The sequence below is a fragment of the Pimephales promelas genome, chromosome 2 (genome assembly GCF_988280905.1).
Source record: "Pimephales promelas chromosome 2, fPimPro1.hap1.1, whole genome shotgun sequence".
NCBI lineage: Eukaryota > Metazoa > Chordata > Actinopteri > Cypriniformes > Leuciscidae > Pimephales > Pimephales promelas.
In genome coordinates, this window is record NC_142770.1 from 8,357,989 (window position 1) to 8,617,987 (window position 259,999).

At 37.8% G+C, this 259,999-nt stretch overlaps 4 protein-coding genes and 4 long non-coding RNA genes across 15 annotated transcripts in view; 2 read left to right on the forward strand and 6 right to left on the reverse strand.

Annotated features, from left to right (window-relative positions):
- LOC120486434 (uncharacterized) overlaps nucleotides 1-1,076 on the reverse strand; it is a 17,407-nt gene extending 16,331 nt beyond the window's left edge. For 2 of the 4 annotated variants that reach the window (XM_089134426.1, XM_039682474.2), the window contains exon 1: nucleotides 984-1,076. The gene's annotated coding sequence lies outside the window, so the exon portion shown is untranslated. The remainder of the gene's footprint in view (nucleotides 1-983) is intronic. The other 2 variants (XM_089134435.1, XM_089134428.1) reach the window with 1 other exon arrangement.
- A 5,386-nt stretch (nucleotides 1,077-6,462) lies between these two features.
- ahr1b (aryl hydrocarbon receptor 1b) lies at nucleotides 6,463-53,188 on the reverse strand. The gene is made up of 11 exons (XM_039682625.2): nucleotides 51,878-53,188; nucleotides 50,006-50,193; nucleotides 27,980-28,095; nucleotides 23,170-23,259; nucleotides 21,285-21,411; nucleotides 20,690-20,823; nucleotides 17,156-17,358; nucleotides 16,919-17,028; nucleotides 13,883-14,024; nucleotides 12,247-13,717; nucleotides 6,463-8,480 (listed from the first exon to the last, which is right to left on the reverse strand). The coding sequence occupies exons 1-11, from the start codon at nucleotides 51,916-51,918 to the stop codon at nucleotides 8,319-8,321; spliced, it is 2,784 nt and encodes a 927-aa protein (XP_039538559.2). The 5' UTR covers nucleotides 51,919-53,188; the 3' UTR covers nucleotides 6,463-8,318.
- On the forward strand, nucleotides 38,099-50,012 carry LOC120486544 (uncharacterized). 2 transcript variants are annotated; one of them, XR_016169560.1, is made up of 4 exons: nucleotides 38,099-38,353; nucleotides 39,472-39,511; nucleotides 39,897-39,986; nucleotides 49,834-50,012. It is a non-coding gene; the product is annotated as an uncharacterized LOC120486544 (long non-coding RNA). The 2 variants fall into 2 exon arrangements; XR_005624210.2 differs by lacking the exon at nucleotides 39,472-39,511 and having other exon boundaries at nucleotides 38,112-38,353.
- Nucleotides 53,189-55,122: 1,934 nt separating the features above from the next.
- On the reverse strand, nucleotides 55,123-132,069 carry ahr2 (aryl hydrocarbon receptor 2). Its single transcript, XM_039682624.2, has 11 exons — nucleotides 131,739-132,069; nucleotides 120,373-120,560; nucleotides 68,125-68,249; nucleotides 66,603-66,692; nucleotides 63,576-63,696; nucleotides 63,153-63,292; nucleotides 62,725-62,927; nucleotides 62,501-62,610; nucleotides 62,207-62,348; nucleotides 60,358-62,110; nucleotides 55,123-59,613 (listed from the first exon to the last, which is right to left on the reverse strand). The coding sequence occupies exons 1-11, from the start codon at nucleotides 131,795-131,797 to the stop codon at nucleotides 59,506-59,508; spliced, it is 3,039 nt and encodes a 1,012-aa protein (XP_039538558.2). The 5' UTR covers nucleotides 131,798-132,069; the 3' UTR covers nucleotides 55,123-59,505.
- Nucleotides 92,571-102,467, forward strand: LOC148995788 (uncharacterized). The gene is made up of 3 exons (XR_016169562.1): nucleotides 92,571-93,066; nucleotides 93,634-93,747; nucleotides 102,324-102,467. It is a non-coding gene; the product is annotated as an uncharacterized LOC148995788 (long non-coding RNA).
- Nucleotides 132,070-159,312: 27,243 nt separating the features above from the next.
- On the reverse strand, nucleotides 159,313-166,964 carry LOC148995789 (uncharacterized). Its single transcript, XR_016169563.1, has 3 exons — nucleotides 165,904-166,964; nucleotides 161,859-162,048; nucleotides 159,313-159,758 (listed from the first exon to the last, which is right to left on the reverse strand). It is a non-coding gene; the product is annotated as an uncharacterized LOC148995789 (long non-coding RNA).
- A 117-nt stretch (nucleotides 166,965-167,081) lies between these two features.
- Nucleotides 167,082-186,941, reverse strand: LOC120486231 (uncharacterized). 3 transcript variants are annotated; one of them, XR_016169566.1, is made up of 7 exons: nucleotides 186,834-186,941; nucleotides 185,453-185,629; nucleotides 183,742-184,999; nucleotides 183,529-183,627; nucleotides 170,078-170,276; nucleotides 169,447-169,537; nucleotides 167,082-169,340 (listed from the first exon to the last, which is right to left on the reverse strand). It is a non-coding gene; the product is annotated as an uncharacterized LOC120486231 (long non-coding RNA). The 3 variants fall into 3 exon arrangements; XR_016169565.1 differs by having other exon boundaries at nucleotides 167,082-169,537; XR_016169567.1 differs by lacking the exons at nucleotides 167,082-169,340; nucleotides 169,447-169,537 and adding an exon at nucleotides 169,550-169,945.
- Nucleotides 186,942-189,201: 2,260 nt separating this feature from the next.
- On the reverse strand, nucleotides 189,202-222,994 carry LOC120486451 (uncharacterized). 2 transcript variants are annotated; one of them, XM_039682497.2, is made up of 5 exons: nucleotides 219,889-219,978; nucleotides 219,675-219,805; nucleotides 191,374-191,418; nucleotides 189,847-190,014; nucleotides 189,202-189,716 (listed from the first exon to the last, which is right to left on the reverse strand). In XM_039682497.2, the coding sequence occupies exons 2-5, from the start codon at nucleotides 219,769-219,771 to the stop codon at nucleotides 189,706-189,708; spliced, it is 321 nt and encodes a 106-aa protein (XP_039538431.1). In that variant the 5' UTR covers nucleotides 219,772-219,805; nucleotides 219,889-219,978; the 3' UTR covers nucleotides 189,202-189,705. The 2 variants fall into 2 exon arrangements, with proteins under 2 accessions (XP_039538431.1, XP_039538430.1); XM_039682496.2 differs by lacking the exon at nucleotides 219,889-219,978 and adding an exon at nucleotides 222,734-222,994 and having other exon boundaries at nucleotides 189,203-189,716.
- Between the last annotated feature and the right edge of the window lie 37,005 nt (nucleotides 222,995-259,999).

Genomic DNA, 259,999 nt, shown 5'->3' on the forward strand with positions numbered 1-259,999 from the left:
GGGAGGCATGGTTGGCCTTCTGGGACACGGGCTGTATTAATATTTGATATTCGTTTTTCCACTGTGTCCTGTGAAACGTGGCGGACCGTGACTGTGACTGGAGTCGTTGTGGCACGGGGACTCGGAGGACAAGCTGAAGGCCAATATTCACTTGCTGTATGTTCTCGGGAAAGGTCAATGTACAGCATACCTGAACTCCCTCAGAAAACGACCTACTGTATGAATGTAAAGCAAAATACATCAGAAGTGTAGCTTAATAGCAAAATATACCTGTTAAATTGTACCCTTAATAGACTTCAATACAGAAACTATAAAATCTATACAAGCCACTTTTTTTTGTATCGCCTCATTCATGAAATCATAAGAAGTGATGGTACAGTATGTCTTTTTAAAAATCTAGTTAATGTATATGAAAACTCGGACATGCACAGTACTATAAGTTTTATGTAGCTGACAATACGTTATTTAGCTGTAAATTTCCAAAACAGCAAGACACTGTATTTTTACGGTATGATGCTGTCAACCATAAAGCTAATTTACCTTTTTTTTTTTTTTTTTACAGGATTATTTTTTACAGTATATTTATATATGATATCCGTTGGTAAAGTCTGGTCTGAATAAAGGGGTAACTCGCGGGCATAATGTCCTGACTCGCCCTTGAGAGTTGAGACTGTGCCCTGCTTCCACACACACACACACACACACACACACACACACACACACACACACACACACACACACACACACACACACACACACACACACACACACACACACACACACACACACACACACACAAACGACACAAACGACACAAACCCCTGCTGCTGTGACCCCTGCTGAGAGAGTGAAGCCATGGACGATACTGGACAAGCCATCAACGAGACCGAGATGGGAACAGGACTAGCGGAAGTGTGAGAGACACACACGCGCTCTATATTTCTGCTCTTCACACACCTTTGATTCCAGTATTGATCTTTTACCTTCATTCGTCCCCAAACACCATATCCAATCTCTCCCAGAGACTCCCACTGATCTGCAACAGTCGAATATCATGCTTCAAATCCATGTGTGCTTGTGCGCGCGCGCGCGTGTGTGTGTGTTAGATAAATACAGTGTTGATATGGTTAACTAAAACTTCAACTAAACGTTCAAATTAAAAAATGTTTCTGGTTGAAATAAAGCTGAAAAGCAATCAAATAAATTAGATAACTGTAAGATGAATTATGAAATATTAATAACTCAAATAGGCCTAATATAAATCGAAGAATTAGGCTACTAAAATAAACAAATACTAAAATAAAACATAAAGCTAATTAGAGATAACTAAAAAGACACAAAACAAGATTTTAAATTTAAAATGAAAACTGAAAATATAAAAATAAAAGTTAAAAATATGAATATTATAATACTACTATAGTAATAATATTAACACTGTATGACTGACCAGTGAATAAGCATTTTAGATAAGAAGGTGCTTAACATTCAGAGAATTAATATGAAATATTATATAAACAAATATGATATGAGCTGGTTTATTTGCTATCAATTTTCTTTGAGGTTTGCCTCAAATGCTCTTTTTTAACTCTAAAATTTGAGACTTGCTTGTACAATTTGATTCCTGCATTCTGTCTTGTGTTTTCATTTTTTTGTAATGCAAGAAAATTTTGGGAGAAATTAAAATCACAAAATTTCAATTAACAGGCTTCTACAAATAATAATAATATTATTTTATAGTGCCTTTTCAAAGCTCAAAATTGCTTTACACAGTTAAATTGGGGGGAAAAAGATCACAGACCAAAAGCAGTAGAATTTACAGAGTGTTTAAAAGGGTGTTTTGAAAGAAAGAAAGAAAGAAAGAAAGAAAGAAAGAAAGAAAGAAAGAAAGAAAGAAAGAAAGAAAGAAAGAAAGAAAGAAGGGAGGGAGGTTTAATTTTGTTTCTATGACACTGGAAATACAATAACTTGATTTGAAGGGTAAGATGGTAGGCCAGAATCAAGTGTTACACACAGTGGTCCTCAGTCACCTACTTTCAGAGGCCTGCATTGAATTATGATAGCACCGGTCGGCCCTTTCATCAGCAAACTGAAAAAAAAAAAAAAAATCAATTGAGCTGGAATGAAAAGAGAGGCTGGAGAGATGTAGTTGAACTAATAGCTATTGGCAGACTGAAGGCAGTTGAGAAAAAGAGAGAGGATGTAAAAGTGTCTTGTGTAACAACAGTCTTTCTTAGCGATTTGGAGTGAAGTGGCCATGAAATCATTGAAAATACCAAAGACAATAAAACAAAACAGTTTAATATCTGAGGGAAAGACCAATCTCTAACTAGTTGACCCATGCAGACTCGAAGTGATCAACTGCTGCCATTTTCTCAAATGAGTTTGTACTGAGTGCTGTGTTGTTACTGAAATGGCTAATGCTAGCACAGTGCTAGTGTTGATGCTAATGTACTGAGGAAAAGAAAGCGGTTCAGAATAAGAAGTTCAATTATCTGTGAAAACGACCCAAGTTCTTTACTTTTAAAGAAAAATCCCTGTTGATAGCACAATTTAGCCTAGAACTAAACTTAATCAGTGTCTGGGAAACTGGCTTTGCGGTGTGCACATTTATTGGCTAACAAAACTCTAAATAGACGTGCAACATTGTTAACACGTCGTGAAGAGATGCCAGGCCTGGGAAAGCGAAGGTTGGATAGAAACATCACCTTCCTTCGCTGTAAATGAACCGCTGGGCAACAATAAATGAAATTTTGCTCTTTTTCTGTTTTTGGGGTGTGTAGCGCAGGGACATGACAGACAGCCTTGCGTGAGAGTCAAGCAGACAGTGCACAGGAGCCCGCGGGTTCCCGGAGAGGAGATGACTAGACTCATCCTCACTCCCAAACATGAGCAGACACCTCAGTCTGGGGCCAGAGCCAGGCGGCGAGAGACAAAGACAACATCCTTTACAAAAAATACTGTGGTGATACCATGGTATCGGTGAATCAGATCAGCAATACTATGGTAGTATGATAAATGCCAGAATATTGAATCATAAACAATGTTTTTACTTGGTTAGGTGCTGTAAAAAAAAAAAAAAAAAAAAAAAAAAAATACAAGCTAATATTCACCTCACTGAATGTTTAGCTAACTTTTAGCTTCCTAAACTTCAAAACAGATATCACATTTAGTCTTTGCTGCTTGCTAATATCACATTCACATGATATAAAACGCATCAAATCCAATCCAAGGACAACACAACTGAATATTCAGGAATAAAATCCAATAAATAGGATTTGAAACCACTTATTTACACATCAGCAGGCGTTAGCTTGGTAGCTAGCTACTTTTTACTAGCTGCTAGCTGCCAGTATAACATAACCCTGGGTATGAATATAATATATATCCAAAAATTAAGAGTATAATCATGGTACTATATCTTAAAACCATGGTAATTTTCTGTGTTATGTGGTAAAGTAGAAAACATTTCAATAAATACAAACTGTCACATAACTGTGTGCATCTGAAAACTGTTTGTAGCATCTGAAAATAGTTGAACGTTTTATGACAATGGCATTTTGTCTGACATTTATTAGGGAAAAAAAAAAAATGATTTCTGGAAAATGTCTGAATTTAATTTGTCTTGAAAGGATTAAAAACTCCCCAACCCTGCTGAAATCCCGCGGGACTAGGTGGTAGCTGGTTTAAAACGGCTATATTGCACTTTATGGTCATTAGCTGATCTAGATGGCTGATAAGCTAGGGTTTAAAAAAAATAAGGGTGAGTAAATTAAAACTTTTAGGCAAACTTTTCCTTTAAAAGCAGTGAGCACATTACTAATAAATGCTAAATGGTTGGAATGCTAGTCTTTCTGAATATTAAAAGTGATCCTGGTGCACCACATAGACAGAAAAAAAGCATTTTTTTATGTTTGCTTCATACAAAGATGTACCCAATATGTATGTATGCTAAACTTTGAGGCTGTAGTTAGACTAAGCAAGGAGAAGGTCTTGTTTAAATAGGGACATTTTAGCTCTTACGATCGTGCCTTAAAAAAACATTAAAGGTGTGCATAAAAAACATTTATCAGTGCAAGTTGCTTCCAGTTAAAACATGCATTTTAGTCTGGTATAGACTTAGCTGTCTGTGAAACCGAGAGTTTTAGTGTTGCTAGCTTAGCCGCATGCTAACACCAAACTCTACAGGAGTCAAGTCTGCAGTGTGCTTCCTGTTTAGGGAGTTCCAAATCAGTCACGTAAGGTTCACTTCCACTTACTGCTGCCTTAGAAGGAAGCTATCTAGCTAGTAAGCCACCCACACATTTCAATCAGGCGCTAATCTCAGATTGTAGCAGTTTAACTGACCACACTTGAAATAAGTTGTACATGAATGTTGAATAATTGTTCTTTGAATTCTATTAAGTTAATAACACATTCTTTGACTTGGCCTATTCACCTTATTTTTAATGTATGTATGTATTAATGTATTTTAACCGTACTAAAACAGTCTGTTATGCTACTTGACATTGCAAACTGTAAACAATATAGGTTACCATATTATTTCAATGTATTATCGTGATTATAAACACTTCCATTCCTTCTCTTTACACATTTCTAACGCTTGTGTCCCTTCCTCTCTAGCCCCGGGCCACTTCCTCTTCCCATTCCGGTCTTTCTTTCCCTGTCTGGCTCTATCTCCAGGGATCTCTGTTCCCCTCTCTCTACATCTCTGTTTTGTCTGCTTCTGCTGCTATGGCTAACGGGAGACGGAGGAGTGTTAGCATTACTCTCGAGCGACTGATCATGTCACAAGTGTACATAAATCACACACCGATACAGAGAAAGAGAGATTTGTATTATTTAGAAGCTGCAATCCACTTGACAACACAAATATAAACTAGGCCTGAATTTTCTCTGCGCTTGCTAAAGTTTTTTAGGTAGATTTTAGCATTGGATAGTGCGAGAAACAGACTGAAATTTAGTTTCGTTGGTGAATAATCTGTCTTAGCTCGACTTCCTGTGGCACTTGCTGACTTCTTCAGGTGGGAGTTTGTGTAGTCTCCTGTGGCGATCTGGCCCACCCCTATATGTTTGTTTGCTTTCAGCCAGCCATGTTCTTCACACCATGCTAGGTGTGAAAAGGAGCCATTTCGTTCTCTCCGTGGCACGGTCAATACAGACTTGAGGATAAAAGCGCTGAGAGGGAATGTTTGAATCTGGTGAGACGGCCGCATTTACACCAAGCCGAATGTAGAAAAGTAAGACGTTGTGGGAAGAAGGAGGCGGGAACTGGCGAACATTCAAAGACTTTAAGAATGTAAAATAACCAAACAACAAAACGAAAGACTGCTGTCACAAATAATAAAACAAAACACAACATAAGTTCAGGCCTGTTCCTCTCTCAATCTTCACTGTCTTCGCTCCTCCTTTTATGCTTCCGCTCTACCGTGAGAGATACGAAAGTTGCGCAGATGTCGCTAATTATCAATTACGCCACCGGCCTCGCGCCACACACAGTCTCTCTGGGAACTATGAACAGGAATCTCATTTAAAGGTAAAATAAAATTAGTATTTGTACAGCAATGAGTAAATGTGCATTCCGTAGCAATTTCACCACTAAAAACGGAGAAAGTTTACGCATGCTGCTAAACTGCGTTGTATTAGCGACTATTATGTAATGTAGCTGTTTCAAAATTGTATCATTCACCAATCAAAAGATTTAGAGCTCTACATAGGCTAGACAGGTTACGCAAATAGTGTTCATGAAGAGAAGAAAGATTTGATTCACAGTTGACAAGTTTTAACATTAGCATGTTGCTAAGCTAACACTAATACTAAATTGCGATAGACTTTTCTTCCCTTTTGTGACGTATATCTGAGTAAAAAGCTTCTCTAACAAGAAAAAAATGTAGGGCGGGACTTGATTTTGTCCAATGGGAATTAATTGGATCGTTGTGGTTTGCTATTGGTCGATCAGTAAACACGTCATCAGAGAAGAGATGTTGCTGCGCGAGAGATTAAAGTTATTTTGATTAGCGAGTTAGAAGTTTGCGAGGCTACATGAATTTATCAAAAATCATGATGTGTGCAGATAAATAATGTATAATAAATGCTGCAATATTCAATAAAATATAGGAATAGTTGATTCTGATTTCATGGTGACTCATGGTCTACGCTGACACACCCATCAATATGTCCCGCCCTAAATTTCTGTTGAAACAGGAAACGTTAGCCTGTACTGGTTGACGCTGTAACTTTATCTAGGTATAACACCTTGGTTTAAGTAGAAAATAAATACAAATTGGGATCAGACGAAGAGAACATTTGTTAAATTTGTTGGGGCGGCAGTCTACAAACCAGAAGGTTGGTGGTTCAATGGTTCAATTCAATCATTTACCATTTAAATACGTAATATATGCAAAATTTGAAACCAAGATTTTTTTTTCAAATGACAAGATTTAGAAGAAATGATCGTGAGACCTATTGTGATTGCACAAATTCTTTAATTAAAGGACCAAATTGTACATTTCAACAAGCAGTCAAATGACAAAAAGACAGAACTGCATTTGTACCTATCGTCTCGCCTACTTTCAGTGTGTTAGAATATTCAAATAAATCCAAATGTGATTTAAAAAAAATCAAACATGGAAAAAAAAAAAACATGGCAAATCATTGACATTTCTAAACAAATATTAAAACATTTCAATTCTGGAAAATAAAATTGACCAGTATGGCACCATGTTTTTTTTTTTTAATTTTATTTAAAGTGTAAAACTTCTTCGTAAAATATACAAACAGAACACATTACCTGAAAAAATTATACAATATTTACTCCAAAAAACATCTCTCTAGAAGCCTACATCTTGTGCCGGATAAAAAGTAAAACCTGGTTAGGTTGCAGTGCTCTTTAAAATAGTGCTTACGACAATATGAAATAAGTTTTTTGACTATTTACAAACTTGTACTCTTTTGTAAATGATTGTCATATTGTTTTCTCATATACGTGTTAAAGAAATTTGAATCCATAGATGAGCCAGTGGTAACTCTTATAAGAAATGTCTGTAAATACAGCATATATATGTATTTTAAAAAGAAACGTAAAAACAAAGAAGCTGGCCTGGAGGTTCATTTTCTCAGTGACTTCATAATACTATTAACAATTAACACTTTTATTCATTAAACACCTTTCAGCACCATATTGTTTTTCTTTTTTTAACTGCTTTACAATATACTCAACACATTCAACAATGTAAGCTTCCAGAATCTCTTTTCATAGACAAATACCCTGCTCTTGAACTGTTTTTTTTTTTTTTTTAGAAATGCATTATTGGTAAGTTACGAACAACATAGTCTAATGACAAAAACATAATAATTTGTATTAAAATCTTAATAGTAGGCATGTACGATTTTCTTTACAATGAGACAAATCAAAGCGAGTTTGTAATATATTACATGCAAGTTGGCTTGTACAAAATCAACCAATTAAAAACAATTTAAAGTCAATAGAACATGTACAAGTCAATTGTACGTTAAAATTTGATGACATTGCCCGATTCTAATTCAAATTATTGCGCCTTCGTCGCGAGACTGGGTTAGTTCTGGAATCACTATACACATGAACACCTGTATCTAAAAGGTAAGTTGATTTGTAAAGTTGATCTAGAATCATCTTTCCATAATCTAATCTCACAAAATGTAACAGTGAGAAGGGTTCAGATCTACATGTGACATCTACAGCGAGAGAAGTCTCACTCTTTTTCGTACTGCTAACTGCTTTATAATTGGCGTTAAACAGTCGGTTACACCCTTGCTTTTTTCCATAAATAAATATGCATCCCAATCTTCTGTTCATATAAACATCAAAGTCATTTACTGCGATTCAGGACAATCAGTTTTGCAAGAGCTATACGTTGCATGTGCTCTCGACGTGATTTACAGTCACGCAAGCATGATTTTTTTACGAACAACATTTGTGCAGCTCGTGTTCATTGAACGTGGCCCAGTGATTGGCGATTGGCGTCGACACACTCACATGTACATACCACGCACCTGATTTTCTCAACTGCATCTGCCAACTGGAACATTTCCCTACATCTCACAAAGCAGCAGTAGATAATGACACTTAGAGAAAAAAAAGAAAAAGAAAAATCAATGAGAATACCATCACATTATGTTGGGTGGATTATTTGATATTCCAGAGGTCAATCTGGCTCATTTGAATTTAAATTAATGTAATTCAAGTTGGTAAGCAATTCAAGTTTTTTCTTTAAAAAATGTTTTGTTTGATAGTCTTCTCGTGATTGATGGCATCTCTACGGACGGATCTTTATCAAGTGTGTTCAGAGGTATAAACCAGTAGTCTGAGGGTCTGGGGGAGGTAGGAGGGGCTCAGGAAGGGGGTGGGGACTGTTGCCGGGTGTGGCCACTGCATTGCCGTTGGGAACCAAACAACTTCCTGAGTAGGCCACACTAGTGGAGTTGAGTATAAAGCCTGTCTCCATCTGAAAACAAACAAAAACACAAAATGTTAGAAGTGTTTAGCTAAAAAGCTAGCTAAAAGTGAAAAGGAGCGTTCTCGCCATGTCGCAATTATGAGATTCTGACTTGTAAAAAGCATTCACTTTCATGTGGAACACGATTTATTTTTGCCATTGGTTTGGCAGAACAACACGTGTTGTCATCTCGTATTTACGGCATGGTTGCGAATGCAGCAAATGTATCTAGCTAAAAAGGTTAGAGTGAATCTCACAAATGAACATTGTCCTTCAAAATTTCCAAAATTTGAATATAAAATGTGCCACGTGGCTTCTGTTAGGTTAGCTAAACATAGCTTTTAAGAGTCATATAGTTAGGGTTGGGTATCGAGAATCGAGTATCGATTGGAATCGGGACTAACTTTTCGTTTTTCCCGGAATTGTTCAAAAGTTAAAATTTCGATTCCTAGTTTCGATATTCACAGTCTGCCGAGCGGAAGAAGAAACCGCTGAACAACACCAACGAAGAAGCGTCTACCGGAAGTGTTGGCATAACCGCGCGAGTCGAACATGAGTAGCTTACGTCAGCGGTCCAAAGTGTGGCTTCACTTTTCTAAAAATAACAAAATCTCGGCAAAATTTGTGACAAAAGGAGTATTTCCTTTGGAAAGGATTATTTCCTTCAGAAAGACCGTTGGTTAGGAAGGTTAGCTAAACTTTTTTGACCCTGCCTCTTAAAAGAATCGGAATCGAGAACCGTTAGGAACCGGAATCGAAACAAGGAATCGGAATTGGAATCAGAATCGTTCAAATTCAAACGATACCCAACCCTACATATAGTGTTAGCCAACCAGGACAACTCATTAGCTTAAAGGAGAACTCCGGCGCAAAATGAACCTTTGGTCTAATTACACATTGGTACCAAGTTGATCGTTCTCTAAGATTTGTTTTCATGGCAATCGAATGTAAAGAGTTTTATCTCTAAAAACTGTTAGAGTATAATGCTAGTATACGGGGGCATATAATAAGTAAAAAGAAATCGGTTCTTAATATCACTAACAAGGCTCAAAATAGCCCCACACTAACACAGTAACATAATGAGGGTCCCTACTTCATACAGTTCAGCTCACTTGGCACGTTGTTCGTGGTTCGACCCGTCGAGACTGTTTTCAAAAGATGGCAGCTGCCTGTATACACGCAGTGGACTGTCTTTATAAAGTATCTTCTTATTAAACGGTCTGTGCTCTTACAAAGTTCTCAATGCTTAATTTTGAATGCATGGACCCTGATTATGTTACTGTGTTAGTGTGGGGATATTTTGAGCCTTGTTAGTGGTATAAACTAGCGATTTCTCTTTACTTATTATATGCCCCCATATACTAGTGTATACACTAACAGTTTTTAGAGATATAACTCTTTACATTAAATTATCATGAAAACAAATCTCAGAGAACGGTCGACTAGGTACCAATGTGTAATTAGACCAAATGTTCATTTTGTGCCGGAGTTCTCCTTTAACTCATTAGTGACTTCTCTAATTTTGACCTAAATTATAGAGCTCACTTATGCCACTAGCGCAGTGGTTGCTTATTTAAGTAGGTTAATAATGGCAGCTGGACAACAGATGTTGTATTAGATGGGGTCATTTAAGGTCTTCAATGCATTCGTCCCACTCCGAGTGGGATTGGAACTGGTGTGTCCGGTGTGGGAAATGGGTGTATTAACAAGGACACTACAGACCGCAGCCATTAGTGTCAGTCGCTAGCTCGCTTCTTGAGTCTAGGGGAGTGAGGTTTAAATGCAAAACTCTTACTAGCCTACGTACCGTTACACATTCAACAGGATCACATTTAGAAACACAAACTAATGCTGTTTTTAAGAAGCTAACTCATAAAAAATAACTACATTCAACATGCTAACCAAAACTAATCTTAAAGATAGACTTTGAAATGCATTCATAAACTTGGTTTAGCTTCATGACAGCAATTCTAACCCTCACTAATAATTCTGCTCATAGTTTTAACATGGATCAACACCACAGACAAGACTTGATATAAGCAATTACACGAATAACAGAAAATCTTTCAAGAAATTGAACAACTCATCGTTCATTTATTCATATATTTTTGGGATGATGTAGGAATGTGCAGATGATAAGTAAATCCCTGGCAAAATCACAAAGCTCTAATGGCTAGTATTTGAAAGTACAGTTTTAGTATGCATGAGGTAATGTTGATGCCGGATTGTAGGTCATAGCTGATCATGCCTGACTGGGCATTTAAGCTCTATTCTCCTTTCAGCTGAGAGCAATGACCCTGAATACAGACACATACCCAAAGCCCAGAATTTAGTGCTGGACATTGACTGAATTGTCTCCCTTTCACTTCTCTGTTTAACATCCTCAATCCTCATTCCCATTTCCAAATTATTTCTATCCATATCCCTCTTTTTTTGTCAGCAAAAGTTGCTCACATTTTCTTATATAATAACATGCATATTTAAAAACTAGCCAATAGACAGTGCAAAAGTCACCACCACAATGTCAGGTCGTTGAAGTGCAACTGCATGATTTGTCATGTCAAAACAGCCCACCACAATTCTCTGTAAGAGTCTTTGAGGTCTAGACTCTGGCGGGTGAAGTGAAAGTCTAAATGCTCATAAAAGTAATAGCACCCCTCTTCCTCAACAAGCCACACAATTTTAGATATAATTTATGTCTGAAGCACAAACAACAACGGATGTGTCGTGCACCAAGCACTGCTTACAATCAACAGAAAGCACAATCCTTATATGTGGAACAACAGCATGGTGCCCTACATGTGGAAAGGCAAGACTGTCTGGATAAATGAGTGCAGACAGGGGCCCATGGTCTCAGAATATTGCCTGCTGCATGAGCGGTCCTTTTGTGGTGGCTTCTCTTCCTCTATCTCTCCTTTATTGCCTTGGGCTCCCCATTTACAATAGACTAGATGCTACAGTTGGCTGCCATCAGTACAGCGGAAAATGCTGGTGGGTTGACCTGGCTGGAAGCTTAAACTCTTAAGATGAAGATTACACTCTTAACCACAGTCACCATGATAAAGCAACACAGCAGGCAAAGCAAACATCCACCTGTGTGGGGCCCCACAGCGAATCCCCAGAGACTGACAAGACTTTCTAGGTCTGTCACTGTGTATTATGCAATCTCAACACATTAGATTTGACCCATCAGATCTTGGTCTCTTATAGAGAGCACAATTAGGTCAGAGTGAGCATTTAGGCCAATGGAAATAAAGAGATAGAAATATGGAGGGGGTGGAGTGGGCCGTGTCAGGGTTTAGACCCCAGACTATCTTAAACTACTATCCTAGACAATCCAAGTTGTCTCAACATCACATGAAGATTGTAAAGGGTGGTCAGAAGGAAGCTTACCATTACATGAAATGTTAGAGACAAATTGACACAATTTGTAGTGTTATCCATCTATTGGACTGGGTTGGACTGGGATAGCTCCTAGATACCATCTAGTGACCCGGAAGATTAGCTTGTTATGTGTGTTAAATTAAGGTTAAGGCTAATGCAATATCTTTAGTTTCCCTGATCTTCGTGATCTCTCTGATCAACCCATACATTTTTAGGATTAGGGGCTTGAGCAACATTCGTATCAACCATTCATTAACAATCTGAAATCAGGAATTGGGGGTGTACTTAGGGTTGTGGTTAAGGATAAGTTTTGGCCTAGCAATGTTGATCCAGGAGCTTGTCCATCTTGGTTAAATCGCACTGTGCGACTACATCCTTCTTTAATTCTTACCTTACTGTGGGTGGTGTCATGGGTCAGTTCAGAGCCATAATCTGTCAATGAGGGAAGGTTTGAAGGTGTGACTAATCCCAGGATATGCTCCAGAGAGGAGTTCTGTTTGGTATAGGAGGCGTAATAATTGGGTGCAAACTTTGGCTGCTTCTGCTGTTTCTGATAACCCTGTTGATGGGACGAAGACCAAGCCATGGCTGCCTGAAACTGCCCTGCATCCACAGCTGAACTGCTGTTCATTGTAAAATCCACCTCTGAATTGTCAGTCATATTGCAGTCAACATGGGTACCCAATGTCTGAGTGTGTGCCTTTTGGCCATTGGGAAAACAAGGTCGATTTGAGACCAATTGCTCTGTGAAGTTGTATCCATGCCACTGGGGATCGTCGTAGACCCCATTCGGAGGGGTGTCACTATCTTCAACTGTTTTCTGTTTATACTGGAATGGGACAAGCAACTGGTTGTGCTGCCATTGCGGTGGCTGTGCTTTACTAGTTATCTTGTCACCAAGTTTAGAGTTCAAGTTGGCTTGTGAGTGTTCAGAGACCCAATGACCATTGTGTTCAACTGGTACTGAGTTCACCAACAGTGTATCATGCTGGTTAAAAGCAGGAGTCTCAGAGTCTGTTGTAGACGCCTGGTTCCAACTCTCGGACTTGTGGCAAACCGACTGGCCATTGAGATGTTGCTGCATACGCTGTGAGAGATGAATTATGGGTGCTATCTGTTTTTGAGGCCAGAAAGGGATGTGAGGAGCAGGTAGTGAGGGTAGTGAGTCGGGAGCAGAACATGGCTTCGGGGGTTCAACAGAATCTGATGCTGCGGCATCTGCCGAGTCCTCTATCCGGTTCTCCAGAGAGTCGTGGACGTAGGAGAGGATTTCATTATTGGTGAGAAGATCATTCAGAGATGGAATGTAATCCGGTTCCATCTCTACTTGGATCATCCTCTCATCCAGAAGCAGCAACTCCAGGTCCTCTGCGTTGAGTCCAAGATTTTCCAGGGCACTGAATAGCTCACTGTTAGAGCAGCTCTCCTCAGTTTCCAGGGACAGAGAGTCTAATGTTGCCAGTAGTGGGTCAAAACTTGATGGCTCCAGTTTGGAGACTACGGTTACACCATTCTGCACCGGATTCCAACTTTCATTCTCGGAAGAAGAGAAAGTGCTAGTCTCTCCTTGCTCATTGAAGAGGCTACTGTGGAATGACATTCTTGGCTCCATAGCAGGCTGGCAAACATAAACAGACTCGTCCTGTCTCATCATGGCTCCCAGCAGAGAACTTGGGTCCACGTCATCCTTTGAGCTTTTGTCCACCTTGGTCTTTTTGGTTTTGTTGTTCTTGCCCTTGCCCTGAAGGGTGTCGGGGAAGCCTGGCATGGGGTAGCTGATTTGGTACAGCATTGCTTCTCCAGTTGCAAAGGTGAAAGGATGCATAGATCGCTTCCTCAAATGCTCTCCGCCCTCTTCTTCTCTGAATAAATGAATAAAAGAACTTTTTCGGTGGACGTGTAAAAAGTACTTTCATCAAACTCTTGCTAATTTGCCATGCTATTTAACAGTTCAAAGGTGGACACTAGCATGCTAATGAACTATTTTGTATTCTGTTGACATAGATGGGTATTAGACTTTTACTTACACAAGCGGCCTCTGGGTGGCAATGATGTAGTCGGGCTTGCCATTTTTGTAGACAAGTCTAGCATTAGCTTGTACCCATTTCCAACGGTTGTCCTTTGTAAGCAGTCTAAACACAGTCAGGCCACTTTCTCCAGTCTTGATCACTGCAAAGGACAATGCAACAGTTTGAAAACCCAGTTGAAATGTATAGACCAGATCTTTATATACTTTATATAGACCAGATCTCTATAGACTGATCCATATTGAATACTGGATTTAGGGCTTAATGCAAGCTGGCTTTTCTCAGCGACAAAGAGCGTCAAATCGTTGGCGTTTTGGATGGCCGTTTTGAGCGTCAATCAGAAAGTTGAAAAATGCTCAACTTTATGGTAATGAGCTGTGACGCGTAGGGATGGGTATCGTTAAGGTTTTATCGGTATTACTACTCTTACCGATACCGCTTATCGATCCGGTACTTTAAAGGTATTCTTATCGGTTCTTTTTGGTGTTTTTTATTTATTTATTTATTTTTTAAGAATTAAGAACATAATTAAACTCTATATTTTGAAATGTAAAATAGAAAAAGCAAAACGAAGAAAAATATATTTTTGTTATGCAGCAATGTGCAGGCTTTTTTTGTTTTATATACAGTACAAAAAGGACACATAAGAAAAAAAACAAGTACAAACACAAGAATACAATTAATCAAAGATACAAATTAAATACAAAGTGCTTTAATTTCAGGAAGGTGTACTAACATATCTTTTCAGGTAATTGTTTCTGTCTGAAAAGAAACCTAATTTAGTAATCAAATATAAAATAGCACTGTATAGTTTATCATAGATAGATTAATGCTTATTAAATCTAAAGTTACTCATTCAAAAGCTGTGAGTGATTTTCTCTGCCTTTAGTTGTTTGATTTGCATTAATGGCTGAATCGTCAGCACGTTTAGGCTATTAGACTGCTGCCCCTTTAAGACCGAGAGCAAATCTAATAGGTAACTGAAGCACCATCATTTTCTCCCTATTATTTACGTCCATTTAAGACATAATTGTGTTTAAGTGAATAAACTGTGTTTAAGTGAATCTCAGAGCTGGTCATTTTGACATTTTTATGTATATTTGATAGTTAAGGACACACGAAGCCCAAAGTATAGGCTACTTTTCTTGTCTCGTTGCAGTCCGTTTCGGAGCGCGCACCGCCTTGTGAACAGCGTCTCTTGCGCAGGCTTTTGTGTTTTTAATAGCCATTTTTTGATCTTGCAACAGTAGAAGACAGCATTTTGCAACAATCGCCGATCGTGCTGATTGTGACGGTACGTTTGGGTTTTAGGAAGAACTGACAGCGCTCCGCAGTGCTGTGAAGTAGGCTAAAGGACGTTAAGCTGGACAGATCATGCGTCTTGATTTTTAACGGTTTTATCTCAAATATCTTCTTTTTATAATCTTTGGAAGCCGAAATACAAAATATATTAGAATAATATCCCACATCTAAAGTGTAACCACGTTGAATGTTTAGTTCTGTCCTCATTGTCACTCATTAAGCAAAGGCTGTCGTGTTGCGCGTGCTGTGGCTTTGCGTGAGAGATCGCTCTCTCTCTCTCTTCTGAACTGCGAATTTCAAATTTGCATCACAGACAAATGGTTTAATTAAAATATAGTTTATATATAGAAAAGGCTGGCGATATAAACATGTTCAAGATAACGTCTTTATAGGAATGATAAATAATTTCTCCAGTACCGACAGCAGAACCGATAACGTCCGAGCTTATCGATACAGCGGTCTTTCAAAATTCAGTACCGGGGCCCGTTTAATACCGGGTTTCGGTACCCATCCCTAGTGACGCGGTTCAGCGGCAAGCAACGCCTGCAACCAATCGGAAGATAGACGTCCTTCACGCTGGCAGATTCCGGAGAAACATGAATGTAAACTTTCGTTCCAAAACATTAGCTCCGAGAAAATGGAAGAAAAGCTGTGTTTCCTACGGGTTTCGTATCATTTATGACATGACGTTGTTTGCTTATAGGGACCGCATGAGCGCAACTTTTATTTTGAAATATTTACGAACGCTCGTCTTAAAGCGGGATTGCAATTAATTTGCTCACGGTGACACTGATTTGACCGCAATAATAATAGCTAACTATTTTTTTCCCTGACCAAATGTGACCAAAATGGTTATAAAAATGCTGTCATTATAAAAAGTTTCTTCAATGTATTGCTTGTTTTTTTCTGTTTATTACATTTCATGTTGTGACACTTCTATTCTCCCAGCAACGTCAAAGCGTCCAAAGCGTCAACAAGCTTCCCCGTACTTTTTGACAAGCGTCCTTGACAGGGCGGCCAGAGCTTTTTTGACGCTCAAGTCGGCGGCGGTGTGAACGTACAGTTATCTTATCTATTTGTGGGAACCATCTTTTGGACATTCATCATATTGCATTGGTTTTCATTTCTTGTCCTCAAAGAGAGCACTAATTGTTTATTTTTATGTATTTTATGTATAATAAAAATAGCATTATTATAATTAATTACATGAATTACTCAAATGTAGTAATACACTAGGTGGTATATCCTGAAACTTCAGGCATTTGCCTTCAGCATTTTTGTTTTGCTTTTCCCTCCATTGTACCGAACTGTGATGTCTGAACCGAGGTATAAACCGAACCGTGACTTCTGTGTACCGTTGCACCCCCAGAAAACATTCCTCTTCCTTTCTCTCGCTCTATTTGACTCTTTTGTACGCCACTCTTGCGGTAAACCAAATTCACCAAATCCACACACATCTTGCCCATAAAATTGACTATCAATCCCCACACTGAATGAGGGGACTGTCACTTCTTCAAGTATTTGTCTAAGCAAACAGGGTTAATGTCCTTTATTGTCACTATAGTTCATTTTAGACACCAAGCCTTTGGCAACAATGTCAGCATGCATCAGCAGAAAGACAGTTTCTGAATCTTAATCTTGGTTAATTGAACTTGAAGGTTAAATCCAACTTTCTTTGTGAACGGAGCAATAAAACTCGGAGATGACAAATCTGAAGAAATCGGAATATCTTACTCCTGACATGGTTCTCGGCGCAGTAGAGCATGTCGGCTGCATGGATGAACTGATACCCTGAACCTCGAACTCGCAGCTCTGCCTCTGTGTAGCCAAGGACGATTTTACCCCTAAAACACAGGCAGAACCAAAATGTACCATTTAATATTGTATTACGAAGGATATAACTAGGATAAAAACACCTTCACACAGTGCATGTTATTTTGTATATATATTAAAATAATTGATCATCATTACTTAGCATCACAGGCCATTGGTGTGAAGTCCAACTTGTGTTTGGTTCTGAAAATCATGTTCTTGGTTCGGATCTCCATTATGGAAGGAGGCTGTAGGGGCGTTGCTATGGCAAAAAGGGCGAGCTGGGGTGGCATTTGGCCTCCGTCATCCAATCGTCTGTTCTGTCCATGCAGGAATTTCAGACGCCCTAGAAGATTCAGGGCCTTAAAGGGGCATAAATGAAAACACACCTTGAAATATCTACTATACAAAACAGCAGAAAGTGAAAAATATCAAAGTGGAATTTGATATTCAAAGAGGATGTATTTAAACCTAAAAATATTTAAAATTAGGGCTGTCAAACGATTAATCGCGATTAATCGCATCCAAAATAAAAGTTTGTGTTTACTTAATATATGTGGGTGCACTGTGTATAATTATTCTGTATATATATAAATACACACACATATGCATGTATATATTTAAGAAAAAATATTATTTATATATAAAATATTTATATGTATATATAATATAAATTATATATAAATCTACTGCATATACACTATACATTAAAATATTTCTTAAATATATACAAGCATGTGTGTGTATATTTATATATATAAAATAATTATACACAGTGCACCCACATATATTTATTTTGGATGCGATTAATCGTGATTAATCGTTTGACAGCCCTATTTAAAATACATGGCAAGTACAACAAAAAGACTAACAACAATATGCCATGCAGAACAAACAAAAAAACACAACAATGTCATATTACATTTGCATGAATGCACATGAAATGCATATGTACATACACAGCTGGAGCTAATAATTTTGTTGACATACCCTTGGTGAACCACATAATTTGTCTCTGACTCAATGTGGCAATAGAGTTCAAGCTAGGTTATCTATCAATAAAGGTTGTACGACCTGTCTAGAATGTGTCATACCTGAATGTTTTCATTTTTTTGTGACTCGTTACTAAACCTTACACCTTTTGTTCTGATTGGTGGAGATTATGACATCCACGAGTGAGTATTTTATGTATGTCATCTGTGATTTATTTAGTGTCATCTATAAATATGCATACACACACACACAAAAAAAAAAACACTACACATTTCATGGCTGGAAGGCACTCTCGACAACCTATTTTTCATGTCATTCTGTTTCTGTGTGAGCTTTTCCTTTAAAGGAGTAGTCACTTTCAAATTCACACTCAAGTCATAGGTGTAGATGACTTTTAAAAAAAATATATAACTCTGATTGTATTCGTCTGAGACAAGAAAGTCATTTTCACCTAGGGCGGCTTATGAGGGGTGAGTAAATCATGGGCTAATTTTAATTTTAAAGTGAACTAATCCTTTAAGGCTTGTAAATTGTGTGGCACCTTGTGCAATACCTGATTTAAATTAGTCCTGCTTATATAAGGCTACACAACAAATGCCTCAAGGTATGTTTACACAACGATGTACTAAAAACGGTAAAGTTTTTCTTTGGCATTTTTCGTAAACGTAAAAATACGTTTGTAAAATCTGAGAAATCTGCGGATTTGAGAAAAATGACTAAAAACGCTGTATTCTGCTGCCAGGGTAGTAGTTGGCAATGTCACTTTGTAAAGAACCACTACGCACATATAGAATGAACATGTAAAATACACTTGTGCGTGACGTTAACGTTTTTGTAGTTTACACGTGGTCGATAACGGTATCCTTTTCAAAAACTTTTCAAAAGTTTGCATTTTTCAGGCCCCCAACATATGGTTGTTGGGGGAACGGCCAAAAAGTTGAAAACAGTGTCATGTAAGCATCCCCTTGGCAATGACTTCCTGAAGTATTCATACACAGACACACATTAGTCACATTAGTGATGTATATATTTAATTTGACGCAACAAAAATAAGGCTTTCAGTGCGACTTTGCGATTTAGGGGCGTGTCAACTAAATTCTGATGGTGGAAGCTAATTGGCCAAAATTGCATTTTCATTGTGAACCTCACAAGAGAACTTAAAGGAGTAGTTCACTTTTAAAAAAAACAACTTTTGCTGATAATTTACTCACCCCCATGTCATCCAAGATGTCCACGTCTTTCTTTCTTCAGTCGAAAAGCAATTAAGGTTTTTGATGAAAACATTCCAGCATTTTTCTCCATATAATGGACTTCAATGGGAACCAAACGGTTCACGGTCCAAAAGACAGTTTCAGTGCAAACTGTTCAAAGGGCTTTAAACGATTCCAGACGATGAATAAGGGTCTTATCAAGCGAAACGATCGCTCATTTAATAAATAAATAAAAAAGTTTAAGTTTTATAAGCTCAAATGGTCGCCTTGCTCTGTTCTGCACGTTCGTGACTCTTCTGTTCCAAATCATTCATCAAAATGAACGAATTTTTTCCAGAGCCAACTCGATCATTTCGTTCGTTGAATGAACCAAACGACACGAAAAAAGATTCATTCATTTAAAAAAAAAAACGAGTTTGAACCGGAGAGTCACGAACGCGCATCACAGAACAAGGCGATCATTTGAGCTTATAAAACTTTGTTATTTATTTATTAAATGAGCGATCATTTTGCTTGATAAAACCCTTACTCATCGTCTGAAATCGTTTAAAGCCCTTTGAACAGTTTGCAGTTTGTACTGAAACTGTCTTTTGGACTTTGAACCGTTTGGTCCCCATTGAAGTCCATTATATGGAGAAAAATCCTGGAATGTTTTCATCAAAAACCGAAAGAATGACATGGACATCTTGGATGACATGGGGGTGAGTAAATTATCAGCAAAAGTTTTTTTTAAAAGTGAACTACTCCTTTAACGGTTGCATTCTAAAAAATAAATAAACGCAATGGAAAAGAGCTTGAGGTTGCTTGTATTTATAGTTCATGCTAATGAATTTCTCTAAGCGCACAGGGAGACCCCTGTTAGCGTTCCGCTCCTGACAAGCTAAGTGTAGTCATGCTATTCTTGAGGGAGATTGATTTGGTAAAGATGGAGTGCAGAGGAAAGAAAGTAAAAGCCAAGAGTCCAGAGAATCCTGCAGTTTTGCACGCATACATATCTTTACTTTGCAACTGCATTGCCAAGATTAGCAAAGAAAGAGGCAGCTGTCTGGCTGGAGAAAATGAATGGGAAAAACATTTTCGGACTGCTGAAAGAGTCAGTGGTCACCGTTGCACTCTATAGCTAAAGTCTGATTTTCCTCAAATTAGCTTCAATTTATGCTAACTTGAACAGGTTCTTGTACTTCTTGCTATTTTGCTCATTTTTTTTTCTAGCACACATTTAAACCTTTTCCCCATGACCATATTGCTCCTTTAAGAGGGATTACAGAGGTGTTTCAACAATTCTGATCTATGGCTGCAATCCAACACCAGTGCTAACCTAGATGCTAACACACTCTGTAATCTGGAACATCGGGGCTTAGAGACTCTATATTCCAACATATGAACATTTCCTAATATTACATTAGCAGTTCCTATATGTAGACAACTCGTTTTTAGGTTTTTAGAGCGAAAGGAAAGCTATAGCCCAGCTTAGTTGGTTGACACTGACCAGGAATCCAGAGGAATTGTCTAGGAGGCATCGGAAACGACAGACAAAATTTCTCTCCAGGAAAGAGGAGTTTTCTGGAGGCAGCTGGTCAGGGTTGCACATCACCAGAGACATACTTGGGGCAGGATCTCCATCTAAGAGAAACAAAAACTTTCAATTTTTCCATTTCTGTTTGCTGTTATCCTTAATTAAAATGGACGTCGTAGTGACCATAACATTTATTTTGTAACTCCAGGAGCTTCCACTGAAGGTCAAACCACCCTCGTCTCTTTTTTTTTTTTTTTTTTAAACAAAACAAAAACCCTCTCTTTCATTTTAGGTAACTCTCTTCAAACTCAGGTTGTTCATTTGAATATATGCTTAAATTATTTGGGTCTTTTATCAATAATTTATAATGAATAATCATATTTTTTGGTTTGCGTCCATCAAGTTCCAAATAAAAAAGGAAACCAAAAACATCAGTATTCAAAGGAAATAGGCACTGTCACATGGTTATTTGATACACAAACACATTTCCACTGAATTTACAGCAAAATTAATTACATAAAAAACTATATATAGTGCTACCATGATATACAATGATATATTTCCTGACCGTGTGAGGATTCTTCTGTCTGTTTGCTGGTTGGAGGTGGGTTCAGAGCCCAGTGCAAGTTGTGTCTGAAGGCCTGCTGGTCTTCAGTATGAATGAGATCGAAGACATTTTGATGCATCACATCCGTCTGGGTGATCGAGGGACAAATGAAGAGGGACAGTGTGAGAGAAATAATGTTGAAAGGATGCAACATTATTATTTTTTTATTATTATTATTATTATTTTTTTTTTTTACAAATTACAAATATATCAACTAACTACTATTCAAAATTTGAGATTAATATGATGTTTTAATGTTTTTGAAAGAAGTATCTTATGCTTTTGATCAAAAATACAAATTTTTAACTGTTTTCTATTAGAATATATTTTAAAATGTAATATATTCATGTGATGCAGCGCTTAATTACTCATTGCACCAGTCGTCAGTGTCGCATGATCCTTCAGAAATCATTCTAATTTGCATATTAGAATGCATATATTTGGATATGCTATATACTGTATAAGGAAGGCAGTGTGTAAGCACATACAATAAATAAGTAAAGTGATGCCACAGTTGGATAATTCATAAGCAAATTATGATGAATTGGATTACACCGTGCCAGACTGAATCTCAGAGTAAAGCCTATTTGATTAAGCTCATTCAATTTCTACTGCATTCAAGCTGTTCCTCGAAAGACACCGCAGTATTATTGAGTATTAGGCAGATCTGATGAGTATATATGTGTGTGTGTGTATGTGCTAAGAATAGAGATGAGAAGTATAAAATGATTATCCAACAGCTGAGTCGACGTCATTTTGATTCTGGGAATATGTATACTTATCAATCAGATTAAAACTGTGTCCTGACCTTATGTGAGTTACAATGTGAACAAACAAATTACATGCCATGCAAAACTTGTTACATCACGTCTGATTTGGAAATAATTTAGCTGCACAAGCAGCCTACTTTAAAATGAAGGCCTACTTTCTTTTTTCACACTAAAAGAAATGCAACAAAGCGGCATGTCGGAACATAATATGGAGAAACATTTTTCATTTAAAGGTGCAATGTGTAACATTTCTGAGGATCTATTGACAGAAATGCAATATAAGATCCATAACTATGTGTTCAGAGGTGTATAAAGACCTTAATCAATGAACCGTTATGTTTTTATTATCTTAGAATGAGAAATTTATATCTACATAACCGCGGGCACCCCCTTCTATGAAGGCCGACATATTGTGACGTCACGTTTCTACCGTAGCCGAAGGCGTTTCGTCACTACCTTGAAAGAGAAGCCGCAGAAAGCTAGAAGCTAACCATAAACACCATGAGTAGTGACTTTTCCCTTGTCAGTGGTGTAAAATATGTAGTTGGATTCATTAGTGCAATTCGCAACCGAACCGCTAGATGGAGCTAAAATCTACACACTGCACCTTTAAATACGTTTAGTTAGTATTTCATGAACAGATAAACGGCATTATCCAATCCAGCTGTATATTGGATTAGTATTACAACAGTGACTGTATGATAAATACAAATAATCAAATACTTCCCTTCTATATATTATGAAAAAACAGTGTACGCCAAAAGAGTAGTGTGTCAGAATACATAGTATTCGAAAAAACAGTAGGCAATTTTCGGTGAGATTCTGAAGTGTGCATTCGATGGACACTTTACTATCCCATGAGGCCACGGGAGAGGATTTATGAATGGCAATGAAGCAACACAACTGACCCTGGAGGGTCACGTGACGGTAACAACATGACAGATGTATGTCCGAATTTCATTCATATTTCTATAACGGTCGAGAAGTAAAATAATCAACCTACCTACTCAGACTGAACGCGATTTTGGATGCAGCGAATGTGTTTATGTAAGAGACTGTTAGAGAAACATAATTACCTGGTGGAATCCTAAATAATCCTGGATGGTGTGAGAACAGTAGAAAACAATCCCCTCAGCAGTGACCACCAACACAAAGCCATTGAGTGCCTGTGACCATACATGAACGAACAAAGAAACACAGAAAATAAAACTATTAGTTTACTGGTCATTATGGGTCAGATAGACAACTTGCTTTTAATGAAGGTCTAGTTTGATTCTCTGTGCGTTCTCTAAAGAGCCGTAAAATAAATCGACAAGTATAGTTTTCCTTCCTGTGTTGAAGCATTTCCTGTTAAAACAGGAAGTTGGAATGGGGCATATTAAAAGAAAACAAGTGGGCATTTGTTTACGTTACAGTCATACCTACCTAGGTGTAGTTCAGGTACAATTTAACCAGGAAGAGCAACATTTTCACGGACGAAAAATATTGTACATATGAACCCGACCCTGTCCGGTTAGTGTCATTATACTGGGAGACTGATTATGGCTTGTTCTGTTGAGCTTTGGAGTGTTTTTCCTAAGCTCCAGTTACTTCAGCCAATTGTTAATGTGCAGCATTTTAGATTGCGTCTAACGTAACCTCGGTTCCCTGAAAGTAGGGAACGAGTATTGCGTAGCCTGGCGCACTATTGCAATCTGCCAGGATGTGTCGCTTCAATCAATTTAAACCTGGTATTTTGGCCAAAATAAGCTAAATTTATAGGCTTACGCCACGCCCATTTTGGCGCGCACTGACGTACTCGGCTAATGGCACGTTCTATTATTCATCCGTCTCGGAGATCCAAATCGGAACACAGACGTTGCCTAGCAACACGCCCCCTTTCCTCGAATTTCTCCTCTAGGACGTAGGACAACCGTGAGGACACCGAGCAAGAATTCCGTTTCGGAATTCAAGATGGCTGCGCCCTGTGACTTGTAAGAATGAATTGTTTTCATTGTTTTTGAACCGCTTTGGTATTTTAAATGATGGTTATAATCACTTGTATTACTGCGTCCCCTGTAGGTATGGGAATCGTTTGTTGTGAGTGCAATTACTGACGTTTCTAGCGTTGCTAACAGAAAATTAACATGAAAAACATTAATAAAATGAACATTTTCAAGTTCAAATGGCTGCGTTTTAATAAGGTGTAGTCATCTTTTTTTTTTTTTTAATGTGAGTGCCTGGTACTCGGCCAGTGCTACCATTATAACAGCTTTCCGGGTGGCATCCATTTTTTTCTCCAACTCGGACGCGCAAAACAAATAGAATGCTTGAAGTGTGGACGTGACGTCAAATCCGAGGTCCGAGTCGGTTCGTTGGCTATAATAGAACGCACCATAAGTCAATTGATTAGTCGCGCGTTCAGAGACGCTCGGCCACTGGATGTGCAGTTGCCGCAGCAAAGAAACGCAAGAATTCTGGTTACGAATAACCAATACTAGACAAAAACAAAAATATAAGGACTATAAATGCATAGAAACTAATGATTAAATATACCTGGAATTAGTGAACAATGACATGAAGAAAGAACAACTTCAAAATAAAAGCCCCATTTTAAAAGTTCACTCCAATATAAAACAACATGAATTGAGATCTATTTAGAAATCTAAGCTACAGTATGTGTGTGTTGTGTGCAAAGAAAAACAAATGGATCATGCTAAACCAGCCAAATATTGACTACATTTTTAAAAAGTGGTATTACTGTAGATTTTTTATGAAAGGATAAAAAAAAAAACACAATAATGCCAAGAAAAACCCACAGACTAGTTATTGAGAAAGTAAACATTGTCCATTTCATGCTGCCATTAAATACTTTGTGAGAGCATGTGCTCTTGTGCTGTGTGTATTTTTGTGGGGGGATTTTACAGCTCATCACCATCTGGTGGCCTCTGAGTGTGGATCTGTGTGATTATAGTAATCTGATGCATCGACAGCACAGACAATACAAAAACAAACATTTACTTTAAAAGTCACTGCAAAAAAAAAAATCCACTGTCGATAAAAGCCAAGAGCACTGGCTGTGAACCGGTCATCAAGGTTAGACCAAGTGTGAACAGTCTAGTGTGACACTCGAATAAGTATATTAGAATAAATTAATTAACAAATGCACAATACATATTCATACATATAGTGCTTAAATATATAGAATAAAACTAGTACTGAATTCTAAAATCCTGGCTAATATAAGATAACAACAGGAAAAATATATATAGTACTAAAATACTATAATATTGTTGAAAATGAATCATTTTATAAGTCATAATAAGATGAAGAATGACAAACATGTGCATCCTCTGGGACTTCCGTCTGAGCGTAAATAAGGGCTCTCTTGAAATCCTATCAATGTTTTATGTAGGCTGTGTAGGCTTATGTTTGTGTTGCAAACAAACTGATCTAGAACCACTCTCAGCTTTCTAACTGCAAACTGAATCCTATAAGCTAAAATGATATGATGAGGCAAAAAGCAATACATCATAAAAAATCATCTCTACCACATTAATCTACGATCGCCTTTGCCAAATTATATGCACACAGAAATGTGCTGCTGTGTATTAACATAAAGCAATAAGCCACAAGATTCAGAGTGCGTAACCCCATCATAAGCCGAACAGCAGTTTTAGGGGTTATGTCTTCCAGCGCCCCTCTCATTTGCCTGAACATCTGCATTGTATGCCAACACACACACACACACACATACTCCTTCATACATGCACACCTGGCCCAAACACACTCAGAAAACATGGCCAAGTAGCAGCACTCAGTATAAATATTTCGGCTTGTTGGTCGGCAGAACAGCCCACACTGGGCTCTCGTGGGGCAGGAGGGGGAGGGGGGCAGCAGTCAGGAAGCATTACTATCAAATATGTACCACTGCATCATTCACAGTCCAACACACACAACTATACACAACACAGGGGAGTGAGTGTGTGTGTGTGTGTGTGTGTGTGAGAGAGAGAGTGTGTGTGAGAGAGAGAGAGAGAGAGAGAGAGAGAGAGAGAGAGAGAGAGAGAGAAGCAGAGAAACAATAGTGGTAGAGAAGGCAGGCAGACAGATAGAAAGATAGATAGATGATAGATAGATAGAGAGAAGTAAGGAAGGAAGGAGGGAAGGAAGGAAAGAAGGAAGGAAGGAAAGAAAGAAGGAAGGAACAAAGGAAGGAAAGACAGAAAGAAGGTAGGAAGGAAGGAAGGAAGGAGGGAAGGAGGGAAGGAACGAAGAAGATGAGGGTAAAGGTAGGTAGAAATAGAGAAGGAGGACGGAATGAAGAAAACAAGACAAGCATAAAGGAAGGAATAAATAGACAGGAAGGAAGGAAGGAAGGAAGAAAGGAAGGAAGAAGGAAGGAAGAAAGGAAGGAGGGAATGAATGAAGGAAAGAAGGAAAGAAGGAATGAAAGAAGGAAGGAAGGAAGGAAGGAAAGAAAGAAGGAACGAAGGAACGAAGTAAGGAAGGAAGGAAAGAAAGAAAGAAAGAAGGAAGGAACGAAGAAAGGAAGGAAGGAAAGAAGGAAGGAAATAAGTAAGGAAAGAAGGAAGGAACGAAGAAAGGAAGTAAGGAAGGAAGTAAGGAAGGAAGGAAAGAAGGAAGTAATGAAAGAAGGAAGGAAGGAAAGAAAGAAGGAAGAAAGGAATGAAGGAGGGAAGGAAGGAAGGAAGGAAGGAAGGAAAGAAATAAGCAACGAAGGAAGGAAGGAAGGAAGGAGGGAAGGAAAGAAGGAAGGAAGTAAGGAAGGAAGGAAAGAAGGAAGGAACGAAGGAAGGAAGGAATGAAGGAATGAAGGAAGGAAGAAGGAAGGAAGAAAGGAAGGAGGGAATGAATGAAGGAAAGAAGGAAGGAAGGAAGGAATGAAAGAAGGAAGGAAGGAAGGAAGGAAAGAAAGAAAGAAGGAAGGAAAGAAAGAAAGAAGGAAGGAACGAAGAAAGGAAGGAAAGAAGGAAGGAAATAAGTAAGGAAAGAAGGAAGGAACGAAGAAAGGAAGGAACGAAGGAAGGAAGGAAAGAAGGAAGTAAGAAAAGAAGGAAGGAAGGAAGGAAGGAAAGAAAGAAGGAAGGAATGAAGGAAGGAAGGAAGGAAGGAAAGAAATAAGGAACGAAGGAAGGAAGGAAGGAGGGAAGGAAAGAAGGAAGGAAGTAAGGAAGGAAGGAAAGAAGGAAGGAACGAAGGAAGGAACAAAGGAAGGAAGGAAGGAATAAAGGAATGAAGGAAGGAAGTAAGGAAGGAAGGAAGGAAGAGACCGATCGATAAAAGAAATGTAAGGGAAAAGACAGGAAGAAATTAAGGAAGGAAGAGATGGATTGATCAAAGAAAACGCAAGGAAAAATAGAAAGGAAGAAAGGAAAGAAGGAAAATTAGTGAAGCAAGGAAGGAAATAGAAAGGAAGAAAATATAGAGATCAAATAGAGGCAGAGATAATGTAAAAGCATGAGTGAGAAAATTCAAATAAAGTGTAGACAAGGAAGGAGGGAAGGAAGAAACAGCAGGAAGGAAAGATAAAAGATAATAGAGGATAACAGAGAGAATGTGAGAGCATAGATGAGGAAATGAAAAGGTGTAGACATGAGTGGACAGGTGGTTCAAAACTTCTCAGAACTGCTGTGACAGGATGGATGGACAGAGCGAAACTTTCAAAGTATAAAAAAAAAACGAGAGAATACTTTTACCTCTTATTTTATCCTTCCTTTATAATACATGAGAGCTCTGTCTGTGCATTATTCATGCCTAAGTGTCTGAAACGAGAACAAGGCTCTGCAGAAATAGCCTCTCCTTCCTTTTCTCCTTCCTGAAGGGCATAGCTTTAAACGACACAGGGACGTCATAAACATGTACACACGTGTTTTTACTCCTGACCTGTAGTAGGAGCTCTCCCTCATTCAGCCAGCCGTCAACCAATCCCGCTGCTTTACCGTTGTCACGGTTACTGTTGTTCGACGACAAACCATTGGAGGTGTGGTTTTTCAGTGCGACTGTTGACAAAAACAGCAAGAAAGGGAAGGTTAAGTACATTTAAATTTAGTAGTGTTTTCTAAGTTAAGTATCACCATTACATTTTGAACAAACCTCTAACCATAAAGCGATAGTTCACCCTAAAATTAAAATTAAGTCACCATTTACTCACCCACGTGCTGTCTATTCCAGCATTCCAGCAAATTATGACTTAATTTTCATTTCAGGATGAATTAACGCTCTAAGTAGGCGTAACCCTTTCTCAAACTTACGAGGTTACGGAAATAACACAGATCTTCTCACGTATTTACTTTTCGGAAGAAAAAAAAGGCTCAAAAGTTGCTCTTTTATAACTCATGAGACTTAATGGAGATCTCATGTATTTCATTCACATTGTCTCAGGTGTTCACAAAATTCAAAATTCATTTTTTACAGACAATAAGAGTATACAGAGATAAAATTAGCATGGTTAGCATGGCTCACTTTGTCTTTGATGAGAAATTTTTGTTTTCAAACCGAGATCTCTGACTTTAGTACAGATTTTACAAAATCTGAGCAGAGCTTGAGAACTTGTTGAGACTTCTTAAAGGAGACACAAGAATCAAATACACATCTCTTTATTTGATCTCAACTTTATCTCACAGTAAACATTTCAAAAGGGTCTCATATGAGGTTTAGTTAAGTTCAGTTATATCATATTCAAGATGACTCAAAAATAACAGTTTGTTTTCAATCAGGTTTCCCACACACTCTGCCATTGGTCAGGCAGACAGCAAGCCCCGCCCCTAACTCAAGCCATTGGTTGAGTCACTGTTGCCATGCCAGGCTGGTCAGAAACAAACAGAGCAATGTTTAGCTAGCCAAAGAGACCCCATGTTTGAACTTTTTAAGGATCTCAACCTACAAATAGGTCATGTATTATTAAACCGACTTAGTAAACTGACTTAATCGTTATTTTAAGATTAATTTTACTTTAGATTCTTTTCAAGGTATTTAGTATTTAATACGGTGCGCTGTAAAAGCGATTCTGTGCTGTTTTCACCTCGGCCAGTAATGGATTTGGTCTGTGTGTCCCTCTTTCAGGACAAGACAAACTCTTTTGAGCATTAAAGGAGGAACTGACCTACAAACGGCAGGGGAAATGGAGAGAGACAGGCCAGGAGAACAGGGACACGAAAAGCTTTTTTTACTGAGAGAGAGACAGACAGATAAGGGAAGAAGCAGCACTTCTCACTTGTGCGAACATACGTGGAAAACGCATTTGGGCACGGCGAGAGAAGGTCACCTCCCTCTCGCTCACAACAACATAAGCAAATGTGTCATATGTTATTAGCATCTTGTGGCTTATATGAAACCTGTGAAGCACTCAGCACTTTTCGAACGTTTATTCGAACGCTCAACTACTACTTGCGGCAATTATTTCCATAACAGAAATCCCATTCGAGCAAACGCCTCTTGATGTCATGCAAACTAGAATTTAAATTGATCTGACGATTACATGTGGCTCCTTTTTATTCTCCTTTGCCGACCTCTGACCCTTTTTAATAGTCCTGACGCACAACCTAACCATGACCCCTGACCCCTACCGAGCCATGATGCTATGAGTGAAAATGAGGTTGACGTTATTCACTTAACATTAGGATCCAGTCAAGAAGAAAATTGTGATATTACAGACTCTGATGTTAAGACTTTCACAGAATACATCTCGGATTGAGTTTTTAACCTACATTTTGTTGTTTTATTTTTAATTATTATTATTTTTTTAAGCACAAACATGAATAAAACATGAATAAACTATTTGGTAAAGTGGTCATAAAAATAAACTTAATTCATCAAACTGTTTAAATACATTCCAACATATTTTGCCTGCAATCTTTAACCAGTTTTTAATAAAGCGGTTCGACCACCGCTGCTTTTGTGTGTTTCCCATTTACTCTTCAAAAAGCCTCACAATGGACTCTGCTGCAGCGTGAAATAAGCGTGACCAATATCAGCGTTTACATACGCTACGGGAGCCAAACTCATTTAACTCTAACTCGTTGTAGGCCGAGGGCTGCGTTGAACAAGACATCACGACTCAGGGGGGCCTCAACAATGTTTTTTTTTAATGTATCTTTTTGTTAAATCTTGGTCTCCCCATGGAGCTAATCAAGTCCAGAATCAGCTTTAATGCTGATGTTATTTTACTATTATTTATATATATTTATATTTATTAATAGTATGTACTGTCATTTTATTTTATTTCGGCTCTATTTCAATGATCAGAAATCATTTTTAAAAACACTGGATTTAATGCAGCAATATTTGGGTAAAATAAAAGGGGAAACAATTAACCAATTCATTTAAATAAGAATTAATTTCATTAACTAATTTGGTTTGTGAAATATATTAATCGATTAATAAAGCAACAATATTGGCAATAAAAACAAAACTGATGTGTGTAGACATTAAATTTTACAATTCTTAAAGTTAATTTCAATTTTAAATTTTATTATTATATTGAACTCATAAGTATTCATGTTAATACTTAAATATTATTATTAGCATATTGTTTACAATTATTTTTTTTAATAAATAATACTATGAATTCAAACATTATTTAGATATTATTATATAATATAACTATTAAATATTAGCATGTGCTTTTAACATTTCAATTTAGGAAACTTTTACACAAAAAAAAGATGTACTAACATTTTTCCTTCGCTTTTTTCATGTCAACGCCAACATTATCAAAACGATCCCCGTTTACACGGATCCGCGGAAACAGCTAAAACCGGCCCAAATGGCAGGCCAGTAGTTGGCGATTTCACTTTGTAAAGAAACAGTATAGATTGAACACATAATATGTATGACGTCAACCGTTTTCAAAAATTCACACTTTTTTTGAAGTTTACACAGAGACGACAGTATAGTTTTTAAAAACTTGCACTTTGAAACCCGCTTTCAAAAGCTTGCGTTTTCAGTCCACCAAAACGCCATTGTTATAAAAATGAACGGCCAAAACGCATACAAACTTTTATGTTTTTAGTTTAAAATGGTGTAGTGTAAAATTAAGTTAAAATTAGCACAAAAAAGAAGCAGGTACACAGTTAAACGCAGTGTTTTTCACTTTAAAAATCTTGTTTGATAAACAATATAACAACACAATAGAGTGCCGAAGTTATGACGTCACTTTGTAGGCCAAAACGTTAGCATTGTAGCACTCCCGGTTCCCTCGCCCTAAAGTCTATGGGATTTTTGAATGGGTTTTTGCTAATTCGCCTGAAAAAACATAAGTGGTAAACAAAGCTTCTAAAAAACTTTATATAGGCTTCAAAATGTATACATTTTGGATTAACTTGTAAAGATTATCTTGATAGACAAAACGTGTAAAGGTCACAACTCTTTGTTGAACACAGATCTTATTTTTTTTGCGATTTTCCAAAAGTCTATGGGGGAAATGCATAGCTTTTCAATCGAGGGAACCAATGCGCCGCTAACTTCCGAGTTGTCCTACAAAGTGACGTCATAACTTCGGCACTCTATACACACAACAATTGCGGTTGTTTATAATAATTTCCTTATTATCTCGCCAAGGCAGCCATTTTGATGTAGTGCATTTGAAAAACCTTCACAAAGCACGTGCGCACTTAGCTATGCTAGTAATGTAAAGTATCAGCCTGTCAATCACACAAATGTTTTCAGTATAGCATATTTCACAAGATTAGGCTTTGTTATGACCGTAATAAGCATAGCAGCAGTTAGTGACAGTGATGAAAACAGGAGGCTAAGAGTGTTTCAGTGACCCTGACAATCCTTCTTATATGCTTCAAAGACCGACGGGATGTTTAAGGCCTTTTTCCCATGATCTTTAGCTCCTGTCTCATAGAGCTGGAGACAAAGGGTGAAGGGCCACAGCCAAACAGAGACCCAACTCTGCACGCAACCACCACACCATGTACTGTATGCAACCACCAATGACACTGCACCATTTACGCAAGCAAATGACCAACACGTCAACAACATATGTAAAACGTCTATATATTTATAATGCCTATTTATAAGACTTGATGGCCTTAAAAACAGGCTTTATTTTCTTAAAGGCCACTATAAGGACTTGAAATGAACAATGTCGTCGTACATTAGGTGACAGATGAGATGGTGATTCCCTTCGGAGGGGATTCAGAGGGTTTCCGGGCTGTTTCGCATGCTTGTGCTATGGGGTTTAACTGTGTTTATTTAGCGGCCCCATTGTGGGTCACTGCAAATCGAGTCTCTGGGGACGGAGACTCTGGAAAACCTGCACTAAATGCTTTGGCTTGGTTTCTTGTGGTTTTACCGACGGAGTCCAAACAGCCGAGGGGAATTATGAATGAAGTAGTTCAAATGTCAGTATAATAAATAGAGTTACAATATTTATTTTTTAACAAAATGCCAGCATGATAAAGAGGGTAAATAAAAAGTAAAAAAATATATATAAATATATATACATTTTTTTAACGTTTAAAATAAGAAAATAAGTTCAAACAATTACCCATTTATATGTATAAGACAAATGTCAGCGTGTTATTTATTCTATTATTATTGATTATCTATTATTCTATTAACAGTAAATAATTATTAATTATAATGTTTTTTTGTTTATATATATATATATATATATATAGTTTTTAAAACAATAAACTACTATATACTTACAGCGTCAAAACAGCTGAGGGGAATAGCTGAGATTTCAATATAATTTATATCTGTCATTCTTTCTAATGCTTGTTACAGCTAAAAGCTCATGGGAGGAAGGAGAGCGGTGCGGTGTCTTTTATCTCGGGAGGAAGATAAAACCACCGAACAAGAAAGACATAGAGAGAAAGAGGCTATGTTGGGTATCAAATATTAACACACGAGCCTCCGAGCGGCGTCACGTGTTGATGACATCACGGCAGCAGATGTGGACGTCTGCGAGTGGCTCGAGGGATTGAGAAGATTCGGATGGGGCCTGCTGAACGGAGCGCTCTAGATAGAGAGCGACAGCCAGCAAACGATAAAAACATCACAACAGACACGTCTCTTTACGCACACAGATGAACGACTCACCACACTCGCTCTCTTTTTCCCTCCCTCCCCTTCTATCCCTCTTTTCTGGGCAATATCTCAGTCAGTTGTGGCTTCGCTAAGCAAGTATTCTTACTGCTAAATGCTAGCGTAGCTAAAGTCACTCATACAAATGCCAAAACAAAACAAACAAGCAAGGTAAACTGACACTAAAAACATTGCTACTGCTCGATATTTCATACAAGATTAAAATTAGTAGATGCTAATATAAAACTGTTGACTAAAAATGTAGCTAATATATATAACTGTTTGGGTTTAGGATCAGGTTTTTGTTGTCCAACACAGTTAGCATGCTAGTCACATTAACACTCAGGCCTAAAAAGAAACCCAGAAACAGAATTAGATGCCAACCATCAATTATGTTAATGGGTTTATGGCTACTGAATTGTTTAGGATGGAGTTTGATGAACTCTGATCACAAGTAATAGTTTAAGCTGCACATATAAGCATTTTTAGAAGTCCTGGTATAACAATTTTTGTTTTCATTCACTGTTTACAAGATGCTAAATCACGATTAAATATTTAATGGATTGACAGCCCTAAATATATATATATATATATATATGGTAACAAAATAATATATGACCCTAATTGTAGGTTATAATATGGAACTCATATGATATACAGGTACGTTCACAGGCGTATATTGACTAAATAATTGCAATTAAATATTTTAGTCGGTTGAAAACCTTAAAACAAAAGTAAATTTAGAAGAATTATGCATAAAATAAAAAAGCATGCAATAATTCATTCTATATTTCAATCAGTATATGTTTTAGTCAAACATGAAAAAAAAAAAACATAAAATAATAATAATGAAAACTACAATATTTTAAGCAATGAAGAGTAGGGAAATAATATTTGTGGTTGTATTTGTGACAGCCCTAAAACAATAATACAATTATATATATATATATATATATATATATATATATATATATATATATATATATATATATATTTAATTATTTTTTTCCTAACTAGATGAATTATGAATAAAATAAAAATACATGAAAGATTCATTCAATATTTTACTCAGTTGACAGCCATACAAAATAAAAGCCTAACTATAATTATGCATAAAATAAAAATAAAATAAAATAATAATATTATTGTGCATACAATAAATATGAATGAAATTGACAATATTTTAATCGGTTGCCGCCATAAGAAAAAAAAAACTATAATAAACTACAAAATAAAAAATACATTTGCCCAAGTAAGAATTGTGCATAAAATAAAACTGTCACATGCATCCCACCATCCCCTCTACAGGTGAGGGGTCGTCAGCTTGCGATATATAGAGCAGAATCATTCGTTTACATGTTTCTGTCAAACAGCTGGAGACCAGTGAAACACATCTGTCTCCTTTACAAAAACACTACAGAAAGCCAGCTGTAGTCACAACACACACACACGGATAGAAATAAAGTGTGTACAAGTACACAGTGTATCCATCCACTGGATATTCTCCTAACTGTGTGTGTGTGCGTGTGTGTGTCTCCCCAAAGCAGAAATCCACATTCCGATCTATTGTAGTGTGACAGCGGGGTGGCAATGTGTGGAAATGCATCAAACAGAGACGGAGGCTCGGTCAGGGGCTGCTTATGGATTATTTTTGCCTTCTCTACTGTAGTTTTATTGCTGTAATTACAGAAAAACAGAAACACTCCTCATTATAATCAAACTGTTTGTTGGCTGCACTAAAGCTTACGAGGATGAAATAAGGAAATTCATTTAATGGGTTTTAGGGAGGGTTTTTTTTGGGACAAAATTATATAAAATGAATAATAAAAATAATAACATAAAATTAATAACCGACAAAATTATATAATTAATCACAATTAAATATTTTAATTTGTTAACAGCTTGAAATATCTAAAATAAATATACATTTATAAATGGTGTGTGTATATCATCTATATAATCACAATCTTTATAAAAGTATTTTAAATTGATTGATAGCACTAAAAATGAATGAAGATTAAAAATCAGTGTGTAAATCACATATTTCAATGCAAATGAAAAATATTCATCAATTGACAGCCCTAAAAATAATATAATAATACATTCAATTAATAATAAAATAAATAATAATTTAATAATAAATAAATAAAACAATAATAATAACAATAAATTAAATAATACAAAATTTAAATAAATCAATAAAATATAAATTAGAATAAATTAGTGTAACTGTAGAGTTGTGTTAAATTAAATTGACACGCATTCACAATTTTTTGACAGCCTTAAAACTAATAATAAATGAATTAATCATTACCATTATCATTAAAAGTATAATAAAATTAAGTTAAATGTTGAGTGTTGTGCAATTTAATTTAACAAAACCCTACAGTTACGCTAATTTATTCTAATTTATATTTTATTGATTTATTTAAATTTGTATTATTTAATTTATTGTTAATATTATTGTTTTATTTATTATTAAATTATTATTTATTTTATTAATGGTATTAATGATAATAATTTAATAAAAAATAAATAAATAAAACAATAATAATAACAATAAATTAAATAATATTTTTTTTTAAATAAATCTGTAGAGTTTTGTTAAATTAAATTGACACGCATTCACAATTTTTTGACAGCCTTAAAAATAATAATAAATGAATTAATCATTAACATTATCATTAAAAGTATAATAAAATTAATTTAAATATTGAGTGTTGTGCAATTTATTCAGCTTAATCAACCACCGCTTGCGTAGTCAAGAAATAGTTTGGCAGGGTCAAAGAATAAAACGGGTCCGAAAGATATCAGCTCCCATTTAAAACGACCTGTAAAAATGTAAACTTTGGCTTTAATTAATACATCACAGATGTTCAAATACTTCAGTAACAGAATATTTTTCATTCCATTAGATCAAACTACTGGAGTCATAAATTCATATTTGTTGACATCACCATGGTATCTGATCTATAAACTGATCAAACTTCTAGCTCTTCAAATACAAATATACTTAGTCTGTCCATCAAAATAAATGGAAATTTAAGCTCAGAAGTGAATCGGTTCCAAACGGGATTTCAGATTCAGCGTATCTGATCCAGCCAGTTTGATTACATCACAGCTCTCACTATTCCTGGAAAAGCAGATGAACAAACAAAACCACACACAAAAATTCACAAGAGTTGATCTTTGAATTAGTGAGGCATTAAGCAGTTACCTTAAAACCCTTAAATACCATGCATGCTATATTTCCTCCAAGTGAATTAACCAGACTCCCTAAGTCTAACCAAGACATTTAACACTAAGTTGTGCCATTCCAGTGGTTATTTCTGAGAAGATGGCTGCCATGATCATTAACGCAAACCCACTTAGCATGTAGCTTACCATTAGCCAAAAAAAAAAAAAAAAAAACAAGCTTCAGATGTTGTACAAAAGACAAAGAGAACAAAACTATATGCCATAAACAATACATTTCAAACGAACATCATTAAAAACAAACGACAGCTGTCAAGTAGCCAAAAGACACAAAGTAGAGCCAAACGCTTGGATCCATCAATGTCTACACTGAAATTAATAGGACTTAGCTTAGCTTTAGCTGTGCCAAACCAGCTAAAATGACCAGCGCATGAGCTCACATTATGATCGTAACACTAAAGTACCTAATAAAATGAAACGAATGTGAAGAAAGAGTAGAGCTACGTTTCCACCACTGTTTTTAAGTATGGACATGTGGAACAAATTTAAGGAACTATCTGGCCTAAAGGGCTTCTTTATTAAGCATGGATTAGAGAATGGACAATATTACACATTAAAGACACAGATGGAGAAAGTAAATTGTATTTCAATCCTGGAAACATGGAAATAAAATAGATTCAATAAAACAGAGACTATAATATTTAAATGGATAATTTGACATCTGTTTAAATGCTTTCATTTTTGTAAATTCTTGATACATTTCTTGACAGTTCCACGAAATAAAAAGTCAATAGGTTTAAAAAGACACTTCAATAAAATTCTCAGTATTTTTGTTGAATTAAAAAAAATATATCATAAATATATGAAAATATATTATATTATTAGCCTACTTATTAATATTTTTCCCCCAAACAGAAACAAAATTGTACAAATGATGGTTCAATGTTTACATAAAAATATACTGGGTCAAATATTATTGACAAACCCAAATATGTGGTTAAAAATGTCATTTAAAATTGTAACCCAAAGGCTGTGTTTGTCCATATTTGACCCAAATTTGGGTTAAAACAACCCAGCTTCTCATTCCGCAGCAGAGTAAATCAATCAACACAACACAACAGCCCCTTTTCTAGGAAAGCCAAGGAATGGTTTCAGTTATTTTCCCACTTGGGCTTGGTTTGGCACAGCACCATTACAATAGAAACTTGTTCCACCTTGGAATAAAACAAGACTTTTTATCTCACAACTCTGACTTTTGCCTCACAATTGCAAGTTTACATCTTGAAATTCGAAGCAAAAATGCGTTCTCTATTGACGTCACATAAACTCTTGCTTTACCAAGGCAATGACTGGTACATTTGAATTACATCCCAAAAAGTGGCCGTTATCAGACCCACAGTGGAAAATGAAACCAGCTGGGCCGGATCGGCACGGAATGGAACGGATAAGTAAAGGAAAGGTTTTGGGTCGACAGTGGAAAAGTGGCTAAAGAGTTTCACCTTGGAGGAACAGAAAATGTAGTAGAGGTGGAAGATCAAATACTCAAAGGTACAAATACGTGAGACACACAACACAATGTACGAAAACCAGTGTGAAAATGATTTTGACATATCAGACCATTAGACAAACACAGCTCCTCTGGCTCTAATGTGAAGCGGTCGAAATGTCCTCATACTCAGACGTGCTGATTGGTAACAAAAACATTATTTTTACTCTAAGCAGCTCTCGGAGCCCCGCCCACATTTTCTCAGCCAGCTCTCTCTTTTTTCCTGATGTGAAGCAACCTCACCTAGTTTGGCCAAGGGTTCAAAAGTTCATGGCTGCCAGACTGTTTTTGCAGGCCCTCTTTCGATCCTGTCTTACCCTCCCCTGTTCTCTCGCTTTTTCAAAGGGATCTCGGCATGAATGTAAGTGGATTAGCTCTGGAGTTGTTCTACCAAAACACTTTCATCTGGCAACGTTCGTTCGTGGCTCGTTCACGACTCATCGAGACGAGGAAGGAGGGAGAGAGAGAAAGTCAAACAGGTAGAGATAGATTATCATGAACAAACAAAAAGAACAGTGACATTCAAAGACAAATTGATAGATTGATAGGCAGACAGATGATAGATAGAGATGAATAGACAGACGATAGACAGACAGATAGACAGAAAGAGAGAGATGGATAGATAGTCAGACAGACAATAGATTGATAATAGATAGCTAGACAGACAGACAGACAGACGAACAATCGATCGACAGACAGAGTAAGATAGATAATTGATAGATAGAGATATAGGCAGATAGATAGATAGATAGACACATAGATAGACAGATGATAGATAGATAGACAGATGATAGATAGATAGATAGACAGAAAGAGAGGTATAGATAAATAGATATATATATATATATATATATATATATATATATATAGATAGATAGATAGACAGACAGACAGATACAGTAGATAGATAGATAGACAGACAGATGATAGATAGATAGATAGATAGATAGATGATTAGATAGATAGATAGATAGATAGACAGACAGAAAGAGAGAGAGGTATAGATAGATAGATAGATAGATAGATAGATAGACAGACACATAGATAGATAGATAGATAGATAGATAGATAGATAGATAGATAGATAGATAGACAGACAGACAGACAGACAGATACAGTAGATAGATAGATAGATAGACAGACAGATGATAGATAGATAGATAGATAGATAGATAGATAGATAGATAGACAGACAGAAAGAGAGAGAGAGAGGTATAGATAGATAGATAGATAGACAGACACATAGATGGATAGATAGATATATAGATAGATAGATAGATAGATAGATAGATGATTAGATAGATAGATAGATAGATAGATAGATAGATAGATAGATAGATAGATAGATAGATAGACAGACAGACAGAAAGAGAGAGAGAGAGGTATAGATAGATAGATAGATAGATAGATAGACAGACACATAGATAGATAGATAGATAGATAGATAGATAGATAGATAGATAGATAGATAGATAGATAGATAGATAGATAGATAGATAGATAGATAGATAGATAGATAGATAGATAGATAGATAGATGGATAGGCAAGAAATTTACTGTAAATAAAATACAAAACATCTCCATCTTTTTTTCGTAGTGATCATGCGTTCTGCCTGAAATCTGGTCTCTGAGTTCAGGTAAGTCTATCAAATCCAATTTAAAAGGCAAAGGAGCTTCTCATCTTTTAACTCTATAACCTTTTAACACCAGGATGTCAACTAGGCTATTCTGAGTCCTAAGAAAGGTTAAACTCCACCGTCTCTGAACAAAAGCCAGCTTTGTTAACTGTTCATTGTGCACTTCACCCTTTTAGTAGCTTAAGGGCCCCAGTGAGTCAATGCAAGTGTGTTTTGGTGAACAGTAGAGCATTTCCTGATACACAAACACTAATCCAGGATAAAGACTCTCCTAAAAGGCATCAGATCGGACCACCGCGGTGAAAGGAAACAGGCACACTTTCTTGAACTGAAGAGATTGTCTAATTTGTCTCTCTTCTTGCTATTGTATGAATGGGGCGCCTAGCAACCGGCGACGGGGGAACTACAAGAGGACAAAGAAGAAAAAGTGTGCCAATTCAGTCAATTCATGAGAGAAAAAGAAAGAAAGCTTTGGGTATGATAGCACGAGATCTTATAAACACTGCATTAAGACTACAGAAATTCCCTTCTATCTATCTGTCCATTATTTTTTAATTAATGGTCTGTTTATGTAATGTGTATATATCCGATTTAAATTAAATTATTATAAGTATATATATATTAAATATATAAACAATTTAAAAAATGAAAATGTAATGCTGATTCATATAATTAATTAAAATTAAAGACGTGTATATCTGTTTTATCGACGTAACTCATACATATACATAACTCATATATATACTGTATATATATATATACTGTATACACACTCACCTAAAGGATTATGAGGAACACCATACTAATACTGTGTTTGACCCCCTTTCGCCTTCAGAACTGCTTTAATTCTACGTGGCATTGATTCAACAAGGTGCTGAAAGCATTCTTTAGAAATGTTGGCCAATATTGATTGGATGGCATCTTGTAGTTGATGGAGATTTGTGGGATGCACATCCAGGGCACGAAGCTCCCGTTCCACCACATCCCAAAGATGCTCTATTGGGTTGAGATCTGGTCACTGTGGGGGCCATTTTAGTACAGTCAACTCATTGTCATGTTCAAAAAACCAATTTGAAATCATTCGAGCTTTGTGACATGGTGCATTATCCTGCTGGAAGTAGTCATCAGAGGATGGGTACATGGTGGCCATAAAGGGATGGACATGGTCAGAAACAATGCTCTGGTAGGCCGTGGCATTTAAACGATGCCCAATTGGCACTAAGGGGCCTAAAGTGTGCCAAGAAAACATCCCCCACACCATTACACCACCGCCACCAGCCTGCACAGTGGTAACAAGGCATGATAGATCCATGTTCTCATTCTGTTTACGTCAAATTCGGACTCTACCATCTGAATGTCTCAACAGAAATCGAGACTCATCAGACCAGTCTTCAACTGTCCAATTTTGGTGAGCTCTTGCAAATTGTAGCCACTTTTTCCTATTTGTAGTGGAGATGAGTGGTACCCAGAGGGGTCTTCTGCTGTTGTCGCCCATCCGCCTCAAGGTTGTGCATGTTGTGGCTTCAGAAATGCTTTGCATACCTCGGTTGTAACGAGTGATTATTTCAGTCCAAGTTGCTCTTCTATCAGCTTGAATCAGTCGGCCCATTCTCCTCTGACCTCTAGCATCAACAAGGCATTTTCGCCCACAGGACTGCCGCATACTGGATGTTTTTCCCTTTTCACACCATTCTCTATAAACCCTAGAAATGGTTGTGTGTGAAAATCCCAGTAACAGAGCAGATTGTGAAATACTCAGACCGGCCCGTCTGGCACCAACAACCATGCCACGCTCAAAATTGCTTAAATCACCTTTTTTTCCCATTCTGACATTCAGGAGATTGTCTTGACCAGGACCACACCCCTAAATGCATTGAAGCAACTGCTAATTTGGTTTTATTTGTCCCACAGTTCCAAACTAAAATGAATTAGGAACATCTGATTTTCCTTTTTTTGACAATCAGGTTGTCATGACATGGTCAATCTTTGTTAAACAAAATGTCACTGCAAGTGATGTTCTGATGTCACAGCTATATAATATTATGGATTTTCAAGTTAGTGAAACAGTATTTGCGTAAAGTGTGACATAATCTGCTGTAAAAAGCAGTGACAACTATTCAAGAAGAGATCTTTGCAGAAGACGTTTTGTGGAAAATGCGATCAGAGGTCAGTTTTGGCGAGGAAGCTGATGATTAGAGGAAAGATCTTGTAAAGCTACTAATTGTGCTAATACACAGGCCAGACTAATGTTTACCCCTAGCAGGGATTTTTGTCTTACTCTAAAACATCCCTTTTCACTCCGGATGATTACTTTACTAAGAAAGAGTGGGCGAAGCGTTAGTCATTCAGTGAGACTAGACAGAATATTTCATCTAAACTCATAAAAAACTCTATACAGTACAATTCAATGATATAAAATTATAATAATAGAAATAATAATTTATAATAATAATAATAATAATTATTATATTTCATATTGCTGTGCCTAATGAGAGAATATGAATGAATGAACTTGCCATATAAAGTTTAATATAAATCACAGAAATGCCTGCCAGTGTAAAAAAAAAGAAAAAAAAGAAATGCATGCCAGTGTTCAAACTAAATAAAACAAAATAAAGAGCAAAACAAAAACAAATGCCTGCCAGTGTTCAAACTAAATAAAAAAACAAATGCCTGCAATGTTCAAACAAAACTAAACAAAACACAAAAGAAATGCCTGCCAGTGTTCAAACAAAACATAACAAAGACATGTCAGCCAGTGTTCAAACAAAACAAAACAAAAAACACTAAACAAAACAAATGCCTGCCAGTGTTCAAACAAAACAAAACATAAAACAAAAGAAATGCCTGCCAGTGTTCAAACAAAACATAACAAAGACATGTCAGCCAGTGTTCAAACAAAACAAAACAAAACAAAAAACACTAAACAAAACAAATGCCTGCCAGTGTTCAAACAAAACAAAACATAAAACAAAAGAAATGCCTGCCAGTGTTCAAACAAAACAAAAAACAAAACATAAAACAAAATAAATGCCTGCCAGTGTTCAAAGAAAACAAAACAAAACAAAAACAAAACATAAAACAAACAAAAAATGGCTGCAAGTGTTCAAAGGAAACAAAACAAAGAAATGCCTGCCAGTGTTCAAAAAAACAAAACAAAAAAAAAACATAAAACAAAACAAAAAATGTCTGCAAGTGTTCAAACGAAACGAAACAAAACAAAAAAATGCCTGCCAGTGTTCAAACAAAACAAAAAAACAAAACATAAAACAAACAAAAAATGCCTGCAAGTGTTCAAAGGAAACAAAACAAAGAAATGCCTGCCAGTGTTCAAATAAAACAAAAAAACCAAACATAAATCAAAACAAAAAATGTCTGCAAGTGTTCAAACGAAACAAAACAAAACAAAGAAATGCCTGCCAGTGTTCAAACAAAACAAAACATAAAACATAAAAAAAAAGCCTGCCAATGTTCAAAAAATAAATAAATAAAAAAAATTCCTCACCAAGCTCAACTGATGTCGGCCACATTTCGGCTATGCAGCCCCAACAACGAGCTACTGTGTAAACAAAAAATGCCAAAAAATCATTAAAACACATATATTGTGATAAGTTTTCCCTTGACATACGGCATAAGAGTTTAGGACTACAATATCTTGATCTCTGATGACGAGAACTATCTTAACCAAAAATAAGTAACTCTGAAAAATCTACGTCCGCAATCGAAACCATACACATAAATGTGATAATCCCTTTAATACGCTTACAATCACAGCGTTGTTTACATCCAAGTGTATTTTAAGCCAAAGATTAAAACAACACAACACTGTTGTTGCGGCATTGAACTAAACAAACCACAGGCATCTGATTCAATGAATCATTCTAATCGGTGCTCGACTAATGAATGCTGGCAAGACATAGACAAGGCAATAAAACGAGGGAATAAATTCACGTGTTTTTATTTGCCTGTTTAATAAAAGTCATAACCATAAGCTTTCCACAAATCAGTTAGACCTGCCAAAATGGAGTTCACAATCCACTATCCATCATGGCGTAATTAATGTCTCACTAGCTCATCTCCTGTGCTTTCATATGAGTCAGACTTCCCATGATGCAGCCCTTCTGAGACAGACCATGGAGAGGCATTTTTTGGGGGGGTCTTTTTATGCTCTTCAAAATGACCAAAAATACCCACTTTTGCTGTTGTACAGTATGCAAACTGAGTGAACCCATTTGATTCATGTGCATGCTAAATTAATTCACATATGAACCAAAACTGGAGATCACCCCCTAAATCACCCCCTTCAATTGTATGTATACAACAATTAAAAATAGGATTATGAAAAACAGGCAAAAATGCTAAGAACCTTGGATGAGTAGAGATAAAGAATTAAACAGAGAGAGATAGGGTAAAAAAAAAAGCACTTTTCAGTGGCTAAAGTTGATCAAAATGAAGAGCTCCTCTGATGCCATCTGGTTCTCAATCCTAATTCTTAGGTATCCGGCATGCATACAAAGATTAAGGACTGCCCCCCGTTAACCTGGCTGTACAAGTAATCACAAAAAATGGGGAAAATATCTTCTGGGCGGAAATCGGAATCCCAATGTGGCATTAGAATTAAGCTTTCAAGGGTCATTCTAAGTCTAATCTCTAAAAAAAATGTTTACTCATTTTCTGAAATCGCCAGAATGATTTATTTATTTACTCCTAGAATGGTGCTTGTTGGACACTATGGACACAGAAGTTTTAATTAATTCATTCATTTATTAATTATTTTATGTTAATTAATTAATTAATTTACGTATTAATTAACATAAAATATCAAAGCTGATTCGTCTGAAGTATTACTATTCCTAAACCCAATTGAGTGCACGTGAAGACAGAAAAACGGAGAATATATATATATATATATATATAGTATATAATATATACTGTATATATATATATATATATATATATATATAGTAGAGTCCAGAATCTAGCTTAATTTCCCAATTCTTACAGGCATTTTAGAGAAAGCTTGAATGTAATATTCTCACGTCAGATAGCATTTGCTCTGTTTACTCATAACAAATAATGTTTTATTTACGCAAAACAAATTATGTTATGTTTCTCTGAAGGATAGAAGAGAGAGGGGGAATGTTACAGCTGGCTCCATGACCCCGAGTTGAAGACTATAAATAGAGACAGAAAGAGAAAGAAAAAAACAACAACACTAAGAAGTGCACTAAGAAGATGAGCGAGTCTAATTGGGGTCTTGTTTTAGTCGCCGTCTCTCCGATAACACAGAAAGCTTCCTGAGGCATTATAAGTGCTGCAAACACTGACCTACATTCAGTCATACAAAAGTCCCTCCCTCCCAGATGAGGCCTTCAGAAAGCGTTTACGCTGATCCAGAGTCAGTCACTAAGAATATTTATCCGACTATTTCACAAAAAGATTTAATTTCTCAGTGATATTGTACATGATTGTAATGATGGATACCAAGTATCGTTGAAATAAGCCAAAGCATTGTGGAGCTTCGTCAACCTAAATTTTTCCGTGTTCTTCGCCAAATTCATTGAAGAGCTACAAGAGTGGTTTAGGCTATTAAAGGAGCAATGTGTGATTTTTAGCGACATCTAGTGGTTCGGTTGCGAGTTTGCACCAGGTTTGCACTAAGGGCTCAGCCCACTGCTCACCCCTCCCTTTCGAAGAAGCTACGGTTGCTAAAACGAGACAAACATCTCGACGGCTGAGACAGCAGAGAATAGCCAGAGTAAAGGCCAATTTATACTTCTGCGTCGAGGGTACGCCGTAGTGTACGGCGTTGGCTTCGCACGTAGGCGACGCCGTTGTGAGCATTTATACTTCTGCGTTCAGGTCTTGGTTGCTCTGCAGTACTGCCCCGAAACGCTAGTTGGCGGCGGAGAGTTTTAATGTTCCACTGTGTTTAGATTCCTCGCGGCTAGGTTACTACAAGCAATAGCGACTGAAAGAGAGTGGATCATGTTGGAGTTGGAGCTTATTGGGGTGAAAAAACAGTTAATTTTAGTGAAATTACTAAAACTGAAAGGCAGAAATGAGAGAAGACGTCGGAGGAGATGGTACGTGTGGAAATGCGTGAGAAGGTACGTGCGGAAATGCGTATGAGGAAATACGACGCTACCAAGCCGACCAATCACCGATCTTGCGGTCCGCGTCGTCGCGACGTGTAGTTACATTTTTGAAGAGGTGCGCGTCAGGCAACGCGGAAGGGTACGCGGTATGGGACGCGTCTGTGCGTATGCTACGCCGTACCTACTGCGCGCACCCTACGCAGAAGTATAAATTGGCCTTAAGCCAAGAGTGTGTAACATTGTCACTGTTTCTGTACCACAGTCCATTATAAACCACATCATGGATACTGTTTACAAAGCCATAGTCAGGTGAGGATCAAGGGTTTTAATATATAATTTAATATAATAATAGTAATCAGCTGATTGTCTCACAAACGTAACCAGCACATTTCTCCACACATACTGTAGCAAACCCATAATACAGCGAGGGAGCAGCTATATATTTTTTCTAACAGGGTAGTAATAGTTTAGCTGGCTAATATGAGCTGTTACTGTGGCTGAGCTGGGACGCGTCCGCATCGCATGAGTCCAAAGGTCGGAAGTGCGCGCGCTGTTACAATCATGTCATCTCCGCATCCCATAGATACTATTTACTACACACAATAGGCTTTTTTCTCTGATTTTGAAAACTCTTCGTGATCGACTTTAGTGATCTAAAAGTCTCTATCGACGGGTTAGTGATTCCTGTAACGTACTGTTTTACGGTCAATGACATGAATACTAATCATCAGCTGTCTCACGAACGTAACAGCACATCTATCCCCAACATAACAAACCCATAACACAGCGAGGGAGAACTAAGTTACATGAAACAATCCCAACTACATATTTTACACCACTCACAAGGGAAAAGTCACTACTCACGGAGTGTAAGGCTAGCTTCCAGCTTTCCGCTACTTCTCTTTCAAGGTAGTGATGAAACGCGTTCTGTAGCGCTGTTTGTTCGCGTTCGGCTACGGTAGGAATATGACGTCACAACATGGCGACCTTCATAGAAGGGGATTCCCGCGGTTATGGAGCTATTAATGTCTCATTCTAAGGTAATAAAAACATTACGGTTAATTAAGTAAGTTCTTTATACACCACTGAAAACATAGTTATGGATGTCATATTGCATTTCTGTTAATAGATACTCATCTTTTTTACACATTGCACCTTTAACAATCATTTAGGTTTTTTTTTTTTTTCTGATCTGAGGTAATTTTGGTGAAAATCAGATCACCCTATCATAAACCTGGCGCATGGTGCCGCAAGTATTTTTTGCTCGTTTGTGCTAGCCTGACGCAGTTATCATTTTCACGTTGTGTACCATGTTGTTTAAAGCTGCAGTTCGCAGTTTTTCCTGTTTGTCGCCATCTCTGTTTGAAATCTGCAATTACAGTCATTCGCGGAATTATCAACTTTACGTGACTTGTACTAGCTGAGATGTGATGTAATGACTCAATATAGCTTATACTAGCCGAGACTCTTCTTTATGTGTACAGATGTGACGTAACGACTCAATATAGCTTATACTAGCCGAGACTCTTCTTTATGTGTACAGATATGACGTAATGACTCTATAGCTTATTCTAACCGAGACTCTTCTTTATGTGTACAGACGTGACGCAATGACTCAGTATAGCTTATACTAGCCGAGACTCTTCTTTATGTGTACAGATGTGACGTAATGATGCAAAGACATGCTCGAACCCCCTGTGGAAATCAGACAATTTTGGACTGAAACGCAGGCTTGGACTTGCCCTAAGTGCACTTGCGCCATGCGTTTTAGACCACACGCTTAGATTGTTAAATAAGGGCCCGAGGAATCTAGGACGAGTTTGAACAATTCAAAATGGCGGGAAACTTTTTATGACAGATCACAACGTCCTAAAATAAAATGAACTATTTTTTCTTTGTATTTTTTCCATTTAAATTGAACTTGCTCTGCTTCTAAAACAACCTTATTCTGATGACATCACCAAGTCCTTTCTTCCAACTTCCTGTCATATAGAGACCTTATTTCACAATCAGTTCTGATGAATAAAATCAAGTCTTATATTTGTTTCACTTGGAAATCAACCCATGAATAATATTTGAACATAAAAAATCAGTTTTCAATAATGTTTATTAAATAAAGTTGTGTCTGTTTATTTCGAGGCATCAAACTCCTGTTGGACAGCAATAATAATGCTTGAAAGTAAATTGAATGACAATTCATTAATAATTATCCTTGCAATAACATCAACAACCTCGTCATTGATGTTGCGACGACTGTAATTGTCAGTGACATCATTGAACAATCAGCCATTGTTATAAAGCACCAACACAAGATGATTCATAAGCGCAGCTACACGCTATATCACTCAATCATCCGTTCGCGTTCACCTGAACAGCCATTTTAAACCCCACTTCCTTAAATAAACACACCCCTCCATTTTATAAATTCTTTAAGCTCGTTATGTTTAATTATTCATGCCTCAGAGGAGGCCCGTTCCCGCAGTGCAGCGCAGCACGTCCACGCTCCATTCCAGAGTCACAGAGACAATGACATATTTTCCCAATAACACTGCGATTACAGACGCAAATTTGCTCCGAGTTTGTCATTTGTTTGTCTGAACGGAAAGAAAGAGTTATCCTTGAGCTGCAGAACTCACACGATGTTGACGTATTGTTATGACGTTCCCTTCATAAGATGGAAGGGAAGGACGGATGGACAAACCGGGCAACAGCAGCTTTGTGTGTGAATACAGAGAACGAAGGTTAAAGTGCTGATGCTGGAGCTTTTCTACACTCAAACCCCAAAACCAAACAAATGATACTGCTGAGGGAGACGGAGCTTCACTAGCAAGCAGAATAACAAAACAAATCCAATCAGCTTAGTTATGTAAATATGGGAACAGAAATACATATTTAGGACACAAAAAAAGACACAAATGTTTACATAACAATGTTTACTACCTAAATATTTGCTTGTTTGATGACTTGTTCATGAATTTGCTCATTCTGTCTGTCTATTTGTGTTTCTATCTATTTATGAATGAATCTATCTATCTATCTATCTATCTATCTATCTATCTATCTATCTATCTATCTATCTATCTATCTATCTATCTATCTATCTATATAACTATCTATCTATCTATCTATCTATCTATCTATCTATCTATCTATCTATCTATCTATCTATCTATCTATCTATCTATCTATCTATCTATCTATCTATATAACTATCTCTCTATCTATCTATCTATCTATCTATCTATCTATCTATCTATCTATCTATCTATCTATCTATCTATCTATCTATCTATCTATCTATATAACTATCTCTATCTATCTATCTATCTATCTATCTATCTATCTATCTATCTATCTATCTATCTATCTATCTATCTATCTATCTATCTATCTATCTATCTATCTATATAACTATCTCTATCTATCTATCTATCTATCTATCTATTAATATATCTATCTATCTATCTATCTATCTATCTATCTATCTATCTATCTATCTATCTATCTATCTATCTATCTATTAATATAACTATCTCTATCTATCTATCTATCTATCTATCTATCTATCTATCTATCTATCTATCTATCTATCTATCTATCTATCTATCTATCTATCTATCTATCTATCTATCTATTAATATAACTATCTCTATCTATCTATCTATCTATCTATCTATCTATCTATCTATCTATCTATCTATCTATCTATCTATCTATCTATTAATATAACTATCTCTATCTATCTATCTATCTATCTATCTATCTATCTATCTATCTATCTATCTATCTATCTATCTATCTATCTATCTATCTATCTATCTATCTCTGTCTGCCTATCTATCTCTGTCTGCCTATCTATCTATCTATCTATCTATCTATCTATCTATCTATCTATCTATCTATCTATCTATCTATCTGTCTGTCTGTCTATCCATCCATATCCATCTATCTATCTATCGATCAATATAACTATCTCTATCTATCTATCTATCTATCTATCTATCTATCTATCTATCTATCTATCTATCTATCTATCTATCTATCTATCTATCTATCTATCTATCTATGTCTGTCTATCTATATGTCTATCAATATATCTATCTACAGAATCTATCTATTTACGACATGACAGTATATAAAGAATTAAGACATTTTAAGTCATTTTTATTTTCATGTGTCCTCAGCTTAACTCAAATGATGATCTTTCCCACTGTGTCTAAACAGCAGACTGTCATGCCTGACCCCGCTTTATTATGGTGCAACACACAATCCTGTCAAGTGCTACGAATTTGTCCTGTAAAATGCTACAACAATCACAGTCAGTCTCAGCTACACACATCCACCCGCATCTCGTCCAATAAACACACAAGGTCATCGAGGTCCACGTGGAACTCACCAGAGAAGAAGTTCTTAGCACGCAGGTAACTGACACTCAGACGCAGGATGGAGAGTTTGTCCAGGCTGCTCGTGACCTCCTCAGGAAACGGAAGGAGACTGGCCAGACGGTCCAACTCGGAGTTTAGCCGGTCTCGATGGCGTTTGGACGGGTTAGACTTACCCCCTTCATTTGGGGGCTGCTTCACCCTGAGAACGAGAGCAAAAGAACCAACTCTTAAAATCACACTTAACAGCGTTTTTCACGACCCGGTCTGTTTGGACAGAATCACGGACAACGTGAAAATACTGAAGCCAGAGTGTCCCATAAGCTGTTTTTACTAAATTTACTCAATTGTCAACTTTCCTACTCTACCCGTCATGTTTAATAACTTTGCATATTGTTGGCTCTGTGCTGTTCTCTGTGTTTGATTTTAAGGAAATGTGTGTGTATCTTAGTTTGTACAAATAATCACATTTGGGTCACCACCACCCCAACGTAAAACACACACTTTGGGTTTCCATGATTTATGGTGAATTTACAGACACTATGATTTGTACAGTAACCCTAAACCTACCCATCAAATAAAACTTTCTGCATTTTTACATTTTAAAAAATATTGATTTTATATCATTTATAAGCTGTTTTCCTGACGGTGACCAAAAAAATGTCCAAATATTTTAGATATTGCCATCTTCGTACAGTTTACCTGAACCACACACAACGGGCTGTTATAAAACATAATTTGCCTGTTATTGTAAATATGATTTACATTATAGATTTCATTCTAATCAAAATGTATTATAATAATTTAAATACGTGTATAATAAAACTGTATATGCAAAGTGCGGCCTCTCTCTTCCATACAATAATTTAAATACGTCAATAGATGATTTTAAAGATCTATGAATTCAAAAAGGGAAAATTGTAAGGAAACAATCAATGCCGACAAAGTGATTGGCTAATCTTAAAAATAAACAAAATATTTTTAAAATATTAAACAAATAGCTAGAATTTGTAAATCTATTATTTAAGAGTATAAAATAAGCTCTGAACGGTTTGCAAAATGTAATATAAGATTATGATACCTATTTGGTTTACACTTCAGCAATGAAGTGATTTTAAATTTAATAAAACGTGGCAGAATTATATAGCTAAGGTGTTTTTTTACATTTATTAAAATTAATATTTACCAGTAAATATAATTGTTAGCAATATACATTCTAGGCTAAATCAAGTAAACATGTATTTTTCAAAAAATCATGTTGTAATAAAAATGTGACTTAGGCCTATATTTATATATCGAAATTCCAATACACAATAAAATAAACAATAATATTTTAAATAAAAGATAAAATAACAAATACAACATAGTGCATTATATAAAATAAAATATTTGCGTGCAGCAATGTTCACAATAGAATTTGGGGGGTTTAACTTCATTTAATTTCACGAAATTGAATGTTTTTGTATTTTTTGTACCTGATAGTTTAATTTTATCAAAAATTTAGAACAAAAAGGACAAAACACCGTTGACTAAACGAGCAAGAGTGCATGAAAACTACGGACTACTGTACATTAAAACAAATATCGCAGCACTAGGTTGTAAAACTCATACCAGTGATGATTTGATGACATTAAATAGAATAATAACTGTAAATATAAATATTTACAGATGGGCCTAGAGAGAAGATTTCACATGCGATGTGGGTCAGACGTATATTTTACTATAATGAGTCAGAAAGACCAACAAAAACTTCAACAACAGCAATTATCAATGAAAATAGTATGACACTAATTATATATTTGTATGATCTAATTATGGACCACCGTATTGAGTACGCCTACACACACACACACACACACACACACACATTTATTTGTATCACTTACGATCTTTGCACTGGTTTTCTTCTTTTTCGCCCAGCATACATGTTTAAGGCGTCAGTAGGTTATAATCCAACTCTTCGGGTCCAATAAATTCAACCCACGATTTCTAAAAGACAGTAAAATCCCGAAGACCCACTCTTTCTTGAACAGGCAATGAGTGTTAAAATTCTAAAATAAATATAATATTTGATACAATTGTGCGAAAAGGCACCCAAAGCTACTGCTACAACATGACCAAACTGCAATTAATATCAGTCCTATAAACTTAAAACGCCCAAAAAGTGAATCAAAAAGTGTAATTCCTCTTCAAATATATTTCAGCGTTCATAAGAGAAGTGACAGCAGGTCCTCGCTATCATATTCTTCATCCTCAGTGCGGCCGAGTTTGTGTAAACAGCTCTCCAAAGTCATTTACTTGGTTAAAATAATACATTATAAACTGTATTTACACAGAACGGGCAAAATAAATCAAACCCAGAATCATAATTTGTTCCAGGCTTCGTGTCTAATTCATTTTTTTTTTCTTTTTGGCCGAGCTGCTCCACTAAGTCCTCCAACTGCGCGCCCCCGACATCAGCTTGCAGGGGCACGCGCATTCGGTTGACCAGGCAACCGGCACAGATTTGCGCAGGAGCACGCGCAGAGCATCAGAGGCCACGGCGTTAAAGGCAAAGGGGAAAATCTCCTAGGATACAGGACGTCAGACGTCTCCCGTGATTGGTCAATGGAGTTCAAAATTACGACGCGTGGTCTGGTCAGCGGTAATGGATAGAAAGGCAGACGTTTGTAATTAGGCGCAACGATTTGTTTATGAATATTAATGAGATTGGTGCGTCTCAATTCGCCTACTTATACTACGCCCTAAAAGTATGTACTCTTTTCGTGAAGAAAAAGTGCATATTTTTAAGTGTGTAGCAGAAGAGTAGACAAGCTTACCTATCACGTCAAACAATTGCGTCTTTAACGGTTGCTCTGTCGCGAACTGACCTGTCAATCATCTTGTTAAAGATAAAATCCTCCACATTTCATTTCCTACCGTATCAGAGAGAAATGCAGAAGCACTTTATCTGCAGTTGCGGGTCATTCATCCTCATATATTAATGCACAATGATGGCCATAGTAAATTAAAAGCTAATGGCCAAACGGATAGAAAAGTCCACATTGTTGTTGCAGATATAGCAAGGATAAAAATAAATTCATATTTTGCTATCAAGTTAAACTTTGATTACTCAAACCTTTATCTAAACCTCTCACCGTTGGTCGCGCATATCTGCCATGGGTTAAAACAAAAACAAACAAACACTTTTTTACTCATATTCGTAGTTCTTTCGTAGTAATGTTCAGGCAATATTAGCCTTTGTTTTGAAAATCCACCGGAAAGAGTAGACCATCCGGGAACTTCTGGTCTGGCATACGCTTTTTAACGTACTGGGACGCATTTATTTTAATCTCGCATACGGTTTAGGATGGATAGTAGGACATCAATGAGACGTAGGGCTAAAATCGCTCGCGACGCGATTAATATTCATTAGAATCCTGGACACTTCTGGCCAATCAGCGGACAGAGCACCTCGCAGGATTTGTTACAAATTTAATACAATAAACATTTTAAACAAATAACATTTTATTTTTACATTAAATATAATAAATGTCTATGTTTTTTTTAATGTTACTAAAAAATAGATAATAATAATTAACAACAAACAGTGTTTTCTGTTAAACATAGGCCTATACGCAAAATTAATAAAATAAATTAAATGATCGAGTGTAATCCCTAAGAAATTCCAGTAATATTTTAATGGGGTGATAATGATATTGAATGATTTCATGCGGTGAGATCTTTTCGTTTATTATTTTAGTCATTAATTCATTCCCTTACCGTTTTATTGACATATTATATGGATCATATGCTTGCAAAGGGGCCAGTTGCATAGTCAATTCCCATTTGCAAGCTTCTGTTATGACGCATCATTTCCTGCGCTTTCAGAAGCGTTTATTGCTGTTCAGCATTTATTGACTATAATGACGGTATTATAATACTTGTTTATGGACCACAGCAAAATCCCTTCAAGTGCATGAAGCTGCTGACTCTTTCATACACATTGCACACATCTGTTTTATACGCATGCATTTAAAGGGCAGTAGTGAATAAAATATTATTCAAATCAAAAGTGATTGTATCGCCCCAGTTTTGTTTTAGGACACCCAATAAAACTGTGGCCAACCACACCAAGTAGGCCTAGTTACAACAATTGTTTCTTTGTTGTTCTTTGTTACCAATTGAACACGACAGAACGATCCATTTCAAATCGCCTTCTTAAGTTTTATTTTACGCTAGTAGTAGCCTACAGTGCTAGCCTGCATGATGAAATTTTAGGCCTACTGGCACACATTCAAAATATGTACATTAGCGTCCCCATGTGGTAAACACACGTAAACTACACCCAACCTTTCTGTATACACTAGGCTACTAGTCTACACAGCCAAAGATATGTTAGATATCGTTAGCCTCAAGGCATAATTGCCTAATTCACATTTCAATGTCTTTGGAAAACAAGAAAAAACAAAAAAAACAAAAACAAAACAGACACACAAAATGACCTCATAGCAATGCTATGAGGCTAACGATATTGGGCCAGCCCAGTAGTAGCCTACGACCGTTGGGAATGGCGGAGGAAAAGTGAGTGGACACCCTTTTATTCGATGAACATAATGTTTAACAAATGTATAATTATCCGTGAACTTGATAAATGTTGCAGATGTAGTGTTTTACTATCCACAACCAAAGACTTTCAACTTGCGTGTGAAAACTTTTTCTGTGTCGATCTAATTTTCGTCTACCTCTGAAGTGGTCTAAAGTGGACAAGCTCTAAACGTTTTTAGATCCCTTTCACACCTGTATTTAGCTAGATATGATATTGATCTATCTATCTATCTATCTATCTATCTATCTATCTATCTATCTATCTATCTATCTATCTATCTATCCATCCATCCATCCATCCATCCATCCATCCATCCATCCATCCATCCATCCATCCATCCATCCATCCATCCATCCATCCATCCATCCATCCATCCATCCATCCATCCATCCATCCATCCATCCATCCATCCATCCATCCATCCATCCATCCATCCATCCATCCATCCATCCATCCATCCATCCATCCATCCATCCATCCATCCATCCATTGTTTTTGTGCATTAAACAGATGTCCAATAAAATGACCAGCTAACGCCATAGAGTCATTGACCCCCGTTTAATATTGTAAAGATATCAATAATGAGAGGCACAACACAAAAATTAATCATTTGATAATACAAATACAAAACAAACAAAAGCTATATTTTATATATATATATATAATATAGAAGTGTGTGTATAACTTTTATTTGTGGGTCATCCATTTGCGTATAGATTTTACAGTTGTGCGGAACAATGTACAAAAAAAAAAAAAAAGATGTATAGTAGCCTACACATAAAAGCATTTACAATGCTGGATGCACAAGCAAAGAAACAAACATACAATGATACAACAAATAAACAAAGATACTGCATTTAAAGAGAGGCCTCACAAACATGTTGTTACGCAAGACACGGGCATCTGAACTGTTGAGTATTAAGGATTTGTAGTTTAGTGGTGAATGGGGAGGACATCCTAACATGTATGAATGATTATTATTATTATTATTTTTTTTTTTGGCACTGGGGGAGTTCAATGCAGAGGCCGATTATTGGTGTTTTCCCCACTGTGAACCTATTTCAATTAATGGCATTTTGCAGGTATACAGCAAATGAAAGGGTAATTTTCTGGACCACTAAACCTTGTCTAGTCACAAATTACTAATATTTAGGCACCGTACAGAAGTCATAAACTAAATAGTCTAATAGTGGTTTCCTAAGCAGATGGACAGGATTAAAGATGACAAGTAATCTGTCTGTCATCACTAAAAAGCCAAATCCCAAATACAGTGGTTCTCAACTGGTGGGTTGCAGCCCAAAAATTTAGTCGCAGGTCTGTTTTGATTGGGAAAATATGACCCAAACACCTCGATGCGTTTTTAACTGCAGGAATAGATATTCTTTTGAATTTAATATCAAATGAACATTATTATAAAACACTATTAAGGGCATTTAAGTAAGCAAAGCAAAAAAATAGATCGTTTTCAGTTTCACACAAGTGTGAAAAAATGTTTTGCGAGTGTTTGAGATGCATTAAACAGTAGCTATGAATAAAATGGCACCTCCGCCCTATAAAGCTATTAAACATTTGATTGAAATGACATTTGTAGGATAAAATCTGTCTTGGACCAAAACCACTTGAGAACCACTGATTTAATATACATCATTGTGGACGGAGCTTTATCGCGTCGAAGGACATGGCGAGAAATATATTTTAATGCATGAAAACGAAAATCAGAGCAAAACAAATCCATTGCTTTTATTTGTGCGTAATCGGTCAACTTTACAAACTGATAAACGAATCAATTAGCCAACTGATCATCCATGAATCATACGACCCTTTAGCGATTTACTAGGTTTACTCTTAAATGTGGGGTAGGTAGAAATTTTCGGAAATTTTTTTTTCCCAAATTTGTTTAAACTTTCTATGCATACCAATACATAGTTAAAATCAAAGTACTCTGAAAAAGAAAGTATACAAATCGAGTGTCTGTAGTCCTCTCAGTGCTGCATTAAACAGCTCATTATTTCCAACCGGGACGAAAGAAATGATTGGCTGGGCGACTGCCACGCTCCCTCGCTACCATGGCTACCAGCACTGCTGTGTAAAGGCCTATTTATACTTCTGCGTTGATGGTACGCCGTAGTGTACGGCGTAGGCTACACACGTAAGCAATGCCGTCGTGACCATTTATACTTCAGCATTCAGGTCTTGGTTGCTCTGCAGTACTGCTCCGAAACGCTAGTTGGCGGCAGAGGGTTTTAATGTTCCACTGTGGTTAGATTCCTCGCGGCTAGGTTACTACAAGAAATGGCGACTGAAAGAGAGCGGATCAAGTTGGAGTTGGAGCTTATTGAGGTGGAAAAACAGTTAATTTTAGTGAAACTACTAAAACAAAGACAGAAACGAGAGAAGACGTCGGCGGAGACGGTGCGGAAATGCGTGAGATGGTACGTGCGGAAATGCGTAGGAGGAAATGCAATGCTACCAAGCCGACCAATCCCAGATCTTGCGGTTCACGTCGTCGCGACGTGTAGTTACATTTTTTGAGGAGGTGCGCGTCAGGCTACAGCGAAGGGTACGCGGTATGTTATGCGTCTGTGCGTATGGTACGCCGCACCTACTGCGCGCACCCTACGCAGAAGTATAAATTGGCCTTAAGAGCAGCCCACGTGCACGAACGTTTGCGAGGAGCTGGTAAACGCGTCCTACAGCTGAGCGCGGTTCGGCAGTGCGTGTTCATGTGATTTGGGGGTGTGGCTTTGTAAGGATCCCAGACGGGAGGGGTGGGAGAGAATGAAATAATGAGCTGTGTTTATTGCAGCACTCAGAGGACTACGACACTCGATTTGTATACTTTTTTTCAGAGAGTACTTACATTTTAATTATGCATTGGTATATATAGACAGTGTAAACAAATTTGTGAACGTTTTTTTTTTAGAAAATTTCTACCTACTCCACCTTTAACCATCAGACATCTAGCAATAAAACACAGAACGCCCTAACATTTCATCAAAACCAGCAACTTTAGCTTTCAATAGGCCTACAAACGAAACCAAGTCACTAATCTCAGAAAACAAAAGCTGTTTTAAGGCACTTAAGACGACAAACGGGCAAAATGCGTGTCCTGTAACTCTTAAACTGCGAGGCTATGTACAACACTCAGCAAACTAGCATAGTCGATTCCGTCCATGCTAACAACAACCAGTTGTTAAAAAACGTTGCTTCTCAGATTCAATTATAGCTGCCATTTCAATTCCTTTCCTCCTCCGCAAGCCACGATCATTTCATCCAAAGAGAGGGAAAACAGGAGGGAATAAGTGAAATATTCTTTAGGGAGAAAGAAATTAAGGCACACTGTGTTCTCATTTCAGATGATGAAAGGAAAAGGCTTCGGGTGCATGAGTTTGTGGTTATATATATATATTCTGTTCTTACTGCAGGGTAAAAGAACAAATCTCAGAAGCAACAGCTGTCGACAAAAAGTTTCTATGAGAAAATTAATGTAAAAAGCCTTTTCAAAAGGTAGGTAGCGACCCTTTTTTTAAAAACCAATAAAACCAATCAGTCATAATTCTCGAAGTCACGAGATATCTCATACAAATATGTTTTGGTATATTTACACATTCAAAATGCTGAATCAAATGGCTTTAAATTCTTCAAAAAAAGGGCTCAAAGTGGTCTACAAACTTTGGGGCTAATTCACAAAACATTACAGTTACACATTTTGGTTGTGTATTGCATTCAATTCTATGCGTACAATTCACGCAGGAATAGTTTTACGAGCGGTTCATAGAAATGGGTTTTGAACAAATTCTCTACACTGTGCTTGTTCTAAACTTTTTGCCTGCTGCTGCATTTCCTGATTGACCAAGAACGACACTACAGATGACTAAAGAACGACACTATAGACGAGTCAATCAAATTTCACTGTGGCCGTAAAAGTTAGTCAAATCTTTTTCCGACTATGTTTGGGATCCTTCTTGATGACTAGATTGTGACGTTATCTCAAAACTCTCTTTTTCTCACACTATATATTTTACCTTTCATCTGGAGGCAGGATACGCTGGCTGCTGTGATTCATGGCACGCAACATGATTGAAGAATTACTATTATTCTTCTATATAAGTGAATAGTAAGCAAGAGTGTAATCAGCAAATTACAAAATTACTGCAAAAAAAAAGCGGGAAAAATGGCTCAATGGTATTTCCATAATTTCGATTATATGCATACAAAAGTACAAAAGACGACTATTAAACAAAAAAACAACACATAAATGATAAGCAATAACATTCAGATATTGTTGTAATACACATGAAACATATGGTTAAGGCAAGCATAAAAGGGTGGCAAGAGCAGACGGTATTAAAGAGGGTATCTTGTACTGTTTCAATTTCACTCCTTGAATGGAAAAAGTGTTGTGTAGCAGAAATGGGGACATATTTTCCGGGACTATTGATTTCGGTGGTGTTTTTTCTTTACCTCAGAATCTTGTCCCCGTAATTAAAACGGTGCTCCATTCCTTCTGCATACTTCACAAATGAACTCTAGGCTTCCTCGCGCACACACATATACACAAACACACACTTGCTCACACACCTCTCCTTGCCATTACTCCAGAATGGCGTAAAAAAAAAAAAATCCAATCAGGGATGAAAGGACATGCTTTAAAAAAATAAATATGAACTTTCTTTTACTCCTTATTTCTAATCAGAGAGGGTGTGAATAAGTGAATAAGTAGATAAGTGAGAAAAAATGTGTGGTGAAGATTGCTTTTAAAGTTCTGTAACGTCTCTTAGGTTTTAAGCCCAGAGTGTCATCAGAAGCGGATGCATCTCTCTCGAAGGGACAAACAAGTCGCTGTATTTATGTGTGCATTTTTTCCCCTAGAAACAGGCGCTGCACTGTTGATGTGTCAGTCACTGCATTGGGTGGGATCTACCACTAATAGTCACAGCAATTGCTTTGGTTGTTCTCGGAAAAGTAGTTGGTTCCGTTGGCCATTGAGAGAAAGAGGTATGATCCTTTCTCGTCAAGTGGACGGTTTGGAATCTGTGAAGGGACAAAGATGAAACCATTAAAGGAATGTTTTGTTCATTCCGAGGTAATCATGTCATGATATTCATTAAGTTGTGCATGGAAAGGAATTTAAAGCAGAACTCTCTCCATTTTGAACTTTTGCACCCAGCCAGAGGTTACGGACACATTGTTTTGATGGCTTCCTTTACTATAGATGGTTTTGTACTTTTTATGAAAGCATAATTCATATTCAAAAGAACTTGAATGGTTTTGTCTTATCCAGGACAAAATCTTAACGGCATATTTTTTCTTTTCTTCATATCTAAGAAAAATGGATAATATAACTGACATATACTGAATTTAATGAAAATGGATAGCTTGTATATTAGAAATGAATTACATCAAGAAATCAGTTTAGTCACCCAGAACTACTCTGTATTGCCCACTTTACAAAATTACTTGAGCACATTGTGAAAAGATTCATCTAGAGAATCAGCCCACCTTAAAAATACCCATGTACACATGGTGACAAAAGTAAAATCCCAAAACAGTTCTTTCCTACAATGACTTGTGAGTGGTGGTAGAGCTGAGATAACCCCCAATCTGTTAAAAAAGCCCTGGATGTGCGATAACACATTAAACCTGGGGTAAAAACAGGGCAGTTCCGCCATTCTCAACAAACTCAAAGACTCACACGTTTTTGCTTTGATCTGTGATCTAGAGAGCACGCTACTTTAAAGTTGTAATTACACAATGGATTAAATTAGTACAGTTTACCTGTGTCTGGCCATTGCAGGAGAGATACTGCTGAGCAAGTATGTTATCTGGAATTAATCCAGGTTGGACTTGACAGGCCATGGGGCTGATGTTGGTGTCCTCCTGTGGGATGACCGGTGTGTCCTCGCTAGGACCTCTCTGGTAATAACAGGATGCTTGTGTTGGACTCTGGTTTATCAAACTTTTAGCCCTCTGGCAGGATGACATTGAAGATACTGGATCGGCAGAACCATACTGCATCCCATTCACAGAGGGTTGAGGCGTGCTTGTGAACATGCAGCTGTTGGAGGTCTGCTGAGGATAGATGCCATTTGCAGTTGTCTGGGGCAGGAGGCCAGACCCAAATCCTTGTGGGTTTGTGTGCGACAACAGTTGTCCAAGCATGTCTTTTTGGACATCTTTCACTTGGCCGATGAAGCCCATTATATTCTGATGCTCGCTGGAAAACGATTTATGGACCTGCGGAGGGGTAGGCTGGGATTTCTGCCAGGCAGGCAGTCCCGGATTGGCAGGATTTTGAGTGTGAAGAGAAAACTGTCCTTGTAAGTGGGTAGTTGGGCCAGAGTGCAGCCCTGCATCTTGTGAACCTGACACGTTACGGCCGCAAGAGTTCAGCAGGTTATCCACCATATTGTTGCTGTCGGACACCCACTGAGGGTTCTGACTGATTGACGGTTGTTGGGGAAGTGAATTCTGGAAGCCTATCGGCAGGGTGGAAGTGCCCTGCAATAGTGGGCTTTGAAGAGGGAGAGTCATTGCGTTGGGATGGGGCGGGTTTCCAGTCTGTAGGTTTCTCTCGCCACATGGCACCATTCCATTCTCTTGCACAGCACCTTGCAGACCAAGCCTGACTTGGCTCGACTGCTGACTACGCTGCATGGCAAGAGAAGGATTAAACATGATGCTATTATTGCTGGGCATATTTTGGGTTGCCTGGTCTAGTCCAAATGATTGGACGAAAGTGTCACCAGGTAGAATCTGTGGTCCCATATGGGTGAGCTTGGCCATCCCTCTTCCAGGGCTACTGGCATCCACTCCATCCTGGATGTTCATTCCGATGAACCCATCCGGACCTTGGGATCCACCAAGCATCCCTGCCTGGCAGTTGAATGCCTGGTTAGCAGCTGCGTTATTCTGTAATTCCGGCACCTCAACAAATAGCCCCTGGTCCTGCTGTCCAGGCAATTGAACACCACTTTCCTTGAAAAGTGCATCCTCGACATAGGAGAGGATGTCGTTGGTGAGGAATTTGTTAAGATCCATATCATTGTTGTAGTTCATTCTGAGAAGAGTGTTCTCCCACTCCTTCAGCTCCAATTTGTCCACATCAAAATCCTGAAGGTTGTCGCAAAAAGTGGTGTCCCCGATAATATGTTGCAAGGTTTCCATCATGTCCTTTACCACACCTTCCTCCTTTATGTCAGCTACAGTGTTTGTGGCTGACGGCTGCCAGGTGTTCCCAGGGACATTGAGCAGGGCGTGGCTATCCCTGAAAGCCTTGTCAAGCATAAACTGTGAATTGGGATCATTGTTCTGGTTGTAGACAGAAAGATCCTGGTTCAGCATGGAGCCAAGAATAGAATCGGGGTCCAGAGACGGAGGTTTGTTTATCTTCTGGGGTGGGCTCTTATTTTGAATCCCATTGATGATGTCCAGTGTGGGGCCAGTCTCATACAAGACACCCTCACCAGTGGTGCAGTTAAAGGGTAGCTGCAACTTCCTTTGACTGAGGTGTTCCTCACCCTCCTCATTACTACAAAATACAGACATTATATTCATTAGAAAAACAAACAAACAAACAAGGAGATTAGCTCAGCAACGACATTACTAAAAAGCAGGTTTTACTTACGTTAGTGCTCTCTGTCGAACAATTATAAAGTCTGGCCTTCCTCCTTTATAAATAAGCCTAGCATTGGACTGCACCCAGATCCATGTACCCCATTTTGAGAGAAGTCTGAAGGCGGTTAAACCACTTTCTCCTGTCTTTATCACTATGAGATAAAGTAAGAGAAAACATATATTTTAAAATGTCTCTTCTATAGAAATCAAACTGATAGTCTTATAGAGTTCAAAATCTACATCTAAGAATGGACTTGGCTTTGATTTAATAGTAAATACTTGGTCAAGGTCTGATATAACTCACTTCTGACATGGTTGTCAGCACAGTACATCATGTCAGCAGCGTGAATGAACTGATAACCGGAGCCTCTCATACACAGCTCAATCTCAGTGTAGCCAAGAACCACCTTCCCTCTGCAAAATGAGAAATACAGTAGATAGGAAAAAAATGTTAACACTGTTTATACCCCTTCCAAAAAATGTATTGGCCCAATCTGACAATGTCTTTTACTTCAAGCTCAAAAATACCTTGTGTCGATACCAATGGGGGTGAAGTCCAGCTTGTGTTTGGTTTGGAAAAGAAGAGTCTTGCTTCTGATTTCCAAGATTGAGGGTGGCTGGAGGGGTGTGGCTATGGCAAAAAGGGCCAGTTGAGGGTGGGACAAGGTCCCATCTTCCACCAATTTGTTTTGCCCATAGAGATATTTCAGCCTCCCCTGGAAGTTCAGGGCCTTAGAGGCAAAGGGAAGGACATGCAAGTCATTTTAGCCCCATGAGGGTCTGACACTGAGTAAACAATCCACAGCAGATTTATGTACACAGCTGTTGCTGTTACTGCATCATTGTGTACACAGAAAATCATACATGGTTGAATATAGAACAAAGTGTTCATCTAAAAATATATACATTTTGGTTTGGACTGGCATAAAGGTCTAATAGACATCTAGGAAGTTTACCAAGAAGCCTGACGAGTTGTCAAGGAGGCACCGGAATCGGCAGCAGAAGCTTCGTTCCAGGAAAGATGAGTTTTCTGGAGGGATCTGTTGAGGGTTGTAGTTTACCATGTCTCTGGTGATGTCACTGCTGCTCTGCATTGCTGTAGACCAATTGGTTTTGCCAAACAAAAGAGGAAAACAGTGATGTAATCGGCTGTGAATCACTACCTGGGTTTATACAAGGCTCCATTTTATAAATCTGAACTGATCCTCCGACAGCTTGTTCTCCACAAACATACTCCCTTGACTTAGTAATGATGACAGCAGCAATCAGCTCATTGACAAAACATTCAGGGCTGGGCACCACAGTAAATGCTGACGACATCTTAGCAGGAACTCACTGACCCTATTTGATCACCAACGTTAGGGCGAGTTGCTACTAACCATCGGATCCTTCGCTACCATCGCACGAGGTGGGATTGAGAGCGAAGTGCAGTTGTCTGCGGAACATTGCCCGATCGTCTGTATGGATGAGCTCAAATACACTCTGGTGGACCACATCCGACTGTGAAGACAGTGAAAGAGTACATTAATAAAAACGTACATGAAACGTATGGCATGTTATCACAGGGCTGGGTGCAAACTCTGAATAATCCTAATTCATTCCATTATTCAATATGGTATTTCCACGGTCACAAACAAGTTCCCATGTGGTTATTTCCTTTCCATTATTTAATTCCAGTGTTAATGCCAATCAAATGCAAAGTGTAGCCTATTGGGGTGGCTCATATTTAATGAAAAAGCATTCCATTTTAGGACTGAATTTAATGTATATCAAAAAGTAGACGCTTCCCTCTAGAGGCTTGGCATAGTAACTGCAGCTTGTCGTGCATTGTTTTTGTTTTTTTTGTTTTTTTGGCCTATGTATTTTCCTCCTTGTTTTTTCTCTCTATCTCTCTCTTTCCTCAGAAGACATATGAAAAAAGATATTTTCTGGACAGTGGGGATGGAAACCAGACAAGGTCCAGAAACCATTCATGACAACTAGTACCAACAAACACACATTTAGAGGTTAATGAGGACACACGGTAGGGAGTAGAAAGAAGAGATATGTGTTAATTGCTCAAATATATGTATACATGTCACTGATATTTAAACATATATAGAGTATACACAGATGTTTTTAAACAGGGCATGTAGAATAATGATGTTGAGCTAATTCTAATAAAATTAAATACTAATATTATTTATAAAATCATATTGTTCAGCCTTTTAATGAATATCCTAAATTTATTTGAATAATCGAATCAAACCTCCCATCTAAAAAACAAATTATTGCAACAATATTCACTTCTACAGTTAACGCATTTCTTAATTTTATGCAATCAACAAAAGGATAGTAGCCTATATCATTCATAAATATAAAAAAAGTTGTCCAGCCCTGTTTAGAATTGATTTTTGAGGAGCAAAAGCACAGAACACTTAACACTATAAAAATGGCACCTTACTTAATAGAATAATGTAATTAAAAGTAAGTGAATAGTTATAAGCGACCTAAGTCACAACAGGTGTTAGCAGTGGGTATGTAATGCATTTATGCGTATATGTGTGCAGGTGGTGCTGACTGCGTAACCGTAGCGACCTGGGCTTGCCTTACATGCTAGAGAGGGAACGTCAAACTCTAGGGAAATTGATTTACTGAGGGAAAAACAGGTACGCAATCACAAGCACACACTACATGTACAGAATGCACATCAACAAACACTTATTCACATATCATACAGGTATGTTATATATACATTCTTTTGGTATGCACATACTGTCCGTATTGTATTATTTGTGTGTGCCTAGAGCGAGAATGTGTATTTAAGTAGGCATTGTGTAACGTATAGCCAACTTGCTATCAATTGTTGGATATAGTAATGAAAACGCTATTGTTCATATGATCCATACATGCAAACTATACGACCAATACATCACAGGAACACATACATAAGATCTTTCACAAAACTGGCTGTGGTTCACAGAGACAGACAAACAGGTTTCGCAAGTTCTTTAATGAAGTATCCAAACATTCAATTTGACTCTCTTTGATGTTCTTTTTTCCGAGCTTCTCCTCTTTTATAAACAAAACCAAACTATGTCCGATATGCACATCACAGGGGGAAAGAAAAAACACTTAATCGCTAAGCATCTGCAAATATTAGCTTACATCATTTTGAATAAGTCTTCCAAGGAAGGAAACCTGAACAACATCTGAACAACATTGACTAGGTTGTTCACTGTTTAAAAAAAAAAAACCCTCGTTGTCGCCACAGATGTTTAACAGTAAACGAACCATTCCGATTAAGAAATCGAACCCAGAGACACCACAGCAATTTTTCACAACCTACTTTCACGCTTCAGTTACGGAGCAGTAAACACCCGTGACCGACATTCGGGCCTACAGAATTATCCTGACGATAAGAGAAATTCATGATACCTTCAGGGTGTGGAAATACTCAACAAACAAGTGAAGAATGATTCAAATATTTCCAACTCCAGCACAGATTTGACAATTACACTGGATTTATCAAAAGCAATAGGATTGTTTGAGGCTAGTAAACTAATAATCATTTTTCTTGGTGAACAATACAAAAAAACAAAACAAGTAAAGGTGGGAAGAGGCCTAGCTTTTGTTTAAGACACTTACCAGCAATATTTGTGTTGATTACGAAAATTTCAGCGTATGACGAGGTGACTAATGTTAAGTAAAAGTTGTACCTCCTAATGTTTCAGATTACACGATTTTTTTGTCCGGTACGATAGTCACTGTGTCAGATTACGCGATTTTGACTCCTAAAATCCTGTTGTGTCGTGGACAAGACACGTCAGACTACACGTTGATTCCTGACCGTCTTTAACGGCACGTGTGATGTCATCAAGAAGGCGAAACTAGTAGCGAGTGACTTCCGGAAACGAACGTAAACAAACAATGGATGAAGCGGTGAGTGTTGTATTGGCTGTCCTGTGTTCAGAAAAACCCGACAATGGACTCGTTCCTGGGTTGCTCGAAAAGGACAGCATGGGCTGTCAATCCTCCAAAGAGAACTTGAGGTAAAATATTGTTTTCTTATTTATTTTTACTTTTAGTTTTAAGGTTAGCACCATCATCTCTCTTTCGTTTCGCTATTTTTGAAAGTTGTGTACGGAAACGCTTCTGTGCTCCTAGTGGTCAACCTCATACATGTGACAGAACCGTCGTGGACGACCGTTAAAAAAAATTAAACATGCTAGTCTTTTTGGCGTGATGTCATGAAGCGTCGCAGACGCGACGTAGGTTGTCGCCACACTATACGAGATGATACGATCGAATCTTGCGTCCCGACGCCCGTTGTCGTTTACGAATCCCCACGATACCCTACGTCAAATGGATCGTGTCAAAATCGGGCTAAAATCGTGTAATCTGAACCAGGCATAAAGCAAACTCACCTGATGGAAGCCCAGGTAGTCCTGTATAGTCTGTGATGCGTAAAACACGTAACCTTCCGCGGTGACAACCAGAACAAAGCCGTTGAGGGCCTGAAAACAAAATTAGACAAATATGTGTTAAAACATGTCAAAAGTCGTAAGATGTATGGCATGAAATATTTCATAAACAAAAACAGAAAGGTTAGTTTTGGCTTGGGTTATTTCCGGTACACATTGTGCGATTTTGGGCAGTCCCAGACAAAAGATGACCAATCGTGGCGATTTCTGTGCCAGTCGTGGCTACATCATACAGTGAGAGGTTCAAAGACGGCGTATGTCAGTCTTGCAACCAAAGATAGCCATCGATGATTTTCTGACTGTAACAGAAATTTAGCATGATCATCTCACGGTGTGTTTGTTGCTACGACCTACATTTACGGAGTAGACAATAAAAAATGCAACATGAAATCACGTATTGATCAACATGACATGGCGCTAAAACTTACAAACAAGTTGGCCTCTTTTCCCTAGTCATGACCACGTCTATATTCTCTTTTTTTCAGCGGACATTAAAAACACAATAGCCGGAATGAAATTCATCTTGCTCTATTCGTTTACCACTCGCGCATGCTGATTACGTTTTATATACTGACGTCTAAACTTGCATCGTAGCCTACGATTCAATAGGTGTCATCATCGAATAGTCTATACATTTCGTACCCAAATTTATTAGATTCATGTCGTACAGTGTGAATCGTACAGTCTGTAGCAGGCATAATGTGAAACAGGGATTGTGAGTGAGTGTAAGACTGTAGATGGGTGGGGGTAATGGGGCCATTTTTCTTCTTTTACATCTTTTTTTTCTCTAAAGTAAACATCCCATGTAATTATCCAGGCTTTTGTTAAGGTGTTGAACATGACAACAGACAAGGGGGTGAATATCGCCGCTAGTCACGCACAGGAAACAACAGCCCTCAAACAATGGAGAGAGAGTGTGAGAGAGAGAGACAGAGAGAGAGAGACAGAAATGTGGCTGAAAAAGAAACTCACAATATTTGTACATGGAAAGCAACATGTGATATAGTTTACGAAGAAAAGATAACATTGCTCAACAGTGGAGAATCTCAATTGGTCAGACTTCATTCCCTTTTACCAAGCGTGAAAACAACAGCTACAATAAACAAAATGTCAACCCAACTTTCCTTCAGGAGTTTATGACATGGAAGCTTAAGTGTTTTATTTGAGTGGGTATTGTTTATTTTGATATCCTTCCATGGAATCAAGAAGAAACCTTCACACTTTTACCTGCTATGCACACACAATTATAATGGGAAAGTACTGACTTCTTTGCGCGGCATGAATAAATAACGAGGGAGCAAATGAGAATACACAAAAGATCCGGGCCATTTTAGGTGAGAAAATAGGTGCAGGGTGTTTATAAAATGTGTTAATGTTAAGTGTGAGCGCAAGTAAACAAGTGGGAGGTCGTTATGAAGAATCCTGGTAATTCTCAAGAAAATTGATGCATTTCCATGTATTTTACCTGCAACAACAGGTCCCCCTCTGAGAAACTGACTCCATCCAGACTGGTGGCTGTCTGTCCATTTCCTCCACATGTCCCTATCCGGTCACTCGGCCATCCATTTCCTCCCGTCTTTTTGCCTGTGGCTAAAGCAAAGAGAGAGAGAGAGAGAAATAGTGTGGTTACTAAAAAGTTACCACCATGAATGTCATTCTGTGCTGGTTTGTTTCTGTAAGGTTTAAACCATTCTTTCAGACAAATAATATGAAATAATCCATTACTTCAACCACACATTTTGCTGAAAAATCTATAAAAACATCACATGACCAAGCAGAATGTCACTACCCTTCCACTGTGAACTCAGGAAGTAACTAGGACTAACATGATCAATCAACGTCATCAACAGTTTCCTCTACAGATGTCTTGAACTCTGAATAATGTTGTTGTTTTGTATTACTTGCCTTCTCACTCTCTACATGTACCAAGCAAAAATGTGTTTGACAACAAAGGCCATTATAGTCAAATTTACAAGGTGCTAGTCAATTAAACAAATTGTTTATTAGCTAAAGCTGAACATTTGAGTCTTTCCCATTTTGGTTACACAAGCTACAACATCAACAACTAAATTTGTACTAACATGTTACTAAACTGTGAGGCAAAGCCTGTGGTAAAATCTGATGTAAACTGAAATCTGAGGTAACATTTTAAGTCAACTGAGGTAAAATGTGAAGTAAGCGCTAATGCAAACATCCAAGTTAAAATGTGTATGGTAAATTGATGAAATTTGAGATTTACTGAGGTAAAATATGAGGTAAATCATGTAAACTAAAGTTTGAGGTAAAAAAAACCAAACTGGCACACTCTGAGGTAAAAAAGTCAGTCAAACTGAGGTAGAATCTGTGGTGAACTAAGGTAAAATATGAGGTAAAATCTGAGTTAAAGTTTGAGACTTTAATGAGTTAACATCTGTGGTGAACTCTGATGCTCTAAAATAAACCTGTAAGGCAAAAAGTAAAAAAAGTAGAGATAAACTGAGATCAAATCTTTGATGAACAGAGGTAAAATATGAGGTAAAAATCTGTGGTGAAGTTAAAAAGTGAGGTAAAGTTAAAAGTGAGGTAAACTCTAATGTAAATGAAAATAAAATATAAGGTAACTCTGATGTAAACTCATTGGTAACCCACTACCTTTGATGTAAAATATGAGGTAAACTTTGTGGTTCTGATGTAAAATCTGAGTTCACTTCTTGAAGCTCAGCAATGACCACACTGAACGTGCGACGGTCTTTTTTTTATTCCTGCTCTCAGAGAGAGAGAGAGAGAGATTTCAACACGTTCACAGCACACAGGACGTCTGAACAGACACACACACCTACGCTCTCACTACACACACTGCAATTTTATGTGCGAGGAAGTGTACAAAAAACCTCAACTGACAATTTCGCAAACATTAAAATGTTAAGTTAATGTCAAATATTTGTGGGTTCGCCATATTTTCCAAACATTCATTTTCAGTATTGATTCATTTTAAATTCACATCGCTAAATGAATGCTAAACTACCTGATATATCTCATCTCTAATATTTATTGTCAAGTACGACTTCAGTTGGGAGGGTTTTTTTGTGTGTGTGTGGAAATGTCTAGAGCTAGGCTAACGCTGAGCTAACATAAGCCAGTGGGTGCGGCTGGCTAAGCCATTTCCTCCCTGACCGGCGCAGATGTCTTGCTATTTCTAGACCTTATCAAAAGCGCTCTATCGTAACTCTTGGAGGAAAAAAAAAAGAAGGGATTGGGTGGGGGGGGGGGGGGGGGTCGGGGGCGAACAAGAAAAAGTGGAGGAGGGGAAAAAACGGCGTTCTTCTGCTAAGCACCAAAAATATCTCCCCACAGGACACAGATGTTGAGAGATTATTTGGCGAGGAGTAAAGCCGAGGCGAACTCAAACCACTTTAAACATGGACTGCTGATCGGTCTGGCAGTTTAAATTGCAAACGAATGTAAAAAAAACAAAACAAAACAACGGAAAAGAGAAAAAAAGGAGAAGGACAGAGACAACAACATCGTTCTGTAGACATTCACCACAGATCTTGATGGAGAAGTAAATAGGGGTGTAATACAAACTCTGCCACCACACCAAAGAAATAACTACAGTACGGACAGCAAAGAACGCGAGGGGAAACTCTTGATGAGGAAAACAGACCACTTGGCCCCTAGCGCTTGCTAGGCTTCTGAAGCTAAAGAGCGCAAGCATACACAAACCGAGGCAGCTGCTCAGGAGTCTCGGAGTCTACTGACACACAACAACTCATTGACAGAACTACACACGACTGCGAGCTGAAACGAGTTTGCTCCGCTGAACCCTTTCCGACGGTCTGAACGCTCCTGGCACGCAAGTCCGTCAAACGTTGGCAGCCTATTGGCCGTGTGGTCCCGTTCCGACTCTGTATTTAAAACTCCAGTCTTTCATAAGCGTATCGGGCCTGTTATTAAAAATTGAGGTTTGAGGAACATCTATGTAATCATGATCCACCTCTTCTTCATGGATCGCACTGACCTCCACTGACCTGCTTTCAGAGACGAATAAAAAGATGAAGTCCGGTCTGGTGGCCGAGTGGTTATAAGCACACTACAGTAATTCAACACACATGTAACCACAACGTCTCCCTTAGACCCTTCAATTTTGTATTAGGGATATCTCGACCGCAATCTCTAAACCAGTTCTCCGCTGCGTAACTGGAGAAAGTGGGAGGTCTGGTGTGTATGGTGATCAGGAACAGGGTGAACTTGTCTAATATGGGTCATTAAATCTACCGAAAGCCCAGTGCCTCCCACTTGATGAGCACATCTTTGATCTGCCTTTCATCTTTTCTGTACCATTCTTTCTTTCGACATTAAACTCTCAGTAATTGTCCTCAAATTAAGGCAGACTTGAATGCAAGCTTGCAGTTGATTATGGAGAACTACACCCTTCTTTGAAATACCGATGATACCCAGTTACGGGGAGGCTTTTTGACCAGGAACATCTCGACTCAACCTAAAACAAGAACACACAATGTCAAAACACAGCAAGGCTTGACATTGTCAAAATTTTGGATCCAATTTTTGGAGGCCAATTTTTGGATCTTTGGGAAACCACTGGCCACAGTTGCTGTTGAGGCTGCTGTCACTTTAAAGGGTTAGTTCACCCAAAAATGAAAATTAAGTCATTAATTACTCACCCCCATGCTGTACCAACCCCGTAAGACCTTCGTTCGTCTTCGGAACACAAATGAAGATATTTTTGATTAAATTTGAGAGCTGTATAACTACCACATTGGCTCCTAAAGGACTGCCTCTTGACGGCCCAGAAAGTCAATGAAGAAAATGTTTAAATATCCCAAGTGACTACCGTGGCTCAACTATATGTTTATCAAGCGACGCAAATACTTTTTGTGCGAAAAAACAAACAAAAATAACGAGTTTATTCGACTATTTCTTTTCTTCCTTGTAGGCCAGAACGAGTCTTCCTTAGATTTCCACGACGCATGTGCGAGAATTGCGATCTGAAGTAGTGTAAGCTGGTGTGAGCAGATCGCAAATCTCGCGCATGCGTCGTGGAAATCTAAGGAATTCTCGTTCTGGCCTACAAGGAAGAAAAGAAATAGTCGAATAAACTCGTTATTTTTGTTTGTTTTTTCGCACAAAAAGTATTCGCGTCGCTTGATAAACATATAGTTGAGCCACGGTAGTCACTTGGGATATTTAAACATTTTCTTCATTGACTTTCTGGGCCGTCAAGAGGCAGTCCTTTAGGAGCCAATGTGGTAGTTATACAGCTCTCAAATTTAATCAAAAATATCTTCATTTGTGTTCCGAAGACGAACGAAGGTCTTACGGGGTTGGTACAGCATGGGGGTGAGTAATTAATGACTTAATTTTCATTTTTGGGTGAACTAACCCTTTAAGACCTGACACACGGATACGTTACACTGTAATATAGGTTTTCTTTCCCAACTGTTTACATTCACTTAAAACATAACAGACTATGTTTACGTTAATACTCGCAGAGTGTGTGTCAACTCGCTGTCGGAGAGATGAAGGCATTAGCGGATCGTGAAAACACAACACATTCTGCCAGCGTCTGGATAGTGTCTGCCGCTAACGCGAATGGAGGCACGCTGTGTGTTCTTGAGAGTGAGAAATGAAGACAGAGAGAGCGAGCGAGCGAGCGAGGGAAACCCACTGGGCTCTCGTTTAGCCTGTGGTTTAATAACCTCGCGTGCTGAGAATGACTGCATCCTTTACAGCACCTGAACCCTATTAGCTAACAAACTGGACCACTTCCCAGACGTTTACCAATCCTTTTCTTCACCTCCCTTGACACGGTGAATGTTGCTCTATAGAAATTATAATCTCTCCTTCTCTTTGTTATTCTTTTCCTTTTCCCATTTATTGAAATTCACAAATACGCAAAGCTGCATGCAATATGAAAAACACATACTAAATACACCGGCGCAAACCCAAACAGCTGTTACGTAAAATCTGTGGGGACTAGTTTCATAGCTGCGAAAAGTATGTCATTTTTATGTATACATTTTTTTAAATGGAGAACAAACAGTCTTTGTCTGCATGTACAAACACATAGTTAACGTTAACACGCTCTTGTCAGGTATCAACATTGCTCGAGCTGTGTTTTCACACTTTCGAAATGCTGCCAAGTTGTTTTATTGCGTCGTTTGAATGCGCTACAGTCAAACGCAAAGCAAACACATTCGATTGATTTTTAGAAAAAAATATAGATGCCCGGCCCGCGGCATTCAAAGATTTTGTGCGACGGTAATGTCTTAGGCAATATTCTGGCAAAATATGAGGTTTTGTACATAAACGCGCACACACTGCACCCACCCACTGGGATTTTAAAGGCTTTGAAACTCCAGTGCTGAATTGAGCCATTGTTTTTTTTTTTACGTTGTTAGAAAAACCCTGACATTGACTTTGATTCTCTGTCTCTGTGGTGAGAGGCAGGTTTAGACTTGAAGGTATGAGGATTGTGGTATCTGTGTCTTCCAAGATACTTCTCTCACACACACCATCAGCAATCTCTCCAGTTTCTGTCTTTTGACAGGATTCCAAACGAGCGTTTTCTAACCAGGCCTAATTAAAAGTCTATTAACGCAGATGCTGCTGTTTATTTACACATGCAAATTTACAACAAAAAAAAAAGAGGCAGAGGCTGCACAGTACAATTCCTAATCTTGAGGGAAAATGCTACAACAATGCAGAACAATGTTACAAACAATGCAGAAGACAATGTGTCTGGATAGAAAGGATTTCAACCATCATTTGATATATGACTGATGTCATTATCAACAGATATTACCACAAAATAACATTTGGTTTCTGTGGGTGGGAACATTAATTGCGGCAATTTTTTGCCTGCTGAGTTTTGTGAAAAGATGTCTAATGAGTCTAATTAACAGTATACTGAAAAAAAGAAATTAATTCTTTAAAATAAATGAAATGCATTGAATGAACAAAAGTAATTCATATGTACTATTTTAGCACAGATTTTTGTGATTATAATGAGCCTAATTTACACAGAAAGTGGGCATAATTCTGATGAAAAATTGCAAATTATTTCATTAAGATGAATAAACACTTAAATAAATTTAATGTTTTAACAACACGCAACACAATGTTATTTTAGGGCTCTGTTTTGTGAGAACTTTTGTGAAAAGCCTAATTTACATTGAAAGTAGGTAAGTTTGTGCTACAAAATAAAATCTAATAAATTTAGATTCAATATTTTAAAATTAAATACTTTTAAATATTTTATTTAAGTAATGCTTTTAAAGAATGCTTGTTCATGGTAAAAAAAAAAAGAATGAATTTATTTCAGTTTGAAAACTTTAAATGTATTGAAATTAAATACTTAAATATTTTAAGTATGGAACTGAAAGTGATGCGATAAATTCAGTCCAAATGAATTATGAAAGGTCACAAACTGTTTGTGTGACCTTGATGTCATCTTGACAGAGAACTGACCTGGTATTTCAACCAATCAGATGCCTGTGACATTATCAAAACATGCCTTACTAGCCAATAAATCTCTCTAGTAGTAGTAACGCCAACAATGGTAGTAGTGTAAGTATGCTATAGCAGTGCACACTATAATTTTACTGTTGATTTGTATTGTTGTTCTTGTGCTGTCCTTTCAACACCCTTTCAGTGAAGTACGCTATGTTGTCGTGAAGGGATAAACAGACAGTGAGAGCAGAGCAGGAAGTGTTGTGTAAAAGAGACGGGGTGGAGGGGGATCATGGGACTTGTACAACTGCTTCACTGTTTACATAGCCTGTTTTCTGTCAGGCAAAAGCATTAAACTTGAAATGGCCCTTTTTGTCAGAGAGACAGTGAGAGAGCATGGCCTGAATGCGAGGAATGTTTCTTTCGAATGTAGAGTGTAAATTAAGCCATTGTCATATTCATCCATTGTCATTCATAAAACAATTTATAGATTAACAAATTCAACAAATTGTATTATATATATATATATATATAATAAAACGCATTATAAACATATAATAAGCAATAATGTATATAAAGTATATAGATTTACATATAAATGTATATTATATATAAATATTTTATATAAATAATATTTTTTTCTTAAATATACATGTGTGTGTATTTATACATATTTATACATATAATAATTATACATAGTGCACCCACATATATTTGGTAAACACAAACTTTTATTTTGGACGCGATTAATTTGACAGCCCTAATATATATATATAAATATATATTAGAATAATATATTAAGAAATGTATTTATAATATATTTTAGATTATATATTGTATTTTAATTCCCAAAAGTAACACTATGACTAAGAAAATACACACGCACGTATGAATGTATTCATTATTAATTAAAATCTTAATGAATTAAAATCAAACATATCTATATATAAAATACATATATTTATTAAATGAATAAATCTTGATTAACACTAAAAATAAATCATAAATTCAAATATATTGCCACAAAAGCAAACTGTTTTGCTCTCAGTCTCTCCCTCCCACTCTATCTGCTGTGAACTCTGCTCATGCCCGCACAAACAGCCTCGACCCTTGACCTCTGGAGATGAAGCGGGGTCCAGCGGCGCTGTCGGGAGACGATTCTGCCGTTGTGTTTGTGTGCGTGGGAGAGGTCTGTTTAATCTTCTCTGATCGCCGCAACGTGCCATAATGAAAGGCAAGCTCTCGACCCCTCGGTTAAACTACCAGAGGCCTGACGTTTATGGAGGCATTCATCAAGCTTGCATGTTGATTCATTAAATGAATGTTAAACGTCACAAACACAAAACAATGTCAAAAGTCTGTCTACACGAGCCTCAAGTGCTGTCGACAACAACTCACTGGAGAAGTGAAATTGGGTGTTTACTTTAACGTCTGAAAAAGCAGAAGTTCACGAGAACAAAATGTGCGCAGACTGACGTGGTTTCAGTGAGGTTTAGACTTTGTTTGTTTGGGGTCAGGTGGGATACGGTCGGGTGATTCGTTCAGAAGGTCGACAGAGTTAGTGTTTGGGTTGCGCATCGAGCGAGGGAAAGGCCTAAGGGGTGCCAAAACAGAGTCAAGGAGGAAATCTGTGCGTGTGTGTGTGCGCGAAGAATGAAAAAGGGCGACATTCTTCCATCCAGATCTTAGGGTCTCAACATTCAGAGCGGGAAAACCACATCCTGAGATTTGTTCGCAGCAATTACATTGATAAGAAGACTGCCAGCTGCACAATAACTGTTGTTGAGATGTGGGGAAAGCATATAGAGGGAGAACAAGGGTTTTTGTTTTAGTTCTACACACACACACACACACACAAAATGGGCAGATTTCTGGAAGGAAGAACGAATAAGTGACAAGTTCTGCTAAAAACTGAAACCAAGTCTTTGGAGATCCACTTCTATAATCCGTTTCATTTAACTATTACACAGGCTTTAAACAAATAAATAAAACAAAATGAATAAAACGAAAAAGGCACTGCTTAAAAAAATTATAAATAAAATCTACTGAATGCGTAAGTAGATGCAAAAAATATGACAAACAAATAAAAGGAAATACTACTAAAAAAGTTATAATTAAGCAATTAATTTAAATACTTAAGTAGTAGTGAAGTAAAGTAGCTGTGAAGTAAAAATCTCTAAGGTGAATTAAAATTGCATTTGCAGTACGTTTCCAGGAAATTTGTTTTTCTATCATTTAATAATGTAAAAAAAGTCTTTGTTATTAATATTTCTCCCATTGGATAAGTCAATTCTAAATTCCACCATGAGTGTCATAATTCATTAAAAAATATCTTTCACAGAAGTAAAATGAGATGTGGAAAAAAAACAAAAAAACGTCACTAGACGACTATGTGGCTATTTGTCCGAAGAGAAAGCCAAATTAACGCCATCTACCAAACCATCTGTTTATGCAATAATCCACACCAGACCATTTTCCAGCCGATGGGTGTGTAACGTGAGCATAAGAGTACCTTGGATGTGTGTATGAATTTGTGAGGTAAGTTTACATGCGCGTCAGACTCCGTAATAAACGGCCGACATTACACTTTAACGCTACGAGCCAAAGCCAACATCAAACCAACACAAACAGGCGAGAGAACAAAACAAGGGCAAGCAGCGGCCCGCGTCTCAGAGAGAGAGCGAGAGATGGACAGATATTGGATTGGGACGCTGCCAAGTGTGTATCAGTGCTGGCTTCCCGTCAACAAAACCCAACAGAAATGTCGCAGGTGTTGAGTCAGGTCTTGTTTTTTTTTTTGGCGTGTTATTAATATCTCTCCAGAATTTCTCCGGGAACTCTTGATAAGCTGTCGCATTTTTTGCAGCGAACGTTGCCATGTTGGCAGGGGTTGAGTCGACCGGACGGCCGTGTTCTACTGTAAATCACCTCGTGGCACGAAAATGGGGAGAGATAAAGAAAGAGCGCCAGAAAACGCTCTTGACCGCACGTCGGAATGGAAAATGCGGCTGAAAAGCGAGCTCTCTTTTTCTTGGCAGCTTCGCTCTGCGCTCGCTTCCCTGCTGCTCTTAATTACCAAACTCCATATCCTTGTGTAACCAAACCCTTCTCTCCCCGACCCCTTTCCTCCGCCACCTCCTTTCCCTCCCCCTCTATCTGTTCTCCTCCCTCGCTGGCCGATCTCCGTCCCAAAAACTTAGGCAGCGGTTGCCAGGGTTGAAAGTTCGCACGCTCGTTCCTCACGCAAGGCTTGGGCTCTGCTTAGTTCTCACTCAGCACTTTCACACACACATACACAGTGTGTCCTGCTCCATTCTCAAAAAACAGTAAATTCCACACTACCGCCGCCAACACATACACACACACACACACACTTCTTCCTAAGCCCGGCTGCAACCATGCAGCTGCCAGCCAGGTAAACACACAGACACACACACACACACTCACAAAGCAGCTCATTGTTGTAGGAGCTGGCCTTGACCTGTTTAACATGCTGGGAGAGGGCAAAGCGAAGAAAACGAGAGCGGGAAATGAAAAGGAAAAAAAAAAAAGAAGAGCAGCAAATTAGGAGAAGGGAGGATAAAAACATCATCTTTTCACCTGGACGTTTCTCAACTCAAGGAACTATTGTTCAAATGCTGCTTTTGCCTCTGGTTAACCGTCTCATTTATTGCAAAATTTGTTGGCTAGTTACAAAGCTAAATATTAGCTTTTAGAAACTAAGGCCGTGTGTCCACCAAAGCGTTTTTCCATGCACCTGGCGTATGTTTTCAATTGTTTTCAATGGGAGCGCTGCGTTCTTGTAAACGCCATGAGCGTACCGAGGCGCTGAGCGTTTTTTTCACGCTGAAGCGCCCAGCATTTTTTACTGGTCGCTGGGAGTTGAAAAACGTTCAACTTTGGATAAAACGCAGCGCTCATCACTGTCACTTTTTACCCAGCCGTCCAATCACAGTGGAGGAGGGGCGGGACTAATACCACACCGAGCAACTGTCACAACATTCAAACAGCTGCGGATATTCTGTATCATAGCAACGAAACGTCTCAACGGAAAAAACGCTGCGCTGCCAAAACGCTCTCAAGCGCCCAAAGCACGGCGTCTTCAGCAGAGCGTCTAGCGTTTTCAGCTGGATAAAAACGCTTTGGTGGACACACGGCCTTAGATTCAATAAATAGTTTTGCAATTTATTTTAGAACTTATCAGCATAAAAAAGTATTCATAAAATACATAGTTGGCCTATGATCAACAATCTTGTGTTATTGTCATTTTGATGACTTTATTTTATACTACAAAATATGGATCTGCAAAACGATGTAGTGTTTATATATAGCCTATATATCCAGAATCTGTCTTTACCGGCCAAAGGTGGTCAGCGCAGACCACAACGATCTGCCCTGGTCTGTCAGTCCTGGGCGAGTCCCATCCAATTGTGTCCCAGATCTTGCCGTAGCGAGTCGCGCCATCTTGTTGCAGGGCGCCCGCGTGGCCGTTTGATGTCGATCGGCAACCAGATGGTGACTTCGCGCATCAGGTGCCCGGCCCAGCGCAACTTGGTCTTGTTGGCCAGGTCCGCGGCGTCGGCCACCCTGGTCATGGCCCGCAGCTGCTCGTTGGGGACGTGGTCAATCCGTTTAACCCCGATCATGCAGCGCTCTATTGCGCGTTCAGTCGCGGCCAGCTTTTGCCGGTCGTCCCGCCGTCGTTGCCCAGGTCTCGGCCCCGTAGAGCATGGCCGGCAGGACGGTGCTGTTGAATAGGGCGGCCCTGATGTCGGCGTCGATGGCTCTGTTGGTGGCCGTCTCGGCAATTGAGCCAAAGCTGACCCAGGCGGCTCGGCGTCGTCGTGCCAGTTCTCGACCCATCTTGTGGTCGGTGGTCAGCTCCTGGCCCAAGTAGATGTAGCTATCGACTTGCTGGTGCTGGCCGACATGAAGGGTAGGAAGGGATTCATGTCGGCCACCTGGTCGTTGCGCATCCACTTGGTTTTGGCCAGATTGATTTTGCACGAGTCAGGGGGTGAAAAGCTTGGGCAAGATGGTGTCGCCCTGCTTGACCCCGCGGCCGGCCTCGATTTTAAACGGCCGGTCGAACAGGGTGATGGAAGTGGCGCAATTGCTGTTCAGCTCCTGCAGCAAAATGTGTTAAACTAAATTATACTAATGACAATAAATATTAAATATTTATTAGGGCTGCCCCCTGATAGTCGGCTAAACGTTAGTCGACTAGAAGAGGTTTGGTCGACCGTTATTTTATATATATATATATAAGTCGGTTAGTCGCAGAAAAAAAAAACGCCACAGGAAGTGGCGAAATCACGAAATCACGCCGTCTGTGATCGTTAACGGCAGGAAATCCAAACATTAGCCTCGCAGACATTTGGAATATATAAGAATGCTTGAAATATCCACTTTTAAGTAAACCAATTCAAATGGAAAATTAATATTCTCATATTATGTAATTCGCACGAAACGGGCATTTAGGTGATTAGAAAACATTATCAATAAACTATTCAAATGTTAAGGCAGTCTCCTGTTTTTTCATTAAAATGTGTGTGTTTGAGCACTGATTAGGCTATGTTAATTTAGACAATTCACTAATAATTAATATAAAAGCATGATTAGTCGACTAATCGCTAAAATGAACGACTACAAGAAAAATCTAACCCTATCATACACTATCGTTTAAAGAAATAAAGATCATGACTCATCCCTAATGCAAAAATAAAAATAAAAAATATCAGGGGAAAACCATGAGAGATGACGCATATGGAAATACAAAATACTGGAATTTCATAGAGTTTCACTTTTGAGAAGGAAAGTTCTGATTCAGGAGAACTCCCGCCCCCCTCCTCATTCCTAGGTGATTTTCCCAAACTGTTTCCTGGTCAAATTTACCCAGGGTTTCTTCAGAAAAACTAAACGAGAACTTTAAAACAAACATTACATCAGATTAGTAAAAAAAAAAAAAAAACTTGATTGTCCAGTCCTCGACATAAAGAGGAAAACTCAGACTGGAAGTGCCATTTGCTTATTTAGAACTTACTGAATGACTTCAAGAGTTTTTTTAGTTTATACAACAGCTCAAAAGCTGTCACACAATTTGTACTTGCACTACCATTATATGTACAAAGCCTGTAGTAATTTAGGAACTTTGCTTGTAGGAAATTTGCTTGTTTGCCAAGTAGTGATGAAACATCCCGGTGACAAGTTACAATTACCGTACGAACTGTTTTAGGACTCTGCCAGGGTGAGATCATCAAGTCGCTGGCAACCTCCTAAACGTATAAACAGTGTTTATGTTTCATAACAAACTTGCATTTAAAAATCAATCTTCCCATCTCCCCCAATGAAAACACCCCCTCTCAATCTCCCTCTCTCAAATGCTCTTGTTACCTCCCTCGACCTCTCTGTCTAAATAAACTCTTAACACGCAATGCTACTGGCAATAAAGCCACTTTTCAGGAGAATCTGCCAAACACATCATTCATCAGAACAAAGCGATAGAGAAAGAGAGAGAGAGAGAGAGAGAAAGATAGATACGCACTCGGCCTCTTATTGCTCAGGCCTTTTTATTTACGATACGCACACGCACACTGCCGCAAAATGACCGTCCAGGATGTTTTCTACAAGGCTTTCTCATGCCCAGGCCCTTAGAACATGTGTATTCATGTGTGTGTGTGTGGATGGGTGTGGTTTGGTTTGGTGGGCTTCAGTCTAGTAAGAGCTGCCATGGTCAGGATGTACGCCAACTGCAAAGTTGCAAAGTAGTCTGGATCCTGACTACACACCCAGAGTTCCTCCTAATAATGCAGAACACTGCGGAAACGCTTCCTAGAAGTCTCCAGAGAGACTGAAACGTCCCGGATTATTATAGATCAACTGAGGAGATGAACAACAGGTCGCTCGTTAAATATACAAGATCTTGCCATATTCCAAAGACTGAATCACTTTCACTTTCGCTGTAAGTCATGTTAATCTGCAGTAAGGAGACATGTAAGGTCAAGAAATACACAACAAAATATTGTTTCTCGAAATTCTGACTGAATGAGATGCATTCAAAGCTATTGTAAAATGCAATAAAGGCATATTAGTGACAGACTGATAATACTAAAAATATATATATTTAAAACTAGAGCCTGACCGATAAAGGATTTTGAAGGCCGATACCGATACAAATATTTGTTGGTTTTAAAATCCGATATTCCGATATATCGGCGGATTTATACTTTTTTTTTTCAGAAACGCGCAACAAAACATTAACAGATTTCCCTAACATTAGTTATTTATGAGTTTTAACTAAAATAATATGATAATTCATGGTTGAAGCGTGTTTTGTCCGTTTTTATTTTATTTTTTAAATATATATTATCGGCCATTATAAATGCTGGCACCGATAGTTCGGAAAATGCCTAATATCGGCCTGTCTCTATTTAAAAGTAAATATTTAAATGGAAAAACTGTCAATAAATAGATGATAAATAACACAGATTTTTAATTGATTGAACATACACCAATGTTTAATAAATAGCATTTATGTAAAAACATTCCATGAGTAGTTATTTTTTATTCATACTTGTTTATTAATTTAATTGAATAAATAAGTAAATAAATTAAATATTATTTAAAAATTACATAAAAATATTTTAAAAATTAACTATTTAATTCTTATCGAATATTGCTTTTTTAAAGTTATTAAACATTCAATAAACAGTATTTCTTTATGTAAAACCAATATTCAATACATTTGTTTTTATTTTATTTTATTATTGTATTAATTTTCAAGCATGATCTATTTCTGAACACATGGTATAAATAAATAAATAAACTGAATATTGTTTTTTAATATACTGAACATTATTTACTTAAGTTTAATCATTTTTTTATTTTATTGTATTATTATTATTATTATCTTTGAGTAAATATATTTAATAAATATAATTAATTTTCAAAAATTAACAATTGAATATTGGTATATATAAATAAATAAATAAACTACGTAATGAAAATTTGTGTTATGTATCGTACTGCTATTAGCGCCATTTTATAAAAGCAATTTTCCAATGATTACAAGTGTAAGAAGACCGTATATAAATCACTGTAACGTACAGCCTCGAGCTTATTGCTTTGGGAAATATTTGCGCATCCTACACGATCACACAACAAAGAAATTACCAATATCGATGTCATCAAAATCTCACAGCTCCATCATCCTAACTAGCATTTTCCCATTCTGATGCATTGGTTGCCAAGTAACCTGTGAGGGTAGGTTGCTAAGGTTACGAGTGTCTAAATGTCAGTCTGATACGGGTCACTTCCTGTGTCAGATGGGAAACTTGGTTGTGACGTAAGAATTTCGCTGCACAGAATAGGCCAATTCTTCGAAACAAGAGCATGGTGTGGGTTGGGGTTAAAGGTTCGCGTTTGATGTGTGTACGTTCAGATGTCACTAACAATGCATGTGTGCGTGTGTGAGGTTGTTGATGAGACCAAATTGGGCGCCGGTTTTGTGTTTCGGCGCACATGCACTGTTAGCGGAAGTAGCGTTTTGTAGAAGTGCCATCGTAGAAGGGACATGATCCACCACCGCATTGTGCCCTGTGCTAAAAGTAAAGGCCCAGACCACAGAAGGCACGTGGGGGCTTCCCCTTTTGTGGTTCGGCAGATGTATTGAACCGTCGAGACGCTGTGTGGCAAACACACACCATTTGTATGCATGAGTTAACAAATATGGTCACACATACAGAGTGACACGCTTCTAACAACAGAAAAATGGCGGTTCAAACTCCCCTGAGTGATGCAACTAAGGCTAGAAAGGTCTCCATGGCAACCCAACATAGTCACCAGTTAAAACAAAACCTCCAGGCGACTAAGACAGTTTCACACACACACTCAGAGACACACACTCATCCTGTAGCACAAAGGTTATACCAGGTTAAGAGAGTTTAGTACCGTACAAACATTGTGTCAAATTTGAATAAACCAGTTTATTCAATGAATCTTATGGATTATACCATGACTCTCTCAGGTTTCTGAACTCATACATATGAACTCTTTAATCAACAGCAACACAAAATGTTGTATGGCTGTATTATATTCAACATATTATATTAAAGCTGCAGTCCGTAACTTTTTGGTGATTAAACTGTACAAAATGTATATAATGAGCGAGTACATCATGAATCGGAGACTTCAAATAGAAATTCAGATGAGAAATAGGATTCATTTTAGAAGAAAAGTTACATTTAGCACCTTTAAGTACAATAATACTATAAAAAAAACGCCAACATACATCAACGTATAACATGCGCTCTATAACTGATAATGCTGACATCCTTGACAGCCCTGGCAGGTTCTGCTTTGCATTTCCTTTGCCGTTTTGTCTTTGTTGACTTTATCAAAAGCCGAAGTAAACAGAGCGACAGTGTGCATCTGCCGCGCATCTAATGATTCAGCAGCATCTGTTTGTCTGGGAAGCGTTAACCGCCAAGGGCGCGTTCACACACTCGTCACGGCGTGTGGCCTGGTGCACGTGCGCGCTCGGGCACAAGGAGTTACGCTGAAATTACAGGGTAGAGGCACTACAGCCTGAAAGTAAAATGCAGCTATATGACATTCTATGGTGGAATGGCGTGTGAACTACTCGCACGTCGTCAAAACAAGGCCGACCCCTCCCTCGACTCAACTCTCCGCATTCCTGGCCTGCGAAAAGGTGTGTGCACTTCCACAAATCATTATGAAACACTGCATGTAGTGGGTGTAACAATGTTTACATAAAGGAGAGGATTCAGGAGGAACAATCAGGTGTAGTGAAAGTGAACGGTGACTTGGAAACATGTTTGAATAATTCATCTAAACTCTATGCAATGATCAGCAAGACCAATAGGAAGCCATGCATGCCATTTCAGATCATCACTACGTTCCAGAAACGGGACGCTGCCCCTTTAAGACTTTCTCCCATTCGTTCTGTGGGATTTCGTAAAGCTTCATGCAGTTTTGCACTCAGCTGCTCAGACATTCAAATGTTTGCTGCTTTAAATAAGCGCTGCCATGTAAATGTGTGTCTGAGAGGGTGAGAGAGAAACAGAAAGGGAAACAAGAAATACTGTCTCATGTAAACCCTTCTTAAAGTGCCGCTACTCGTACTACACAGAATTAAACCCATGCCCCCCTTATGCTTGCTTGCGCTTGGAAAACCTGCACAGCTGTCCTTCATTACAAGTTATTGGGTGGATATTTAAAAGGGTCCTTTAAAGGGGTAAGATGATGAGTCAGAATCAGGAAAAGTACCACAATGCACCTGTTCGTCCTAAAACTAAAGTTGAAAGCAAAAAACAAACAATTTTATGATTAAAAATGTAAAACTAAAAATGTTTAGCATGGCTAGCAGAATAACAGTAAGAAACATTCAGATTATACAACAACTACATTTAAATTTGCTGCTTTTATCAGGACGTGAGAAATAAGAGCAAGGTAGGCCAACATGGTAGGCTAGCAATGGCTATGCTAACAGTTAGCATACATACAGTATAGAGTTGAAAACCATATGGTTTTTGCTAACTTTTGGTTAAACACAGCAGGTAAATGGCTATAAATATATTTTCATGATATGTTATCACAACATTTTTTGTTTGGTCAAATTACCAATGTGGTTCAGATAACATAATATTTTGAGTTTCTGTTGATTAAACCAATCACCTTCATTGTATTAACTCAATTTTTTTCATTTCAATGAACGGGTTACTTTAAGTTAAACCAACAATTTTTTTTTTACAGTGGGCTAATTGCAGTCTACACATTATATTGATAAATATTAGGACTGTCAAACGATTAATCGTGATTAATCGCGATTAATCGCATCCAAAATAAAAGTTTGCGTTTACATAATATATGAGGGTGCACTGTGTATAATTATTTTATATATAAATACACACACATGCTTGTATATATTTAAGAAATATTTTCATGTATATACTGTATAGATTTATATATAATTTATATTATATATAAATATAAATATTGTATTTGTAAATAATATTTTTTCTTAAATATACATGCATGTGTATGTATATATATATATATGTGTATATACACAAAATAATTATACACAGTGCAGCCCTAATAAATATATTTTAGAGTGCACTATATACTTTAGTAAGGAAATCATTTTGCATGGCTAATGTATAATGTTATTTGACATCGCTGAGGTAAATGGTTTTCTTACCTGTAGCCATTTCAGGTGACATCACATCACAGGACATAGAAAAGAAACAAAAGACAACATTTTATTTAGTTTTTTTTCTTCATTTATCACAATGTCAATTTTTTATTTAACATAGACGTCTTGTGCTTTTTCATCGCCTTGATTTTTAAACCTTCATGGATTGATAGCACACCGAGAAAGGAAAACACTTAAAGACTGTTAAACTAAACAACACATCTGGACGCTACAGATTACACCACCATAGCCATCCACAGAGAGAGAGAGAGAGAGAGGGAGCGAGAGAGAAATTAAAACACGCCAGCTATGCAGAGGGAATATTATCTTAATCTGAAAACATTTAGTTCCAGTAGATGTTGCCTTCAGATATCCCCTCTCACGCAGGGGCTTTGGGAGGCCCTGTACGCCCCGTCACTCCAATTCCCGCAGCCAATGGCTTGTGATGACTCCCATAAATGTATCTGTGTGCATATTTTTCACCCTCCCTCTGTCCCTAAGCTCTTAATGAGAGAATTAGAAAGAGAGAGAGATCTTCGCCATCACTCTTAAAGAAACAACCTAAACCCTGCTACCCGCCCTAGCCTGGCTGATCGCTATCTAGCAGCGCCATTGTGTCTGCGGCGTACTTGTTTTCCTTTGCGTTGTGTGTACGGAGGTGGGCCCTGCAAGAACAGGGTCTCTTTAGAAGCATTCATGGAGTTTGCTGTGTGAAAAGACCAAAAGCTTTCTAATATACACATATAGCGCTGTTTCAGCTGTGACCGAGAGATGTAGACGTACAATAGAAAGTCTGTAAACTACAACGCACGGCTTGTTTAAGCTACAGGGTAGGGCTCTCTGTGCTTTATTTCTGGGCATTGGAACGTGACACATATTTCACTGAGTGGCTGTCTGCTTTCGTTTAGGCAACAATAATTGCAGCTTCCAAAAATAAAACGCGCGGCCATATATTTCGACTGCTGTTTATATCTGTCCAACAGCTGGTCATTTATTGTTTCTCAAGCTGCCTCAGCTGTTGCCTGAACTAAAGAGGGTGAATAAATAGAAAAAGATAGAGATAATTAAACGCAGTGAATAATGGTAGAGGAATATCACTGTTTGGAAAAAAAAAAGAAAAAGAGTCGTATGGCTTTCCACTGGCAACTCTCTCCTGCTTCAAGTCTTTTAAGTTCACCATAATTCCTTGCCTTTCTTTTCTTCGTGCACGGCTCAGGGTATCCTGTTTACATACCTCAGGCCTGCACATGAAAGCGGGCGGCTGTAGAAACCCCCGACCAGACATGTTGGAAAACTGCTCGCACAGGCCTGCCATGCCCTCAGACCAAGCGCAGTACAACAATGGCATGGTTGTGCAATCGTAACACAATCACTGGGAGAGCTTTTCGTCCCTTCCTGGATCAAGGTGCCACCAAGGGTTGGGAAGAGGGTGAATGCCCAGTACACGTAAATGCTTTGGAGAACTAAGGCAAAATTGCATTAGTGCTACTGGAAAGAAAGGAAAAAGGGGAATACGGTTCCTACAAATGGTAGGAACAGGAATCGTAAGGAACTTAAGGGAGTAGTTCACGTTTAAAAAAAAACTTTTGCTGATAATTTACTCACCCCCATGTCATCCAAGATGTCCATGTCTTTCTTTCTTCAGTCGAAAAGAAATTAAGGTTTTTGATGAAAACATTCCAGGATTTTTCTCCATATAATGGAGTTCATAGGGCACCAAACGGTTCAAGGTCCAAAAGACAGTTTCAGTGCAAACTGTTCAAAGGGTTTTAAACGATTCCAGACGATGAAACAAAATGAACAAATCTTTTTCCGAGTCAATTTGTTCATTTCGTTCGTTGAATGAACCAAATGACTCGAAAAAAGATTTGTTCATTTTGATGAACGAGTTCGAAAAGGAGAGTCACGAACGCTCGTCACAGAACAGAGCAAGGCGAGCATTTGAGCTTATAAAACTTAAAGGGATACTCCACTTTTTTTGGAAATAGGCTAATTTTACAACTCCCCCAGAGTTAAACAGTTGAGTTTTACCGTTCTCGAATCCATTCAGACGATTTTCTGATATTTGGAAGAATATCAGTAACCAGACAGTTTCTGGTCTCATTAACAACCATAGTAGAAAAAAAAATATACTATGGAAGTCAATGAGACCAGAAACTGTCTGGTTCCAAGTGATATTCTTCTAAATATCAGAAAATCGGCTGAATACATTTCGAAAACGATAAAATCCAACTGTTTAACTCTGGGGGAGTGGTAAAATGAGCCTATTTCCAAAAAAAGTGGAGTATCCCTTTAAACTTTGTTATACATTTTTTAAATGAGCGATCATTTCGCTTGATAAGACCCTTATTCGTCGTCTCGAATCGTTTTAAGCCCTTTGAACAGTTTGCACTGAAACTGTCTTTTGGACCTTGAACCGTTTAGTTCCCAGTAAAGGGCATTATATGGAGAAAAATGCTGGAATGTTTTCATCAAAAACCTTAATTTCTTTTCGACTCAAGAAAGAAAGACATGGACATCTTGGATGACATGGGGGTGAGTAAATTATCAGCAAAAGTGTTTTAAAAGTGAACTACTCCTTTAACGCTTATTCTACTTGACCAAAACTGCATTAGTTCGGCACACCTGCCATTGGGAAGGCAAGAGGGGAATGTCGTTCCTACATGCGGTTCAGGCACATGTAGGAATGGCAATTGTAAGGAATTGAATACAACATAGTGCACTACAGTTGCCATTGCAAAAAAAAAAAAAAGGAAGTAGAATGGCTTCTATATGCGGCTGATGCGCATGGTAATGAGAATCGTAAGCAATTTAACGCTTGTGGGTGTGATTCTACTAGACATAAACTGCATTAGTGTGACACACCTGCCCGTTGGGAAGGGAGGAGGGGAACGCAATTCCTACATGTGTTTGCGGTACATGTGTGCATGTAGATATGGGCCAAACACTAAGAATCAGGAAATTGCAAGGAATTTACCAGTTCTGACTTCAACTCTACTTGATTCTAGTTGAACTATTGTCAATTCCCTCGAGATAAGATCCCCAAATTCTGAACCAGTTTTCGATTTTCAACCCTGGGGTCTTTGTCTTTTGCAATGCAGCGCCACTGAGGAAACCTTATTTTGACCGTTTAAATATCAAATGAGGTCAAGCAGAGTTTTTAAGACCCGAATGGCTGGAGTAAACAAAACAGTTTTGCAAGCGCGCCACAGGACCTGCATGTGCGCAGATGCCTGGTTTGGGGTTTGAAGTTAACCAGTTGGGTTGAGGTTTTAAGGTGAGGTTTGGGAGAAGGCTTCTGGTTTGGGGTTGCTGGTTAATCTCAGTTTCTTTTTCCTTGTCGTCGACTTGTACAGAGTGACAGAAGAGAACAAGGCGTTTACTCTGTTGTCCTTGACTTGGCAGACTTTAACTGGACCAGGGTGTTGATTGAGTTAAGACAGCTTTGTAAAAAATGGACAACTTGCTGCAAGAATGCTAGATAAGAACAATGGTAGGGAAGTGTTTTATCAACGACCATGACTTGGCTACGATAGAGCAAAATGCTTGAGTGGCAGCTGTTGTCACATACTTCAACACATAATCAGAACAGCAGGTCCTGCAAATACACTTAAATCCGTGAGAAAAAAAAAGCAACATTCTTGAATTTTTTAAGGTTATAACAAAAACGCCATTGTCTAACTGTTGGGTTGATGTTTTCCTGATATGGTCTTGAGTTTCTAGCCGTGGCGGTATCAAGGAACGAAATTTTTGAGCAACACTCATTTACAACATCTAAACATTGTTGCAGCGAATTTTCCAGGACAAATACGATTTACATTATCTTCGAGTTGAAGAAATGATATGTATTGAAATCGAAATCTGTTTAGCAAACACTGTACACACACCCTTGCATTGTTTATTTACAACCTACTCTAATTTGTCATTGTATTGTACCAAAAAGCAGGAAATGATCAGATTACTAGATCTATCCTACAGAGGATCTCTGAGTCAGTCAGTGAGTCAATGACATAGCTCAAGGGTTCAGAAAGACTCAGTGTCTGCCCATGAGTCAAAAGACAGAGGTGGCAGAAAAATCAAGACTTTCCATGACTGTTTAGTCTCAAATCTAAAGAAGCAAATTCACTAATGCTTTATTAGCTGGTTGTCCTGCATGCTCAATAAACAAGCTACAGTTAGTGCAAAATGCAGCTGCTAGAGTTCTTACTAGGTCAAGACAATATGATCATATAACACCAATTTTATCTCTACACTGGTTACCTATTAAGTTCCGTATCAATTACAAAGTACTACAACCGACCTATAAAGCCCTAAATGGTTTAGCTACAGTGTATTTAATGGACCTTCTATCACCCTACAATCCACTTTGTTCTTTAAGATCACTAAATTCGAGGCTTCTGGTCATTCCTAGGATATCTAAGTCCACTAAAGGACGTTCTTGCATTTAACTCTGGAATAGCCTTCCTGATATTGTTCGAGGCTCACACTCGCTGTCCCAGTTTAAAACTAGATTAAAGACGCATCTCTCTTTAGCCAAACATTCACATAACGCTTACCTTTATGCATTTAATATTATGAACAGCAGCTATGCTAATTATTTCCCATTTTGCTTTTAGTGTTATGCCTAGCGTCCCGAGATAACGCGATATGTTATGCCCTAAATTATTGCATATTTAACTAAATGTATTTTTCCATGTACATTTCTGAAATGCACTTTCTGTAAAGCTGCTTTGAAACAATATGTACTGTGAAAAGCGCTATACAAATAAATTTGAATTGAGTTAAACAGTTTTTTGTGAACCAATTTTGAGCACAGTAGGAAAGAAAGTGAAATTTAAATCAATTAAAATGAATAATATTACCAGCTAATAACCTATATTATGCATCCTCAATTTCAGAGGTGTAAAGTCCCGGGGTCAGAAAGTAAAAGTCCCGCCATATGTTTATTCCACCCATGAACTCAGCCAGCTGATTTCACTAATTAGTTTTATCTCCTGGCTGAACAACTGAGCTAATTAACGAACCCAGGTGATTGGAACAAATACTGAGACTGTTTACATGGAAACGATTCTGAAGAGAAAACGTAAAAGTGGCGTTGCGTTATCACTTATCATTCTGCGTTTAGACGAGCGTTTTGGGTGGGAAATCTACGTGCATACGATGACGCAAAAGTGTGTGAAATTCAATGTACTATGCACTTCAGGCGGCTAAGAGTGCATACTACAACAACACCAAGTCCGTGCGCCTGCGTACAACCTTCACTGCCAAGCAGACTTTTGCGTTTTTACCCTTTACACGGGAACGCGGCGGTGGAGCGTTTTTAAGATTTCCACTCTGGAGGGTGGTTTCACTTTTTGCCGTTTTTAAGCCCCAAAAACGCCGTCGCCGTGTAAACGAAAGGCACATCCGATAAAATATTTTTGAGCGTTCTCGTGTAAACAGGGCCTGAGGAGGACTTTTATTTTATGAACGTCTGCTCAATTTATAATGATCTTCTATATGAAAACAAAGAAAGTTGTTTTTTTTCTTCATATAGTTAAGTGTGTAGTTCTTAGAAAAGGGAAGTTTTGACAGTCCTGCTGTGAAAGTCAGGACAGAAATGACAGTGCCAAGATAACACTGTAGCTGAACAAACACAAGCATGCTCCTAACAATCACACACACACACGCATTCTGCTTGGGTTCAACTGCTCATTCAAGCACTTGTGTACTACACAAACACATACACGTTTCCCTGCCCATTTGGCCTCTTTGTTTCTGATGAGAAGGTTCACCTATAGCTTCTTGCTTTCAAAATGTTCACAATCTTTCCTTACTCTGGCCCCCTACATAAACACAGGACACATACACACACATAAGAACGGCAGCTCCATGCTGACAGACTGGGCTGGCTTAACCCGCTCTCCCTCCCTAGCTATGGGGGGGAACAATCCAAGCCCGGCGCAGACACACACACACACACACACACACACACACACACACACACACACACACACACACACACACACACACACACACACACACACACACACACACACACACACTCCGCCAGACCTTGAGCAGCCCCCTCTTACTGACAGATCTGCAACAGTGCTCTCACGCAAGCCCTGCCTCCCCTGAGACACTTGACTGCCAACAGAAAACACACACATACACACCGAACGTCCTGAGTGTGCTTGCACACACACACACACACACACTTGAAAATTTCCTGCCCGCATACACAACTCACAAGTCTCAGGCACAGACATGCACACACAGGGATAAATGCACACCTGAAAACACGTATTTCACCACAAAAACATTAAACGATACGTTAACTTCAAGTAGAGTTCGGAAAACACGCGCACATATGACCGTAGTCCTTAATACGACTCCGTGAACAGGATATAAAGTCTATCTCTTCCTGCGCACATCGCAGCACCGGTGAAAATGCAAAATGATGAAAACAATGAGGGAGAAAGGAGGGGAAGAAAACTTAAAAGGAAGAGTACTGGGGCGTCCAATGACCTCTAAGGATGGGAAATGGCGTTGTGGTCCAAAAAAAAAAAAATGCTCTCGCCCACAAGGTTTCTTTATCTGCCCTTACGAAAAATAATTGCAGTACAATGAAGTACAACTGCAGTAAAACTGCAGTTCAAAGCAGTATAACTGCAGTACAATGAAGTACAACTGTAGAATTGCAGTATTAACGAAGTATAAAGTTAGTATAGATACAATGTGACTGTAGTACATTGAAGTGCAACTGCAGTAAAACCACAGTACAAAAAGTAGAACTTCAGAATAGTGAAGTAAAACTGCAGTACAACTGTAGATTTGCAGTATTAACAAAGTATAACTGCAGTATAGATACAATGTGACTGCAGTACAACTGTAGATTTGCCGTATTAACGAAGTATAACTGCAGTATAGATATAATGTGACTGCAGTACAACTGTAGATTTGCCGTATTAACGAAGTATAACTGCAGTATAGATATAATGTGACTGCAGTACAACAGTAGATTTGCAGTATTAACGAAGTATAACTGCAGTATAGATACAATGTGACTAGAGTACATTGAAGTGCAACTGCAGTAAAACAGCAGTACAAAAAGTACAACTTCAGAATAGTGAAGTAAAACTGCAGTACAACTGTAGATTTGCAGTATAATGAAGTAGTAGCAATAACTTCAGTTCAGTGATACACTTTAAAAAGTGATAGACTTTTTTTGATAGAGAAAACTAATAATTTTTTTTTATCTTTTTGTTTTTATTGGGCTCTCAGGCAATGATATCAGTTTTGCCATTAAAAAGTGAAATTACTGAACCTAAATAAAGGAGCAAAAAAAGACAGATGAAGTTTTTGTTTTTTGCATCTGAAGTCTTGGCCTACCAATATTAAACTGTACTGCAGTTCTGCTGTTTTGTGCGAGACATAGCCCATGTGACCAGAGCTTCCTTCGCGCGCACGCGCCGCGGGCGTTGTCCTGACAACGAGTCTCGAGAGCAGCTGATGCTCATTACTGTCAGTCAGCGTCTTTCCGCGTAGTGTCTGCTCCATAAAATATGGTTTGGTTGATTTCCTCACTGAAATCGTTCATATAGGTTCATATTTATGAACTATCATCACAATTAAAACACAAAGACATGACAGCATTACTAGTGGTGACGACGGTCATTAACAAGTGGAATGGAAGAGAAGCGTTTTCTGGAAGAAAAGAAGTTCATTGCGCGAGGCCTTGTCAAGTCATTCAGCTTAGAGGTGAGTAAATTATAACATATAATGTCCTCATATTTCTCTTTTTTTATTTTAGATTGGTGTAAAAAAGACTTTACGTATATGTTGTTCAACCCGGTGGGAAAATAAGAGGAAACGCCGCTTCTATTCTGTAGTGTTAGTTTTACCATTCTCCGGTTTAACGTTACACTGTTTAACGTTAGTGTTAACTGCGTCACAGCAGATTGGGTAACTTATGTTTGCCCTTTGCAGCATATTGTCTATCACTTTTAACGCATTTTTTAAAAAACTATCTGTTGTATGAAGTGCTATACACGGTGACTTTACTTGTTTAAATTTAATATCAGGAATATTAGAAATATCAGACACTAACTTACTGGAAAATACAAGCAAATATGTTCAGTAGTTTGACATTATGTGCAGAAAAGATTTTTTTTTTTTTTTTTTTAAGTAGGCTAACTTACTTTTTTTGTGTGATTGCTATTTCCAGGAAAATGTACTGGTAACAACTAAAAACAGAAGACGATGGCTGGGGTGAAACAAATATGCACTCACAGACTTTAAAAATTGTGTGTCTCTGCTTTTTTCCAGAAATGCATGTTATTGGGCAAATTGTGTAGACTATCAATGGAGTGACAGAAAGATTTCATCAAAAATATCTTCAGTTGTGTTCCCCGTGTCTTGCGGGGTTGGAATGACATGAGGGTGAGTAATTTAACTTTTTATCTGGAGTGTTCAAACTCATTATTAATGCTGAACAATAAACCATAAATTAACATAAATAGGATGTAATTCAATAAGATTAAATCTAATATGGATATGTCTAGATATAGAATAACATTTTGCTAAAGAAAACCTCAAAAAGGTTCATTATAGATACAGTAAGATACATTAAACACCTGTTCACTGGTCATTTTCCACAGCTGTATGCAAAGGCAAGTGGGCTTCTCCTGGGAGACTAAATTAATCACCTGGTTTAGTGCTGTCTACTGTTTTAGAAGAGGAAGTTGCTCAACTGCATTTGTGAGAAAATTGAGCCGAGATCTCTTATATAAAGCCAAGTGTTAGGGACGCACGATGACATCAGCACGACATCGGTATCAGCCGATAAAAGCTTAATGATCATCGGTATCGGCCGATAGTATCTCTGCCGATGAGCCTTGCCAATATGTGGTGGATATACTATGCGCACGTGATGACCGTGAACGTAGCATGAGCGCCAACTTAAATGTCCAGCTGTGTGGAGGAAAAGGTGCGCTTCAGTATCGAGTTCTTTTTCAGGCTTGAACAAACCATAACACACACAAAATATGTGCCAAAATGTCAGTTTTGTCGAGTGTCCTCATCAGAGCAGTTTTAAAGGTCCCCTGACATTTTTTTATTTTTTATTTTTATTTTATAATGTTTCCTGGGTTGCCCTTATGTTAGTATGTTTTTTTAGATCAAAAATAGTCATAATTTCATAATTTCAAATGACTCAGAGCCGGTATTGTGCCTATTTTCCACCCTCCGCCAGCGGAGCGCTGATGAGGGGGCGTTCACATTAACACATGTCACCACTCACCACTCTTTTGCCATGTTCAATATTCTCCCCAACACTTTTTAAAACATCTTCGCGGCAAGGATGTACCAATACAAAATAATAAAACATCTCCAGTTAACTTTCAGACCATTCAATTTGTTCGTTTGTCAAATTAGAGTCCATCTAGCTCTGAAATGTGTTGTTTTTTTAAATCAAGTGATCACTTTTTGGCAGGTAAAATACTGCATTATAATGGTTGTATTGGCCCTTTACAGGTATTTTAATAGGTCAAAAGTACTGGGTGAGTAATAATCAGTCAGATTTAACCTCATTAATATAAGTGTAACGCGCGTGAGTTATCCTCTGCTTATAGTTCTTACCCAGCGCTGTTCCGTGGGTTCTTGGCCTCGCTCTGTGATCACCACAATAAGGAGGGCACTGACAAAGGGCTCCGGTGACTACAACACTTGTTTATTGAACATCACAACATCGTGAAATGGCCGCAGCCGATTACATAGTGCATCTCGTCTGTTCCTCTCTCTGAACTCTACTCCCACTGTTTTCTCCCGCGCTCTAACTCGCGGGGCTCCGTTCTCGCGATATTATCCCAAATCCTATTTAAAGTCATAGAACATAACTCTTACATTTCACTTCCTACATAATACTCCCTTACCCAACAAGAAATGTCCTCATTTCTATAACACTGTCCTTAAAACACAAAAAAACAAAAATAAAGTAGACAAAATGTTTCAGAACATCTGTATCAAAAAAAAAAAAAAAAATTGCAATCAACAAAACATGTTTAACAATACTGAAACATATAATAAATGAAAGAGAGATCCCTAAACTTCAATAAATGATCATACTCCCATTGATTCCACTTTGCACATCAATTAGAGAACACATGAGAACCATGAACATTTAGCAAATTAGTAAAGTGCAAAGTCTTTCAAATGGTGCGGCAACCGACGTGTCCTGGGGGGCACATTCCGAGTGGACACTGGAGTATCAGAAAACTCAGAAACACCTGTTGATGGTCTAGCTTCCGGTATGCACAGAGGAACCAGTTCAGAGTGCAGAGTAACCAGGCTGTCCTGTGCGTTTTGCGTATTGCTGGAGGGTTGTGGAGTGCCATGTTGTTGGACATGAGGTTGCAACTGGGACAATGGAATGGGCTCCAATGGAACCTGGGGTGCAGGAGGAAGTCCCGGAGGCACCGGTGTAGTGAGGGGTGGGAGGAGTCCTGACAACGTCGTCAGGGTATTTGGTTTAATAATGGAGGAAGGGGGGGTGGAAGCAAGTGAGTTCCTTGAGTCTGTGATGTAGGGTTTCATGCGATTGTAATGAATGATTTTCGCTTTTGCACCCGGTCTGGATACATCACGAACTTCAAAATTAACCGGGGTGGAAATACCCGAGGGGCATATTGGTTGCAAAACCTCATAGGGACCCACCCAACGTGGACACAGTTTATTGTGGCGGCGGGCAGGGTCATCCACTAACACTAGGTCACCCTGGCTATACGGAGTGTACTTTAAGTGACGATCATAGTTCAGGCGTTGCTGATCTTGTGCCCTGTCTCTGTGAGCGGTTGCAAAACGGTAAGCAGAGGTCAATCTTTTCCGCAGCTTGTTAGCATATGCTGCTGGCGTGCCCACTGTCGCTGGACTGACAGCAGTACTATCCTGGAGTATGGTGTCCAGGGAAATGCGCGCCTCACGGCCATGAGCCAGAAAGAAGGGTGTCAATCCCGTACTAGTGTGTTTGGTGGTGTTATAAGCCAATGCAACCAGCGGGAGGTGCTCATCCCACTCTGTGCCCGATGCAAAAAGATGTTTGGAAAGTTCATCCTTAAGAGTACGATTAAAGCGCTCAACAGCCCCGTCACATTGAGCGTGATAAGGAGAGGTACGAAGCTTCTTGATTGATAGCAAGTTACAAAGGTGCTGTATGAGGTCGGATTCAAACTGTCTGCCCTGGTCAGAATGTAGGGCCTCAGGGACACCATGTTGTGGAATATAGTGGTCAAAGATGCAGCCTGCTACTGAGACAGCAGTTTGATCCTTCAATGGGTAGAGATTGACAAACTTAGTGTACAGGTCCATTATTACTAGAACATAACGGTTGCCCTTGGTAGAAATGGGCAACTCTGTTATGTCTGCAGCCACTATTTGAAATGGACGGTCAGGAGAGATAGGAATGAGTGGTGCCTGAGGTCGGGGCACCGGAGAACGCCTTGACTGACAAGCAGCACACTGGGAGCAATGTTTGGCAACGTCTGACGACATGTAAGGCCAGTAGAAGGACCGCATTGCTCTGTCCAAAGTCTTGGCCAGGCCATAGTGACCCACTGAAGGGTGTCCATGAACGTGATTGAGAACATCAGGAATCAACAAGGTAGGAATGACAACTTGCAAGGCATTATCCCCAAAAGATCTGCGTGAATGTCTGCATAACACTCCATTATGAACAACTAGGTGACTAAACTGTGCCCACAGTTTCCTGAGGTATGATGAAGCGTTACGTAGCTTCCATAAGGCTGGTCTACGTCCTGTTTCCATCCACGAGAGCACAACGGCTAAATCTGGGTCTGACCTTTGTTGTCCCATGACATTCCACTCACTTTGGAATTGCACAAGATTTGATGATGTGTAGTTTGGAACAATCACGGGCAAAGGGGCATTTACGTCCCTAGACAGTGTTTGGGAGTGTGCTGACATCGGTTCAGCCTGCAAAGCTATTGATGTAGTCTGAGTGGCTACAGTGACAGTAGATGCGTCGCTCTGAAGACTCCCATCTGGTTCCTGAGGAACGGTCTCTGGCCGTCTGGACATGGCGTCTGCATTAAGGTGTTTAGCGCCATTACGGTGGATGACATGCCAGTCATAAAGGTCCAGTTCTATGGCCCAACGTGCCCTTCTACCTGTAGGGTCATGGTCCAACGGAAGTTTCTTGAGACCGACCAGAGGCTTATGATCAGTAATGATGGTGAACGGATGGCATGCAAGGTAGTGTCGAAAATGACGGACCGACCACACAATGGCATACAATTCCCGATCAAACGTAGACCATTTTCTTTCAGCAGTAGACAGCACGTGGCTGGCATATGCGATGACATGCTCTTTTCCGTCCACTTGTTGTGAAAGAACAGAGCCCAGCGAATGAAGGGAAGCATCAGTGTAAAGGATAAAAGGAATCGAAAAATTCGGAAATGCCATAACTGGTTGTGACGTCAATTCCTGCTTCAATACACTGAAAGCTTCATTTGCTTCAGCTGACCAAGAAAATGATACTCCTTTGTGTGTGAGATGGTACAAGGGTTCAGCTGTGCGTGCAAAGTGTCTAATAAATCGGCGATAGTATGAGCACAGACCCAGAAAAGCCCTGACTTGCGTGGCTGATGTCGGAATTGGCCATGTCCTGACTTTGTCAATGTTAGAGGGGTCTGGCTCAACCCCGGCACTCGAAACACGATGGCCCAGGAAAGTCACCGAAGAGCATGCCAGATGGCACTTGGACGGCTTAAGTTTGAGTCCAGCCGTACGAAATCGCTGAAAAACGTCGCGCAGATCCTGGAGGTGTTGTGGAAAATCAGCACTGTAGACAATAATATCGTCTAAGTAGATTAAACAAATACTCCAGTGCAGACCCCGAAGCACAAGCTCCATTAAGCGCTGGAAACTGGGAGGGGCATTCGAGATCCCCATTGGCATCATACAGAATTGGTATAGGCCGGTACCAGTGGAGAAAGCCGTTTTCTCTTTGTCCTCTGGATTGAGTGGTATTTGCCAGTAACCAGCAGTTAAGTCAATTGTGCTGAACACTCTGGCCCCAGAAAGTCTATCGAGGGTATCATCCACCCGAGGAAGAGGGTGTGAATCGTTGATTGTGACATCATTCAGACGTCTGTAATCTACACAGAACCGGTGTGTGCCATCCTTTTTCCGGACAAGCACAACCGGAGCTGACCACGGACTGTGAGAGTCCTCGATGACATTCTGGTCCAAAAGCCTCGACACCTCTTTTTGTAATACAGCCTGAGTAGCTGGTGACGTTCTATAAGGGCGCAGTTTTATTGGAGCAGCGTCACCCGTGTTGATACTGTGTGTAATTAGGTTAGTTTTCCCATAATCATGAGGATGGGAGCTAAAAATGTTAGAGAACTCAGTCAGCAGGGTTTTGAGCTGTGCCTGTTCTTCAGCGTTTAAGTGTGTATCCTCCAAATGCACATCAGGCACTGGATGGACAGCTTCTGTGGAAGTAGTTACAGCTGAGACTAATGCATACTCATCAAGTGTATTGCCAGTGATAGAGAAAATCTGACCTAGTGGGCATCCAGCCTCAAGAGAGACGGTTTCATTAGTCGGGTTAACAACTCTAATAATGCCCCTCCCCTTTTGAACTGATGTCAGTGTTCGAGCGATGCCTAAGGTCACGACTGGAGGGGGCTGAGGTTCCAGTATACCCACATACGTGTCTGTGAAAGGATTCGCTACACCATTATCTTTGACAGAAATTGGGATTGCCATCTCCGACATAGGTGGAACAGTTACCTGGGCGACACTGATAGCAGAACTTTGAACCGGAATCAGGGACTGGGGTAGTGAAAGAGGCACTGACGTGTTGTACAGGTGTAAACGTGCATTTGGTATGTCAACAGTGACGGTGTGTTCAATCAAGAAATCCCATCCTATTAGGACAGGATGAGTGGCTGTGCGTACCACATGGAAAACATGAGAAAATGTTACATCTCCAATATGTATGGGCGCTATCACAGAGCCAATTATGTCCAATAACTGTCCCGTTACCGATGATGCTAACACAAATGACTTGCTGATAGACTGGGTAGACAAAGCTGGAATCGACCTACGACAGTCATCTGTAATGAGGGACAGACCTGACCCAGTATCGACCAAAGCATGGAGGTCTGTACCCGCCAGTCCAATCTGAATGAACGGTGTAGGTGGGGAAGATTTAAGACTGACTGTACTAGAATGGACCACTACAGGGGATGAAGCTGGCATTTGGTCCCCAATGACAGCTTCTACTCGTTTCCCCGCTGTGGTGAGGAAGGGGCCTTGTGGGATGGGGAGAAATGTACATGTCGTGTGGGTGATCTTGGTGAACTTTGGGAATGGGGGGGTAGCGATGGAGAGCGGTTTCTGTGGTAAGTGGAAGTTCTGTACTGTGGGTTTGGTGAGGGGGAACGAACATAACGGGCCCTGTATTCATATTCAAAGTCAGACCGGCGGTCTCGTGTAGGCGATCGGCTAGAGCTACCATAATGATGTCTATGGGGGGTGTATTCGTCATATTGTGTGGTGTGAGGAAGTTGTGACTCACGACCTCGGGAGGGAGGGGAGTAGCTTGAATGTCTTTGGCCAGAGAAGTCATCCTTTGGAAGTGCTCGATCAGTTTCTGCACGGCCCTGGTAGCGTCGTGGGGGATAACAGTCATCCTCAAAGTGTCGTTGTCGACCTCGCTGTGTGCGTTGTGAAGAACAGCAGCAATCCTTGCAGTAGTGATGATCATACCGATCAGGCTGGCGATGGCGTGCTGTGATGTCGTAGTCCACGGCTGCGCAGGCCTGATGCGGAGAGTGTGTGGAAGACGTCACCTCGCCCTGAAGGCTGGAAATCCGCCTCGAGAGCTGGTCCATGCGTTCATCAGTTCGTCGTAGGTGAGATTGACGTAAGTCATGCATGTCTGTTCGGAGTTCAGCAATGGCTGCTGCTAATTCAGTGATGTGAGTCGCAGTCACTGAGTGGGCCGATGGTGGTGAATTTACTGTGACAGGCATAACAGCTGCAGGGTTGGCAACACTAATGGCCAACTGAGCACGTTCACACTGTGTGGCCACTTTCAAGGCATTGTCTAAAGTCATAGCACCGTGCTCATGGATTTTCAGTTGAAGTGATGGATCTAAGCCGGTAACAAACCTACGAAAAATTTCACAATTTCGTGCTGCTGTATCATAATGTGGAAATGCTTCAGTCACTAGATTTGTGAGCTCAGCAGCATAGACTTCAAGGGGTTCTTGTGGTTTACGTGGACGAGCATTCAAAAATGTCTGAAATGTGGCCAAAAAAGTTGTACGTCCAAAAACACTGCTCAAACTAGCTTTAGTCAACTCATAGTCAGCTTTCACCGCAGGGGAGAGAGACTGCCAGTATGCAAATGCTGAACCAGTAAGCTTTACTGGGAGAAGTTTGGCCTTATCCAGTGGTACAGCTGAGACATTTAGTGCTACCTCAAATCTCTGAATCCATGCACTAAACGGCTCTTTACCATCTCCGGAAAAATGAGCAGGGAGGTCAATTTTAAATGGTAGATGTGAGCTTGCGTCCTCTGCTGCGTGTCTGTCTCTCTGTATAGGAACTGCATCATTCTCATCGTCCGCCATTTTAAGCGAGAGGAAGAAAGAAGAAAAAAAAAATGCACGTAATCCGATCTTGCAAAAGAAACACGTGAAAAAAAATTAAGCAGTCTTTAAACGGCTCTGCAGATTAAAGCGGCGATATTCACGTCGTTCAATACGGGAAAAACAAGCGTCTCAACAGAAAGCAAGCCAACCAACGCTGCCACCAGTGTAACGCGCGTGAGTTATCCTCTGCTTATAGTTCTTACCCAGCGCTGTTCCGTGGGTTCTTGGCCTCGCTCTGTGATCACCACAATAAGGAGGGCACTGACAAAGGGCTCCGGTGACTACAACACTTGTTTATTGAACATCACAACATCGTGAAATGGCCGCAGCCGATTACATAGTGCATCTCGTCTGTTCCTCTCTCTGAACTCTACTCCCACTGTTTTCTCCCGCGCTCTAACTCGCGGGGCTCCGTTCTCGCGATATTATCCCAAATCCTATTTAAAGTCATAGAACATAACTCTTACATTTCACTTCCTACATAAGCAACACATTTCAGGGCAGAAATAACCTTTCAATCAATAAGTAGAGGCTTCAATCACTGAAGGTTGGTTGTAATAATGGTTGTACTGGGTGAGTGATGTTTATTTGCACGTTATGTCTGCTTGATCCACATAAAAGCAACTGCATTCGTAAAGTGAATGGGCGATACACCTGTAACACGTCAATCCATCAATCTTCGGCGGACCATCACTTTTCGGCTACGAGTCATTTGAAATACAATAAACGTACAAATAAATATTACAGATTAAAAAACGATCGGAAATGTCGTCCAATTTTCTAATACTATTGTTTGATGACAACAATACATTTGGAAAACAAAATACAGCCATTTCGGATTTTTTCTTTTAAACAAAAAACCAAGTTGCACCCTTTTTTAAATGTCATCTTTCATTCCGAAATAGAATAATGAATGAACGAAAAAGTACACGGGCCATGCGTGTATTTTTTTATATATATATATATTATTATATGGGGGGAAATGTGTATAAATATCGGTATCAGCCAAAATGAGTTTGCAAATATCGGCATATCGAATATCGGCCAAAATCCAATAATTTGCGTCCCTACCAAGTGTCTCACACTGCATTTTCGCTCAAATTTACCTTTTCACTTGCGCATTGCTTGCTTTGTTTATGAGTCGAGTTTTCCTTTACAAAGCAGATTGAGTTTGTTTGCAAATGCTGGATTTGTTTGTTTAATTATGGCACAATATTAATTCCATTGAATAACTCCTATTTCAGAACTTGCAGATTCATTTTAAGCATAATATATGCCTGTGGTGAAGAGTAACTGAAAAGATTGTCTCTGATTCTTTTTGTTTGTTTATTACAGACTACTTCCAAAATTGTGTTTCCACATCTGAGATGAAGGCAGTGAAAAGAACGAAGTGGAATAAGCTCTTCAAAAAACACAACTTCTCTGAATAATGTGGGGGAAGATGTTTGCATGATTTGTAAATAAACACTTTAAATACATTGTCTAACTCTCAGCCTGTTATTTGAAATAAAATAAAAAGAAAAATCACGTTATTTGTTGCATTGCAGTTTGAGACATTCACTGTTTTGTACCTTAATTCATTATTGCAGATGTGTGAACTTATTTGGGATATTCTGGTTGTATTCCAATGGTATTGTACAGCATTTTATTTGTATTGCATTTCAGTAGTATTGTACTTTAGTCGAATTATGTATTGCAGTGCTACCGCAGCCATATTGCAGTATTATTGCAGTACTACCGCAGTTATATTGCAGTATTATTGTAGTACTACTGCAGTTATATTGCAGTATTATTGTAGTACTACTGCAGTTATATTGCAGTATTATTGTAGTACTACTGCAGTATTATTGTAGTACTACTGCAGTTATATTGCAGTACTACTGCAGTTATATTGCAATATTATTGTAGTACTACTGCAGTTATATTGCAGTATTATTGTAGTACTACTGCAGTTATATTGCAGTATTACCGCAGTTATATTGCAATATTATTGGAGTACTACTGCAGTTATATTGCAATATTATTGGAGTACTTCTGCAGTTATATTGCAGTATTATTGTAGTACTACTGCAGTTATATTGCAGTATTATTGTAGTACTACTGCAGTTATATTGCAGTATTATTGTAGTACTACTGCAGTATTATTGTAGTACTACTGCAGTTATATTGCAGTACTACTGCAGTTATATTGCAATATTATTGTAGTACTACTGCAGTTATATTGCAGTATTATTGTAGTACTACTGCAGTTATATTGCAGTATTACCGCAGTTATATTGCAATATTATTGCAGTATTACTGCAGTTTTATTGCAATATTATTGGAGTACTACCACAGTTATATTGCAATATTATTGTAGTACTACTGCAGTTATATTGCAATATTATTGGAGTACTACCACAGTTATATTGCAATATTATTGTAGTACTACTGCAGTTATATTGCAATATTATTGGAGTACTACCACAGTTATATTGCAATATTATTGGAGTACTACTGCAGTTATATTGCACTATTATTGGAGTACTACCACAGTTATATTGCAATATTATTGGAGTACTACAGCAGTTATATTGCAGTATTACCACAGTTATATTGCAGTATTATTGTAATACTACCGCAGTTATGTTGCAGTTCTACTGCAGTTGTACTCCAACTACTGTATACTGCAATAATGCAGTTTTTTCGTGTCCAAAAAACTGCATTTTCTACATGCAGTATTACTTCTAAAAAAACTGCAGTAATTTTTTGTAAGGGTGTCTTGACTTACAATACTGATATTGCGCTTGAGTTCTTCCCTTTTCTTTCTTCTCATTAACACCCCTCTCACAGGGAGTCTCATTTTTGGTTTAGGTTTTAGTGTCAGTCAACCCTGCTGTCTTTCAGTGTTGTTTGTCCCAATGGAATAGAGGAATGACTATCTATCGGCCATGGCAATTGGCTGAAAGTCTGCTCTGCAAGACTTCCCAAATCTTCATATGCAGTTTTTCCGGTCTATCTCGACACTTTGCACTTTGCTCCCAGGGACTATTTTGTCTCTTTGGACCTATGGGAAACTAAAAACTGAAACAAGACACTAAAAGTGCAAAGATACTTTGCAACGTGTACGGTTGGAGGAAGCAGGTAGGAACGGGGTAGTAATGTTAGAAGAGTAAAACCATCTTGACAATATGCCAAAGTGCTTGTCACCTCAAATAAACAAGACAGTAAAATCTACTTGTCAACTTCTTCTGTAAACTGTCATTCAGAACGGTGGGGACAGGGCGTTGACAAGTCTGGTAATTTTCCACTCCCACACGATATGAAGGATCACTTCCTGATAAGCTAAAGACAAGAGACTGTAAACACAGTTAGGCTAGGTGTATTACACATACTACAAGAAGAGTCAATAACTCTTATGTTTTGACATACATTGAGTTTTTATGGTTTGCGCAAAATCGATGAGGAGGTTAAAAAGAAATAGGGTACTACGGTGCTTAAGCCACACCCTAAGAAAAATGTGCTTTTCACTACTCCCATAGTGCATGATTGAAGATAAAATATGTTTTTGAACGTTAATCAAGCAACACATTTTGCGTGAAAATTAAACATAAAAGTGGTTTGTTTGTTTAAAAAATTTTTAAACAACTTTTATCCCCCACACACGGTGCAAAATGCACAAAGTATTGATACTTAAAATAAGTAAATGAACATTATTAAAATAATATCTTTTAATTAGGGCTGTGAAACGATTAATTGCGATTAATCGCATCCAAAATAAAAGTTGGTGTTTACATAATATATGTGGGTGCACTGTTTATAATTATTTTGTATATATTAATACACACACATGTATATTATGTAAACAAACTTTTATTTTTGATGCGATTAATCGCGATTAATCGTTTGACAGCCATACTTAATATATGATATTTACCATCTGAATCTAACCGACTATGTCATGTCAACTATGTCAAAAAACATTAAATATAAGATCAAATGAGCGCAGGATCAACTTTGTGTTGCTGTACATGATCGTGTCAAGGATCAGCCAAATTTCCACGTGCATCGTCAAAAGCGGTTGTTAAGAAATGCGCTGAGCTGAATATTTGTGCCATCTAATGGTTTTAAAGGCATACTCCATTTTTTTTGGAAATAGGCTCATTTCACAACTCCCCCAGAGTTAAACAGTTGAGTTTTACCGTTTTCGAATCAATTCAGCCGATTTTCTGATATTTCGAAGAATATCCGTAACCAGACAGTTTCTGGTCTCATTGACTTCCATAGTAGGAAAAACATTACTATGGAAGTCAATGAGACCAGAAACTGTCTGGTTAATGACGTTCTTCTAAATATCAGAAAATCGTCTGAATGGATTCAAAAACGGTAAAACTCAACTGTTTAACTCTGGGGGAGTTGTAAAATGAGCCTATTTCCAAAAAAAAGTGGAATATCCCTTTAAACAATAAAGTCAAATACGCCTTTTACCTTGGTGCAACTTTAGCCCCATTGTACCCGACTACAGTTGTAAAACAGTTGTCAATGACGCCATAGATATCTGTCATTTTGTTTTGGCACGTAAGTTCTTATGGTGTGTGAAATCAGTTATGGATATAACTGCGGCAATACCGCAAAGGTTGCCAGATCAGTAATGTTCTGCTCCTGATAAATGATTAAAGAAATTTTTACGTTTCAAATAACTAGAGATTATGACAGTTATCAATGACCACCATTAACAGTGTTTTAGAGATAACATTGTTGCAATAAGTAACCCATAAGTCACAGAGGAAAAAGCAACTGATAACACCAAGCAATAAGCAAACGAGTATGTTAATAATCGTAGAACTGCACTTTCAACGGCTAGACCCTGTTGGGAAATCTAGTTTAAACTGGAAAACTCTAACTGGTCCAAAATCAATGTGATGACCTTGTTTGACGAACATATGCCAAAAACCAGCTCGACTCACTGTATTTGTTTTGTTGGTCCAAGGTTGCTTGCATATGCTAATGACCATCTTGAAAAAGCTAGAAATTAATTCGTATGTTACAAAACGCAGCTACCAACTATGCAAATCTGGCAGGACCCAAAGACAATATTTGTTTCTCTGTTGCCTTGAAACAGTTTTGTTTCTGCAACCTGAGAATCACATCCTTAATTCTGACAGCCATGTTTAAAGAAAATAGAAGAGATCTTGCACACTTGGTTAAAAAACAGTCTTTTGACCATATTTCAGATCTGAGCCAAAGTGGAAGAGTATCAGGAAACATCTTTTTCCTCTTCGAAAACCCCAGATAATGCAGAACATCCCCCCTAAAAGACCTCTCCTTCCTTTCTGACTTTCTCTCGGTCTTCCACCTCCCATCCCGGTCTCTCGATCTGTCCCTTTCTCCATGTGGCTTTAAAGAAATGGATGAGGTGAGTTGTGTGTGCATGTTTTAAAAGAGACAAGGAAAAGAAAACATTGTTGTGATGGCGCAATCACAGACAGATGAGTGGAAAGGTAGCATTCAGGTGAGAAGAGGAAGAAAAGTTGTGGATTGATGACTGCAGATGTATGGCAGCCCGCCCCAAACACTGTCAAACGTTTCCCTTCAGGCGATACGGAGAGAACAAACCAACCAGCCAACCACAGTGCAGCAAAAATCCTGCTACCACAGAACTAGTACTGTACTGTTTAGTGCTAGTTTGCTAAGCAAATGAAGATTGCTCAATATTGTAAAATACTTTCTTTTGCTCTCTCGCCTTCTCTTTCTGAACAAAGAGTACTTCCTGTGTACACGGAGGAAACTGAGCAACACGTTTAACAGGTTTCCCCAGCTAGGACGCCAAATGATCAAACCGTGCACGTTCCAACGCATGTGTAAGCACATCAAAGTTCAGGATTAAGAAAAGTTGTCAGGCTAACTGCCTCGGGCTATCACGGAACACCACCCCCCAACTTTCAAGAGATTCACCACATGAAAATAAGGAAATGACAAAGTTTGCACATCAGCCTTATGCAAATGCTTTATGATTTTACTACTGTGATGCTAACCGTAGAAATGTACTATAGCAATAGCAAGTATTTTTTGGGGGAAATAATAGCCTAGAAATCTAGACGCACAAATTATTTTGCAGCCAGTGTGGTCTAGCAACTATCCGTAGATGTTTTAGCTGGAAAAACCAAACTCTGGTCAGGCCAATCACATCGTGTATAGAGTCGGCGGACGGGCTTTACGTAATGACGACAGAGTTGCGACGGTTCACTGGTACTTGAAAACAAAGAATGGCTGCTTCTGGCGAACAGCTGTCTTTCGATTCATAAAAAAAAAGAAGATGTGTTCGGGGTTTTGCCGACTGGATACGGTAAAAGTTTAATATCAAATTGCTCCTCTGGTGGGAAAACGCATGGGACTCAGCTGTCACCTTCTTCGTTGCTCTGATTGGTTGTAGCGCTATCCAAATGCGTATAGAGAGAATTTGAAACACAACCGTTTATCCCGTCTCTCGTATTGAGCATTAATCGCATGTAGGTCTGGCATGCCAGGCTAGGGTAATACTGCATAGACTATCCACAAGTTTCCAGGGGGCGCTCCTGTAAAAAATAAAGTGGGTGAAACTTCCGGTAAGGCGGCGGAAGTAGCATTCCAATGGTATTTTGTGTGTTAGTTAGCGAAGAGGCTAGCTGTTTTTCGGAGAATTATTTTACTATTTTAAGACGCAAATCTTTATGAGAGATGTCGTTACGAAGGTCAGGGACAACATGTGCTGTTCGCAGTTGTATGTATAACCGGACTAAACTAATTCAGTGGCTTAAACGTGATTGTTTTGAACATAAGCCGAAAACGAAATCAGAGTCATTCTGCCAACGACTGTAGTTTCCATCACCTCCCAAAAGACGACGAATCTTCCTGTGTACATTTGTTTAAATTCTTAATATTCTATAAACTCTATCAGCATGTGTTTGGCTGTTCGCTACTGATGTTACACCTAAACTCAGGATCAAAGCCTGTGTTGACAGAATACCAAATGTGCCAGAAATGTATTCAAGCAGCACATTCATTTATAATTTTGAATAAACTCCAAAGCACAATGACTAAGTGTGTATTTTTTATTTGAATTGTTTGTCAGCTCACACAACTGTCTGTCACCATGCCTTGATGAGTATTGATTATTAATAATGTTATTATACTGCCAACCAACTACTGCGGAGGGTATACTTACCCTCCGCAGTAGTTACTGTTATTTCACCCTTTTTAATTTCGTTGAGGTTGTGTTCCCACATCGTTAGCTAGTTTGGATCGCTATAACTTGAATGACTGTCAACTGTTGAATGAACGAGTGTCAAGCATGTCAAGTGGTCAAGTCACGCTTTGTTTACTTCGAACCGGAAGACGCGCCCACTTTTGACGCAAGGCCTCATGGGGCGTAGGAAACTTGTGGATTAAAGCCCTTACAAATAAGTATGTACTATGGTACCGGAATTCACGACTATGTAAAAAACAAAACAAACATAAAAAGGTACTCTATAGTACTTCCAAAATACCATGGTATTACCATGGTAACATGTCCAAAACAACCATGTTGGAATCTAGTACTTTTTAAAAGAATGTACTGTGGTAATACCATAGTATTTTAGACATGCACAATGGATGTACCATGGATGGGGTACCCTATAAAAATAATTTACCACGTTATGGTATTCCAAGTTACTTCCAAATCCAATAAACTAGAGTTTTGATATGATTCATGTCCAAAAACAATATCAACAACCAATCTTACAGCAAATACCAGGCTACTATGGTAAACTTTCATAAGGCTGAGGGTTAACCACCCAACATTTTTGGTTTAGCCATTTCCTATTCGTTAGCATTTCAGTTAGCATAAATGATTGATGGCATGGAGATGGCTCATGATTTTTCTTCCCCTATCCCACCTCAACTCAGCCACTTCCCTACAATCCTTGGCTCACATCTACTGGAACGGGCCCAAATCTGCTGTGTGGCGTCGTGTTTTAGCGGGAAAAACCATGAATATCACAGCATGAGGCTAGGAGTAGCCGCAAGCCAGCAAAACGCTTAGCCGCTAACATCTGGTGGCAGAACTACACTGACTCTTGTGCCCAGTGATTCATACTTGAGTCTCATGTACACTATGAAGAAAACAAGCTGTTTGGTGCCATGCACAACATACCACACGAGTGAAATTACTGCTCTTAGTCGGCTTGATACATTCTGTTTGAAGAGCGCTGCAACCTGGAATTATGAGATTACTCATCATTGCCGGCACATTAATCACTTCTTCACGCTGTCACGGAATGGGGATGTCAAACGTGCTCGTAGTTTGATGAAATCAATGCTAAAATAAAACAAAAAGAATGTGCAATAAATGCAAAAAAAAGTAGCAATACAACCTTAATATTTTGTTTGTATTTTTTTTAAATATCAATATAAAATTGATATTATATAATTTCTGATTTATAAACAAAATAATAATACATGTATTTATTTAATGTAAATACATTCTCAAATGTGTTTACATAAATCTAAATGTATGTTAAAATTATTCAATAAATATGAACTAAAAATATATTTAAATGTGCAATAAATGCTAAAAAAAGTAGCAATACAACCTTAATATTTTGATTCTATTTTTTTAATATCAATATAAAATTGATATTATATCATTTTATAAACAAAATAATAATACATGTATTTATTTAATGTAAATACATTCTCAAATGTGTTTACATAAATCTAAATGTATGTTAAAATTATTCAATAAATATGAACTAAAAATATATATTTGAATGTGCAATAAATGCTAAAAAAGTATCAATACAACCTTAATATTTTGTTAGTATTTTTTTAATATCAATATAAAATTGATATTATATTATTTCTGATTTATAAACAAAATAATAATACATGTATTTATTTAATGTAAATACATTCTCAAATGTGTTTACATAAATCTAAATGCATGTTAAAATTATTCAATAAATATGAACTAAAAATATATTTGAATGTGCAATAAATGCTAAAAAAGTAGCAATACAACCTTAATATTTTGTTTGTATTTTTTTAATATCAATATAAAATTGATATTATATTATTTCTGATTTATAAACAAAATAATAATACATGTATTTATTTAATGTAAATACATTCTCAAATGTGTTTACATAAATCTAAATGTATGTTAAAATTATTAAATATATATTAAAAGTACGCTTTTATGGTGTAAACAGGCATCAAGAATGAAGAAATTTACCTGGTACTGGTATCTGCTAGTGATTTTTTTTTTAATTATTATTATTATAATGACAACCCAATCAATCACAGATGTTTTCGCTCTCTCCCCATTACCCGACCATTTCATTTATTTCTAGTGACTACAAAGGTATTATGGTACCTCTCTTTCCAACCTTCCCTCTCAAAAGCGAGTCAGAAGTCATGCTGGCTCTTTATCATTCTTGGGCCTGTCTCCACTTGAGTCGCAAAGTTCTGTGTTTTGACTGTGACGATGTTAAAAGCTCCATCTTGTGTTGCTGATAGGTATGCTTGTCGATGCTATCGCCACCTCAAGTGTAGGGGAACACTGCAGCACTTGTTTTCGTGTGATGAGCCAGCATGAACCCCTTTGAATTAGCACTGCAGCTTTACTATTTCTCTTTTTTTTAGTGGGTGTAAAAACAGTGCGTTTCAACCACATGTGGTTGTGACTTGCTAAGCAGGCACAAGACTTGCCATGCTTGCGAGTCATGCCTTAGAAAGACGTGTATCTAAACATTTGCCACAAAAGAGAAACGTTGTGAATTTGAATGATGAAAAGCTGGTTTCATATTAGTGGGCGACCTGGTTTGCATAGGAGTGCTACTGGGTAACAGAGGTTACGTGTGCCAGGATATAAATAGAGACAGCATGATCTGAATGAGAATTACCTTAGGCAACAGAGCTACAAAGAGCCTTATTACGATGGTATTTTAGGTGAGTATCTCAGGAGCATAACCTTGTCAAAGAGATGTCGATGTCTGTCTCGGTAAGCGTTTAACAAGTGAAAAAAAAACTTGGGTGAAAAAAGCTTGTTGCTCTTAGCTAGGTACATAAGCAATGCTGCACATAAGTGGTGGCCATTGGCATAAGCACTAGTTTGGAAACTGGAGAACTAGGTATCAAGCTGAATCACTATGTAGCTAATGAATCCTGATGTACAGTATGCATGTATACCCCATAAAGAAATCAATAAAGATATAAGGAGGAATATATATATATATATATAAATACATTTTCAAAGATGAATATATTGCTTATGTTAAAGGGATACTCTACCGTTTTCGTTTTTTTATATTAAACTATGTTATTCCCTTAACTAATTACGAGTTGTCTCAGTGCGTGCACTCAATCGCTTTGGCGCGCGAGACGCTTTGATCGCACTTAACTAGCCCAGTTCATTCAATATGGGCCAAGCAGAGAAGCGACCAAACACCTCCAAGTTTTCCCTATTTAAATACAGTTATACGAATAGTGTAACTCGACCAAGGACGGTGACACAAAATAAAACGTTGCGCTTTTCTAAGCGTGTAAAGTGCATAACTATATTGTATGGCGGAACCACAGCAAGAGCTTGGGAGCACTTCGACTCGGCGTAGTATTATCATCACTCGTGAAAAGTCCTCTGCAGAGTGATGATATTACTGCGCCGAGGCCATAGATTGGGGCTATGTTTACACGGAAACGATTCTGAAGAGAAAACGCAAAAGTGGCGTTGCGTTATCACTTTTTTATTCTGTGTTTAGACAACGTTTTATGTGGGAAATCCGCGTGCAAATTGTGACGCAAAAGTGTATGAAATTCAATATAGTATGCACTTCAGGCGGCTGTGAGTGCATACTACAACAACACCAAGTCCACACGCCTGCGTACAACCTTCACTGTCAAGCAGACTTTTGCGTTTTTACCGTTTACACGGGAACGCGGCGGTGGAGCGTTTTTAAGATTTCCACTCTGGAGGGTGGTTTTGCGTTTTAAAGCCTCAAAAACGCCGTCGCCGTGTAAACGAAAGGCACATCCGATAAAATATTTTTACGTTTTCACCCGCGAGCGTTCTCGTGTAAACAACTATGTGCCGAGTCGAAATGCTGTGGTATTCAGCCATACAATGTAGTTATCCACTTTACACGCTTAGAAAATCGCAACATTTTATTTTGTGTCACCGTCCTAGGTCGAGTTACACTACTCGTGTAACTGTATTTAAATAGGGAAAACTTGGAGGTGTTTGGTCGCTTCTCTGCTTGGCCCATATTGAATGAACTGGGCTAGTTAAGTGCGAACAAAGTGTCTCGAAACACTAGAGCGAAACGAGAGAGGTATGTATCAACCCGTCGTAGTTAAGGGAATAACATAGTCGCCCAGTCGCATATGAAAAACCGGTGGAGTATCCCTTTACATCAGGGCTGTAGTCTTGAAAAAACAAGATAAATGCATTCGTATCTTGAATTAGTACATCAAAGTAACAGGGCGTAATGTAAACCTGTGCATGAACAAGCTCAGAATTAAGACCCCTGCTGGGATTGTTGTTCTGCGGTGAGACTAATGACTAAATGTTCACATCAAAGGGCAAAAAAAGAGAGACCGACCAAAGTACGCTTTCGCATTCAGAGACGAGGCAGAACAGAAAATTGTGCAGTTGAAGTGAGGCAGTGAGCGAGGCTCTCGTCTTTCCTCTCTCTGTTCCAAAGCCTCTGGTGCTAGTCTCTACTTTCTCATGCCAACACAAATATTGATGTTCTGAGTCCATCTGTCTTGTCTCCCATCAACAAAAGAAAGGGCAGGCGAACTGTTCCAACCAAGGACAATAGGAGACAGAAAAAAACCCCAAAACAAATAAGGGCAGGGAAAACAAAACCTCAAGCAGAACAATAATGAATGCTGCTTTCATGCATTTAAAAAAATTTAATCAGGTGTTAGCAATCGAGGTAAGCTAGAGTTGTCAGGCCTCAGGAATACTAAGGTTTAGAAAAGACAGAAGCATTTTTCTTCCATTTTCTTGGCTGCTTGGGCATTCCGTCTGTCATAAACAAGGAAAGAAGGAAAACAGAAACCAAAGTTTTTACAACCCCTCACATTCCTCAAGCAAAACTAAAGAAACCTACTCAGCAGAAGGTTAAATGAAGCATTTCTCAATATGATAAAAAGGGGCAACTATCTGAAGAGAAGTCGTCCTTTTATACGAGGACTAAACAGCATGAGCAACCAAAAGACTAGTGTTCAAGATTGACCAAAAACTCTCCAAACATTTCCAAAAGGATGTCCCTTCGTGTCACAGAAAGTCCTTAATTGGCCAATTAAGACACAAAAGAGAGAAGGAATGATTATAAACATGACTTGACATCATGTTGAAAAAATAATAATACATCAGTTGCGGTCTTGTAAAGATTTTGACACTCAAGTCACATTTCAATTTCATGATTGTCTGTGTAGTCTGCCATCTCTGAAATGGGACACATCCTAAACACTGTACACATCTGAAGGGGAAGAAAAAGATTTGATAGATAAAGACACCAAGGTTCCACCCAAGTAGAACAATTGAGTGTGTTATGGGAAAGATAAAAAAAAGTGGTGAGTTCCCACTTCTTTTAAAGGCAGATTTAATGAGAAACGCCCAAAGTGGTCTGAGGCCTCCACTACCTGCAGAGCCCCCATGGCGTGCCGGAATGCCTCAGGTCTCAGAGCACTAACCCTTCTCTCCCTCAGCCCTACCACCCACACCCTGACATCTATTTATCGTAAAGAACGTGGCGATCTCTACTTAGATAAGACACAGAAATGCAGTTCAGAAAAAAGACTGAGAGAACACAACGAATTTTGCAGCAAGAACGAGGGTGAGGTTAAATGCTTTGAACAGGGTAGAGTAGTGTTGTCAAACGTACTGGTACGAGTCGTACTTTAAAGTTGAGTTGACAGAACCAGCATTTCTGCAATACCGGTATTCCCGAGTACCAGGTATATTCGGTGCCCCCTTATGAAGCTGCTTTCAAACAGTCTTGCCCATGTTTGTTCGAGTCTAAGGTTTCTTTGCGTTTTTTTACAACTGTTCAGCACTGTAGCCATTAGGGCTGGACCCTAATATTTGAATATTCGTTCGGTGGGTTGGTATTTGAGTTTCAATTTTGGGATTCGAATATTCATTGTTTTTTTGTGTTTTTTGAGATGGTCCTCACTGCAGAACATGAAATCCACAGGGAGGACTCGGATCCAGATCCAACTCCTCCCACCTTATATATACCTAAACCTACCCAGCTCCACCCTCTGATCCCTAAACCCACCCCTAAACCTACCCAGCTCCACCCTCTTATCCCTAAACCCACCCCTAAACCTACCCAGCTCCACCGACTTATCCCTAAACCCACCCCTTAAACCTACCTAGCTCCACTCCCTGATCTTTAAACCCACCCCTAAACCTACTCAGCTCCACCCTCTGATCCCTAAACCCATCCTTAAACCTACCCAGCTCCACCCCCTGGTCCATAAACCCACCCCTAAACCTACTCAGCTCCACCCCTGATTTCTAAACCCACCCCTAAACCTACCCAGCTCCACCCCCTGATACCTAAACCCACCCCTAAACCTACCCAGCTCCACCCCCTGATCTTTAAACCCACCCCTAAACCTACTCAGCTCCACCCTCTGATCCCTAAACCCACCCCTAAACCTACTCAGCTCCACCCTCTGATCCCTAAACCCACCCTTAAACCTACCCAGCTCCACCCCCTGGTCCCTAAACCCACCCCTAAACCTACTCAGCTCCACCCCTGATTTCTAAACCCACCCCTAAACCTACCCAGCTCCACCCCCTGATCCCTAAACCCACCCCTAAACCTACTCAGCTCCACCCCCTGATCCCTAAACCCCCAACTCCACCCTCAGATCTTGATCCGACTCCGTCCACCGGATCTTGTGTACAGCAATGAGGTGCTACTGTGTTTTTTCGCACACCTGGCATCCCCCTCAAAATGGTTCTCATTTGAGCTTAAATATGTTTACACTATAACATATGGCGAAATTCAATCCTCTTTTTTACAATTATCTTAAATAGCCTAGCCGTTTTAATAGGATGGACAGTTGAAGGAACCCAACCTCGTTATAGATATATATTTGCTGGAGTACTATTGGAGTTCAGCAACTGGGGTACTATTCTCTGTCTAGAGTAGACAGAGCACACAACTGCATGAGCTTGTATGGAGAGAAACTTATGCCTGAGCTTGAATTTTAGTAATCTGCGTTGCTTTGACATTGTGGAAAATAGAATAATAGACACCAAATGTATTAGCCTTTTTACCCGTTATTATCTAAATGAATCTACTGCGAAATATAGGAGTCTGTTAAAACTCAAACGTGAGATTTTAGATTTTACTGGGACATCACATCTATTGAAATGTGAGCTGCGCTAATTGCGCTAGCCACTCTGAAGTTACATTGTTAGAAAGTTTTTGTTCCGTCCAACGCACGCCCTACGCTAGCGAATCCTTTCATTATAACCAACAAAGTGTAAACACGATGTCACGATACAATGAATAAGAGATTCATTGTATAATTAGGACCACTTTTTTATTATAACGGGAGTTTTTGCAAGAGTGCAGAAATATCTTTGTTGATGCCTGAAACAGCATGCTTTGTTTATGACCCTTTCACAATCTGAAAACCAGTTTAGTTTTTCTGGATTGTTTCTGGATTAACAACCGCATTTAAATGCATGATTGAATCGGAAACTGCGATGATTGACAGTGATAACCACAGTTTTTGCTCTGGTACAGAAATTGGTACCAAGAACTGAACTTTAGCGTAGAGGCATAAAAACTTGTTTAAAGATTGAAAGGCCAAAGATGAAGTGCAAGGAGCAAATGAGGAACAATGAACCTTTATTTCCAGGACTCTTTCTGTCTCTCTCTCTTTCCATCGTACTCTGGGCGCCGCAAAAGTAGTTTTGAAGCCAACCGATTCATCCCTAAGGTCAAATCTTAGCTAGACCAATGACACACCACATTACACTTCAGACAAGGACCATTCTATGTGGCGACTCCTCCAGACCTGACCCTCATCAATACACAACGGTGCCCTGGCCCCAGTGCATGCTGGGAACGCAGTTCATACAATGTCCCGTTTGTGCATCTCACCGTGGGATCGAATCTTGTGGTTTTTCTCAGTGCAACCTTCAGGATCCCTCCATCTCCCCCTGTCTCTACGGTTTCAGATGATGGGAGGACGTCAACAGAGGATCCATTCTCTGCAAAGGCGGTGTCTGACCTGCTAGAAACCAGACGTGGAGGAATCCGTAGCCCTGGGCACGCCTCTTTGCATTTCACAGCAAGTGATGAAAATAGATAGGCTGATAAAAGACTTACTGTACTCGTAGCCTTGATCCAATTAATACTGTTGGAGAGGGATTGAAAATAGCTTGGACTGGGCCACTTCAAGCTCCATTGTACTGCACACAAATACTCGAGAGTTCCCAAGACGTTATTTCCTGATATTACAGTAATTTAATAATGGATAGTCAAGAAAATGACCCAGTCCCTAGTACCCAAAAGTAAATTCTTTTGACCGAGAGGCAGAGAAAAATGGACCTCAAGACGCAGATAAGAAGTTAAAAACAACAAAGCAATGCCGGAAAGACAGATAGGATGGGGGCAATGAAGGAAATAGGGCACTTGTCTAGCACCTCTGTTTGGCTACGTCTACCACAAGCTCCCAATTTGTCGCTTGTCTATTTTGCTTGCTTTCCTCAAAGAACCCAGTGAAATGACACAGTTTTACCACAATACCTTGTGTTTCCTGTCTGTCACAGTTTATTTTTGCTACATATACTGCAAAAACATCAGACACCATCTACTTGTTGGGCCTCATGTCGCCCTCATTTCTCTGCTTCACACTTGTGGTTACTAGGGACATTGCACACCAGCAAATGCATAGAGGCACGTTTTATTTGATCTCTTAAGAGCGACAAGTGCTCTGCGCAGCTGTGAATCTCGTGGGCAGGTCAAAAATAACCTCTCTTCTTGTGGACCGTCTGCTTCATGCTCGGCTCTCTTTTCCTGCGCTGTCTCGTTCTCATTCGCTTTACTACCCCCTGCCCTCCCCGAATTGCCTGTTTCTAATTGCTGCTATTTTAGTACAACAATAAAAGGAAGCTTAGCTGGGGGCACCAGGCTGGCACATTTGGGGCTCTGTCAAGCCTTTGGTGGTCCGTTTGTTTGGAGAGCTGATTTCAAATGAAAAATGTAAAAGGGCGGTGGAGAAGGATGCAAAGATTTGATGAATTTCCACACAATGCATGGTCAGTTCTTCAAAGGAAAAGGAAGTTCGAGTCTGGCAGTGAAATTATGACAGGTCAGAGACCTTTGAGATGACACTAGGTAAGACCTTCTGTCCTGCAAAAACAGCCTTCTCTAAACTGGGTTATTAATGAGCGCCTCAAATCCCCATGCAGACTGGGCAAGTTCCCAGAACAAGGTAGGGAGTCCAGGATGTTGCCAGGAACTCCATGTTGTCTGATTCAGCACTTCAACCTTGCCTGTTTGTCTTCCTTGTCCTCTGATGGTGCCAAGATGACTCCCAAAAAATTTCCCATAAGGCCCTTTGTCTTTTCACAATGGAATTCTCTGCATGCACCTCATAGCTGCCACGCTTACTCAGCAAAGAGTTCAAGAAAAGACACATGCTTGCTGCCACTATCATGCTCAAAAAACAAGATAACATAGTCTAAGATAAATAACTCTGGCCTGAGACAAGTCTTCTTAAACAATGTGCATGCTTTCTGTAATTTTCACAAAAAATAAAAATAAAAATACAGCCACCATCAGGTGTTACGTTAGCAACATCTAATACTACATCCAGATTGTGTGTTAAAAACATGAGAGTATGTCTTATAATCATCTAGAAATGATAAAAGAGGACAGCAACACAACAAAGTCCTGTGTACCTGTTCACTGAAGACAATGCAATACCTATTTTTGACAAGTGGAAATTCAAGCCAGTCAAATTCAAATGCCACAATTGCTAAAAATAAATAAATGATTAGAATAAATTATGACGTCCTACCACCTACATCTCGCCAGACAGTTGCAAAACAGCTTTGTCCACTGCAAAATGTCCTATTATCAACTAGTATTTCCGTCTCATTTTTCATTTCAAATGTCTAAGAATCGTTGATAAAAAAAATTATCTCGTTTTAAGGATATTTAGAACTTTTTGACGAGCAAAACAAAGTAAAAATAAATAAAATAAGACTCAATAACCCTAAAACCGTATTCTGGGCAAAATAGTTTTGATTTGTTTTTTAAAAAAATACTTCCCTTGATCTGAGCGGTACAAGACTTGGCTGCTTTTCCTAACACAATTTTTTTGGACTCAATTCCACAATATTACAGTAAGTGTGTGAAAAAAACCCCTCCTTAATCTTGCATTTGGGTCAAAAATGGGCACCCATAGAAATGAATGGGAAAACTATAATTTAGAGCATTCTAAAATAAGCCAAAATAAGAAGTCACTTCATCTTTAGGTTTTAGCTCTAAGAACTTATTGGAATGATATTTTAATGTAGTTAAAAATAAAATAAAAAATAAAACATAAAATAAGCATAATTTACATAGAAAATATGGTACTTTTTGAAGTAAATAAATTAAAAAATACCTCCAAAATAAAAAAACCCACCATAAATGGATAGACAAAATTTTATCGAAGACAGTGATATAACATTTATAATAAATAAAAATTAGGACCACACCTGAATCCTCTGTGCCCACATTTGTCCACAATTACAGGATTAAGGGCTATAAAGTGAATACGTTTTGACACTTTCTACCTTCAACACACTTCACAACCAAAAAGAATCATTTAATGACTAACTCAACAATTCTAAATATGAATTTCTATGGAAAATAAACTCTAATCTCTGTTAAGACAGACATTATGGATGGTCTTGTTGTGGGAACTTCTGATTTATCCTTCCGTTGAGAGGTTTCCCCTGTATATTATTCTTAGAAACTTGATTAATTCCATGAGAAGACCCTACGTCAAGGTCATTCTGAGATGTTTTTGTGAGCCTTTTCTAAAGATATACAAACAAACAAGCATTTACTGGCTGAAGATCTGAAGCCCTCAGAAACTCACAAAGGTCTATGCATATTATTCTAAAAGCCAGAAAAAACTAAAATGAAAGAAAAAAACACCCTAATTTAGGATGTCAAGAAAGTTAAGGACCCCAAACATGACCAGCATGTGATCTTTCAGCTGCCTTGTAAGTTTTCTCAGAGATAACAAACATGTCAGCTGAAGTCACAAGTTTCTAGCACATCATCCATGTGACATGGACCTTCTGGTAAACTGTGTAAGCAAAGAAATTCATTTGAATTTTACTCAAGATGCTACATAAATAAATAAAAGGTAGAATACCACTAAGACTAAGACTAAGAATAATTCTGAGAAGCATTTTCACACATTTGGTCTGAAAAACATGAATCATGTAAGGGGTTGAGATGTGGAAGTGCAACAAACGCCACTTCCTCTGGCTTCATTTGCCTTTAACCTAGTAGAAAACAACACCTCAATGATTGTGACAGAGAACTTGAATTAACTGAATTAAAATTCATTGGAAAGCAATGACTAATCAGTGATCTGAGTGGAAGCTTAACATTTAGCACACATATTCTGACTCACTAAAGCAGTGAAGCATGCAACAGCACAAGTTTCAGTCCTGCTTGTGGCATCTTCTGATCCTTTTGCCCCTTCTCCACATCATTTCCTGTCCTCTCATTACTATACTTTAAAGGGATACTCCAATTTTTTTTTTTGGAAATGAGTTTTTTGAGTTTTACCGTTTTCGAATCCATTCAGCCGATTTTCAGATATTTAGAAGAATATCAGTAACCAGACAGTTTCTGGTATAGTATTTCCTACTATGGAAGTCAATGAGACCAGAAACTGTCTGGTTGCTGATATTCTTCTAAATATGAAGAGTTCAGATGCAAAAGCCTCTAAATGCCATTTGAAATTTTCTTCTTTAATGATGATTTTTATCAAACTTGTATATTTAAGTTCAGTAATTTCACTTAAATAACAATTAATAGGTAATTATCATTGCCATTTAAGTGAAATCACTGAACTTAAATATACAAGCTTGATAAAAATTATCATTCTAGAAGAAAATTTCAAATGGCACTTAGAGGCTTTTGCATCTGAACTCTTCATATCCAAAAATCGTCTAAATAGATTCGAAAACGGTAAAACCCAACTGTTTAACTCTGGGGGAGTGGTAAAATGAGCCTATTTCCAAAAAAAGTGGAGTATCCCTTTAAGTCAGTTGGTTCTTAACAAACACATATCAGGATTTAGGACTGCCTAAAATAAGACCAAGTCGTGATCTCACCATTGAAGAAGCTCTTAACTTTCAGGTATCCAACACTAAGTCGAAGCACTGACAGTTTGTCCAGCCGTGCACGGATGTCTTCTGAGAAGGGTAGAAGGTTGGTCAGCTTGTCCAATTCGCCGTTCAGCCGGTCTCTGTGCCTTTTGGAGGGGTTGGATTTGATACCATCGGGTGGTGGTGGTTTGGGTCTGGAGGAAAAGGAAATAATTTGGGTTGAACTGCTTGTTATGGACTGTGCTGCTACTTTAATGACAGACTTTTTTCTTGGGGCATCCAATCTTAAGGAATGCAGGTGACCTTATTGTTTGGAAAAAGTCCAAAAGAAAGAATTCAGGAAGATGAAAGCCTACAAAGACAGAGTGTCTGTGTATAATGCACAAAGGATTGTCATACTGGCTTGTCATATGTTTTGGTACAAAACAACCTATAAATATGCATTGGGGTTCAGGCTGTTTCAGGAGATTTGAGACAGTGTGATATGTGAAAATTTCTTAGATATTCAACTTTAGTATTTTCAGACTGATCTCATGAAAAGGCGTATGTATGACACGCCAATTCGTATTTCCATTTTTGGCGTGTTGTCAACACGCATAATTGCTTTTCAGTGTGTTTATGAACGCCGTTGAATTAACGTTACATTACTGTATATATAAATATATGACCTACCCCAACCCCGTCCCTAAACCATTTACGAGTCTTCCCCTACCAATCTACATTTTGCAGTGTTGTAGTACTCGAGACTCGTACTCGTCTCGGACTCGGTCTTGAGACCATATTTTAATGGTCTTGGTCTTGTCATGGACTCGTGTCCATTTGGACTCGGAATTGACTCGTACTCGAACATTTTTTTTTTTAGGACTCGGAATTATTCCCGAGTCCACTCGAGTTCAATTAAAAATATTTTTCATGATTATTAATGTACGTTAATAAATTATTTCTTTAAATTGATTGACACGCCCAGTGATTGGTGATTTTCTAGTGCGCAACTGCGCATGACAAATTGTAATAAAATTACTTTTAACACCACCTACTATGTGGCCTTTACTGATCATATTTTTAAACTCTAAGTAAATTCAGTTTAAAAAAAAACCCCATTCTCTAAGTAAATAAAAGTAAATTAGGTAATCAACCCTCACTGGTCTCGGTCTCGCCTCGGACTCGACAGTCTCTGGTCTCGGACTCGACTCTCTATGGACTCGGTCTTGACTCGGACTCGACTCTCTCTGGTCTCGGTGTCGACTCGGACTCGAGTGAGGTGGTCTCGACTACAACACTGACATTTTGCTTCATTTCGCTCAGACATTTAACGGCGTGTACAAACATGCGGAATCACTCGGACATTTAACGGCGTAGACATGCATACACGCGGATAGCTCAAAATGCGTATAGATAACACACCACTTGACTTGAAAGTGGCATGTATGTTTACGCAAAAAAATGATGTCATGTTGGTATTTTGATACTAAACTAAAACAAAGATGGCAGTCTTTTTGCATTATTTCGGTAGCTGAACAATGTCTTAGTCACATTGGCTCCTTTTTTTCTGTACATGTAACCATCAGGCTTTGTAGATTTAACATTTTAAATGTCAAATCAGAAATGTAAAAAAAAAAACAGTTTCACTGATTCCGTACTATATCAACAGCATAGCCTCTATTATGAAACCCATTATCTAAGCTTGAGGACTCTTACTGGAATCATGGCCATCAAAATGTCTGTAACTCAAACTCATACAGCCTTTTCATTGCCTGCCAGGCCAGAAGACTAAGAGCGGTAACTCTAGCCATCCGAGCCGGACCCTAATTATGTTTTCCCAGAAAGAAAGTAAAACTAGCCTCTGAAAAAAGAGCCTGTGGGGACAAAAGAGCGCGTTCAACCCCTTCCTTCCCCTTCAGCCCTCTCTAGAATGACATGGAAGGGCTCGTCATTGTTGGCGCCGCATTGATTCACCTACTATTTCATTTCTCAGGAGATTCTATTCTTTAGAATGGACTTTATCAGTGATCTCTGAGCTAGATGCGTCACTAAGTTCACAGTCAAAATTTACTCAAATGTCTTCAAAATTCTATAGATTTATCTAAAACTATTTATCAATTTTTTTAGATCGCGAAATGGATGTTTTTCAGGGCCCGTTGGCCCCTGACTGAACAACCCATTACTTGTCTAATCATGCAGCATTAATGCTAATGTCAATTCAGGGGTTGTATACCCGACACTGTTTTCAACAAAAAATTGAAACCGATACCATTATCATCTCTCTATAAAAGAAGGCGTATGTGTGTGCGCAGTCTTTCTTTACAAAGTGACATCGCCAACTACTGGCCTGGCAGCAGAGTACATCGTTTTAGTCGTTTTTGCAGATCGGCGAGAATGGGGATCATGTTCATAAAGTTGTTATCTGTAAACAGAAAAAATGTTACCATTTTAAGTACAACGTTGTCGTGTAAACGTATCCTCAGTTTGCCTGGTTTATTATTCCCTTGTAAATGCATTTGTCACCTCTTTGCCGCAACATTATTTAAGTGTTTAAATGCATCAATATTAAACTACATCATATTAAGTGTTTAAATTTATCAATATAATCATTGATGCAATTATTTAATTGAAATGTTTCCCATCAATTGGAATAATTTAATTGGAATCTCAATATGCTTGTCAACAGTTACATATGATATTTATTAGGGCTGTCAAATGATTAATCACGATTAATCACATCCAAAATAAAAGTTTGTGTTTACATAATATATGTGGGTGCACTATGTATAATTATTTTGTATATATAAATATATATATATATATATATATATATAATACACAAACACACATGCATGTATATTGAAAAAAATAATATTATGTATATAGAAAATATTTATATATAATATAAATTATATATAAATATATATACAGTGTATATACATGAAAATATTTCTTAAATATATACAAGCATGTGTGTGTATTTATATATATAAAATAGTTATACACAGTGCACCCACATATATTATTTAAACACAAACTTTTATTTTGGATGCGATTAATCGCGATTAATCGTTTGAAAGCCCTAATATCTATATAATTTACATACATAATTGCAAATAAAAAGTCCATGTAGAAGCCATTTAATTTTTTTGAAATAATTAAAACATAATAAAGAAAAAAATAAGCGAAAATGGACAATAAGCAAACAAATAAAAATAACAATTATTTGTCTTAAAAAGCCTATATAAAAGTTAATACATTAATAATAAATAAATAAAACATAAGAATAAGGCCAGTGAAAACATCTCCAGATCAAGTAAATATATTCGAGTTGTGCTTTTAACAATTTGAACAAAACTAGACAATAAAGGAAGGTCATAGAAGTCTTCGGCATCACAACAAAGTCTCTTTTGCATAGCTAAACTACAAGTACCAACAGACCAACTAACCGTAACTTCCTACAGGCAATTACGTGTCCCTGAGCTTCAACACTCTTCATGAATTACATCTGATCCAGTAACTGGAGTTCTGATCATCTGGACCTCCCAACATTTACTGTGGTCGCTGAGGAATTCTTTTCATATTGAAGACATCACTCAAAAGGGAACATCCAACATCTTTCATTCGTCCTTCTATCCTCTCGTGTACAAGCGTTTCAGGCCAATCACATGAGGTCTGACATCATGACTGTTTTCCTCAGCAGGTCCTAACATGCAACAGAGTTTCTCATGCTGCCTGCAATACACGGCGGACCATCCGAAGACTCGTCTCTTTGTGCTTGTATTCTTTTAATGCTCATCTCTCAGTGTAGTTCGCTCTCCCATTGCTTCTCTATACAACCGATTCTTTATTTTCCCTCTCTTTCCTTTGAAACTTGGCGTTCGGCCTGAAAACTCGAGCACTGGAAAGACGCTTTCATAAAGTTTGCAGTCATTGTTGCACAGCAGCTTTTCTCCGTCTCCATGTTCTGTATTCACTCGAAGGGTTTACTGAGGACACCGTGAACAATCTGAAGGCATTCGGCACCAGATCCCAATACATTCCTTCAAAAGTCTTCTTTTTTCCACGTCCTTGTTTCTAGTCAGTTGTGTGCAGATAGACAAGTCAATAGTTTGGGCTAACTTGTAGTTTTTTTTTTATCATGACTATATCAGAATAATAGTAAATATCACAAATTTAGCATGGGAATTATGTAGAAACCAAAAACATTTAAAAATGATCTCAAACAACTGAATAAAACACTAATAAATTACATGCTTTGAAGATCATAAAAACAAATTCAGTCAAGTGTGTCCAACCTTTTCATGGTAGTGTTTTTAACAGAGATTTGAGATCTGCAAGAAAAGGCGAATTCAGCCAACAGTGGTTGTTTTCCACCCGATAACCTCAGCTGAAGCTCAACCACATCTGGTTTGGATCAAAAACTCAAGTTGAAAAAAAAAAATAATAGAACTTAATAAAACGCATATCTATTTAAATCAAGTTGAAGTTAATATATTTAATACACAAAATTTTAAAATCAGCCACAAGACTGACCAAAGTGCAGTAGAAAAAGCCACAGTAAATGGATGGATGTGCTTTTTAGGGTTTCAAAAAATGAAAACAAAAAACCGTTCACTCCCATTATTAAGCTTGGAAGAGTCCGGATATTTAACCACCAGTTCCAAACCAGTTCTTTTTTGGTGGAAAAGGGTCTTAGGAGGGATATAAGGAAGCAGTAGTTAATCTAAATAATAGAGCCCGACCGATAAAGGATTTTAAAGGCCGATACTGACACAAATATTTTTTGGTTTTAAAATCCGATTTTCCGATATATCGGCCGATTTTTTTTTTCTTATTTCAGAAACGCGCAAAAAAACATTAACAGATTTCCCTAACACTAGTTATTTGTAGTTATTTATGAGTTTCAGCTAAAATAATATGATTATGCATTTTAAAAAGAAACTTGTTTTCTTTTATTATCACAACAGAACAGACTGGCATTAGCTAGCTTTGTGGTTAGCTAGTCTATGATGAGCCATAATTTAGCAATGGATAACGTCATACTGCACATTGTAAAACATACATTTTCAATATAACAGGCCAAGGAGAGATGATACGTCTCATTGCTATAACTGTCACGGGCTATTAAAGAAATACTTCAGGCACATTGTCAAAAGTTAAAAGGAGTCAGTCAACTACACTGTAACAATGTAACATAACTATTACTAGCTAATTCCGCTTCACTCTCGGCTTATTTAACCGCAGCAAAACTGGACATGATAGTCACGAATTTTGTCATGCTTATTTGAGTTAAGAGAACTGATGGAGATGCTCTTTAAATTGTTATTCAAGCAACGTATGTCTCGTGACCAACTCAACGAGTGTTACAACGGGGTCGGTGTAGAGTGCCCTCTGGTGGACAAACTATACAACTCCAACACTCATGACATGGTTGAAGCGTGTTTCGTCCGTTTTGATTTTATTTTTGAAATATTCATTTATCGGCCATTATAACTGCCGATACCGATAGTTTAGAAAATGCCTAATATCGGTCTGCCGATATATCGGTCTGGCTCTACTAAATAGTAGATTTTATGAATAGGAAGCTGTGGATGAATAATACCAATAATATTCAACATTAACTTTCTGATCTCTCTGCATTGACACCATTAGAACTGAACTGAGCTGGAAGATGACATCACTGTTTTCTACATAGCGGCTATATATGAACCAAATTAAAAACTATTTTACAACAAAAATGAACCATCGCTGAACTTACTTAAGCTGGACTATGACGCTATTTTCTTCTAGATCTGCTACAGCACAAACTTTGTTGCATTATTTTCAAGTTATCACTGAAGCTGCTTTGAAACAATCTGTATTGTAAAAAGCACTACATAAATAAAGGTGACTTGACTTGATGAAGAGCCTTTTACTGGTTTACAGCTGCATTCTGGACCAGCTGGAGGTGAGCAATTTGTGACTTAGAATTACCGCAATGTGAAGGGTTGCAGTCGTCTAAAAGAGAAGTAATACATGCATGGACAGCCATATCTCAAGTTTTATCAGTGTTTAAATATTGACAGTAGACAGAGTTGAAGGAAAGTAGATAATCCGAGAAGAATGAAACCATCACATTAAACATGACTTCTATGCCGATAAATGAAACTCAATTGAACATTAATTATTGGACATATCTGATATAGCATTGTATTAGCATCGCACACATACACACACTTTTAAAAACAAAGTTACACCACTGATTGCTAAGGCAGCTGTCTGACTCTGAGATGACAAATGGAAACATGGTTTGAGTAACATTAGCAACACATTATTAGCTGTTGGATAATGTAGACAAGCCAAAGGCTTATCATATCCATTACTATTATGTGTCCAACATAGAGAGCAATACTGTACATAACAACGCATTGCCACTCTGATACATCGCCTGTGTAATTCACTCTTCCTTTAATTCTTCTGAATTAGTTTCTGGTTCAAATATATATGGCTGAATTAAATCAATATTTCCTTGCTTTTTGTAGCGTTTACCACAGAAAAATGGAGAAGTGGATCAGGTATTTTGAGCTGGTGTAAGTGGGTGGAGGCGGGGCTCATTTGCATATTCATGACTTTGCGTAGAGTAACATTCAAGCTATTTTAAGGCATGAAGACATTATTATCAACAGGAAATTTGTCATTTTGGTGATCAAAGATGGGTTTTGAGGAATAAAATGAGAAGATGATCAAAATAATTCAGATACAATTACAGCAAAGAAAAGATTTGAACATTTTCATATCTATATCATCTAGCCCTAAGGTCAATAGGTACACATTCAAGTTCTGTCACAAACTTTATCTGACCAAACGGAGATGCATCAGCATCGAGTGTCTGCTTTCCTCATTCCTTCCCCGAGACAAGACTTGTGGGTATTTGAAGTGACGGACAGGCTGAAACTCTAGTCTGTGAGGGAGGGACTTTCTGCACTGGTGCTGACCCAAATTTCTTTCAGTACACAAAGCTCAGTATCAATGTAGCTTCTGAGCCAGAAATAATACCCATCTCATCTCGGTGCACACACGGTGTCAGGGTTGCAAACTCCCTTACGTCATGACTGGAGGCGGGACCATCATGTGAGCAATTAACAAAACCAGCTGATCTTCATTTACAGAATTCTATTTTTAAATGAAGAGCTAGTCTGTGAACAAATCAAACTGATGACTCCAGAGTTTAGGCCCGTTTTTTAAACGGGTTGTGCTCAAGCCAATAAATTCAACTACAATATTTGGGCAATTAAAGGAGTAGTTCACTTTTTAAAAAAAACTTTTACTGATAATTTACTCACCCCCATGTCATCCAAGATGTCCATGTCTTTCTTTCTTCAGTCGAAAAGAAATTAAGGTTTTTGATGAAAACATTCCAGGATTTTCTCCATATAATGAACTTCAATGGGAACCAAACGGTTCAAGGTCCAAAAGACAGTTTCAGTGCAAACTGCAAACTGTTCAAAAGGCTTTAAACGATTCCAGACGATGAATAAGGGTCTTATCAAGCGAAACGACCACTCATTTAAAAACAAAGTTTAAGTTTTATAAGCTCAAATTTTCGCCTTTGAGCTTATAAAGCTTAAACTTTGTTATTTATTAATTAAATGAGCGATCGTTTCACTTGATAAGACCCTTATTCATCATCTGAAATTGTTTAAAGCCCTTTGAACAGTTTGCACCGAAACTGTCTTTTGGACCTTGAACCGTTTGGTTCCCATTGAAGTCCATTATATGGAGAAAATCCTTAATGTTTTCATCAAAAACCTTAATTTCTTTTCGACTGAAGAAAGAAAGACATGGACATCTTGGATGACATGGGGGTGAGTAAATTATCAGCAAAAGTTTTTTTTAAAAGTAAACTACTCCTTTAAAACACTATAATGGAATAGCTAAAAAAGAAGATATTTTGAAGAATGTTTGTCCAAACAATGAAAGTCAGTGGTGCGTAATATGGTCCATCTGCGTATTAACACAAAAATCAGGTCAAATCACCTCGCATTTTAAAGTTGAAGGAACTTCCAATTTGTTAGATGCTAGTACTTTGCTGCATAACTTTACAATTTCAATGCCATGCTGACTTTCTTAATGCACCGCGAGAAGCTGAAAGAAGTAGGGTGAGGTTAGCGAGTTCATTACTTGCTCTTAAGTTTTTTATATTAAAGTGTTCGGTTTAGACTAGAAGATTTTGGGGCCAGGCTGCATAACTTTTCCGAAGGATTTCAATTTCAACCTGCCGTGAGATGCTGAAAACTTCCAGCTGAAGATCCAACTGCAAGTTTTCAGCAGAAGGGTGAGGTTAGCCGGTTCATTACTTGCGCCTATGTTTTTGTTTTCGCATAGATTAGAAGTGAGGAAATCTTGACAAGATTCTTTAGGGGGAGAGAAAGAGAGAGCGAGGCTCTACTGTCCTACAGCATTCCAACTCCCAGCAACGGCGGTGTGAAGCTAGGAGTCTGGTTACACCCCCTCTCAATACCTTCTTTGTGTCAGATGCAGTCTTTGGTCGCTCCAGCGCCTCGCCACCCTACTGGCTTGTTTTAACGTCTATCAGCAAGCTAAAACACACACTGCAGTTCCAGCTCCAGTAAGCAGCTATTCTGAAGTGTGGACATGGCATGCAAAGGTCATCCATCCCCTGCGCCAAAGATGGCCGTAATAAACACATATCCCGGTGGGTGGGCTTGATGGTGCTGTCAACAGGTATGGGGCTCTGCGCCACTGCCTTCTAATGCGCGTGTTTACGGCCAAGTACATTGGGTGCACATCAACAAGCATAAATTCTCACACAAATCCCTCCTGTCCATCAACTTAAGTGATATAAATCAGTTAGACGCAGTTAAACCAATAACAAAACAGCTTAAGAAAAACAGTCACACCTTACATTAGTGTTCATGTAACAGAATACTTTAGTATACTGTAAAAATGTTGTTACTTTAAAGTGCCTCTCTGACCTGAGCGGACACTTTTATTAGTGTGACCAACACACAGCATTTTTTTTGTGAATTTTGTGTAAACATTGCGTAAAATAAGGGTTTGTTTTGACTATTTTGCGTACATCTCTGTGGTCAGTAAATTGAATATGTATGGTCATGGTGACATTGGCCAATTTTAATTTTTTAGAGCAATATCGAAATGCTTTAAACATATGCAGAACTATTTTTAATTCAATTTTTACATAATAATAATAATAAGAATATTATTAATAATAAAACAACATAAATTATAGAGAATTATAGATATTTTAATGAAAAATACAAAAAATATTACTAGTTATTGTGATATTAATGAAAACTCAAATGTACAAAATGTGCAACAACTGCTTATTTGTACCCTGATATTGATGAACGAATTAAGCAAAACCATTTTTTTAAGCTCAAAACCAATTATCGATCAACTTTCAAATGCATTTTAACATTATATCAGCCAGTGGCCACCTTTCCGTCTAAATTAGTCACAAAAAAAAAAAAAAACATTGGTTACAACTAATATTTAATAACATGCTTGATTTAACTAGTTAGTAATAAGACTTATTAATAAGACTGGTAATAAACTGCGTAATAAATAGAAAGAATTTCAATTACGTATGAACTTTATTTATAGCAACAGGTTTCCTCAATTTAAATTTGAGGAAAGTTAAGTTAAAGGGATAACTTAGTCTGCCGGGAGCTAATTATTTTAGTCGATAAAGTTTTACATATGCATATTTTTCTTACACAAACGCATCACTTCACTTCCGAAGGCCTTTATTAACCCCCACAGATTTGTGTCGAGCACTTTAACCATGAATAGATGTGCTTTAATGTACTCCCAAAGTCAAACAGCCATTCACTTACATTACGCTCTAAAAATGCTGGGTTGTTTTAACACAATTTTGGGTCAAATATGGACAAACCCAAACGTTTTAACCCCCCAAAAATTAACACAATGGCTGGGGTTGTGCATATTTGACCCAAAGTTGGGTTAAAACAACCCAGCAATTGTTTTTGAGTGTATAAAGCTAGGAAGAGCTAGGACATTTTTTTAAATATAACTCCGATTGTATTCGTCTGAAAGAAGAATGTAATACACACCTATGGCTTCAGGGTGAGTAAATCATGGGCTAATATTCATTTTTGGGTGAACTATTCGTTTAAGTCAAATGATCACTTTTTTTAAAGTGTACTTAATGTGAATTTTTTTGTGTGTGGATATTCTTGTAAACACATTTTGTTAGCAACACTGGTATTGTAATCCATTTGCATGTGATATGTGTAGCATGAACACTGTAAAGACAGAAAGCTCTAGATATAGAAAAGGAAAGTTATTGTCAATGAAGGGATATACCCTGAAACAAAGCACAGAACTAAATTAGAAGTCATTGTTGAAGACAACTCCATTTTCGTCAGATCAAACTATCTGCAAAATCATGAAATTAAAGCATCTGCAAGCTCCTTCAAGAGCTCAAAGGCATGCTTTGGATTTCCAGCCAGTTCTACCACAGTTGCGTAAGAGTTTGCGTGACTTAAAAATATGTTAATTTGAGGAGGGGGAGCGAGCGAAGAAAAAGCAAAAAGGAAAAAAGAAAAAAAAAATCTGTGTTCTCATGATGTGAAAAAAGACTATATCAGATTACAATAACATACTCCCCCCGGCTCACCCCTCCCTCGTGTAAGCATCGCGTGAGAGCGCCGCCAACTCTCAACTTGATTATGATTAATACAAGAGTACTATTTCCATGCCAGACTCAGAACTACACACACCAAGCCCGAATCTTAAGGTGTCCCGACCCATACAGAACTATGTCAATTTCAGACACGCTTTTGTTTGCGATGCAAGAAGTTTTCATCATTATACAACAACTTGGTACAGCCATCACAACTTTGCGCAATAATTGTCATTTCTACTCCATTTTATGACTCCAAAGTCTACAATTCAAAGTGGCAGTAAACAAACTAGTTGTGACTTTGACACCACGTTTATGTTATTAAGCAGAAATGTAATGTTTGTTTCTTGTTTTTACAGTAAATGAAACTGTACTGAGATTCGTTGAAAAGTTTGAAATCACCTCAGGGAGATGAAAAAAGGGTATTTTTTAGACCATACACACACACAAACAACAAACAAACAGACATAGGCGAAATATATATATATATATATATATATATATATATATATATACACACACACACACACACACAATTTCTATTATTACACTTTTTAAAGATATTATATAACTAGAATTTGCGAAATAGGACACAATTGCCAAAATGTTATAGTGAAACATTACACAGCCTCTCGAATTATTGCTATTGTATCAATAACCTTGATGCACGGGACGCGAGCGCGCTTTGAACTTGAACATGAGAGTCCCCACAAAGACTTACATTTTCTGAACGGGCTTCTTCCGTTTCTTGGCCGCATAGATACCGATACCCCCCGACATGGTTGTCTGGTGTAGGCTATCTGAGAAGTGTTTAAAATATGACTAGCATGTAAAATCCCCGTAGTTTCCTTTAACTCGATGAAAGAGTGAGTTATTCAGGTAAATCCTCTCACATGTACATAAACAAGAGGCGAATATTTCCCGTCCAGATGTAATTCCTGTCAGCGGCAGTTCTTTACACCAATAGCAGGTTCACATGAAAGCGAAAAGTTTCCGAAAGTTTTCATCCTCAACACGGCGAATGCAATGGCGTGAGCTGAACAAATTTTCCTTCTTCCTTTTTTGTTTTTTTCGACCTGTCATTCTCTAGTGGCTCCACACAGCGCTTGTAGGGAGCTGACTGGCTGCCAGTTCTGAGCGTCGACCAACCAGAAGCGTTAGAGCGATAGGCAGGTAAGCTGGACGCTTTGTGATTGGTTGGAAGAGTCTTCAGGAAATCATAAATATAGGAGCCGCTCTTAAGGTGGACCGGAGAAATACAAGCAGCATTGCACCCTCATTCGGCTGCACTACGGTACAGCTGCAGTGTTGTTAGTGCAACGTTGTTGTTATAATTGTTTTATATACATTTATTTCAGAAAGAAATTGTGTATTATAAAATACCAAATCCAACTATTAGTGGTGTAATAGCCTATTACTACTTAATTAGTTAGAAAAAAATAGTTATGATGTGTTTTACTGCTTTTCATATGTTTATTATGCATAGTTATTATAGTTCTTGTTGGCCTGCAAGTATTTGCACACTTTGCCACACCTAAAATGTCTGAATGTCATAGCATTACATAACACAGTCTCTAAATCCATGTTGTTTTTCTTGGAAGATCTAGCCTACTAGAGCCCCTTTTAATCAAAATAGGCTATATGACAAGATAACTTGGTTTATTATGATACAACTATAGATATGCTGTTCAAAATGAAGTGAAACAGTATTGTGACACTTTTGTCTGGTTGTGAAAGGGTCTGGATCAAGTCCACAGCTAATGTGATGAACTACACCCATGAACTTGAGGGGAACTGATTTCATACATCCCTTCATCTTGGGACCAGTTGATTACAAGCAATTACAAAAAGAAGGCGAGTTCTGGGAAAATTGGGATTTTTTTTGTTTGCAGATTTTGTTGTCTAATGCAGTGACATTCAAATATTTGTAGTGAAGCTAAAGTGTTCAAATACATTTTGGCACCATGCTTTTGAATTAAATCATGCACCATTTAGAAAGATACAAATCTGTTAATTCATATACACAATAACATGTGTTTGACTGTGTTAGTGGAAAGATTCAGTCACACAAATGCTATCTTTATCCATTCATAGTTACTCACATGACAAGATTATGACAAAGTTTATGATCATGCAGTATATTGTATATATTCAGTAATTTGGGACAATTTCACAGTTTTGCCTTCAAATTTTAGTAAATAAAAGTATATATATAAAAATAATAATAATAATTATTTCTAATATGTAATATAATTATTTACTTCTAATTAATTTGTTTATATTTTTATATATGTATTTATTTATGATAATACTAATAATACTAATTATTTCTAATATGTAATATAATTATTTACTTCTAATTAATTTGTTTATATTTTTATATATGTATTTATTTATGATAATACTCATTTTTACATTTTCTGTAGAAAATGTGGTTCTTACCTTGCATGCCTTAACTATTCTAGGGTGTTCTAGTGGTTGCCAGGGTGTTACTATGCAACTGGCTCTTTTTTATCCTGTTTTAGTCCACTAGGACAAAAGCCGTAATTTAATCACTTAGAAACGCAACAATACCTCTCTCTATAACAAAGAGAGTGATTTGAGGCATCACTCATCTGTAGCACAAACGTGCAGGATGAGTTATGAATCAAAATTGAATTTATACCACTAAAAGGCTTAAAATAAGCTGAACTTAAATATAAACGTCATCTGTAAAGTTCAAAGCACACAGCTACTGTATAATCTGTCAGTTTAGGTCATAGATATTTACCCTAGATGTCGCCTTGGGGTTCTAAACATGCGTCAAAAAAAAAAACGCCGCCATCTTGGAACAGGAGTCTTGTCATAGGAAGTAGCTAGGTAACGCTGCTATCTCTGCCTGTACGTCGAATTCGTGGATTTTCGGACTTTTGTGCTGCATATGGATGTTCACACGAGCGAAATCTGAACAAGGATGAATGTTTTTCTTTCTTTTTTTTAATTTTCTCTGGACTCTATCATAAATACATCTGACCACTGGAACGAACCAAAAAACTAGAAAATCGCATTCATGACGATTTATGCTGATTTTATTTCCCTTAGACCTTTGCCTACATTGATTATGCATTAAAGAGGAGGGGCTCGCCTGTTCCATGATGGCGGCTCTATTGACGCTACTGCCGTAGCCAAGGCGACATCTAGTGTATATATCTATGAGTTCAGGTAAGCAGATAGGATGTGCCTCAGGCCTGCTTTCCCCACATTTGATTTTTTTTCTTTCTAATACCTTTCTCATTGTGTGAGTGTGTGTGTGATTGCAGACGGTTTCAGTAATAGTGTCTACAGTCACGCTCTACAAGTCAGGTTTCCATATCTTCACCTCAGGTATTGTCTTTTAGCCCAACGTTTAACAACCAAAAAAACAGGAAATGCATACAGACACTTATCTAAACACACAGACAGTGAGAGAGAGAGAGAGAGAGAGAGAGAGAGAGAGAGAGAGAGAGAGAGAGAGAGAGAGAGAGAGAGAGAGAGGCCTGATACTTTTGGAACATAAACCAAGAATGTAAAAGCAGAAGCATAAACGTGTCTCTTCAAAAATTAAAAATTTGAAAACCATAGAACAATAGCAACCTCATAGCAATACATTAAAAAAAGCATCCATACCTAGAAACCACCAGTAGCAACCACATAGCCACATGATTAAAAACCTATCGGAACACTTCATAAACTTAATAGCAACACATTCACAAACTTTCATGCATAAAAATCACCTAACAACATGAAAAAAGCCTCTCAGAACAGTTTACCAACCTTAGCAACACTTTAAAAACCATCTCTGGACACATTAGGAACTTAACCCCGGTAAACCTCCACACCTAGTCGTGTTTACGATTGTATTATGAATTTAAATCTCATTGGTTTCACAATCAGAAGCTTTAATGTTGTGGTAACATTTATTCTTACTGTGAGTGACGACACAGCGTCCCAAGATGGCGGGTGTGCCGACGTGTCTGAACGTAAGCATCTCTAGGTCTACTTATATGGCTACAAAGTCTATCTTTGCCTAAACCACCCAGAACACCAGAGCAACAAACACCTTTCAGAACACATTAGAAACCTCATAGCAACACATTAGCAACCCTACACACCTAGAAATCACCTAGCAACATGCTAAAACCTCTCTGAACACGTCTAGCATTCCCCTAGCAATAGCACGAGTTCAACATAAACAAGTATTACTAAAAATCTAGTTGTTGGTTGTATAAATGAATCGCCAGTGTTTTCCCGCTGCTAATATGGAAATGAAATCCCTATGTGCCACTTTTGTGTAAATATTAATTTAGCCACCTTTCAACGTTTCCTCAAGAAAACAGTGGAGCAGCACGACGGCTCTTTGCCAGCGCGCGTGGGAGGTTTCCAGGCAGCGCTGTTCATTAGGTTCATGAGGTCTCTGCATGTTCGCACTGAATGACAAAGCTGTTTTCTGTTCCATAAGGAGCCGTATCGGACCTCCGTATACAGTTTACTCTGCTCCGCGATTTGTCAGCGAGGTGTTTGAAAGTTCAGTCATGCAGCGAGAGGGGAAAATAGTGATGGAAATCAATCAAGCTATTAATCTTTAGACGGTGGGTGATTATCAGGAATGATGGACATATTCAAACGCTAAGAAAGTGACTTTTATGGTCAAATGTTGAATAGATATAAACACAGCCCATTGAATATATCAAATAGTAGATTAAACTTATTTAAATTAAAGTATAATTTAGTCATTAAAAGTAAACTCTTAGGATGTTTTCCTATTTAAAAAAATCCCCAAATTTGCTATGATAATTCCAGTTTTCCATTGTTGACTGTTGTACGCACCTTCTCATTGTCACCCAGGTGTGCGAGGGGTGTTAATTAGTTTACTAATCTTACCCAAAAAAATGTTTATATCGACAAATGAGCTTCTAACTACGGTCACTATGGTTAAGACCCGTTCACACCAAGAAAATGAAATATAACGATAACTATAATAACATCCACACCAACGAACAATAAGATTCTGTTTAAGTGTTACATTATGTTGTCTGCCACTTTAATGTTTAAGCTCTGTAAAACAGGATGGATTCTGATTGGCTGTCAATGTTTTCATCATTATCAGCAAAAGTAATTCCAAGGGTATTGTTTCTCTTTGTTGTTATCGTTAAAGTTGTGGTGTGGATTTAACTATTCTCATAGAATTAGCCTAGAACGATTAATAAACGTTGATATCGTCCTTGGTGTGACTTAAAGTGGGCCTTTAGTCACAGTAGCCTACACAGAGTATTGTTTTGGTATAGCTTGATTTAACATGACGATTTAATTTGTGCAGTTGTGAAGACTCAATTTTCAAATCTCATAAACTATGCACAGCAAAACTTATTGTGCAACCTCGAAATTGACGTCACCTCAAACATTGATATCCATCTTCTCAAGGTGTTTCTCCACCCAAGGTTTAACATTGACTTTCAGGCTGTGATTTGGTTGCCCTGCAAACACACACATACACATGAACTCAGACTCATGGGCATTCACATAACAAACACACACCCTTGGACAACATCACAAAAGCATCGGTCACACGCCAGTGAGTCACCTTTAAATAAAACAGCCGGGCCAGTTAAACTAACCCTGAGAAAAGACGTTTGGTCTATTTACAGTGGCGATAGCATGAGAACATATACACAGAGTCATCATTAGCGAAATGCTCCTATCAGACGGTTATATAAACATTCAACCTTTTCAATCTCAAATAGGTCCAGTACATTATGTATCACATTTTAAATAACAGTTACACCTTACTAGCCTCAATTTGCCATATCTTCTGAAATGCAAGTAGCAAATGACGGTTGTTGATAAAAGAGAGTTCAGATTATGCTAGTAATAACAATCTAGCATAAACGGACAAATAAGCCCATCCGTCTGCAAAGATAAACACAGATCTAAGAAGAACTCAAAAGCACAAGTATTTCAAAATAAAAGCTGTGTACTTTTAATAGCATGCTTCCAAGTGATTAGATTCAAAAAGTTTTAGATGATTCGTAGCATCTGTGAAGAATTTCAGGGCTGGTTCAGCGACCAAAACAACAACAACAACAACAAAGTACCTCTTGAACCACTGGGTAGAAAGCTAATTTGCCATTTCTGTTTTGATGGCTTAAAAGTGGAAAACTAATTTGATTCTATAGCAGTCAACCAGTGTTGGCTAAGTTACTCTAAAAAAGTAATGAATTACTAGTTACTAATTTCCTCTTCAACAGTGTAATTAGATTACTCTCTCTAAAAAGTATTTAATTACTTTTAATTGCTAATTACTTTCAAAATCCCATATCAATCTCAACCAGCTGAATAATACAAGGTTAGACATGAATCTGTTTTAATTCTTTCAAATAAATACTAAAATTGCATGAATTATCCTTAAACTGACCAAGGTGGAGAAGGTTACATTATAAAAACATACTTTTTAACATCAGACAATACATTTTGATGTTAAACCCACTATTGCTCATGACATTTCACACTTTTTTCATACGTATTTTACAATAATTCATACGAATTTGTACGAGAGTGCGGTCATACGATTTAGTAACCTCATAAAATGCATACGAATACCTGTGAGATCGGATTGATCTATACACAGTATTTACCTCAATTACATCAGAAGTAACTGTAATTAAATTACAGATAAATGAAGAGTAATCCCTTACTTTACATTTTCAAGGGAAATGTAATTCAATTACAGTAACTAATTACTTAGTAATTAGCTACACCCAACACTGCAGTCAACTATGCCAAGATTTTAAAAGAAATGAAAACGTACCAACTGAACATTGCCTTATATAATTAATTTTGCATTTAATACAAACCTTGCCGATCTTTGAGATCCTAAACCTGTACGGAACAATCTAACCAGTGGGAATATCTGTGTTTTTATAAATAAACTTGGCGTTAACTTAACTAACCCGTGCACCTCGGGGCCCCATGTGTGAGAGTTGAAGTAATAGGTACTATTACATTTACAGAAACTTTAAATAGTGTAGACCGCGCAGTTTTATGGCATGATGTAAACTTTCTTTGTAATTACAGCAGTTTTTAATTATAATCAGATCTGCTGCCTACTGCATTTACAAAGATGACTAATAATAAGGACACCTTGTTTTATTGAGAGCTAAAACAAACCTTAAGGCTTTTCCGTTCCGCCTGGACGATTTGGCAAAATGCCGTTTTTACACCACAAGGCTTGTCAGGAAACATTTGGCTGGCGGTCGCTCGCCAAACAAGGTAAGTTTACAACAGTGGCTCCCAATGAGCGGCCATTTGGTTAAGATGGGGAAAATGCAGTTTCTGAAAGGAAATGTCTTGTGTTACCATAGAGGCAGTTTTGTTTAATTACAAACAAAACCAGCAACCAGTTAAATTGCTGTTTATGATGTGCCACACTTCTGATTCTGCTCAAATGACTTTTTGTTGGGGCAAGAAAGACATTAAAAACTGTTAATAATTGTTGCCATTAAGTCCAGCAGATCTGGCAATTAAGTCTCGCATGTGCTGCAGAAGATCGAAATGAGTTTCGAGTTTTTGTTGTTTTGGTCTGATCGGTTTCCAAAGCTCACCCAAAAAAGCGAATTTATTTACTTGCCTTGTGTTCTTCCAAACTTTTGCGACTTGCGACTCCAAGTCTTCAAGACTTGCGTTTATATTACTTTAAAGATGTTTAGATGTTTATAAAAAAAAATCTAAATTTTATTCTAATAAATGAATTTGAAAATATTTACAATTTACTATTATAATTTATCTTTTAAATACCGAAGAATATATTTATTTTTAATGAATTGTTTTTGGATTTTTGCAATATTAGTGCTGTTAAATCGATTAAATAGCATCATAAAAGTATATGAAGAGGTCAGATGCAAAATGCCATTTGAAATTTTCTTCTTTAATGATGATTTTTATCAAGCTTGTATATTTAAGTTCAGTGATTTCACTTAAATGGCAATGATAATTACCTATTAATTGTTATTTGAGTGAAATTACTGAACTTAAATATACAAGTTTGATAAAAATCATCATTAAAGAAGAAAATTTCAAATGGCATTTAGAGGCTTTTGCATCTGAACTCTTCATATATATATATATATATATTAATTTAAATGCATATATACCCACCCACATACAAATACAGCATATACAAATGTTTGTGTAAGTTAAAGGTTATGTAGGTTAATTGATAATATTTAAGTCATTTACATAACTCATTATATAGGTTAATCAATTTAACAACGCTACTATTACTGATATCAAATCGATTAAACACATCTACACAAATGTACACTATACTTTTACGGTTATGGGCTCAAATTTTAATATTCTGTTTTGTTTCTCTTAGTTCCTGTTTCTCTGCTGTTTAGTCTCGGTTTCTTATGTCACTGATTATATCTTTGTTTGGTCGGTTCGGATTATATCTAATCCTTGGTCGGTTATTGTGTGTTTATGTTATTGTGTTGATTTTTTAAAAGACTTTTAATATTCATTCTGATTTGTGTGTGCTCATCTAAATGTGACAACATATATATTACACACATATATATTATGTAAAATTAATATTTCGGTATGATTGTACAAAGTTCATCGCACATGTAAAAGAATGCAAACACAGCCTTCTTTTGAGGAGCACCACACTTTTATACCCCACCACATGTGCCGTCTTAAAACTACGAATTACAGCCTTTACAACTGTAAAAAAGGAGAACGTGTGTATATCTGACCACACTGTGTGAAACCGTCGAGCATGTTTTCACTCTCAAACCACAGCTCCAGATTGTCCCAAATTCAGCAGAAGACACGCCGAAGCGATTTTTACTCACAGTAAAATCTTTACAAATGGGATTCAGAAATTCGGTATAAGGTTAAACGTCAGACAACAGTGCTGTAGATATATGGTGGCCTTTATGTAAAGTACACATTTGTGTTATTATGGATCACAGTTTAAGCCGTAAATCACTTATTTGCCCATTTCTGTGATTTATGTTTCTTCAAATGCCAAGTGGCCAAATGAACAAAACACACTTTTGTTGTAGGAAGGACAATAAAGGCTTTAACCAGCTCTAAGATAAACCCTGTGGGCGATTTTGAGTAATATTTACACAACTATTTGAGTTGTCTTGGTCTAGAGTTGTGTAAGGTAAAACTTGGCAGTCTGTAGAAGTGCGAAAAGAAAACTTGACGCCTATGTTCTTTATAGGAACAAGTATCACTTTGTAAGCAACTGTCAATCATACTAGCATTTAGCGAATAAAGAAAAACATTGTTTTTGTTGTGTAGTTTGAGGGTTATCAACATAGTTTTGATATCTGATTGCTTTTCTCGCCATGTTTGTCAAATTAATGGGATTATCTTAGGTATAAACTTGTTTAATTGGATGTACAAACACTTGTTTGAGCATGCAGTGTCATGCCAAGGACTCTATGGTGAAATCGCAACGGAGCGCATGCTTCACAGATCAAGACGCTTGATAGCGCTGCTCAGTCCAATAAATCTCTCTTAGATAAACACATGTCGACACATTAAGAAAAGGTAAGAGAAAATTAGAGATGGGAATAGCACTTAGCAATTTACCTCGGTACATTTCTAAACTGTCATATCAGCAAGTTTGATTGTGAATGCTCAACTTTAAGTCCAAGAAATCTACAAAGAACATAGTAAATATGCTTTAATTATTTGTTAGGTATTTAGGAAGTTTACCTCATAACACCATAAGCTAACCATTAGCGTTAGCATTACTATTCATCTCAATGAATCCATGTAGCCTAGCTTAACATCTAAGGAAAAATCTTTCATGGTTTTAAAGGCCCTCAATCTAACATTTGAGCAATGCCCAGAAATGTCTAACTTGCCATGCTAATTAGCTAAACCTTGACCACTACAATGCATCCTTATAAGGTATCAAAACAGAGATTAAATTGAACGCTCCAACTACTAGCTAAACATAGAACCAACGTGTCTGTGTATATTAAAAACAAGCTAATTCTGATGTAGGTTTGACATTGAGTATGTTTATCTATCTGTCTTCCCGTCTCTCTCTTTCACTTCCACTTTACTTCTGTTTTGTTTGAGTTTGTACTTCAATCTATGTTGCAGATACAAAGACGGTTGACTAGACCAGCCTGTCAGACTTAAGAATCTCTGCACTCACAATAAATTAACTTATTTTTCCACAGCTGTGACAAAACAGTGAGTCTAAAATCCATTTTTAAGGAAGATGCTAAGTAGGCTACAGGCCTAGCTACTGTATATAGTTATAAGGTAAGGTAAGAGGCTTGTTTACACAAGTACACAAGTGTTTTTTCTAAGTGACACACACAAAACTAAAGACTCATAACTCCAAAACTATTGCAAGGAGAGTCAAAAGGTAGGTATTGTTTGCAACAGGTAAACACAAGAGAGTGTTTTAGCTTGCTAACATGCTAATTAAAGCCTCTAAATATATCAAAACTGAAAACGGACAAAACTAGTAGCTTTCTGTGTAAACAAAAATGTAATTACTCTGTGAGACATTTGAGCACTAATGTGTCTATGTGAAGTATTTCATGACTCATGAGTTGTTGGGCGTCTTATGGGATTTCAGCTGTTGGGAAAACACAGCTGCGAAATAGACATGCATCATATTTATGATTAGTAGTGATGTCAAAAGTTTCAAAAGCATTTTTTACCAGTTTATCATTGAAATATAGCGGTCAATATTACATTTGAAATGATCAAGATGGTGTAACGCCACACACACACACACACACACACATGAAGAGACTCATAACAGCTGTCTTTAGAGTTTTAAGTCTCTGAAGCTGGTCAGTTTGTTTCTGTAATTTGCAGCAGATGTTTGAGGTTACAATATTTCACAGATTGTATCCCGTTCTTACTGTGTGTGCGGGACAGGCAAAGTATTGAGACTATGGTCAATGTGCAAAACTTTAATCTACAGGTAGTGATGTTTGCCAACCAAGACATGCTAAGTCAAGCATTGCTCATTAATATTGCTCATACTTAATATTAGTGATTTGAACAAATCCCTAACTCTAAGTATTAATCTTTGGTGAGTAATTTGTCCAATGTAATCTGCAAAAGCTCACAGTAATGCACTCACTAACATCCAGTAAACCCAGAACATCCTCAATCCACAGCAACATGTTAATACTCTTAAAATCACTTTAACCACCTAACAACCATCCAAACACCTCAGTTACCACAGACCGCACTACTACCTCTCAGAACACTTTAGCAACCAATTTGCAACATAATGGAAACATTTGAATCCACCCAGAACACTTTTTAAACAGCATAGCAACACCTTAACAACCACCCGGACACCTTGGCAACTGCAAGATTCTAATAACATGGTTGATTTAGAATGTTTTAGAAGCTATATATAGCAACATCCTTGAAACTATACAGAATACCCCATAACATCACCGAAACAAGCTAAAACCACTCAGAACACTTTAGAAGTGGCATAGCAACACCCTAGCAACCACCCAGAACACCTTAGAATCTGCATAGCAATGCGATACATTAAAATACTTCATAACACTCACATACCAACCACATTGCAAGATTTAGTAACTTCCCAGAAACCATTCATATTATCCTATCAGCCACATTGTAAGATGCTAACTCATTCAGAACATGTTAGAAACACATAGCAACCGTTTAGCAATGCCCTAGCAACCACCAAGAATGCCTTAGCAATGTGTCAAAATACTTAAGAAAGTAGCACCCATCTAGCAACAAGCTAAAAATCAGTAACATGCTCTAAACAACTCTGTCAAAGCCCTGGAAAACTACAACACTCTAGCTACATGGCAAACACCATAGTGCAACAGAGCCCGCCCACTTTTTCAGCGGTGTTGGTTACGGAAGGATTTTTTACATTAATTTCTCAGATAAGGATTTCAAAAAAAGTCTTTGTTAAAGCATTATAAGCCATAAACCAAGCCACCCAGCTTTAAGCTGAATCATACTGTAACATTACAAACTTTTATTGAAAAAAAATCTGAAAATCGGGACAAAAATACAAAGGTACAAGACTGTACATGGCTTTAGTGAGGGAAATAACTACAATCCCAGGATGCATTGCGAACGGTGTTATCAAATTAAGAAGAGACGGAAAAATATAAAACTATACTTTTAAAAATGTTGATTATATATTTTTTATATGTTATATATAAGATGTACAGTAAATTAAGTTTATTGCAATATTGAAATATTTTTTGAGATAGAGACTAGGAAGTCATTTGCAGTGATTCATGGGAGTGGGCGGGGCTAAAGAGATCTGGTATCCACTCTCTGATTGGTGGAATTTTCACTACAACAGCATGGGCAATGCAGTTTTTCAGTTAAATGATCATTTTAAAACTAAGTTGATAATACAGTTTGCAAATTCAATCGATTAACAACCTCAAAGCTCACAGTAAAAGGTTTATAAGTTATCTTTAAAAAATATTTTCCTTATGGAGAAAATATATGAAGTTTTCACTTCTGGAACTCAACGGTTGCACTCTATTCACCTTTTCGTCATAAACAGACAGTACGATCGCATTCTCTCACATGGATGAATCATATATGGCTGTTGGCTGCTTGGCACTATCGTAGGCGTGAAATTAACCTTTCGAAGACAAATCTGTCCAGTGCCTTCTCTCATTTTATAAACAAGGGATTATTATCGTCCAGGGTTTTGGAGTGATCAGGAGTTATGTCTGCTGTCAGTGGACAAAAGAGTTGCGTTCTGTTTGTAGACCTTCCAGAGTTGGGATTTCTGTCATCCCATCTGAAATGATCTGTTTTCCCTACCCTCCAGAGTTCTTTCCTCACCCTCAATCCTCTCGAATAGTTTTAAATCTTGACGCCTCCACATATTTACATTAGATTCATGCCTTCTTAGCAGAGGTTGGAAAATGTGTGGACTGCGTTTTAGGGTACAAAAGTAGTCTGTGACCGCAAATGAAGATGATTCTGTTTTGCATCTACGATTATAAATGATATTATGTTATAAGAATATCAGAAACTAGCTTGGCTTGGCTCAGATGGAATTCTTGTGACCCTACTGAGGACAATAGGTTTGCATGGATGGATTATAAAAACTATAAAAAGTGATCAGTTAACTTAACTTAAAAAAGTGAGAAACCCCATTGCCTTACTATTATCAAGTAGTCTAAATAAACTTCAAGCTTAATTGAAAAAATGTTAAAAAAAAGTTATGTGGAATTGTCAAGTTCACAAAACTTAATTTTTTAAATAAATAAACTTAAAGTTTATTACTTAATCATTTTAAGGCAACAAGTAAATGTGACTGAAAAAATGATGAATTTCAGAATGTCTTAATATTGTTATCACTCTTTTTTGCTTTGGCCAGGTGTGTTTAATACTGAATGTGGTTGTGTCTGTTGTGTGCTTAAGGTGTGGGATTGACAAGTACATTGTTCGTTCAGGTGAGTGAGTGTGTTTGTCAGGTGTTTTCACCGTGGCTGAAAGTGATAATTCTGTCATCTCATTGGTTTCCAGTTTCTTAAACCGTACAGTGACAAAATAAACACTGCAATTTTGACAAAGAAAGAGAAGCGAGGTGGTTATTTTTCCATGTGCTTTATGTGTTTTGTTTTTAAGGCGGACATTGAAGGTTTTAACCTCCTATTTAATGACAATTCTGTCATTCCAAACGTTTTGGACTTTCTTTCGTCCATGGAATACAAAAACAGATTTTTTTGTTGAATATCCAGGCTGCTCCATACTAAGATGACAAAATGTAGACAAAAACGATTTCAAATAGTATGCACTGGAAAGAGAATCTTACCTCTTTTTTCCTCTTAATCATGTCACACGATCAAGTCTGTACTCTTCTTTGCACCTGTTTGATCTCAGAGCCAAACATGCTAAAACAGATCACTAAATCAATGCTTCAATGTATGTTCCTAAAAAAACCCTGTCTTGATTTACTGCCCATGAGAAATGTGCTGTGGAAAGACTTTCAAATGAAAGATAGTTATTACAGACTGATCTCATGAAATGGCGTATATGTTTGACACGCCAATTCGCCAATTGACATGCCAATTTCCATTTTTGGCGTGCTATCAACACGTATAACCGCTTTTCAGCGTGTTTATGAATTAACGTTACATTACTGTATAAATATATAACCTACCCCAACCCCGTCCCTAAACCGACCCGTCACTGGGGTTAATAGCATTTATGAGTCTTACCCAACCATCCTAGGAAAAAAATATCGCTCCCCAGATGTAGATCTACATTTTGCTTCGTTTCGCTCGGACATTTAACGGTGTTTACAAACACGCGGAATCACTCGGACATTTAACGGCGTAGACATACACGCATACACGCGGATAGCTCAAAATGTGTATAGATAACATGCCACTTGACTTGAAAGTGGCGTGTATGTTTACGCAAAAGTCATGATGACATGTTGGTTATTATATAAAAAAGCAAGAAAACTGCTACATTTTAGCACAATACAAATGCCAATCAATGTAAATCGTTAGTTTGAGTTAAGTAGCTTTGATGTTACTTAGCTAATGCGTGTTAGTAGCTAGTAATGTAACTGCATTTTCAAAAGCATAGTTTGATTACTACATTATATCATGGGTATATTTTAGCTTAGCATGCTAACCCAGAGAGCAAACTGACATTGAATCAACGTGGAAACGACGTCTCCCATGACATCGAAACAACATTGATCTGGCATTGTTTTGCTCATCGAATTAATGTTGAACCAACGTAAGACGCGGCAAATTGGTAATTGGTTTGCAATTGGTTTGCTTTCCTAACGTTGAAACAACGTTGATTTCAAGTTGATTTTCCGTTAGTTTTGAAGAATGACGCGTCTGACGTTGGTTCAACATTAATTCGATGAGCAAAACAATGTCAGATCAACGTTGTTTCGATGTCATGTTTCCACGTTGATTCAATGTCAGTTTGCTATCTGGGTAAAGCTTCAATGTAGCTTCCCAAAAACAAGTATATTTTAGCCGGCTCTCATATTAACATATTCCGAAGGCTGTCATCATTTTATAAGCTGATAGACAAAACAGAATATAAATAAATGCGAAGGAGTTCTCTGTCTCGCTCCGTCTCTTCCACCAGTAATTTGATACTATGTATTTAGCATCTGTTTCCAGGACTTGCTATTTTCCCCCTCTTTATTTTAGCTTAGTTCTTTATAGCTGAACCCATTTCGGTTAATGTATCCTAGAGCCAACTGTGAACAGTGCCAAACCTTAAAAGAGTGTCTGTACAGAGTTCCCACATGTGTTTAGCACTCAAAAAAAAAGAAATCGCATGAAATGATGTAGCGACGCGCTACTAAGATCTGCATCAGGATGATAAAATCTTGCCTTTTCACATGTAATGGATGCATTAACTTAGGCCAGAAACATACTCTAGAGTCTAGACAAATATGCAGATTTAGACACAAATGCTTGGCCAATGCAGTAGAAGCACGTCGTCGTACCTTCAAGTGTATAGCTTCTAAACCAGGACTGTGTCTGAAATAAACCTCCTATAACCCCTAAATAGGGTTATTAGGGTTTTAGCATTGTGTACCATGACAGTAAGTGACCTGAAAGAGAAAGCTGACCATAACAAAAGAATAGTAAATGCTAATGCTAATTCCACATAATGCTAATGTAATGTAACAAAAAATAGCATGCAAAACTAGCAAAATAAAGGGGTGGGGACTGGTTGATTTGCATTAGTAGTGTGTTGAAACTTGCGGTTATGGTTAAGGGGTGTGGCTTTTTCCAAACATTCTCAAAGCGGTTGACCAATCACAACAAACTAGTCCAGCTGTCCAATCAGACCACATAGTGGTTTTCTGAAGGAGGGGCTTCACAGAGACTGGAACTAAACAGGGGTGTGTTTCCCGTAGAACGACGTAGTTAACCGTTTCACTACCATACGATTCATCGTTGGAAAAATCAACTAGCTAGTGACGACTGTTTCCCGAAACCCACTGTCGCAAAGTATCGTTCAACCACGTTGGTTTCGCACGTGGTGGAGTACTACTTTTAATGAAACTGTTTGAGATCCAATTGACGCTAGATTTGTTTTATATACATTACAGACATGTCATCTGAGGACTATTTCTAATTGTTCTCAGTTGTTCTGCTTTATTACCAGACTCAATATTTGGCTCGTTCTTACATAGTAGAGCACATGCGCACTCTTCAAACACGTTAGTTCAAATCTTTTGACAAACTAAAAGATGTAAATTCCTTTTGTATGTATTCTAAATAAAAGGCACCGGTTGTAATGAATGTCAGCTTGCTTATTTTGCTCAAGATAAGGATTTATTACCTCCAAATGTCATGCAATATAGAAACGAAGCCTCTAACCACAGGTCGAGAGCTGTCGTTCAAACCACCCAACTTTGCGATGCTGTTTGCGAATGTCCATTGGAACGATGGTTTCGGGAAACACCGACTCGTTAAACTATGCAGATAATGACGGAACTTGCGACCATAGTTGGCTAACGATGCTTTCGGGAAACACACCCCTGAGCGTTACTGACAGACTGTGAAGAGAGGAGCTGTTTTTTGAACTTTCAAGCATGAAAACTTATTTTAGTACTAGTAGACCCCAAAACCAAAATCAAGACTTTGTAAATGTCCTCTTTAAACCATCCTAAACCCTTTCTCACGACAGGCAAAATAAAAGTTTTTGTCCTGACCACCAAGTTATGACAAACTCATCAAATTTTGTCGATTGTTAGGTTTCTATTTATACCGGGAAACCTGTCCTCACAACTCTACATTAAACATAAACTATCTTCTGATTGGCTGTGATTGTCATATTTTTGCTTTGTTGCTGGAAAGCGTTTGCATTGTGGTTGCTGTACATTCGCAAACAGAGCTTAAAATAATGAGCTGTCACTTGATGTTTGGCCGGAATCTGCATGAATATCCAAATCTGCAAATTTCCAGCTTTTCCTCAATTAAAACATTGGCCTTAACATCAGTTTTTAGGGTGCTTGTAAACACAAGCACATGCACACGATCATCAACACACCCACCGTTCCTCATCTCTTAGTGCACTCGGTCTGTTTTTGTGCCTTAGTCCATTGTTTTACACTATTTTCACCCTCCTTCCCCTTATTCTGTTGGCGAGGAGCCACTGCCAGACTCTGTGGCTCTGTGGTTTGGTTGGAAAGGGCTCATTCTCTCGCTCTCTCTGTTCCTCTCTGTCTGGCATAGGTGCAGTGTTGGGCCTCTGCGTCTAAAGCAGACACACAAACACGCTCACACGGCTCCCTTCGCACGCGAGGTGCCGTGTGGGCCGTGGTCTCAGACATTCTCAGGTGGTGACTTCAGGAGAGAGCGTCTACATCCGCGGGGCTCCTGGGAACCGTTCCTTTTGGAGGTCTAGTCGAGGGAAAGGAGGGTTCCTTTCCTCTCTTTCTCTCCCTCTCTCTCATAGTGTTTGCTCGCTCTTTTCTCTCTCTCTTTCAGTCCACTCTTGGCCGTTTTGGGCTGCCGATCATCTGGTGCTGATTACAGTCCTACCTCCCTTGTTTACATAAGCGATGAACTGATGAAGTCTCCTCACTCGTTTCGTTCTCAATTGGTCTCATCTCCTGTCCTATGTTTTTTGTTTCCCTCTCATTTCATCTTGTCTCACCTTATTCTGTGTTTCACGTTGGTCTGGTTCTTTCAGTTTCACTCTTGTTTATTTCTCTTTCAGTTCATCTCCTATTTCTCTTGTCTGTTTTTCCAACATGACTTTTGCGTAAACATACACGCCACTTTCGAGTCAAGTGGCATGTTATCTCTACGCATTTTGAGCTATTCGCGTGTATCCCAGTGTATGCGTGTATGTCTACGCCATTAATGTCCGAGTGATTCCGCGTGTATGTAGGCTACACGCCGTCAAAAGTCCGAGCGAAACGAAGCAAAATGTAGATCTACATCTGGGGAGCGATCTTTTTTTTTTCCTAGGATGGTTGGGGAAGACTAATAAATGCAATTAACACCAGTGACGGGTAGTTTAGGGACGGGGTTGGGGTAAGTCATGTATTTATACATACAGTAATAACGTTAAGTCAACGGCGCTCATAAACACGCTGAAAAGCGATTATGCGTGTTGATAGTAGATAGGAAATACGAAATGGCGTCATACACACGCTACTTCATGAGATCAGTCTGGTTTTTCTCTCATTTTGTTTAATTTGTCTCTCATTTGCTTGTTTTGTCTTTTTTCATTTTGTCTCGCTGCCCCTGTCTCATCTCATCTTTTCTCAATTTCTCTCTGGACTCGCCTCATCCCGTCTCCTATATTTTTCTCGTCTCATTCTCCATTTATCTCTTTAGTGTTTTTCTAATCTCATCTCATCTTTTTCATGTCCAGTTTCTCTCATCTGCTTTTTCTCTCATTATGTTTCATCTCAATTGGTTCCCATTCATGGATTTGCCATATTTAGTCTTTTCTCGTCTTGCCCCACCTACTCTGTTTTTGTCTCATTTCGTCTAAACTATCTCAATCGCCTGTTTCTCTCTCATTTTGTCTCAACTCCTCTGTTGTTTTCTTGCCTGTTGTCTCATTCCATCTCACCTCCTCCGTCTCTCTCTCTCTCTCTCTCTGCTGTTTTGCGCTCACTTAGTCTTTTACTGTTTCTCCTCTCTCTTTCTCTTTTAGCCTTCATACCAACACAGAAAACCGAGCCCCTGTTTCCAAAGAAGTGAGTAATCACTCTCTCCCAGTCTGTAGCCAGCAACTGTGAATCACATATTTAACTGCGGGAACACAATTCAAACCGAGTAGCTAAGAGAGGTCTCTCAGGCCCGCCGGACTCCAGAACGCCCTCCGTGAACCTTAAGAAACCCAGATCAGTTCAGTAAGAATCTAAAGAGAAGTTGTATTGGGTCTGTACGCAACACGTTTTGGCCATTTTAGGGTCAATTATGTTGGTTCAAGACTTGAAAATGTGTTATTTTGTGCGGCAGTGAAGTCGCTAACCATTATATGCAATTATACAACCATTTCTTGTTTTTAAGGGTTTGAGCACACACTGTGCACTGTTCTTCAGCTGTGGGTGCTCTCTTTCCACAATTAGAGTCGTCAATCTCTTTTTCTTGCCAAATCTGCTTCATTACTTCCCTCAAAATTGTCCAAAAACCTAGTGCTTCATGTACCGAGGTCATCCTTTGATTCTTGCCTCAAAAATTGACTTGACAGAACGTGCAAAGGAGTGACTGAATTCATGCTTCGTTTCCCGCAGAAGTGCTTTTTCATTCGGCAACTGTTGGCTGCCTCTGTGCATTTCCAGAGCGTCATTGACGGACATTTAGGATGTATTTTCTCTGAAAACTCCACTAAGTTTCCACTCTGTGTTCCCACAGCACATTTGCTCAAGCCCGAGCAAAAGTTGAGTAATGTAAAATCACGATATGGAATGCTAATCAACCATCAAATTTCAAGGAGGTGTAATCACCTAGTTATTTTGCTCAATCTTCTAGCAAAAACCTTCTACTTTGGATATACTGTATAGAGATGGAATACAGTGAAATGGATTTCCGAATTGGATTGTACTCAAAGTGGTCCTAAAGATTGGATTTGAAAGACAGTTACAGTTTATTTTGATAGTCCACTTTAGACATTCTATAGACTAAAAGTAACTGCAACAACGTGTCTACTAACTTACATTGAAGTATTTTTAGGGTTACTTGTAGTCTGTAATGCCTATTAAGGATTAGTAGATATTAAGCAGACAATCTGCTATCACTATTATGACTGGTAGTTGACATGGAAGTTGCAAAGTTACGTACTGTAGAATGTCTAAAGTGGACTATTAAAATAAAGTGTCTTCTGAAAACAAACTGGAACTGCATGCAGTGAGAACAAGTAGGTGGTTCTTGGCCTCAAAAAACTGTTAATTTGAGCAGATAGTCAAAAGTATGTGTAAAGGACATAGGCCAACAAGAGCTGTGCATGTACCTCACTCCCTCAAGATGTATGGCTGCGGTCTGTAGCGTCCTTGTTAGCATGTCCACCTCCCACGTAGGAGACCCTCTTCAAATCCCTATTGGAGCGGGTCCAGTAGGACCGGTTACGTTTGGTGCCGTTGACCTGGATGGGCAGATTGATCTCATGAAATGGTGTATGTATGACAAGCCAATTCGAATTTCCATTTTTGACGTGCTATTAACGCGCATAATCGCTTTTCAGCGTGTTTATGAGCGCCGTTGACTTAACTTTATTACTGTATATATAAATAAATGACCTACCCCAACCCCGTCCCTAAACCGACCCGTCACTGGGGTTAATAGCATTTATTAGTCTTCCCCAACCATCCTAGGAAAAAAATATCGCTCCCCAGATGTAGATCTACATTTTGCTTCGTTTGGCTCGGACATTTAACGGCGTGTGCATACATGCGAAATCACTCGGACATTTAACGGCGTAGACGTACACGCATACACGCGGATAGCTCAAAATGCGTATAGATAACACGCCACTTGATTTGAAAGTGGCGTGTATGTTTACGCAAAAGTCATGATGGCATGTTGGGATGGGAGTGAGGTTTAGTGGGCTGAGAGTAACGAATATAGGCCAGTAAGAACTGTGAATGTAAACCTCACCCCCTTGGCCTCAAGAAACATGCTTTTCCTTTTTAGCGAGTACGCCTTTGACACTGGAGATGCCGGTTCGAGTCCCACTCGGAGCAGGTCCAGTTTACATATGGCTACACAAATATACGTTTCCATTTGAAATGATCATGCCAGTTGTGTAGCATAACTGAAATCCAATTAATTTGATTATTATTTTATGAGTTGACACCCAACAGGAAAGACTTACCAGGGCTATAAAGAAATAAAGCCATGATGTGGTCATATTTGTTGCTCTACGCATTGGGTTGTTTTAGGTTGTATCAGGGCGACTTAAGCCGGCACAATTCCTTACACCATCTGATGGATTAAAGTTGACATTTATTGAATTGAGTCTTTGCTCTCTTGGTGGCCCCTGACACTTTAAATACCCTCTCATATGTTCTCACTTCACCTGTGTCAGTTTTACTCGGTCAATTTCAAAGTACCTTATTGGAATTTTCTTTACACAATAGGTTCCAATCACAACAACAAAAGTACATTACAGTGGTTAAATTTGTTTTTAAAAATATTCATTTTTTTCTCTTTCACAGGTTTTTGTGAACAATATCTTTGTGTTTTACTGGTTTCTTTTTCCATATCTGTGAAAAAAAAAGAAGTAACTCCCAGAACACATGCACAGACTCAACAGCATAAATCACATCCTACGGTTGCACCACATGGTAAAACCACAGAAACATGACTCATAGCCAGTTTTCAACTTCATGCTGTTTGGATGAAAAGCTTGGAGAATTTTTGCGCGTGTATATTGTAGATGTCACACATGAGCTGTCTGTTGTTAAACTCAAAAACGTAAGATTTCCATCAATCATTTCCATCAATTTCAATCAATATGAATCACAACACTTACACACACAAAAAAAGTGGATTTTCCAAAAGATATGATCTATTTATTTAGTAACAGTTTCATAGTTTTAGTTTTTGGGGAAGTAATAATGACAAGAAAATGTATTTACCAATAGGGTAAGAAAAATGTTGTTAATTTTATTAAGCTTTATTTCTCTTTTTCTTTACCTTTATTTAACCAGGTGAGCACAAAACTCTATCTTGTTTTAAGAATGTTTGAAACAAAACAAAAAATACTGATTAATTTAATAACTAACTTAATAATTTAAGTCCTAGATTTTCCACACTGCATACCAGTGATTTGATATGAAAATAGAAAAGAGAAATGATTGTTTGGCTCAGAATGTGAGAGGTGTGGTTGTTTGAAGGCGATCCAGTATAGATCCCTTTATCTGCTGTCCAAAAGTGCATTGCTGCTAGCTAGACTCACGGTCACATACAGTATACACAACCACAATAAGAATTCACTCAAAATAGAAGCATGTGAAAGCACAACAGATGGGTCTCTGCTGACTTGCACAATTAAGAGATGTGTTTAAAGCTATTAAATTAGCCTTTGATGACTAAAAAATAATGTGTGCGTGCGTGTGTGTGTGTGTGTGTGTAGGGGGGAGGGGGGTAAATATGGTATTTGATAAAGTGGCTATTAATGAGACAAACAGCTGTGTTCATTAAGCTGTAATATTCTTGTCATTTCTCACATTTGAATATAAAAGAGGCAGAATAACAGAAAGCAAGAGAACTGCCACACTGTAAAAAATAATCCTGTAAAAAAACGGTAAAGGTTGCCAGCATCATACCATAAAAATACGGTGTGTTACTGTTGTTGAAATTAACAGCTAAATACTGTATTATCAGCTAGATACAGTATAAAACAAAAACAGTAACACACTGTATAATTACGGTATGGTGCTGGTAACCACAGCTTCCAGTAGTTTACCGTTTTTTTTTTTACAGGATTATTTTTTACAGTGCAGCTAAACAAAAGGCACAACTCCTGACTGTTAGTATGTTAGCAATACTCTACTGATAATATAAGCTATACAGTATTGCTAACATATAATAATTTTCTCCAGATGAATATTGTTGCTGTTACAGGGCATGAATTTCGGCGTTTGATTGCGCAACACAATTTTACAATTTTTTAATTCCCACAGATATTGTCCTCACACCCAAAGTGCGTGCAAATAAAGATGCCTCTCAGTGCTTAGTTCTTTTTTGCTACTTATTGCACTTAAACAATCAAATACACACAAAATAATGTCAAAATGGTCTTAGTGAGTTAACACAGTCAGTTATGTTTTAAGTGAACGTAAACAGTTGACAAAGAAAATATGTAAAGTGTATAATGGATCTATGCGTCAGGTCTTATGCCTGGTTAAGATTACACGATTTTAGCCCGATTTTGGCACGATCCGTTTGACGTAGGGTGTCGTGGGGATTCGTAAATGACAACGGGCGTCGGGACGCAAGATTCGATCGTATCATCTCGTATAGTGCGTTATAGTGGGCGACAACCTACGTCGCATCTGCGATGCTTCACGACATCACGACAAAAAGACTAGCATGTTTAATTTTTTTAACGGTCGCCCACGACGGTTCCGTCACATGTATGAGGTTGACCAATAAGAGCACAGAAGCGTTTCCGTACACAAAGTGGCAAAACGAAAGTTAGACGATGGTGCTAAAGTTAAAACTAAAAGTAAAAATATATAAGAAAACAATATTTTACTTCAAGTTCTCTTTGGAGGATTGACAGCCCATACTGTCCTCTTCGAGCAACCCAGGAATGAGTCCATTATCGGGTTTTCTTTCTTTCTTTCTTTTTTTTTACTTTTTTTTCGGAACACAGGACAGCCTTGTTTACGTTCGTTTCCGGAAGTCACTCGCTACTAGTTTCGCCTTCTCGATGACATCACGCGCGCTGTTAAAGACAAGATTTTAGGAGTCAAAATCGCCTAATCTGACACAGTGACTATTGTAACAGACAAAAAAATCTTGTAATCTGAACCAGGCGTTAAAGTGATAGCAGCCGACCTGATGCCAATTTATGAGATAATATTAAAAATGAATATGGCGGTTTCCTTCATGGTATGTCAAAATTGTGGCCAGCAAATATGCTGAGTGGCTAGTATCTTTGGAAAACCACTAGCCACAGTGGCTGTTGAGCAAAAAAGTTAATGTCAAGTACTGCCAAAATGCTAAAAAAAAAAAAACCCACTTACTTTTTTGCTAACCCTCACATTTCCTGAAGACAGGTTTATCACTCCACAATTGTTCTTTTAAAGAGTTTCAGTTCACCCTCTATCTGAACCCATCAGCTCCTCTCCCCGTTCCTGTCTTCACCTGATTTTGTCTGTCTGTCTCTCTCTCAATATCTCCGTCACCTTCCCCTCTACTTGTCAGTCATGCCTAACTTTCACTTTTTACTCTCTCATGGCACATTTCTCCTGATTCACCACTTCTCTGCACATTGATTTTTGACCCTTCCTCCTTGCATCGGTTGAATGCTAACCCTCATTTCCTCACTCATCCCATCACTGTAATCTCTTGCGAAGTACCCAGCAACCTCCAGCCCGTACATCTTTCTTACGCACAAGGTCAAACCTGCACCTTCAGATCTATTTCAAGTTTCTCCATAAACCCAGTTCTAGTGTTCTTCAATTTTGAAAGCCTCTCATACTGCCAACATCTGATAACCTAAAACAAACCCAAAAAGAACAACATCATTGCAGGTCAACACCATATGCCCCAACAGGCTTGACCTGAAAGACAATTCTGATCGAGCTTCTTTAAAAAATAAGGACTGGTGAACACTTACAATTTTTTCTTCATCCATGTCCAACATCAAAAATCTTTTACTTCAAAATGTACAATACACTGACAGTGTTGACTGAGAAATCATGTCATGTTCTGACATCCCAATGATGTGACAAATTGAAATGAGACTGTGAGAATTTTGTCAGAGCCTAAGATTCATTGTAAGTTCCTAAGATCAATCACCATCAGTGAGCCTTTCAAACTGCAGTATGAGACTGCCAATTTAGCTCTTTGACAAAAGACTTTTCAGGACTTTCGAAAGTCACACAATTTTGATCTATTCCTTTACAATGTTGCTTTTCATATTGTACAATGTGACCCTTGGGCAAAAGTCAAGACATCAACACTCTTTTATGTCAAAGAGTATGATATTACTTTGGTCAAGATTGACAGACGGAACAATCATGTCACATTCTGACATCCCCACTGACACGACAAACTGAAATGGCACCAGCTGGCCCACAGTAAAAGTATCAGATTTCCAAAATGTAAGAGACCACAAACATGATTAAAAAAATCATCGTTTTTTTCCTGGCGTGAAGTGTCGCGATGTGACCAAGACAACACAGATTCCATTCAACCAGAGTCTCGACAGTGAACACGAGAAATCTCGCAAAATCTCTCATGGTCAAACGTGACTTCGGAGTAAACAAATATGGCAGACGACAGGCGAGAAGAAATGGCAATGATAGTTTCTGGAATGCTTTTTACAGAAAATTCACGAAAAAAAGAAAAGTGTTAGGATGACGTTGCGTTATGCGTCCGTCTTCCGTCAGCTCGCTTTCTGATTGGGTATCATTTCGTTCCACATGACAATCTACAGATTTTATATGCGTTTATGTCCTCGGGGTTCGCCCCACGCAACAGGATTCCTGATCGTAAATATCCAACATGTTTCCTCACAAAACAGGAAAATTTGTAGAACCATCAAGATAATCGGGACTTTACCTAGAATAGTCAGAAGGGAAGAAATGGGCCCAAAACCATCCTGATGGTCTTGTAGTGTGTGTGTGCCTCAAGACTGTCAGAACTTCGTCAGGGATTCATTGAAAAGGCCTAAGATTAATCACCATTGGTGAGCCTCATCAACAATCTTTTAGGTCAAAGTGTACAATATGTTATCACTTTGGTCATTACCACCATAACGCCCCTTCGCTCTTTTCCATCGGAGAGAACTGAAGCCGCCATTGTCCCGATATGGCGTTGACATCTTGGGACTTGAGTCTGCGCACTTGCGTTTTCGGGACTAGACATGCACAGTCGTGAGCAGGAAGTAAAGCCGCGAAATCAAAGCCGCGCCCTCACTCTCGCTGAATCGCTCGCAAGCACACGCCCCGCACTTTTCTTAAGTGGCCTCTGTCTGCTCCGTTCCTCTCCAATGGTGTCTGCTGATTGCAATACCTCATTAAAATAAGGTAAATAAAATTATTAACCACAGTCAACATTATGAAAAAAGTCTGTTGGTGTTTCAGTGACTACTTCGCACAGAGAACCTGTCAATCACAGCTGTCAATCATGATGTCACAGCACCGTTTTTATAGCATTGAATAACAAACTTATTTTAAAACCAAAACTCTGGAAATTACATCGTAGTTACATGATAGAAACTACAGTAAATAACAGAAACTATCTTTGGATAAAGGATATGTGAAGTGTAATTTAATTGTTTAGTTGGTCTCACGTCCTGTTGAATAACATGGGGAGGGGGGGTTTATGACCTATACTAGGAGCGGCCACCGGGGGGCGATCAAGATGTTTTGGCTTCACTTTTGAGGGCTTGTGTGGCACGCTAGGTCATTACTGACATTGTTGACGGAAGAATCATGTCATGGTCTGATACACCAAATTGAAATGGTGCTGCACAGTCATAAGTAAACTAAAGTAGAAGACATCATAAAAGCAATCAGATTGAAGAACTGCAGACCAAAATTTCAGAGACTGCCCGAACTTTGGTGGAGCATAAATTTCATTGCAGAGGCCTAAAATCAATCTAAAAAAATTGACTGCCAATTTTTCTCTACAACAAAAGACCGTTTACAACTCCCGAAAGAAGCATGGCTGTAAGTTTTGCTCGTGAACCTCTTAGTTGTGTTGGTCTACCAGTTAAACCAACCAAAACTAGCATGGAAATCTAGTGCAGAAGCTAGTTTTTGATTTGATATTGGTTAGTCAGACTTGTTTTTGCAGAGATGAGAAATTCCTGCTTGCTACAAGTGACCCGTTTGGAGGAAAGCAAACCGACACATTCCGTTAGCCTTAGTCGGGATATAATTCTTACTAACGTTATTTCTCTTTCCTGGTCACACCCTGCTAATAAACACAGTATTGGTCACTGTTCAACTGATTGCCGGTTGCATCTGTTCTGAATTACAAAAGAAGTTAATGCGGAGGAGTACTTGTGCTCACTGAATGAACTTTCTTACATGAAAACCAATCAGCACATGCTGCATTTTGATGATTGGCAAACCTATTGGTGCGAAGTTGCCAAAGAGCCTACGCTAAGGGCAAGGCTCGTAAACAGGATAAAGCAAACTGTTCTTAGACAATGATCTCTATGTTTTACTCATGGGTATCAGTTAAAGTTCTCACAGATGGGCGAGGAACCAATGTTGTGGCAGATTTACTGCCACTGGATTATGGTGGCGCTTTTCGAAGAGTTATGTTGCTTAGCATCGCACCAACGCGCATAGCTGCGTGAGCCATCTGCCTCCATTTCCTGTCAATCAGTCTTCCCTGGCATTTTGGGATTGATCTGGGTGTGTGGTCTCTCATTGAAATCAGGGGGAAGTTTGGCTGTGCTTCTGTAGAGAGCTGTTAAAACCCTGGAAGAGGCCAGGGAATTTCCCGCAAGTGGAGATAGAAGGGCAAAGTAGCGCTCACACACACACATACACATATAAACACCTACTGTCTTCCAAATCCGTCAATCCAAAAAGAGAAACTAGCTTGCATGAAACGTCTAGCTCAAGGGTAAATGTAATACATAGCCTGTCCAGCAGGTGGCGGTGATGATGTGGTTAATGAGGCAAGAGACATAGCGATCTCATTTAACACTGACATTTCTAAATCAGATGAAAATATGAATGATAAAATCTTGTATGGATCATATGATTTCTGTATCTCCTTTTAAACAGGGTTTCCCATCCTGTGATCCTCAATAACCAATGAAACCAAACATTTATACTTACACTTGTGACTTTACAGGCATTTACTTTTTTTAAACGTCATAATTCACTCTATAAAAGCATTTTTTGTTGGAATTTTACTATTTCACCCTCATTTCCATTTTGCACTAGGTACACAAAATACTTCCTCTCAATGGTTTTGGACAAAAATGTCTGCATTTTTCAACTATAAAATGATGCAATTGGGTAAATTATGCAACAATAATTGTGTGAGTGTTTTGGCATGGATGTCAAAGTGTGGTTGGTACGTGTGTTATAAAAAATATGTGTCTTTGTGTGCATGTGTGTGTGTTTGTATTATTGAGAGAGAAAAACTCAACTGCAAATCTAAAATCGAAAATGAAAGGTAATGAACTTTGTATTTTATATTTATTTATTGCTTGTTGTAACTGTTTTTTTTTTTTTGTGTTTTGTTTTTGTTTTGTTTTGTTTTTTGTACTATGGACCTTTCTTTTTGAGTCCTGAATAAAGTAATATTATTATTATTATTATTATTATTATTAAAATCCAATTACTGTGTGAACCAGTTTTGCCGGCATCCAATGGAGAAAATCTGTCACCGAAAGCTATTTTTTGAGATATCATCCTCAAATTTAGAACACAACTTATTTAGATTTATGCCTTTCATTTTCTAGTCGTTTTAGAGTTCAACTTGTTTCATAAAATAAATATTTTATATAAAATAATGTTCATAAATAATTTTCATAAACTTAAACATATAAAATGAGACCAAACTTAAGTCTGTGCTCCAAAGCTTTAAATTTTAATGCAGTTTTTTCTGACATTTTTGTGTGTAACTTTTTTTTTAATTGATGCACAAGGGTTAAATGTGGTCTTTTGGACCACCCGGTACACTGCTTGGATTTAAATATGGCCATATATGACCATTTATTAAATGTAATATTATTTGATAATACATCTTGAGAGAAACAAGTTAAAAATCAATAATACATGATATTTAATGCAACTGAAAACCATATATAACATGTGTATATGTATTATAATTGACCATTTATGTACACTATAAGGCCAGAAGTGACTGACTCAAAACAACCTGGACGCAATCTCCATGATTCTCATCTTTCTCTCTGTCTGTTCTTCCTTGTCTTTACATGCTGCATTTACATACCCATTTTTATGGCATCAAACAGATGTTTGCACAGCTTAAAAACTGCTATTCATCTCACAAATTGACAGCAGAGACTTGCCTGTATGAGAGCCACCCTGTAGGACATAAAAATAAAGATAGTAATGAAAGTTAAGCTGACCCAAAAAAACACATGCTCTAGCCATAAAGAGAAAACATATTGGTTTAAAGCGTACAAACCCAATACTGTGATTTTAAGCATAGGGAATAATTCACTTTGATGATAAGGTGGCTCTTTATCACGGGAAAACTCTCGGGTAAAGCTGAAATGCCTCTGAAATGACTTCAGAAGACAAACTTCCTGTGTTTTAGGAGAACTGGTGTGTTTGAAGGAACTTAAAAGTGGTGATAAAATGTCAAAGTCTCTAATATTTGGTTTCTGAAATGAAACTGTGATTTATTTATTTAGCTAATTATCATCTCAAACCAAGCAAGAAATTAACAAACATCAGTGAAAGTCGGCCTCCCACTGCACAGAGTAAAATGAAATTTAATTGTTGGCAAATTAGCTCCAGAAATGTGTGTGCCGCTGAAAACGAGCACTGAAACTGCCATTTATCCGTGTTGTAGGTAACTGTATAATATACAAGAAGAGACAACAAAAATTTGTTAGGGTTAGGGTAAAGGGTAGCATTATTCATTTATCAAGCAACATATTTCATTTTGATCAAATGATGGCTTTGTGACGTAAATATGCCATAAATGATTTGCAAGTGTTAGCTTAGCTGATAGCAAAACTGGTTTTGCTAACGGTTCTGTTCTGTTTTAGCAGATTATCTCTTGGCCACATTTACTTGTACACAAGTCAAATATGCCAGTTCACACTGCAAAAAAAAAAAAAACATTAATTTACTAAATCTTTAAATGACCATCTGTCCAAATCTTTTTCAAAAACAATTAATAAAAAGTCGCAGTTTACTGTCAGTATTGTTATTCTCCTCAACCAACGTTTGAATGGGCACACACATCAGACACAAACACCAACAGCCACTAGAGGGCACTATCATACTGTAAACGCACTACCGTTCAGCTTTACTCCCAAAACAAATAACATTTGTCTCTTCTTCACTCCATCCGGCCAATACTTAAGCTTTTATTGTGATATTTCCATCTCTGGCGTATAAATGTTTAAAATCCCTGGTGGGGAATAAAGTTGAGTATTTATTAGGGTGGCGTCATATAGAAAAGTTCAGACTTGCAGTCATAACCGAAAGAAGTGCAAATGGTTTGATAATGGATTTAATAAAAGGAATCATTTCTATTTCATAAAATGACTGTTTACAAGAGGCGATGTTAATAATGGATGCTGGAGTATTGCTAACTGTATGTCTCGCGTCAGTCAGCACGACTCTTTCGACTTGACGATAAAGTGTTTTACGCAAAATACAGGTTGTCATTTCTGTTGACTATCGATTCACTGATAAAGAGAGGAAGAGACACTAAAACAAAGATTTCCAGGAAGTGACACAGCAGGGACAGCTGGCATGCTGGGAATGAGGAGGACTGGATTGATTATGACAGCTGGGTGTGGGAAACAGAATGACTGACATGAGAAAATATATTGAACGTCATGCCGAAAGCATTTATACTATAGGGAACCAACCAGGAAGTAGATTCTTTAGACGGCTGAATTAAGCATTTGGGCAATTGAGCACATGCCCAGGGGGGCATCCCACGATTCAATGCTTTTCTATTCGGCAGCATATAAGCAAATGCCAATTGGAAGAGAGCATCCCTATATCCCAGAACATGGCCATAAATGATTAAATTACTTCGTTGAAGTGACCATTGCACGTTCCCTTTGCTAACGGACCTGTGGAAGGTCCTTTCATGAAGGAATTCAGGAACGCTCCAACAAATGATGACCCCTTCCCGAAATACTCGAAGTGAACTATTAAAGTAGTTTAATATAATTATAATATAAAACAATCATACGTATTTTAAGTTATCTAAACCAAAATTCGTTTTCTGTGCTTTCTATTTACACTTATTTTTCTTACAATATTGTGCTGCTAGCTTAGCTACATGCTAATAAGTCAATTTATAACAGTTGAGTCTCCCATGTGGCAGTTGTAAAATGAATGTAAAAAGGAAAAGTGAGGAACAATGGATAGATTGCCATGAATGGAGACAGGGTGGGTGGTTGGAAAGGGGACTTGACTGATAGATGAACATACCTGAACTCTCTCTCTCCGTCTTGATAAGTACTGGCATCAGCGGAATAGAGCAAGTTGTCCTGTCAGCCTTAATTGCAGAGGAGCAGAGAGGTGAAGGAAAAGCCTCCTGGGGTGGAGCACGACATATAGAGACGAAGGATTCACCGCACACAGGGATGAAGTCAATCGGCAGTGAAGGTTTAGCAGGATTCTGTGTCCAGGTGATGAATGTGTTAAAGGAATAAAGGGAAAATGTGTCATTATTTGCTCATGACTATATTTAGATGGAAAATCAATATGGAGTTCCCCTAAGGTCTGTGTTGGGGCCTCTTTTATTTGCCATTTATGCTAATTATTTATGTTAATTGTCTTCTCTCTCTGAATTATACATTTTGATAATTGTAGTAAATCATAGCAGCAGTTATTCTACAGAAACTTTGCATTGTCTGCACAGTATGAGAAAAAAGAAGGATGAAAGAAAAGCTTGTGGCATCCTATGGACGTATGGCAGAAGGAATGCTGGGAAGGATGCAGGGCAATTACACCGCTTTTAGAATCATGTTTTTGCTTTGAGTTTGTGACAACCTATTTTCCATTCAGATAGCAAAGAGGAGGAAAAGAAAAAGAAATCAAAAGACAAAGAAAAAAGTGGCTAAATAGTATAAAGACATTTCAGACATGTCTAAAGCCAGATCAGACTTTAAGTGCTGACTTAATAAGCATAATAAATAAAATGTAAATAAAAGATTTAGTAGAAACAGAATAATTTAACTACTCACACGTATGTGTATGTATACACTCACCTCAAGGATTATTGGGAGCACCATATTAACTGTGTTTGACCCCCTTTCGCCTTCAGAACTGCTTTAATTCTACGTGGCATTGATTCAACAAGGTGCTGAAAGCATTCTTTAGAAATGTTGGCCCATATTGATTGGATAGCATCTTGCAGTTGATGGAGATTTGAGGGAGGCACATCCAGGGTCCATGAGATGGCATGGCATTAAAGAAATCCGTGGCATTTCAACGATGTCCAATTGGCCCTAAGAAGCCTAACGTGTGCCAAGAAAACATCCCCCACACCATTACACCACCACCACCAGCCTGCACAGTGGTAACAAGGCATGATGGGTCCATGTTCTCATTCTGTTTACGCCAAATTCTGACTCTACCATCTGAATTATGAGCTCTTGCAAATTGTAGGCTGTTTTTCCTGTTTGAAGTGGAGATGAGTGGTACCCAGTGGGGTCTTCTGCTGTTGTAGCCCATCCGCCTCAAGGTTGTGTGTGTTGTGGCTTCAGAAATGCTTTGCTGCATACCTCGGTTGTAACGAGTGGTTATTACAGGCAAAGTTGCTCTTCTATCAGCTTGAATCAGTCGGCCCATTCTCCTCTGACCTCTAGCATCATCAAGGCATTTTCGCCCACAGGACTGCCGCATACTGGATGTTTTTCCCTTTTCACACCATTCTTTGTAAACCCTAGAAATGGTTGTGCGTGAAAATCCCAGTAACTGAGCAGATCGTGAAATACTCAGAGCGGCCCGTCTGGCACCAACAACCATGCCACGCTCAAAATTGCTTAAATCACCTTTCTTTCCCATTCTGACATTCAGTTTGGAGTTCAGGAGATTGTCTTGACCAGGACCACACCCCTAAATGCATTGAAGCAACTGACATGTGATTGGTTGAATAGATAATTGCATAAATGAGAAATTGAACAGGTGTTCCTAATAATCCTTTAGGTGAGTGTATATATTAATTTAGACAAATATGTGTGAATATGTGAGTAACCTGAACTTCAACACAAAATCACATTCTCAGCCTGCTCAAGCTTTATATAGTCCCTTGATAATGACAGCATCATAAATAAGACATCAAAACTTGTGTGTTTGGGCATTCTAACTCGAGCTCTGAACTTTGACTTTAGCCATTCGCTGTCTGTCCCAGGAGATATCTGTGCCCAAGTGTGAACTCAGGCTTCATTATATTACAAATCATGCAGAAATACACACACACAAACACAAACAGAAATCTGCCCCAAGGCCTCAGTATTCCTACCAAATCATCACTCCGCCATTTCTCTCACACACACATATACAGATCTTGGATTTCTTAAAAACCACAAAACCCATCACAATTTAGCTGCTGTAGTAAAGAAAAATTAGTCTAATGTGATAATTTAATTTAATTGATGGCAACAGATTTGAAATTGCTAATATGTGAGTGTGTGTGTGTGTTTTCTTCACTTACTGTATGTTTATGCTTTTTGAGCTGTAACTGTCGGGCTGTATTTCTGTCCCTGTTCTAATAAATATGTTTCCTGTTTGTTACGGTTGGTGGGCACAGATACATAACCAACATAGTATACCGAAAACCCATGGGTTAACCGAAAACCCAGTGGACACTCAAATTTCTTCTTTCATTGGCAGGTTCATAAATATGGACGCTACAGTAAGCTGTGTGCTTCAATACTTTCATGTAGGGAGGTTAAAACGGCATGTTGTTCTGGACACAGACCAATGCTCAGCCACTGTAGCAGTAAAAAAAGAGGGAACAAAGCAAGATACCTCGGGAATTTCGCTCCAATTCGAGTCTTTGAGTTCTGAATCTGGACTGATATTACATTTATCAGACAAGAATGACTTGTTCCCCATCTATTCATATAAATGAATAAATCCAAAGATTTACATATACATTGGAGTTACGATCGACACTGTAAATGTTGACATTACTGTAAAAACTGACAGAAAATATAAAAACGTTTTTAACACAATTAACAAAACAAATTGGCTGTTACTGGAATCGATCTAATAGCTTATGATTTTGGATATTTTGCTTTAAAACTTTCATGTACAAGTGAATCTCCATGGCAGTAAAGCCATTTGCGATAAAACACAACTTTCAAATTCTGCCACTTCACTTTCAATCAACTGAAAGTGTGTTATTTGGGATTTTGCGTGTAATGAGTGGCAATTACCTTTCAGTCTCTTTGCCAAGGCTTAATGGTGCGTTGGAAAAGGTTTAAAAACATTCATGTGTAAGAGTGATCTGTCTAGATTCATAGATGTAGGGCTTCAGGTAATTCGTTTCTGGCAACATTTAAGACCCATATAGCCAAAACACCTGTGCATGCTGGCACAAACACATAACAATGCCCACAATGAATTAACACACTCCCATAATCTACACAGAAACAAACTGCCAAGAAATACTCAAGAAGTGGACATCACCTAACACCATTATCTCACATAAGTCTTTTACCTTTTAGAAAAAAATCACTTTTGGGGCTTATTCTAGGCCAAGAAACATCTACTTATGTTTGGTTTAGAGAAATTACATGCTAATTGTTTGCTATCTGAAATAGATGATAACACAACAATAGACTGATGTAGAGTATCTTTTAAAAAATATGTCTCGACAGTCCCTGTAAATCGCTATACAACACCAGAGAAATTGGTGGAGAACGCGGGCAAACACGTTGTGATTAAAATTTCAAACTCTCTGGAATTGTAATTGACTGTGAGATAGATCTGATCGTGATTTTCATTTCATTTTTGAGTGAAATATGCATAAGATTAGGGGTAGCCAACCTAGGACCTGGATGGTTGCCTTCCTGCAGACTTAATTTCCCTACTCCATTACACCTGCTGGTTATTTCAAATAATCCCGAATGCCATGATTGTGTTTGATTAAGGGATGGACACTGCGCCACCTCAATCAAAACCAATGGAGCGAAAGCAAAAAATAGTTTTTGAGGCAGTCTTGTAGAAGGCCACCTCAGCAGCAATATTTTCTATGCATCCCTGAGTATACTAGACTTGTGCGTCATTCTATCATTGAGTGGTTTGGCAAAGGTGACGAATCTGACCAAAATATGGACAGATAGGACAAGTAACATTGTACAAGAACCTTGCTAAACCTTAGAGAACTTGAAGTTCATGACCTTCCATTGAGTGCTGAAGGTTTAATTTGTTTCAAGACTAGAAAGCCAGAAAAGTTTGTGAAGTTCAATATTTGTGTAGCGATCCAACGGGGAACGCTAAGGGGAAATGCACATGTACTCACTCAACCTCTAGTGACCTTTGAAGCTCCTTTTCCTTCTGTGGAAAATGCAATGTAATCACACTTTTATGAAGTTATCAGACCTGAAATGTACAGAAAAAGTGGGATTGAGTAGATGGTATTTTAAAAAAAAAAGCAATATCAAACGTGCTTTACTTACATTGTGTCTTCGGTTTGAGAATAAACTTCTGGCTATAACAGTCTAGTCCACTGTCCCATGAGCTCTGGGATAGGTTGGATTTGTCTTGCTCAGCTGAAGTTGTGCTTCTTGTTTGGAAACCAAAAAGCCAATTATTTTCTTTATTTCCCTCTTGAGTCTACGTCAGACGGATTCAATTCCTCTCGCGTCCACGTTAAAGAAATTAAACTAGAGTTCTCCGAGCAAACAGTTCCACGGTGGGGTCTTAATGTTTAAGTACCAGAATGGGCCATGAGTCCAGGGTTTTGCTACAGACAATCAGACTCTTATTGCTTGCAAATAGATGATATAAGATCCCTATCCTTCACTTAGAAGTCTAAAGAGATGTGCTTACACCAGTCTTGGACTATAAATAAACCTTCACTTGTCATAAATTAGCATCTCATCACTCCAATGAGCTCAAACAGACTAATATATTCATGAATTAATTCCTTTCACTCGCTGACCTGTCTGATCTTAATGACACAAAGCATTGTAAGTGATGACTACAATACTGTAAATATTTTTTAAACCCATGTTTTGAAGTGATTATAGATCTCATAGGCATTTGTTGATTTGGATTAAGACAACATGTTGTACCTTGAATGAATATATTTCCTTTTTTTAATAGTTTTCCATGTCTTAACCTGAGCCCACAGTCTGATGCATGCTCCACAAAAACACATTTGTAAAACCACAAGCTCAAAACAGATTGCCCGACTGCTACACTGTAAAAAGTGATCAACTGACTTAACTTAAAAAAGTCAGGAAACCTGTTGCATTAAAATGAAATAAACAAACTTCATACGTGATTGAAAAAAGTCATTTGACAAGGAATTGTCAGGCAACTTATTTTTTTCAGTTGCACATGAAGTTTGTTATTTAATATTTTAAGGCAAAGGGTTTCCTCACTTTAAGTTAAGTGTTAAATGTTTATTTTACAATATTTTTTTACATTTATAGCAAAATAAATATTTAACACAACTTAAAAAAAGCGACGAAACCCGTTGGTTTATTTAACTGTTTTTTTTAGAAACTCAAAAATGTTTCATGATTTTGAAAAGTTAAAAAATTAATTCATACATTAATTTGATTGTAAACACATAGCCTATGTAAAACATTTTTTTGATATTTGTCACAAATTTTTGCAGCTAAATTAAATGCATGATGTTTTGTGCTGTCACTGCACACTGATCAACAGGGATAGCATTTGCCTATACTTATGCTTTATTGGACAACTATTAACTCTTTCCGCATCAGTGTTGTTGTTTTTTTTTTTTTAAAGTTACCAGCCAGTGTCAGTATAGAAACAGCAGAAAAATACGATTAAAAAAAAAAAAAAAAAATCATCGCTGAAAAAGTTCGACTTTGCCCCAAAATAAGGTTTAAAACGCCTTTCCCCCCACAGGTTATACTTTTACTATGCATGTGCCAGGGTTCATTCGCTCTCTGTCATGGGCGCTACTGCTCATTTGCTCTAGATTCCGGGAGATTTGAACTAATTTGCGGTCATCAGGGAGCTGCTATCAATCTGAGGGAGACTCACGGAACTTCCGGGAAACTTGGGATGTCTTGATATTTACACAACTGACACATACACTGCATCAAATCTGCCGCCTTTTCAAACATTAACGTAGTTTCCTCTGTCGCAAACCTCAACTGTGCGCATGCGTTGGTGGAACCAGACAATAGGCTTAAATGTTTCCCAGCTTGACTGTTAAAAGCAGACGATTGGCTTTCCTGCTGGAGGGGCGCGGCATGTGCATACAACCGCCATCTTTGGTGTTACGGGTTTTCCCTATATAGCTGTATTAAGGATTGAGGAAGTGGCATGTCTCTATATAAATAATCTCTGGTATAAGTTACCTCTCTTTCAGAAACAGGCTTGACCTCCCCTGCTTTCTCAGGTTTGACATACTTCCCATTCTCAAACAGAAAACCCAGAGTTTCCCTCATTTCCCTCTGCATTATTTTTCTTTATCAACACATGAATGTGGTAAAGTTTCATAAAAAAAGTTAAATCGTGTTTTTGAGAGATTTCATATGGATCGGATTCAGAACAATGATACAAAGATGGAGTAGATCGAGTCCTTCAACTCCCCCAAAGCTTGCACAGTCCTATATCTCGTCCAGGGTCGACATTTCATTCGGTAAAATTAGGCAGTTTTGATGCTGTTTAATGTTTGATGATGGCATTATAGCTTACAAAGTTCTTCTATCGCTTGTTTCTGCTTCTTCTTCATTAATTTTTGGATCAGAAGATTATGAACTATTTCAGAAGATGCATAATAGCGCTCCCTATACCGTTTAACAGTTGTCTGAAAATTCTGTCAATGGCAGGGAAGCATAAATAAAATATTTAAAAAAAATATGACTGTGAGTAATTGCGTTACCTTTTGGGGTGCGCATTTGGCTAATGTGACTAAATTTGGCTTGCAACATTTCTAAGTCCTGCCTTTCCCATTCTTCTGCATATAAATAGAAGTAGCACACACACACACAAAAAAAATCAATTAAAAATGATTTATATGTAGTGTTTTTTCCCCCCAATAACACAGTATCAGCGCAACTTAAGCACAAAGTGCAAGATTTTTCCAAGACAGTGTGAAATATGTATCTCTCACTTTCTTCCCTCCATACTCTTCCTCATTGCCGGGTGCCAATTGGACTTGTAATGTAATGCAAATGGACTTTCTCTTCCCTCCAACACAAATAATGGTTCCCTCTTAAGAAGTAGGACTGGATGGGAGCGCCTGGCTTTGAAAAATGGCATTGTTATCATGAAAAGTAATTTCTAGGTGAGTAAATTGCTTTCCTTGTTCCACCACTTTTCAATTAGTCAGGGAGAGCTCGTGCGGCGGAGATGCAGGCGGTAATAAAGCAGCCCTTAATTCATGGTATTGTGATATCTGACACAAAAGAGAAACTGAGCCAATTAAAGCCATGGCGAGGGACACAGCTTATTATACATCCTAAAACCTCTGCAGTCTTTAGAGGCCATATAGTCGGCGCTCTCTCGCTTTTTTTGACTTCCTTGTAATCCCTGACTCATGTTTTTTGTGCATTATGAAAGAGAGATGATCATAATTGACATCTCAGGGATCAGCGCTGGTCTTTCACAGCGAGATGGTTGTAATGAGTACAAATACATTTTGTTGCCTTTGATTTTTTTTCTTCTCATTTTATAGGAAACACAGTTCTGATCGAAACCCATTAATGAAGTTGTGAATCTCATAAAAACAAACCCAGGTCACAAATCATCCTGAAATCAAAAAGAACAAAAGAAAATTAAGCATATTTTTAGTAACCATTTTCATGCCAATTAAAGGTAGCTCATACAAAAATGAAATCTGCCATCATTTACTCACCCTCACTTCATTACATACAAACCCATTTGCTGTTATAATTTTACCATGGAACATAAAACGAGTCATTCTGAAGAATATTACTGTCAAGTTCCTAAAAGGCAAAAATATTTAGGATGTTATTCACTGCAAATAACCGGCATCAAACCTCGTGCGACACTTCAAAGCACAATTTAAAAATCTTAACATGGATGAGAATAATATTTCAGGTATAGTGTAATACACTCTTACTTACACTCTTACACTAAAATTTGTTGAGAATTGATTGAATGGTAAAACATGTTGAAGTGGGAAGGGGCAGAATTGATGTCAGCATAGAAGCAAAAAAACGTTTCAGAGGCAAAGCAAGTCCAATTTGAAGCATCAAATATGTTTTTCTTTGGAATAATGTGCATTAAAGTAAATTGAGCCAATTTCAAGTTGACTTTAAAGTTGCAGTAATTTCCGTTCTTGCTTAACTTTTCACAGTTTTGCTTCTGTCCTCACTTGAATGATTTCCTTTCTACTTTTACAGACACACACAAGACACAAAAGGCTCAAAGGAAGGAACAAAACAGAGACGGAGAGTGAGCGCTATGATCCCTCCTGTTAAAGTAATCATTCATAATGTGTGTATTTTTGAGATGTAACTCACACAGCGTCTCTGTGTCAGTCTCTTTTGCGTCTGTTGTGGCTTCTGCAATCATCTCCGAGGAGGTGAGTAATGGCCACAGCGGGAAAAGAGGAAGGCATCAGATATTCAACACATCGAGTCATCTCTCCTCTGCTGTCTGTACCTCAGGAGGATCCATGAACTTCAAGAAGACATTAGCCTTGCAGATAAAGATGTGCCCCTAAAAAGCAATACAAGAGAGACACTTTGAAGATGAAGGCGTCCATCCATCTTCATCAGATTAACAGAAAACTAAACTGAGATCGGAAATTATGTGGTTTGGATTCCCTCAGAACCGTTGCATCTAGTTTTTGCAAAGCCTAACCACAAAATATGCCCACGAAAGAGCTTATTCTGGCCAAAAATATGTGAACGTTGGGACGCAACGTGTTTGTCACCCTGTCACCCTTAGGAAATTAATTGTGAAAATGTGTTCACGCAGGGCACAGCCGTACAGCAGAGGGAATTAAACTTACCCATCCAGACGTGTTTGTTATGATGAACTTTGGTTCTGATAACTCGCAAACCAAGCGTCCAATTATGCCCTAGACTACTGGGCCACTTTAGATTTAATTATAGGCAAGAAAACTAATATTACTTGTCACCGCACCTGACAGAGCACGATCTTGGCAAGGCTTGCTGCTCATTAGCAGATTGGGGCAGGAAGTTGCACCTCAGTGATGTCCTGTTAGCATCATCCTGACAGACCTTCACTTAAAATTTTGCAATATGTAGTCATAGACTGAAGGTGTGAAGAGAGGGAGGGAAAGAGAGAGAATTGGTGGAAAGAAAATAACAAATATTGCTTCACATCATAGGTATCACTTTGTTTTGTGGCAATGTCACAAAATAACCTAGCTCATTAATATTTATTAGGTTATGAATTGTGGTTTGACTTATACTTTAAAAATCAGAGAGGAAAAATACTGGCGGCATCCAGACTGCCCAGCTGGCATTTTAACGTCGAGTCCCTGTTGAATCAACGCAGTTGGAAAACCGTTGAATTTTAAGCTTGAAAATAATGTTGATTTGACGTGCACCTCAAAAATGTTTGATATTTATATGTTGAATCCATACCAACTATTTGGTGTTCAACGTTGTTTTGACGTTGAAATTATGTTTTTTCATAAACTGACATTATTTCAACAACATTTAAACGTTTAATGTCAGTCGAATGCCAGCTGGGTGGCATTTTATCAAGTTGATGAAACGTTGAAAATAATGTTTTGGGGGATTAAAGTTAGACATTAACCTTATTAGTATTCCTCAATCAATTCATTGCAAACAATATAACAAGAAAAAAGAACACAATTATAAAAGAATAACTCTTTTCTATAATTTTTTTTTTTGTAAAACAACCCGAGTATATTTTTACACAACAACAGTGTTGGGAGTAACGCATTACAAAAGTAATACATTACAGTAACATATTACTTTTTGCGATTCGCCACACGACTCAGATCAACGAACCTACAGAATCGCGACACACCTCTTCCAACTCCAGCGTTATTCTCCTTACCGTCCATATCCACTGCTGCCTTATCTTTAAATTAGGCTATTAGTATTATTTGAAGTTAACATTATAAAATACGTAGACCTACACCACAAAACAAAACAGACAATACACTGTAATACAACTGTAATACAAGCCTCACTGAACATGTAACGAGTAAAATATTACTGAAAATTGATTAGTAATGCCTTACACTACTGCGTTACAGCAAAAAGTAATATGTTACTGTAATGTATTACTTTTGTAATGCGTTACTCCCAACACTGGTGGTGTAGGTCTACGTATTTTATAATGTTAACTTCAAATAATACTAATAGCCTAATTTAAAGATAAGGCGGCATTGGATCTGGACGGTAAGGAGAATAACACTGGAGTTGGAAGAAGTGTGTCGCGATTCTGTAGGTTCGTTGATCTGAGTCGTGTGGCGAATCGCGATTTCGGTTTCATATTGCATATCGTTACAGCCCAAAAGTTAAGTTCTACTTAGTTATTTTGGTGAAAGTAACTCAAAAGTAATACATGAGTAATGTAACGCATTACAATTCTGGGACAGTAATATTGTAAGGTAATGAATTACTTTTAAATAACAGTAACAAGTAATACCTAATGTATTACAGTTTGGAAGTAACTTGCACAACACTGCACAACAATAATTGAATCTTTGATGAATGAATAAGTGCAATTCACCTTAACTCTACAAGGTGGCAATGTCTGATACACAATGATGAAGTGGCGTTTCACTCATAGTTATCGCAGGCAGAAAACAAAAGATTAGGAAGTATCATCAGCAAAACTGGAAATAACTCAGTGATTTACTGCAGAGCAAGTACTAAACGCAATAAACGCAATCCAATATTAGTGTCACTGTAACTTGATGGTGGATCTGGCGAAGAAGTTGTCAGCGATCAAAATAATGATTTTGAAGAAGCTGAAAATGATAGTTTTGAGAATGTGTTTGAGATTGCGAATATGAACTAGATGCTGAATGTACTGGGAAATGAGATCTGACAAGGACAGTGATGGAATGGTATTGGTAACATCTGCTTAAACTGAACCCTTCTGAGCTCCAAAAGGTAACAAAATATGCTTTATTTTATTCTTCTGTAATTGTTACTCTAATCAGGAGAGTTATATATTATCGCGACGGGTAGAGATCCATCCGTGTTAGATATAGACCCGGGTAGCTAAAAAAGACCCTAATGTGTAATAATGATTGGTGAAACATTCATGCTTTTAAGGGTTAAATTAAATATAACCACAACCAACATGACATCATGACTTTTGCGTAAACATACAAGCCACTTTCAAGTCAAGTGGCGTGTTGTCTAAAAACGCATTTTGAGCTATCCGCGTGTAGGTCACGCCGTTAAATGTCCGAGTGATTCCGCGTGTATGTACACGCCGTTAAATGTCCGAGCGAAATGAAGCAAAATGTAGATCTACATCTGTGGTGCGATATTTTTTTTTCCTATGATGGTAGGGGAACACTCATAAATGCTATTAACCTCAGTTACGGGTATGTTTAGGGACGGGGTTGGGGTAGGTCATATATTTATATATACAGTAATGTAATGCTAAGTCAACGGTGTTCATAAACACACTGAAAAGCGATTATGCACGTTGATAGCATGCCAAAAATGGAAATACGAATTGGCTTGTCATACATACGCCATTTCATGAGAACAGTCTGCCACAATTCTGAATAAAGTCCATATTAATTAAAATAACTTATATGAACTATATATAGTTCATATAAGTTATAACTTGTATAACTATATATAAGAGACAGCTTTAAAAGTAGATACAACTACTGTCAATTCAGAGTCATACTGTGTCGTATGTGTATAAATCTGATGAAACATTGATATAACTCTAGAAAATGTAAAAATGGTAAAATCCTTAAAAATATAGCATATTTCAGAAAATTTAAATCTACAAAACATTTCTATCAGGGGCACAATGCTAGCTATATTATCGTGTTTTATGTATGTTAGTGTTACTCTTTTTTTTATAATGAGTCTTTCCCCCTTTAAACTGTTGTTATTTCCCTCCTTGAGCCTTGAAGTCATTAAAGCCATCAATCCTTTTTTTTGCCCATCATTTAATGATCACACTCTTCATTTTGTCCTAATAGGAAGTGTCACTCACCATATGGTGGGCCAGGAGAGACATATACCCTCCTTTGCCTACTACTCTTTAGTGATTTAACTTCCTGTGGCTAACCCCCCCCAATATTAGCCTGAGAACCACACAAAAAACGAAAAGGACACATAACTGCAGGGATCCATAGCATCTGAGGTAAACAGAAACCTGAGGGTATCTCACAAATGTAAACAGTGGCTCTCACAGCTCTCTGGTAATCCTTAACAGTCGTCGTTATGGGCATGGCGACGTGTGAACCAATAAGAGTGAAGCATGGAATGAGTGAACCAATGACAGCCAAGCTGCTCAACAGCTCAACCAATAACAAAACAGCATTCTTTAGTGTCTTTCTGTAAAAACATACCTTTACATCAGATGATTTCTCTCTTGCTCTTGAGAGATAAGAGGAAGAGGCTATATTTTTTTTTATCACAATGGCCAGGCCTAAAATTATTTTAAACCCCAACCTTATCTTACTCTCTCATACTGCACATGGAGACTTCTCACGGTGATAAGAATCCATAATGAGATGAGCTACAGAAACGTGGCAGCAACAATTGATCATGCTTATGGGAGTTTCCCTGCTAAAATGGGTCATATTGGAGTCTTAAATTCTGTTAACATGGAATAGAGATTTGGTGAGGACTGTGCAACCAAACTGGTCAACAGTTTCAGGCTGCATTGATATAATTAAAACAACAGAGAGTTTCTGGAAATTTTTATACTTAAAATGCTTTTTGCTTTTCCTTTTTTTTTTCAAAACAAGTTATTGTGTTTACATTAAACAATACTAAATTCGTAGCCTGGGAAAATTTAGATTTGCTCTGAAAGTTAGTCTGGCAAATAGCTCATTCAAGCCCATTTCCAATCCGTCAAAATCGAGGCACCAATCAGAAGCTTTGGGGCGGGCTTTACACGATGATGACAGCGCTGAGATTTTGAAGCAAATTTTTTAGCCTACATTTAGGCCATTGCACACTGAGTACGAAATTTTCGTATGCGTATTTTCGTGTTCGTCAGCCTAAAAATTCGTCACGCATAGAAACCTTGCACACCGAGTCCGTTGCGTATTTATTAAACCTTTGCGGGAAAAAACGCAAAAATACCAAATGGATTCGTCAAGCAGTGAGGATGATTTTTGCCCTCTCTCTTATTAAAAAAAGAGAAGAAAGAGAAAATATTACGTCCATCCAATCCTGAAATTGCGCCGAGAGAAAGGAGAGTTCCACCTTATCAAGGAGTTACGAATTTATCCTGAGCGATTTAAAATTTACCTCAGAATGTCAGTGGGACAGTTTGATGCTTTGCTAGCGATTCTGGAGCCACATATTAAAAACAAGACCACCAATTTCCGTGAACCAATCGATTCTGAACGGAGACTGGCAGTGTGTCTGGTATGGACCAGGTATGGACACACACACAAACACACACACACCCGTGCGCGGCCCGGTGGAAGCGCTGGGCAGACAGAACAGCTAGGCTGTTATTGTTTATATATTGTGTATATACTGTGCCCAAATAATACATTAGTTATCGAATAGTCTGCTCAATCACACCTTATTCGATCCTAAATTTCAATCTGATTGAAAGGGGAGGTTTATTAATTTCATAATCCAATATAGAGAAGAGAACATAAACACTTGATCGAATTGAAAACCGAAACTGAAAGCACGGCGCATATGTGCAATGATTTGAGGACGAGCTCCCCCGGCCCTGAATTGTCAAAAGACCTCTCAAAATGCTGGCTTTGGATGCGTAAAACGCAGAAAATCGAACCCGATCCGATTCATTTTATGACGGATGAAAGTTTCGGAGGCGGTGTGCAAGCGTGACTGACATAACGTGAGGTCGAATTTTTTTTTTACGTGCGAAAATTTCGGATGCGAATTTCGGACTCAGTGTGCAATGGCCTTTACAAAGATGGCTGCCGCCGTCGAACATCACTCGTTCGAATCAGCTATCACCTCCGTTTAAAGCGATTTGAACGTTTCCTTTTTAAAAAAAAAACCAAGCAAAGAACAACACTCGGAGATGTTTCTCCGCCCCTCTGCATACGTCATCTCTTTCATCGCTTTGATTGGTTTTAGGTCTATCCGCGACTTCTGTTGGCGACCCCCCTCTGGAAATGATTTGTCTATTATGCTTTGCCAGACCATAACTCAGTTACAATTGAAAATGGTCTGGTTTTAACCAGGCTACTAAATTCGTCATCTTTTGGATCAAACGTTTTTTGCACATCTTAATGAAATGCAATTTACTATTTTTTCATATTTATCTTGAAAGTGTCATACAGTCAGCTCAATGACATATTTCTAATGTTTTATTTGTTAGCGTTTCTACTAGATGGCTAATAACGCAAGTATGAAATGGCGGTCAAGTATTGACATTTGTTAGCAAATAGAGGCAAAGAGACTCAGCAAGCTCAAGAAGTCTGCACATTAAGCTGGAATATAGGAGAAAGTAGTTTAAAATCAAGACACACACTGGCCTAAATATTTTAAACAGCTGAAGTTTTAGTGTTTGTTTGTGCTACCAAAATAGTTGCCGCAAAACCATGTACGGCGTACTGCTCCTGCATTAGCAAGTTAGCTTGTTTCCTTTGATCGTTCATTATGTTAGCTTTCTCATGCTCGGAGGAGCACTGATAGCCTGATCAGGGGCTGTGTTTTCTCTCATTTACAAAAAAAAACAAAACAAAATGGCTAAGAGGTAGTGAGAGACTTTCTCCAAGCAGATCTTTCCTAGCAGCCCGTTGAGATAATGAGCATAAAATGGCAACATGCACACACACATAAATGAACAAATAGCCAAGAACACGGTTAAAATAAACCAACAACAACAGAACTAAATGAGTCAACCGGGACTACCTGTCCGTTTGATTACACACAAATGCAAGCAAAAGCAAAACAACTCCCAGCTGATGCAATGAATTTATTCTCGAAGATCTAGCCACTTTAGCCTTTCAAGCTAATGTTAGCAGCCAAGCCTGGAAGTGTATTGATTAGCATTATTGGCTCCACACAGGATTATTTTATCATGCATGCTGTTTCAGGGACTCAGGTGCATTAGCACTCAAATGCCAGATGCACATATTTGAAACAATCAATACGGTAACTATTTATAAAAGATTCAAAATCCCCTATATCGCTGTTTTTACCTCCTGACATTTTATATCTCATTCTATGTGACAACTATAAAATATAAATTTATAATTACGGTCTGCTTTGATGGTGAAAGTTTGGTCAAACTGTCATGTTAAAATTGCATATTTGCATATCACACATGTTCTGATTCTGCTAGTAACTAATACGGTGCTACTCAGCATTTGCAAAACATACCAAACCATTTATTTACGATTTGAGTAACAGACATTAAATTAACTATATGTTAATGATTTGTCAGGTCTGTTACTTGAACTTCACGATGAAGATTGAATTTAGTATTGTCTGTATTTAATATAAATATATGATATTATCGACAAAAAAATTATTCGATACATTTTCATAACATCTTTATTTTATCTTTATTTTATATTATGTCAGGAAACATTGCTACTATCACAGTTATGTTGAGTTAGTGTGTTTTCATGGACTTTCAGTTGGTTCTCATCAGTCACATGTTCTTTTGTTTGATTTTCCCGCCAATCATCAGTTGTCATAGACACTCATCTAATCATCACACCTGTACGTTATCATCTCATTATCAGGCCCTGTTTACACGAGAATACTCGCGGGTGAAAACGTAAAAATATTTTATCGGTTTACAAGGCGACAGCGTTTTTGGGGCTTAAAAACACAAAAAAGTGAAACCACCCTCCAGAGTGGAAATCTTAAAAAAGCGTTCCACTGTCGCGTTCCCGTCTAAATGTTAAAAACGTCTGCTAGACAGTGAAGGTTGTGCTAGACAGTGAAAGTCTGCTAGACAGTGAAGGTTGTACGCAGGCGCGCTTGGTGTTGTTGTGTGGCAGTGCTCCACATTGCCACCTAGCCGCCTGGAGTGTATACTACATCGAATTTCACACACTAAATACACGCGGATTTCCCACCCATAAAGTTAATCTAAACGCAGAATAAAAATTGATAACGCAACGTCACTTTTGTGTTTTCTCAGATTGTTTCCGTATAAACATAGCCTAAGTTCCTCCTTGTTCACTCTTCAGTTGTATGTTATTATTTGTGTTAGTGCACACTGTTACGTATATCTTCCTTTTTGTTTTATCAAACTATATCGATTCTGTCTTCAGTCTGTCTTCATCTTGCGACAGCTAATTTATATGATATATAACTATATTTCTGCTTTTTTATTATGTATTTTAATATAGATTTGATTAGGGCTGTCAAGAATTAATCTTAACAGAAATAAAGTCATAAAATAATGCAATTAATTTAATGAATTTGATGATTAATTCTAATCCCATTTTTATACCTTGACTGCCCATATATCAGTTTATACTGGGTCATACTGAGATCATGGCATAGTTAAAAATAAAGATGAAAATAAAATTAAGTGGTACATTCTAGTGATCATCTCAGATTAATGCAGCCATTTTTTTTTCAATTAACAGCAGGCAAAACCCATGTTTCATTCAGAAGAATCAGTGTACGACGTATGCCTCTGATATCTCTACCACTACATGTAATGAAAAATGACAGTGTCTCATGATTACGCATATTTTTTGCTTCTGATATGATGATTTGTGAAATCTCTCCAGCTGGGGCCAGTGGGATACGTCGCGTTTAAACGCATTGTCCCCTGGAGAGGCTCGCTGGCCTGCGGCGGACCCCACTGAAGTAAAGTAGACTCATTCTGTTCCCCAATAGGGAGATTGGAATGGGTAGTCATGCATTTAAAGCTGCGGAGACAGCTGGGTAAAACGGTACGTTATCTCATTGAGAAAACAGAGCACAACTGAAAAATGCTCCAGAGGAAATGGAAAGAGAGAGAGAAGTAGACGAAGAGAGAGAGAGAGAGAGAGAGAGACAGAAAGAGAGAGAGAGGCTGTGCTGTAATAGTGACCTTGAAGGTGTGATTTGATAAACTGCAGTGTAGAGTATGCTTGCTCAACAACATATGCGCACACACACACACATACTCTGATACCCAAGCACTCAAAAAACCCTTTTACATTAAAACTCTTCTCTATGGGCTTTGTTCAAATAGGGATAAAAAAAAGCTGATTTGTGTGTGTGTGTCCAAGTCAAATCAGATTAGTTGTTGTTTGAATTTTAAGTATTGTGCCGAATACAATCTGTGAACTAATAATCACGTTAAATGTCAATTAAACAGTCACTTCCTGTTGAAATAAGTGGTTCTTGACAAGAATAAGCTGCAAAATGGACCGCAAGTTTATGCCGCAAGTCTAAAGTTTTCTATTCGGAAAACAAGGAAATGCAAAAAAGGCACCATAGAAAACCTTTTGAGACTTATTCACCTCTTACCTCAAGTAGACTATTCATCACCGAAGACAATACCCTCTGCGAGCAGGGCGGATGTTTGGATGGTTAATTGTTTTATGTAGGTTGAGTTTTCCTTGATTTGTCTCTATTGTCTGCGGCAGAGCGACTGATTGTTCGCAGCGACGGCACTTTAGCGAAAAAGTTTAACTGCAATTAGCACTTTTCCCCCGTAGAGGAATCCGTTCCTCTGTGGTTCGATGAAGACAGATCGCTCCGCCTCTGCTCAGACCGTGGCAGGCTGTTTTCTTCATCAAGTTGAGGAACGAGGGATGGGATCTACTTTAAATTTCAAAAGAACAACAAAGGTATTCATTAAAACTCCAGGCTCATTTATCTACATTGTCTTTCTTTTGTTCACTTCTTTCCTTTACTTTAAAGCGACTTTAACTGTTGCCTTATATAATTTTTTGAGTATTATATCTTTGACTTCAGATGAGTCTTACATTTTAAAAAGGAGCCCTCCAAAAAGAACTGGGCCTGGTAAACTGCAAAAGATTTCATATCTAATTTTGAATGACTTTCATTGTAGATATTTGCTTTTAGGATCCAGATGGTGCATCCTCAATGCCTGTCCAAAAACATAGCACGTTATCGTGATTTCTTGTTGTAGTTAACAAAAGGACTAGCAGCTCTATGCTAAGCCAGCAAGCTGTTAGCTTGCTAATCGAAGGCTAACTCAAAGCACAGGGAACATTTATCCATTTTTTAGCTTCGATAATACAGTGTAATGTGATATTGACACAATTTGAATTAATTAACTCAACAATTGAGTAATTAGTTAACAATAAATAGCAATTGTTGTGGTAAAAATCTTGCCATGTTGCCAAAGAGTTGCTGTGGTGTTGTTAGGGTTTCAAGGTGTTTTCCTATAGGTGAATATAGTTATATGCAAATTAAAATGCATGAACAAACTTGTATGATTGATAAAGCAATTATAATCATTTATAATGAAGTAATGACTAAAATATCCAGTCTTAGCACATTGATCTTGCATGACACTAGCATCTCCAAGCTATCATGCTAATACGCCATGCTATCCAGCCCCTCATAATAACTAGCGCACAGAGGAATGAAAACACCACACTTTGTCCACTGAGACACACACACTCGTTCTCTGTGACATTCAGAAGAGTATTGAGGATTGTGCCGTGTTTGCCAGTAGGGACCTAGCATCCGTCTTGTGTTATTTTCTTTGAATGGCCGCCAAAAAATATTAAACTTCATAACCTAGTGCTCTAACGGCTACGCTCCACTGAACAAAGTCTTCTGCAAGTACTTTCTCTCTCTGTTGTGCAATTTGCGAAGGGAACTGCTTATCCTACAGAACCTCACACGGCCGTGACATATCAAAGCCATAATGGCTTTTCAAATAGCGGCCACTCAACCTCTTTTCCTTTAGCAACGCCGTGGCCGCACAATGTCACCGAGGACGTCTTCATTACAGCAGCCAATGCGAATTCCGGGGTGAAACAACTAGCTAAAGCCGTGCCAGTCTTTCACCTTTTGTTTCACGATTATGTAAAGCCCTTTCATACTCGCGTCAGTTGGAATCCACCAGGCCGCCAAATAGAACATTTCTAATTTAATGTCTCATCCACTTCACTTTGTTTGAACAGTTTCTATCCTCTTCGCCCTCCCTCTCGTGCTTCTCATGAGAGGGACTCGCTAAGCCCAGATTACTTTGAGCTCTCGAGCCGAGTATGAAATGAACACATATCTATTCTTTTGATACTTTCAATAGAGTTGAAATGGATTTGCTCTATCAGAAAGGCATGTGCTCGCTACAGACCGGCTCGAAACGAAGCCTGTCGCTTCTCATTTGTCATATATGGCTCACGTCTGACTTGGAAGGAACCATGATTTCTGAGAGAGAAGTTATTGGTTCACTTCAGAATGAACATGTACATCCCGGTAATAAGGTAATTCCTTCAAGAACTGTTTGAGAATTTCTACAGCTATTTCCCAATGTCCAGATGAAAATGTTAGTGCTCAGACATAGCTCCTTCAAAACTTAAAGGGGTCATGAACTGGCTTTTTAAATATTATATTGTTGTCTGAGGTCAACTTGTGTTCATGACATACGCTTGGTTTTTGCATTCAAAAACATCAAAATGAATAGCCTATTTTCAAGTGAACAGTATTAGTGAACTAATGTAGGGAATAGGCCTAGTAAATGACGGTTTAGGGGGCCGATTTCGGATTCAACCCATGTTCTCAAGCAGTGAAAAACAGAGGACACTGACAACGCAGGCTGATCTCATGAAGTAGCGTGTGTATGACACGCCAATTCGTATTTCCATTTTTGGCGTGCTATCAAGACGCATAATCGCCTTTCAGCGTGTTTATGAACGCCGTTGACTTGACGTTATATAAATATATGACTTACCTCAACCCCGTCCCTAAACCTAACCGTCACTGGGGTTAATGGCATTTATGACTGGAGATTTGACTGCGTGTACGGACACGCGGAATGACGCGGACGTTAATGGCGTAGACATATACGCATACACGCGGATACACGCGGATAGCTCAAAATGCGTAGAGATAACATGCCACCTGACTCGAAAGTGGCGTATATGTTTACGCAAAAGTCATGATGTCATGTTGGACAACGCGTTGACAGACAGGACCGCGCAGGTAATATTTAATATGAAACAGTCTCAACTTTCAAATTTGGTGAGTCAAAGAAAATCAAACAATAAATAGGCCTACCGTTTTGTGGCTCTTTACTGTGTCGTGACAAATTGCCTGATAAAGCAAAGTTCCACCGACGTTAATCCATAACTCTCCTGACTGCTTTGTCGGACAAAAATGGTGGATTTTGATTGGTCAGATCACATGTCGGTCAATCAAAAGTTAGTTTCGTTTTCGACTAGCGCATATTCAGGGCACAATAACAAAACAGTTCTTTCCCGCACTACCGCACCGTTATGTATGCCCGTGAAAACGTGCGCATTTTACGTTTGCCTTTAAATTAGCGATTTAAAAGCCCCCGGCGATGACACCGGTATTACCGGTGTTGTCACACGTCGATTAAACGGTGAGAAAATATCCTCACCGTCACAACCCTACGGCACAGCACCGTTCTTTAATCTTAATCGGTCTGCAAATGTAAAATGCAAAACAATCCTCAGTGAAATGAAGCGAACAGACGGATAATATTTTACCCTCATCAGCTGGAACGTCATTAAAAATAAAGTTTATCCATGCAGTCCTATTGGAATCCAGAGGAAGCTTATGCAGCGACTGTCTTCTTCCACAACCAGGCGCTGCACAATATTTTGTGCTCGGTAGCTCGATCCGGTTTGTCAACACGAGGTAGGCATCTATGTTATTTAGCTATGCGTTTAATAAAACTAAACCGGCCGTGGTGAAGTAGGCGTCGATCTTCTTCTGCAGGGTTGGTGTTTTATCCTCTTTGACGTCATAGTTCCCCACTTTGAAAAACAAGTTGTTTGCTGAGCCTGGTGTCAATAAAAGCTTTTATTGGACTAACAAGGACGTTTTCAGTTCTGAAACTTACAGGATATTCTTATAATATGATGACCTCTTAGATGTCAAAAGCTCAAGGAAAATTTGATTTCTCAGTTCATCACCCCTTTAATGAAGTCCCCAATAATGTTTCATGTACACTACTGTTAAAAAGTTTGGGGTCGGTAGGATTTTTATGCTTTTGAATGTATTTTTATTCCTGTGATGCAAAGCTGAATTATCATCCACATAGGACAACCCGAAAACTGCTACCACACTTCAACATTCATTCACTCCATTTCCAATTACACGCTGACTACAACCGTGTCTGGCCGACAACTGACATCAAATCCGTTAACTTGATTTTTCTGGGTTCGCACTCTATTATGTCATTATGTTTTATCAATATGATTTTGTTCAGTGGGATTTATCATTGATTTAGCAATGTTTCCATCCAGAGCAGGACTACAAAAGGGAGGAATTGAGAGACAGAAAGCTGTATTGGGATTTTTAGTGGAAGATTAATGTCTGACATCTTGAGGTCAATCTTTTTCAATTCCATGAACTTTACCAAGTAACATTGTCAATATGAAGCCACAATTGACTATATTTGCTGTTACTTGGTCTTAGAGTATTTTGAACAATTTAGTTTGGCACATCATTCCAAAAGAAAAAGAAAATATTGTCTTGTAATTTTTTAATCAAAATGTCATGTTAACATCTAAAATAGCTTTTGTTTTATGCCTATATAAGCAAGCCCTATTATTTTTCAGGGTTCTCGGTCCGTTTGTTTGGTGCGCACCAGGATTCAGATGGCAGCGTTCACACTTTTTTAAATGAACCGCACTAACCTGCCAGGTGTGAACCGAAGACTTTTCATGTGGTGACATTTTTACTGTCGTCTTGGGAAATCCCTCTGCCAGCCATTTCCATTCATTCAAACGCAGCTCCTATAAGCGTAGGAATACAAAAACAACCAAATTTATGATCAAGATTACATTGAAATAACATACTTAATTGAAAAAAAAAAAAACATACATCAGAAACCAATCAAATTGACTTACTGTTTTACAGCTAATGAAGGGACATTAGTTTCTTCCCAGACCTCCACGTTGAAGAGAATGACATAGGAGCCCAGGTTGCCCTTGAAATTCTGTTCATCAGCGAAGTTCACTTTCAATCAACTGTATCCGTGCATTTTCAGTCGGTGAAACAATCACAGTCTGTGAGTTTTAATTTCTAACATCCCTCACTGTCTAAGACTCGCGAAGTGAGCGGAGAGATCCATAATAAAAACTTTATTGCTCGTTGCCGAGGAAGGAAAGTAATTACAGGCTTTATAAGGTTATCAATTCCTTGGACCTGATCTTCATCGATCGCTGCAAGGAACATTTTACACGTCAGACAGATAATGGGCAGGGCCTCAAGGGTATGTGTTTGCGAGTGTGTGTGTGTGTGTGCAGACATTTTCTTGCTGAGAAATAAAGCACTCTTGGCTTTAATCTTCTTTTCTTGACACAGCACTTTTCCTAAGCAGGTGTTACAAATCTCGACCATTAATGAGTCCAAAGCAGATCTAAAAATGTCTGGAACTCTTTAGGTGATTATTTCTCAATTAGATCACTGTGTCTCAACATCATTCATACAGAAACCTGTACAACTCTGTGGTGTGAATAGACTGATAGCACATGAGTCTCACCCAGTGTTAATAGATATACAATTTAGGACATTAAAGGGGAGGTCACACCAGACTTAAAGCTTGTGAAATGTCTTTGGACCTCACAACAATTACGGAAAAGAAGATTGGATGTCACATGCTTCAAATGAACATTTTTACATAATTAAAAAGATAAAAAAGCTCAAATTGGTAATGTAATTTGTATTGGCCTATATACAAACAATTAAAAAAGCATATGTAAATTGATGACCTAGGAGAACAAGTGCAGAGCCAGTCTTTACACTGAAGCACACATTCTGACATACAATTTTCTCCCCTCTGAACATATCTTTTCAATAACTATGATTTCTGAGATGGAAAAGAAAGACTCTTTTTTGAATTGTGCCATAGTGGTACTTTAGACCAGTAATAAAATACTTTAAAACCCTAGGAGAGTTATTTATGCATTATGAAGGTATGCACTCAAAGGCCAGGGGAGAAAAGGGAACGTGACAGTTGTTTTTCCAAACTGCACACCACCTTTCCATTTCAAATGACATTTTGAAAATCCCATAAAAGGATCGAAGGCAAATCATTTCTGTGACGAAGCACTGCATGTGGGGAATTTATGATTTTTTTTTTTTCACCAAACCGTGGACTTGGATCTATAGGATAAAAAAAAGAAAAGAAAATGACCATGGTACTCCAAAATCATTATTGTAACAAAAAAACGTGTGTGTGCGTCAATCTAAAGTGAAATTGTGAGGTTAATTATGTCTTTCCTAACCTGTATTTCTTTTGTGGAACAAAATTAGGAGAAATTCTGAAGATTGTGCTGATTGCTTTTTCTTTGCAATTGCAATGGGTTAAATCTTTCATTTTCAGAAAGTACCCCAAAAATACTGTAAAGTATCATAGACAACTAGGGATATCGTATCCCACGATATCCTTAGTTGTCCACAAGCTTTCTGGTGTCATTTAATGATTTTTATCATTCACTTAGAATTGGTCAGTGAGTTGGACGGGTTAACACGAAATAGAAAACCTTGTTACCATCATACGTTTTTAACATAATTTTTGGGGGTATGTCATATAAAGTTTGCCAGAAAGAGGTAAACCTGAATTTTCGTCACATCAGAGTGCCGCCAGCGATCCTGAAGGTTCCCCTGGAGATCAATGGGATTTGACGTGCTGTCAGCAGAATCAAGCGCTCATGATGGATGGCTCCGTTCGGTTTATTGTCTCCAGCTGACGTAACGCTGAGCGGCTCTCCTCTAGTCCACTTCTTCAAACCCCTAGGGGAACCAAGAATATGAAACAGAAATCTTACCTTGTCTCTGTTTTCACCTTATGTTATGTTTAGTTCTGTAAGACAAGTCGGGTTTCATAAAGACAATAGTCCCTGAAGACTTGAAGCTGTTGCAAAAGAAATGTTAGCATTATACCTCAGTCATTTAAGTCAGCTTGAACCATACAAAATGTATATATGATGTATAATGAAAGCACTTTACATTTTGTATTGTTCAGGCTGACTTAAATGACTGATTCAAATATACATATGGCCTATAAAAAATGTAAGTTAGTTATAAAATTGAGAAATGTTTTGTAATTTAAAAAAATAAATAAGTTATAAAAATAGGTTTTGTAGTGAAATGTGGCCTGAAAATGATACTGTAGTTGCTAGGCATGTTTTCTAGCTAATTATTTTCAACCAGTGTCATCACTTCTCTCAGAATTTGTCAAGGGCTTATAAAACATGGTCTATTTGGAGAGTGTTTAAAAAAAAGTCTGGAAATAGCATCATTTTCACAAAGCAGCTAAGCAGTTTCCATGGTGGCCTGCGCTAATGCTTTATCGCTAATTCTGACTATCCCATTTAGATGAGGATATGTGGCCCGCTTAACCCCGGAGTGGGACTGAGGACGGAGGAAATTCAGGAGCATGGGAATACCAATGGCATCGATCTGATGATGAAACATTGATGGGATTAACACATTTTTCCCTCACATCCAACCTGTACATATTTATGACTAGCATAACTCCCGTGCCATCAGGAAAAGAATGTTTTGGGGTGAATTACGGCTGGCTCCGCAGTGCTGGAGATGGAGAAATTGGATTAAATTCATGCCACTCACAACTGCTCTCTGGACTTATGAACACACACACACGCACACACAACTCTGGCATCATGAAAATAGAAAAGACTCAAATCCATGCTAAGCTGCTTTGCTAAATCACATTAACACATTATTTAAGGCTAAAAACCTTTACCCTTATCAACAGCTCAAACATCCATATGCTCTGATGAATAAACTAACTTTTCCTCAGTAAAATAAAAATGTAAAGATAGTTGCAAAGTTCTAATGTGTGAATATATTGTGCTACTTTAGCTAGCACAGTAAACAAACAAATATGCTACAAAAAAGCTATTCTAACATAATATCTGTCATAATTGAGCAATGAGGTTGTTTCATATCTGTTCTGTGATTATTTACTCACTCTCATCATCATGTCGATCCACGTCTGTTTTGGATTATGGAGAGGTTACGTGCACTTTACGTTCCTTTGACTTCAATCCACACGAATGAGTCAGACCGGAAGTCCAAAGTTCAAGTTCGGTTATGAGTTGCTGATTCACTGAAGATATCACTTTAGAAGATCAATAACGGCAGAATCAGACCTCTTGGCTGAATTAATATGATATTTGTGCAGTAAAGTTGAGTAGATTGTATATATTTTACATTTGTAATTACTATTTATGTTGAATTCATCACGAGAGCGTGACGTCATATCACGATTGTTGCCGTATCAAATTTCACTTGCTCTATCCGCAAAATGTGGTGACTAAAAGCTTGCCTGAAAATCGCTAAAAAAATTATTGCTTTAGAAGACTTTGAATTTAGCACACAAGTCTAATTTTTTGACTTGTCATATAGCCCAAAATATTACATTTGGTCTATTTGGCAAACATGGTCAATAGGCCATCTGATGGGAACCCCCCTCCCCCTATTCCCCCTATTCCTATGACTTTAAAGGCATCGAAATGAGTACACTTAAAGGAAATGAGTACACTTCTTTTATTCTATGTGGCTGTTGATGTGCGATACGTGCAGCATGCGTCTCACAATGTTATTCTGCTACATTTACATGATATTTGAGAGATGATGGCCTTGATTCAGACTCCTCGAAGGTCGACCTCTTTAAAGAGGGCTGAAACTCGCTCCGTCATATCTGTCGTTTTTATTCCCTGCAATGGTTTCCTTAGAGATGAGAAATCAATGCGGATTGACGCTTTTGATGATGATTAACGTCCAAACAGAGCTGGATCAAACTGACCCTATTGTGTCGCCTACTCGGGGAGGGGGGTCTTCGTTCGGGTTCATTTGCTAGCAGAAAATTGGCGGAAATTACTTGATGCTCCATCGCCGGGGAATCAGGGATATCATTAACCTATTTAATACAAATAAACAAATCGGTTGCTAACACCTTGGGAAAGTTCATTTTCGCATCTAGAAAAGCTATTATAGTTCTGACATGTTTTTGAGGCATCACGTCACCTCAGCTGAATCAAACATGAGTTGGCATGATTAGATGTCGTTTTTGGCGTCAGGGTTTGGTGGTCTGGATGCTGTAAGTTGTATAGCATCTCCAGAGAGCCTCAATGCAGAGCAAATAGTTTAGAAAAAACCCGTATCGTTTGATGTATTTGCCCATGCTCTCTTTGTGTGAGCTCCTCCCTGCTAAATTGTATTTTGCATGGTCGTATAATAGTCGCAAGCTCGGGAACGGGCTAATTCCCCTAGCACGTATGCTATATCGGAGTTTTTCTTTGAAAGTTTCCTGCTGTTGTTGACACTTTATTTCAGCTCAACTCTCTGAGGGGGTGACGCTGTTCACCGCTAATTAGAAACTGTTTTCATCCAGCCCTAATCAGGTCACTGGCTTCCGTCGTATAGCGAGATGTACCAGTTTCCAACAAATTGTGTAGACAAAGGGAGAGCTGTATGTTTGGGCTGTTTGGTTTGTTTCTCGTATTCTGAGATAGCTTTTGATTTGCGCAGTATGCTAATTTTGAGGAACAACCACAGTCTTTGTTTGTTTGTCTTTTGTTTCCTACGTGGACCGTCACGCACTGTTTACATTAGCCTTAGTTGTGTCTTGTACATTTTTTTAGAGCTCTAGCCTATATTACTGTATGCATACCACATATAGGTCAGCAAACAGATTTTCAGTTGGTTCATATTGTATAAATATCAAGCTGGATTCAAAATGAAGCAATACTCAGTTTTATTTACTTGGATTCTTCTAATACCCCGAAACGTCTATATTTCTGTACATTAAAATTGCCTCTCTAGTCTCTATACAGTCACACACAGCTATATGACACGAATCAAAGGTCAAATCATGGTCCTTATTATTAGTTTTTTAGCTCACAAGAATGTTAATAAGTGTCTATATTCATGTCTGTTCACATGCAAAACTTTGAAATGGCCTTTTACCAATTTCTGTAATCATTTTATTCATAATTGAAGCAATACATAGTTTAAAATAGTTTTTTCTGACGCTTACAAACAAAACACAAAAATAATACAAACATTTTTGTTTTTTTAGGCTAGTTCATATTAAAATCCATAAAACAAACACACACACACACACCCGCTTAATTTTATACTGAACTTATATATATGAAGAGTTCAGATGCAAAAGCCTCTAAATGCCATTTGAAATTTTCTTCTTTAATGATGATTTTGATCAAACTTGTATATTTAAGTTCAGTAATTTCACTTAAATGGCAATGATAATTACCTATTAATTGTTATTTAAGTGAAATTACTGAACTTAAATATACAAGTTTGATAAAAATCATCATTAAAGAAGAAAATTTCAAATGGCATTTAGAGGCTTTTGCATCTGAACTCTTCACAGACACACATCTGTTCCGAAGTTTATGGACAGTTTCATATTATTATCTTATTGAAGGATACATGTCAACCAGTCATTCAAATTGGTGTAAATTAGCCAAAGAACTTCATATTATGTTTAATATTATGCAAATATTACTAAATGGAGACATGAATGTGTTAATTTATGAGGGTAAACGTTTACAGTATAAAAGAAACATCACATTTTAATATCATTTAAGAATTCTTTAACACTCAGAGGATAATAATTTGCTCACAAGTGCTAACGCACATGGGAACCTATTTTAGTTTTGGAATGGTTGAGTGTAAAGCCATCAGAAAAGGACATCTGTTGGAAAAGGCATATGTGATTGGAGTGAAAAGGAAGATGAGACACGACAGATCCTTCTGTCGCTCGCAGTGATACATTTCACACAGGAAACGTCCCAAAGGCTTCCCGCCAGAAGATACTAAGGCTCCTCTGTAAAAAAAGATTGTCAACACTGTTAAGAGAATGAGTTGATAAAAAGTTATTAATACGTTTTTAAGCAGGAGGTGTCAGTTTTCAGTTTTGAATCTTTGAGGAACTTTTTTTGGAGGTTGACTATTACCTTCTTCTGGATCTTCTAGACTTTCTGAGACATCCTGCACCTCCGGGTCACTCTTAAACGCTAAGTCCTCCTCATTGGTGTAATATGTACCTTTCTGATGGGCAATGTAGCGGAGAACCATTACCATCATTAGCAGTATCATCACAAAAACTGCTATTACAGAGACTCCTGGGTGATTGGACAATCACAAGAAGAACAGAAACGAATGAAAACATGTTACACTCTTAAAAATAAAGGTACCAAAAGTTTTTTTTTTCACAGCAATGCCATAGAACAGGGGTACAATCCTCCTCCTGGAGGGTCAATGTCCTTCAAAGTTTAGTTAACCCAATAAAACACACCTGGACCAGATAATCAAAGTTTAACTTGGCATACTAGAAACATTCGGCTATGTTCTCATTGTCAGTCCAAATCTGATTTTGAATCCACTCACACTATGATCAACAAGTTATGACAACATATGTTTTTACATTGCTTTAACTCATCGAAATAAGTTAAACAAATTTTTTCAACTTTTTAAAGGGATAGTTCACTTTGAAATGAATTTTTGGTATGTTTTAGCTTACCTCAAGGGCATCCAAGATGTAGGTGTCTTTGTTTCCACAGCATTTTCAATTTTGACATTTTTTGGTCAAATCGTTGTTGTCTATCAGTCCTATAATGCAGTTTTAGGGGGTCCACCTCAAAGATTATGCACAGAGAAGTCAAAATGAAACATGATTTAATGACTCGTGAATGTAAGTACACACTGATGGCCTAAGACACGAAACGAGCGATTTGTGTGAGAAAACGATCAGTATCTATATAGTTTTTACCTCTTGTTAACAGCCGTTGAACTGAACCGTCTCCAGACGTTACGCCGGAAGTGATCTCTCGCGAGTCTATGTCACGCATTGTTTACACGGAGATTTCGGATTTTTACCTTTCACTAAACATATTTTGATATATCGAAATCGTCTTCCATTGCGATTTCCCGTATATCTAAATATGTTTAGTGAAAGGTAAAACTTCCGAAATCTCCGTGTAAACAATGCGTGACGTAGATGCGTGAGAGTCTACATCACTTCCTGGTAAAACGTCTGGAGACGGTTCAGTTTGGTTCAGTTGGACATTGGATTCAGGTAAAAACGATATAAATACTGTTCGTTTTCTCACACAAACCGCTCGTTTCGTGTCTTAGGCCATCAATGTGTACTTACAATCACGAGTCATTAAATCATGTTTAATTTTGACTTCTCTGTGCATGCTCTTTGAGGTGGACCCCCTAAAACTGCATTATATGACTGACAGACAACACCGGTTTGACCGAAAAATGTCAAAATTGAAAATACTGAGGAAACAAAGACACCTACATCTTGGATGCCCTTGAGGTAAGCTAAAACATATCAAAAATTAAGTTCAAAGTGAACGATCCCTTTAAGTTCTGCAAGATTCAACTTATTTTATTAAGTCAGTTTGATGTAATTTATGTTGATTGTGACATTTTTACAGTGCAGATTTATCAATCGCATGAAATTGCATTCTTACCCAAAAGACCGAAATTCACTGATTCGTCTGCAATGGGAACTGGATCTGAAACACAATTAAAACATTCAATGTTTTTTTTTTCTTCATTGAATTGATTCAAAGATTTTCTTCCTCTCCTCCAGGAACTTTGTGCTTTTCATAAAATTCTTACAAGCTGCACTTGAAATCGATCTTAGTGTTGTATTTTCAATGGAGGGAGAACTTATCTTGGAGGAAGCACCATGAAGAGGATAATTTGGGCAATGAGGATGTCTATCTAAATCCGAGAGCAAGCATCTGCTCTCCCCACTCCACATAATGCCAAATTTTCTTATTACAAGGCTTCCCGGAGGATAGAAAAATGCGAATGTGAGCTCTCTGAAGGGATAGTTCACCCAAATCTCACCCTCGTCTATTTCATAAAGGAGATGTTGAGTATAAAAAGAGGTTCATACCACTTACAGTTTTCTCAAGTAATATACACTGAACAAAAATATAAACGCTTTTGTTTGCAAATGCCTATTTCTCTCAAATTTTGTTCATAAATCTGTCTAAATATGTGTTAGTGAGCACTTCTCCTTTGCCGAGATACCCCAGTGGTTCAGTTTTGGGAGCTTCCCCAAGAAAACCGGTGGGTTACGGCCAATACTGCAAATCTTGAACCAATCCCTTCACAGGTTTCCTTTCAAGGCTTTTTCACAGCCAAACACATTTTCAAATGTGTGCGGCCACGGGATTGGTTTGCAGTGATCAAACCCCCATGACTTAAATATCCAAGTTGATTATACTTAAAATTCAGTTTTTTAATAGTGTATTTCAGGAATGCACGAGATTTTAAAGTTTAACAAAAAGGTGAACATTTTTCCCACGCCGATTTCGTAAAGTCGATGAAGTGCTTCATCGCTACGCTATATTGACAAAAGCGTTTTTTCAAAACTTTGCTAATGCGATCGCAACTTTACTCTACATCAGCGATTGTCTCGTTTCTCATTTCTTCTCCAAAGCCATTTTAAGAGAAACATCTGAGACAAGCTTCATGAATGAACCATCGATGAGATCTCAATTAAGTCTCCTGAGAAATGGAGGGGCAACTTTCAAGCAATTAAAGCCCTTGGCGGTGATGTGTGGCTATGTGTGACCGAGTCTCTGTGTGTCTGAGTGCTTTTGCACAGCTCATTAATGCTTAATTACCTGCTACATCTAGGTGTTAGCCTATCATTACTGCTCCATTAATCAGAGCTTAAAATGCACTGCCCACTCAGAGCCATTAAACAACAAGCGTCAATAAGAGAGAGAAGGGGGCGGCTAGGAGAGGACATCATGATAATGAAGCACCCTGAATTGAAGAGGAGAGAGATACTGGCTCCATTCCAAAACCTGGTGAGATAACAACGTAGGAAGCATTTCTAGACATCATAGACATGACGCAAAGGCTTTTCCAATGGTATGTAGGTGTCAAATGAATGTTTAGTGAAAAATAGTAATAAAAGTGATACAAATTGGGACTTCATTGGGTACCAAACGGTTTAAGGTCCAAAAGACAGTTTCAGTGCAAACTTCAAACTGTTCAAAGGGCTTTAAACAATTCCAGATGATGAATAAGGGTCTTATCATGCGAAACGATCGCTCATTTAAAAAATAAATACAAAAGTTTAAGTTTTATAAGTACAAATGCTCACCTTGCTCTGTTCTGTGATGAGTGTTCGTGACTCTCCTGTTCAAATCAAAATGAACAAATCTTTTTTTCGAGTCATGACTCGAAGGGTCCTAGATAAGACCCTTATTCATCGTCTGGTGTCGTTTAAAGCCCTTTGAAGCTGCACTGAAACTCTCCTTTGGACCTTGAACCGTTTGGTTCCCAATGAACTCCATTAAATGGAGAAAATCCTGGAATGTTTTCATCAAAAACCTTAATTTCTTTTCGACTGAAGAAAGAAAGACATGGACATCTTGGATGACAAGGGGGTGAGTAAATTATCAGCAAAAGTTTTTTTTTTTTTAAGTTAACTACTCCTTTAATATCTGTTCAGAATTAAAATGTAACCTTTTTTGTGATGCAATCATATCACATCATATAAATATATTCTGGTATGAAAATACTTTTATCAATTTATTCAGCTCACATAACCCTTTCCCAACTGAACGCAGCTGAGTTTTAACTAATTTAGCAGAACCGTAAACACCAAAGGAACAGGAACAATGCACGGGGTCTGTAATGCATCTCAGCAGAGAGAGAGAGAGAGAGTGTGTGTGATCTTGCATCCAACAGATGGACGTGTGTAAATGAGGCAGTGACTGATGAGATGTAGAGCTGCTGACGAGGGATTTAATGAGGCTTGGAATTGGGGGGGTGGATTCAGAGAATAGAAAAGAAGAAGAAAAAAAAGATAGACAGATAAACTAAGGAAGAGAGGTGGACGGAGGTCAAAAGAAAGGATTCTGGAAAACATCTCACTTAGAATTGCATTTGTGCTCTTTATTCACAGAATTAATCAGCTTTCTCATTCAAACACACACACACAGGCTGTGCTCCAAAACCAAGTGCGCCTGCTTGACTACTGCACATAGGCAGCTGCCCTCAAAAGCTCATTTGCAGCACCCGGAAGCCTACATTTTCAGTGAGAGCTGGTGATTTGAGGCGACCGTTTGGCGTGTCTCAAGAAAGTTTTAAAAGTTTAACCGGTAACACTTTAGAATATACGGTTCCTTTGTTAATGGATAACTGCACAAGAACCAATGAGTAACTATTATAGAGTAACTAACATGAAACTCTGAATAATGAACTAGTAAGTAATAGCGCACTACAATAGCGAGAACTACTGAAAAAGTTTCATAATTCAAGTAAAACTAATCAATAACCAATGCTGGATAAATGACTAGCACTACATTAACATTTGAACTGCTACTGTAAACAAATACACAAGGTTGTTATCATTATCAATATGTAATAGCATAGTGTAACGGAGGCCAGCTAGTAGTTGCTGTGCGGGTAAACCTCACTCCTCTGATGTGAAACCTTTTGAAAAACTTTTGCTGATAATTTACTCACCCCCATGTCATCCAAGATGTCAACGTCTTTCTTTCTTCAGTCGAAAAGAAATTAAGGTTTTTGATGAAAACATTCCAGGATTTTCTCCATATAATGGACTTCAATGGGAACCAAACGGTTCAAGGTCCAAATGAGAGTTCCAGTGCAGCTTCAAAGGGCTATAAATGACACCAGACAATGAATAAGGGTCTTGTCTAGGACCCTTCGAGTCATGACTCGAAAAAAGATTTGTTCATTTTGATGAACGAGTTCGAACAGGAGTCACGAACGCTCATCACAGAACAGAGCAAGGCGAGCATTTGTGCTTATAAAACTTAAACTTTTGTATTTATTTTTTAAATGAGCGATCGTTTCGCTAGATAAGACCCTTATTCATCGTCTGGTGTCGTTTAAAGCTGCACTGAAACTCTCATTTGGACCTTGAACCCTTTGGTTCCCATTGAAGTCCATTATATGGAGAAAATCCCGGAATGTTTCCATCAAAAACCTTAATTTCTTTCCGACTGAAGAAAGAAAGACATGGACATCTTGGATGACATGGGGGTGAGTAAATTATCAGCAAAAGTTTTTTTTTTTAAAGTGAACTACTCCTTTAATTCAACCAGATTCCACGAAAAGAAAACAATCTGACTGATTCTTGCAAGTAGATAAATGTAGTGTAGAAACAGCCCCCGACACGAGACTTTCCTGCTTTCCTGGGTGTATTTTGTCAGCGCACACACACACGCACACAAACCCAAAAATAATCACACATAAAAGCATCAAATCCATGCTGACTTTGAATCAAAGCAAGGCGAGACTTTGCAAAAGGAAACGTTTCTCATATGAGTGTCGAGTTTTTTTGCAAACCTCTCTTTGATGCAGAGTGACAAACACGGCCGGCATTGATCTTTACATGTCCCCTACAGAGCCGGGGCCCTTCGCTCTGTCAGTTGCTTTATCACTTCAACCCTGGCCCACATTCAGCCCGAGTAAACACACAAACGAACAAACAAACAAACACCTGGAGCAGTTTCGGTCCAGGCCCACCTCTGGGGGCCCCCGCTTTCAAAAAGGTCCCTAATCTGCAGGCAATTTGTCAAAATAACGTCTTTTGTTTGTCAGGCCCAAACAGAGCTTGTCTCTTTAAGACAGGCATGCTGACAGACGGCTCGCTTGGGTCCTGATGAACGCTCTCTGATGGATTTTGCCAGATTAATGGAGCTGAGAGGCGGTTCTGTTTGGACGGCCGACAGTTTTCTGATTGCAAAGTCTATTAGTGGGAATGGGCCGGTCTTTAACTAAGGGGGGAAAAGCTCTCCCCTATTCGTGACCCTGCTGTTCTATTCAAAATTAAATTGGTAATTGGTTTTAATGTAAATGTTTGTGCTGAATCCTGCATTTCACAAAAAATATAATAACATTTCACAATATTTTACATAATAATAACAAAAAAAAACATAATACTAAAAAAATAATAATATTAAAATATTAGATTTAACATTTTTAAGGCAAGACACGCCAGGCGGATAGGTTAAACAAATAACTAATAGCAGATATCACCATATTTTAGTTAATTACATTAATAATTGCAAAAAAAAGTATTACAAATTTTCTGAAATGTTGTTTAAATATGCAAATGAGGCATTATCTAATTAAATATGCACTAATTTGCGTAATTTATTTTAGAACAAAAATCTGAACATTGGATCAAGCCAGGTTCAAAATTCATGTTTCATATTTTTATAAATTTATTAGAGTCAAAGGTTTTTTACAGGGGGGGATTTTGGATATCTCTTTTTATTACTCCATAAATCAGAAAATACAGTCAACAGCCAAAAATAAATACATTTTCACCATTTTTTTGTACGAATAAGTTGTCATGACAAAGACACTGACGCGTTATGATAAACCAACAAAGACATCTTAAACAATGTCATATTTGCATTCAACATGTCATTATTGAGCGAAAGACACTTAATGACAGTTGTCATAAACATGCATAAACCCTCCTTATGTCATGACATGGTTATGAAGGCGTCATATCAGTCTTATGCACACCCCTTCAAGTAAAAAGGGAGACAATAAAAAGCAAAACAAAACAGGAAAAAAGGAATGGCAAACCTAAAATAAGCCGCATATAAATTACCATTGAACAATTAGCAAATCAAGCTAGTTTTCATGATGGGCTAATTTTATGATAAAAAAATAGTGTCAAACATTGTATAGGTCTAACAACAAAGAACATAGGATTGGGATTGTGTGTTAAATCAGTACACACACCGTGCAGCCCAGTTTATGATGACTGAAAGACGTTATTGACAAGCTAAAGACAAGCTAGCCTTTATTTTATTCCAAACAATACATCACTAATGAAAAACGTCCTTGTAGAAACGTCTACAAACTCAGGCCTCCAGAGTGCATTGCACAGTTTTATCCTTGTGCCTCGTTCTTAGGAAGTTAGACCCCCGCCCCTCAAGAGCTGGGTTGGTTTTTAACGGCACATCAATATAAAATGCCCCAACATTTACAGAATTCGAATCCTCTGCACGAGGAAATTGGTTGCATGCGTTTTAAGGCTTTTTTTTGTATTATTGATGCATTTTTCCCGTTAGCGGGGGATGGTTCCAAATGACTTTTAAGCCTCTGCGTCTTTCCATTTCTGGTTATTCCATTTCTTACATAAGAGTTGAAATGGAAAGATGAGAAAAACATATTTCTTATTTATAAAGTGAAGTAGGAATTGATAGATGTAAGAAATGAAAATGACAGTGGCCGTGCGGCAAGCAACACAGGAGTCGGCAAACATAAAAATATCCCGCACTGGGACCGCTGACCCGTATGGAGTCCAAACCTGCTGGGAAAAAGCCTTCAGTGAGCTTTTTTTTTCAATGCTAGTTTTCTTGCTAATGCACTATTTGGAGTACTTTCCTCTTCAACTTTGTTTTTTATTACTAGCTAGTTGTTCGAGATGGCAAGAAAGTCATTCCTTTTAGTTCCTTCTAAAGGATAATTACAACTAATAACCATACTTAGACGTTTTTACTGAAGTAAACAAAGGGTTTGCAGTCATTGGAAGCGCTAATATCGAACTGCAAACCGAGTCGATGCCGCAGGTCAACGTTTTTGCTTTTAATTGTTTAGTTTAAAAGCAAAGAGTCATTGCGGGCTGCTTCTGCGGCGAGATCACCTGACTTTAGTTAATGAGCTCAGGCCGCAGTTTGTCATGGGAAGCGTGTGATGTTAGCGGGAGGTTCCTAGCGCATGGGTCGGGAACCGCCTGTTATTGCCATCAAGGGTAATGGAAGTAAACAAGCACCCATCAGGAGCACACAGAGAATTTGAATGATTATGAGTACAAGAGTGAGATCGAATGTGTGTGCAGACTGCATTTAAAAGAATCATGCCCCTAAATGAATTACACAAATATCTCTTAAAGGAACTGTATGTAAGAAATTTATTTCAAATAATCATAAAAATGGCCTTGATATGTCACTAGACACTAAGAAATCATGTTCATTTCAAATACATCACTGACAACAGTTGTCCGGCCAGGATATTGTAATTTAAAAAGTGAAGTTGCAGCCCTCAATGTTGTGTTTTGGTCTGATGCTCCACCCTCCAACGATCTACCAATCACGATGAAGTCAGTAGTGTTGCAGCATTTGAGCACTATATTGAGTCCAACATGTAGTTTAAAGCTACACTGTGCAACTCTTTTTAGTTAAAAACGCTTAGTTCTTTCAAATATACATGTTTTCATTAATGTATATTTCCTTTGTTCAAGTAATAAAGTATTCTCGTGAGTGTATAATATGCCATTGAAAATACATACGGGTAAAGCGTTCTAATGTCGGTCGCCATGTTGCCCTTCTATCTTGAAAGTACATTAGCCAAAGAGGGACATACCCGTTAATTCAACACTCATGGACGAGGTCGAACTGGAAAACATGTTGAACTACATTGGCAAAAACGAAATCGGAATTGAGAGGAACAGAAACTAATATTCATTGGATGGTCATACCTTTTCACCGCTAGATGGGGGTAAAAATCACACAGTGTAGCTTTAAATTGATAAAAATGTTTGTTTTAGTTGCATTTACACAGTTTCCCCTATTAAATCCAATCACGCAGCAGATCTTTTGCCACTCACGCCCCGTTTACACGATGGGAAAACGCATATATTTCCCTGCGGATTGGCCTCTCGTTTACACGAAAACAAAGTTTTTATCTCAGAAAACGATTATTTCTAAAAACTCCGGCCAAAGTGGAGATTTCTGAAAACGTCTTAAGTTCTCTCTTGTCGATTGTCGCTTTATCCTTCTCCCTACACTGCCACCAATAGGTTTGGCATAGTTATGATGGCGCTCGACGGCGTATTTATGCGGGTGTTTGAACGATGAAAATATTCGTTTCACTAAATACCTGGCTTTGTGTAAACGTGGCCTCAGTCAGGCTGAGGGGGGTTGTTCTGGCGGGAAAGTGACGTCAATGCAGTCCCTCTATGATAATGACAAAATCTAAAAAGAGAGAGAGATTTCGGCATTGTTTTAAAGGGATACTCCACTTTTTTTGGAAATAGGCTCATTTTACAACCCCCAATTTTACAACAAGCCGATTTTCTGATATTTAGAAGAACATCAGTAACCTGACAGTTTCTGGTCTCATTGACTTCCATAGTATATTTTTTCCTACTATGGAAGTCAATCCCAGATAGCAAACTGACATTGAATCAACGTGGAAATATGACATCGAAACAACGTTGATCTGACCTTGTTTTGCTCATCGAATTAACGTTGAACCAACGTCAGACGCGTCATTCTTTCAAAACTAACGGAAAATCAACTTGAAATCAACGCGTTGTTTCAACGTTATGAAAGTAAACCAAATTTCGATTTTCATTTAGCTTTGAAGAATGCCGCGTCTGACGTTGGTTCAACGTTAATTCGATGAGCAAAATCAACGTTGTTTCAATGTCATGAGAGACGTCGTTTCCACGTTGATTCAATGTCAGTTTGCTGTCTGGGATGAGACCAGAAACTGTCTGGTTACTGATATTATTCTAAATATCAGAAAATCGGCTGAATGGATTCGAAAATGGCAAAACTCAACTATTTAACTCTGAGGGAGTTGTAAAATGAGCCTAATTCCAAAAAAAGTGGAGTATCCCTTTAAAAGAAACAATACAACAAATGACCAACTCAACCCAATGCCCATTTTATCACAACAATCCTGTATAAATTTAACTTACAATGTATCAAATGAGGAACTCACTCTCAGGCCCATTTTGTCCTTACATTCTTGCAAAAATAACTATAATGCAATAATAACAATAATTCCGCCCTCCTTCACTTACAGTTCTGGCGCTGGGGTGCTGAAACTGGTGGTGCTACGGGTCTGCAGCTGGATATATCTCCTCAACTTTAGCATGCTAAATCTATGTACCAAAACCACCCACAATTGAGCTTAAAAAAGCAGCCTCTAAAATAGCAGGTGTTAAATTCAAGTTGTAGTCAAGCACATGTTTGTCATTATAAAGAGCTGATTCAGATGAAGTCCGTTTTTTACCTCGCCCCACAGACTGTAAACGCAATTTTTGTTTGATATGGGTAAACTGAGGTAAAAAATTCAATGATTTTCAGTGGTAATAGAGCTTAACTTGTTAGAAACCCACAACATTATTAAATTAAAGTGAACTTTGGGTGTAACGATATTAAAAGAGCCAGTTAGTAAATGTTTACATTAGCATTAGCCTATGAGAAATTGACCTGTGTGTGCAATTTTGGGGTCTTTACTGAAGCTGCTTATATAATTTAAAGCATATTAATGCACAATTTCCACTCTTACTCACACAGCGAGAGGGATGGTAAGAAATTAAATAGAGACAGAGCCATCCTCTGTGGAAGTCATTTGTACCCCCTCCGTTCTCCTCATAAAACGATCACCTAATAGTCTCTCGCTCTCACACAAACACACGCAGGGAGATACACAATTCAGATAAATCAAAATGACAAGATGATTGGTTGGGGAGAAAAAAAAGCTTAAAGAGGCTGTAATATTTTCCTCAGAGAGATGAAAGTGACTTTTTCTTTCCACACTAGCACACACACACACACACACACACACACACAAACAAACGTACATTATAACATACATACATTGGTATATAAATAGTCATTATCGACCCACTCTCGCACAGAAAACATGTCGAGAGACTTGCTACGAAGATGATGGACATATCTTTTTGAGGTGACTCTAAGGGTATGCTAACATGCTAACTATTTTTATTAGCAGTGTCCAATAACAAGTCTTGAACTACAGCGTCCAACTTGAAATAACAACGCCTGCACACTTCTTGCATCTTTGCTGTCAAATGTTGCGCAAACTGTGCTGGTGGGTTTATCTGCCGACCACAGCATGGGATCTGACGCTATTATTGTAGGCCTCACAGGTGTGGACCGGAGGTGTGATTTTTCTATGGCAGAATCTGTTCAAATACGCAGTCGCACTGCAGGTTTCAACAGGAAATTGAGCGGGAACGGTATCGGGTTGGAATAACTGGCCAGGTGGTGAGCATGAAATGAACTTATTTTTTTGAACATTATGAGATATTTGGGGACTTTAGGGTTCTCAACTGGAGCTTCTGGAAACCATGGATGTTCTGACTAAGATGTGTGTGAATTGAAGTATTGAGTCATATAAAAACATTACAGATTCAAATCACACATTAAAAGGCGCTTTATTTTTTAACTTCAGTTACTTCTAAAACTATCCGAAAGCACTTAAATAAATACATATTTTGACCTAGAGTAGCCTAGGCTATTTTCTATGGAAGCTTGAGTCCACCACAGAATAGAAAGGTATTGTGACTTTTTATCTCGACTTTTTATTGCGAGAAAAAAGTCAGAATCATGAGTTTATATCCCGCAATTCTGACTTTATAACACACAATTGTGAGTTTATATCTCGTAACTCTGACTTTACAACACAATTGTGAGTTTATATCTCGCAATTCTGACTTCATAACACGCAATTGTGAGTTTATGTCTCGCAACTCTAACACCCAATTGTGAGCTTATATCTCGCAATTCTGACTTTATAACACAATTGTGAGCTTATATCTCGCAATTCTGACTTTATAACACAATTGTGAGTTTATATCTCGCAACTCTGACTTTATAACACAATTGTGAGTTTATTTCTCGCAACTCTGACTTTATAACACACAATTGTGAGTTTATATCTCGCAACTCTGACTTTATAACACAATTGTGAGTTTATATCTCGCAATTCTGACTTTATAACACGCAATTGTGAGTTTATACAGGTGTATCTCGCAATTTTGACTTCATAACACGCAATTGCGAGTTTATATCTTGCAACTCTGACTATAACACAATTGTGAGTTTATATCCCACAATTCTGACTTTATAACACAATTGTGAGTTTATTTCTCGCAATTCTGACTTCATACTAGCAATTGTGAGTTTATATCTCGCAACTCTTACTTCATAACACGCGATTGTGAGTTTATATCTCGCAACTCTTACTTTATAACACGCAATTGTGAGTTTATATCCCACAATTCTGACTTCATAACACGCAATTGTGAGTTTATACAGGTGTATCTCGCAACTCTGACTTTATAACACAATTGTGAGTTTATATCACGCAATTCTGCCTTTATAACACGCAATTGTGAGTTTATGTCTCGCAACTCTAACACCCAATTGTGAGCTTATATCTCGCAATTCTGACTTTATAACACAATTGTGAGCTTATATCTCGCAATTCTGACTTTATAACACAATTGTGAGTTTATATCTCGCAACTCTGACTTTATAACACAATTGTGAGTTTATTTCTCGCAACTCTGACTTTATAACACACAATTGTGAGTTTATATCTCGCAACTCTGACTTTATAACACAATTGTGAGTTTATATCTCGCAATTCTGACTTTATAACACGCAATTGTGAGTTTATACAGGTGTATCTCGCAATTTTGACTTCATAACACGCAATTGCGAGTTTATATCTTGCAACTCTGACTATAACACAATTGTGAGTTTATATCCCACAATTCTGACTTTATAACACAATTGTGAGTTTATTTCTCGCAATTCTGACTTCATACTAGCAATTGTGAGTTTATATCTCGCAACTCTTACTTCATAACACGCGATTGTGAGTTTATATCTCGCAACTCTTACTTTATAACACGCAATTGTGAGTTTATATCCCACAATTCTGACTTCATAACACGCAATTGTGAGTTTATACAGGTGTATCTCGCAACTCTGACTTTATAACACAATTGTGAGTTTATATCACGCAATTCTGCCTTTATAACACGCAATTGTGAGTTTATGTCTCGCAACTCTAACACCCAATTGTGAGCTTATATCTCGCAATTCTGACTTTATAACACAATTGTGAGCTTATATCTCGCAATTCTGCCTTTATAACACCCAATTGTGAGTTTATATCTCGCAATTCTGACTTCATCACATGCAATTGTGAGTTTATATCTCGCAACTCTTACTTTATAACACGCAATTGTGAGTTTTATATCTCGCAATTCTGACTTCATAACACGCATTTGTGAGTTTATATCTCACAACTCTTACTTTATAACACGCAATTGCAACTTTATATCTTGCCATTCTGAGAAATAAAGTCAGAATTGCAAGATGTAAACATGCAATTGTGAGATAAAAAGGAGCAATTATCTTTCAAATGTTTTATTCTGTAGCGGAAACAAGCCTCGATAATTTTCAGTTTAAGTTACCACCTTAATACTCTTGCTGCAGTATACTAGTATGTAAACTTATTTCTAAATACCCAAATGACCAACAAAAGTTTACACATTGCATCCCATAATGCACATGCGAACAGCTTGAAGTTCCTTTTCCCCCCACACAATTTAATTCAACATATTCTCTTTGCTAACACTATGTGTAGATATTTTAGCTAAAAACATGACTATGAAAACAAGAAAATACTGATTAAGGGATTTTTTTGTTTTTGGATAAAATAGGCAGTATACAGCACTCAAGTGATATCCCCAGTGACTTAGTCACTTTAAAAGCCCACTTGTACCATCATCAGAACACAACTGTTCACTTAGCCGAGCTGAAACCCATGATGTGTGCCAGAGCTGTGTCTCCAATGCAAAAAATGTCTTCAGAATGACAAACTTCATGCTAACTCCTGCCTAGACTTCAGCTGCTGTCAAATATAACAACATAATATTCCTATCTATGTCGACACTGTCAACAGACGAGCTAAAATACACTGAGAATCTGTTGCTCACAACAAAACCCAACCCTCAACTCTCATCCCAGAAACAGCTGTGGCTTGATCTGATCTTAGCAGAGCATTAATCAACACAGATTTGAAATCATGGCTGCTTAAAATAAATATAAAATATTCAACAAACCGTGTGGGTGGTTGCCAGAGTGTTGCTTTTCGGTTGTTAGGGTGTTCTGAGTGGTCTTTTAATACATTGCTATATGGTTACTTGTGTTTTCTAAAGGATTTAGTGCACTGTGATTGCTACGGTGTTCTTTTAGCACATTGCTATACAATTGCAAATAAGGCGTACTGAGTAGTTTTAATGCATTTCTATGCAATTGCTAGTATTTTAGAAGTAGATTTAGCATTCATAGCAACTTAGTATTTGGTTGCTACCCAGACAGCAAACTGACATTGAATCAACGTGGAAACGACGTCTCTCATGACATTGAAACAACGTTGATTTTGCTCATCGAATTAACGTTGAACCAACGTCAGACGCGGCATTCTTCAAAGCTAAATGAAAATCGAAAATTGGTTTGCTTTCATAACGTTGAAACAACGCGTTGATTTTCAAGTTGATTTTCCGTTAGTTTTGAAAGAATGACGCGTCTGACGTTGGTTCAGCGTTAATTCGATGAGCAAAACAATGTCAGATCAACGTTGTTTCGATGTCATATTTCCACGTTGATTCAATGTCAGTTTGCTATCTGGGTTAGCACATCGCTTTGTTGCTAATGTGTTTGGGGTGAATTTAACGTGTGTTCTGACTATTTTTACCACAGAGGTATTTTAAGAGTAGTTTTAATGCATACACCAAATATGTTTTGAAGGTTGTAGTGTATCGCTATTTGGTTGCTACTGTGTTTGGAGTAGTTTTAGCACATCACTATGTATTTACTTATGCGTTTGAAGTGAATTGGACGCATATGTGGTTACTAGGGTGTTCTGAGTATGTTTACCATAACTAGTGTTTTCACATACGCAGTTTCAAATATGTCTTGAGGTGCTTTAACATGTCGCTACATGGTTGCTAATGTGCTCTGAGTGGTTTAGCACATCGCTATGTTGTTGCTAATGTGTTTGGGGTGAATTTAACGTCTGTTTTGACTATTTTTACCACAGAAGTATTTTCAGAGTAGCTTTAATGCATACACCAAATATGTTTTGAGGGTTGTAGTGTAGCTATCGCTATTCTGTGTTTGGAGTGGTTTTAGCACATCCCTACCCAGATAGCAAACTGACATTGAATCAACGTGGAAATATGACATCGAAACAACGTTGATCTGACATTGTTTTGCTCATCGAATTAACGTTGAACCAACGTCAAACGCGTCAATTTTTCAAAACTAACAGAAAATCAACTTGAAATCAACGCGTTGTTTCAACGTTATGAAAGCAAACTAATTTTCGATTTTCATTTAGCTTTGAAGAATGCCGCGTCTGACGTTGGTTCAACGTTAATTCGATGAGCAAAATCAACGTTGTTTCAATGTCTTGAGAGACGTTGTTTCCACGTTGATTTAATGTCAGTTTGCTATCTGGGTATGTATTTACTAATGTGTTTGAAATGAATTGAACGCATAGATATGTGGTTACCATGGTTTAGCACATTGCTGTGTGGTTGCTAATGTGTTTGGGGTGAATTTAACGCTATTTTTTACCACACTTCCATGTCGTTGTTAGTATCTTTTGAGTATTTAGCACATAGGTAGTTGTAAGTGTCCTTTTTAGCACATTGCTAGGTTATTCTTTTGTGGCCAAATTCAAAACAGAAAGAGCTACCTCAAGTAATTCATCACAAAAAACATGCTCGCTAGTACACTGAGAGAACAATTCACCATAGCCTTACTGACAAGTGATATTTCTGAAAATGGTCCCCGAACATGTTTGAGATGTGTGCGTGTCACAAGCACAATGTGTCATTGCTGCGAAATCTAATTTAACACAAAGAGTAGCAGCAGGAATCATGTTCTAAGGTTCACAAGTGTTTTCGAGCTAGCTAGCGCATACGATGTGCTAACAATGTGCTTCAGCCATGTTTTGACATGTTTAAATGGGAAATGACAATTAGAGCGAGTTGGTGAACGTCCTCAGAGTAAGGCGCTGGATACGAGACGACATGAGCACTGGGAGATTTCATCTTCTATTCTGAATCGTATCCCATGATTCCTTGCAGCTGAAAACAGCAAAGAATCAATGAAAAATTGATGTCTGCCTGTGATTTCACACAGATACGAACCCGAAACCATGGATAACAGACTTGTTTCTGCCTGCTTTCTCTTTAAAGAAGAGTACAGTGTGCTTTTAATAAAGCATATAAGCTCATCATACGAGGCATGGCCTTATTTAGATAGAGCATTCTCTTTCTTCTCCTAGTTTATTAATTTATCTAAGCCATCATTTTCCCAGCTGTCATCATGGCATGCTGAGGCATCTCACTGGCTCTCTGAGGGCCCCATACAGTGGCGCTATGAGCCCGTTTGGAGACCTTGAAATCTACAGCTGGTCTTATTGGGGCACAGAGCTCGCACAGGCAAACATACTCATCTACACACACACATATAGGCACACATTGGCGGTACTTCTGGGGCACCGAGCTCCACATATCTGACAGATGCTCTCCATTTTCTCATTAACTCTGGCACAATGTGAAAGAAAGAGACAGAACAACTCACTCAAGCTTTTTTAAGTGGACTTACTGTATACGCGGCCCGAATTAGGACGATTATTTCTGAAGTAGCTCAATTAATAATGAGACACAATGGGTACATTCTCACATAAGCAGATGTGACTGAAAAGGTGCGGGCTAACCTGATTTAGCACCTCAAAGTGACCTCAAATTGAAGTTGTAAAAAGTGACCCCAAACTGGCCTCCATTAACTGACTGAAATGACTCAAAGACCCCCTTAAATGACTCAGTGACCACATCATTTACTGTTTCAAATGGTTCAAACTCAAAGTGGCCATATAAAATGATTCAAAATGACCCCTTTAAGTGATCCCATTAAATGATTCAATGTTATCACTTAAATGATTCAAAGTTAATGAGTCAGTGACTAGCTTGAACAAACCACTTTGAATTATTACAAATTACACTGTTAAATGTCTCAAAGTGATCTTATTAAATGAATCACCTCAAATGATTAAAAATAAACACATCAAGTGACTTGCAATGGCTCAAAGTGATCACCTTAAAAAAACTTTTGCTGATAATTTACTCACCCCCATGTCATCCAATATATCCATGTTATTCGTTCTTCAGTCAAAAAGAAATTAAGATTTTTGATGAAAACGTTCCAGGATTTTTCTCCATATAACGGACTTCACTGAGAACCAAACGGTTCATGGTCCAAAAGACATTTCAGTTCAAACTGCATATTCAAAGGGCTTTAAACGATTCCAGGCGATGAATAAGGGTCTTATCAAGCGAAATGATCACTCATTTAATAAATAAATAACAAAGTTTAAGTTTTATAAACTCAAATGCTCACCTTTCTCTGTTCTGTGACCCACGTTTGTGAGTCTCCTGTTCGAACTCATTCATCAAAATTAATGAATCTTTTTTCGAGTCATTGGTTCATTCAACGAACTAAACGAACAAATTGACTCGGAAAAAGATTAGTTCACTCTGATAATAAAGCTTGGAACAGCCATATTTTTTTACATACAACTCAGATTTTGTTTGGCTGAAAGAAGAAAGTCATATAGCTACACCTAAAATGGCTTGAGGGTGAGTGATCACCATCAAATGGTAAACGAAGAAAGAAAATCTTGCAGGTTTCGGGTGTATAAAAACAGGTGAACTGTTGCTTTAAGAAGATTGAGACAGCATTTAATCTGAGAGCTCTTCTATGATATACACATCTCAAAATGACTTTCTGAGTGAGTACGTCTGTGCGTTCAAACTGTCAAAGCCCTTCCAACCCGGCACGAAAAACAACGAGCCGTCTCAACAGGAGGCATGCAGCACTTTCCCAGACAGAACGGACACGTCAGCTCGCTTTTTCATTACAGCACTCACATACACGCAAACGTACACGGTGATCAAACGTACGGATCAAACGCATGGCTGCGTCAGAGATGTCAGACGCAATCGTCAACGCTGATGTGCGCCGCGAGCTTTGACTTGTCTACGTGCCCACAGTAGGGTGCTTTTGCAGTGGAGGAGACAGGGTAACAGGGCAGAGGAGGCTTCAGGTGGGTTGTTTGGGTGTTTCTTGCGGCTGCCGCTTGTCAGATGTGACTGGAAACTTTTCTCACAGTGAAGCTAAGCATTTCAAACTGTCTTCTTTTGTCAAGGAGAGCTATGTTTCTATCAAAGCAACTTGTTATAGTTGGCCAACTCATTTTATAAAATTTGTAAAATTTACAAAAATAGTTAACTTTTTATTGCGAGCTCGTGTGGAACTGTGGGCTTCCCTTGCTCCTTTTATAATTGATTAAATTAGTCGATTAATTGCGATTAACCGTATCCAAAATAAAAGTTTGTGTTTAGATAATATATGAGGGTGCACTGTGTATAATTATTTTGTATAAATACACACACAATCTTGTATATATTTAAGAAATATTTTTATGTATATACTATATATAGATTTATATATATAAATTATATTATATATAAATATTTTATATATAAATATATTTTTTTCTTAAATATACATGCAGGTGTATTTATATATATAGACAGAATAATTATACACAGTGCAGCCACATATATTATGTAAACACAAACTTTTTTTTTGGATGTGATTAATCGCGATTAATCGTTTGACAGCCCTAATATACATCACACACATATTCCATATTTACATATTGACTATATTTTACAGTTGAGTATGAATGAAAGAAAGACATGTTTTCCTGATGACGGTATAAAATGTGACATTAAAATTTTTACGATTAAAACGATAAGTTTATTATATGTATTAGCCTATATGTGAAATTATATTTATATAAGAATTCTGAGATAAAATCATAACTGCATATATTTACACTTTTATGTCTTTAGAAGAAAATATTTATTTCTTTATATATATATTTTTTCTTGATGCGTTATATAATACAGGTAATATATAAAGGTTAATAAATGAACACTGTTCATGTCCTTTTTTTTTTACCAATGCATATTTATAAAGGCATATTAATTTGCCAACACGGATAATAACAAAAATTGTTAATGTATGTGTACTGCCAAGGATAGAACTCAGAAATGAATGACTTCTCTTTGCGCCTATTCCTACCTAGATTTCACATCTCTGCTCTGTATTTAAATGTAACATGAAAAACCCAATACCAATATTCGCACCCTGCTTGCACATTGTATCTTTTTGAAAAGCATTACAAGAAGCCGCCTCATACGGCATGGGTTATTATAGTGTGTGGAAACTGGTTTCAGTGGCGTGTCGGTGATCTCCAGAGATCCGAGGACCGCCTATGTGTGTTTCAGTGAGGGGCCGTGAGCGTGAACACTAAATGAAATTACATTTCTGCGAAACTATTTTTTTGTTTGTGCTGCTGGAAAACAAAAAACAAAACAACAACAACAAAAAGCTCTAGGTCTGATAAGAAAGCTTGTCATCAATATTCCCTCAACACCCAACACATCTGCTCTAGAAAAAGAAAAAAAAAAGATTTCTGAAAGAATAGGATGAAAAAATGTATGATATTCACCGGAAGCTGTTTTGACAACTCAGCTTTTTCTCTGAAGCTACGGAGTGATAAATGAATGAGAAGAAAAAAAAAAGTGTTCTGTTAAAATGAACATATTGCAAAAACTTTATCCAGCATCCATCGTATATATCTATTATTATAATTTTTTTCCCAACAATTTATCATTAACAATATATCATTAAATTTTAGAACATTTTCCTTGATTTTCCCAAGGCAAGTTTGTTTATAAGAGAAATACACCTATTTAAAATGATATAATCTATTGTAAAATTGCTCTGTCAAGTATTAAACATTGAGTTGAACAATGAAAAAAGAAAAGATGTGAGTTTTCTACACCATTTATTATAGAATTTGCAAATGCATATTTTTGCATATTTTATTAGGTGTAATAAGTCCCATTCTAACATTTTGTAGATGTATTTGATTTTGATTTAATTTCTGTATTTACTGTAGGTTACCTGGAGTTCTTTTCACAAGGGAGCTGGAAATAAAACCATGTAGCTATCAACTGCATTTATTCTCTTTGTAAAAACAGAACAATTAAGATGCACATTTCAGGGAAGAAAAGTTCCCAGGAATAAATTGGAAGCAAAAGGTGAAGATTGTTATTATTTCTTGTGTGCTAGTGTGAGAACATTTCATTAGATGTCAGAGCTGTAGTGGGACCAAACCACAATGTAATTGCACATTCCATTTTTAGCTAATGAAACAAAGAGATTGAAGAAAGGGTTTTGTATCTTTTCAGTAATTTCTCATATGGGAGTTTCATTCCTGAACTTAATGCTATGTCTATATAAAGCATAAATGACAGCTATCCACAAAGATCTCAAAAATATGTTATATGTTGAAGTCAGCATCTCAGGGAAAAGTCTAAGTGAAACATTTGGTTCCTATTAAAGTGCCCTTATTATGCTATTTTAAAAGGTTTCTAATTTTTTTTGGAGGTCTCCTACAACTGGTTTACTGGCATCCAAAGTTAAAAAACACTTTTATTTTCTCATAATATACACATCACCTCATTTCAAAGAGTCAACAGTTCTTTGAAAGATTCAGTCTCTCTAAACCCCTCCTTTTCGAGAGTTACTCCGCTATGATTGGTCAGATGACCCAGCCTATTGTGATTGGTCTACTCGGCTCTGATTGGTCAGATGGATCAGTCTGTTGTGATTGGTCTACTCGGCTCTGATTGGTCAGATGGATCAGTCTGTTGTGATTGGTCTACTCTGCTCTGATTGGTCAGATGACCCAGCCTATTGTGATTGGTCTACTCTGCTCTGATTGGTCAGATGGATCAGTCTTGTGATTGGTCTACTCTGCTCTAATTGGTCAGATGACCCAGTCTGTTGTGATTGGTCAACTCTTCTCTGATTGGTCAAATGACCCAGCCTTATGTGATTGGTCTACTCTACTCTGATTGGTCAGATGGATCAGTCTGTTGTGATTGGTCTACTCTACTCTGATTGGTCAGATGGCCCAGTCTGTTGTGATTGGTCTACTCTGCTCTAATTGGTCAGATGACCCAGTCTGTTGTGATTGGTCAACTCTTCTCTGATTGGTCAGATGACCCAGCCTATTGTGATTGGTCTACTCGGCTCTGATTGGTCAGATGGATCAGTCTGTTGTGATTGGTCTACTCTGTTCTGATTGGTCAGATGACCCAGTCTGTTGTGATTGGTCTACTCTGCTCTGATTGGTCAGATTGGTCTACTCTGCTCTGATTGGTCAGATGGGCCAATCTGTTGTGATTGGTCTACTCTGCTCTGATTGGTCAGATGACCCAGTCTGTTGTGATTGGTCAACTCTTCTCTGATTGGTCAGATGACCCAGCCTATTGTGATTGGTCTACTCGGCTCTGATTGGTCAGATGGATCAGTCTGTTGTGATTGGTCTACTCTGCTCTGATTGGTCAGATGACCCAGTCTGCTATGATTGGTCTACTCTGCTCTGATTGGTCAGATGGGCCAATCTGTTGTGATTGGTCTACTCTGCTCTGATTGGTCAGATGACCCAACCTATTGTGATTGGTCTACTCTGCTCTGATTGGTCAGATGGCCCAGTCTGTTGTGATTGGTCTACTCTGCTCTGATTGGTCAGATGGCCCAGTCTGTTGTGATTGGTCTAGTTTGCACTGATTGGTCAGATGACCCAGTCTGTTGTGATTGGTCTACTCTGCTCTGATTGGTCAGATGGCCCAGTCTGCTATGATTGGTCTACTCTGCTCTGATTGGTCAGATGGGCCAGTCTGTTGTGATTGGTCTACTCTGCTCTGATTGGTCAGATGACCCAGCCTATTGTGATTGGTCTACTCTGCTCTGATTGGTCAGATGACCCAGTCTGTTGTGATTGGTCTACTCTGCTCTGATTGGTCAGATGGCCCAGTCTGTTGTGATTGGTCTACTCTGCTCTGATTGGTCAGATGACCCAGTCTGTTGTGATTGGTCTACTCTGCTCTGATTGGTCAGATGTAAGACCTTTCACATTCACAAACATTATATATTATAAAATCATTATGGCATCGAAATTTATTCTATTTTGTTTTAATAAACGTCATCTAAATAAATCTTACAGGATCAGCCAGCATTATTTCCAACTAAATTGTCTTTTTTGATTTAAAAAAAACGCCACATTATATTTACACAGTGTTTTGCAAAAGCCATTTGTCTTTTGAGTCAAACAGTGAAGATTTTAAGAGCCTCCAGAACGCCAGTGAAGTGCTTGAAGATGCACAGCACCACCAAACTGATAATTACTCCGAGCACCCCTGTCTACTCACATCCCAGAATGCAACGGAAATATGCCACTGTCTCTTGGTCCTGCTGTCACCGCTCTCATTGATGGAGGAAGACCAGAGAAAAGTGGAATTCTGGGTAAAGACTCTGACACAGATTATTGTAGGCACAATAGCGGTGTAAGGAAAATGAAGACATGTACACAGCTCTAATTATGTGAGAGCACATCAAAACCACATTATTTTTCCATAGAAAACACAAAATAACCATTTAATTCATGATGTCTACTATAGTGAATGGAAGTATTTTCAGTTACATAAGGTAAGCTATAACAAATAGCGATAGCTCAGTAAAAGTGTCCATTAAATACTCTGTAAAAATGAATATGCTTTATCTAATCAAAAAAATTGTGGCGACAGATTACAAGCAATATTATTAACTACATTTAATAAATTAGAATTGAGAAATTATTAATCAAATTAATTCCTTAAAAGTTAACCATCAACAACAACCAAAAAAACATCCATTCAAGTCACCATTATGGTGATCATTATTAAGGTGTCTTCAATGTTGGCAATATAAAATAAAGAGTCTTAATTAATATTTGACGTCTGTCTGTAAGTTAGATATTTTTTTTTTACTCATTTTAAATGGTTAACTTTTAATGAATAATTTAATTAATTATTACTCAATTCTAATTTGTTAAATTTAATTCATAATATTGCTTGTAATCTGTTTCCACAATTCTATTGATTAGATAAAGCATATTAATTTTTTACAGATTATTACTCTAATGAAAAATGTTTCCTCCTTCAAAAATGCTTTTGATATTCTACAAGTACTTCATGATTCATTACTAGTGTTGTGGTACTTAATTGATCCAAGTGATTTTGTATTAAATGCATGTTTGGACAAGCAGAGCATGCTATCAGGCCTACATCAGCGTCCGTGACTCCCTGAGAGCCAACGATAAACCTACACTCCCACTTAATCAGACGTAGTGTGTGTGTGTGTATCAGAGAGAGAGAGAGTCTGTACCACACACACTTACAGTTGTGTCCATTTTCTCTTGTAGCACGTTTGAGTTTCCACTTTAAAGCTTTAGGTTAATTCCGAGGCTATTATTGTTCCTGAGGGAGTGTGTGAACACACCAGTACACTCATGTTGTCCGGATCGCTCAATGCCAATTATTATCTGCCTGTACTGCAACAGAAAAATTGTGACTATATCTACTTCCTGTCTGCATCCCATCACTCTTTCACTCAGAATAAAATGTGTGTGTGCTGCTCTCACTCCAAGTGAGAAGGCGACAGTAGAGGAAATCACAACCTACACCTCAGTTTTTCACTCCTTTTTTTTTTTGTTGCTACATGATCGTGCTAAAGTGAATGTTTATGTCATCGAATGCCTCAGGTCCTCTTCCAGCAGACGTGTGAACCGCTTTGCTGTGTTTTTAACTCTTAGCCCTTTGTCCTTCCAAGTTCATGTCAGCGGTGAAATTGTTGAAGTCTCTGGGGTTTTCTTCTAATCTTGTCCTTCTCAGTGGAAAATTGGCGAATTTATGGATATCGGTCCCATGTCAAAGACGCTTCTCAACCTCAGACTAGACAGCCCTTATTGGCCCTAACCAAGTTCACCAAACATGGTCTTCCAATTCCTTTGTTAACAACTGTCCTGAGAAGTCAAAAGCCAACTAAAGTTCTAGACAAAACAGTTTGGTAGACATCTACTACTGTATGTTGACGAAATGCGGCCACATTTTGAATGGAAGTCAATGGAGAAAGCAGAAAGCTTTTTTTGGTAGCAGATGCTAATCAGTTAAACGTTGAGCCCCTTGAGGTCCACCTGCTCTTAGTCCACTTGATCAATGTTAGATCACCATGGGCCTGTTAATGACCATGAATGATATTATTAAAATCAATGCAATGTGATAGATAAAAAATAGATACACTGGGAATTGGTTGGATTATAACAGACTTAATGCTAAAATGTACTTCATTTCTATCCGGATGGTGCATGTAATTGAGTTAAGTGCTTAAAAACAAAGTCCACTAGATAGTGTGCATGGACCAAATGCGTCTTTCCGCACTCATGGCCAAAGGAGAATACTTTAAGACGGAGCAGAAAGCAGCAAATGAAGAATATCAGGGCCTTAAATATGATATGTTGTCTGTATTAGTGTCTAATTTGTTGAAGAACCATTCATTTGAGTCTATTTTTTTCAATGGTTCACAGAACTGGTCTGAATGAGTCACTGGCCAAACAAATTAACTGATTTACTCTCTTAAGTCAGACTGAAAGACTTGTTGGCGAAAACGATAAAACAGTTCACAGAACTGGTCTGAACAGTTCATTCATCCAACAAAATGATTGATCCACTTTTAAATTGGACTGAATGACTTAACGGTATTGGCAAAAATGATAAAACAATTCACAGAACCAGTCTGAATGATTCACAGAACTAGTTTGAATGAATCATTCATCCAAAAAATGATTGATTTGCACTCTTAAATTGGACAAAATGACTTGATCGCGAAAAAGAAATAATGATTCACAGAACTGGTCTGAATGATTCATTCACCCATCTAAATGATTGATTCACTCAAAAATTGCTGAATAAATGATTGAATGATTCACACACAACCAGTCTCACCAAATTAAATGATAGATTCACTCACAAAATAACTGATTCTGATGATTCGGGAATTTGACTGATTTGGTCTTGAGTCGATTCACTGAATCTCTGAACCATTATCACCTAATGAAATCTTTAAATCAATATTCATGTGAAACTCTTGAACTTTAGAAGGGAGGGGTGGGTGGTACGGTAGTTTGTTTATAAAACCATAAAAATACCACATTCACATTAGGTGAATGAGTCTTCATGAAGTCAACATCCACTCACATGTAATCTTGAGCCCATATCAGCGTGCTTCTCTCATCTGTCGTCTCCCTGGAGACAGCAACCATGGAAACCATGACAGGCCCCATTGACTGCAATCCCACAATTCCCTGTCCACTCGGCATGTGCGGTAAAAGCTTTCGTCTGGAGGGCTTCTTTATTCAGGTGACTTCAAAGGTAGATTAGTTTACCTGCAATCGATTTGGCACACGAGAAAAAGACGAGAACGCTCTCCAGATCTAAAGAAGCACAATAATAATAAAATTCAAAAGACATTTTAACCATAGCCTGGAGATGAAACACAGTTTCGTTGTGAATTCTGAAAAATTAGATGTTTCATTACATATCAAAGACAGACAAGAGGAAGATCTTAAGTGCTATTCAGGCGGTAACTGTTTAACATGGATGTGAGGTAATTTCGGCATTAACAGGCTCTAGTTGGAATAGAAAATTTCAGTGTTTTTCTTCCACTACAAAAGTTTCAACTCAAAATTTCTATTAATCCATTTCATGACTGAATTCAGTTTCCTGAATGAATCATTCAGACTGGTTTTGTGAACCAATTCAAATGATTCTCTGCCCAGATTTGACTTAATGATTCTTTCATTAATCAGACATTGATACCAATCACTAATTTTACCAGAAGTAAATTACGGGATAAATCTTCGATATGCTAAAAATCCCTATGCTAAAATTTTGGGTCAAATCAGTTAACAATGTGAACAGGTTCGAAGAACCGATCACCGGTGCAGTTCCCGCACAACAACGTAACTCGCTGCTTAACTACCAAAGTACGATCCATCAATGAATAAATCATCTAACTAATCATGACTGTTTCTCAAAACCATACTGTCGCAAAGTGGTTGTTGAACCATGTTGGTTTATGATGTCACGCACATGGTGGGGCAATAACTTCTTTTAATGAATCTGTTTGAGATCGAATTAATGCTGGATGGTTTGCTATAAATTAAAGACATGGCATCTGAGGAATATTTCTCATTTTTCTCAGTTATTTTGCTCTATTTCCAGATTCAATCCTAGGCTCGTTCTTACATAGTAGAGCATGTTCGCATATGCGCAGTCTTCAAAAACGTTGCTTTAAATCTCTTGACAAGCTAAAATACTCATTTTATACTCACAATGCAACCAAATACTGAAAAGAGCTGCAAATACTCACAATGCAACCAATTACAGAAAGAGCTACAAATACTCAAAGTAACCTACAAATACTCACAACTTAACCAAATACAGAAACGCGCTGCAAATACTCACAATACAACCAAAAACAGAAAAGAGCTGCAAATACTCACAATGCAACCAAATACAGAAAGAGCTGCAAATACTCACAACCAAATACAGAAAGAGCTGCAAATACTCACAACGCAATCAAATACAGAAAAGAGCTGCAAATACTCACAACACAACCAAATACAGAAAAGAGCTGCAAATACTCACAACGCAATCAAATACAGAAAAGAGCTGCAAATACTCACAACACAACCAAATACAGAAAAGAGCTGCAAATACTCACAACACAACCAAATACAGAAAAGAGCTGCAAATACTCACAACCAAATACAGAAAGAGCTGCAAATACTCACAACGCAATCAAATACAGAAAAGAGCTGCAAATACTCACAACACAACCAAATACAGAAAAGAGCAGCAAATACTCACAACGCAATCAAATACAGAAAAGAGCTGCAAATACTCACAACACAACCAAATACAGAAAAGAGCTGCAAATACTCACAATGCAACCAAATACAGAAAGAGCTGCAAATACTCACAACGCAATCAAATACAAAAAAAGCTGCAAATACTCACAACACAACCAAATACAGCAAGAGCTGCAAATACTCACAACGCAACCAAATACAGAAAAGAGCTGCAAATACTCACAATGCAACCAAATACAGAAAGAGCTGCAAATACTCACAATGCAACCAAATACAGAAAGAGCTACAAATACTCACAATATAACCAAATACAGAAATGCACTACAAATACTCACAATGCAACCAAATACAGAAAAGCGCGGCAAATACTCACAACGCAACCAAATACAGAAAAAGCTACAAATATTCAAAGTGACCTACAAATACTCACAATGCAACCAAATACAGAAAGAGCTGCAAATACTCACAACGCAATCAAATACAGAAAAGAGCTGCAAATACTCACAACACAACCAAATACAGAAAAGAGCTGCAAATACTCACAACACAACCAAATACAGAAAAGAGCTGCAAATACTCACAATGCAACCAAATACAGAAAGAGCTGCAAATACTCACAACACAACCAAATACAGCAAGAGCTGCAAATACTCACAACACAACCAAATACAGCAAGAGCTGCAAATACTCACAACACAACCAAATACAGAAAGAGCTGCAAATACTCACAACACAACCAAATACAGAAAGAGCTGCAAATACTCACAACACAACCAAATACAGAAAGAGCTGCAAATACTCACAACACAACCAAATATAGAAAGAGCTGCAAATACTCACAATGCAACCAAATACAGAAAGAGCTGCAAATACTCACAACACAACCAAATACAGAAAGAGCTGCAAATACTCACAACACAACCAAATACAGAAAGAGCTGCAAATACTCACAACACAACCAAATATAGAAAGAGCTGCAAATACTCACAATGCAACCAAATACAGAAAGAGCTGCAAATACTCACAACACAACCAAATACAGAAAGAGCTGCAAATACTCACAACACAACCAAATATAGAAAGAGCTGCAAATACTCACAATGCAACCAAATACAGAAAGAGCTGCAAATACTCACAATGCAACCAAATAGAGAAATCCGCTACAAATACTCACAATGCAACCAAATATAGAAAGAGCTGCAAATACTCACAATGCAACCAAATACAGAAAGAGCTACAAATACTCACAATATAACCAAATACAGAAATGCACTACAAATACTCACAACGCAACCAAATACAGAAAAAGCTACAAATATTCAAAGTAACCTACAAATACTCACGATGTAACCAAATATAGAAAAGCTACAAATACTCACAACATAACCTACAAATACTCACAACGTAACAAAAATACAGAAACATCAATACATCATTGCACATCAGTACATTGAGTACATCAAAACTCAATCCAAAAATTTAGATATTTTCAAAAATTAAATAAAATATCGGGCAAAATTTTTAGGAATTTTTACCTGGACAATGGGGGAAAAACAGACATTTTCAACTCAAACAGCAACCCCCCGAACCCCTCCCCCCCAAAAAAAACAAACAAACAAAAAAACGTGTAAATGACAAACCAAATACCTCCTAATAGGGCTTAAAGGTTTCAGCACATTCACTCAATGTCACACTGAAATATCATCACGTGACTTCATTGAACTTTATTGGACAACATTTTTTCCTTGAGTTAATTAATAGCTGTCACAACTCATTTTTTTTTATCACGGTTTTATCACAGAAGTTTTATCACCGAAAAAGCCATACAAACATTATTTTACATAAACAATTACTGGCCAAATGGGGTTTTAGCACATACTGTATTGTTATGGCCCTTTTTGTGAGAGCACAATAACTGTTATACAACACCCTCCATCTCTCTCTTTAAGTTGCCGCATTTATGGCAGCCCAGTAATCTCAAGCTCTCAAAATATTGCTCGCTCTACGTCGGCCCGAGCGCTGGAGTGATGTGCAATTTGTTTAGCCAAAGGCACTCTATAACGGCTGAAGGGAGGAACGCAACTGGAAGAAAAGCCTTTTATTGCTCCAACATGGAGATCTTTCAGACAACAGCAAAATATACAGGCACTCCACTTTCCTGCCAGTCAAAGCACAGTCCATCTAAAGAGATGGCCGAATATGTGTGGACAGGTAGGCCTATTGAATCAGTATCTTCGCCTTTCACTATGACTCAAAGATATTTGAGGACACAAAAGGAGAACAACAACAACAAAAAGGTTTACAGTTAGTATTGCTAACTGGATCGCACGGCTACTCGTTAGATATTGCTTATATATTAAGAGGAGGTTATTAAGTGTTAATCAACAGTTTCATGACCCTGAAACAATCCACACACAAGGAGTCTGAAGAATCAAAATACACTTAGACAGCCTTGCTGTTACATTCGCTCAAAGCTGGATATCATGAAACGGCCTTGTGTACGTACACCAATCAAAGCCACCATATCAAAGGCCAACCTAAACAAAGCATTGCCAGACCAGAATCCGTCATATATTTACTCCGTTTTCCTGTCGTCCTACTTTTCCCGTCCTTTCAGATCTCAACGTTTTAAGATTTGTTGAAGAATGTGATAAATAAATAATTACATCAAATATAATAAATAATAAATGTAATATATCAGTAACAACACACAAAAGAAATAAACAAACAAATAAATAAATAAAATGTCACGACTGAAACTAAATGAAAGTGAATAAACAACTTAATTATAATATGTAATAATATAATACATTAATAAAAAAACACCCCCCCCCAAACAAATAAATATATCAAAATGAATAAACAAATAACAGAGCTGAAACAAAACTGAAAGTGAATAAACAAATGAGATTTTGGGCTAAACTATTTCAAGTCAGTGAAGTAAGTTACAATTATTTGTGAGAGAGTGAATAAATTGCTCCTTGTTCAGAAATATGAGAAACACACTTACATGTGGCATTGTGTAAAATCCATGTTGTGGTCTGTGGAGCTGGATCCGTTTGGCTTACGGATAGAGAAGGGCTGTGGGTCACATTCAAATCCTCCATGTCTGACTTGGTATGTAGTCTGACTGTATGTAGTCTAGACAAGAATCAAACACATGTTCAAATGTATGTATAATCATGCTTTTAACAATGTATTTGCTTCAATACTGGTGCGTCTACCAAGAAACTGCTTTCATCATGAGACTCTCAGTTAGCTCTGACACATCAGCTGCGAACAGAAAGTGTCGACAGTTGTCTGATATCAGACTGTGAAACTGTTGGCTGCCTCACAGAATCTCCAAGCGTGTCCTGGCTTCTGATTGGCTGCCACGGCACGCATACAATCCCACGCCCTTATTTTTAGAAAATTAATCGTTGGATGAAACACTGGTGAGCGTTCAAAGTTATCAGTCAAGAACATATGAAACTGTTCACTGACGATCGTGCGGGCAGTTCACGTAAGTACATGCTTTAATCTTCACTTGGCTTTGAAAGAGTTTCCCTCCCCAATTTAAGACATTTTTTTTTTACACGGTCTCGGATATGATAACCAAAAGGGTCATCTTCAAAAGAGAAGATAGCAGTAATAGATTCACATATGCAGCTAATTAAAGACGTATCAACCGTTTAAAAATAAATTATTCTGCGGTAAATAGTGTGCAACATTTTAAGGCAACGTAAACATGCTATGAATAATTCTATTCCTTCTGCAATACCTTTTTGGTACAAAATTTAAGGAAGCATTGCATGTACCCTTTACAGTGAAGGAAATCCCAGAATGCAGTTCAAGCTCAGTGAAAAAAAAAAATCCCAGATGGCAGAATGATGAAGTTAAAGTAAAAACATATAGTATAATAATTTACAATTATTTTACAAAATGTTTGTGTGTAAAGTATTTCTCATGCGTCTTAAAAAATTTTACTAAAAATGTACTTTTTTATGAAAAATAGTCTAAAATTCACGTCCAAAATTTTTGCCGTTAAAAAATAAATACGCCTTCACTTATGTCAATCACGTTTGCACAGTGCCTCCGAAACATTCATCCATCATTAAAAAAAAAATCGTATCGGGTTTGATTTTCTGCTTTTCTCACATCCATAGCAAGCATTTTAAATGGTGTTTTGACAATCAGAGCCACCGAATCACGGATACGGAAAAACGCATCCGAAAATTTCGGACTCCGTGTGCAAGACCCTGCGATAAGATTCCAGCGACAAATAATTTGTCTGTCCACACTAGACGCGACTGCGAGATGCGTCAAAATTACAGAGTGTGGGTGGAGTCTCGCGGAAAGTGCACAGCACCAGAGATTCGCACTCGCAAGAAAATGGATAAGTAGGCTATAATCAAATTCACAAATATTATACCATTTAAACATTATTAAAAATATATAGGGTAGTTACTAAAACAATCTTTGTCTAAGAAAACACTTGTTTGTTCACAGTTTGAACGTTCTTGTTTAACTTCAAGATCTGAGGTGAATTATTTTTCTGATTTGATCTGACAAAAATTCTGATTAACATGGAAAAGATACCTTTTATCGCGTGTCGCGTCGTATGTGTAGTTAGGACACGGTGTTAAGCTGTGAAGAAAATGTATCCAAGATGGAAAACGAGTAGACTAGAAATTCACGTCACAAAATTTAAATTAAAGAAAAAAGTATTCTAATAAAAATTGTATACATTTTACTGATTATACACTTCTATGTTAAACCTTGAAAAGTATCATTTAAAAAGTATTTTTAGAATAAAAATAAATCTCTATTTTACTCAATATTTTTGTACTGTACTCAGCATGACATCATGACTTTTGCGTGAACATGGTTGGGTTAGGATAGTTGGGGAAGACTCATAAATCGTATTAACCCCAGTGACGGGTAGGTTTTAAGGACGGGGTTGGGGTAGGTCATATATTTATATATACAGTAAGTCAACGGCATTCATAAACACGCTGAAAAGCGATTATGCGTGTTGATAGCACGCCAAAAATGGAAATACGAATTGGCGTGTCATACGCCATTTCATGAGATCAGTCTGCTGTACTTATGCCTCTGAACAGCTACATGTAAAAAACTGTAGGATGGCAGATGTGTCAACTAGAAATGCACTTAATTCAAGCCTGAAAAACATTAATAAAAAGTCTAATCTATTATACATACTTTTTTTATCAATAGTTTTAGTCATGGACTTTCTTAATGAGTATCATGTTGTTACCTTAGCAACATGCTAATATCAACTACATGCTAATATCAACTACTGGAATTGTACTCAATACTTGTGCTCTTAAAGTGCCCCAATTATGTTATTTTAAAGTTTCCTGATGTTGTTTTGGAGTCTCCTACAACAAGTTTACATGCATCAAAGGTAAGACCCTTATTCATCGTCTGGTGTCGTTTAAAGCCCTTTGAAGCTGCACTGAAACTTTCATTTGGACCTTTATATGTCCATTATATGGAGAAAATCCTGGAATCCTGGAACCTTAATTTCTTTTCGACTGAAGAAAGAATGACATGGATCTCTTGGATGACATGGGGGTGAGTAAATTATCAGCAAAAGTTTTTTTTTTTTTTAAAAGTGAACCCTTTAAATTATTGCAGTGTTAGCTTAGCATCATGCTAATCCTAACTCACCTGGAATCAGCAGAGAGTTTGACAAACTATTTTTAACATTCCAAATCAGTCAACGAACAGGAAGTTTTTGTCCTAACTTCAGCATAAAGTCACATTGAGGAGGAATATATGTGCGGTGGGAAGCTAATTAAGGTGTTGCAGATTATTTCTAACTTTTCCCAGGAAAAGGCAGAAATGACACGAAGGACCGGGCGCCTGTGATGAGTCTTATTTGTCAAATTGGAAAGCGTTGCTGCTGACAGAATGAGACCGACAATTAGTTACATTGCAGGTGTTGCCTTGCAGCATGGATCTAATGTCCCAACCTTCTGTCCCAGCGAAAGGGCAGCGTGTCCTTACGAAGCTACACGAGGGTCTCACGACAGGAAAAATGTGAATGACAAAGTTGAAACTTACTAGGCCAACTGCAGCAGGTTGTCTTGCCTCGTTTCACCAATTGACGTCCACTGACTGGAACTTAGTCTTGAGTTTGATAGTGTATGCAGCTAAAGGGCCATGTGCTGAACGTCTCACCTCTTTATCTGTCTGTTTCAATGTCTCTTTCTGGTGTTTTTCAGATATGAACCTCATATTTTCTCCTCATATCTGCACTTTTAGCCCCACCCTTTGAATTCAAACAAGCTGCAGTTGCTTCCTGGACCAGATATGAAGAGGGGCTCTGGAGAGAAAGACCCACACCCATAAACACATGTGTTTGGAGGAAGTTGGCTGTGGGGAAACTGGTGAAGTCAGCACACAGATGTCAAGGCTGTGATATTGTTATGTACTGTCAACATGAAGTCAAAATAGTCCCATTTACTACACTTTCCAAAAACACGGTTCTACTCTTATTGTGCCGGATTGTATCCCCCCCCCCCCCCCCCAAAAAAAAAAACAAATCTTTCACCTAATCTTAAAACAAAAGGAACAACTTTTCTTTTTTGCTGAAATCACCAATTTCCTCCATTTTGCTTCTCAACACCACTTTTCATTATCCAGTCAATTCCCAATGGACATATTTCAAATATCTCATTGAATATCCAGTTCCCTTCCCAGAAATTTGATTGCAGAAGTGGGTTGCAACCTTTGGAGAACTTAGTTTGGCGCATTTAACTGGATTGTAGGCTAAGTAATGTTAATTTAAAACACATCTGATTTTATTGCCATCTCAAAAATCATCACATTAGGTCATATTCTTCAAAAACCTGCACTCATACTGTAACATTCACACTTTCTCACGGCCTGAGTTTTCGGATCAAGTTTTCATCAAGTGTTCTTCTTTTACAATCCCTCTGTTCCTGTCAAAACCCTTGGCTGTACAAAGTTAAATTTGTCATTTCACACAAACGTAATACAAATCTTATCCAGTTCTATCTGCACTGCGGTGGAAGAGAAATTCAGCAATTACCTGCCTACGAAGTAACATGGGGTGATGGTGTCATGAAAATACAAAAATGACGAGGAATAGAATATATTACTAAATACAACAGAAAGTGTGAGACCAATCTCCAAAGTTAAAATGTACAGTTAAATAATCTTCTCAGTTATTTATTCATTGATCATTCCCCAAACACCCCTAACGTTCAAGGTTCAACGACTCCAAAACAGAGTATTCTAACATTGTACACATAGTTCACTGCAGACTTAACTTAAGTTCTTTGTTACGGTTTTTGTTTCCAAGTAAAAATATATGGATAAGATATTAAGGCATGATTTCATTTACTGTTTTAAATATATATATGTTTTGTCTCATTGCACTTGTAGGTTTTCAAACGTTAATTTGTTTTCATATTTAAAACAAATGAAAACATCCCTCAGTGCATATGACAAAAAAAAAAAAAAACACGTGCAAAGCAACCTGATCTCATGAGAAAACATCAATTTTACAGGTGACTATTTCAGATGAATTCCTATGGTATTTTTAGGAACAAAAAAATATACATGAAATTCTGTTTCACTCATTTCACGAGTTCACACTTACATCAATTAAACAGAGTGAAGATGCGTATTTGGCATGCCGTCCGGGGGGTAGGGCTCTGAGCTGGGAATTTTTGCCCGAACCCAGAAAACTCCCACCATGTTGTAAGATTATTTAGAACTAGAAGTGAGGAGATGGGGTGGTCGAAGGAATGCTGTTAAACTGTCAACGAACGGAGATAAGTTTGCTGTATATATACACCTCTTTACTGGTTGATTGGGTTGATTAACTCCCACTCGTGTGCTCCCACTCGTGTCTAATTAGGTTTGATTACCTGAATGTGCGCAACATGTTTAATTAGGTTTAATTATCTGAACGTGCTTCTCCCAAACTTTGTTCATGAAACATAATTTGTTAACATGACGCCGTTCATCGTCCATGAGGGGGTTTGGCGTCACAGCCATAGACAGCAAAAGAAATGGACACAGCGACCCCATTGATTTCAACGGTGAAGCCTGATTATTGCACTTCCAGCGACTGCGCAGGCTCAAACTGAGCTCAATGACAGTCTGACAGTTGTAAATCTTAAAAACGTTGCTTTTATGGACTATCTATGGGCTTCTCCCTTGACTTTATGCCTCCATGTCCCCCCGATTGCCTCATTGACAGTAAAAGATTGCCTGCGAGCTTCTTCTCCTGTCTATATGGTAATTTAGTTGCGTGGATATGACGCAATCGTTAGCCTATTTTTACAAAAACGGCTTCTACGGGGCTGTAACGTAAGATATAACACAATCTCATTCCAAGACGTCATATAACTGACACTTTTGACCATACGTCAACATCCGCCGTTTTAGGGTACCCTTAAACGTCGGTTAGATGACGATCCTGGGGCGTCATCCAACTGACGCTTTACCTTTAACGTCAGTTAGGTGACGGGGTAGGTTTAGGTAGGGTTAGGATTAGATAACGTCATCTAACCGACGTTTAAGGGTACCCTAAAACGGCGGATGTTGACGTATGGTCAAAATTGTCAGTTGTATGACGTCTTGGGATGATGCAAAGTAATGGAGCCTTGTATCCACAAGTTTCCGAGGGGCGCTCCTGTAAAAAATAAAGTGGGTGAAACTTCCGGTGAGGCGGCGGAAGTAGCATTCCAATGGTATTTTGTGTGTTAGTTAGCGAAGAGGCTAGCTGTTTTTCGGAGAATTATTTTACTATTTAAAGACGCAAATCTTTATGAGAGATGTCGTTACGGAGCTCAGGGACAATATGTGCTGTTCGCGGTTGTACGTATAACCGGACTAAACTAATTCAGTGGCTTAAACGTGATTGTTTTGAACATAAGCTGAAAACGAGTGATCCTGCCAGAGCCCGTCTCTGATCCTGCCAACAACTGTAACGTTAGTTTCCATCACCTCCCAAAAGACGACGAATCTTCCTGTGTACATTTGTTTAAATTCTTAATATTTTATAAACTCTATCAGCATGTGTTTGGCTGTTCGCTACTGATGTTACACCTAAACTCAGGATCAAAGCCTGATACCAAATGTGCCAGTAATGTATTCAAGTAGCACATAAATTTACAATTTTGAATAAACTCCAAAGCACAATGACTAAGTGTGTATTTTTTATTTTAATTGTTTGTCAGCTCGCACAACTGTCCGTCACCATGCCATGATGAGTATTGATTATTAATAATGTTATTATAATACTCCCAATCAACGACTGCGGAGGGTAAAGGTACTGTTATTTCACCCTTTTTAATTTCGTTGAGGTTGTGTTCCCACATCGTTAGCTAGTTTGGATCGCTATAACTTGAATGACTGTCAACTGTTGAATGAACGAGTGTCAAGCATGTCAAGTCGCGCTTTGTTTACTTCCAACCGGAAGTCGCGCCCACTTTTGACGCAAGGCCTCATGGGGCGTAGGAAACTTGTGGATACATTGCCGTGTTTCTTTAGAAATAAATAATGGACAAATTAAGTCTTTGGACGCCTCAGATGTAAAGTTATTCGCATTCAAAGTGACGCCAAAATGAATGGGAGTCAATGGGATGCTAACAGCAGGTGAAGTTCTGCTACAATGGCGGCTCCCGCGAGGCTTCAATTTCCGGCTGATGGATTACCCCCTTGGCAACATGACATCATGACTTTTGCGTAAACATATACGCCACTTTCGCGCCAGGTGGCGTGTTATCTCTACGCATTTTGAGCTATCCGCGTGTATGCGTATATGTCTACGCCATTAACGTCCGCGTCATTCCGCGTGTCCGAACACGCAGTCAAATCCCCAGTCATAAATGCCATTAACCCCAGTGATGGTTAAGTTTAGGGATGGGGTTGAGGTAAGTCATATCTTTTTCTTACCTAGGATGGTAAGGGAACAGTCATAAATGCCATTAACCCTAGTGATGGTTAGGTTTAGGGACGGGGTTGAGGTAAGTCATATATTTATATAACGTTAAGTCAACGGCGTTCATAAACACGTTGAAAGGCGATTATGCAACTTGATAGCACGCCGAAAATGGAAATACGAATTGGCGCGTCATACACACGCTACTTCATGAGATCAGTCTGCCCTTGGTCACAGTATTTTTGTTTCCAGGTGGACCATTGAAGAATGAGACACACACGTTTCCCGGACATCCTGTAGAATTCAACCAATCAGATGACAACTTCGAAAAGTGTCCAGTGGTTCAGAGGCCGAGACTAGTCCAACACTAACTTATGTTAAAGACACTAAGTATAACACTAAGTTGTATTTTAATGATGTATACTACAAATGGCGGAAACGAGACATCAACTTTCTGTTCACGGCACTCATCCAGGGGGGGAAGCTCTTGGGGCGAGAGGCGGAAGGCGTTAAGGGATCCGGAATGGCTTTTTAATTACAGCCATTTTCTGCTCAGAAATGAACTGATGCAGGCTGTCAGCAGCCACAGATGCCGCGCAGACCGAGGGGATGCGGGCCGCACCGAGACGCCCCCCGCCAGCTACAGCTGGATCATATGGGCGAGGATATTAATTACTGAGAAAACACATGCACTGACCTGCTGTATTCTGTGTGACTAACGGAAAGGAAAACAATGATCGTAGTGACTCGTTACATTATTTATGACTGCCTATGGTTAGTGCGGACTTCGCTAATTGTGTTTTCAAACAAACGTATTAGCAAGGAAATTAATTAGCGTGGGTATGCGTTTCGTAGTGCAGCAGTTAATCAATGTTAAGATGGGCGACTCTACACTGATAATGTTAAAGGAACAGTTCAGCCGAAAGTGGAAATACTGTTGTTATTTACTCACTCTCATGTCATTCCAAACCGGTCTGAAAAGATGAAAAACTACATTACAAAACATAAAAAAATGACAAAAATATATATAAAATGACCCATAAAGTACTTGGCAGAAATGTTACATCATAAATAATCAGAGAGCCATTCCAGTCCACGCCAAACCACACACACCTCAAAGTACTTGGCATTTAAAAGTTGCAGACAAGCCTCATCAATTTGTACACGAAGTTCAGTGAAATCTCAAGGAAGGAAAATCACACACAGTCTGGATAGAAATGTCTCCAGTATATTATCTTTTTTCACAATGCTTCCCCGAATTTATTCTGACCTTCCTTTGAATACCGTAACTACAGCTAAATTTGTCATTGGACCTTCATTATGGATTTGGACCATTTTCCAACTTTCCGACTAAAACAACAGTTGGCTCAAGTACTGCTGGCATCTCAACTAACGTAAAAAGAGAGTCATATCAATAAGGAGAATCAGATCTTCTTAAAATGTGCAGATACTGTAGTAGCAATGTCAGTCGTTTAACTCTTGTGCACAGTGCAATTTTTTTTTATGTCCTTACAATTGTTGTTTAGGATTGTACAGTGTGATCCAGGGTAAAAATCCATGGATTGTGCAACATCAACATGTCAATATGTTACGTGCATTGGATTATGGTCACCCCCAAGCCCGATCTCACGGGAATTCGTACGAATTTTACGAGGTGGCTAATTCGTAACAATTCATACGACCTCACTCGTACAAATTAGTACGATTTTGCTAAATCGTACATATTTTACGAATTGGCCAATTCATATGAATTCGTACGATTGACCTACCGCTGACCCCGCCCCTAAACCTAACCATCACGTGGGTTTAGACAAATCGTATAAATTCGTACAAGTGAGGTCGTACGAATTAGCCACTTTTTAATAACTCATACGAATTGGTCGTGAGATAGGGTAGTCACCCCTGACAGAGTTGAAATTCTGGCCGATACTGATAAGCAGAAAATTATTTTTACATTATGCTGGATTACTGATACTGGCGAATTTTATAATTGTAGACTGTTTAGTCTAAATAAATGTGAGCATTAGATGACTGTAAATGCAATCTAAATGTAAAAATTAGAGAAAATAAGCATGCACAATTAAATACCCAGACAGCAAACTGAAATTGAATCAACGTGGAAACGACGTCTCTCATGACATTGAAACAACGTTGATTTTGCTCATCGAATTAACGTTGAACCAACGTCAGACGCGGCATTCTTCAAAGCTAAATGAAAATCGAAAATTGGTTTGCTTTCATAACGTTGAAACAACGCGTTGATTTCAAGTTGATTTTCCGTTAGTTTTGAAAGAATGACGAGTCTGATGTTGGTTCAATGTTAATTCGATGAGCAAAACAATGTCAGATCAACGTTGTTTCGATGTCATATTTCCACGTTGATTCAATCTGGGTATCCAATATCGGCCGATACAATAAATGAAAATCTAGTCAGTACTAGTCGCCATAGGCTAAGATTCATCGCAAATGTAATCATTTAGCTACAGAGCCACTATAAAGGGACATGGTAAAGAGAGCGAACCATATAATTTTACATTCACCAATGATCGCGCGCATGAACTCGACAATCGACTACTGTGGGCTTCGACCGAAAACAGGAAGCAAATACAGGTATGTGAGCTGGCTGAATTAACATCATTTTTATTCATATCTTTCACATCTACTGCAGTCAGATTGACTGTGGTAACACGACTCACATGGCTGTCCACTCGTAATGACAAATCAAGGATGTTAAGAGGCTAAAAGCAACTTGCCCCATTGAAGTCAACAGGGTGCGAATTGTAAAAAGACGATAACACGGTGTAGGCAACACCGATTTTTGTCGTTTTTGTCTGTAAATGAGCTCAATGTTAAAAATGACTGGAGTTCTCCTTTAAGTAAAACATAACTATGAAATGAATTTCCTCTTGAATGATATCATAGTGAAAAATGACTGAGATCTCTAATCTGCAATCTAAACTAACCCTCATTATAAACTCAAATATTTCTCAAATTCAAAAAACAAGTGATCCAATCTATGCCATCAACACTTCAATGTCAACAATTGTGTCACTTGCCTAGCTATTATATCAAGGAATTTTAAGAGAGAGAGAAAGTTAGTTGAAGTAGAACCAGGAATTCAATTGTCCTGAGAACAGAGTTATCTTCTGGTTTGAACACACTTGCTGGATTGGCACAGCTCACGTCTCTGTGTGTCTGTGTGTGTTTACGAGGAGCATAACGAGTGCGTATCCACATCTGACCCACATCATAAATGTAACTAAAAATCATCAGAGAGCCATTCCAGTCCACGCCAAACCACACACACACCTCACTTGTGAAAATCCTTTTATTTGTGACATAATTCATTTGCCGTGTCCTCCACCACCCACTGCCTCTTCATGTGACTTCTGACTGCTCGTTACCGCATCCCAAATGGCCCAAATGAATGATGAAAAGGGACAATTATAAGGAAAGCGCAATTAGCTAACGAACAGTGAGCCAATTATCTCTCTCCCACACAGTGGGCCAAAACTCGACGGCTGCGGGGTCAACCCAGAGGATTTTCACAGATCCAAACATGCAGAGTTTTCCCTTCTTTCATCACTCCGACGAGGACTGCGGCGCGGGTTTAATTAAACGGAAGCTTGAGTTCGCCTCTGAAGTGTGAAATTTAAACCAATCGTTGTTTTTAAACCGCTGTTGTTGCGCGCTGGATAAATATTTTTCTTCTCGAGATAAAAGGGGATTGCGTAAGTCGGGTTTTTAAAAGCAAAGGCTCGGATTGCATGCAAAGGAAGGAAAAAGTACAATCTAAGTATGTCAAAAGAAAACCTCCAAAGGCTCCAGTAGGTGGTGCTGTTGATATCTCACCAGACAGATGAAGTCTCCAGGTTAAAACAGACATGTATCACCACACCCTTTCCTTTTTTCTAACCATAGGGGCTCCTCTTATGATGGACGATGTGTTTATGGAGGATGCAGAGAGGAGAATTATGAGGACAGACAGGAGTGGCTGGAATACAACAGTTTTGGGAGAGAAAGGCCTGAATTTGGAGACGCATTCCTCTGCGTTTCCCTTTGTTCTGTCCATCAAAGCTCTTTTACTGTAATAAATCCTGGTTACTAGGTCCTGCTGTCTATTTCCCTCTCTACAGCTCCTTGCTGTAATGGGAGACTAAAACCTCACGGTTGATCTCATCTTATAGGAAAACTTGCAGTTGTTCGGTTCTCTTCTTGTCTCCCTTCTCAAGTTGTCTCATCTCTTCTGCTTTCTTCTTAAAGGAAAACTCCGGCGTCTAATAAAACATTGGCACCTAGTCAACCGTTCTATGAGATTTGTTTTCATGATAATCGAATGTAAAGAGTTTTATGTCTAAAAACTGTTTAGCGTATAATGCTTGTACTGGGGGCATTTACTAAGTAAAAAGACCGTTTAATAAGAAGATATTTCATAAAGACATAAGTCGTGTATACAGACAGCCATCTTAGAAAGTAAGGGACCCGAACGGGAATCGAGAATAAATAGTGCAAAATATTCTAATAGTAGAATAAATAGTGCATATTTTTTTACTTTTACTTCGTTACATTTTGCAGCAATTATTAGACTTTCCACTCCACTACATTTCTACAACTTCTGTTATATTTTCATTACATTTTCTGATCAGTTTTTCCCCTCCCAAAGCGTAATCTGACCGTCCGTTCGTTGCACGTTTGTTTCACCAGTGACGTTTGGTTGCCATAGATACATCAACTAAATGCGTCTCGCACGCACTGTGTTTATCGTGCAATTTATACGCGAAAATTTGTTTTTACGTGCATAGGAAACACACTTTTGGATAGGATTATGGCAAGCCAAGAGGTTCAGAATTACACCATAAATTAATCGCAGTTACTGCCAAACATAGCCTAGTTATTAACATATACAGTAGTAAGGATAAGCATGGTTTGTATCGCCTAATTGCAAGCTTGTTTCAGAAATGGTGACAACACATTTTTTCCATCATTATTGAACATCATTATAGGAGTATTAGGTTGAATGAGTTAGAATTAAATGTTTTATTAGCCTAATCATTAGAAAATAGTCATTAAGAGAATCAATTGTTATGCAAGTACTTTTACTATTAATACTTAAAGTACATTTAAAATCAGGTACTTTTGACTTTTTACTTAAGTATGGTTGTCATTGTGTTACTTCTACTTTTACTAAAGTAAATATTTATCTGGTTATTTGTACTTTTATTCAAGTACTGAGATTGAGTACTTCCTCCACCATTGCTCAATTAGTCTCTGTTAATTGTAAAGTTCAGTTCTTCAGATTTCCTTTTCCCGTTTTGGCTTTTGTACATCTCTTCTCTTACAGACATCTCAGGTATTTTTGTCTTACCTTGTGAAATCTCTGCGAAATTCTCTGCTAATAGGAAAACTTACACTAACTTCTCAGTTTACATAGCAACTTCTTCACCTCATCTTGTCTCTTCTCATTTGTGAAGTTAAACTCAAAGTCGTTTTGTTCTTTTCTCATCGAAGCACGATTTTCTTCTGAAACATCATTCTCTCAACTCATATCACCGGATCCCTCTGTTGTCCTCTGTCTGTTTGCTTCTCTTCAAGCCTCTACTAATAGGATTATTTACTTATCTTCATCCATGTGCTAATGGGAAAAAAAAAAGTTAACCTCACAATTAACATCTATTTCTCATCTCACATCCTCTCATCTTTCCATTCCTGTGCTGAAAGGAACAGGTAACCTCAATTATTCTCATCTCGATTCATCTCTCTGCTAATAAGAAGGGATAAAATGGATAATAAAATAGATTTAGTCATTTTCTCTCTTAAAAAAGGAGAACCTCGTGGTCGTTCTTGTGTCATCTAGCCTCAAAATTAAGTTTATGAATGAAATTACACATGATGAACTCTCTTTTTCACATCATCTCGCCTCTTCATAGAGAGGATAACCTGATGTTTTTGTCTCTTTATCTGTCTGCCACAAGGGAAGAGGAGAGAACATTGGATTATGACTGAAATTACACGGTTATTATCCTGTTGTCTCATTTAGTCTATTCTCACATCTTCACTTCTCTGCTAATAGATAAAATGAACATCTCGGTTGTTCTCATCTCGTATTTGTCCTCTGTTTTCATGTCTCATCTAATCTCGTGTCTTCATACACTGTAAAAAAAAATATTGATGGTTTAACTTAAAAAAAGTAACCTGGTTGCCTTAAAATTTTAAGTTCATTGAACTGGAAATAATGAAGTTACTGTTAATACAATGAAGGAGAATGATTTAATCATCAGAAACTCAAAATTACACGTTATCTGAACTAAATAAATGATTTAAGTTGATTTGACAAACGAAAAAATGTTGTGATTACTACACTGTAAAAAATATTGTTGGTTTAACTTTAAAAAGTAAGTAACCTGGGTTGCCTTAAAATTTTAAGTTGATTGAACTGGAAAAAGTGAGTTAATGCAATGAAGGAGATTAATTTAATCATCAGAAACTCAAAATAATAAGTTATCTCAACTAAATAAATTATTCTAAAGTTGATTTGACAAAAGAAAATATGTTGTGATAACAAATCTTGAAAATATTTTTCACAGTGTAAGAGAGGGATAACCATATGGATTCTCTTGTAAATAACACAGGATTATGATTGAAAGATTTCTCATTTTGTCTCATAATCTCTCTGCTAATAGAAAAAGTTATCCTCTCAGTTGTTTTATTTTCATCTCATCTCGTTTTTTTCATTTCTCTGCTAATAGAAAAGGGTTGTCTTCTCTTTTCACATCTCATATTGTCTCATCTTCTCGGGAAAGATGATACTGGATCCAGTATTCATCACAGAAAGGATAACCATATGTTTTTTTTCTGCTAGAAAAGAAGAGAACATAATGGATAATGGACAACCAGGCTTGGGAGGGTTACTTTAAAAATGTATTCCGAATCCGATACAGTTACAAATTACTTCATAAAAAAGTATTCAGTAATGTAATCCAAGTACCAGAATACAAAAGTAATGTCACTGATTACTTTTGGATTACTTCAGGGACAGACATTATAAACGACTTATCTTCTGGTGTCGTTTAACTCTCATTTGAACGTTGAACCGTTTGGTTCCCAATGAAGTCCATTATATGGAGAAAATCCTGGAATGTTTTCATCAAAAACCTTAATTGCTTTTTCGACTGAAAAAAGAAAATGAGTAAATTATCAGCAAAAGTTTTTTTTAAAGGTTTGTCTCAGTTGTCCATTCCTTTCACCTCACCTTATCTCTTTTCATCACATAAAGGATCACCTTTGGTTTCTCTTGTTTCTTCATCTTTCGATTACAAGGAAATAGGATATTATGTTTATGACTGAAATTACAGAAGAAATACATCTGGCTTGTTCTCTTTTCATCTCATTTTGTCTCTTCTCTTCTCTGGATGAATCTGAATTTTCCTGCTCAAATAAGGCCACTCAGGACACAAGAACTATCAAAGGGGAGTTCTGGAAACTTTGCACGCCTGAGCTCTGTGGAGGGATACAGGGAGTATAATGATATTCTCTATTGATCGCAAGGAGAACAAATGCCGGTAGTTACGCCGTTGACATTTCCATCCAGCTCACTTGCTCTATAAGTTCCAAACAAATATAAAGACGCATTTCTCACAGCTCCACCATCCGAATATCAAAGATATGAGGGCAAGAAAAAAAAGGAAGAAAGATGAACGGTTTCTTTGATGGTGAATGCGAATGAGTTTAGAACTTTACCCTCAAGAAGCCTTATTTTTTCCACAAATGCGAAATTTTAAACAGCATGCAGATCCGATTAGATTTGCATGACCTTCATAACCCACAAAACATTACCTTTAGCTGTTATGCAAATGATGTCAAGCTATAATTATCAGCACTGGCTTTTTGTAGCATTAGCACGTTTAGCTAATGGCTATAGAGTAGCAAAAGGGCAGTTATATATTTGCTGGTTTAAGAAGATTTAAAGTCGTAGTTATGGGTTACAAACACATACGAATGAAACTGTACCAACAATATTCAACATTTTTTGCAGAAGTACTTATATATACTGTCTACTGCATGCGATTTTGGTAGAATTTTATATAAAAATAAATAAATAAATAGTGTAAGGATATCTAATCTCATTTGTTTTTCAAGAAAGTCAAGAGATTTAAATGGATTGTTCACTTTTAAAATAATTTTTGGTATGTTTTAGCGTACCTCAACGGCATCCAAGATGTAGGCGTCTTTGTTTCCGCAGTAGTTTTAATTTTGATATTTTTAGGTCAAACCGTTCTTGTCTGTCAGTCATATAATGGAGGTCTATGGTCACCACCTCAAAGAGCATGCACAGAGAAGTCCAAATTAAACATGATTTAATGACTCGTAAATGTAAGTACACATTGATGACATGCATTTTGTGTGAGAAAACGAACAGTATTTACATAGTTTTACCTCTTGTAACCAACTGAGGTAAAGATCTGAGGGCATGTGCGCTTTGTGGCTGTGGTTATAAGAGGTAAAAACTATGTAAATACTGTTCATTTTCTCACACAAACCGCTCGTTTCGTATCTTAGGCCATCAGTGTGCGCTTACATTTACGAGTCATTAAATCTTGTTTAATTTGGACTTCTCTGTGCATGCTCTTTGAGGTGGTGACCATAGACCTCCATTATATGACTGACAGACAAGAACAGTTTGACCTAAAAATATCAAAATTGAAACTACTGCGAAAACAAAGACACCTACATCTTGGATGCCGTTGAGGTACGCTAAAACATACCAAAAATTATTTTAAAAGTGAACAATCCATTTAAATCTCTTCACTTTCTTGAAAAACAAATGAGACAGTTCCAGTTCTTTGAGGTGGTGACCATAGACCTCCATTATATGGCTGACAGACAAGAATGGTTTGACCTAAACTTTAAGTAACTGTAAGGCAACTATGGGTTAAGTGTCTTGCAACCCGGGTCTCTCACACCAAAGGCATGCGTCTTATCCACTGCGCCATCACAATTAAATACAATTAAATACAAAATTCGACCAATGCCAATTTAAAGCATGATTTCTTTACCTGAAACCCTCAAATTTTGAACCTCTGGGAATGAAAAGCTGCCCCTATAGCAATTGCATTGGGGTTCATGCGAGCTCTTCTCATAAATACAATAATTCGGATATGGCTTGAAGGCAGCTTTTGGTCTCCGGTGAGACACTAAGGTAAAATATAACCATGATATATAATGAGAAACCTAAGCCGGGTCTTCTCACAAGGCAATGGCAGGAGGACACACACGAACGAATGAAGGTGATTCTCTTTCTTCTCTCTCTCTCTCTCTCTCGCTGTCTTCCTGATGTTCCTCCTCTCCTCTTCCTTGGGTTTTTTTCTTGTTTTACTCTCTCCGAGCCGCCTGTCAGAGGGCTAATAATGAGGAGACTATAACTAGAGCAGCCCTCAGCCCTGATCAGTGACCACCTGTGGAATCGACAGGGGTCTTATCAGGGGTCTGACACCCGCACAAGCATCTTTCTGTCTGTCGCTCTCTTTCTCACATGGGCGAGCCCCAATGGGATATACCAAAAAGAGAAGGAGCAGCAACCCACAAAGGCTAACAGCAGTGGGACGGAAGCCCGTGTTTACGTGGTTGAGCCCCAGAGGTCGGGCCGCTGCAAATGCCAAAGCCGTTCCTCTGAAACAGGAGGAGAAAAGTGGGATGAATAAAAGGAGAAATGCAAGCTGAGTGGGTTGAAAGAGAAGGTGTCAGTGTTTTTGATAGATCCAGTCAGGCGTTAAGAGAGGCTTCACACCATGGGCCTCCCATTGGGAGCGAACGCACACCTGCAGGGGATTGAAGATGTGGTCCAAGCCAACAGGGGCCAAATGTATGTGTGTGTGTGAAATAACTCAACATGGAAGAGGCCTATTCGGATCCTATGTAAATGTGTCTCAGCCACATTTCATTGAAAAAATTAAAAAAATAAATAAATAAAACTGACCAAAAGTAAGAAAGTATATTTAGGATTACGACTGAAGACTGTTTTGTGTGTGTATGAAATGATTTTAATGAAATCGATCATATGCAAACTAACACAATCATTTTTTAATATAAATAATATTACAGAATTTGTAGTAGGTAGCTGACTTAAATTTATTCAAAATTCTATTCAAAATTTTGTTACGTAAACTGATTGTAAATATGTATCATTCAAATGTAATTATTATATTGTGTTATATAATATTAGGACTATTTTGTAATGCCTTCTTCTGAATTGATAACTGCAATTGCAGATTTCGAACAGAGATGGCGACAAAGAGAAGAAAAGAAGAGAACTACGAATTGCAGCTTTAATGCTGAATTAAAAATCAGTCTATTACAGTTTTTCCATTAAACAGAAAAACTATTTCAGTAATGATAATTAATTTATAATACAAACAATGAACAATACTTGACTTTTTGGGAGCATTTTCACGCAACTACATTTTTTCTTCCATAGTCTCTGTTAATTGATGTATCACTCATGACTATAGTACAAAAGGTTCAAATTACTATAAATATGCACTATATCATAACTAATTCGTTTGAGTTTATGACCATTTAATTTTAGAACAAAAAAGTTTTCATATAAATGTTGATTGCCTTGCTGCTCTCCGTGGTAAGAGACACTGAATGTGTGCGAATCAAGCAACACGCACGCACACAAACACACACGGACATGCTAATGAGGCTGCAAAATCTTGTTACAGAAATAAACAAACTAATGTTCATCAATTAAAATCACTTATTGTTTAAACAATCAAAACATGAGCTGAAATTATCCTCCTGATACTTTCCCCATTATTCTGTGCTGTATTATTTTGCAACAAAGCCTTTAAAAAAAAAAAAAAAAAACTCATCCAGTAACAAGCATTGACCCCAAGTCTTTCCTTTTATATTTTTCTCTTGCTTTACCTAAGGATATATCTGACATCAAAGCCTGTTAAAACCTGTGTAAAATATTCTGGTACTAAACATCAATAGCAAACTAGAAAAAAAAGTTTGATGACAAACTTTAAGTTGGCTTGAGAAAGCCGGACCAGAGCGTTTGAAGTTTTGAAGTTTGAATGAAGTTTTAAAGATAGATTAGAAAGAAAGAAAGAAAGAAAGATGGATAGATTAGTTAGAAAGAAATATAGATAGATAGATAGATAGATGTTTTTGGCAAGAAGCTAACATGATTAGCATGTAGCTAGCTTGATGCTAATTTGATTAGCATGTAGTTAAGATGATTAACATGTTGTTAGCATGATTAGCATGTAGCTAGCATCATAATAGCATGATTAGCATGTTGCTAGCATCATGCTAACGTGTTTTTATCAAGAAGCTAGCATGACTAGCATGTAGCTAGCATCATGCTAACATGATTAGCATGTTGCTAGCATCATGCTAGCATGTTTTAGCAAGAAGCTAGAATGATTAGCATGTAGCTAGCATCATGCTAGCATGATTAGCATGTTGCTAGCATCATGTTAGCATGTTTTTAGCAAGAAGCTAGCATGATTAGCATGTAGCTAGCATCATGCTACCATGATTAGCATGTAGCTAGCATCATAATAACATTATTAGCATGTTGTTAGCATCATGCTAACATGTTTTTAGCAAGAAGCTAACATCATTAGCATGTAGCTAGCATCAAGCTAGCATGATTAGCATGTTTTTAGCAAGAAGCTAGCATGACTAGCATGTAGCTAACATCATAATAGCATGATTAGCATGTTGCTAGCATCATGCTAGCATGTTTTTAGCAAGAAGCTAGCATGATTAGCATGTAGCTAACATCATAATAGCATGATTAGCATGTTGCTAGCATTATGCTAGCATGTTTTTAACAAGAAGCTAACATGATTAGCATGTAGCTAGCATCAAGCTAGCATGATTAGCATGTTTTTAGCAAGAAGCTAGCATTACTAGCATGTAGCTAACATCATAATAGCATGATTAGCATGTTGCTAGCATCATGCTAACATGTTTTTAGGAAGAAGCTAGCATGATTAGCATGTAGCTAGCATCATGCTAGCATGATTAGCATGTTGCTAGCAAGAAGCTAGCATGATTAACATGTAGCTAGCATCATGCTAGCATGATTAGCATGTAGCTAGCATCATAATAACATGATTAGCATGTTGCTAGCATCATGCTAGCATGTTTTTAGCAAGAAGCTAGCAGGATTAGCATGTAGCTAGCATCATGCTAGCATGATTAGCATGTTGTTAGCATCATGCTAACATGTTTTTAGCAAGAAGCTAACATCATTAGCATGTAGCTAGCATCAAGCTAGCATGATTAGCATGTTTTTAGCAAGAAGCTAGCATGACTAGCATGTAGCTAACATCATAATAGCATGATTAGCATGTTGCTAGCATCATGCTAGCATGTTTTTAGCAAGAAGCTAGCATGATTAGCATGTAGCTAACATCATAATAGCATGATTAGCATGTTGCTAGCATTATGCTAGCATGTTTTTAGCAAGAAGCTAACATGATTAGCATGTAGCTAGCATCAAGCTAGCATGATTAGCATGTTTTTAGCAAGAAGCTAGCATTACTAGCATGTAGCTAACATCATAATAGCATGATTAGCATGTTGCTAGCATCATGCTAACATGTTTTTAGGAAGAAGCTAGCATGATTAGCATGTAGCTAGCATCATGCTAGCATGATTAGCATGTAGCTAGCATCATGCTAGCATGATTAGCATGTAGCTAGCATCATAATAACATGATTAGCATGTTGCTAGCATCATGCTAGCATGTTTTTAGCAAGAAGCTAGCAGGATTAGCATGTAGCTAGCATCATGCTAGCATGATTAGCATGTAGCTAGCATCATAATAACATGATTAGCATGTTGCTAGCATCATGCTTGCATGTTTTTAGCAAGAAGCTAGCATGATTAGCATGTAGCTAGCATCATGCTAGCATGATTAGCATGTAGCTAGCATCATGCTAGCATGATTAGCATGTAGCTAGCATCATGCTAGCATGTTTTTAGCAAGAATCTAGCATGATTAGCATGTAGCTAGCATCATGCTAGCATGTTTTTAACAAGAAGCTAACATGATTAGCAGAAAGCTAGCATGATTAGCATGTTATTAGCATCAAGAAAGAAAGAAAGAACGAAAGAGAAAGAAAGAATTTTTAGAAAGATGCATAGATTAGTTAGAAAGAAAGATGGATAGATTTGTTAGAAAGAAAGATGGATAGATTTGTTAGAAAGAAAGATGGATAGATTAGTTAGAAAGAAAGATGGATAGATTAGTTAGAAAGAAAGATGGATAGATTTGCTAGAAAGAAAGATGGATAGATTTGTTAGAAAGAAAGATGAATAGATTAGTTAGAAAGAAAGATGGATAGATTAGTTAGAAAGAAAGATGGATAGATTAGTTAGAAAGAAAGATGGATAGATTTGTTAGAAAGAAAGATGGATAGATTAGTTAGAAAGAAAGATGGATAGATTAGTTAGAAAGAAAGATGGATAGATTTGTTCGAAAGAAAGATGGATAGATTTGTTAGAAAGAAAGATGGATAGATTAGTTAGAAAGAAAGATGGATAGATTAGTTAGAAAGAAAGAACGATAGATTATTTAGAAAGAAAGATGGATAGATTAGTAAGAAAGAAAGATGGATAGATTAGTTAGAAAGAAAGATGGATAGATTTGTTAGAAAGAAAGATGGATAGATTAGTTAGAAAGAAAGATGGATAGATTAGTTAGAAAGAAAGATGGATAGATTTGTTCGAAAGAAAGATGGATAGATTTGTTAGAAAGAAAGATGGATAGATTAGTTAGGTAGAAAGAAAGAACGATAGATTTGTTAGAAAGAAAGAACGATAGATTATTTAGAAAGAAAGATGGATAGATTAGTAAGAAAGAAAGATGGATAGATTAGTTAGAAAGAAAGATGGATAGATTTGTTAGAAAGAAAGATGGATAGATTAGTTAGAAAGAAAGATGGATAGATTTGCTAGAAAGAAAGATGGATAGATTAGTTAGAAAGAAAGATGGATAGATTAGTTAGAAAGAAAGATGGATAGATTAGTTAGAAAGAAAGATGGATAGATTAGTTAGAAAAAAAGATGGATAGATTTGCTAGAAAGAAAGATGGATAGATTTGTTAGAAAGAAAGATGGATAGATTAGTTAGGTAGAAAGAAAGATGGATAGATTTGCTAGAAAGAAAGATGGATAGATTTGTTAGAAAGAAAGATGGATAGATTAGTTAGAAAGAAAGATGGATAGATTAGTTAGGTAGAAAGAAAGATGGATAGATTAGTTAGAAAGAAAGATGGATAGATTTGTTAGAAAGAAAGATGGATAGATTTGTTAGAAAGAAAGATGGATAGATTAGTTAGAAAGAAAGATGGATAGATTAGTTAGAAAAAAAGATGGATAGATTTGTTAGAAAGAAAGATGGATAGATTAGTTAGAAAGAAAGATGGATAGATTAGTTAGAAAGAAAGATGGATAGATTAGTTAGAAAGAAAGATGGATAGATTAGTTAGAAAAAAAGATGGATAGATTTGTTAGAAAGAAAGATGGATAGATTTGTTAGAAAGAAAGATGGATAGATTAGTTAGAAAGAAAGATGGATAGATTTGTTAGAAAGAAAGATGGATAGATTTGTTAGAAAGAAAGATGGATAGATTAGTTAGAAAGAAAGATGGATAGATTAGTTAGAAAGAAAGATGGACAGATTTGTTAGAAAGAAAGAAAGAAAGATTAGTTAGATAGATAGATAGATAGATAGATAGATAGATAGATAGATAGATAGATAGATAGATAGATAGATAGATAGATAGATAGATAGATAGATAGATAGATAGATAGATCATTAGTTCATATAGAATGGTAGTTTAATTGAGTCTAGGGCTTCAGGGAATTTAGATTTGAGTTTTTGTTGTACGCTATTGGGCCACCATAGTCTTGGCTCAATTTGACCATGCTGCAATGAAAGTCAATGGGATTTTTATGATTTTTAATATTAATTTTTAAGAAATCTGAAAGTCGAATCAGTCTAAAAAGATATAGCAACTCGAGTCAGAACAGTCTGAAGGTCTGACCCGAGTTTGGAGTTTGTAGAGTTAAAGCTCTAGGAGGAGTAGCAGTCAGAAAATTTTGGGTAAGAAAAATAAGAAAAAGAAGAAGAATAATAATAAGTTTAAATAGGATTTCAGTAAGTTGGCTTTCTCAAGCCAACTTAATAATGCAGATCTTGGCATTCCCGTGAGAAGATGGCGTTGCAGAAATCGCTTTTTTCCTTTTGTTTATTCATCCAGTATGGTTGGGAATGAAAAACCCATTTCATCAAATTCGATTTGTGATCATTTGCATTTACAACTGCTGTTTGAACGTGATGTAATGAACATCTCATTTTATTACAGACTTCAGAAGGATCCCAGCATCAGGAAAAATTGTGGATGGTTTATTTTTTTATGGCGCCACGGATCGCGTCGTTTGTTTGGAGCATTTTATTTTTGTCAGCGAGACTCAGTTTAATGGAAACTTTTGTGTAAATTGGGGTTTTATATTGATAATGTTTTCAAAACATTTCCTCATGTGCAATAGCGAGTGCGTTTTGATACGATTTCCTATGCAAATGTGTTAGCCAATCATAACAGAGGTAATTTACTGTCAAGCCTTAAAGGAGCCGCCCCATAAAAACTGATAATTTCAGACAGATTTCAGGGTCAGAATGAGGGTTAAAAAAAAAATATATATATATATATTAGGGCTGTGCAAAAATGAATTGCGATTAATCGCATCCAAAATAAAAGTCTGTTTACATAATATATTTGTGTGTGCTGTATATAATTATTTTATATATAAAAATACCTATGCATGCATGTATATATTTAAGAATTATTTGTGCTTAAATTCTGTATATATATATATATATATATATATATATATAAATAATCTATATTATACATAAATATAAATATTTTATATATGAATAACACATTTTCTGAAATATATACATGCATGTGTGTGTATTTATATATGTACAAAATAATTATATACAGCACACACAAATATATTATGTAAACACAGACTTTTATTTTGGACGCGATTAATCGCAATTAATTTTTGCACAGCCCTAATATATATATATATATATATATATATATATATATATGAAGAGTTCAGATGCAAAAGCCTCTAAATGCCATTTGAAATTTTCTTCTAAAATGACCATTTTTATCAAGCTTGTATATTTAAGTTCAGTAATTTCACTTAAATGGCAATAAAGATTACCTATTAATTGTCATTTAAGTGAAATTACTGAACTTAAATATACAAGCTTGATAAAAATGGTCATTTTTGAAAGAAATTTTCAAATGGCATTTAGAGGCTTTTGCATCTGAACTCTTCATATATAGTTATTTGGACCCATCTAATTTGATGTATATACCCATGATAGTGTATCCAAGGCTGTTGCAAGCATTGTCAACACTGTTAATTAAAATGAATAAAGTCTCTTTGGTCTTGGCAGAACTTGTGTGTGTTTGTGCACCGTGAGGGTCCTTGATATTTACGGGTTCATTTTGTCCTCACCGAGGAAAGCAGGAGCCCACGTTAACCTTAAACAAAGCACACACCTTTTCCTTTCCACTCCGGGGGGTTTGACAAAGCAACCTCTTAGACAAGTGCATTAGGTGACTGGGGTTCATACCTGTAATCGTCATTTATCATTCTGGAAACCAAAATGTTCCTCAGCTAGAAACTTTCCTGCGTGTGTTTGTGGAGATTGAACCTTGAAGACTACGGACTATTTTCAAGCAGCAACAAGAACTGACACCCAGCGGCTGGTGCCATGACCCTATTAGCTTACACTTTTTCTTTTTTTTTGTATTTCTTCATTTTATTGAGTCTCACAGAAACATGTCCAAAGTCACATTTCATCTTAAAACCAGTAAGAAAAAACAAACAAAAAGTTCCCTTTTCAGTCGTTGACATTCGACGTAGTCGACGTCGACTGAATGGGATCACGCTTAGGGAGCCTGTCATCTTCGAGTACTGTTAAAACGAGCCAATGCGGATTGCCGTGCGAGATTTGCATCTTACACCCCCCAGGTCAGGTTAACATGAGGGCAGTACTAACCTGCGGGGCAAGAGTTGCTCCATAACAATTGTAAGTCTGAACCCAGTGTTGCCTTACAGGTGCGCTATCATCAGACAGAGACAGGTCAGAGTTGAGGCAGTCGGTGGATTTATGAAAGAAGAGATAAACCTCCAGCTGTACCCTGGGGTCCCCCCTCACCTGTGTGAAGGTGCATCTTGGGTTTGAGGAGAGAGAGAGATAGAGAGAATGGATCAATGAAGTCAAGCGATGACACTTTTTCGTCGGCACGCATATATTTGCGGAAGTGTGGTATATGAGATTGTGTACATCAAAATCAACATGAAACAACATTCGCAACCCATTTTATTCCCGTAATGTGACATCTGATTTATTATATGTCTGATTTATCTGCAAATATGGAAAAAGATGTTAAAAAAAGTAAATCAGGTAAATTCTAAGTTTTTAAGTTACTGTGTGTGCTTCTGACCTCTCCACTTCCGATGACCCGCCGAGTCCGTCATCCTGGCCGTGTTTGATGAGTTTGACCGCGGTGAAACCGTCTGAGCGAAAAGGTCGCTGGGGTGATCTGGCTGAAATCTCTGCCTTTCTCTTTCTGACAGGTGAATCGTTCATGTGAAGTGACAACAGGAGCAAGAAGAAGAGCACAATATAAGGGCACTTTCAACAATGATGTCACAGTCGTGAGTTTTATTGCCTCGGATAATGATAGAGAAAATAAATGTTGGTACTCACCTGCAGTCATCAGTCAATCCCTCTAGCTTAGAATATAGATTTGTTTTTTACTCTTAAGCACACACAAAAATAAAAAAAAATGACCATTGTGGTACCATGCACAAAATAAATACAGTACAAATAAACAAATTAATTATTTCAATAAATAAACAAATGTATGATCATAGTGTCCTTCTGGTACAAACAAACAGATAAATGTGCAACCAAAGAAGAATATTTTTGTGAATAATACTAATAAATAACACATGATCAACATAATAAACATGATTCTGGTGTTACATATAAACATTGAGACAAACAACAAGGAATGTTAATAATAACAACAACACTCAAACAAATAGACAAACAACAAATGTTAATAATAATAATAAACAATTGTGGTGTCTTGTATAAACATTCAAACAAACAAACACAACAACAACATAATTATGATGTCCCATTTAGCAGTCAAACAAAATAAAACAACAATCATGATGTATTTTGTCTTATATAAACATTCAAACAAACAAACAAACAAACAAACAAACAAATACACCAACAACTTATGACATCCCATTTAGCAATCAAACAAAAATCAAACAACAACAATCATGATGTCTTATATAAACACTATTATGTTGATAATGTGTTATTTTTTAGTAATGTTTATATATCATGTTTATTATGTTGATTATGTGTTATTTTTTAGTAAACATGATTCTGGTGTTACATACATTAAAACAAACAACAAGGAATGTTAATAATAACAACAACAGTCAAACAAACAAACAACAAATGTTAATAATAATAATAAACAATTGTGGTGTCTTATATAAACATTCAAACAAACAAACACAACAACAACAAAATGATGATGTCCCATTTAGCAGTCAAACAAAAATAAAACAACAACAATCATGATGTCTTGTATAAACATTCAAACAAACAAACAAACAAATACAACAACAACATAATTATGTCCCATTTAGCAATCAAACAAAAATAAAACAACAACAATCATGATGTCTTATACAAACATTCAAACAAACACAACAACAACATAATTATGATGTCCCATTTAGCAATCAAACAAAAATCAAACAATCATGATGTCTTATATAAACATTAAAACAAACAAACAAACAAACAAACACAACAACATAATTATGATGTCCCATTTAACAGTCAAACAAAAATTAAACAACAACAATCATGATGTCTTATATAAACATTCAAACAAACAAACATTCAAACAAACAAACAAACAAACAAACAAAAACAACTTATGATGTCCCATTTAGCAATCAAACAAAAATCAAACAAAAATCAACCAACTATCATGATGTCTTATATAAACATTCAAAAAAACAAACAAATGTTAATAATAACAATAATAATATTACAAAAATCAACATCATCCTGTCACATTTAAACAAACCAACAAAAATAACAACAACATATTCTTGGTGTATTCTTGGTGTATAATAAACTTTCAAACAACAACAAAAATAATCAGTCACATCTACACAACAACAACCAATAAAAACAAACAAATAAACATACAAACAAATAATATGATCTCTGCATGTCTAAACAAACACCACTTTTGAAAATGCATCTACCAGAATATATAATTCTTAGTGTTTGGTTGATGTCATTTACCTTCAGCAGCTCCAGGGCAGACATGATCAAAACCTGATGATCATGATCTCTGGCATGATTTGAGAATGATCAAGAGAGCATTATAAATCCCATCAGCTTTTTTCCTCAAGTATGACACCATTTTAAATGCCTCGTTGCCACGGATACACTCATGTGAGATGACATTTGAAGGCGGGAGGGAGTTTACGTTCTGTCAGCGGCTCTGTCAACTGTGCCAGAAGCAGCTTGGGTCATGAATATTAATTCTGCTGAATGACATGTGCCTGATTTACTAAAGAAGTGGACACTGGAAGGTGAGCACTGGTTTGGTACGATGTAAAGAAAAGCATTTGCTCATTACTTTAGTAAAGTGCCAAAGAAACCAATTTGTCCTTCAAAGTCCTTATTTAATGTGACCGTCTATACTGTGGTCATGAATAATAAATCTCTTTGAAACATGATCGAACTGATCGTTTCTCAAAAGGTTAAATTCCACATCCTTTTAGGGATTTTGACATTTTTTTTCTCTTCTTTCTGCCAACTCTGCTGCTTCTCCTCGTTCTACTTGCTGTATGTTTACATTCGCGAAGCTGTCAACATGGCCGCCACACCAAGTAATGATGTCACAACGCCCAAGCCCTATTGTTGACGATAACAGCCAGGCCAACACTATCTCACGACCAATTCGTACGAATTCGACGCATGATTAAAAAGTGGCTAATTCGTAAGAATTCATACGACCTCACTCGTACTAATTCGTACGATTTGTCTAAACCCACGTGATGGTTATGTTTAGGGGCGGGGTCAGGGGTAGGTCATTCGTACGAATTCATACGAATTGGCCAATTCGTAAAATATGTACGATTTAGCAAAATCGTATTAATTCGTACGAGTGAGGTCGTATGAATTGTTACGAATTAGCCCCTTTTTAATCATTCGTCGAATTCGTACGACTTGGTCGTGAGATCGGGTTGGCCAGGCGAACAACAGCCATGGTCTCTTGTGGGGTAAAACGAGTCTGTGAGCAAACTCACTTATGGAGATTCTCACTTCCCGAAAACGTTTGAGCACATTTTCGATTCGCCATAATTTTTCGTAAAAATGCCAATATTTGAAATCTACACAGTTGATTTCTCGCATCCGATGTTCTCAGAAGTGAATTTAGTGATGAAATAGGAATATTTCTATTTGCTGGGATATTTCTGCCGTCAAGTTCACACAAGTAACCAACCGATGCATCCTCGGTAAAATGGGCGTGTCGAGAACAAATCCGGGATTTTTAACCGTTCTTGCCAAAATGCCAACTTGTGTATTGGGACAGTACTTGGGCCACAAACGAGAACACAGATTGAGAAAGGCCCAGTGACACACACGTATTGTGAATTTATTTATGCATTTTGCACTGAATTCATTTTTATGCCGTTTTAACAAATGACGATGTCCCCAAAAGGAGGTTTCGGGAGTTTTTGCCAAGTTTTACTTCTGGGTACAAATTTGTTCCCAAAATATGGTTAGTTTGTCTGTGTGTGTAAGGTACAAACACATACACACACCCACACAAACTTCTGCAGTAGCTACATTAGCGTTCTGTTAAAACCCTCTCTGTAATCTTTTATAATCTATGTGACTTCTGACATGTGGAAATCAATGACCCGTCTCTGGATTTAATTAAATTGTTTGTATTGCAGAAGCAGCAAATCCACGTTTCCCCGCTCAAAGAAATCAGGTGACATCCCAAACCAAGCCACGTCCACGAATCCTTATCGATGTTATAGTAAAACATCGAAGCTTGATTAGTATTTAGTCATAGAGAAAGAAAGAGACAAAAACAGTTTGATGCCAGAATCAACATCTTAAATTGAACTGGAAAAAGTTTTGTGCTTCACTAGCACAACTTGCTGGTGTTCAGATGCCAAGCGACTAAAAAAAAAACATATGTCCAATGACAGCAAAACAGAATTGTGCCATGTGATTGGCATGTTGGTTCGTTATAAAACATGACTCCTACAATCAGTTCTCTTTTATTATTTTCTATAAAACGAGGCGCACAAACCTTGAAGGGTGGCCTCCAATGCGCGTGAAATTGGTTGATTCTTTTTTGTTTGTTTGTTCTGAAGCAATTAATTTTTCTGTTCTTCAGGGAACGTTATAAGAGAATACCCACAAAAACACAAAATTGTCACTGAAACACAACTGAACGAAACAAAGAAAAAAAGAGAAAGGGAGGAATTTCAAAAATGAGAAGCTATGAGTCTCAGAAAAAAAACATATTTCACCCCAAAAACAAAATAAATTATATTTCGCATAAACAAATGGCTATTATTAGGAACATTTTTTGAATTGTGCACTTTTCATGATAATTAATAATTTTTTCTTCACTACTTTAATGCCACCTGACATTTTTATTTACTATTATTTATTTTATTTTGTAAATCCCATTATTCCTTGTGGTAATTGTAAATACTAAAATAAATCAATAAAAACACATATTTGTAGCTTATTTTTATTTATTTTGTGGCTATTTAGATTTTCATTTTATGTATGAGCCAGAAACAATATTGATTATTTATAATAATAATCATAATTATACATTTAGATTTGTATTTTATGCTGAAATATATTGATTATGTATAATCATCATCATATATTTAGATCTAAATTTTGTAGAGAAATATTACCCAGGTACAATATTGATTATTTATGATTATAATAATCATCATCATAAATTTTGATTTTGTGGTGAAATATGCACCGCAAAATTAATTATTTGTAATAATATTAATTCATTTAGATTTTCATTTTGTGGTGAAATATGAGCCAGGTACTACTTATTATTTATAATAATGATAATAATAATAGTGCATTTTAGTATTATTGTTATTGCTATATTTATTATTATCATTATTATTTAATGTGTTGATTTTGCCACAGTGTACAGCTTGATATCCGTCCTTGTCTATCTTCAACAGGCCGAGTTAGAGAAACAGATAGAGTCTCAAACTGTGCCGTGTTACGGTCAAAGGTCATTAAGAGTGTTAGTTGTGGTGTAATCATAGTTCACATCATCTCTGCAACCCTCCTTTGCTCTCCTTTCCTCTGTTGCTCTGTACAAGGGCTGGAGACCCTCAAATAGGCCATGACAAGCAATTTGCTGCATGGAGATGATGAGAAATAGAGCAGAATATGATTACCTGTGCACATGGTGGGAAAGCACAACTTACAAATACAGGAGGAGGAGGTGAATATGTATGGGTGGAGTTGAAGGGTAACTGCTGTGTAAGACCTTGAGATCCCAAGATACAACAACAGGGAAGCAAGTCGAGCAGAAACACCCAATGAGAAAATGTGGGGATTTGAAAGCGACTCACAGGAACGTTAGATCTCATTGGTGAATTTTCTTTCTTATGGAAGGACAAATGGAAAACTCTCCATTTGGTCTCCATTTCATCTCATAGCCATTTCATGAGTGGCTTCTTATTGGAAGACATATGCAAATGTCTCCATTTAATCACTATGCAATCTCAGAGAAACAATTGAGGTTTAAAATATCTGATTAGTGATTTATTTTATAGGAGACAGTCTCAGTCTCAAGGAAGACAGTTCTCAGAAAAAAACATTTGTGATATAGAAGAAATCTCATTTTGTTTTAATGGAGAGACGCATTCAAAAGTCTCCATTTGATCTTCATTGAATCTCGTTGCTTTCTCAGAGAAACTATTGAGATCTCAGAGGTTTCTTATGGTAAGACATATGCAAAAGTCTCAATTTGATCTCCATTTAATCTCATTGCTTTCTAGGAGAAATAATCGAGATATAAAAGAGATCTCGGTAAAGATTATGGGAAGACATGCAAAAGTCTCAATTTGATCTCCATTTAATCTCATTGCTTTTTAGGAGAAATATTTGAGATATAAAAGAGATCTCGGTAAAGATTATGGGAAGACATGCAAAAGTCTCACTATATTCTCCATTTAATCTCATTGCTTTTTAGGAGAAATAATCGAGATATAAAAGAGATCCCGGTAAAGATTATGGGAAGACATATGCAAAAAAGTCTCAATATGATCTCCATTTAATCTCATTGCGTTCTATGAGAAATAATCGAGATATAAAAGAGATCTCTGTAAAGATTATGGGAAGACATGCAAAAGTCTCAATATGATATCCATTTAATCTCATTGCTTTTTAGGAGAAATATTCGAGACATAAAAGAGATCTCGGTAAAAATTATGGGAAGACATATGCAAAAATCTCAATTTGATCTCCATTTAAGCTCATTGCTTTCTAGGAGAAATAATCGAGATATAAAAGAGATCTCGGTAAAGATTATGGGAAGCAAATGTCTCAATTTGATCTCCATTTAATCCCATTGCTTTTAAGGAGAAATATTTGAGATATAAAAGAGATCCCGGTAAAGATTATGGAAAGATATATGCAAAAGTCTCAATTTGATCTCCATTTAATCTCATTGCTTTTTAGGAGAAATAATCAAGATATAAAAGAGATCTCGGTAAAGATTATGGAAAGAAATGCAAAAGTCTCAATCTGATCTCCATTTAATCTCATTGCTTTCTAGGAGAAATAATCGGGATATAAAAGAGATCTCAGTAAAGATTATGGGAAGACATGCAAAAGTCTCAATTTGATCTCCATTTAATCCAATTGCTTTTTAGGAGAAATAATCGAGATATAAAAGAGATCTCGGTAAAGATTATGGGAAGACATGCAAAAGTCTCACTATATTCTCCATTTAATCTCATTGCTTTTTAGGAGAAATAATCGAGATATAAAAGAGTTCTCGGTAAAGATTATGGGAAGACATGCACAAGTCTCAATTTGATCTCCATTTAATCCCATAGCTTTCTAGGAGAGACAACTGAGAACTTGTGATTTTTGTATGGGCACATATGCAACAACAACGTCACGTTCTATTGTTTAAAAATAGATTGCAGTACGCCAGCATTCCTGTCTGAACATAGCCCACCTCTCTCATTTGCTTTTGTTCTTTCCCTACTTTTTTGTTGTTTGTTGCTTCTACAGACTCTCTTCGCCTCCAGATACTCTATCTTTGAGTTTCTCAAGGGAGTATTCGACAGAACCGAAAGGTCTGTTGTTCACAACTCCTCCTCGTCGCTAACACATTTACACTTCGGCAAAAGCTCTGATCATCTCTGATGCTAACAAACACACAACGCTTCACACAATCCCGCTGTACATGCAACAGAACACACACACAAGTCGCTGCAAACGCTCCCTGTTTTAATAACAAAATGGTGTACAGCGAAACGCCTTCAAAGCTTTGTGTTTCCAAAACCATTTCCCGCGCAAAATCAGCCGTGAAAGGCAATATATTCTGATTTCCCAGGACAGAGCGAGCTATTAAAGAGGAACGCAGACAAAGTTTCTGTAATTTCAAGTTTTCCCCAACACATATGAGCTTATCTAAGCTAAAAATTCCCTTCAGTTCGAGCATACGCGTGTATACAAGATTTGGTGTGTTTACTTGTGTGTGCACTGACAATATTGTTAAATGTCTACAGATTTAAATACAACTAACTCTCTCTACTCTCTCTCCAGAGGAAGGGAGAAGCTGTGAAGTTTAAATCGCTAAACCTCGGCAAAGCCCTGATGGGTTGCTTATCAAGAGCCAAGAGAGGAAAGAGTGACTGGCTATCAGTGCGTATGTATGTGTGTGTTACCGTCTGCAGAGATATTTCGAGGAGAAGAGGTGCCTGGGAGATTTCCAGCATTCACTCACAGGGATCTACTCCAATTGATGAATAGAAAGCACTGCTCTCCAAACGACTCGAAACCTCTTGAAGTCCCGGAACCACTGGCAAAATAAATGAACAACATAAGAAAAAACTCCAATACTTGCTTTATTTTCCTCACTACTTCTTTAAGTTATCATACAAAAGGGATAACACTTATCTTTTTAATCTTTTAAGAGGAAAAATATGGCCCAAGTTGAACAAAATTTTCTTCTACAGAATAATGCCAGGTTCAGACTACTCAATAATTTTGATTGTTACAACGGTCACTGTAATGGGCAAGAAACATGTCGGACTGAAGGTTGCTTCCCGACCAATCATCGTTTGCTGTCTTTAATGACATTGTGGTCCTGGTCAAGACAATCTCCAGAACTCCAAACTGAATGTCAGAATGGGGAAGAAAGGTGATTTAAGCAATTTTGAGCGTGGCATGGTTGTTGGTGCCAGACGGACCACTCTGAGTATTTCACGATCTGCTCAGTTACGGGGATTTTCACGCATAACCATTTCTAGGGTTTACAAAGAATGGTGTGAAAAGGGAAAAACATCCAGTATGCGGCAGTCCTGTGGGCGAAAATGCCTTGATGATGCTAGAGGTCAGAGGAGAATGAGCCGACTGATTCAAGCTGATAGAAGAGCAACTTTGACTGAAATAACCACTCGTTACAACCGAGGTATGCAGCAAAGCATTTGTGAAGCCACAACATGCACAACCTTGAGGCGGATGGGCGACAACAGCAGAAGATCCCACCGGGGACCACTCATTTCTACTACAACTAGGAAAAAGAGGCTACAATTTGCAAGAGCTCAACAAAATTGGACAGTTGAAGACTGTAAAAATGTTGCCTGGTCTGATGAGTCTCGATTTCTGTTGAGACATTCAGATGGTAGAGTCCGAATTTGACGTAAACAGAATGAGAACATGGATCCATCATGTCTTGTTACCACTGTGCAGGCTGGTGGTGGTGGTGTAATTGTGTGGGGGATGTTTTTTTGACACACTTTAGGCCCCTTAGTGCCAATTGGGCATTGTTTAAATGCCACAGCCTACCTGAGCATTGTTTCTGACCATGTCCATCCCATGTACCCATCCTCTGATGGCTACTTCCAGCAGGATAATGCACCATGTCACAAAGCTTGAATCATTTCAAATTGGTTTCTTGAACATGACAATGAGTTGACTGTACTAAAATGGCCCCCACAGTGACCAGATCTCAACCCAATAGAGCATCTTTGGGATGTGGTGGAACGGGAGCTTCGTGCCCTGGATGTACCTCCCTCAAATCTGCATTAACTGCAAGATGCTATCCAATCAATATGGGCCAACATTTCTAAAGAATGCTTTCAGCACCTTGTTGAATCAATGCCACGAAGAATTAAGGCAGTTCTGAAGGCGAAAGGGGGTCAAACACAGTATTAGTATGGTGTTCCTAATAATCCTTTAGGTGAGTGCATGTTTAAGGTTCATGTTCTACAAAAGTCACAAAATACTACTCTTCTGTAGAACATGGAATTGTGGACAATGTTTCTTTTGGTGTACTGTTGCATTATGTTACACTAATCTCAGACTCACATATCACAATATATTGTACAGATATTATGCAAATGGATCATACATTGGGTACAGTATGGAAATTAGTTTGCTGTTTAATCACGAGCATATTTCTCTGTGGAATAACATGCGGTGCTGAATCATTCACAAGTAACTAGACTCGATTTTGACTTCCTGTTGATTTTAAATACATCTTACCTTGCTGAAGGGTATTCTGGGACATGTCTCCCTTAAAAATACACTCAGGAACCTCCCGGTGAGGTAAATACAGAGAGAGAAACTCTTCTTGCTCCATTGCTGAACCATCATCAGAAGTTTGCAATTTTCCCACCAAGGCTTTGGCTTCCAGAGGGTACCTGCGAAATTGACTGAAGGGGAAGATAGGCCTTTAGATGGAGTAAAGCTGTCAGTCATTCAGCCCAACCAATCAGTTCTCGCTGATTAAATCCTGATCACTACTCAGTCACTTTATGTGACTACACATTCCCACTCACAATTTCTGCTTGGCTCCAACCATCCCTCAAAATTCAATGCTGAGAGCTATTTGTGAATGTGAATCATTTTAATTCTCCATGAATTATTTTTTAACACCTTTTAGCATAGCAGGAGAATTGCCCCTAGCAGTGTGTTTTGGTTTACGTCCCACACCTCTAATTAACATAGCTTCTTTCTTTTCTTTGATGAACTAAGCTGTCAGTGGCGACTCCATCAAAGCAAGAGACAATAAAACTGTTATCCGAATTATGTAAAGATATTCTTGTTCAACAAGATTTTCTTGACGTTCCTCTTCCTCTTGATCCATGGTGAGCGAAATAAGCTGCAGCAATGCCGTAACTCAATTTTGAGTTATTTGCTCATTTGCTTGGAGAGCAGGTTGGCCAACTGATATTCAATCTTACTAATCAAATTAACACAATCAAATTGTTCCCTTGTATGGCTATTTAGAACAACCTCAGGCTAGTTGTTTTTGTATGATGAGCACTAGAGTGAAATAAAAAAGAAGAAGAAGAAGAAACTGCTCTGGAGGCGACAAAATATGATGGAGAGTGGGTAATTTTGTCTTGTGAAAAAAAAAAAAAATCTTGCCTTGTTGACTCATTTCCAGTTGAATCCATCAATCAAATTTCACTTTTTTTCAGCACTAAAGTGTTCATTGAATCTGTCACAGAGATTGGTTCTCTGTTGTTTTGTAAATCTATGGTGCTAAAAAGTATCGGCAACCACTTTAGTTTTAATGCCATTCCCAAAACACAACAGCAAAACAGTTCAGAGTGAATTCTAAGTACATTTAAACAACATTTACCTGCTACAGTGTGTCCGCCATCTTGGATGCATTTTCACTTCATGGGTCCGTCTCTGTAAATGATACATGTAATTCTATCTTATAATGTGGCCAAAAAAAGGTTACTTAAATGTCATACTAACATTTTGAGTCAACTCAAAATTGATATCAATTGAGTGTTCTATTAGCATGTAGCTAAGCTAACACTGGGATACCCTCCCAGACAGCAAACTGACATTGAATCAACGTGGAAACGACGTCTCTTATGACATTGAAACAACGTTGATTTGCTCATCGAATTAACGTTGAACCAACGTCAGACGCGGCATTCTTCAAAGCTAAATGAAATCGAAAATTGGTTTGCTTTCATAACGTTGAAACAACGCGTTGATTTCAAGTCGATTTTCCGTTAGTTTTGAAAGAATGACGCATCTGACGTTGGTTCAACGTTAATTCGATGAGCAAAACAATGTCAGATCAACGTTGTTTCGATGTCATATTTCCACGTTGATTCAATGTCAGTTTGCTATCTGGGCTAAGCATAAACAAACACAGATATTGTCTAAAAATAAGCCATTGTAGATCAAGTAAACCATTATTTAAAGCTACACTGTGTGATTTTTACCCCCATCTAGCGGTGAAAACGTATATGACCATCCAGGGAATATTAGTTTCTGTTCCTATCAATTCTGATTTCTTTTTAACTCCTACGGTGGCCAATGTAGTCCAAGATTAACATGGCTTTCAGTTCGACCCCGTCCATAAGTGTTAACTCAAACGTAAATGCGAAAGGCGAAGCTTGAATTAACGGGTATGTCCCTCTTTGGCTAATGTACTTTCAAGATGGAGGGGCAACATGGCGACCGACATTAGAACGCCTTACCCGCATGTATTTTCAATGGCATATTACACACTCACAACAATACTTTATTACTTGAACGAAGTAAATATACATTAATGAACACATATATTATTTGAAAGAACTAAGTGTTTTTAGCTAAGAATAAACTAAAAAAGTTAGCTTTAATCTATACTTTTATTATAAGTGTAATTAAACATAATGTATCTTGCTACAGTCCGCCATCTTGTTTTTTTTTCCACTGAGCCTGTTGTAGTGCATTTTGGGGCATTCTCTGTAAAGCATGTGGCAATGACTCATAATGTGACCAAAAGTCTTACCTTAGAAGTTATTATTTACTTTTTGGAATGATCAGGCTGAAACAAACTATGGTAAATTGTTATCCACAACTGGAATTGCCTAGCCGACGAGAATAAGAGTACTCTGAACTTTTTAAGGCTCAAACTAATTATCTGAAGCATGAAATGGTTTCTGCTGTTTAGCGATCTCCAGTCAAGATTGTTAGTGATCCTGAGTGGACTTCACGGATGGAGTGGATCCGAGGGTTGAACTTGAAAACACCCTTCAGAAGGACCTGCGGTTCCCCGGGGTCTCTGGTGGCAGCTGGTAATTGCATCGGCCAAGCTGTCTCCTTCTTGACCCATCTCTCCACTTCCCTCATTTTTCCCCCTCCTCCGTCTCTCCCTCAGCCCGACATGTTGATTTGTTTGCTCGTTATTTTTAGGCAACATATCTGATGGCGGAGACTGCGCCATTCATCAGTGTCTCTGAACCCCATCGTTTCATCATCTGTACCCAGCATCCTTTTCTCCGAGGTTCATTCCTCTCAACTTCCATCCAGCTGAATCTTGTGTTGTTTTTACTCGCGGTTGGGCAAAGTTTAGATCATTTCGTAAAGGACGGTTTTCCAGGGGGAAATGCAAGGACTTCGTTTTCAGACTCTTCAAACCAATATGGACTCAGGACTGTAGACTCTCACTGTCTGTCTCCCTTCCCTGATGCATATGAAAGGTTAAACCCTGTTAATGACGGCATGGTGCCAATGGGAGAGTGCAGGATTGTGGGTAAAGGTCAGGACTGCATACAAGCTGAGCATAATAAATGCTGGCTCTCTGGAGGTAAATGTTACTTTCTGTATCGCACTCACTCAAACCTATTCACAGATACTTGAAACATATTCCAGGCATCATCGTTTCTGCTTTTGAAACCACCTTGTAATTGTAATTGTTGGAAAACGAATACATAAGTGACGCAACTGACCTTCTATTCTTCGGTGGGATTTCAACTACACTAGCATTGTCTGATCCCTTAATGATTCATTATTTTGAGTAAACTGGTGCGAACGATTCATTCACAAACTGAACTGAATTGTTTTGCATTCTTACCTTGTTGAACCAGCAACCGTCTGTTCCAGTCAAGTCCCAAAAAGGCGGCTTTTCTAAAGCGGCAGACGTTTCGTAAAGCTTATCGCTTCAGATTTCCCGATTGCCTTCATGCTGCTCATCTTATATTTAGGCAGCGAAATCGCTTTACATCAAAATCCTGCACAGTGTGTGGCCGTAGCATTTGACTACAGTTGAAACACTGCGGAAGAGAAACATGATGAGAAAAAAAAAGCACCTGCCAGGTTTCACAGCTGGAGTGGTGCATGCTGGGATTGCTAAACTGGGAAAGCAGGGGCCATGCGGATTATCCGATCTATGAATCATTAACTAATTACTGAATTATTCAAAAACAAAACCACGCAACACCTTGGATATGACATGAAGCTTGTTAAAAAAACAATTAACTTCTTTTAAGTCGAGACGAAATTCTTGACGCGGTGTGACAGCTACCGTGAAAGGCGTGGTAATCGTATGCTAACCGGAGCAAATGCTAAAGCGCATTATTTACAGCATGACATGATGGACAGATGGGCGCCTCGATGGGTTCAGCCTTTGTGTCACTGTGGCTGATAGCGAATCGGAGCGTCTCAGAGAGCGTTTGATGATGTGAAGCTCGGCTGGAATTAGTCACATAAGGCCGAGAGATCAATATGTCTCTTTGAATCAGTTTGATGGACTAAAAAACGAAGGGGAAAAGGCCCCGAAATTTCGAAGGTTGTTGCTCTCGAGTCACCAGAGAAAACTTAGCAAAGTAAGACATCAAGGTCAAGAATGATGTGAACCCAAAGCTAAGGTTCATGGACCATCACAGATTGTATAGGACTATGTGGATATTTGATATTTACCCACAGGAGAGATACAACACAGTCTGTTGTTTTTTCCCCCCCCAAGACTGCTATAACTTTAGATGGAGAGCAAAATGAGACTTTTGAGAAGTCTTCTGTTTCATGTTTTTTGTCTTCTACCAAAAAGTCCCCAGGTATCTCTTCCAGAATAGATCTTAAAGGGTTAGTTCACCCCAAAATGAAAATTCTGTCAAAATGAAAAACTCCCCCTCAAGTTGTTCCAACCCCGTAAGACTTTCGTTCATCTTCGGAACACAAATTAAGATATTTTTGATTAAAATCTGAGAGCTGGAATATGTTACACTATGTAAACTCACCTGAGGCCGCTTGATAAACTTAAGATTGAGCCACTGTAGTCACTTGGACTATTTTAACGATGTCTTTTATGGGTCGGTAAGTTTAAATCCCTTACAAGCCTATGGAGGAGTGATCTAGCTCTCAGAATTAATCAAAAAGATTACGGGATTGGTCTTATGGGATTGGAACAACATGAGGGTGAGTCATTACTGACATAATTTTCATTTTGGGGTGAACTAACCATTTTAACAATGATAGATCTTAGTAAACTTAAAGGAGTAGTTCACTTTTAAAAAACTTTTGCTGATAATTTACTCACCCCCATTAAGGTTTTTGATGAAAACATTCCAGGATTTTTCTCCATATAACGCACTTTACTGGGCACCAAACGGTTCAAGGTTCAAAAGACAGTTTCAGTGCAAACTGTTCAAAGGGCTTTAAACGATTCCAGATGATGAACAAGGGTTTTATCAAGCGAAACCATCGCTCATTTAAAATGGTCGCCTTGCTCTGTTCTGTGATGCGCGATCGTGACTCTCCTGTTCGAACTCGTTCATCAAAATGAACAAATCTTTTTACGAGTCAACTCGTTCATTTCGTTCGTTGAATGAACCAAATGACACGAAAAAAGATTCGTTCATTTTGATAAACGTGTGATTAACTGTCTTTTGGACCTTGAACCGTTTGGTTCCCATTGAAGTCCATTATATGGAGAAAAATCCTGAAATGTTTATCAAAAAATGTCTTTTTCGACTGAAGAAAGAATGACATGGACATCTTGGATGACATGGGGGTGAGTAAATTATCAGCAAAAGTTATTTTAAAAGTGAACTACTCGTTTAAATATGTCTCAACACTTTTCAAAATAATACTTACATCAAACATTATACTGAGAATTCCTGAGCTATGAAAGAGCTGCCTTTGAGCAATAAAATGCTCCTCTGGGAAAATTACAACAGGACAGAAAAATCTGAAATTAGATTAAATTTTTTTTTCTGAGACAGAGATTAAATTGAGACCAAATTGAGACATTTGCTTAAGTCATCTGCCCATATGATTTTCCTCCCGAGCTCTAACCGAGGTGCAAGTGTGGGATCTCAATATAAGCTTGAACATCTCAAATGTTTTTCAAAAGATCAATTTAATACCTACATAAAATGTAATGGAGAAAAGTCGGAAAAAGTTAGAAAATCATAATGAGGTCTCAATTGTTTCTCTGAGATAGAAAAGAGATTTAATGAAGATATTTGCTTAAGTTACATGCTTATCAGATCAGACGACAAACGTATCAATATTCAACTGAATGTGTCAACATTCACACAATCACTTCAGAAAAGAGGTGATTCCACAGACACAGCACTAGCTGAACAAATACGTCTCGCTGCCCATACTCCGAGCAGAAATATGATGACCTGGAAGCATTAGATTTCATAGGGATTTGTATCGCTGTGAGCTTGCATTAAATATACCCTTCATACAGCTGTTCCTGGGAAAAGAAGCTGTCATGCAGATTTTTTCTGCAAGCTGCTTTCGGGTAGACAAACAGAAGATGCTGCCTGCTCTGTGGAAAATCTCTGCAGAGAAAAAAAAAAAGTGTGGAAGAACAGAGTGTGTTATTTTAATGAGTCTAACAGAACCGTTCAATAGATGTGTGGCCGGCATTGAGGGAGGAGGAGTGTTTATAGTTTGAGACCTATGGCTCACTAAAGCTTGCCTTTGAGATCTCATTTGGTTTTATTACCGTATGGGCGAAGACCTGTCTGTATTACCAAGAACGAATATATAGGGAGGTGGAAAAGATTGAGCACCACATTTTTTTTTTTTTTTTTTTTACGGGGCTCAAGGATTTTTCGAAGTGAACGTGCCGTTACAAGGATATCTAAAAAATGCTGGGTTATTTCAACCCAAATGTGGATCAAATATTGACAAACCCAGTAATTGGGTTAACATTTTAAATGACAATTTAACCCAAAGT

What these genes read in the sequence shown, in the direction of transcription:
- ahr1b (XM_039682625.2), bottom strand. Translation starts at nt 51,918, where the DNA reads ATGTATGCTGGGCGAAAAAGAAGAAAACCAGTGCAAAGATC. An exon ending in TGCTAAGAACTTCTTCTCTG is followed by an intron (nt 28,096 to 50,005) that starts GTGAGTTCCACG and finishes TTTTGTCAACAG; the next exon opens with TCGCACTGAAAAACCACACC. An exon ending in GCCACCCAGAGGCCGCTTGT is followed by an intron (nt 13,718 to 13,882) that starts GTAAGTAAAAGT and finishes TCATTTATTCAG; the next exon opens with AGAAGAAGAGGGCGGAGAGC.
- ahr2 (XM_039682624.2), bottom strand. Translation starts at nt 131,797, where the DNA reads ATGTCGGGGGGTATCGGTATCTATGCGGCCAAGAAACGGAAGAAGCCC. An exon ending in AGTTAAGAGCTTCTTCAATG is followed by an intron (nt 68,250 to 120,372) that starts GTGAGATCACGA and finishes TCTTTGCTTTAG; the next exon opens with CCACAGGCAAAAAGACGGGA. An exon ending in CCTGCAATGGCCAGACACAG is followed by an intron (nt 59,614 to 60,357) that starts GTAAACTGTACT and finishes GTCCCTTCACAG; the next exon opens with ATTCCAAACCGTCCACTTGA.
- LOC120486451 (XM_039682497.2), bottom strand. Translation starts at nt 219,771, where the DNA reads ATGGAGGATTTGAATGTGACCCACAGCCCTTCTCTATCCGTAAGCCAA. An exon ending in GATTTTACACAATGCCACAT is followed by an intron (nt 191,419 to 219,674) that starts GTAAGTGTGTTT and finishes ATTGTGTTTCAG; the next exon opens with ATCCAGTTCCCATTGCAGAC. An exon ending in AGTGAATTTCGGTCTTTTGG is followed by an intron (nt 190,015 to 191,373) that starts GTAAGAATGCAA and finishes CCAATCACCCAG; the next exon opens with GAGTCTCTGTAATAGCAGTT.